We start from the raw sequence: 288358 nt of genomic DNA, 5'->3' as shown, positions 1-288358 counted from the left end.
TTTACAGGGCGGGTTGCATTAGGTCAACCTTGGTTTGTGCAGGTTTCATGTGTTGCACACATATAGCATTGGTATTCAGTCAGTTCCATTTTGGACATGGCTTCAGGTCGCCTTTCCACTTGTATTCGCTATGTAGCTCTTGTTGACTGTGTCGCTAATGTTTTGCAAGCCTGTGTTGGCTATAATTGGCTGAATACTATGTGTTAGAGTGAATGAATCAATCAGGTGTGTTGGAGCAGGGGCACGTCTAAAACAAGCAGGATCACCCAAGCATGTTTTTTGGTATTTTGTCCAAAAAAAGCGTTCATATCAGCACATATCAGAAAACGTATACGCCAGTATGTCACATGGGTCTATGGCAGATACAGAGATTTCACATTGGGTCGAAAATTGTCATTGGTCGGACCTGCTTGTGTTTTCTGACGTCAGTAGAGAGTCTTGACAGGAAGATGCCTATTGAACAAAGGTTTTGTTTTACCTTTACAGTAACAAACATACTCAAGCCATCTCTGCTGAAAACTGTAAAGGTATTGGATGGTAACCAATCAAAAAGCTAGGATAAATGGCTACGCTAAGTACATGAGATAGCAAGGTTGGTTGCGAGCACTTCACATAGCCAAGGGCACATTTCTTTCTTTCTTTTCACTTTTCTAATTACACATACAGCTGATCGTCATAAAACTGTCATGACTTTATAGTATATGACCTTTTATGTGTTCCTGGATAAGCAGAACGATGCTTCTACTGCAACAACAAAGTTAAAAGGATCACAAACAGCAGTAAGTGACACTATTTCAAATGATTATTAGTGTGTTTTCTTGCCAGATTTGCTCCCATCAGGCGGAGACAATATAATGAAGGCTGATGTGAGCGCTGCAGATCGTGAGCCAAACACGGAGCTTCCTGCCGCGGTGTCCTCTGTATGAACAGCACAAACAAATTGTGTAAAAAGGCCACCAAAAGGAAGCAGGCAGTTTTTCTGTTCGCTTGCTGCGCTTCTGCCTCCTGGGCGTGATATGGAGAGGGCAGAAAAGAGTACCGGCAGGTTGCGAGAAGTGCCGGTATGCTGGAAAAAAGTTGCGTACGCCAAAGAGTAAAATATAAAAGTACCAGCCCGCTTAAAGCACAGTATACTGCTTCTGTTGAGATGTTGTGGAGTAAAATAAGTCACCTAGTTTGAGTACAAAAAAGCAGTTTATTTGATACAAACCTCTAAGATTCTATTTTCAGTTTATAGTTTTATAATGTTATATTTAAAAAGTTAGTAACTTAGAAATGTAAAACAAAAAAAAGATTTGAAAAGGAATTCATAAGGAATCCAATTTTTTACATGGATCTGATGAAATGCTACACACACACACACACATACTCACACTCACACAAACAGTAACGACCATCCTGCTGTACACACCTGTGGTTGTGTTCTTCTGATACTTGCGCTCTGTCATTTCAATGTTCCCTAAATCCTTCTTCCCTCCTCCCCATTAACCCTTGACACCTTGCCCCTCCTGGCACATCCCCGTGGTTAAGCCGGCATTATCAGCGGGCTCATTAGGACGGCATTAGTGTCAGAGATGGACACAGTGATATGGCTCCACAGCTGGATCAGGGAAGCCAGAGAAGACCCCAAGCCATTTTTTTATCTTCTTCCCGGCCTCTTGGCCTCTTCATGCTATTGTTTAGGGATGCCTCAGTTCTGACACCGGAGGTCAGAGGTCACTCGTCCACGGGAGCCATCCCGCTCCTTCTCCCCAATGCACTGTCACTATGATTCACCACTCACACGGGTCCCTGTCACTTGGCCCCGACACAGCCGTCACTCACACTCACATACATGTGAATATGCAGAGCTTGGCTCGCGGGCAGACGCATACTTTCATCGCTGTCGGCTCCTCAAAGGCCCTCGACTACTTAGAAATCACAACACTTGAGATGATACACAAAAACCTCTGACAGTATCTGAGGCTATTCTTTAACAAACACAATGACCCAGTATTTACTGGAGACATGGTTTTATTTGACTCTACAAGTAAAAGTAAAAAATTAAGCCAAAAAAAATGTATCAAATTCTCCAAACAGTAAAGACATACTTGGTCAGCAGGTTACAGTCGTTCTATCTGCCTGACACGTGATCATAGTTGAACTAATTGATTTATTAGAGGCGGCTGTTTGTTTGATTTTCTTCAAGGTTACCAAAAGATAAAGGAAATTATGAATCTAATTACCTCCTTGTTTTACTTTATTTAACCTTGGCATAGTTATCTACATGATCCTGTTGTTCTTTTCTTTTTGCACAGAAAAGACAGCACCACAACAAACTGAACCTCCATTTAAAAAAGTCAATAAGAAGCCTACAAATTTTGCAAGAAGTAAACACATTTGGTGCAGTCAGTCCTCTGGGTCAAAATTTACTGTAATAATAATAATAATAATAATAATAATAATAATAATAATAATAATAATAATAAGCTTTTATTTATATAACACCTTTAAAAATAGAGTTTACAAAATGCTTATTACAGAATAAACACAAAGGAAGCTAAGGAAGTTTAAACAAGAAGCCAAAACATAAAAATTAAAGCACAAAATGTCAAAAACAATGTTAAACCTCTGTTGGTTCTGTCCGATACACACGATCAAAGTCATTGGTGGCATCTGAGAAACGGTTCCAAACTGTCCGGTCCATCAGAATCGTCGTCATCGTTTCTGAGCTTACCAATTGCCTTTCTTGATGCCAGCATGCTTTTCTGACTGGTCCACATTGCAAAACAATGACGTCAAACTCTTGCATTATGAAACGGTCCAAACGTTTTAGTTGTAATTCCTGTAAAGAGATTATTTCCAGATTATAAAATATATGGGCTCAAAGCAACATTATGTAACAAAAGTAATTCTGGAGAAAGATAGTTGATTGTTCAGTCTAATTCCCAGATCATCAAATACCAACAATTTGGGTTAATAGTTTGGGTCCTAACCCAAAGACCCGATTTAGTATTTGAATATAAGTGGTATTTGAGGATCTGGGCATTGGACTGGTGTAACCCGCCACTTGACCAATGTTGGCTTGGATCGACTCCAGTCCCCCGTGACCCTGCAAAGGATAAGTAGTGGCTACAGATGAGCGTCTTTCATCTTTTTCTCATTCTTTGTGGATTTTCTTTCAGCCTTGTGACATTTTGAGGGAAAAAAAAATAGTAAAGGGATTACTTTAAAAAGCACTTTGTCTGAAATTTGAATGAGTTGTAATCATTTTGTTAATTTTACCGTAAGTATATAGTTGTCTTTGTGTTTATTGAGGTTTTTTCTAAATTGACAAAACTTCTATTAAAAAGTTTTTAAAAAAAAAAATAGAATTAAATAAGGTTCAGCCTCCCTCCCCACCCCAATCACTTTTGCAGGCTGTTGTTTATTAGAAGACCTTACCAAAAGAAAAAGGTAACGCAGAGGCCAAATTCAGTCAATAGTAGATAATAAAGCAATCACACAATATACCTGTCAGTTTGCCATGTTAGCATCTTTTCCACGTGTCCGACTCACAGATAGACAGAGACCCAGCAGCCTTGGCCCTGTGACCCAGATAGCACCACTTAGGAAACCACTGCCCACATTCCCATCGCCAGCAAATGGCTCCTTCTCCTAATCATTAACACACAAATGGACCATGTTTCTTGTGTGTTTGTGTGTGACAGGGTCTCTGCGTGTGTGTTGATGTGTGTGTGTGTTTGACACAAAGCTGAGACCCACTTAGAGCCCAGGTTTAAATTTAGCAGCACAAGATACTCACAGCCGTGCTAAGAGACTGTTTCTCTCTCCGGCCGTGTTTACACCTGACATTAACATGCCTACTGGGTGAACTGATCACATATTGACCGCTCGAGGTCCATCAGTTCACACCTGGCAGTAGAATGCGTCTCTTCATGTGTCTCGAGTAACCACAAATTGATGTATGGAAGTTAGAATTGATTTACAGTTACAAATCAAAATGTTGGTTTTACAAAGGGGTTTAATCCCTTTGTATCATATTTCTGGACACCTCGGGTCAGGAAAGCCATTGGAGCAAATTTAAGTGCAACACCATCAAGATCAGGGTGGCTTGTAAGGAGCTGTATAAGTCTAGACAGGCTCCATTCATTGGGTGATATGTGTGTGGTTACCTCCACCAAGGAGGTTATGTTTTCACCCATGTCCGTTGGTTGGTTTGTCGGTCGGATTACACAAAAACTGTTGAACGAATTTTAATCAAACTTGGATGGAGGAAGGGTCTTGGCCGAGAATAGACCCATGTCACTTTTGGTGTGGATCCAGATAAAGGAACAGATCCAGGAATCTTTTCTTGCTTTCTTTAACATCGCAAAAATAGGGCGTTTTTTGGCATTATTACAAGATCTTGATGAAGAAAATTTAGCTCTGTATTTTATCAGTGCCTGTACAGTAGGCTACATATTTAATATGTATTTATTTTATTTAGCTTTACTACCCTGTTTAAAACATTTTGTCAGAAAAATCATCAAAAAGTAATCAAATGTATCTGTTACATTACTTTGAAGTAATTAAAATTGTACATTACTTATTACATTTTTAACGGTAACTAGTAATCTGTTACTAATTTCAAAGGAAATCGTAAACACTGTCTTTGAGTCGGTTTGTTTATCCTTTAAACAAAAGGAAACCAGTAGAAGGCTATTTCTTCATCTGCAAAGGTGCTGTAAGTTTTATGATACAAGCAGAAGTGTTTGATCGGTGCGGCGTGTGTGTGTGTGTGTGTGTGTTTGAGTGAGAGAGAGAGAGAGAGAGAGAGAGGGTGGGAGTTTAAAGCTGTGTTTCCAAGAACTTGCTCAAACCCAGCTCCATCTCCTTGTGTTTATATCTCATAAAAGTATTACGACACATAAAGAGATGTCAGAAGTCTCACCCCTTCAGGCCGTTCATTAAAAAAAAGAATAAGAGAAAGAAAGAGAAAGGGAAGGCAAAAAAAAGGAAAACGGCGCAGGTGAAGAGATGAAAAGCGAGCGAAGGCCTGACTCAACAGTATCAGGTGTTCAGGTGTGTTTACGCTGAGATCAGAGGTGAGAGGATGTGTGTGTGTGGGAGCGAGCGCGAGAGGGTCTCTCGCATCGCGGCAGAAGTGATTGCCTTCACCTCTGTCAGGCGACTGGTGTCCTTAGCAACGACCCACCTCAGGGTGGGATCGGATAGGCCGCTCGGGCCCTGGGGTGACAGGTAAGGGTCGAAGTTCAGAGACCGGTGGCCAGGGCATAGAGTAGGGTCCAACAACACTCGCTGCACAGTTGCATCTTTCCAAATACCTTTACCAAAGAGCTGCAGGAAAATGTTCCTTTTAAGAATATTTGATGCTTATGAAGATGTGACAGAAGCAGACACAACCTATACATCAGACTTCTTCTCGAACTGAAAAGAAAAGAAAACATAAAAAATTTGATCAGAAAAAAAGATGTGAATGAATACAAAGAAAATAAAGGACAAAAGGAACAAAAATGTGCAATCAGATTACTTTTTTCACATCATAAAAACACCATTTTGTAAATGAACTCTTGAATGTCATTTCCTTGTGTCCCTTCTCCTGAAGTTCCTGTCTTGCTTTCCTCTACATACCACAGCGAGGGAGAAGCAGGGAGCGGTGGTATTTGTCTGATTATGAGAATGAATGAATAACTTCCTGCCGCTGCTAGAGAGAGTGGGTGTGTGAGTGTGTTTGTTATCTAGCCTGGGTGTTTTATCAGGATCAAACAGCAGCTCGGGCATTAGCTACAGAGGACTCTGCTCTTTTATCTGCACTGGCGGGGATGATAATTCTGTTCATTCAGAAAGTAGGAGCAACAGAGGTAGCCTGTGTTCAAGGAAAAACTGTTAAGGCAGGGGATTTGGTGATGGGATTTCACCCACATAAGTCTCACGCAACACATCCAAATCACTTAAAGACACAGGTCGAGCTGCCTTTTGTCTTTTTTTTCCTTGTTCCAGAGCAACTCGGCAGCCATCACTTGCAGGAAGAGAGAAGCTTTCCCTGATTGGGAGTTGAACCGGGTCGCCTTCCAGTCCCAGACTTTCTTTCCATCAATGTACCACCGCCTCTTGCAATTCCCAAACCTCTGGCGTTTTTCCATTCTACACCATTGTAATGAAAAGACGGAGGTACAGCTGTTCCAAAATGACTGCCAACAAGTCATCCCTGATGAATATGTTTGTTCTCCATTTAAAAGTAGCTTCCCTTCGGGGTGTGTGTCCAACTGTCTGAGTGCCCCCAAAGGAAGGGCAGTTACTTTTTGGATGCACTTGGAAAGGATGCAGTGTCCCAACAGTAGTTTTTGGGAAGCAAGCGCGTGACACATCGGCTTTCCTCGTACAGATATTCTTGATCTTGGCAATGCCTGCTTCTGTAACAGGGAGTGCTCTTCTAGTTTGGTAAATACAGCCTGACAGACCGACCTGTTTCCAAAGCTATTGCCAAATGACCCCTGGCTGGATGTTGTTCTCCACTTAAGGGAATGTGCGTGCTTGTTAAAACTAAATTGGAACAAGGCTGAGCATTGCTGTTTTACACTTTGCTTTTTGTACAACTTAAACAAAGGGGCAATATATAAGAATTTTACTTTGAAATTAACTAAAATTTTCAATAGAATGTGAAGAAATATATAGAAATATAGCATGCTAACCAACTAGCCCAGTCCAGGGCTTCAGTAATAAAGCTGTTAACACCAGCACCAATTCCCCATTGCTCTGAGCTCCCAGTCCAAACATGGCTAGCTACATGGCTAAGGATTTTGTTACGTTTGAACAGAGCCGCCAAGCTGATTTCCCCTGTTTATAATTTATGCTAAGCTAAGCTAACCGGTTGCAGCCTTGTATTTAATGGAAAGTTCTTTTGGTGGTTTTAATCTTTCCATCAAAAATCTGCTAGAAAGTCAAAATGTCAAACTATTCCTTTAACCAGGAAGTCAAACCAGAGAAAATGCATGCTTAATCCTGATATCTCTAAATTTTTAAGTCCCGTCTCGTCTGCTCTCGTGTATCTATTAGTCTCTGGTGGATACACAGTTTCAGGGGACTTCCGCTCTCAGCTGAGGGTGGCCTTGCTTCATAAGTCTGCTCCGAGATCATCCAGAGACAGACACAGAGCAGGTATGGCTTAACATAATCCACCTAAATCAACCCTCTGGGTGACAGCCAGACAGACACTGAACACCATGTGCATGCAGCACACCTACGTATACATACAGTACATACCCCCCACTCCTCTCTCAGTTCATACAAGACTATCTTTGACATGATAATTACATGAAGTGCCTCCTCACTTATAAGGAGCACTATAAATCATCCTAGTTGCTGTTTTAACAGATGAACACACCTGCATGCACCTGAACGTCGCTCACCACCTTGGGCAAGCACAGTATGTAGAAACGCCACCCTGCAATTAGGTAATATCGCCCCAATTGAGGATCAAGTGTATAATGAGCGCATGTGAAGATGTACCCACGGTGTATATTTTCATTGCATATTAAATCATTGCTCTCCCACCCTGACAAGGTCTTTGAACTGTCAGGGAGCAGACATTTTCTTGCCAGATATATGGATTTTTAGCCCAACCCCCTTAATTTTAGTACAACACAATGCAGAGTGAGGGACAAGGAGGGGGGCGATGAGGAGCGGGGGCCTGTCGTTTGATGTGTTCTTACCCTATCCAAAGTAAAATATCCCTCTGGCTTTGATGTGCTACCTTAAAACCCTTCCCCCTCCTTCTTGGTTCCCTTGCGGGAAGCTAAAAGTGATCATGCACACACACACGCCTGGTTTCTTGGCCAGGTACACATGCAGTAGATGAGGCTAATGGTTTGTGTTTTGGTGCATCTGTGTGTGTGTGTGTGTACATTCAGCCACTGAGGTTGCGCTGCGTGCCAGGATCCCTCCATTCAAGCCACGGTACAACAGGGATTCGACAGGCTTTTGGGAGATTTAATCGCTCTGGGAGTTTGAGTGAGCAGGAGGAAATACCCTTAACAAGCAGAGTCAAAGTGTGATTAGTGTTCATTTTTTCCTCAAGTCTGTCCTGGTGACTCACATCCCTGAAGTAATGACACATTATCCCTCAACACACACTGTAAGCCCCCGCTACTTTACAGCCATGATCAAAAGCAGTAGTCATACATGTTGTTTCATCACTCTTATCCACTAACTAAGCCCAATCATTGCTATTATGACAAATCTCAAACTTTAAATCCAAGTTTTTGCTTTTATGATAAATCCTCCAACTATGTTGGCACCGGTGCCTCCATTTATGTTCAACCCTAGAAATCTTGAAGCCCCAATCCGGGCTTTCATGACAAATCTGGAACTTAAATGTCTCTTTATGACGAACTTTCAACCTCCGGCCCAGCAGTTCTGCTCACAATGAACTCCTAACCTTGAGCCAGCCAGGCGGCCTTAACGAGGGTTCTGCCAGTTCGGTCCGGCAGTAATATAGTTCCCCCCTGCCCTCCCCAGTTGGACACTAACGAGACACCGCACACTGACCTCTGCAGCGGCTCAAATTAGATGTAAATTGTGCCTGATTTTTACGGGGGTCCCTAACGCGATCCAGATCCCCCCGCCATTGCGGCCAGCGGGTCAACGGCGTGAGAACGTCTCGCTCCCTAACGACATTTGGAGTGGTCGATGAGAGGGGTCGCGGGTAATGGCGACCTCACTGGCCTACACTTCACTTCCTTCTAATTAGAGCGCTGGGCCAGATCAAAGGAGCCAACCGCATCGCAGCGGGAGAGCTACTGAAGAAGGAGGGAGGGTAGTAAAGACGAAGAGTAGGAGGAGGGTGAGGTAGAAGCCTTTTCTATAAGTAATGGGGTGCAGCAAGGATGGGGGAGAATTTGAGGGTTTTTTTTTCATTAGTTCTGGAGGTCATTGGGGCACTCAACCTGTGTGCAACGGTATGGACCCTCTTCTATAGGTGGCAGGAGTGCCTTAAAGAAGAGAGACTTATAGAGAGGTAGTGGAGGGGAGAAACGTATTTGTGAGGGAGGAGAGAGGGGTGTAGGGTTAAGCACAGGAGAGAATAAACCTTTATTTCATGGCTTTCAGGAGAGCCACGCACCTTAGCGTTGTCTGCCGGCCTGCTCTGTGTCTGGCCACAGCTGTGCAGACGGACCCAGACACACAGGAAGTGGAACATTTGGCCCTTCCTCTCTCGTGTGTGGCTAAAGGCCCCCAGTCTTAAACATATGGACGAATGCAAAGAGGATATGCACACACAAACACACACACACACACACACACACACACACACACACACACAACATTCATCTCTTGTGTTAGCCATGGACAGACTGTCACACAATAACAAGCGCCCGATTACATCTGTTTCCACGGTTACTAATGAGCGCACAAGCAGGCCGGATTAGATAATTGATGGTATCCACTCGGGGACATTTTGTTCCAGGAGAGTAAGAGTGTGAAGGTACAGGACGTGAAACGGTTCAGGGGTTTCCTGGAAATCGCTGCTGTGATGAATTTCTCTTATTTTGCACTTTGTCTTCAAAGATTAAAAGAGGATAGATACAATAAATACGTCCGGAAACGTGTTTAAAATGCAGTTAATGAACTTTATAAATTGAGAAGGATATGACATTAAACCAATATTGGGATATTTTTAGGTTATATCGAAATAAATCTCCTCAAGAGCACTTGTAGAGATGACTATTGGTACTTTAACAAAAATATTAAAACAATAAGATTTTTGATAGCACAACTGCTTACAAAAACAAACATGTTTGTCTCGTGCAAAAAGTAAAGAGACCTTATTTTCATTGATGGTGTCTCCTCCTGTTGATTGTATCTGAGTTAAGTTTAGATGATTGTGATAATACACAGCAGAAGGTGCTGAATGAACTGGTCTGTAATGGTAGAAAGAGATAAGAAGAAAACATTTGTGCTGCCTGCAAACACCAGAGGCAATCTAGGCACTCTTGGATATCGCCCCCACCTTGTTTGTGAGCGACTGAGCCTTTCGAGGACGCCCCCTTTCATACCCAATCATGATACTATCACCTGTTACCAATTGACCTGTTTACCTGTGGAGCTTTCCACGACTTTCCTAGTCTTTTGTTGCCCCTCAATATCTTTAAAATGTTTTTTCTTTACAAAACTTTGTAAATTGATGAGGTGAAACACGACATATATTGTCTTTGTACTGCTTTCTATGGAGTAGATACCACAAATGATTACTGAATAATCATTTTGCTGATAGTTGTCAGTTTTTTTTTTGATTGAGAAAAGTGTGTCTGAGGATAACACTCAGTGCTGTTGAAGGGTTGTAGAGAACACTGCGCTCTTTCACATCTATGGATCTTTTAACTGCGAGGACACTATGTTCTCTGGAGTCAAGTTTCAGGACGGAGCCCCGAAATGCACTGGGCTGTTATGAATGTATGGCATGCTAGGTTCATTACATGTGTTGTTGTTGCTCTGGTGTTGCTCTTGCGTGATAATAATTGACTTGAATTTTTTTTTACAGTGCATCAAACCCATTCCAACAATTTAATGTCTAGGTCTGAGTAAGGGTTCCAGTTCCTGTTACTATAAAAGCTAATCAACATTTTATTATTGTTAACCATATGTGTGGAATGCAGGCCCGTGTAATACAGCGCAACAAGCTTTCAGTGGTAATTTTCCAGTGATCTACTATCTAAACTCAGTCAAATCCAGCGGTTTTTGTCCGTGAGCTGGATGAAACAGTGGATAACACTTCAATGTAGCGCTGACCTCTCCTATGTGTACTCATAAGCACGCTGTGGATGCCGAGATTGGGAATTTCATATGCTGGGAGCTATGTGTAGGGATCAGCAAACAGTGAAACTGCAGCCTGGGAAGTTCACGGTGCTTTGATGGAGCCAGAATTCCAGGAGCTTCCCGTAATCGTGGGATAAGGCTGTGTCATCCCTGTCACTCACCTGGATTTATCAGCAGGAAATCTGGAAATGAGACGGCATTCCTGCCCCCTTCAGGAACTCGGGCGGGTCGAACAGCAGACAAAGAGGGCCACAGTCACAGATGAGATGTGATTTGACACTGTGCAGGCTGTTATCTCACGCTTTGTCAAAAGATTTAATCTTTCAAGATATGTTTTGTGCGTTCTTAACTACAGAGGGAGTTTTGTTATAATAAACCTCTCACAGTGATTAAAACTTGTTTGTAGAAGCCAAAAACCCTCTTCAGGCAGCCCCGTACACCCCTTTGGGCGAACCAGTGAACTATGTACAACCCCCTACTATTGATGTTGACATGTTCACTGACCTAGTCTATCAACACACACACACACATACACACACGCATAATTGGTCTAGCCTTTCCGTGCTAACTGGCGCTGATATCATCTGTGTCGTCTGATACACTCTGATCTGACCCCACTATGTGCCTTAGCTGCCCTCTGGTTCTGTATGTGCCCATCAGAGCACAAGACCCCCAGTGGGCTCACTGACCCTGAGATGAGCTTCTCTCCAGAACCCTGCAGGGCTCGAAAGCACTTCTTTCCTTTATGGGATGTAAGACCAAAACAACCAGGAATCACTGATATTAACTGTGTTTCCAGTTTGTGTGAATGAAATGTTATTTGATAGACAAAGAGCAACATTCATAGTAATGAACATTGATGACTGATGCCCTGAGGCATTTTTGTAACAAGCCACAGGAAATATTTAGATTTGTTAACAGTGTATGTGCAGATTCTAAAGTGACATCCTTAAATGTTCTTAAAAGATATTAAATTTACAATAAAATAAACAAACAACAATAAAAAGCTGCACATTTTTACATTTGAGAAGCTAGAACCAGTGGATATTTGGCATTCGTGCTTTGATAAATGACCTAAATGATTTATTGATTATCAAAAATGTTAACTGATTAATCAGCTAATCGTTTCTTCTCCAGATCACATTACATCTCTGTAATCTGAACTATTAGAAAATAACACATTGTTCCAACTTATGATAATTAAAGTAAGTATTAAGAAAAAAATGCTTCTGCTTCGTGAGGATTTGCAGGTTTAAGACTTAACAAAACAAGCAAATTAAAGATGTCACCTTGGGCCCTGTGAAATTCTGAGGCACATTTTTACTAGAGCTGAATAATTAATCGAAATTTGATCAAAACTGCAATATGCCCAGGTGCACTATTCAAATCACAGAAGCTGCATTTTTTCCAAGAAGGTAAAATGTGTGACAACACAGCATTATAATGAAGAACTGTAGCGCTGCAGAGACGCCCTGACCTGGAAATCTTGTTCTCCAGATGTAAGAAAACATGTTTATTTGCTACAGCCCCAAACAAATGTTACATCATCATGATTTAAATAGTTTTTTCAATGAAAATGAAAATTGTGATGCTAAAATTATCTTTCCCACTAATCGTCAACCATATCTTAAATGCAATATCTGTCAAAAGAATCGCAGTTACAAACTATGTCGCTTATGTCTTGATTGATATTTGATATTTCAGGATTTCTGCAGGTCTTGAAAAGTCTTAGAAAGCATTTCAAACACGTTCTCTTGCCTGTCCTTAGCCCATAATGTTAGATTTTAAATGTTTTTGTCAACTAAAAGTGTGATTGTTGTGACAGTGGAATATGGAAGGTCATTGTCTCCTAAGCAAAAACTTGATGAAACGGATGATTAACCAGTTAAAAAAATCAATAAATCATTTTCAATTGGTTAATCATCAGTTTTATTACATCATTAGGGATTTTTGTTTTATGCTCATGGGAATTACTAAAAGATTCTTCTCCATGGGTTTGTGGAAGACTGAGCATGTACGTGGGGGTCCTCCCCTAAGAGGACATTTACTGCAATTTTGCATCATTTTGGACCCATATTATTACCTTATCTGTGTACTGTGGGAAAAGCAATAAATAATAAATAAATAATAAATGCTGTTAGCTAGGTAGCTCAGTTAGCCGTGAAGCTTGTGGTCTGGACTGGGAGCTCAGAGCATTGGGGAAGTGTATGTGTTTATACCTCTAGTACAGGGATGTTGCAGCATGCTAACTTCAGTAGATACCTCTGCAACACAATACATAGACGTCACAATGTCAGAACTGTTACTTTTTCACATTCTATTGATAATTTTAGTTCATTTTTTGAACATTTTCAACTAAAATTTTTACATATTACACCTTTAATTAGTTTTGATGCTCTTCACATTGATTGATTACGTTCATTTGGGTGCTGCACTGAAACCTTGTGATGGTAGAGAAAACCCTGTAGGAAAAAAAAAAGTGATATAATAATAAATCATTCTAAACCTACTGGTTTTCCATCAGATTGATACTTTGGCTGATTTGACCGTGAAACTGATATTAAATTGCATCTGTGAGTTTTATAGACGTGGGTGTGCAGGAGGATTTACCAACCTGGGAACATGGTGACATTTCTTTCATTTTTTTCACGCACATGAATGACAGATGCCTTCACAGGCATGGACCGGAGCACATATGCACTGTACTGCTGCTGCTGCAACATACACACCTGTGATCGTTCACATGGGCTCATTCAGGCATGAAAACACGGTTGCAAACACACTGACTGAACAGCCGGCTATCCTCACCAGCTCATTATGGTAACAATTATTGGGGTAATCAATCGGCCAAATTACAGACCAATAACTGAGGCCTTATTGTCTGAGGAGGAAGACGGCGGCCTTCTTCTCTGCTGCATCATTTTGGGCTTGACCCCCTGTGCCCCTTGAACCCTACTCCTAATACCTTCCTGTCTCCATTATCAGGCTGTGGAGGTCATGCTGTGTAAAGGTCAGGGTTTAAGGGTCACGCTGTCACTCAGGCAGGCGCCAAAAATAGGTGCCGTGTGATTTTAACCACGGAAGAGCTCAACAGTGCGCTGAGTTATGTGTCATTAACCTCCTATACACAGAGCATAGCTGGCACTCCCAAACACCCACACGTTTACATTAGAGAGCAGTCTACTGTATATATTGACTAAATGGCTGTATAGATGTTGTTTGACCCAAATACCAAGTTCATTGTTCGCAACACAAAAGCAGACTAACTGGAAGAAAACAGTTCTTTAAACTCGCCCACAGGAATCCAGTGATAATAGCTGGGAGGAGAGGTGGCCAGGCTGTTAAAGCGCTGGTAAAAAAACCTTGAGGTTGGCTGCAGCGGGGCTCTGGCTCTGTACGCAGGGCTCTCTGACGGATGTTTGCTGGCACAGGAATCGACCGCGGCGCTAACAATGCCATGTAAATCAAAGATGGCCTGTTAGCGCTGCATCATAAATCACTCACATCCCGGCTAACACAGTCTGCAGGAGCTGAATGGGCCTGCATCGTGGGCTGCATTCCCAAACAGTGTCTCACCTGCACTGAGTTGTCAACATGACTGTTGGGGCTTAGCAGGACTCTCTCTTGCTCTTATTCCTCTGAGATCACTCTCCAAGTAGCTGCAACATGAGAGCACTTCTTAAGGTGAACAGCACAAGGTGATGTACCTCATTAACTGACACGCAAGTGACAAATGGTGCACTGTGTTGTAAGTGTGCGCAGGTATCTACAGTTACCTGGCAGCTAAGAGGAAATAGTTTACCTTTCATGGCTGGTTATGCGTTCTTAAGATTCCCTGCATCTGCTGCTGGGGAGTGTGTTTAGAAGTCCTTATCTGCATTGAAACAGGAAGCACTGCGGAGCAAAGGGCGCTGCTTAGAAAGAGAGGATGTAAAATGTCCAGAGTCGGTGACTTGGCAGGCGTCAGAGTTTTTGTTTTCGGTGTCTTTTTACGACTCCGAATTCAGCGAATGTGCAAATATGTGATTGCGTGTTGCAGCAAAATCTTGGCACTGCTGCTTTATTTGTTCTCAGTTTTCTGTTGTTGTGTGTTTGCAGGGTTGTTGAAAGGTTGTTTCAGATTAGGCCTCAGACCAGGCACTGTTCCTCGTGGGCAAAATGAGGTTTCAGGGATACATTTTCACACCAGCCTTAAAACCAGCTATGAATATTGAATGTCTTTCATCATAAGACAGCGAGGGGAAACATGCTTGACATTTCCCTGAAAAGGAAGAAAAATGATAATAAATCACACCTGTGTGAGGCTATCTTCCTCTTCAAGAGGATGTGAAGTTTTGGAACTGCCCGTATCTGCTGCTATAAAGATTCCTGCCTCCTGACCCGGAAAGGCAGGCCTGTAATAAGAACCATCAAATCATGTGATTGATCGCCGAACGCCGCTGAGAGGAGTGAATGCAACAGGCTGGATGGGCCACTGCTTGCCAACACTGAGGATGGTATGTGGGTGTGTGTGAGAAAAAAAGCGAAGATGAGACGGAGAGAGTGAAAGAGGGAGAGGGGGAGAGAGGACTTGTTTAATAGGGAAGACTGGGGGGGGCACATAGTTTTTTTTTTCTTTCAAGAGAGAAATGACAGACGGAAAGAGAGGCTTAGAAGAGAAAAAAGTATGAAAAAGGAGACTAAAGGAGCTGACATCAAGAGGAAGAGAAGGTCGGACGAGTCGGAATGAGAGGGATCAGCGACAGAGACCCCATTAACCTGCAGCCAGGTGTAAATCACACAGGAGGGCTGCTGCAGGAGGGCCTCGCTTCCTGCGAAACCCCCCCCCCAACTCATTTGTACCACTGAACTACTGATCACTGCTGTTTCTCAACAGTGTCGTCTCGCTGCAGTTAAAATCCGAGCGAGGTAACATTCACATGACGGATGCCCCTGCAAGCACAATGAGCTGCGAGGAGGAGGGAGTGGAGGGAATTGCGTTTTGCATGCCTGATGTCATCTTTAAGTCTTTACAGCTCAGTTTTCTCAAAGCGGTTAGAGACAAGTGGCTGCACATGTACCTGAGTGGGTGTAAGCATGCTGTTGAGTGTAACTTCTATTGGTTGTATGAGCAAGAATCATTTCAGGAGTGAAAATGTGCGAGTTCCCCAAACAGCCAAGAAGCTGTGATGTGCCGGTGTCATAATCCCCTCTAATCCGATTAGTTTCATGTATAAACTCTGTCCTGCGGGCGATGAGGGACTGAGGAGACGCAACACAAACTCTCTCCGAGACCTCCGTCACACCTGGAGCTTCCAACTTCCAGTCGTCACACTCGACTGAACGGAAGTCTGATCCCCCCCCGATAAGGATCGCGGGGCTCCGGGATCGGGGTTCAACAGGCGCTCAGAGGGAGAAAAGACAGAGAGCGAAAAGATGAGAGAGAGTGAAACTGTGGGAAAGCAGCGGCGGCTAAACGTGCGGTTGGTATGTATGTATTCCTAGGTGGGTGGGGGGTGGAGAGTGGAGGGTGGGAGGGTTTGCGCTTGGATGGGGCGGGTGACAGAATGATGATGGGGGCAGATCAGAGCCCAAAGCTGTTTTTTTAAGGTGGGAAGGGTTGATTGATTAACGGTTTCAAAGCCCCAGGGGAAACCTGGGTTGAACTTCCTGTACTTTTCTCACGTGTCGCCTCAAACTGTAGAAAATTTCAAGTCCTGTTCCTGAAGGGGAAAAACATTTAACTCTAAGCAGATCTCAAACATTACAAGGAACTGTTCCTTACATTCAACAAGTCTGCTTGTTTTACGTCTACTTTTCATTGTCTACCTAACTGGTTTAATTGCAGCAGAAGGAGTATGTTAGTGTATTAAAAACTGTATTTTTTTTCATGTTTCATTTGCATTTTCTGCTGAGTCACACTGTACATGACTCTTGGCAATGAACCTTGAAACCACATGGTATGTAGAAATCATCATATTTTCATTCACACCCTGGAACTGTAACTCATGGTGCCCCTTTACCCCGAGGATGCACAGGCAGCAACAAGGTGCATTGTAAAACTTTTTATGCATAAGTAAAAAACCTAAAGGAACAATAGAGTGTTTGTGAGCGACTTGCGGAGCGGAGGAGAGAGAGAGTGGTTTGAGCAGAAGTTGTTGTGCAAGTTAAGAAGGAATGCAAAGTGTTTGAAAAGATATTAGATAGAGCTGGCAGAACATTCTCTGTGTTTGGCTGAGAAGTGTCGCTGCGAACGCCAAGCCTCGTTCCTCCGGCGCGGCCCAGCACTACGACTGAACAGAATGCGCCCTAACACACACCGACTGTGTGCGCACACACGGCACAAGCACACACACTTTGCCCAAGGGGCTGCTAACAGGCTGCGAGATAGGGAGTGGGGAATTGAGTCAGTGTATGAAATTGGTTTAATTTGTTTGTGATTGGCAGATTATATAACAACAGTTGCATCAGGCTTGTGACAATTCAGTTTTTCCTGCTTTATTGTATCTTATCAGCAGTGCGAGCAGCTCTTGTCTGTCAGATGAGATGATCAGAAAATGTGATGTGGAAACTTGTTCTTTTCTGGGATTTTTTCCTAAACAAATAGAAACACAAATTAAATCTAGTTGTAATTTGTTTGCGAGGTATTTTACATTGCAGGTAACCATAGCAACAGTAATGCTTGGCACCATATGAACCCTCATAGAGAGGCGAAGTCATGCTTCTTCCAGTGGACCACCATGGGACCTTATTTCAGAAAACATATGTATGGGAGTGAATGGAGAGAGACAAATCATTTTATGATGATGTTTTTTTTCATGATGTTTGTCAATTTAGAAGTTTATTTTTTTTAACTGGAGAAAGTCACAGTTTGTTGTAAAACTAATGAAATGTCCCGTATATTAGCTGGCTCACCAAACAAACTCTCCTTTCACATAATTGCAGTTGTCAATATGGCCAGACTTGTTGGGATTTTCACCTTTTCTGACACTTCTTCTGTGCCGAGGCGACGGCCATGTCGGTGTTGGTGGTGTATGTTGAGTTCACTGAGCGGTTTTACACAAAAGTAAATAAATATTTTACATTCTTTACGACAAACATGTGTAAGTCATGGCGCAATTCAAACATTTTTTGTCTCTCGCCATTGACTACTGCACAATATGTTTCCAAAATAAGGTTCCATGTGGCATCGGAAGGAGCGTTACTCTGCCTCTCTATAGGTGAAACCGGACCTACTGTATCTGCACATGGGGCAGGACTGGTATCTGTATTTACTTTGTTCTTAACATGAGTTGTAGGAGAACCATTGATTTAAGTGACTAGAAATAAACAGTGTATGAATATTTGAACTCCTTCAGTAAAGCAAATAATGGAATGATGCCATCCCTGTTATCTTTCATCCCGACATGGTGGCGACAGCCATGGCCGCCATAACTCAGGAAAAGAGGCGGGATTGTGTCCAAGTTAAACATTTGGTCTGATACTGAATTGGCGACACTAATCTTGGGTGCCCAACTTGAAACTGTGGTGATCGTAGAGATCTTCTGTGCAGCCAGATTCAATAAAACATCCACTCTTAAGTGTTTGTACCTTCTATTAAATATAAGGTTTCAGCTGATTGGTGTTGCAGCTATCCATCAGTTCTCTGTACTTCTCTGTCAAAAATGTTTTTCACTGGAAATTATTCACTTGAATCATACATGTCAACGGTGATAACTTAACTCAACTGTTTACTTGATTTTTTTGTTGCTGATATAAAGGAGAATTTATTTGAATTATGTTTAATATCCTGAACTTTTTTGAGTGGAAGATTATCATTTTCAAATGTTAGTTTGTGCAATCTTTCTAAGTGATTCTTGCTATCAGTTTTTTTAATGAACATTTTGGAAAGAGTCCACTGATTTTTCTACTCAATCAATCTAGTTCTTGCTTTTTTTCAACTAAAAAATATTTAATGATCCATCTTTTACATGCCTTAAAAGCATCTATCAGTAGATGTAGTATTTTCAATATTTGTACTTTACTTTTAATCACAAAAATACACTGAATACAAGTCTTTACTGCATATATGATTCTGTGCTGACATGGATGTAAACTGCAGCTTAATTGGTTGGTGAAGGCATCCAACCACAAGCTGTCATTTAAAACCACAACACCTCATTGTGTAATAGTACAGCTCTTTCTACGGCTTCTTTGAATGCCACTGCTGTTATTGTGGCCACCACTATGCCATCAATATTCTAAACATTCAGAATCTGTGTTCAAGGACACAGGGATTGGTCCGGCATCACGACAAGGATGAATAAAAGGTTACAGATAAGAGATGAAAGGAGATACAGATGAATAAATATCTGTTTGTGTCGTTTAATGACCTCCGAGCAGAGACACTGTGTTGGAGGAAGGCGCTAGTGATGCATGTTAAACTGGTCACTCACCAAAGACACGGGGAGCCTCTGGACCACAGAATGTCCCGACACAGCGTTTTTCATTTTCCATGCATCGCAGAGAGAAAGCACAGAGGCTGACGGGGGCAAACACAAACACACACACACACACACACACACACACACACACACACACACACACACACACACACACACACATATACACACACTGTGGCACTTAGGCCCTGGAAATCTGCTGACATTTCTGCTTCGACCAGGCGGCGCTCAGTCTGTGGTGCTGCCGAGCGGTTCAGCTGTGACAACGCCGGTAATGACGCTCCTCACCCAAGGGTGTCCAGAGGACAGAACCGGGCGTACAAGCGGCGGTTTATAGACGTAAGGAAGATTGGAAAATATAATTAACTGCAGAGCTGTCTTCTGAAAAGATGGCATTGTCTATACATGAACAAGAAGTACATAAAAAAGCTAGTTTAGAATTTCACATCTTATATTTATACATATTTTTCACTGTCTTTTCTTCATCTCCCCTGGCGTTTTGCATATTTTAAGGTTGTGAAATGCAGAAAAAAATACTCCTTTTAAGCCCTGACATGGGCTTGGCAAGGTTTTATTGCTGACACACCTTTTGAGTTTCTAGACTGGATGTCAGACATCAGCCTTTTTGCTCTCGAGTTGTTTGGGTGGAGAAGGGGAAAGTGGGTCAGTCTGAAACACCCTGGGGAGGCAGAGGATGGATGGAGGGGTACATGTGTGGTGTGCACATGTATATGTGTGTGTATGTGTGTGATGGGGGGTGGGGGGAGGGGAGTAGAAAAGAGGAGTCAGGGCGACTCAGGAGGATGCTGACTGTCTACTCAAGCAAAAAGTCTAAACTCTTGAACCCTTTGACCTAGCTCTGAAATCACCAAGGTCTTGTTTTTAAGTCGGCCAACTTACCACAAAAATATGGTTACACACACGCTGCTTCAATTCTTAGTGCAAACATGTTTACTGTTTATTATGGCTGAAGATGTTTCGATTTGGGCTGCAATTAATAATTATCTTCACTGCTTGACTTTTTATCAAATGTATGAGATTTTGAACATTAATATAGCAGCAAAACACTATTTGCTTTATAAAGATATGGTGGAGTAATGGCATCCTGACCAGAGAATAAAGTTTCACTTCCTGTATGTGTGTTGTAATCCAAGCTTCTCTGTTCTTTGTTTTGGTAGCCGGGCTGGCAGCGTGTGTGTGCATGCAGTGAGTTAGGCGCTACAAGCTGCTGAAGGGCTCCAACGTGACTTGGAGATGTTTTTTTAGTAAACACTTGAAGGGTACATAATGTTGCAGGCATGATAGTTAATTAGCTGTGACAAATATTATGATTTTTTTCTGCAAATGTTACCATCGTTAGATGTCGCTGAATGTCATGTATGTAATTGATCTATAAAATGACAGAAAATAGTCCAAGGTCAAATGTCTTGTTTTGTCTGACTCAGGATCATCAGTTTCATTTACTTTTGCTTTCAACAGTCCGACACCCATTAATCAGTAACTAACTAACTAAATAAACGCGAAATGACGTGAAATAAAGGTCACGCTGTCCTTTTTGTCTGGTCAGGATGCACTCCTCCTTGAGTTGGAGCACACTGGACTTGATCTGCCAGTTCAGCTAAACTGAAGAGCAACATCCCACAACTTACATTTTGCTTTTGTTGCCTTTCTGGAGGAAATGATCCCACACTGAACTTCACTTTTTACCTCAGGCTGTTAACTAGCAAAGCCGTTAGCAGGGTGTTTTTGTGTTTATGCAAATCAACCAATGGATTGACATGCATAACTGTTGACTTCCCTCATCTGACTGTTCAGACGCCAAACATTTTCATCTCTAAATGGTAAACGGACTGCAATTATATCGTGCTTTTCTAGTCTTACTGACAACACAAGTCGACATTCACACACACATACAGTGCCACCATGCAAGGCACCACCTGCTCATCAGAGGCAATAACCATTTATTGGGGTTCAGTGTCTTGCCCAAGGACACTTCGATTTGTACACTGCAGTAGCCAGGAATTGAACCACCAACCCACCGATTGGTGTACAACAGCTTTGCCTCCTGAGCCACACTTGCAAATCCTCTCATTGGCAAAATTATCACCAGGGATGCTTGGCATTTTGCTTAAAAATGGTGGTGAGATGGTGGATTAATGGATAAATCGACTCATTTTTGCTGCTTTAATTGTGTTACTAGTTCCAATCAGATACATAAGTATGCACTGATACTTTTATGATACCTTATTTTGAGAAATATCAACATGATTTTCTACAGAGACAATGTTTTCATTCGACAGAAGAAGCAAAAAGCTCTCAGATGATGATTATTGTTTAAAAACAAGAAATCCGAATCCGACAAGTTATTTCGTGCCAGCTTTCTGTACTCAAGAGTTTTCTGAGTTAGTGACAAAAGGGTATAAAAGATTGATAACCGTCTTTAATCTTTAGTTTAGTTTCTTTTGTGTCTCTGCCCCTGCTTGACTTGCCCCTGAGCAGATGTGACAAGAAGTGGCACAGCAGAGAAAAACAAAAAGGGAAGTGAGAATGAGAGGTGCAGACAGGGGGAGGAATAAAATAGTAATGAGAGGAGATGGGTAGGGACAGGCTACTACTGAGCATCATCCTCTCTACTCCCCTCCTCACCCCCTGCTGTGATAATGTCCCGCCTTGTCTTGTCTCATCCTCCCCGTCTCCCTCCGCATACTCCCATCTCCCAGGTCTTGTGTACCGAGTTTCTCTCTGGTTTAACTTCTCCTGTTTCTGTCCTCGACAGCAGGGGAGAAGCAGCCAAGAGGGGTGAGAGACTTCGAGAGAAATGTGTGAGAGAAGGAACACTTTCTTCCAGTCGGTTGTATAAAGCCATCAGTGTCCCTGTTAAGCCTTGCCATTCCCTCCACCGTCTGTCCTCCTCACCCTCTGTCTAGTTATCAAAGTGTTTATTCAGCCTGGCATTGTTTCCTCTCTCCTCATTTTCAGAGAGAAACTTTGAGAGCAGAGTGTGATTCACTGCTTTCACATGAGGACAGTGGGAGCAACTGAAAATGAAAAGACGTCTCGGAGGGTGGAGGGTGGAGGGTTGGGGAGGCACCCCTTGCTTCATACACACCAGTCAGTGGGAGGGTATGGAGGCTTCCATGCCAGTGAGAGGTGGCGGTGAGGTGGTGAAGGAATGGAAAGAGGGGCCTCTCTGAACCGTGCCCCTGCTGATTGAGATGTACCCCACACAGGCAAACCCCACTTCGGGGTGGATCTGCGACGTGAACGCCCCCTTCAGCGTCCGGGGAGCGCCAGTCCGAGTCAAGAGCCTGCTGGGAAGCAGCGTGTGGGGGGGATGAACTTGACGTGCCGCTGGACGGAGTCTAAAGGATCCTACGGGCGGGGGAGGGAGAGGCGGGCGCGGGGTGGGGATGGGGTACCGCTCTGTGCCAGGGTTGCCCCGGTTACGGGCAGAAGGAAGAGGCATGATATTCTCTCACTGTCTTGGAGGAGGTTTTTTGGTACGTGTTGTTTTGTGTGTCGCTACGCCGCTGTGGGGATGCTCCGATCCCTGCCGCTCTGGTGTCTTCACCGCTGGCCTTTGATGATCAACACACACACACACACACACACACACACACACATATAGTCTCATGGATACACACAAGTGAAAGAAGTCTTTGGTGTCCATGCCGCTCTCCTTTGATGCTACAGGACAGGCACACACTCAGCTTACAGTATAAGTTGCTCAGTAAAGTCTGGCAATCGGTCCCATTCAGTTGCTTTTATGATGGGCTAATCACAATAGTTTGAGAAATTACAGCCAAGCCGACAGATTGATTGTACGCGCAGTGAGGTGCAGTGTGTGAGTGATTATGTGGGTCTGGTTCATATTAGAGCTCTGTCGAGGGATATAAGGCGGTTACGGTACTATGAGCTACTGAGGTGTTCTGGTATCCATTTGGATGAATCAGCAATGATGACTGAACTGTACAGAGAGACGGGGCTCACCCAGATAACTACTGCTCTCTCCTGATCAAACGAACCACCAGCGGAGATCTCTGTCATCCTCCCTCTCACTCTATTATCTTCCCTCTCTTCTCTCTGGTTTTTTTCTATACCTCTTTCTCTCCATCTCCTCCATATTTTCCAGTTTTCGGGGTCTTTTTCCTTTCACTTTCTGCCCTTTCCCCCCCTACATGTACTTTATTCCTTTCCCCCGCTCCTATTTAATTGCCACCTGCCACTCGCAATCAGCGTTATTCAGATACCCGGAATTTCCAGTGTCACAGGCGGCGGGTCGGAGGGAGATAAAGAGAAAGGGAGGAGATGATGAGAGGAGAAATGATCCGTGATTCATCAGGAGCTAAAGAGAAAGAGGAAGCACTTTTTTTCCCCCCTCGTGTCTTTAAAGGCAGCAAAAATTATTCAAGTGGAACTTTAAAAAGAGGCGTTGGGCTCCCAGGTGGAAATGTTATACCTGCGCGCAGATCTAGAGTGACACGAGGAGGGATGAGGGGGATCAAAGGCGGTCTGGGGGTAGAGGAGGCCAGACAATCACCCTAAAACAGATAATTGGCCTGTGTGGGGTTTATAATGGAGCTGTCAAAGGGCTCCCTTTTCACAGCACAATGGTATTTGTGTGTGTGTGTGCGCGCTTGCGTGTATGTGCACATGCTACGCGTATGTGGAGAGACAGGCTTTTAACTTCGGGAGTAAAGGTCGGTGTTAGGGTCTCTACATGCCTCTGGGGAACGTTTAGATGTCTGTAAAGACAGGAAGAGAGAGACGAGCAAGGAAAGACAAATAGAAGGAGACAGTTGGCGACTATCAAAATCAATTGGTTTGTGCGTGGAATATTCTGCATTATTGTAATTGTCTGCTTACAGCCCCGGTCTGGAGATGTTCGTTGGGAGGCTGATGGTAAACAATTGTTAGCAGTTACTTTGTCATCAAGTAAAGCTGTCGGTCGATGGATGCGGCATAGCAGCCGGTTGACAGCAGAAAATACTTTCTCCCCTGAGTGAAAGATGAGTAATCAACATTTTTTTATGTTTTCCAGGAAGTTACAAACTCTTGTTGTTTTTGTCATTCTCTTGTAAGACAACACAAAACTACATTTGTTAATAGTGTATGAGTAACTTGAAAATTAGTCTTTTTAATACAGGATATGTTCCATATTTTGAAGTTGGGTCTCATGCATTAATAAGTGCTTTATAGTGACTAATAAAGCTAAGCTAATAGGCAACTAGTTCATGGTGTATATGTGTTCCCTAATCTTAAGTGTTACCCATGTTTTCTTCAGTAGATAGGATGTGGGATACGGACAAAATATTCTAAAACCCCCAAATGTTCACTTTACAATGATACAAGTCAAAACAAAGGGCAAGAGTGTATATTTTAGAAGCTGGAACCTGGACAAATATTTGACATTTATGCTTGATTAATAACTTTATCAAGGAGCTTAACTAATTAAAATTGAAAAGTCAATCATCAATTAACAGATTCAGCCTCTAACAGAAACATTTCCATATATTTCAAATATATAATTAATCCCAAATCTAATTGAATCAATTTAGTAGTTTAATGAAGATAGAGGGGGTAAGGGGAGGACCAAAGCGATGGAAGGAAGAGAGGAGAGGAGAGGAGATTGACGGTCCTAATCCCTCCTTGGTGGCCTGGCTTCCCTTCAACACAACAGGTCTCATAATTACCCCCTCTCCTCTGGCAGCTCACACTCACAGCTCTAGCAGCAGGGAACTGCCTAATACTCTTCATCCTCACACACACACTCACACACACACAAATATTCTGGTGTTGGATCTGTCTCGCGCCGGTGACACGCAGCAAGAGGACAGACAGAGGGGACAGTGTGGCCGCCGTGACGCTCGTTCCAAAATCTTTTTAAGAAAATCATTTGGCTGGCAGAAGGTGTAGTCAAGTGGCTGTCGGGGTCGACTGCGTTTATTTTTCTGTCTCCTCCTGTCTGTCTCACCTAATTAACACAGTCACACAGCCAAGAGTGTGTTTGGCGGGAAGTGAGATAACGGTTACGCTGTGGGTATGACAGAAGGTGTATGAGGGGTTCTGGATCTGTGCATTTAGAAACTTGATACTTGGTTATGTAATCTTTGTGCTTATTTGTTTGTATACTTCATTTATTTACCTTGTCGAACTTTTATTTCTTTACTTTTTTAAGTATTATTTTTGGCAATGTTTTCAGTAATTTGTGGGTATGATATAAAGCTTTAAATCTAGAATTTGAACTTTGAATTCTGATGAGTTTGTGTCTCAAGGCCATGGGTGAATTTTCATGTCAAGAGGCTTTTCAAGTCAGAAGTTGTTGCCTCTTCCTCTACTTTTTTTTGTCATTGTGCAAGCCTTTTGTCCCTATAATATCGATATAACTTCAATAGGACAAAGGTAATTTACAAATAGATTGACAGTTCTCTCTTTTTTTTAGTCGGACATCAACATAATTGGGCACTCTCACGATCACTGAGTATCACTGATTGTCAGATTTTCTGTCCCTTCTGAAAATGTCAGCAATTTCTCCTCAGCTCTCCTGCAAAAATAATTCTCTGGTGAGGGATCTTTTAGAGATGCCATTTGAGAGGAAATGAGTCACATCATCATGTAAGTGCTCCTCTTGCTTTGTTGATTAGGCTGCTATTTATCTGACTTGGCTGAATCAATAGTCTGGTAGCAAAACGTGAGCTGGTGAAATGCAGTCTGGCTGTGTGAGGCTCATGAGTCTAATGCAGAATTTGCTCAACACAGACTAATGTGACTTCCGGAGATGCTTTTAGGCCCAATCCCAATACATCCCTTGCCCCTACCACTTAGCCCTCACCCTCCTTTTGTGCGTTCACGTCTTAGAGAATGGTGTCCCAATTCTTGTTGGGATATAGGTACAGTATAGGGCTATGTGTATTGTTATGGCCCTCTAAACAGGGGTTTTCAGAGGCACGCTTCAAATCCAAGGTTGTGAGAACCTTGTTTTATTGTATTATGATCATTTTCTTTATAACAAGTATAAAACAATTTGGCTTTGGTGATATGCAAAACTTATATCATAATATTTGTCCTGCCCTAATGCTCGTTCTGCACTGGATAAGACTGCAAATTTTGTGGTACTGCCCTGTTAAGTTAACATCTGCTTACAGCAAAATGCCTTGGCTCGTCATTTTCTTCCACTTTAAACTAGAAATATTACCAAATTGGCGAGCTGGCACTCTTCTTAAAAGGTCCTCCGTGTCTGCATGGTAAATTGCTGCATCCATATCGCTACATCACGCCAATTAACCTGAAGTAACCTCCTAAATAACCGCTGCCACAACAGCTCTGTGTGCAGTTTCTTTACAAAATAAAAGTCCAAAGATGCCGTCGTAACAGCTGTTCAATGTCCGTTATTGTGAAAAAATATTGCATATGACAGCAGATGTCATGATATTCAATAATGTCTTATATCGGCCCAAGCCTAAAGACAATTGCTGCTAGTTTGTTGATGTCTCAGTAGCTAACTAGCTATCTAGATAATGTTAAATTGTTATTGCTGATTTGTGCATGACTGATTTAATGTATTTCAATGTTGCAATGTAAAATAAAACTGTTAAATGTGTCCTCCTTCAAATTGTTGCCAAAAGAAAATCTAAAACTCTTTAAAACTTTTTGTGCAGGTGCTAAAACATGTTGTCCTTTTATGATCTGCATATTTTCCCATTGGAAGTGACTTCCAATGACTAACAAGGAGAAAGAGTGGGTCTTATAGAAACCCAATGTTTAAAATGTATATACATGGTATTTAAATTCCATGTTATAATTGAACTATGAGTCTCTAATTACATTTGAATGAGTTATTTATTGAATTAAGTCTCGACGCAGCTAATTATGTCACACATTTATGTATGCATGTGCTTTTGTTCCTTTCACTGACACTTCCAGTCTTGGCAGACACCATTGTATTGCCATGACATAATTATGACCATTTCCATATGAAAGTGTGGATTTTTAATTAAATCTTCAGCATTTGTTCTCCAGCATACCCCTCTCTCTCTGTTAATGAGGGTGTTTTTCTACGTTCGACTCACTGTAGAGAGATAGAGTGCCCTGTGGAATACACAGAGGTGCACCGTCTCTGTGCTGGAGTTTTCATGTTTAATGAACCGACCATAAAGGACTGCTCGGGACATTAATAATAGATTAGCACTGTCTGGGTCTTGATAGGTGCTAAATCGCTTCTGAACATGATGCGATGACATATTCCTGAATCAATAAGGAACAACGTGCACTTCAGCCCCTGCACATATTTCAGCCTCAGGAATGTAGATCCTTCAGTGCTCAGAATTGATTTCCTGCATCTGATTCTGTTCATTATATCTTCCTCTTCGTGGTAAACTTGACCGCTGATCGCTCACTTTTCTCTGTACAGCTGCAACCATACTGTATTCCACACAGACATATTGATGTTGCTGCTGTGTGTGTATCTTACTCTGTTCTGACCCCTCCCACACACTCACTGTCTACGGGGTCCTTCAGCTTTTATACCATGTATCTGTTTTTGCTGTAAAAACGCCTTTTTTTTGTTGCAAGACTCTTCAATAAATAAGCAACAGCCACTAAAACACAAGTTAATCTGCTTCACTGATTCTTATTTAGCTACATTCTGATTGGTGCACAGAAAAATCTGATGTCACCTTTTTTTAATAGAGCCGTGCCGAAACCAGGGAAAACTGAAAGAAGATTAAGGCCACTGAACTTATTTATTTATTTTGGGTTTTTTTTTTTTTTTTTTGGGGGGGGGGGGGGGGGGGGGCGGGGTCTTCATTCAGAAGAACAACATTTGTGTACATTTAGTTGTCACATATACAGCTGTCATCCATGTCCAAAATATGTGACATCATCCTTTTTGAACGGAGCCCCGCCCCTTCAAACCAGCAACACACAACACTTAGATGCACAGATCTCTTATGAATATTATAAATTTTTCTAACTTTGGCATGAAAGTTTTTTTAATGTATGATTAAAAAATAGGTTTTGGGACCCTTTTCAATCTTATATTTATATTATTGATTAAATATGTCAGTGTTAAAGTTGGGAAAGAACTTTGTCAGGATCGTTTTATTAGATAATGGCGGTATTCTTGGCATCATCATCAAAGAACCAAACAGCTGCTAATTATGATTGGTGCACTGATATGTGACATCACGCCTTTCAAACGGATCACAGCCCACTTTAACCAGTGCAGTCAAGATCAGTCAAATACTGAGTTGTGAAAAATAAACAAAATTGTTCCAGCTTTGGCAGAATGCAGTGTGTCCATGTAGGAGAAACCCGTTGCTCATAAAAAGAGGTTGATTCAGAAAATAAATTATTTGGGTTATTTTTATATTATTTTGGAATATAATTGCAGTTTTGAAAAACGTTTTGATTTGATTTTGATTTTGTTTTTCAAAGGCAGTTTAAATGACATGATTGATGAAATGAAATGATTTTTTCAGAATTTGGGCGTTTTCTGCTGTTGATGGGATTGTTATGTAACATCTCATTTGCATATCAAGGCAAATAGCTGAAATTTTTTGCAGGGAGTGAAGTGAACCAAATCAAATCCATCTCTCAAGCGAAAGCTTGGGTTGAGGTTAGGGGTTAAGATGAGTGTGAGTGTGTGGGGGGGTCCAGGAATGCCTACTTAAGATAGATAAAAGTACAGAACAGTAATTTTTCATTCAATTTTCAATTCAATTTCATTCTGATATCTGAATTTACTGATGAAAGCACATGATGATGCTGCCATAACTTCCTATTGTCCTATTTTTCATGTCACATATGATGGGGGTTCAGATCCGTCACAGTCCAGTGGAGCTCTCTCGCCCTCATCACCATCATTCTGTAACTCAGTTACTTCTGGATAAGATAACCATCCTTAGTTACGCAGCCAGTTCTCCCCTCCCTTGTCCCACCCACCTCAACCAACCATGACCCCCCCATGGGGGTCATACAATGACTGTCATGCATATCATTATTGGTGGGGGCCCTCCTTCCCCTCTGGGGGTCCGCTCATTGACCTCCTCACAAAGGATGAAAGTGTCCCGTCCGGGGGAGGGGGTTGGCCGGGCCGACGTTGGGGTGAAGAGCCCTGCGTCCTCCTCCGGGTCGGGATAAGACCCAGCAGGGCTTTCTTCACGCTAATAGGCACGACCCCTGAACCCCACACAAAGAGCATCACTTCAGGAGCCATGGGCACTCAGTGTGGGAGAGCAAGGAGGAACCAATAGGAGCAGGCTGGGGGCTCTGGGTTCCTTTGAGAGAGTCGGACCACTGACTTTACAGAGGAAAGAAACAAGAGAGCAGGAGGGAGAAAAAAAGACCAGGAGAGAGAGAAAGGAGATAAGGGGAAGATTTTGTGTTTTTGTTTAGGGGAAAGGGCTTGTTGCAAAAGTTCAAAGGGCTTCTCCTTTAGTGCAAGGGTCTCCTTTTCCTGCTTTTCTTCTTCTACTCTTTCTGTCTGTTAATGGCTGAAGGTGGAGGGATTATTGTGCCTTTCAGATGCCTGCTTAATTACTTGTTGCTGGTGTATGTTCTATGTGTTCATGGTGGGGTAGCTACAGTGACTACAATTGTGTGCATGTATCTATACATCCATGTATAGGAATGCAAATGCTGAAATACAAGTGAAAAGGATTTTTGACAAAAATACAGTCTGGAACAGACATTGTCTGATCATATGTAACATTACAGAAACATTCATGACATCACAGTCCTGTATTATTCACATGGATCCTGGATTGTTGTTGTTGTTGTTGTTGAACAGCCTTGATGAATGTGATGAACATGACATGAACAGATAACAGCAGCTGAGGATTACTTTCCTTATCAGTAAATCGTTGCTGGTTTTTCAAGTAATTGTTGAGTGAATATCAAAAAATGGTGCAAAATGCCCCCCCAAAGATTCATGTAAAACAGAGAAAATCAGCAAATGCTTACATTTGAGAAGCTGGAAACACACATTTCTGCCAATTTTGCTTAATCAGTTATCAAAACGGTTTATAAATTAATTTTCTGTCAACTGAAAAATGGATTTATTGACTAATTGAGCATTAAAGGAGCACTACGTAGCCTTGGGGTAGAATTTTAAAGACCTTCATTGACTGATTTTTTATGCCTAAACAAACTATGTAAACAAACTTTTCATTTTTATGACTGAATAAACAAACTGACCAGCTTGTTTATTCAGTTATGAAAAAAAAAAAAATTCTGAGTTTGTATTATTATATCATTAATATTTTAAATATTACATTTCTGAGTTTTAATTTCTTCCCCAAAACTACATTGTGCCGCTTTTAATGAGCTAAAGTTCCCTCAGTTTTATTACATGAGGAAGATGTTAGAGCATACTGTATATTCTTTATGTCAATACTGACAAAAGATGGCTCAGATTACATGAAACAGTGCAGATAGCCACCAGCTAAAAGGCGATGGCTATACATATTTTCTCACCTGTCTATTTTGGTGCTGTATTGACACAACACTTCTCCATGCCGCTGCATCAACATCTGTTTAACGTCAAAATGTTTGCCAAGAACATAAACATCCGCACTTACAGTTTAGATATGCCTGGTCAGACATGCTAGTGCATGAATTCATGTTACTGGGAAGTTCTTTAGTTAAGGAGCAGTTATGATAGAGATCATAATCCTGTTGTGGTAGATAACAGGTTTGGGGTACAGTAAAGGTCTTTTGGGGGGTGGGGGGGTGGGAAGAGAATAGCTACAGTGGGGTCTGATGTGGGAACCAGAGGCCCCTCCTGGCCTCCTTGTTTCAGCTCCATTGATCAGAGGGGAGGGGTGAGAGGGAGGGGAGGGGGCGGGGTACTGTACCTGCAGGGAGCTGGTGTATGTGTGTGTGTGTGTGTGTGCGAGAGAGAGAGAGAGGGAGAGAGAGAGGGGTCCACTTTTGGTTCTGGCATAATCCATCCACAATGCCTCTGCCTCTCCTCTCTCTCCCCTCCCACTCCACCTTCAGCCTTCAGTGTGACAGGTCCCAAACAAAGCTCTCAGCGTCTTCACACACACTCACACCAACACACATCATGGAGTAAATATGGGCAGGGAAGAACGAGGGAGGAGTAAGAGAGGACGAGGGAGCGAAATTGAAAGTGAGGATTTCAAATGAAAACAGGCCTTTTAACCTATCCGAAGCCAGCAGATGGGCTTTCTTCAGCTTAAATTGCTTTTGTTGACAGTGGCTCAGGGGCGTCCAGCGACGCCACTGCTCAGTGGGACCGTTTTTTTTTTTGGACAAGCTGCAGCAGAAAATGATGTTTTCTGACAGTTTAAATAATACGTCTACCTCTTTGTTTGTTTGGAGCCAAACACAGATAGAAAGAGGGTGTCACACACCTGATTGCACACCATTAATCAAGACACCTCCACTTTCACACCACACACTGACTCACATTTCTGCACACCAACAAATGTGACTCAGAAACAGATTGTGATGCTGGCAGATATTTTTATCCTCAGTCTATAACAAACTTTTTCCACCGGAGAGCTAATACTGAAAATGGATGGTGGCCCACGCGTTAAGGGAATGCTCGATGCCAATACTGATATTATGAAGTAAAAAATGTTATAATCAGTGTATCGGCCAATATATACACACGTGTTTGCAATGATCATTCCAACTTCATTGTCTAAAATAACATCAGTACACTTCACTAAGAGTTTAATAACTCTAAATTACCCCAGGCATTTTTATCTGCATAATAATTAAGAAAAAATATCATATCGGTACACATCAGGGATGTATACTCTGATACCGATATATCTGTGATCAGCCAATATCAGCTGATAATATCAGCCAACTGATATATAGTCGGGCTCTAATTGTTAGGATGCAAAATGGTTTTAGGATCCCGATTTCCCTCCTTAATTGACTGTGACTGTGCTCAGATTATGAAAAATAATGTATAATTAGAGATTGTGCATATTTAGAGAACCTTTTACATTACAAAAAACAGCATAAATATCGATGTGTTTATTTTTGCTAGAGATCTGGCAGGCCAAATCAAACCTTATGGCAGTCCATCTTTGGCTCATGGGCCCCGCTATGGGCAGCCCTGGCCTATAAGATCTAAATAAGTTAAAAGATTTGAACAAATTTTTACCTGCTGCGGACTCAGTATTTATAGTTCCTCGGGGAATTGTATCCCTGGTGGGCTTTCACCTGTGGAGCTAATCTCTATCATTCCTGTAATTAATGGGGCCTTAATGAAGACTCTGCAACTGCCTCAGGTCATTAGCCGCAGGCAGAGACGCTGCCGCCGCTGCTAAGTGCTACTTTGCTCTCAGCTGTTGCATACCTCTTAGCATGTCTTTGAATTCCAAAGCTGTGGGAGAACAGAGAGAAATTAAGAGGCAATTTCCACACTAACACTACAAGTGAGGTGATTAGCGCTCCTCGTTTGTCATACGGCAGCTTGGTTCCAGTGTAAACAAAACTTGAGCTGTGACAGGAAAATGCAAGAAAATATGAAAAAATCTTATTATGTTTTGTGTATATATTTTGTTTGTTTAATCATGAGTCATCAGACTGGATTTCATTCAGAATCACGTCTCTCTGTGTAACATTCTGAAACAACACCGCCTGTAGCATCCTCTGGTCCTCTGCAGCGATTAATTGTGATTAATCGATCAATTATTAAATTAATGTCCACCTATTTTGAAGCAACACTATGTAACTTTCTGCATAAAGATAATTTATTGTTGAGTGTCCGACCGTCCATCCATCCAACGGATTCAAATACCAATCAAATATCAAATTGGGTCTTTGGCGTCAGACCCAAACCATTAACCTAAAGTGTTGGTATTTGAAGCTTTGGGAATGAGACTCAACAATCAACTATCTTTCTCCAGAATTACTTAAAAAGTTACTTACTGCTTTAATAATCGATTAATATGTTTGAGTAATTGTTTTTAAGAAATAAGATGTTTTTACTCTTCTATGAAAGTAAGCTGAATATCTTTGAGATGTGGACATCACCTTGGGCTTTGGGAAACACCGATCAACATTTTTCATTGTTTTCAGTCATTTTATAGACCAAACAACTAATTAATTGATCAAGAAAATAATTGATAGATGAATAATTGTTTGTTGGAGTCCCAAGTATAACCAACATGACCTAATGATTTCTTTCAGTATGCAGAATATGGGCCTGTTCTCCCAAGAACATTGTAAATTGGCGAGGAATGACAGAAATTTGACAATAGAAATACAAACAGTATACAAATGCCAAATTCTACATGTCCATGCCTCCCCTTGAGATACTGGACACCACACACACACACTCTCTCACTCTCTCTCTCACACACACACACACACAGACACACACACACACCAACATGGCCTGGAAGAGTGTTATGTCAAGTACCTCCCATCATGCTTTGTTCCTGTGTAGTGAAGTGAGTGAAGCGAATGGCAATTCTTCATTCTCACCCTCCCCTCCCACCCCCAACTTTCATCCTCTCCTCCCTCCTTTCCTTTCTCACCCCATCCTCCCTCTCCCCACTGTGGAGCTGCACTAATCCGTACTGAGGAAGCCCCCCCACCCTCAAAGTTTCCTCCCCCGTCCCTTCCTCTCTCCACCTTAACAGCCTCCCCGTTTCTCTCTTTCTTTTCCTTTTTTTAAAATTTCTGTCAGTTTTCACTCTTGTTCACTCCCACCATTCAACCCCTGCGCGCCGTATTTCCTCCATATTTCAAAAATTCAAACTGCCCCCTTTCTCTCACCGCATGAGAATCGGGGAGCGACTCGCGGCTTAGCGCTGACATCCTCCCTCGCCCTCCCCTCCGCCTTTCTCCCTCCTTCCCTGCATCGCTATCCACTGTACCGATCAATCAATCTCCATTTCTTACATTCCATCTCTCCTCTCCAGCATCCTATCGTGGACCAGAAACAAAGCAGGCTCCCATTATCCCCCCCTACAACCCACCCACCCACCTACCCTTCAGCTTCCGACTGGGCCTGGCTGGTTAATCTTCCCGAGGCGTTCAGTGTCTAACCGACCCCCCTGATGCCAGCAGACAAAGAGAGGGCTCCCTAATTCTCCCTTTCTCTCCTTTACCCTCACCCACCCTCACCCCTTCACCACACCCCCCACTTACATTCTCCATCCACAGGGCCCCAGAACCAGCGGAAAGGCTTTGAAGAGGGGGAACACCCCCTCCCAGCTTCTGCCTTCCATCCCTCTGGTACCCCCACACCGGTCAAAAAAAAAAAAAAAACCTGCACCACCAAGGCTGTCAGGGTGGCCCTTCCTTCTCTCCCCCTTTTTGTGGGGTCCTGTGTACCCCGCTTTACATACCCCAGAACCTTAGCATCCACCCCCCCATCCAGCTCATGAAAGACCGACCTGCTCAAGAATGTTGTTTTTAGCTCCTTCCTTTTCTCATTGAGCGGGTGATTGGTGATGTGCCCGGTTTTGTTGCCCGTATCAATGGTGCCACTTGATGACAATTTGGCGGGCGAGACGGCCATTTTTAATCAGACGTTAATTTATTGCGCTGCACCCTTGCTGGCGTGACTTTGGTTAAAGGAATGAGTAGGGTGTTGTGTAGCTTTTTGTTCCTTGTTTTGTTGGGGAGTGTGGCTAACATTAATAGCGTGTAGCTATAGTCCCTCTTTACAGAGGCCTCCAGTGGCACTGAGCTTTGCCTGGAGGAAAAGTCCCTGCATTTTGTAAAAGACCTAAACACATCTGAGGACAACCGCATCAAGGTTACAGTCACTTGATCCTGCAGCTATAATAGATGTACAGCATGTACTCCTATGCTTACATAACAGCTGGCTCATACAGTACACTAAGTACACTAAAGTCGGCTAAATTTAAAATGTACATGAAAAAAAAATGAGTTGACTGTGTGTTTTCAGGTCATCTCCAGCTACATTTAAATCCCTAAACAGTAGAAAACGTCTAAATCTCTTTTCCTGGGCTCTATATCACAGCCAACAATAGGTAAAGAGCTGGACACACATCCCAGTTGAGGCGCCAGTACGCTCCAACTGAAGTGCTCATAGGATGGTCCAACAGTGTCTGAAATGAAACTTGCCCAGGTGTGCTGAGGTTAAAAGTAAGCAGGGTTTGAACATCCCTCTCAAGCTTGATTCTGTCACGTTTAGTGTTTAGAACCGAGTACACTATGAGAGGGGCAGATTGTCAGAAAATCTACGCAATTGTGCCCATATTCAAATGATCAATGAGGGGAGCAACATGCAATAATTGAATGCGGCTGTGCGTGCCAGCTATAAATACTTATCCTGCTGTCTAAACTTGAACTGCAGTCACCGGCTTGGCAGCCCTGTGGCTAACATAACTCCACCACCATCCCCTCCAACTCCTGATATGAAAGTCGGGTCGTAAACATGTCATGTGAACGTGATATAACATGTACTATAGAAATGTCAATATGATACTGTCAGTGCGATCAGTCCTGATTGGTAGTGATGACTGTTTCTGCGTTGATATCAACACTTCTTGTGTTTGGATGTATCCACGATTTCAGCGAAAGAGTGGAAAGAAATATGAGGCAAGAGGAAGAGTATGAAGCAGCTACACTCACTGTCCACATACTCTGTGAATTCTCTGGACAGTGACCTGCTCTATTCACACATGGGTTCAATCGAACATTACATGCACTTTGTTTGTCCGATAAAGACTAGGGTAGCAGTGCATGTGAACACAGCTTAGTTCTTTTCAAGCATAAGACACCTACACCACGTCAGTGTGCTCGAGACAAACTAGTTTGTAGGAAATGTCATCCAACCACGCCTGAAGACAAAAGCATATTTATCGGTTCTGAGACTGCTGTCGGAGAGAGGAGCAGGATTTGTTGAATCATTCAGATCGGTAGAGCTGTGCATACAGAACTGTGCACTGACAGTCTTTTCCTTAAAGTCATTCATTGAATTATACACATGAAAGTTGGGTAAAGAGTGAAAAAAATGAGGGCTTGAGGGAGAAGTTACTGTCTCATCTCAATTCTCAACACGCCTGGCCAGTTAAAAGTGACAGATTTTCAGTTCATGGAAAGTTGCAAAAATTGTCTGATGCAGTCCTCCCAGTTCCAGCGTCAGGGAGTCAGTTTTAGTCTCTGTTCAGTGATTTGACAAGCACTTTTTTGATGGCATTAGTGTGAATAGAAAGAAAAATTTCACACAGTTCCACAGGTGTCATGTAGGATGGCTGACTGGGTGTTGGGCTTAGCTGATCTGCCTGGGTACCTGATATCTGTTCTACTCGTATTGATTCACCACCATGGATTTATAGTAAACTGGCAACTAGAAATCTGAGCTTGAACCATGACCAAAGATCACTGCTGGTCCCCTCCGTCCACGTCTTACTCTCAATACATGCTGCTTTGTCTCACATGCACAATAACCATCCTCTGTCTGTCCAGCCTGTGGGTCTTTTCTCTCTTTCTCTTTGGTATCCTGCTTTTATTTATGCTGGTGGCAATCTTTTCAACTCCAGTCTTCCATCACATTCCAAAACCCGTTACCAGTCAAAGTAGAAGGTGGTTGAAAAGCAGCATTACCGTGTCTGTGGGTGGATACCTGGCTGAATGGCATGTGCACAGCTGGAAAAATGATCCTACTTCAAACAGTAGTATGAATCAGAGAGGTATCACTAACACCACCCACTCAAAAGCAATAAAACAAGTGCAGGGAGGGGTTCTCTGTGTGTATGTGTGTGTGTGTGTGTGTGTGTTCTCAGTAAAAGGAGAGTGGTAAGGCAAGAATTAACCAAGGGACATTTTGTAGATCATTAACAGAACACAATCTTTTTCCTGGTTTTATGAATGAATGTGGGCATTGTCCTGAATTAAAAATTAAACAGCGCTGGATCACCTCTCGATTTCGCGGCACTTCTGATTGCGCTGTATCCGCTCAACCTCGCAGCGCCTGTTATGCAATCGACGTGCTTTTAAGTGCAGCTGAGGTATATATAGGGGATTTACATAGATTGGGGTGCACGTTCCAAGAGGGTTGGGGGCCCCCCAGTCAAATAAGACAAAAAACAAGGGCAGGATATGAAGTCAGGACTTGAAAATACCACCATTGTGAGTAATACGGGCCTCAGGCAATCACTGGATACACACAGGAGGTGTGTGAACCCTTTTCAGAAGATTCATGCGTGATTAAGTCAAGGCTATACAAAAAACATCCACTATTGATGAAGACTCAGCTGCTGCTACATCTACATCCAAATTCCATTTACAGTAAATGCCCGCAATTTACAAAAAGCAATAAAACTGAACACATCAAAGGAAAGCACATCACTGTGCCGACGTTCTTTTGTTCCTGCCGTATCTTATCACAGTAGGCTCCAATAGAGCAGTGCAGGAAGAGCGAGTTTTTAAATGTAACATTTACAGCTTATTATCAGGAGAAAATAAAGAAAGTGAAAGTGTGTGTGTGTGTGTGTGTGAGAGAGAGAGATAAAGTGTATAAAATAGTGACGAAACAAGCGTGGGAAAAGAGCGGCACAGTTCAAGAACACTGTGATCCCTGTGTCATCAAGTCAGTTGAAAGAGTCATGCAGCTTTAACAGCTGATTTATAACAAGTAACTGACAAGTAGTAAAATGTGAAGATGCATTTTGCTCAGAAATGCCTCGTAATCATGCATGAAAACCTTTTTGTTTTCAAAAACAAGACATTGAATTGATTGATATTGAGACTTGAGAACTCGGATCACAAATTCATGAACAAATGCTGTAGATGTGCTGATGCAAACATGAAGTTAATAGTTTATTTTCCAAGAAACTGTTTGTGTGATGTTGCAACTCGCTTTGACGGCACATTAAACCCACAGCCCTCCACAACAAACACCCAGACAACTGCTTCAAGCCCAGCTAGTAAAACAGTCACATGGTCCCGCATACCCAAATAGATGTAATTGCGCATTGTGTGGAGCCATAATAGCAGGAGTGTTTCAAAATATCACCCCGGAGCTCAAAGAGTACTCCTCTATCCTCCGGTCCTGCTGTGCTGTAATAACAAACCCTTAAATTGTTGCTTATTGCCATTCACCTCTTAGAAATTAGCTACAGGCTTTCGGAGACCTTCATTGCTCAAATGATTGTGTGTTCATAAGCACAAGCAGCAGATAGCAAATCAGATAAAACTGGGGGGGGTGTGAAGTTGAATAAAATGGTCGCTTTTATGAAGCCTGAGCTTCAGCATGTCACACTTTTGGTTGTGTTCCTCAACCATCGTGTTATTATTATTGCTGAAACAAAATAAGGTTCTTGCATCGCAGGAACAAAAGGATGGAGGAAATCAGTTGCCAATCCGACTCCTGAAGGATGTCCAAGCTCTGCAGCTGCATCCTGGATATGGATTACACAACACTAATGTTCATGTATTGTTGTGCATGTTTTTTCTTTTTGCCATTTTTCTTCTATTTTGGTTGGAGCAGTGTGATTAGTCAGTGGTGAACGCTCTGTCCACTCATGCTTGTATGGGTTTCCTCAAAGACAGGAAGACCAGGTGATCTGAGAACTCCAAACAGGTTGTTTTTGTCCTTTTCCCAAAAGCATGCTGTGATAAATTCTGATCCCGAACAGGAAAAAGCAAGCGTACGTAATGGATGGATTTAGGAATAGGCGGGCAAATAACTGAATGGCATTGGAGCGCTTTTCCCTCCAGCTAATTGGTTGAATATTGTACACTCAGACAACTGTGGAGTATCTGCTATAAGCTGTTTTCAATTTTCCTATAGAGTCTGACTGTTCCTCAAAGCACCATCCTGTACTCCAGCTTTAATCAGGGTTGTCAAAGCACATTTTCCATATCCTCCAACCATGCAAATTAACATTTTCTTTAGTACTATTAGCCTGGAGGGGGGCAGTCCCCATTAATAAAACACTCATTATAATTTGTCCATACCTTCGCTCTCTGATTTCACCATCGCTCTTTCATATTTCTCTGCCATTCGTTACAGTCTACATCCCTGTGAGGCATATCGGACGCTCATAAAACATGATTTTAGGGCTAATATAAACCTGTTACGTACATAAAATCAGCATTTAATGGCTGCCCACATCTAATCTGTAGCGTTGGCTTTGAAAAGGGGAATAATTTCAGGCTTTGAGGATGATAAAGAGTGATGGTGGGAGCTGTATGGAGAAGCAAGCATGCGTTTCCCATATCAATCAAGGCCTATGGATGGCGAGGCTAGTTAGCAGCTCGTGATTGTTTTGAGGCCCTTGGCTGGGGTTCCAGTGTATCCCCGAGGCCTGTCCCTTTTGGTTGGCCCAGTGGGGGGCGAGGTGGCGCCTCCGCAGCCCCAAATCCAGCCCACGTTCATGCGTCCGTTCGGATCCATCACTGCAGGGCGGAGTGGTGGGGCAAGGGCCGGCCTTTGTCCAGCGCCGCATTCTTTGGCCCATTGTGCGCAGACCACAACCATTTAGGGATTTTAAAGGCTCGTTTGCACAATTCCTTTTGTCAGCGGCCCTCAGCACAGAAAAGCAGGAGAGCAGCGGAGGGGGGAGGGGCCTATGGATTTTCAATGTAAAAAGGAAAAAAGATGGAAAAACAAAATGAGAAAAAAAGGAATAAAAGAGGGGGTGAGAAATTAGGTTTGTTGTTGATGTTCTTTTTTAATTAGATGGAGTGGCATAATAGTAAATCAGGGCCCTCGGCACAATACGTATGCTCCCATTACCTCGTCATTTAAGCTCTGTGTCCTGTCACGTCTTCATGAAAGCCTTGGATTTCTTTCCTTGGGCAACAGGCAGGCATACTTTTCTCATGGCACCAAGGCACATGTCGTAATGGGAATAGAGATACTGGCTCAGACACATCGCATGTTCTCATAGAGTAAAACAAATGCTAAGCATAACAAGATATGATGGACCCCTCCCAGCTGCCCGTAAGAAAACAGCCTCTTATCAGAATATTTCCCCTAAAGTTCTCTGCATTCCTGTGAACAGGGCCGAGCTGTGAGGGTCCTTGGTTAGAGAGCTTGTTTTGACTGTGATAAATGGCATATATATGTGTGTGTGTGTGTGTTTGTCTGTGTGTGGTTGTCTATTGCATAACCCAGATCCTCCTGCATCGTTAATGACATCATGATGTATAGCCAGGATGCTTAATGTCTGATTTAAAAGAGAGTAAGTGCAGTCAATTTGGTGAAGTTAAACACTGTATCGATCAAGCTTCACTCTACTCTTCTTGCTGGTCGACATTTCGGTCAGAACTTTTAGTATCTTTATCCACCAAGATGGAACCGGTTCTGTTCCTTCATTTGAAACCATTCTGAGAATTTCAACAACAAGGGGAACAAAAAGTTTGCTTCCAGGTGCAAGAAATAGCAGGTTTAACTTAACCTGAAGTGTCAAACAAAGTGGGCATGTCATATTCTACAGAGACCCTTGATGACACATCCTTTATCACAGAACTGTTGTAAACGTTGACTAGTTTGGTAGATAGCGCAAAGGTTGATTTGGTGAGAAAAGAGGCAGAAGAGGAACAATCACAGGATTTGAATTTCATTGTAATATCCCTATTATGCCTTATATACAGTATATTATATATAATCTTATCCTTAGAGATAGGCGGATTGACACCAAAGGTATCAATATGACCGATATCAGGTCTAATTTGGAGAATCACAACTGATCATATCTGGACATATTAACACTCATATTAGTTCTCACACTCTTTGCATCTCTGTAGCTTACTTCAGAGAATTCACACAATACAAGTTTGTTGTTTAGCGTAAAAACTGTTGTGTTTTAACATTCGTGTGATCATTCCTAACAAAGAAATGCAGAAAATCTGGCAAATCACACACATTACATGCTTATGATCATAAAAAGTATTGATATTGGTGAATCCAGTATTACTTAGTGTAGGATCAGAATTACTAAAACAACAACTGTCTCACATTAAATATAAATATCTGACCAAACCAATACAATGTGAACGCTGAAATGCTGAAATTTCTGGAACTGCCTCACCCTGCCTTACCAATGGAGAAAAATTTGAAATCGGAATAATAATAAAAACAAACCATAGAAGAAGTCTTGATCAAATTTGAAATGTTTCCCTGTTCAGATAACTAAATATCGACCAAACTGTGAAATGAAAATGCATTTCCTGCTGAAAATACAGAGTGAATGCTGAAATGCCCATTTATGAAAATGCAGAAATTACCTTGTACCAATGGTCAGGATTTGAACCGCTGATCTTGTGTTCAAGTGTACAGTACATGAGCTTTTTGAGAAGAAAGAGAGAACAAACATACTAATAGGCGCGACAGGTTGTGAAAACAAAGACAACAACAGTGCGGTTTTGTGATAGCCCTACGGGTGAAAAGTTGTCAGATGCGGCTGGGCCAGATGTTGAACCGCTACGTCTGAAAACCTCTTTTACACTTGTGAAGCAGTTCAACCATCCATTACTGAAACTCCTATATATTACTCCGATAATATTTAATGAGAAAAAAAAACAAAAAACCTGCCTTTCTTCAGATAAGCCTTGCTTTATGAGGAGAAAGAGAGAGAAAACATACGAATTGGAATAATGGTATAAAGATTTGAATATCTAGAATATCTAGAGTGTGAATGTTTATACCCAACTCTACTTTAAACAAACTTTATTCATGTCTACAAAGGTTAAGATAACACGTGTAACTCGCAATCCTCTCGTTCTTTCCTGTGTCAACACTCTCCCATGCATATGGTGACAAAGCAACGTCGTAATACACCCAGCTGATTTATTCATTGATTTGTAATCAGATAACTGAATAACCAGATGGATACATTTATGTGCAGATGTGAGGTTTTGTGTCTGTGTGTGTGTGCGCCGTTGTTGTTGTTTAGTGTTGGCCTTGCGTTGCACATGAATAGCGAACAACAGGAGGGGGTAGATGGTAACACACTAATCTGATGCTGTGGAGGATAGTTAAAGACTCTCTTAGGCCTTTAAAGCACATTGTTATCATCCTGATTGGGTTTAGCACTCAAGCAGAAACCAATGCATTCCTTCCTATTGTGTTTCATTCACCGGAAAAGCTGGGGAGAAACAAAAGGCACCGAGCATCACAATCTGGCACTATTGTTGCTCATACAGTGGCCAGCAGAGTCTGTTAGAAAGTTTTTATTGACTGACTCAACACTTGACTGTGAGGAACCTCAGGAATCAATTACTATTTATTTTTATTCAAGAGGTTTTTTTTCAGATCGGATTTCTGGATTCTGATCCCCTTCAGGGAAATCAGGAGGACAATGAGTGAGGGTCACGACTTCTGGCTGAAGAGGTCAAAGTTGAAATGACGTGCAAGGTGGCGATGAAGCAAGTGGAAAAACAAAGTGTTGCTATGGAACAAGCCAACGGTATTTGAGTTGAGACCAAGCCTTTGGGAAAACCTTTAAAAGGTTCCTCGGTACAAACTTGACAGAAGATTATTCAAGATGTTTGAAATCACATGTCTCGACAAATGTGAGGAGGCTTTTTTTTCTCTTCTTAATCTATAGGGACATACGTTTCAGTCTTTGATCTGCTTTGTTTCTTCGACTTCTTGGACTGTTAACTCTTCTTGTAAATATGTTCAGAGCTGCTAACTTGCACAGGCGTGTTCTTGTGGGAGTCAAAGGATGGTATGTGGAGAGAAGAGGAGCTCAAAGCTGATTCCAGCGATGCGTTGACTGATTCGGCCTTTGAATGCAACCGAGTTCAGGCGCACACACAAAACAAGGGGTCAAGTGTGTCAGCATGCATGTGTCAGGAGATGTACCCCGCGCTGAAGCATGCACGTTGATATGAAGCGCTGCACGGTAGCAAGGCCTGTAAAGAGCAGACGATCTCAAGTTTATGTTGGCACACCACCTGACCCTGCAACCACTCCAATATGCATCCTACTTCTCAGCTGTTCCTCTCCTTGTTCTCCCTTTCTCTCTGTTTTTTATTATTGTATGGTGCTGCCCCTTCCAGCAGCGACCCACAGGAAGCCATTCACTTCCTAATTATCTGCACATCAAACAGGGGTCGCCACAGAGACGCAGACCATAAATTCAGCCCCCCTCCCCTCCGCTGTGGTGCGATAGCACAGCAACAGCTGCCTCTAATTGGGGCTGTAGGTTCAAACTGCTAACATATGACTTCCCTCCCATTCACTAACACACTGTCTGCCTCTACCGAGGCCGCAACACACACGGACCAGGTCACCAGCACAGAGAGGGATGAGGTTTTGGATAAAGAGAGACAGAGAGTGCAGAGAAAGAGAAATACACCCATTGATTGCTCGGGATGCTTGGTGTGGTTTTGGGATGGGCTCTGAAGTGGTCCAGTGTGGCCCACTCTCACCGCAGAGACCCTCAGGTCAACAGGAGCTCACCCATGTTGACAAAGAGAAAGAGAGGGATGAAGGGAAAAGCAGCGACAGGCTGTGATAACAAAGACGACCACAGCGCGGTTTTGTGATGGCCCTCCGGGTGAAAACCGATGAGTTATCAGATCCGGCTGGGCCAGATGTTGCGCCGCTATCTTCGAAAACCTCTTTACACTTGTGTAGCACTTCAACCATCCGTTACTGAAATGTGAGGAACGATATTTTATAAAACCTCCCTTTCTTCTTGTAAGTCTTGCCTTCCTTTAATGGCAGGTCAGAGGTCAGGGTCAGTTACAGGTTTCGGTTTCTAGTCAAGGACACTTGGATAGTAGATACACGGATAGATACGCAGTCAAATTGAACTTCATGTGTTAAACCACTGAGGGATAATGAGCTATTTCCAACACATGACCAACAGAGAGGTGTCAGAGAAGGACTTCATAGCCCATAGGACTGAAGAGGCTTTAGTACCTGCCACTGCCATGTAAATTGGACCCTTAGAAAGTGAACGAGCCTGCCTATTGTCTCTAATGGCCTCTTGTTAGAAAAGCCGCCTACAGTGTGAATTTGAGTTTGTATGAACGCTCCAGGGTACGTGCATATGCACTTCCTAGCTTCCCTTAGGTTTACTGCATTCAGCAGGAAACACAATTAGCCCAATCAAAGTGAAAGGAGGGGGGTCGGGGAGGAGTGGCGGTGGGGAGACTGTGTTTTATGAACATGGGTGGTGAAACGGCAGCATTGTGACGGCAGAGGATATAAGGTGCTGGGCGGCAGCTTTTTGATGTAAAGGAGTCTTTGGAACGCATCTGACTCTTGTTAAAGTGGACCGACGTACAATTAAAGATATATGGCCCGGGACAGCCGTGTGATTTGGATACATTAGCGGATTAGATTTTAAAGGGAGTTGTTTAAAGGATAGCCAGTAAATACTATTCAGCACTAATGCGTGCTCTCATGTATGCAGTGAATTAGGTATCGTTTAAAAGCACCATTTTTAAAGCATGTTAATGGAAGTCTATTAAAAAGGGATGTAAAGGAGATTAATTATTGGTCCACAAACTGCTGCGTGAGCAGATCCTCATTACAGAAATAAAGTAATATTACCAGATGCTAACGCTCTCATTTATCTTTTTCCTGTCTGTCTCTTTGTCTTTACTCTCAACCCTCCTCCCCTTTCTCTTAAAATGCGTCTACATATGGAGCCTCTACTCTCTTTTATGGCATCTGTGAAGGGTTTGTGTATAAATAAGGAGCTATGTTGAGCATACATACAAATTGCTAAGTGCTCAAGACCCCCAATTTATAGGGAGCTGTCAATAAATCAAGGGGAAAGTAAAGAGCTGAGAAATATCTCTGCATTTCTGCTGATCGTTGTTCACTATAAATTCTTGTTCTGGTGACAGAACAAGACTGCGGTCGATAAAGCATCTATTCATTGTCAATCAAAAAAGGGAGAGACATTCAGAAAATGGATAGAAATAAGTTTAACTTGTAAATGCGTGTTTAAATGTACCTGTCAGTTTAGATGTGGCCAGGCCAGTTTAGTCCGTCTGCTAGGTGTGAGGATGAGAGCGGCTGCCATTGGAGGTATATAAAGGCAAGGGGGCCAGCTATTTAAAAAGTTATTGAATCAGGAAATTCCTCAAACACTCTGGGAGGGGGGCTTCATTGCAAGGCTTAGCTGACCCTATGGTATCCACCCCTGGATGGACTCAAAAGTGGGCTCACTGGATGTCCCTGAGTCAGCACATACAGGGGGTGCGGACAAAAGGTCCATTCTGCCAACAATAGGGGGCATTTAGACCGTCACATACCCTGGTTGACTCCAAGGGTGGGGATGTTGGGGGAGGTAGGTGAACGGAGAGAGCGTGGAGATAGGAGAGCTTGGAACTTCAATGGGAAAAAAAGCAATCTATAGAAAAGAGTCAGCACTGTCCAAAAGCTAAGCTTACCTATGGGCCAGGTCAAAGGTCAGGGACTAGACACACAGAGGAATCCCTGTGGTAAAGCAGAGGTAACGGGGGGTTGGGCTTGATCACAGACAGAATAGACAGCATGAGTCCGAGGCTGCTCTTTATTTGTTTTGATTAGACCACTGCGTTGGCACAGAGGGGGCAAAAACGGCTGTTGACCCTGCCTCAACTTTTGCTCTTGCCTCAAATGCGTCTTAACTGCTGTGCAATGATATAGCCATGCATGTTTTATGAGAACAGACTCCAGGATGGGCTCTATGACTTTTACTGAAAGTTGCTCAACTTGTAAATCAGCCTTAAGGCCCTTTCACACCAAACCGTCATGAAAGAACTAACTGCGTCGAAGGCTGACTGTTGCGTCGCTTCACATCGCCTTTGTCCCTGCCAAAAAGCTGCACTTGAACACACCGCAGAGACTACAGCCGGTGGCAAACAAGCTTGTGCGTTCTGTGCCTGCGTGAAAGGAAATACCTCCCTGTGGATGTACAAAACTTTTATTATGATTCCACATTTTTTGACAACACTCTCACTGAAATTGCTGCTTCTAACAGAGTATATGTCTGTTAAAAAAGTTGCAAAGGGCACTGGCGAAGAGACAGAGGAGAAAAATAAGGAGAAAACGTGAAATCAATACAATACTACAGAGACAGGCTCAAGGGGCTTTCCCTTTTTATATATATATTTTTGGCCTTTTCATGGCTTTATTTGAAAGTGCAGCTTGAGGAGTGACAGGAAATCGGATGAGAGGGTTCCACCTCCGTCTCATCCGATTTTTCTGTCCCTCCTGACATGCAGCAAAGGGCAACTGGTTGGTTTACGAACCCTGGGCTGAGGACACAGCTTCCGCGCATTGGGGCGGACGCTCTACCAACTGAGCTTCCAGGTCATCCAACTTTAACTTTCTTTTCAGGTTTCTCTTTTTGTGCACTGCTTACCTGAACGGGAAATTGATTTCTCACTACTGGTTCTACATGCTCGATCAGCCAAAAACAACAACAAGAAGGGCCGTCCAGGGCTTTAAATGTTTTTCCTTTCTGGTTTCTCTCCTGGTCGTTTATCTTTCTCAGGTATCCTTGTTGCATGCCCCCCCTGGTCACTATCCACACAGTACTTGCCCGCCTTTCCATTGGGAACTCTCCAAAAAGTACAATCCATGGAGGCTGACTCACAATGTTGTATCCAGCTCTTTTAATACATCATTTAATCTGGACTTCCTGATTCTTGTTTCCCCTCTCTCACCTGCACTAGTAGAGCCAGTCAGTGCAGCCCTGTGTATTGCTATCTTCTGAGTGACCAGAGAGATGTTGGAGGGACTTTTTTTGACGAAACCCTTGCACGAGATATGTGCATATGCAAATGTGTCTTTTTGTTAACGTACAGTGACTTCAGAGATAAACTACCCTTCACATAAAGCACCCGCAAGCTCAAGGGGAAAGTAAAAAAGCCACTTTCATCCACATCTAATGGAGGACATTTTTTTTTCTCCATCCTCACACAGCTCCCAGGTGCCCCGTGTGCCCTCCCTTCCCTTTCTCTGGTCCGAATCAAAGGCTGATACTCTAAACGCGATGAATGACATTGATCTTAATCTGTGAGGAGTAAGGGTAATTTCGATGGGTGTGTGTGTGTAAGTGGAACAGAGAGAAGGTCAGGGGGTCTGCGGAGAGGGGGGAAGATGATCTCTGTGCTCCAGCGGGGCACAAAGCGAGGGCGCGAGCTACAGGAGCGCTCTCCCTTACAATGCGCCCTGAGGATCGTTAAGTGATTGTGTTACAGAGAACAGGTGAACTGCGTCTCTCCGCCTCGTCTTTTATATTTTCCTCTCTATTATGATTTACAGGGCTATTCTTCTCTCCTGCCACCCCGCCATAACTTGTGCTGTTCTTTTGAAGGCGGCCTGCTCATTGCTATTGTACCTGGCCGGCTTTGAAGTGCCTAAGTCTTAAATGATGATGAGACAAGGAGAGTGCTTTTCTTTAACAGCCAGGGTAAAGGAGGCTCTTGTTTCTGACAGGTGTCTTTTATAGAAGGGAGTGTGCTGGACTGGTGTTTTGTTGGGGATCGGGTTCCACCCTTCCCCATCACCTGCTAATTGAATAACATCAGCTTGCCATCTGTGGAGATTTACTGGAACTGACCTCAGTGGACTGTTTAGATTACAGATTAGGCAAGAATCTGAAAATGAGTCATGTAAATAAGAGCTATTGTTGTTTTCAGCGTGACAAAAACAGACTTCTCTCCAGCTTGGTGATGACACATTATGATGCTATAATTTCATCACCATCAGGCAGCAGGAGCTTTACAGAAAATGGGCAGAGACGATGATTGGTTCTCCCAAATTAGTGAAAATGTGCAGTGTTTTCACTTACCTTCTTTTGGTATCTAGTCGAGGAAACTTTGGTGTTATTTCAAGCAGGGATCCCACTTTTATCTCTTCTGATCTGATTCCAATGTTTTATATCAGGTTATCTACTAATTCCTGCAAGGTCCCATGAATTTAATAGTTTCAACATAATTTTGTTTTTTTGAGAAAATCTATGATGTGAACTGGGAAAAGTTCTGGATTTGGGGTGAGTTGGCTTGGATTAACCCAATAATATCTTAGAAACAGTGTGTACACCTCACACCTCATTGTGAACTGCTTCCATTAGGACTACTTTTTAGCTACTTTACCAGGGAAATGGTCCCTATAATGCAGTTGACAGTGTGTAATTACGATGAACAGACCCTGTAAAGCTCACAATAGCTCCGTCAAAATAACTCGTCTTTTTTTTTTCTTTGAGCAAGGCACAAAATACCAAACTACATTAGAGGTTCTACGCCAGCTATTAGAGCGCACTGCATCGCCTCCTTTCCCACCACCACTATACGACAGTCTGCTCATAGTGATCCGACCTAGTTAAATAAGGTAGTTCAAGGACAGTGCGTCAATGAGAGCCCGCTCCCACTAATGTACACTGAACGCAGTGAAATCAGAATGAAGCCCTGACGGACTCCATTCATGTGGAAAGTAATCACATCAGCTGTTATCTCTTCATTAGCTCCAGTCTAAACAGTGCATCCCTGTTCAGTGTGTGTGTGAGTGTATTCATGTATGTGTGTGAAAGAGACACTGCCGAAGTGGGAGCATGCATAGAAATGTAGGCATAAAAGAGCATGAAGGCATTCGTCTTTGTGTCTGTGAGTGTCAATACGTGTGTGAGTGTGAATGTGTGTGTGTGAACCTCAGCCTTGCATCAGTGATTCCTATTCCAGCCCTGGAGTAGATCTAGAGCCAGATAGCGGCAACTCGCAGGCCGCTGTGGGCCACGGCCATCTGGGCCTGGCCCGAGGCGGGTATTCTCTCGGGTGGGGGGGGTTGCTGGGTCTGTTTTGAGGGGGGTAGCGGTTTCAGGACAGTATTACAGAATTGGTAGGTGTGTGATTAGCAGGCAGGGCAGAATAAATACACCCCTCCTCCCCTCCATCCATCCGCCTCAAGCTTGTGGTATGATGGAGAGAGGGGGGACTGAACACACAGCTGTCCTCAGCCATTATCAGTGATGGATGAAGCCAGAGCAGAGCATCAATGGCATGCCCGGCGCTCACTCACTCGAATGTGTCAGTGTATTGGTGTGTGCATCTTATTTAACTGTGTGTGCGAGACAGACAGAGGAAGGACGGAGAGAGAGAGTGTGATGGCGTGCCGGGAATATCCCAGTGACGCAAATTAATCACTTTCAATGTTTGGATGAGAGGAACAAAAGAGGAAATATGTGCTCAATACGTTTCCTGTGGTAAATCTTCCCGTTGTCTGATTGGATTTTGAGTGGGCGAGGTCTTATCGGTGCAGCTGTTCCAACTGCCAGGCCATTTTAGCTTCCTCTGAGAGATCTACCTGTAACACTGTGTGACAGTGCAGCATATGTCCTCCGGTAGAGGGTAGGTTTAGCTATAAGGCCCGGGCACTCAAGCATTAAAACCAGGAAACTTTCCTGGTAATTTTAAATCAATTTAAATTGAATTTCAACGACCGGTGGATTCACTCATGGGGAGAAATAAATCCACCCACATTTTTTGAATGAAGTTAAACTTTGGTGAACTGAGACACACAAATATGCCTCACTGACCAATAACAACCATGCTGCACATGCCCAGCTAAGGGAAGCCAGAAAGTCCAAAATGGAGGACACTATCATGGCTTATTAGCTATGGTTCACTATCCATTTATAATTAACTATCCTCTGTTGGTGTATTAATCAGTAGACAAAAGAGAAATTGCCTGCAGCCTGTTATACGATGGGAATCAATGTGACAAATATCTCTTTTGAATAAAATATATGAACTTTCTTTTCACGCTAGACAAAATAATAGGGGTCAACCGATATGATTTTCTCAGGGCCAACACTTATTATTAGTAATAAGGAGACCGATAAACTATATATATATATATATATATATATATATATATATGTATATATTAGCTGTCTGGTAAGTTCAGAAAATGACATTATTTTACTGTAATTTAGCCTTTAAAACCAGGAAAAGGCAACATTCACATCACGATTTAACAATATCCAAAATCTAAGATGATATATGGTCTCATATGATAATGGTTTATATCGTGTATAGCCCTACTCTCTATTGAATGGAATGATGTACAATCCTGGGGGTAAGTGGACCAGCACAGAAAGAAGCTCAAAATTGTGACTCTCGTCCTAGCATGTCCCCGGCTTGCTGGCGTGGCAGCCACTAGCTCACCAGCTACAGTAGTTCACTGAGTAATTCTACCTGAAGTAACTACGTCTGACAGGGTTTTTGCACTCTTGTCAATAAGCGGGCAATTTTCCTTGCCGAGCAACTTGAAAAATCCTGACTTAAGTCCTTTCCTGTTTTTAAATCAATGTCCTTTAAGGTCGTATCGGAGGACGTTGGAAAGTGCTGGCGAGGCCTGGGAGGTGGAGGGTGCACAATATGGCATTTGTTTGATGTTAAATCCCAGATGGAAGTTGAACGCTCCAGATAGTTCAGACATCTAACAATGACCAATGCACTGGTGGATTGTATCTGAAGTGTGTGTGTGTGTGTGTGTGTGTGTGTGTGTGTGTGTGTGTGTGTGTGTGTGTGTGTGTGTGTGTGTGTGTTAAATCAAATTCAATGATGTTCTCCGCTCCCAGTCCACCAATTAAAGTAATCAATGCCACGCCTGAGTTACCACAGCATCATGGACTGTTCTTCAGGCCCTCATTCACATCAGCCGGTGGCTTGTGAATACTATTACCTTACCCTTACAAGCGATAAAGCCATTGTCCCTCCCGAATCTAATTCTCCCATAATTAACCTTGTGTGTAATCCTGAGAGCTTGCTGACGGATGTCCAAAATGCTAACTCAATCCCCAGCCAAGGTTTCGCTGATTAGATTAGTGTGCACTGACTCATATTCGCACAATGCCGTCGTCTGACTCAACAGCTGTCAAACACAAGAGATGGGCATAAGCCACCAATTAAATATGCTAATATATTTCATCCTCTTAGACAGGCGAATTATGTGTGTGAAGAGACTGGGTCCTAATTCGCCAAATTTTCATCGGTAATTAAAAGCTTCAAGTTCGTCGGGGTCAACCTGTCAGCGCACACCGTCCAGGAACAGTAACAACTGCAGGGAGAAGGGGAGTAGATGTGGAGAGAGCTGGTTTTAGTCAATCTAATAAAAGGCAGTGATTTGCATCTGTGTTGGGTCCCAGTGCAGAAACAGGCTGATGTTATTAAAATTGAGACTGGTGGTTCTGTCTGGAGCTCACTGATCCATCAGAGAGAAGTGACAGCCAGGCAGACAAGCCTGTAATGGACTGGTCATGGACCAAAGACCCACCAGAGAATACACTCTAACAAAGGCTAGTAGAGAACACTGCATACAGAGAGAGACTAAAGAAAAAAAAAATCTAAGAAGCTATCAAATATAACGGTTATATTCAGAGTAAATCATATACATGAACACTCACAAAAAGAGACAGAAGCATCTTTTATTCCCATCAGAAATTGACCATGACACTTGAGTAGCAGGTGCTTTGTCCAGCACACATCTATGATCTATTGTCTGAAATCCTTTTCACAGGTTCAGATATGCCACCTACTGACCTCCCCATCGCTCCCTCTCCCAGTGGTGTGCAGATGAGTGCTGGTCCAACTGATAATGACGGGGGAATATTGAAAGACGAGTAACCCCGCCGTTTCCCTCTCTCCACGATTCATTAACCCGATTTCCACTGAGCTCTGTCCCACATGTGTCAGCAGCGAGGCGCCTGCTGAGGATTCTGCCGCCCCGCCCGGCCCCGTCCTCTGCCCCGTCGCACTTCCAGCTCGCCATCAAACCGACAGATAACTGTCGAGGAGCAAGGTCGCCCCCGAAGTGTCGATAACCTTGTACTCTATCTCTGCTTTTTTGCCTCAGGATTGTCTGCTACTTGATCGATCCTGTGCACTCTGAGCTTGAGGTTTTCAAATCAATAGTGTTATGTATTCATTTAGGCAGTTATTTTAAAATTACTTAGCAAGAAGCCTTGAGATAGTGAGATTTAGATCTTATCTTATATCAGCTAAGAGGCATTAGTAGGGAGGATATCACTTTAAAGAGCAGACTTCTTGAGTGGCTTGTTGCTGTTATAACACACAAGTAATTTAAATTCAAATGAGTATAAAAGCTAATTAAAGCTATAATGTATCAGCCGCTTATCAAAGTGATTTTTGGTGATTCATTTCATCTTTGTTGTAGTTTGATGTACATATCTTTATAATTAAAAACATAAGAAAAGGATTAGAAAGCATCAGCTTATCAATGCAGTATCAATGGTCATATATAGTATAACATATGAGCCGGTTAGCTTTGGTTTGGATGAAAAAAACAAGGCTCAGGGATGCAGAGAGACGAAAAGAAGACAGTGCTGGCAGGAATTTATGATTTTACCTCCAGTCATAAACATTTACATGCCATCACAGGTGTGTACTTTACGGGATCTTCGAATGTGACTCACCCAATCCATCCAGACAACTGTTTCTTTAATTTTAATCAGAGCCTTAGAAAGGAAATAGCTGTAAATTTATAGTCAGTGTCGTTTCTTAGTTAGGGTGTGGAGGCAGACTCTTGCTGAACAGGCAAAATGTGCCTCAACCGCCTCCACTACCTCAGTACATCCTGCTCTCGCCCCCGATCCAGGCCTTGTGCAATCCCCCCGGGGGCATGCAAAGAGGGATTTGCAGTGTACACAGTCATCACTGAGGCTTCAGCAGTGGCTGAAAGGGTCAGTGGATGAATGAATGGACTGGCCGGGCTGCTGGAGTCGACCAAGATACTAGTCACTTATTAAACCCTATCTATTTTCTTTTGAAAACATGCTTCCCTTGTTTTAACACTGTGACGGAGTAGTTAATGGAAAAGCAACACAGTTTTAAACTCATGCATACCAATGAAACAACTGCCAGAAAGCACTGAAAAACTGTTCTTCGAAAACGGCCCCATCAGGTATTTGTGCTAGACTAGCACTGTTACATATATAATGGCAAGGGCCTGACATGGCACCGGAACCAGGGCTTTAAGGGCTATCAGACCTGGTATACATTTCAGCTTTAAGATATATTTTAGTTTGACCTGTTGTTTCCTCAGGTTGAACGTGTTGCAAGGACCAGCTTTGCATTTTGCATTACAAATACTGTAGCGAGTGCTTTCTGCGGCAAGTTTGGAAAAGTGTAACTACGTTTTTTACCGCTTTTGGCTCGCCGTTCCCCTAACCTACTGTGACTTGAGCAAACTGAAGGATGGACAGTCTCGCTCTCTCACCCAGATGTGGTCCCAGGTATTGAATATTGATTTTACGTGAATCGGTACTTGGTAGCTCCAACTTAATTCTGTCGGTTTCCCTTTAAAAGTAGCAAATTCAGTTCCCCAACCCTAATGATCACTTTGCAAAGAGTCATATTATACACAATTTTAGTGTAAAATATCAGTTTTAATAGGCTTACATCCTTAACTTTCCCCCACTGGTCACTGTCTCCCTTCCTAACAGGCATAAAGGTCAAGTGTCAGACCCGCCCAAGCCCCCAGTGGACCCCAAATGACCATTAAATCAGTCGTTTCATCACAAGGTAGCATGGAAAAGATCCCTCAGATAGACACACATAAACACACATGTTCTCCTTTTTTCTTCCCGTCTAATCTTTAACCCAATCTTTTGGTTGATAGATAAAGTAAAAGGGACTATTGTAATGTGGAGTTTTGAAAAATGCAGTAGCCGAGCGTGGCCCCATTCAAACACAAACTCATTGATTGGTAGCATAAAACCACGAGGGAGTCTGGAAGGTCTGCTTAGGCCTGAGGTGACACCGGCACTCCACAATTAGCCCTCAATCAATATGTCTCTCATTGAGTTTTACCACAGAACACGACAGCCTCCCAGCCCCGGCCATCCATTCAGCCCGGTGCTGAAGGTGCACGCGGAGGATGGTTTAGTTTAGACTAATTTGGTTTACAGGCAGACGGTGTTTATTGGACCAGAAAACCATTTGTTATCTGTTTCCTCTGGAGGAGCAGTCATGAATCAATCTCGATACAAATGTACAAACACAGAAGCGCCCCGGTGATTACTCCAAATAAACACAAGTACACACACGCACATGCGTAAACACACACACAAAAAGGGAGGAGTGGGTGTGCACTCGCATACACACAGACCGGCACAAAACCCACTCTGACACACAGACACACACTTTCTTTAAAAGAGTTATGATCACTGTGACATAGTGGATATGTGTCTCCGTTACATATGGGCACTACATTAATGAGCCCTGCTGCAAGTGTGAATCCCAATATTTACAATAGGCCTGCTTGTTTAAACTCGCCACAATAAAAGCTTTATCTTCTAGCCCACCCATATGCAGGACTGTTGTATAGCAGTGATGAAATGCTGATGGTGGTACCCATATACACGCCGCAGCAACACAGTCACAAAACTAACATGTGGCTGGGAGGTTACAGGTTCAGTCCACATGACGAGAAAGTTTTCCCTCCCTGATGAAGTAAAAGTGACAAAGTGGATCTGTGGACTGTGAGCAAGACACTCAGCCCCTTGCCTGATCCAGAGGTGGCGCATTTGGCTGCTGAGACCACGGAGCCGTAAAGGACAAAAGAAAAGAAAAAGAGAATTTCGTTGCCCGTCTCTGACGATGAAGTCGCTCTGTATGAAGGAATCACTTCTCGGACAGTATGGAGAGGAGTAACCCTTTCAACATACATGGGATTTGCTGTATTGAGAGAGATTTGAAAAAAAAAGAAGCTATAAGGACGTCATTTTTTCTCCTTTACCACCTGTGGTGTCTGTGGATTTTGCTATATTTCTCAGGTGTTTGATTTCTTTGTGGGGTAATGTTCTCTTTCCAAGCCAGTTTTAATGAGATGTTTTCTTTATGAGTAGAAAGTAGATCCAATGAAGATGTTTCACAGATGCCCTGAGGCTAATGTCGTAGGGACATCAGGTGCTGACCATGAACCTCAACGTCCCCAGATTGATTGCACATCTCTCTCCCTGCTCATTGTTTTCTTTTTAGAATCATCTTTATTTAATTTCATGCTTTCCACCGTGGCGTCTTGCTTACAATCTCTGACAAACATACATATATTATCGCATGATGTTTAGTCAATCAGAGCATGCGCGGCGTGAGCGTTCTGAGATCTTACGTCACCAGTATCAACAAAGTGAAAGGTAACAACCTAACCTACAAGACGGAGACTGTAATCTTCTGCGATGCCTAATGTTGAAAGATGTCAGAGTGACGTGCCAGCTGGAGTAAACGCAAAATTTGACGATTTGGAGAACAAGCTGGACAAACTTGTAAATCTTCAAACCGACACATTTTTTTTTCCGGAGAGTGGATGCCCTGGATAAAAAGGCTGAAACTCTAATCGGTGATATGAGTAGGTGGTGAAACAGGATACTCGTCAACGCTGCATAACAGAGCTTGAAAACAAACTGCAGCTCCCAATGGATTATTTTGATCAACTTGAAAAAAATTTTCTGCCGTCAACAAAATACTGAAAGACTGAAAGGTTCACAACGAGGTCGGCAGATTCTTCCGCTTTCCTGTGGCAAGTTCCATGTTGCTATTGACATTTTTGTAACGTCTTCTTTCAGTGATGTGAGAACCTTTAAAATTCACTTGTGTCCTTTGGCGTCTTATTTTGATTTTGATACGTCTAACCTATATTTAGTGGTTTGTGCAGTTTGTAGACGTCTTTTTAACGTCTTGTCTGTCTCCTGTTTCCTGTAAAGCACTTTCTAACTGCTGTTTTGAAAAGTGCTTTGCAAATGACTCACTGACAGCAGAGTGTCTCTAAACTGAAGGTGTGTAACACGCTGATTGAGGCGGCTGTTGATATTCAAACATTAAACCCTAGAAACTAATAGCCTGATGCGCTGTTTGCGGCTGACGGCGAGTTCGGGCTGCGTTTGGACATGCTTGTGTCTTTAACTGTTCGATGTCATGTTGTGTTGGAGCTCAGGCGCTGACAGATACATCGCGAGGACACTTGGCACAGCAGGCCGATTGCCAGAAGCTTGCCTCATAACAATGGCCTCAGAGGAACATGTAACTTACTCAGAGGACAGCACTTATGTGATCACCGCGCGCACAACAATGGCGTTCAAAATCAATAAGGACTGAGAATGTGACAGGATGAATGAAGGGAGAAAACAGGCGTCAGATATATTACATCAATGGATGCATTTCATGACCACTGAAAGGTAAACTGTACTGGGGCGAATTTGTTTTAATAATTAGTGCCTGACGGAGGCTTTTCCTCTTCTTTCTTCCCATTGTTACCACTCTCTCTTGTTCCCTCCCTGTCTTAATCATTGCCTTTTTCTTTAACTTTTTTATCTCCTTGTTTTTCTTCCCCGCTCTCCCTCGCTTTTTCTTTCTCCATCGAGGTGCTGTGTTGTGCAGCCAAGGCCGTTTCTTCCTCAGAACACGCTCTTGAAAGGCTATTCATGGATTCTTCAATGAAACCCTATTACATTTGTGTGCGAGTGTGCGAGTGTGTGTGTGTGTGTGTGTGTGTGAGAGAGAGAGAGGGAAAGAGAGACGAAGAAAAATAAAGAGAGGGAAAGGTATTCCGGGGGCCGGGCTACAGTACCATCTGTATGCAAATCTCCTCAGACTTTGGTAAACTTTGATCAAACACTCAGGCCTCCTTTTCTCTCCCTTCCCTCTCACCCTCCCTCCCCCCCTCCCTCCCCTCTCTTGCCTCCCTGTCCACTTTGTGCTCTGCAATTACTGTAGCTCCACAGCTCTTTTGTCAAGGCCGCATATTACTCAGCTTGGGCAGCGTGTTCCCTTGAGGAACTGCCCCACAAACACACACATCCATGTTTTCTGCCCCAATACCCCCTGATACCCTAACCCCCGAATTGGGCTCGGCCCCTCCACCTACCACAACCCCAACACGCACCATTTCTGAGCACCTGCGACCACACTGGACCCCACAACAGATGGTGACACACACACATACACAGACACACACACACAGATATCAGGCCTCTTGGCAAACAGAGCCCAGTGTGGCGCATGGGTGACGGGCATGCCTTTGTGCAGAGGTTGGGCACATTGCAGACACACACACACACTTGTGTATCGACACACACACACACACAGCAGCCATTGTTTCCTCCATATGGGAAGGTTAACATGCTGAATACAGATCCGGTGTCCAGCAGGACAATAGAAACGTTGCGACAAGTGTTGTCAATGAATGCCGGCGGTAATGAAGACCTCCAAACAGATGACGGAGACGCACATGAAAAAACACAAACATGACACATTATGTCTGCGTGTCGCTCTAATGTTACATCCGTCAGTGGGGTGTAAGCCCATTAGAGTTGTGGCGTGTGTCTGGGCAGCTCCAGCCAGGCAGTCAGTGGGCAGAAGGATAATGAGTATTAATCAGGGAAAAGCCACGGCCATATGTCTGTTTAACGTAGGAGATGGCTACTCCCTGAACGTCAGCTCCCCTCTAAAACAATTAGCCTCGTTTCACAGAGTAGATAGCCTAACTGTAGCTGAAGCGTGTGAGCACGTTAGTAGTGTGTGTTCGAGGGGACGGAAGAGGAAGGAGTGTGTGTGTGTGTGTGCACAGCTGAGAGGTGTGCGATTTTTTGTGTTTGTTTAAGGAAGGGAGTGTGGGCGGGAAATGTGGCACTGGACACTGTTATGATGTGTGCGTGTGTGTGTTTTAGCATGTGTGTGTGCTTTTTTTTATTAAGTGTCACCGTTAATCTTCCCGTCTGAAGCAACTAACTGCTGCTGTTAGCTGCAATATGCTGTTATGCTTTGAAGGAGCACCATGTAGTTTCAGGGAAGAAATTTTAAATCCGGAGGAGAAAATCTTCTTCGACTTTATTTCCATGACTGAATAAACAAACTGACCTTAAAGGACAACACAGTTTCACACTGTTTTACTTTGTTTATATGTGGCGGACCCTGCCACCTTTCTAGCTTCAAACAGTGCTCTGGGGATGTTATTTTCCTCTGAGAACAGCTTGTTTATTCAGTTATGGAAAAAATAAATATTTCTGTTTTTGTATCATTACCTCATTAATATTGTGAATATTAAAATTCTGAGTTTGGATTTCCTCTCCAAAACCACATAGTGCCCCTTTAATTTTTTTCAGAGGGATGTTATTGTCCGTGAACTTGTTTTCATCCTATAACCAGGCAGGATAAGCCATTAGGCAGATGGTAAGGGGAAGTCCCCACGAGAGGACACACACACACACACACACACACACACTCAAAGACACTAGACTCCTGTACCGTACACACACACACGTGCACAGTAAGTGCGCACAAAGACACCAGACCCACCAGACTCCTGTTATGTAATCCACCAGTTCCACTCCCCCACCGAGAGGCTCAGTCTTGGGCTGTCTCAACTCCAAAACAAAGTCATCAGTCTTCATATAGCCCTGTCTATTACATAGTGCACATACCTCTGGATCATTTAAGTCCGGCTCCTACGGATGAATGGCAAGATTGGAGTGAAAACGTGTCGTCTAAGCAATATATCGTTTTTACTGAGGAAGAAAGGGTCACCGCATCATATGGTGCGATGCAGTCATTGCTTTCTTAGGTAAAAAGGATTAATCAAAGTCATCAACAATGTGTGTTTTTATGTCCTGTTAATTCCCTTCTCGGCAAGTCTTCTTTCTCCTTCCCTCTGTGAACACACTGTCGTGCTGAATGGCTACTCAGACCGTGGCAACAGATTTCCCTTTCAGCCATCTCCAGAGAACGCCTGGCCAGACTCCTGAGTGGCACATATTTGGGCTAAGGCCCGGCACTGGAGGCACAGAGGGAAGGAGGAAAGAGGAGGAGGAGCAGGAGGAGGAGGAGGAGGAGGAGGCCAGAGCCATGTGGCTGATGTTGGTAAACAGTATCCAGCCTTGTCCTGGCATCGTGGCAGGCAGCGCACAACGCCACAGATATCAGGCGCCCGGGCCACACACAGACCGGGACAAAAGGTAGACTCACATACAGACATTTGCATTCATACACACACACACACACACACACACACGCACACATGCAGGCAGGAATACACAGACTACTAACAGACAAATAAAAGACTCACTCTCGGTGTCTGCCACCCAGCAGCTGCTCCAGTTTCCATGGCAACAGCCTGAACAATGTAGTAGGAAGGGCTATGTCGGTGAGTGCGTGTGCCTATGTGTGTGTGTGTGTGCTCCGGTGCACTTGAAGAGTGCGTGTGTGTGTGTAGGTGTGCGTGTGTGGGTGGGTGTGAGAGGCTACAGAGGGGGAGGCAGCCGCAGGGTGCTGAGACAGAGAGGATTCAGAAGACACTCTCTTTATTTCTTTGTCAGGATGAGTCTTTGAGAGGCAGCGAAAACAAATACGGAAACGTCGGGGCAGATAGGAAAATACACAGATATGAAAAGGGGCTAAGGGGTTAAAAGGGGACATTAAAGAGACCCACAAAGGCGAGGATGAGGATTTTCTGATGTCTATTTATTTTTCAAAATGAGGTATTTCAAAGTGCTATGAGTTGCAGCACTAAATGTACATTTTAAAAGTGAAAAAAACAAACATCTTATATCCGTTTACCCAGTTCTATGCACCCGATAGTTACAAATATAAACAAAAGAGGAAGAAAAAAAGGCCAGGTACATGAGGATAGAACACATTTGCTGTACAAAAGAATTATTTGATATAGAAGGAGAAAAAATGACGAGATAAAGTGATATCTACCAAGAACTCATTTTCATACGAAAATATAAGTATCAAATTTAGTATGTATCAGGTTCACACTAAAAGCATAAAGGTGTGTAGAATTAGTAATATGATACAATAAAAAGTAAAAGAGAAGAAAAAAAACAATATATTGTTATATTACAAAGTTTCATGACTCTCAAAAATCGAGGCCTTACAGTACTTTAAAGGTATATAAACTTCCAGTCTAGTTATTGGCAGCTTCCTGACATGTATAAAAAAACAAGGACAAAATGTATTACAAAACAAGGCAGATCTGAGTGTATTTTTTGTCTGTACACTATTGTTATTTACAAAAGTGTCGGCTAGCAAGGTGCACAGTTATACATCCACTGACTTGGTTTGAGCACCAGTGTGAGAGAGGAGTGAGAGGAAGAGAACCTGTAGTGGCATCGTTTATGTGACCCTCAGTCGTCAGAGTCTCTTCAGTTTTTTGTTACTTTTTTTTTGCAGTGGTGAAGGCAAAGTAAGTGTGCACTGCTTTCTTGTACGTGAAACTCTCCAAGCAAAGTGCCCTCTGACACCCCATCCCTGTGGGGAATCACCTGATTCCAGGCTGGTGTCACAGTGAGTACAAAAAAAAAACAAAAAACAAGATACAAATAGAAATGATATAAAAACTTGAGGAGGGGAAGACCGAAACAAGGTGTGTCCTCTTTCCTTCCTCCTTCTTTTCTCTTTTTTATCTTTCCTCAATGTGACTGTATTGAAAAAGTAAACCCTAAACATTCTTAACGTCAACAAATGTGCAAAAAAAGTGGCGGCAGTGAAAGTCCGATCATCCCTCCAGCAACCCCCCGATCCTCCTCCAGGTTTGTGTGTCGGCATTTGAAGAAAAACGTCCTCTGAGATGTTTGCGTGTGTACAACAGATATGCACGCCTATGTGTCTGTGCTTTAAGTGTATAGACCTGTGTGTGTGCATCTATTCATGTGTCAGACTGAGTGGAGGCAGGAGGGGGGTCATCCAGGGTATTTGTGAGTGTTTCTGTGTTGTAGTGGTTGTCTGTTAGCGAGTCCTAGCCTGCTCCAGCCTGCGCATCAGCTGCTGCCTGCGGGCCTGGAGCCTGTCCTTCTCCTGCTGGAGCCTCATCTCCTCTGTCTCCAGCGAGCTCACATACTCGGTGGCCTTCTTCAGGATCAGCACCTTCGCCGCCTTCTCGTTGTGCGCCAGCTCCGGCACGTGGTCGCGCAGTGTCAGGAAGCTGGAGCGCAGGTCGTTGCGGCGCTGGCGCTCCAGGATGTTGTGGTTGCGCCGGCGCTCACTGTCCTCCGAGTCGGAGCTTCCTCGCGGGCTGCTGTCCCCACTGGCGCTGCGCTTGCTGCGCGCCCCTGACATGCTGGTGAACGAGCTGCAGGATGTGGAGGAAGATGAGGAGGATGAGGAAATGGTTCTGGTGGGAGGCCTTGGAGCGTCTGATGTCTTTTGCTTTTTTGGAGGTGGGGTAGGGTCATCGTCGGAGGCGTACGGTGAGGGGGCTGCGTAGTTGTGCTGCTGCTGGTGGACCGAGCTCCTCTTCAGGATCAGCTCCTGAGGAGGTCGGCTGACGAAGCGGCTCACCACACCGGACCCTGACACGCTTCCTCTCGTGTCCTGGTTCCTTGGGTGCACAGAGATGGTGACGGTGCCCGTCGCCATGGGCGACGCCTTAATGGTTGTGGAACGCCTCTTCTCTACTGTAACCACATCAATCTCCTCCTCCTCCTCCTCCTCGTCCTCTTCCTCATCCTCGTCCTCATCCTCATCCTCTCCTTCATCGTCTTCATCATCGTCATCGTCATCTTCCTCTTCTGGGAAAAGAAAGCAGAATGTGAGTGACTCAGTCGCAAGTATTCCCACAATGTCATGCATGTGCACCAGCAGGTGACAGGTATGTATGTGAGTGAGATCTAGAGAGAGTGTATGTGTGGGAGTGAGCGTGTTGCTCAACGCTGTTTGCGTAAGCAGAAATCTCTTAATGCTTAGTGTCAGTCACTCCTCAACTAATCTACTCTGCAGGCGTTGACATGTTCAGTCTCAGCTCAACAGACAGGCTGGATTTCTTTCACTCTGCATCCCTCCTTCAAAACTTCTGCTAATCTTCTCCGGTGAGATGAGACAGCTTTAGTCTGATCAGAACTTCGCTTTAGCATGAGAGGCTTTAAGAACTTACTCTGACCTCTGATGGAGTAAAAAAAAAAAAGGGAGAAGAAAAAGCCACAATCTCTTCCTAGCTGAGCTCTTCATCTTAATACCTGTGCCTAGCAGCTGAGACTTATCAGGACTGGCGCCTTTTGAAGATGAGAGGAAGTAGCCAATCATGAGGCAGAGAGTGTGAGGCCCAGTTAAAATGCCTTTTGTGATAATGGCTCTCATTATCAGCTCAGGAGCATCTGAAGAGTGTGGCATTTTACAGCTTACAGTAACCCACTTCAGACACCGCTGCACCAGAGATGCTGTCTCAACAGACACGCACACACTGACGACACACACACACACACACATACACACACACACACACACAGACTGGCGCTGCCATCAAAACAAAGCTGGGCACAGCTGGGTGGATGAGGGGGCGTGGCTGGCTTTGCCACATGTGAAGCTGGGATTTAGCTGTTTGGTGTTTCGCTCTCAGAAGGGAACAACTCATTTATTGGCGTATAAATAGAAGAAAGGGGACTATATTTCTGTGTGGGGAGATAAAATATTAGCCTTAAGCAAGAGATAAAGTGTTCTTTCCGCTCGCACATCTGCACAGCTGATTTCCCTACTTCTTGGCCTAACAATAGGGATAAACCTGCAATCTTGCCTTCAAAGTCTGTGTCTCTTTGATGAGACATTACACACATAACGCGCGCAGCACAAAAGAAAGACGCGCCTGAAACGCTGCGAGCGGCGGAAGCGCACTGGAGCGGTGCTGCGCGCAGGATGGCGCGGCGGCAGGCGATCGGATCACCACCCTTTTAAGCCTCGGAGCTGGAGCGGCGCCAGGGAGACAGCTGTCGAGATGGAGCGCTTGTTCAAAGCTGTCACCCCCCCTCCACCCCTGAAAGAGGCAGCCATGGGCCCTCCTCCGTCCTCTTTTCTTCGCGGCGGAGGAGGTGTTTGGCAAGGCTGGCTGAGTCTGCCCTCTGTGCCAAGCTGGAGGCCTTTGTACTACTGTTTCACAGCGAAAACACGCTGATAAGGACTCGTGAGTGTTTGTTTAGGGAACTCATAAGCAGGAATAGATGCGAGATGAAGCCTCGGGGCGATTAAATACAAACAACGCTCACTTCCTAATCTGAACACATATTACTTCCTACATAAAATCTCAAAAGAAGCGGAAGAATAAGAGCGTGTCAATGCTCCCGAGTTTGACTTTTTGTTGTTGTGGTGAGCTGCTCCTGTTGTTGCTCTTGGGGCTACTTTCAGTTATCAGCTGACAGTTTGTACAGGCGGTCCTAAACAAGTGCCAATTCCTCACCCACTGTGCGCAAATCGTCCCCCTAATCCACGCGTAATGAAAGCACTCACGGCACCTTGAACCTGACACCCTATCAGCTCATCACATCATCGAACACCTTTTCATCTCTCCCTCCTCCTCCTCCTCCCACAGACCTGCTCCGGCTGCCCTCAGCGAGTGTGGTGTCTTTTTGTTTGGCTCAGATGCCAACTGAGTTCAGGAAGGCGCGCAATTCCCCATTTTACTGCCATCTGCCGGATGAAGAACCCGCTGATTACATAAACCTCGTTCACTGTGTCACTACTCCCGTGCGTGCGTGCGTGTGCGTGGAATGTAACGAGGTAATCCAATTCTGGGCCAGTCACATGAACAAGCTCGAGTCACCTTAATAATAATAATAATAATAATAATAATAATAATAATAATAATAATAACAATAACAACAATAATAACAACAATAATAATAATGATAATGTGATTTTTTTCCTGGCACCAGTCTTTCTGTATAAAAACGCAAACAAAGGCTTTTAGTGCATCTTCAGATTCTTACCGGAGTCACTGGGAGCGCTGGCGTGGGTTGTGGATGTGTTAACGGTCCCGGACGAGTCCCTGCTGCCGTTCTTCTTGTGGACCGGGAAAGGGAAGACTACCGTGGGGTCCACACACTCTGACACCGAGCTGCGGCTCACCACCTCCGGCGCCTTGACGCACACGCTCCTGCCGCCTCCTGTGGCCGTGGAAATAGCCTTGCCGAGTTTCTCCGTGACCACCCGCTCCAGCTTTTCCCTGGCGGAGAAGCCACTCCACATACAGTCCTGGATAATGATGCTGTTGGGGTTAGTATCCAAAGCGGAGCCGAACAGGTCCCCATCGTCGGACGCCCCCCAGATATCGTCCTCGGGCAGGAGCAGTAGCTCCGAAGCCCAGTCCAGTGGGTCCCCCAAGCCGAAGCCAAGAGGGTCTGCTTCCGGGGAGGCAGTCGCCGGCTCCCCCGGTAGCGCGGCTCGGCTCGGGGAGAGGGGCGGAGTGGGCAACAGCTCGAATTTCTTCCAGATGTCCTCCCCCGGTGGCGCAGAGTCGGGACCACAGAAGTAGAAGTCGTCCTCATCCGGGTAGAAACACGGTTGTAAGGAGTCAAACTCCAAATCGGAGTTTTTACTTATGACCGCCGGCATTCTATCCCACAATCAAAAAACCTGCGAAGGAACAAAAGACACTTTAGTCTCCAAAAGGAACGAGCGTCTCTCCCCATTCCCTCACCCCTCTATCACACCTGAAAACTCCGCTCTAGGAAGATCATGAGTCAAAGCCCACACACAGACACACAGTCTGCTCCACTAAATTCCACACTCACTCCTGTGTGGGGTTTAAAAACCACACAAATCTCACAGGAGAATGTGCGTAAATGTGACCGTGACGCACAAACTGTGCAAAACGACGCGTTTGGCTCAGCGCTCGCTGAACACGCCAGAATAAAAGCTATGACCGGGACGCAAAAACAGCATGTTTACAGAAAAACACATGAAATGACAACAATCAAATCTAGCAGAGAGTGTGTTCTGTGTGAAAAATATGAGAAGACAACGACACGTTTCTGTTTTTTTACGCGCTGAAATGAGAAGATGCTCACCTTGTCCTGACTCGGGATGATAATGTGCGAACCAATTTTTCTCGTATCTTGCAGTCACTAATACAGACACCAGATTTGGAGCAGTCATCTACTTTGGGAGCACAGACAGTCCTCTGACACACATTGTGGCTGGCTGCAGAGTGTTATACACTCAGTTCTGCGGGAGGAAAGTATAGACTCCTCCCCTCCCTGGCTGGGGGGTGGTACAATCGGGCTTTGGGTTTGTTGCGGCGCGGGAGACAGGCTGGCTGGGAGCTTTCTTTCAAGGTGAAGCGAGAAAATAGCCTAAACACTGCAGCGAAGAATGAAAGCAAGAAAAAAACAAAGGCAAAGTGGAAAAAGAAGAAAGAAAAGGAGGCAAATAAGACAGAATAAAAGAGGCGGAAGAAAGAAAACATGTGATTGACACCCCGAGGCAAAGCTGTCTTCCCCATCTCTCCTCACCTCTCCGCTGGGACTTCAGACCTAAGAACAGCTATGAAACAGTCGAAGAAACCCAGAGGCTGTTAGTGATGTGATGTCTTGCTCAGGTTGCTCAAGGGCATAGCAGCAGCCTGGATGCTACTGCTGACCCGAGGGCTTGAACCTGCAAGTGAAGGGCAGAGTTGCCCCCACACAAACAAACACATGATCCTCACATCACAGCTATTTCTTTAAAATAATTCATGTTGCAGAAATGAAGTATTTTAAATAACATTTTTATTTTCTGGGGTTTAATTGGTCAGAAAAGTGAAGATTCTAGTGGTAAAGTAATGATTTCTACATATGAAATTAATAATTACGCACAGGCATGACGTCTCATGAACACACTTGATGTGTAGAGATGTTTTCCTCCACATAAAACCCTCCTGCCCTTCTCCTGCTCTCCTGTAGAGCTCTAAATATCATTTTCTCTTTTGTCTGAGGGCCACCGGCAGCATCCCTGGATGAAAGGAGAAGTCGGGCTCACTGCGCCCTCACACGGACACTCAGGGAACAGCAGCAGATCCACCGACCAGACAGAGCGAAGCAGCCAGACAAAGACTCAAAAACACACACAGTCGAGTTTCTTATAAAATGGAAGAGACTTGGGGGGGAAAAAAATAACAAACTCGGTTCCTTGGCGCACCATGTCCTCAGACAATGGGCTGTGAGGGAGCGGGGAGTTTTTCAGCTGTCTCCGGGATAAGACAGGATCCGAGAGGAGCATGTTACGTAACCGCAAGCGGTGGTTGTAGCCTGGAGTCATTCCCATTCCCTTTTCTAATGACAGCTTAGGAGGAATGGCGCATCTGTAATTATGCGCGCAGGCACAGGCGCACACACAGTCCCTGATATTGACATATTCAGGGAAAAACGTTTGCAAAACGGACTCCAGTTGAGCTCCAGCTGTGAGCAGGAAGACGGATCATATCCAGTGTTTTCGAGCCAGACAATAGATGATAAAACAAGCATTTAATATATAAATAAATAGACTTATGTAATTTCTTTTGTTTCGTTGTTTTGTCTTTTTAAAGGTGTAAAAATACAGAACTCATGTCACAGAATATTTATGACTTTAGAGAAATTACCAGCAACACTTTATATTAATGGGGCACTATGTGGTTTTGGAGAAGAAATTCAAACTCGTAATTTTAATTTTATAAATATTTTTATTTTTTTCCATAACTGAATAAACAAGCTGTTCTCAGAGGAAGACAAGGTCCCAAGAACACTGTTTGAAGCTAGAAAGGTGGCAGGGTCCGCCAAATATAAACAGTATGATGGTGCGTTGTCCTTTAAGTTCAGTTTGTTTATTCAGTCATGAAAGCAAAGAGAGCTTGTTTATTGGGTTTGTTTGGACATAAAAAAGATCAGTCATTAACGTTCTTTCTTGTCCGACTGAAATGTTTTTCCCGCAGAACTACATAGTGCACCTTTAATGTTCTTATAAATTCTTATAAATGTCTTATAATCTAACAATAATTTGTTTATTGTGATATTATTAACACTTTAAAATGTTAATAGTCATCCTATAAGGATATTAACTAACACTTATTACAATTATCTTAACATAAATAATTACCTTTTATAAATATTACGAACAACAGCCCTTGCAGTTAGAATAATCAGAATTTTTTCTCCCTCGGTTGAGTTCAAAAGCAAAAAAGTGAGAACGTGCAGCTGTTTTGTCCACAGGGTAGGAATAGCAGGGAGTTTCCTGGGACAGGCTTGTCAGCTCCCAGGAACTGTGTGGGGATGGTTTGGGAGTCAAAAAACTCCCCACAGGCTCGTCTTGTCCATCCGATCTCTTTTCCTTTTTTTCTCCAACTGCTGCTCAGCTCTGCCCCTTCAGAACCACCACCACCACCACCACCACCAGCAGCAGCAGCAGCAGCAGCAGCTTCCTCTGCTGCAAAACAGAGCAGAGAGTGGGAGTGAGAACAGAAGGGAAAGTTGTTTTTTTTGTCCAGGGTTAGGACAGGAAGCTGTGTACTGCTGCTTTTTTTTATTTTATCCAATGCAGAATAAACACTTCAGAAAATAAGCAGATGGATCGGGGAATATTGGCTTTATGCTGTCTGGCACACAAACTGCACATGTTCACCCACTGATTTGCACTGAAATTGCCCAGATGTTGATATGATTATTATGTCTGGTTACTGCTGATTTGTATTCATATCAGTAAACCCCCTCCCACCCATCCACACAAATAAAAGAAAATTATGTTATTCTCCCCAGTTGTTGACAACTTATTATATTCATAGAATTATTGCTCAGTATGGAGTCTCCCCCAATATAAAAACATTTTCATAATTGGACCACCTTGGATAAATAAAAGTAATATAAAAATAGACAGAGGCACGTAGCGAAAAGGGCAGACTTGGACTAAATGCTGGCGTCTTTGCTTGTTGTTTTTATGACAGTTATGGCATGCCCAGTCTCCCTCCCGCCATTCACCGCTGGACCGGGCCATGGATGGTTAAGCAATTAGGCCAGTTTTGATAAAAGATTCATAAGTCACCCCAGTGGATAGCGCAAAGACAAGCATGTTGTGAGTAAAACCTGCTGCAGTGACATCAGCACAAGCTGTGTTGGGTCAGAGAGCACGCACATCATATCAATATTTGAACTGTGTGTATGAGTGTGTGTTTGTGTGGGTGTGCTGGTTCTTATTGATGTCATCATTTTGTTGTCAGTGTAAACAATTTAGAGATGCAGCTGACCTGAATGAATACAGCAGGTGTACAGTCATGGTTGATACTGACGTTGACTGTTGGTGGTAAAAAAGCGTTTTTATCTCATATAGGCTCGCTAGTGGTGCTTTGTTAACTACTTGCACTAGGGCTCCACAGTTAATTGAAATCAAAATCGCAGGAGTGAATCTGATAAAGGTAAAATGTGTTATGACACGCCATTTAAAATGAAGCATTGTGGTGCAAATCCTACAAATCCTTTTCTCCAGACGTTGTCACAGTTTGCAAAATGATGCTGACCCGAATGCAGACAAACAGGCAGGCAGGTTGAAACAGTAAATTTCAAAATCGTAAAAAAAACTAAAGTCCAATAAGCATGCAACAAACTAACAAAAACAGGCCGGGGCGAATCCACGATAAAAGAAAAAGAAAAACACCGAAACCAAAAGAAGAACAAACCAGAAGCTCAGGGAACGCAGGAAGGAACACGAGGAACACTGGAGACATGGGGCTGATGTGGGGAAAGGGAACAAACAAAGAGTGAGGTAATAACACAGGCGAGAACACAAACTAAACTAACAAGGGGATGAGGTGCAGGTGAAGAGACTTTGGAAACAGGGCAGCACTAATGAGGTTGATGTGACACAGGTGTTGGGGGGGGTGGAAATCAGACAGTGACGAGCACAGGAACACAGGAGGGAAACAAAAAAAACACCCAAAAAATAATATTGAAGTTGTGAAATGTTTGTCGGACATGAACATTACTTCTTACATTACAAAAAACAAGCTTCTGTCTCCTGTCCCATCCTCTACAACAAACGTTCTTCTAATTTACAATGCCCTGGAGATATAATATACATGAATCATGTGTTTTCGTGGCTTTCTGAGCAACACTTGTTTTCTTTTTTTAATTATTGGGTAAGCGCTTATTCGTCACTGTGGTATTTCCACACCTGAATAACCCAGGTCTATTTTAGCACAAGCAAAGTCAAACATTCAGAGTGGTAGCAAAGCCCCATGTATGACTTCAGGCGCTTCATGTATGGTCTATTTAAGAGCTTGCACAAGACAAATTGAGCTTGTTAACCAGCTAAAGGTTTCCTACAGCAGCTCAGAGCTATGCACAGCGTTCTCACTCAGTACCTCTGTAGAAGGCATTAAGTCTCCTCTTCTTTAATCATGTCCAGTCAGATTCCACAGTGGCATCTTCCCCTCAAACAAACCAACAAGAGGCCATGTTTGTCCATGATCCACATCATTACATCTCAGCTCCAGCTCCAGCGAGACCCTCCACCTCAACACAGAGGCTGGAGCCTATACATTCCCCTTCACCAACCCCCCTTCACCTTCACCTCACCCCGAACTAAGCCAGGCGTTAACTTTATCCCTAAAACGACTTAACAGCAATCCAATCAAACACTTTTACATATCGGATCAACTTTTTTTTTTTTTGAGTTCTTGGCATTGTTTCCATTCCTTTACGAATTTTTGAATGTGCCAAAGCCAGACTTTATTTACAGTGCCACATGTTTTGTTCATCACTAGGAAACACAGTTTTGACGAAACAAATGTAAAGACAAGTCCATGAACGGTTTTCTTTGATAGAGAATCTCTTGAGGAATACCACCAAGTTCAAGTTTACTGTTCTTGTTATCAGGTCAGATACAGTACCTGGGTATTGTGTCTTGTTAAAATTGCTCGAGGGCACTCTTCTAGACGTGGAAGACAATTTCTGCTTTGTATCCCACTTATACTGCACAGAATCTGACTGTACACGATCCTCAGATGATGATTCAGGTAAAAAGAAGCTTTTTTTTTTGCAATCTCGCTGCCAGAAATGACTTCATCAAGATTTTGCAAGAGATTGAGCCTTGTAGAGAAAAGCTGGAGCGAGTTGCAACAAAGCACTGAGGAATCTGTGTGAGAACTTAATAAAAATTCCTCAGCGAACAACCCTACCAAAGCATTTTCTTAACAATCAAAGTTATTTTGAATATAAACCAATACGACAAGTATGCTGTGGAAAAAAAAAACGCTTTCCCATGTCTATTTTGGGGCCATATTTTCCCATCAAGTCTATTTTGGGAAGCATAAACTTGTGGAGGAAATGTTTTGGCCTTTTTCGATATTGGATTTTGAGAGTGCCAGAAGTGTGCCTGTGTGAGGGGAAGTGGCTGCTGTCTTGTTAGATCTTGCCCTCCAAACTGTGTCTAAGTATGCCCACAGGTCTACCTGTACAATTAAACCGGCACATCAGATGATTCACGGAGCACATAAACATCACTTTTTCCACTTGAGTAATGTTTCTGCACATTACTGCCAGAATCTCAGGTGCAATCCATTCCACCCAGGTTAATCCTTCCTTTGTCACATTAGCAAATGTGTTTGGAGACAGTTGGAAAAATGGATTTAAAGGCACACTCCTCTTGGGAAATATCCTCATATATAGAAAGGAACACAATATGTTACAGTCATTGGTGGTGTAAAGTAGCAAAGCACATTTATTCAAGTACTGTACCTACAGTAAGTACAATTTTGAGGTACCTCTGCTTTAGCAAGACTCTTGAGTGCTTGGAAGTTCAAACTAAATGTTATGGTGGGAAACAGTTTAAAAAACAAAGATCCAAGGCACTGTTCTGGCTAAATGTTACAAAGCTTTTATTCAGATGACTTTTTGATGGTACAATTCTTAAAAACATAGACATGCATGTTAAAAACAAGCTGACTTGTTACTTGTTACATGCATTGTCTTTGTTTTTAAGAATTTCTTCAACAAAGGTATTTTAACTTCTTAGCCAAAGAGTGCTTCCTCTATTGTACTTTACTTGAGTAATTATCTCCACTGAGGAAGAGGTTTTCCCCCATGTCTGTTGGTTGGTTGCTTGGTTTGTTGGTTCGTATGTTGATTGTTTGGTTTGTTGGTTCGTATATTGATTGCTTGGTTTGTTGGTTGCTTTGTTGCTTGGTTTGTAGGTTTGTATGTATGTTGGTTGGTTGGTTTGTATGTTGGTTTGTTTGTTGGTTGGTTGGTTGGTTGGTTTGTATGTTGCTTTGTTGCTTGGTTTGTAGGTTTGTATGTTGGTTGGTTGTTGGTTGGTTGGTTGGTTTGTTTGTATGTTGGATGGTTGGTTGGTTTGTATGTTGCTTTGTTGCTTGGTTTGTAGGTTTGTATGTTGGTTGGTTGTTGGTTGGTTGGTTGGTTTGTTTGTATGTTGGATGGTTGGTTGGTTTGTTGGTTTAATCATATTAATAAATGTCGGAAAATATATAAATCAACCAACAATGTGTGAAATTACTGAAGAAACAATTAATCCTCAATTTTCCTCATGAATTAATTTTGGATATCAAAGAAAAAGAAAAGACAATGAAATCTTATCAACAAATAAGATATGATATATTATCAGTATATATTAAGCTACACACTGGCATGTAAAGCAAATAAAATTAGCACCACCTTTACCAGCTCCAACAATAAAACCATACACACATTGATCAGTCAAATTATAATCCAATAATCTAATATACGTTACTCTGAAATGGGTCCTTTTACTTTTGGTACTTTAGCTATACTTAGAAGCTAAGAGAGTTTTGAATGGACATTAACTTGTAACAGAGTATTTCTACACTGTGGTACTACCACTATTACCACTCACCGTAAATGATCGGAGTACTTCTTCCACCACTGACAGTGATACACAACTTCATGAAGCTATGCCATATCTCTGTGTCAGTTAGGATACTGGCTTACATTACTTATGTCATTGGAGGTTTCCTGTTAAGGAAGTATCAGACACATTAACTGGAAGAAATGTCGTTACCCTCCACCAGTGGACCAGGTGAGGAATGTGTTTAGAGATTTCACGCAGACGGTAACCAGGCATCCTCTCTGTGTGGGAGCTCTCTCACAGATGAGAAGCGATATGCACGTCTATGTTTTCTCATCCTTTAGCTGAAATGAAAGTATAGATTAGAGACAGATAACTGTATGAGAGGACTTAACATAAACTTAACATGTATTTTAACTATTAGATTTTTAATCAAGCTTTATAATGTCCCATGTCAGTGATTTCTGTTTATTTATTCATTGGATTGATCAGTTGCAGCTTCACCAGTTCCCATTAGAGCATAAAATGGGAGATAATTGTGCATCACTGTTGTTGCATGGATCGCGTTACCAGTTATGGATCAAGTGACCGGGAATCAATGAGCTTGGCCCTGAAGGTGAACATCATTAGGAGGCCTGACGATCAATTGGAAATCAATATCAGTGATGGATTAACAGCACGGGCAACACGATCCAGTTGGTTTGGTCGGTTTCACAATGAAAAAGAAAGCTCCCCTGCCAGCTCAACCAGAGTCACTGTACCACAATGAAGCCAACAGCCTCCACCCATTTACAAAACCTCTCCTGTCTCAGCCTGGGAGAAACGTTTAGTCCGACTGTTTAAAGTGTCACGCGTAAATTCAGTTTTGCTGTGACAGTTTTACAGGCCTATTGTTGCTCTTTGGAAAAAAATGGAGGCTTTGGTGAGTTTGTTGAGTCGTGAATCAGGAGAAGGAAGCCTTATTTAACTGATGTCAGTATGGGGGTCAATCACACAGACAGGAGAGCCACAGACTCTTAAATGAACTCCACTCTTATAAGCAAATGATCAACACTATTTATCAAATGAATATTCATATTCATCTAATCCGTCTTTATCTATTCTATAGCTGTTGTGCTTCATTGCTGCAGCATTATCCCACTTAAGATCACATTATTTGCCTCTTTTAAATCATTTTGTCTACTGATGGTGCAGCTGTCAGTCCCCTGGCCAACAGTCAACGTATTCTCACAGCAATTTATGTGACATCCTCTGACATAGGGCTGCAACTAACGATTATTCATTATCAATTACTAAGCTGATTATTTTCACAATATAAACGTTTCGTCTAAGAATCAAAATATTGTGAAAAGTGAGCTTCACGATCCCAGAGTAACGTCTACAGATCACTTCTTTTGTCCAACCAACAGTCCAAAAGCCAAAGATACTTCATTTACTATCACGAATGACAAAGAAAAGCAACAAAGTCACAGATTTAACAAGCTGGAACCAGTAAACATGTGATGTTTTGGCTTGAAAAATTATTGAAATAATTATCAAGATAGTTGGCAACACATTTTCTTGCTTTTGATTGACAGATCTATTAATTGACGTATCACTGCAGCTCTAAACAAAACAGAATGTTGTCATATCATATTCTAAAAGAAGCTTTGGTCCTAATATTTAAGACAACAAGATGAAATTTTCAGCTTTCCGTGACACATCTGGTTGAACATATGCCACTTGTGTGTTATCACACTTTCTAGATTCAAACAGTGTTCTGGGACCTTATTTTCCTCTGAGAACAGCTTGTTTATTCACTTATGGTTTGTTTTATTACCTCATTAATATTGTCAATATTAAAATTCCAAGTTTGAGTTTCTTCAAAATGACAGAGTGCCCCTTTAAGGTAGATAATTTTGTTGAAGGGTATCGTAAAGACCCCATTGTTCTCATTTTGTGCGTATCAAACAATTCATACACTTTTCCTGTTCAAACAAAGAAATGCAAAGTTTTTCCAACAACCACAACAGGCTTAGTCTGTGTGTCAGACTATTTCAACAGAGACAATGTGTTGAGAGGTAACAAAAGGTTGACCTCCCCTGACTGGTTGGTGCAGCTGTTGGTTAGATTTGATATAAGGACAAGATAACAGATAAGACATGATGCGTTTTGTATTATCATAACACTACTGCCGCGATCACTGACTGGAGATAGAGAGTCGATGTGGGTTTGAGGGGAAGAAAACTATTGAGATAACGTCACGCTAAGTGACTTGTTTATTGTGATAAACACTGATGGAGACTGCGATAGTAAAAGCTTTTGTTTGGATATGTTCACCACACACATACAAGCACTGTATGTTCCTAAACACCAGCCTGATGTGTAAGAACAGGTATTTAATTTGTCCACTGACTCTGACTTTAATTTGTTCATTTACACACATACCCCTGACAGAGCCGTGGCCTGAGCGAACCCTGCAGAGTCCTCCTGGAGGTCAGTGAGCTCTTTTTAGCATTCCCCTCCTCCTTCCTCTACCCATCTTTATCTCCCTGCATTTGTTTTGATCCTCAGGGGTCATTAGCCAGATTAAATGTTTGTCTGCTCACAAAGGGAGATGGTTAATATGTTTCAACGCATCCATTTGTCAGCTCTCTTGTCTCTCGCTGCACGGTGTGTGTGAAAGGCGAGCTCTGCGTCTCAACTGGCATTTCAAGACTTACAAGCATTTCAACACCTCCGGCAGGAGAGGCCTTCAGTGTGTGTCTGTGTGCGTGCATTTGTATGTGCATGCATGTGTGTGTATGTGTGTGAGTCCAAATACATTCCTCCTCAAGGGTTGGGTTCCCAGCCGCCTGGTCGATATATCACCCCTGACATCATCAATGTGCAGTTTGGAGGAGAAAGAAAATGGAACGTTTCACTTCCTGCAAACATGCTCCGTCCTGTCAGTCGGCTGCAGTCAGATTAGCATGAGTTACGAGAATTAGGAAGGGGTCAAAAAGAAAAGAGAGGAGAAGTTCATTCACTTAAACAACAACAATTATTTGCCTGCGAGGTGAGAAGAAGGAAACCAAGGCCATAAATTTGAGGCGAATGTTTGTGTTGACAGGAAGTGGTGTTGTTGGCACCGTTTAAATGATACCGCTGGTGATTTGCTGAAGCCTGGTCTAAACAGGAAGTCAGCGGTCCAGAAAAATGGCCGTCCTAACAGCATTTAGCTATCAGTGGGCAAAGGATCCATTTGTCTCTGTGATGAGTGATTCTTTCCTGCTGTGCTGGACCCTCCTCTGCTATTCAGAGCTCCAGGTTCTGCTCATAATTTTAGCCCTCATGGTGTGTCATGTCTGTTGACACCACATACTGAGTGGTATGTGTTAGTGTTTAACCATGTATATCTGTGGTTAGTAGATGTATGTGAAAAGGTTCAGCTATAAGGATGCAGTAGTACTATATTAGAAATGATTAGTAGTGATAACAGCTGTAGTATTTGCAGTCGTACTTGAAATAGTTAGCGGTGCTAATATCAAAACATAGCTGTACAGTTAGTGGTTTAGAGAGTAGTAGTAGTTTACGATTAGGTTTAGATTTATTGAGACTCAACTTAATTGTCATTGCACACAGCAGACTAACAGGAGAACAACAAAATGTAGTAGAAAGACACATAAAGACACGAATTAAAGCTACTGTAAGAAGTTTTAATTTGCTTATGAAACTGTCACAATTTATTACCTCTATATGACCTACATACACAAATAAGACCATCAGTGCGAAGATTAACTTTTTCTATTTAGTTTTTCCTAACGCCTGCTGCCGGGTCCCCGTGAAGACTGGAAGAGCCTGTGTTTACATTTTCCCAGTTAAAGTTGCAATGAGTAGGACGTAAGCCAGTTAAAAAGAAGCAGACACAAGATATTAAAGTTACTTGTAGTAACTTTAATGTACAGAATGAACAATAAAGTGAAGTAGTAGTGACAGTAAAAATGGCTTTAAAAGTCAATCTCCAAAACGTACAGTATAAGGGAATACAGCCATTATGTGATAGGTACAACAGGATAGAAAGTGAGAGTCTGGCTATGTTATGTACAAACAGCAAGCGGGTATGTATGCTGTCATCACAGTGAAAGTGACGCTGTTTTGCATAGTTGAATATGGTGAGAGTTAAAGGTGCAACATGCAACTTTTAACAGTTTTTTTAAAGACCTATAAACAGACAGCGCTCTCGTTACAAGGAGTAGCAGTTTGCAGGAGCTAACATGAGTTTTAGATGTACTTTAAAGCCATGTGTTTACATATTTGTTTATAAACATTAGAGCAAACCAAGCTTGTATTTTGAGTTATGGTGGGATGAGAACAAAAAGATCATTAAGTCCTACATTTCAAGAATATAGGAAGATGTAACCAAAACGGTTTGGAAAACTAAAAGACTAAAGAGTTCAGGAGAAATTCATTGTCACTTTCTCTAATAACAAAACTGCATTTGCAACTACAGTCAGGTTCTCAGAGATGATAAAAATGGCAACTAAAATGCCAAGGTCAAACAGTCCCCTCATAGATAATAGCTACTTAAATGTGTCAGAATTTTTCATCAAGATCCATTGATAATTTCTTGTGAAATTAATGAAAATGTAAAAAAAAAAAAAAAAAAAAAGCCCTATCTCACAATGTTAAAGAAAGTAAGAAAAAATTCTGGGATCCGTCCCTTTATCTGGAGTTGCAAGGGTCTGTTCTGGGCAGAGTCCCATCCTCCATCCAAGATTCATGGAAATCGGATCATTAGTTTTTGTGTAATCCTGTCCACAAACCAACCAACAAACAAACAGATACAGATGAAAATATAACCTCCATGGTGGGGGAAAAAAATCCTAAATTATCAAATAAAAAAGCATACAGTTATAAGGTTTTAAAACATAGATGCCCCGTGCATAAAAGTACGGAAGCCAAAAAACCGAAAAGTACCACGCTTGTAATTGTTATCTAGAGATTACAAGTTAATTATGTAATCTCGAGATTACAAAGCTTGTTTTTCTCGTGATAAGGGACTGATCTATCTCGTTATCTCACAAAAACGAAAGCGTGATTTCTCAAGATAATGAGATAATTGATGAGAAAACAACATATGTAGTTTCTAGAGTCGTTTCACTATCACATTTCCACAGTGATCAAAGCAGACAAAGTGTCTTCACGTGCAGAACAAAGTGAGACATCTCACAAACACACGATCCCTCCAAATGTGTGTGCGCGCGCTATTTGATTTGCATTGACTAACCTTGGATAAATCTGTGTTGACCTAATATGGAAGGAACAATAAGTGTGTTAACGACGTCGCACCTGTTGGTTACTAATGAATCCACACGTCAGGTCATTAGATGTGTGTGTATGTAGTGAAATGTGTTAGTTGCTGCTTGAGGAAAGTAAACGGGACGCAGACGGCCGGGAGACAATGAAAATATTAAACGTACACTGGACTAAAAAAAAGAATCAAGTGGCTTATCACTAACTGCATGATTACCTGAGTTAATGAGTCATGTCAGGTTTATGTAATAAAACTGGACGTGGATGTCTAGTTTGGTTTCTTCCCTTCATGCATGTGCACATTATGGAGGGTGTGTGTGTGTGTGTGTGTGTGTGTGTAAACGCCTCGCTGTTAAAAGGCAGTAATGTCCTAATGAGATGTAAATGACTGCAGGAGGTGGTCTCCCACTCTCTCAATAGGACGCCTCCCCACCTTTGAAGTCCTGATTTTGGGGGTCCGGGGGTTGTCATAGTGATGCTCCCTCGTCCCCCTGACCGTCTCTGGAGAATTGGCTTTGATTGGAGTATTGACAGGCATGTGGCAGCCTCCTTCTCTTTCTCCCCTGCTCCCTCCCTCCCTCCCGCTCCGTTCTCCCTCGAGCTTTTTGTCGAGACAGCTCTAAGAAATCGGACAGCCTGCCTGCCACATGAAGTGCCACAGCGGAAAAGTATTGTTCCAAGCAAGAAATGTCAAGTCCCAGCGGCGTCAAACACCCAGCTTAAAACAGATCTCCTGTGTGACAACTTATGCAAAGCACTTTATATTTAGACGCTTTTGTTTTGAGGATGCGTTTTGATGTTTTTGGAGGTCAAGCTGAAAGCCGGGTATATAAATAACTGATGCAAGGTACATGAGGAGAGGATGCTTAGTATGTAGAGCACAGTTGCAGCTCCGTCTGAGTGTGCTGGTATGCGTGTGTCGCCACAAAGGAACTGTTAGTGGTGCTGACGGGAGAGCAGCAGTGGGCATCGGGTTCAGTCCGACCACCAACAAGGTAATCTGCCAGACATGCCATGCTGCTCCATCTGCTCAGACTGTGTGCGTGTGACGATCACAGACACATCACCTGCTGCTGTCTGAGACTCAAACACCTTACTGCACAGAAAAGCACAAATAACAAAGAAAGAAGGGCGGAAACAGACTGAGAGGTGCAGTAGAGGTAATGGGAAAAAGAGGGAACAGGGAGGACAATAATCTGACCACAGGGACACAGTGTTCCTGCAGCCACCCTTGGCCCAGCAGATCACCCTGTCTTGTCATCATTGATCATGCTTAGCTGTCAATTGATGTGAATCTATTAGAATGAAAGGTCTTTGTGGATGAATTCCTGACAGGCACCAGTAGCCTACAGGCCTGTGACCTTTGTGCCCTCCACAAGGTCAACACCCGCCTCCCTATTCCAAAAAAAAAAAACTTGCTTGGCGTACACCCACTCTCCACTCTCGAGACCTCCATCATGTGGTCTTCTAATCAATTAAGCCGCATCTTGCATTCCTCTGGTGTGAGGTCACGCCATCGTTTCCTCCGGGGGTTTCTTCTCTTGAATGACTGCTGCCCTCCAAACAAAAAAATGTCCTCAGTACAAGCATATGGTACTTGATTAACAAGCTTTGATTTATTCTTTTGCTCACCAGGGAAAACATTCATAATTTGTCTCCAGTTCTGCAGGAAATTAGTTGTGGCGTCCATTTGTGGCAGGCTGTACCTGCTTGACCCCAAGAGAATCAGCTGAGCAGGGGTCAAAGACCTTGTCTTCCAGCAAAGTTAAAGCTGGACAGTTGTGACAAAGTAGCAGTTGGCAACAAGGCCGACTTAATGGTTCAGACAGAGTTCTTGTCAGACTTTCTGATGACGGAAATTGGGGGGGGCGATTCATTGGGTCTCACCCCTTTCAACGCTGCTGCCCTTCATCAGAAAACGATGCTGATAAGAGAAGAGAGACGTAAAAAGTGAAAAGGAAAAGTTACTGGCCCAGAAACCAAAACAATGAGCTGAAAGAAGTTAAAACGCTCTGTAGAGCTAAGGAGAACTGTATATTCAGGTGAAATTTCTCTCGGGATTCATCACTTGAGAAACTGCTTTTTCATAACAGATAGTAATTTTTATAAATCGGTAGCACAGATATTAGTCTTTCATCATTCACAGATATTGTAACAAATGTTAGCTTTGGAAGTCCATTATCAATGATCTGGTCTAACGGTAGGGTTGGAATGATATATACAAAATCATCTCCCTCCTTTTCCGTTGCTCCGGCTGTAGAGGTGTCACAAGTCAAGACGCTGTTGAAGATCAATGGATCTGCTCAGGTAAGAGGGTGTGATTATGCATCACGGACCTTAGGTGGGAACATTTGTAACTGACTGAATGTGAAGCAGGGCGTTGCAGACAAAGAACATGCATGTTCAGCAAACTCTCCCTCGGTAAATACAGTTTAACCCCTTAAATGCATACATCTGGTCTTTCGTGACCTGGGACTATATTATACCCTGTCTAATTAATTAGTTTAATTCAATTTAGTAGTCTACCCAGTAGTTCTTGATCTGTTTGCAGACATTTTCAGTTGTTGTTCTTCTTCTAGTTAGCTGCTAACTAACTAGCTAATTTTATTTTGCATGACTACTAGAAGTGTTCTCATACTGTCCAGTGCTGTAGCACTGTATTCCTCCTATGTCTGAAACTCTGTTTTAACTTTAAATATGTGACATGATGACATAGTGTGATGTCAAGAAGCCACAGAATTAAAGGTGCAATATGTAGTTTTGGGGAAGAAATTTTAATCAGAGGAGAAAGATCTTCATTGACTGATTGTTTATGCATAAACAACCCAAATAAACAAACTCTTTGACTGAGTAAACTGAATAAACAAACTGACCTGGTGCTATTTGTAAGAAAAGTTGATGAAATGAGTCTCATTCCCAACTCTTAAAAAAAACAACACTTTGGCATTGCAGGACAGGACGGCCGCCATCCTAAAGCGCCAGTTTTCAACAAAATTAATTTGAAATTCTTCTCCAAAACTACATAATGCCCCTTTAATCTTTTTCTTGATCAGCACTTGGAGTTGGATGTATTACTTGTGCTATATAAATATTGTAAGTAATAAGATTTTTGTTGTTGTGTCAGTAAAAACCTGAGATATGTAGGGAATGTTTTGAAAAAGAAACCCATGCACTTAAGAGTAAACAAGATCCATTCTCCTGCCTTTTGTTTGCAGTTTTGTCTGTCAGAAGGCACCATAAAATGTACCTCATTAGGGTGTTAGGAGTGAGTTCTTATCTGAGTGCCATTAACAAAGAGGCCTGATAGGGCTGTGCCTCAGGAACACTGTGATATTCTGAGGCTCGGTTGAAAATGTATGAGGTCAAATCGACTATAATATGCCACACAGGGGAGTTAAGCTTTAGAAAGTGTTGCCAGGGAGGAAAATCACTGACACTTGGAACAGAACACTGATAAGAAGTCAAAGAAACCTTTCCAGCGCCTCTGAATGCAAGGTGAAGTAAGGTAACGTTTGATAAATTCTCATGTCCTTGAACATTACTTTCCCGTTTGCCCATTGACCATGCAAGCTCACGTCCTGTGAGCAGGACCTCGGTGTGTGTGGGTCCCATATGATTTACATAAGGCCGCAGAGGCCCATAATCACGCTCAGTAATCACTGTGCTAAATTTAACATGGGGGATAAGGGGAAATCAGGCCCAAATCAAAGGCTTTGTTATCTGCCTGGTGCTTATAATGTAGATTATGAAACAGCGCAGGGATCTGATAAACATATGGGCAAGGAGCAGGGTAGAAACATCTGCATGCCTGCTGGCCACACAGTAGCAGGGAAAACTTTATCCCACTGCCAGCCTTTAATGAAAAAGAGGAAGCTGGCTAAAAGGGAAATGTAGACACAAAATTAGTGTGTGAGTGTGTGTGTGTGTGTGTGTGTGTGTGTGTGTGTGTGTGTGTGTGTGTTTCTAGTAAACTTCTTGGTCATGACTTGCTTGGCAACGTGATGAGGAAACAGTCCCGGAGTTACTTCAGGGACCAATTGTGTTTGAGTGGAGGAAGGGAGGGAGGGAGGGGAGGAGGGGGCATTTTGGGTGGTGGGGACTTGGATGGAGGAGAACAGGAAGACAGATCGCTTATGGCAACCGGGACTTTCTGTCAGATCCAGGTCAGTAAGTTGCAGCGTGACACCAGAGGGGGAAACGGTCTGTAATCGCAATAATCAACGTGATTAGCGAGAGCAAGCTGCAGCGACCAGACCTCAGTCCGCCACCCAGGCTGCTGCTGGCCTGCGAGCACCCTCACCGTCAATGCATGGGAACGATGGAGTTAAGCAGTTCTGTAACGCACTGCCTGAAAGTTGAAGACAATGAGAGAGAGGACTGTGCCTAAGGAGGTGGAGAAGATCAGGAGCGTGACCTTATTTAGAATATTTGCTCAGATTTGTGGGAAAAACAGAGCAACATCCTCCTCTGCTGCGTCAGAAAGTGAACCAGCTCTGTGTCACAAACAAATAGCTCCCCCTGGGAGACAAACTCCAGACAGTGTAAAAACATTTCTCCTTTTACTGTATGTCACAACTCCCCTTTGAGCACCAGTAATGGCTTTAGCCAGATGAAATATTGATTCGCACAGAGGCTTTTTGACCTTGGAGGCAAATATAAAATGCAATTTGGTTGCCATTTCAAGAAAGGGGCGTGGCGCTCGTGCTGAGTTGCATCCTGTGTCTGAAAAATATCACACAAATGTTTCCCGGTTTGTCGATAAAGAGCCACGTTAGAGCCATCTCCTCCTTCACTGGTTAAAAAAAGACAAATGTCAAATAGTCAGAAGATAAATGCAACAAAATAATTCATAAAAGTGAATATTGGAGATGAATTATTATAGGTGAGTAGGAGAACAAGAAATCACCCCCACGCCCTGCAGCATGTATATTCTAAATCCGGTCAGTGTGTGGTGATTTGTCAGTGAGTCAGCGTTCTCCGGGTATCCATCTCTTTGTGTCTAAACAGCCTGTCGATCACCGTGCTGGCACTTCCTGTTTACCTGTCCCATTGACCTCCTCTTTGGAGAGCCACCGGTGCTGAGTGCTCTGGGCAGCCCCGAGGACAAGCACTGACACGGCCAGCTTCAAAGTTAAGGCAAAGTTTACCCAGAGTTGAGCTTCCACAGGCTGCCCTGCTGCCCACTGGGGTTGTGTGTTCAGATAAGACGGCTGCTTCCTGGTCCAAACATACACACACAAAGAGAAAAGAAAGGCAGAAAGACTGACAGAAAAGAAAAAAGGGGGGGCTGGGAGGCAAACAGTGAAGTGTTATCACAGGTATCATTTGTTTGAGAAGTGACTCAGTGATTAGGAAAGAGTGTGGTTGTGTGAGAGTTTGTAGTGGGATTTGCTTAATGGACACTGTGGGTTGTGCTGTCACTGCTACTGAATGGAACTGGCTTCACTGGGATTAAATTATTAATTCTTTATTTTATCCACATGAAGCCTCCCAAATCAGTACGGGGGCGGACAGAAATGTTAAAAATGTAAGGGCAGTGCAAGTCTCAAGAGATAATATTTTTGATTTTGTCCTAGGGCTGCACAATTAATCAAATTGCAACATGGCCAATTGCAATATACAAATTATAGTAGGTAAAATGGTGACAAAACAGCATTATAATGAAGTAATGAAGGTCTCCAGCTGTGAGAAAACATGTTTGTTTGGTACAGACCCATCAAATGTCACGTCATCATGATTTTAATAGTTGTTGTTTTTTTTCAGTGAAAACGAAAATGATCATTCCCACTCACATTGTGAGTCATATCACAATCTTAATATCTGTCAAAATAATCACATTGTGATTTTTTCATCATGCAGCACCATTTTCAGCGCAAAATAAAGGCAGACGTATCCTCTTACAACATGCTGGGCGACCACCGGTGTTCATAATTGTTTTGAAAAGCTACACATGCCTGATAAATGCGATATCGGGCACGTTTTAAGACAGTCACTTCACATGAAAAGTGACAGAAGTAGTCCTGTCAAGACTAAGGAGAAACGTTCACACTCAGGCTCCTTTCTCGAATCGAATTGGCGAATGGTCGTTTTTTTGGAAAGTAACAGATATGGTAGGATACAGATACTTCTTATACATACAAATACAAAGATAAATATAAAAAAACTATGCAAAAAGGAGGAATAACTCACAGGCAGAGGCAACAGTGTTTTTAACATGACATTAAAGTAGCCTCGTGTGTATACACTATGTAGAGTCATTCTTGGGGTAATAGTGGATACTTTAGCATGTAGCGGAGACTGGAAACTATTGAAGTTAAAACAGCAAACCTGTAGATGTCTGGCCCCAGTACGTGACCATCGTCAGCCCAGTGTTGACCGCACTATGAACTGGGAACATAATGGCTGTTCTGTTCCTGCCATCTCTCAATGTAATGGTACTGTAAACCAACAGACCAACAGCCCCTTGAGCCACATTGCCTCGCTGCCCTGGTATTTCTACAACAAATTAGCCAGGCAAACTTAAATATTGGGTCGTCCGTCAACATGATGGGTGAAAGGAAAAAAGAGGCAATTTAGGCCTAATGTATTTCAATTAGTGGCTAAGTTTTAAAGGAAAAGCGGACTTCCGCACAGAGAAACATGTCTAAACGTGGGTCATCAGTGAGGGGTTGTGGCGGGTGTTTGGGTGTTTGGGGTTGGGAGGGGGGCTGTAAGCATAAATAAGGCCTTGTGGCTATTAGCAAATGAGCAGTAATGTCCCCTGAATGATGGTGATAATGATGCAGTGGACAGGACATTGGATTTTGATTGGGCTCTCGCTGTGAACGGGCCCCAGTACACACAGGAAGTGCTTGTTTGTTCCGAGCAGCAGAGCTTCCTGTCCGAGCGGCTGTGTGGGTGTGTGTATGTTTTCCACTGTGATAATCAGGACAGGCGTGTGTGTGTGTGTGCCTCACTCCTCCGTTTGCCTCCTATGGCTGCCGGTTCAAAGCATCGCCGCTCGCCAGGACGGAAGTTCCTCACAACTGAGGATGAGATCACTGTGCGCCCAACAAGGGACTTCCTCCCCACACAGGAAGTGGAGGCGCAGCTGAGAGGGAAAGGGCTCTTCCTCTGCCACCCCCGCTCCTCCTGCCCCCTGCTCTTCCCGTGTCCTCCTCCATGATCCGTGTTTTGTCTCAAATATGAGCAAAGCGCCGCTCGCTCGCTCTCCCTCTCTTCTCTCTCTGACCAAGCAGGAAGTGCAGCCGGCTTTGTTTACGTAACAGAGGTCCCATCTCCCGCCAAAGCCACCCGAAGGCCTCTGGGAAACGGGAATCCCCAGACTTCATATCCTCACATTTGTGAAGTGAACATCCATCACGGATTGACGGGGCAGCGTGTCTGCAAGTGTACATGGGAGAGAGACCTAGAGGGGAGCGAAGAGAGAGAACAGAAGAGCATCTGTGCCGATGTTGATGACCCTTTCCTGAGATGGTTTTCCCTCTGCTTAAGTTGACCCCTGCAGGAACTGAAGAGGGACTGGACATACTCTTGTTCAAGAGTCTCCATCATTTCCCATTGTGCCTTTTGACTCGGGCACTTATCTGTCTGCACATGATTCCAATAGTGAACATTCGCACTCATTGCGGACTAGAAGCTGGGAAATATGAATGCCACCGGTGATGGATATCACACTGTGTCTGTGTGTGCCTTGTTCTGGGGGGAGATGTGCACACTCATGAGGCTCATGTGACTGGATGAGGGTCGACAGAGAGAGGGTCTATCTATCTGAGGCCCCCCGGAAAACTGCCCGATAGCCATTATGGAACGAATGAAGATTTGTGAGTTTGTGGAAGGGAAGTGGGTATTTAGTCCACTGGAGACAGGGCTGGATGGGTGTGTGTCTGTGAATGTGCTGCAAACAAGCAAATATTTGTCACGGTGCTACATACTCTAAATACTCAAAAGCAAATATTATCTGATTTAACTAATTTTCTAACTAAATACATAATTTTATTTCAAATAAATATGGAAAATCACATGAATGCTTTGAGGAACCTTTTTGAATGGAATAACTCAGAGGATGGTTTAAAAAGAAACTGAGTTTTTTTTTATCTTAATGACATGTAGGACAGAAGAAAAAAGTCATATGCCAAGGACGTTATGTTTTCACTTGTGTCCAGTGGTTGTTTGTTTGTTTGTTTGTTTGTTTGTTTTGTTGGTTGGTTGATTGGTTGCTTGTTCATCTGTCTGGTTGTTTGTTTGTTTGGTTGGTTGGTTGGTTGGTGTCAAAGTATCTAAGACTGTACATGACTGTATGACTGTTTTTGACTTGTTCAACACTTTCTTCATCAATTAATATATTGGTTAATGATTTATTCTGATAAAACATGCCCATCACATGCTCCCAGAGTCGAAGGTCTCATCTTTAGGTTTCTTGTGCTGTCTGATTAACTGTCCAAAACTCAAAGATATTTACTTTAAAACAAAATAAAATCATATAAAAAGCAGCAAATACTGATACTTATATACTACTATATATTTTATTAAACGAAAATACTTAAACTATTAATTACATTACAATTTTTAACGGTCAACATTCTGTCGCATCCTCTCCACTTTTGTGTCTACACATAAGTCTCCGTCTGTGTTTTTCCTCGCATCTCTGGTGCGGACCGTGAAAACGTTAGCATGCAGCACGAGTGTCCTCCCTGCTAACTGGAGGGCCTGTCCCTGCCCCTGGCTCTGCAGCTCGGCTCATACAGTGGAGGGTTTGAGTGGCTGCCATAAGGACTGATGGCCTCAGGACCTGTTGGTGGAGGTCAGTGAGTACAAGAGGCGACAGCTGTAGAAACGCTGGGAGCCCGGTGCAGCATGAATACTGGCGATTATAGCCAGCATCGCACGCACACACACACACACACACACACACACACACACACACTCAGCACACACACACACACACACACACACACACATACAGTGATCAGATCCTTATCTAAAGGATACATTGTTTAGAGGTCGCTGGAGCACCGCCTCACAGGATATAGACCGCTGTTAGAAAGTGTGTCTGTGTCCGTGTGCGTGCTATGTTTGATTGTATAACACATGATCAAAAAGGTGAGGCTTGTGTCTGACTTGTGATTTTTTATGGGTCTACATGTGTGCATGTGTGTGCTGTAGTAATATAAATCCATGTGTGCCCTCTCATGCCTCTGTGAGGTGTTGATGTGGTCGTATAGTTTACAGGAGGTCCAACCGGCTTCTATAGGTCAGTGTCAGTATGTGTGAGCAAAGCCGCTGCTACCACAACTGTGAGATCTCTCATATAAACAGTAGATAACTGCTCTGACTGAGCCGGTGTCAGCTGTGCTGTAACATGTATTTGTTGTTATGCAAGTCTCCAGTTAACTGTCATCCCCCATTCAATGATGCTTATGAAATAGATACAGGAGTGCCCCATAGTGAGTCAGCAAAAGACCGTCAAGCTCAGGTTGAACTAGGAACAAGTGCCTTAAACCATTTGTTTTGTTTCAGATGTACAGTATGTAAAAGCACTATACATGTAATGCTCAGTCTTAATGATTTACACGAGCAGCTAGTGACTTTTCAATTGCGGTGAATCACGCTTGTGAAGTGATTCATGAAATATGGCACAATCCCCCTCTGAGGTACTGTCATCTTCATTGCTTGCAGCTGTGGATTAGTCTGTGTTAAATTAATCACAGCGAAGCAGCAATGAAACTAATATTAAATCATAACAAGAGACGGCAAAGACATCAACAGAAGCTTGAAAGCTGGAAAATTACTCATCATTTAATTTCCCAATGCACTTCTAAACAACTACTCAAAGTGTCCAACACACGGCATAATGTCAGTTTTTCTGTGCAGTCATTATATAGCTCATGATTATCAAAGCATATAACTACACCTAGAAGTAAAGCAGTATGAAATTGTGTTGCCCTTTAAGGTCAGTTGTTTTTATATAAGACAGAGTGTTTGTTAGAAGAGTTAAGGCTCATTTATGCCTAGCGTTAGATAAGCATACAGAAAGGGACGGAGCCTTCTTTCCGTACTCTGCGTTCATTTTGTCCGTATGTCTGCACGTTTTCTGGGAGCTTATAGTTAGTGTAGCAGTGTGGCCGATAGTTCAAGCGAGACATGACATCAGAACTAGAGGAAGAAGTTTAAAAAAGTTGGTGACTTTTGGTGTCCCGTGCAGAAATTGTTCTTTTCAATCAGAGATTTGGGTGCTATAGCAGCATTTTCTCCAAATATGGTGACTTCCAATATCTACATACATTGACAAATACCTTGTAAAGCTTTTTTCTTTGGTATCCATAACATATGCAATAATTTTGAGACTGCCATAATGACAAAGTCTCCACATTACAAGATCCTCTAGCACCAAATGGGTTTGGCAACACCTCATTACCTGTTTCCATTTACCGCAAGGGTATTTCGGTCCCTTAAATGCAAGACCCTTTACCCTTGGGGAGGGACTGGGGCCACTGACCTGGATGCCCAGGGAGAGGTGTTGCAGCTGGGATAGTGCTCTGGAGAGAGGGTGCTGGTGCTGCTGGGAGCAGCTGTTGTGTGTTAGACTGTCAACACAGTCATGAAGGAGGGGTTAAATCTGGCACAAGGAGTTTTGGTTGAATTTTGTTCTCAGTTTACATAAGTATCTGCTTGGTTTTTACTTGGGAAAGCTTGGAGATGGATATCTTTGATGCACCAGAGGCATAATATGAAGCTGGGGTGATTCAAAGTGGCTTTATCATCACTTTATCAAACCAGAACCTAATTGTAGTTCCTATGGGGGCACCACCCAACCACGTTTATAGAGGTATTCAACGATGATGATGTCTACATTCTGATCATCTACACACCAAACAAGCCGACCAGCATGTCAGAACACTGAAGTCCGCTTCAAACCCTTCGTCGCCCTCATCATCAGGGTCTTGGATCTCTGAGCTTCCCCCTGTTCTCGTTCTCATGGGAACCTCAGCGCCTTTCAATGAGCCGCCTGGTTCACCTCTCAGCACTGGCCGCTCTGGGGTTAACTCCAGAGGTGAAAGGTCGCAGGATCACAGGCTCCACAATGCCTCAGATTGTTGATTGTTGATGCTAAGGCGGGCGCTGAGAGGAGGGGTATGACTGTGTGTGTATACGTGTATGTTTGCATTTCTTTGATTGTGTGCGTATTTATGTTTGTGCATGCGAGCTTATGTGAGTGCGTGAGTGTCAATTTTTCAAGCGTGCATCCCACCGTGTTTACGTGTGTGCTCATGCATGCCAACGCATTGTGTGTAAAAGGAGGAACCTGATTGGCCGGACCACCGTGGCAGATGAAACTTGATGGACTGCAGGCTCTCTAAGCTCCTGTTGATGGGGATTTGGAGGCCTGTCTTTGAGGGGGGGAAATTCAATTTCCTCCCCCTGCTCGTCGGCGCTGTTTGGATAGCTTGGCCTGGGATTGGAGAGGGTGTGTGACACTCCAGATTACCCAGTCACTGAGAGTCTGCTGAGAAAGTGGTGTCGGATCTGCAGCATGCCATGACTCAACACGGGAGGAATGTGGCACGGCAGAGTGCTGTCAGTCTGTCTGTCAGTCCTTTCATTTCCACTTCTTTGGCAATTTTCGAGTGAGCTACAACACGTTTGTTCAAAAGATTTCCATTTGGACATGCTTTATGCAGGTATTGATCTTATTAGGGCAGTATGCAAATCAGACCTTTATCGACATCTCTTTTATTGATTTAGCATAATCAATACTCATAAACAGTTCATGTGGTGAGGATCCTTATTTAGAATGCACAGTGACAAGTCGGTCGCATTGTTTATTGTTGTCATTAAACTGTGTATTTGAGTATTTTACTTAATACTTGTTAGTTCCTGTGACATGGTGAGCCATTGTCAAAGAGAAGCAATATTTAAGATGTTTTGTTCAACCACGTCAGAAGGCAAAAGTACTCGAAGGTGAGGTAAGAAGTACGCCGTCATAGAGATTGGGGAGATATCCTTTAAATACGGGCATAACAGTACATATTTTCAGACATTCTCCTGAAAACATTTGAAGCGTTGCAATCAGCTGTCATATGAAAAGTGTATAGTTGTGCACATATTTGTGTAAAATATAAAGGCAGAACTTTAGAGAGAAGTTCAAACCCAGCTACTTTCTCATCAAAGCATGCCTGGCCAATTACGGTGTGAAGTGCGTGTGAATGTCGGATTATTCGTTTCAAAAAATGACAGGAATTGTTGGACATAAAACCCCCCTCCCCATTTTTAGAAAGGTGTTCAAGGAGAGGTTTCCAGCTACTATGATTTCACAGTTTACCATGATATTCAATATTCAGTTAGTTTTAATTGTGACTTGTCCATGTGCAGTTGTCCATGATGGATGAAAAAGGACAAAAAACATGCACCTTAACCTTTCTCGATCATTAGGTTCCTAGGGTTCTTTCCTTTTGCAGGAGGATAATCGTTAGTCCCTTATTTTGTTGTTTTAGCCAAATTACATAATTCCCAAATGGACTTTGTTTTGCTTGTTGTTCCGTCAGTCATAACAAAACCTCTTACCCAAATCTTGCCACTTGGCAGCCATCTTGGCAAGGCCCCAGTGTAGTTATTTTGGTCTAACAAGACCAGGCTCCTATCTAAATGAAATGGGAGAGAGCAAAAAAAAAGTTTGATGACTTTGCCCCAAAATAAAGTTTAAAACACATTTATTCCTCAGGTTATACTTCTACTATGCATGTGCATGGTCCCACAACACTAACTTATTTGAGGGCTCAATCCAGAGTACTGTGACAAAGTCTAATGTTTGGATAAGCTCACCTTTCTTGGTAATCATGTGCATTAGCGTGATTTCCTCTTCTTCCGTGCCTACCAATTGGTTGAAACTGTCGTGAATCTCAACTGTGCACTGGTGTCGGTGCAACAACATGTTCTGCTGATACTGTTTCCAGGTTTGGCTGTGATTAAGCAGAGGAATTTGGGAGGCATGGGTTGGATATGTGTCATCTCTGGTGTTAGCTCCAGACTTTGCTATTCAAAAGGCTTTAAGTGGTTTGTCTCCTCTCTTATAAGGTCTCGTTTTTCTGGTACCTGGTGAACACTGGGGATCTCCTCATTCTCGTCTGTATGATAAGTAAAACCCAGTGAGGTTGCTCCATGTTAAAATTCACCTGCATTCAGGGGCTGAGCAGGGTGACAAAGAGGTCATCGCACATTAACTCAACTCATCCCCACTTTCAAGACAACATCCTCCAACTGAATCTGAATACTGAGCAGCTAGTGAGCCTCGCAGTGACTGATATCTATACTGCATGGAGGTTGCTGGATGGAGCGTGCACAAACAAACATATATACAATCCTGCAGGGGTTTGTGTTCCACCTCATCAGGAATGTCAATTACCTCTGCATTGTTTGTGCTGTTGTTGTTTGTTTGTTTGGCCTGGTGGAGAGCTGTGATAGGGATCAAGGAGGCAGTGCGGTGTCGATGACACTCGAGCCACTCACCTCCTCGTTACCTTCAGCTATCTCTCTCTCTCTCACCTAGCTGTAAAATGGAGGAATGTCTTTAAAGCCTCATCCAATTTTACTGGAGTGCTGACCACTTCATCATACGCAGATGTTGCAGTGTGTGTTGTTTGTGTGTGTGTGTGTGTGTGTGTGTGTGTGTGTGTGTGTGTGTGTGTGTGTGTGTGTGTGTGTGTGTGTGTGTGCGCGCGTGTGCTAGAGGGGCTGGAAAGCTTGTGTGTGCTTCCTGGGCCACAGCAAGTTATTGTTCTTGGAAAACCCTCTTGATGGAGAAGTGCGTTGCCTGAAGTCTCATATTTATTGCCACAACAAGAGGGAAAGGTAGAAGGAAAAGTAAGGAACAGGAAGCATATAAATTAAATGACGGGTTATGTTACAAAACATGTTTGGTCAAAACTGGTTCAGAACCAATGTCCAGAACATTCACGAATCTATTGACCCCAGTAATGACACAAGGAATAAATAAAACAGATGTGATTAAAAAGGCATTAAATGTTTTAATTTGAAACATTTGCGTTGAACTGTGACTAAACACACTAATTAGTAGCAGCGGCACATAAACAGCTGCATGACGCAACATTGACAACATTAATGTTCAAATAAACTGCGGTCATGGTTGTTTATTTAGCGGATATTTTATGTTTTCAACATGACTCAGCCCGCCTGAGTCAAAGGCTATAATCAGATGACTGATTATTTCAGTGATTATTGTAATGAAGCTAAAGAGATAAAGAGGAACAAGGATAATGTTCCTGTTGCATAAGAATTCCAGCATGCATGACTTGACATTTGGATGTGCTGATGATAGTCGGTCACAAACAACTGTGAAGAAATTGAAGGTTTGTAACTTCTCATTGTGTCACACGATCTTGGAGGATCAAAAGCTCCAGAACAGCCACCAAACATACTAAATGTACCTTGTGTTGAAGTTGTTTTTTTATCGATTCTTTTCAAGGTCAAGAACTTTTAAGCCAACGTGGACAAGAAGTCCCTTTAAGTCCTCAGAAAAATCGAAAATTGAACATGTGATAGGCTCAAAAGCTACTCAAAGCAACAAAACATAACATCCTGGAGGAAGACAAGGAACCTGAAAAACAAGGTAGGGTGATTACGTCACCGAATCTTGCTTTGGGACAGGACTGTATTGAAGTCTATGGGAGATGCAAAAAAAGCCAACATATCTACATCCTGTAACCTCTGATGAAGAAATGCCTCCAGGAAATGAAAGGACGCACTACAGAGAGAAGGTTAACACTGATTTTTTTTATTGACACGATGTTCGTCCCTTGATTTCGTTTAGGAAAGACTGCTGGTTCACAATGTAATTGCAGTCTCGTCAGCAATATTTGGTCGGACTGGTCACAATTATTATCAGCCCTGTCAATCATCTGGAAAACAAATCAGTTGTTAACCTACACTCTGAAGTGTGTTCTTCCATTTTCTACGCAGAAAATACAACGTAGATATGTTGGGTTTTATTGCAGTTTCTCCATACATCCCCCAATGCAATAGAGATGACACCATCCATCCATCCATCCATCCATCTTCTAAATCCGTGTGACCCTGATTCTTGTCTGGACATGCCCCTCAGCTTTACTCTGTTGGGGGTTTTCTACAGAACAGGAAGGGGAACAGATAAAAGCTGATTTGTTCAGTTTTTAGCTCCATGGGAGAAAAAACAGTGATGAAAAATGTTGAATAACACTAAAAAGTGTCACATCATATAATCTTGTAACACTTTCACATGAGTGTTAGAAAGCTGCAGACAGATAATCAAGTCAACAAAAATCAAGTGAAAAAACACTCAGACAATCAGATTCCTGTATGCAGATCATAGATCAGTGTCCTCCTTTGACTTTTCTCAGCTTTACATTCACAGACGAGGGTGGAGGCGTGGTCTTTTGAGTGGTTGCAGTAATCCCAGAGTATTTAGATGATTGGAGATTAGCTCCAGATAGATAAGATGTGACTAAGGATAAGAGGCATTAGCTTTGTTTTAAGACTGGCAGGTCATCTCCTCTCCCCTTCCCTCCTTTCTCATCCCATTTGTCTTCCGTCTCATTTCATCTGTACTCGTCTGTTCACCTCCTGTAACTAATCAGGTGTAAAGCACAAGTCCAGGCAGAAACCGGATGCCACTGGTGTTTCAAATATCCCTCACACCTCATGACTTCTGTTTCTGCTGAAAACAGACGCAGATATGAAGGCTCTCAGCGCTTCTCTCGAGGCTTATCTACGCCTTTGATCTATATTGGTTTATTTGGGTATATATCAATCAGCCTCCACCAACCCTTCTCCTTCTCTTCCGGCCACCACTTCCTGTCCCAGATTAGTCCTCCATCCTGCCCACCTCGTCGGCTCACGATGCAACGGCACTTCAGGATCACAGGTCAGAGGGCAGGGGTCGAGCAAAGAGCGTCGTAACGATGTCCAGACTTAGAGCTGCAACTGACCGCTGCTGCTGCGGACGAGTGTGTGTGTGTGGAGGTGGTTAAACGGTTGAAAGGAAACTGTCCATCAATGTGAAATCTGAAAACAATTTGACTGCATTAAGGCATTTAAAGCGTCTCCACTGATTTCCCCATTGGCCCCTCGTCAGCGCCACACACACCCGCTGCTGTGTGGAGCGCACAGAAGGCCTTTCACAATTATGCATTCACTTGTCTGCCCGCTTCTTCATTTACACATTTGTTTATTCATTTATTCATTTGCTATTGACTTCGTTTTGATCCAGCTGTCATCTGCTTTATAACAGATGAACTGAGACTTTTGTTTGCATGTGTAAACTATGTTTGCAGGCGCGTGCTCGTTATGCGTTCAAGGAGCCGGGATGCAATGAGGACGTGTGAGTGTTAACAGGTCTCCTCACGCCCGCGATCTGTTTCCACTCTCTAATTTACTCACTTTGTCGATTGTCAAATGACACTTAATAGCATGATTGATAACCGGCTTGTTTCCCTGAAATGCAAACATGCGGCAGAGTTGTAAAACTACATTTATAAAAGGTTAAAACAGCGTACTTCTTGTGTGACTCAGTACACTGTCTGCCTATTTGCTGTGTATAAATTGTGTATGAATACTTTCTCTAATTTTCCCCCCTCGTTGTATATGAATATATTCCTCTGTGTACAGTCCATGTTTATGCATCTCCACCCATGTTTAGCATAAGCTCATGACTCAACCGTTCCACCGCTGCCACCAGGACAGTTTGTCGGCTTCTGCACTCCACAAACAAGGCCTTTTCTCCGAAACTCCCCAAACCCTCGGCCTTGGCTCGCTGCAGCAGTTCCCATAAAGGAGCCCGCCGATGCCTCCTTTAATTGTAGCATGTAATCTGACTTAAACACAAGGCTGATAATAGTGCTGTCTATGTGGAGGTTAGGATTAGAAAGGCCCCTGATTCCTACCAGCTCTCTTATTATCCCCTCAGCCCCGGCCGCAAGGAACCGAATGGCCGACATGCTCGTTTCAAGCAGTGCCAGTTACTCTGTGACTCATCTAGGTTGAGAAACATTTGAGGAGAATGGAGCCCCTGTTTTGGTGTGTCAGCGTGCTGCTTGTGGCTCTCTGACAGATTGCCGTGAGACGTGCAGGCGAATCTCCCTCCATGCTGCGCGAGTATGGAAAATACACACGCCTTCACCTCAAGTTATGCAGCTCGACCATACTCCCAGGGAGCTGCTGCGACTGTCCAATTTAGGCGGCATATTTGCGGTAAATGGACGCAAAAAGAAAGTTTCAGTGTGAGCCATTCTTAAAGGTGGAGATGACATTTTTACTGTCACTGCAGTGCTCAGCATCCCAAACACATCAATATTGAGCTCTCTTTTTCGGACTTAGAAAAACACAAGACGTGAGTAATCACATCTCAGATCCTCCTATCATTTGATATATTACAGGAAAAAAGCCAGACGGTTTTTATTACATATTACTTTGGCTTTGCTGTCTGCATTGGGAGGGCGCTCTGCTGCTAAATATAGTTGTGAATAGGCCTTATATGTAGTGCTTCCTTTTATCTGATTTTGCTTATGAAAATGAGAAAGTTCAATCGTACAAAACTCCAGCAGAAAATGTAATCAGTGTCACATTTACACACATGCCCCCCCAACGGAACTGACCTGAAAGAAAGAAGCCAGAGTCTGTACTGCGTTTTGCCATCATATACAGTTGGATATACCAGTATAGAGTGCATAAATGCTCATAGGAGGGAGCTAAAATTGACTTGATTTCAGTAACAGGCCATTAACACAGCTTACAATGTATTATTTTTTTCACATTTTGTGCCTCTAAGCAAGGCATGTAACCTCACCACTCACTATCTTTAAGTAACTTTCCAAAGAAGCAGCAGCTTAAATGGCCACAATGTAAATATCCATACACTTATTTGTTAAACAGTGTTTACTATGAGCCTATAGATTAGTGTGCCATGTGCTTAAACACCCAGCAGTGTGCATCAGGGAATATTCAACACAAACGCTCCTGATCAATAGACATGTTTAATGCTAATCATCTGTTACACTCCCCCCTACACTCACACACTTTATTGATTCTCAGTCGCAAGAATCAGAATTACGCTGGCTCTGGTAGGATTAGATGCGTGCGCGAACACTCACATGCATTCAAACACACTCACGGATTCAGCTTGTTTGATGACAGCGAGGAGGTGCCCTTGTGCGTATTGATCCTCCGGCCTCTGAAGGACAAGGTCGTCGGGTCAGCTGTCACAGAGCCAGAGGAGACAGCGACACGCACACACTTCAAACAGAACCGACGGACCGTGCAGCGACCAGACGTGGTCGGTTAATGAGGGTCAGGAGGGAGTGCAGGTTGTGGTTTGGGCAGAGTTAACGTTGTTAGGCTGCATTCGATCATGTCGGATGAGATATCGCAGAGGTTACGGGAGATAACGCAGGACTACAAAGGCGGCCTGTGCTGTCAACAGGTTACAGGGGATGTCCTCACCTTTTAGGCATTAATCAGACTTGATCATCTAGTGTAAACTCTACAGCTGATTACTCTGTGTGCATCAGCAGTATCTGGCTTTGTAAAGCTCCATAATCAATGCTGCTAAGTGCGCGATCAGTTATGCAACTGTGTGCATGTTTGTGTATAGAAATAGAAACAGGGAGGGCATATTTTTATCTGCAGTATATCTGCATATTCCCATCAGCATATCAGCTGGAGGTCTGGAAGCTGAAATAAGAGAGTCCCTCACTTGAGTGTGCCGCTGAATGTAAAGTATGCCGCTGACACAGCCTGAGAAGTATTCCTGCTATGCTTTATTCTGTTTCCGCGCCGCTACATCCTCACTTTGACATTTGGCTGTGATAAGAGGAAAGCCTTGAATCCCACACATATCCACAGTGGATTCCTACCGCTGCACAACACTGGATTCTGACTCCACTCCCACACTCTGCTGTACAGTAAGACTACCGCGCAGTCCTCGGACAATGCTGGGATTCAGGCTGTATGCATGAGGCCCATTCACACTTCCTATCGCTAGCATCTGCAATGCTAATGACAGAGTGACCGAGTGTGTTTCTCTCTGGCAGGGAGGTTGTGTTTTCTCTATGCATCTCTGTCCCGGTCCATTTTTTTTTTCCCTTTCTCCCTCCCTCCTTCCTTGACTGCGCAGTTGCGTAGGCGGCACATCTGAAGCCGCATCAAAGCTCCAGACGTCAAAAGAAGCCGTGTGGCTCAGCTGTGCGCAGACTGTGGCACAATCGTGGTAGTAAATGTCATCTGAAAGATTGTTTACAACATTTCTTTGTGGTTGCTTCATCAGATGTCCATTGTGCTGGCGAAAGCAGTGCAGCTCTAGCTGATGGGGCTGCAGCTGTGGGACAGTTTCTTTCACTTTCTCAGTTGATTTCCCTTCAGGTTCAGATTTCCGTTCGGTATTAAACACCTCCTTGGAAAGCCATAAGTCTACTCCCACTTCAACTTCCACAGGATTTATTCCACTTGAGAAATGGTCTTAATCTTAAACACATTCACCCCTTCAAACACTCCACTCTCTCATTCTCTGTCGCTTTTATTTCTGTATGTCTCCGACTGCTCTCCATCCACCGTCTCCCTCAGATTTACACGCAGTATGAACACACTGGAAGCTTTCTTTAGACTTTGTTGTATCAGTGTCAGTTTTGACTTTCCTCCCTCAACCGACTGCCGGCCAGGCAGAGAGGAGGACTGCTGGCAGCGCAGGGCCGTGCCGGAGGTGACTTCCTGTTCAACAGCTGGGCCCTTGTTCGGCCCCGGCCCAGGCTACACTGCGATAATCTCCCATGAGTCTTTCCACATGGGCAGAGAAGCCGCCGTGTCGCACCACTGTTTTTCCTGCCTTCCAACAAAGAAGAAAAGGTGATTGTGTTAAGACCTCTCAGCCCCTGCTAGGGGTCCAAATGTGTTTGTGTAGCGTGTGTGTCTGTGTGTGTGTGTGAGAGAGCTGTGAATCATTTTGCTACCAGGATGAATGCATGAATCAGCCTTTTCAGTAAGTATGTGAAGCAGAGGCTGGCTGAGGTGTACAGATTGGGAGCGTTCAGCTGTCACCAGCTGACCTCACCACAGACACACTTTGTGCTCCGAGGCGAGGCAACAGGGCTTCTCTCTGTCCCACCCCCCTCTGGAGAACACTTACACCTCAGTTGGTTATCCTTAGATAATCTGGACTGAGTTGTGTGTGCATGTTGGAGGGGGCAACTTCCATCTTCTTTAAAATCTCTTTTCCCATCGTACCCTCTGTTTTCCCCCCCTTGTTGTGACCTTTGGCTCATCGCGAGCCCCGCGGCGCCCCTGGGCACAGGAACTGACCTGCACAGAGGTCACCCCAGGTCACCAGAGTCTGCCTGGGTTTTTGTGTGCACCGATAGGACTTTGATGGCTTATTAGGGAATGTAATGGTGGGTAAAATAGTGGAAGTCTCAGATTCCACCGCCTGCTGGGAAGGTGACTAGACCAACCTGTTATTAGAGGGATCATACAGGAAGAGAGAAAAAATAGATCCAAACTTGTCATGATAATTAAAAATAAGCAGCTGGCTTTGTTTTTAGCTAAAACATACTCAGACTTAGCCTTCAATTGTGGTTTTTGAAACTTTGTTCTCCAGTTTTATCATAAAATTTATTGGCCACATTTCCAACAAAATCTAAATTCTCTAAGATTTAAAAAATGCAATCCTTCCCCTCCCCTGATGAGAAGACACATGCAGCCACACAGAGGGATGCCGTTGGGTTCACACAGTTCTATTCTGAACTTCATTTCCAACTGAAAGGCAGATGACACACGTGCAGCTATGATTGGACGAGACAGCTGTGCACAGGATGTACAGAGGGCTTTGATTGGCCTTGGCAGCTGCCCATGCCGAGCTTAGTTTTAGTGCTTGCTAAGTGTGTGTGTGCATTATCAGTGAGGTCACTGCTTTACCATACTACACTAATGCTTTTGAGCTGATGTTTATCCCACTAATCAAGTTTAGGGTTTTGACCGCTGTGGCCATCATTGAAAGGAGGCTTGCTCAAAAAAGCTGCACTGTGTGTTCGTGTTCCGGCGCCTGCTTCCAACATTATTGAGTTGTTTTGTGCTCAGTGAGTTTTAACCTGCATTAGTGAATTGAGATTACTGTATGTTGATGCAATTTTAGTTTTTAGTCTAGCAGGGATAATCTGATATCTCTAAATGCACACTGTTATAACAACCACTCTCACTCTGTTTTCTGTCAAAATTCATGACTTTAGTAAAAAAGGAAGGAAAAAAAGGCTTCCACCAGCCACTGGAGTCACTCTTAAGCTTTTGTCATACACCGGCCAACTCCCGCCAAAAAGACAAAAACATTTCCTTTTGGTTTCGTCGGAAATTTCAACTAGGAAATTCCAACCTCAAACGATGAGCCTTAAAGGGAAAGTTTGAATCTTTTGATGTGGGGTTGTATGAAGTACTTATCAATATTCAGTGTATTACCTGCAGCAGAATACTGTCAGCTCTCCCTCTGTGTGAAGAGGAAGGAGGGCATTGTACTGCTGTGAACCGTACCAGCAGCAAGACATATTTTAGTCACCTAAAATGTGTACAACGTCATTCCTGCGCACAAGTGAAATGTAGTACCAAAAAAAAAGGCTGTCAGACGGAAACATAATGCGCCAAAACTGACTGTTGTCTGATGTTACATGACATTGGCAGCACCCATGGGAAGGACATAGGGTGTATTTGTAGATAACACAATCTTTATTAGGCTGGTGAAGGGAATATTTAGATTAGTTTCCAAGTTAAAAAGTCCCGTAAAAAAAAAATGTATAACAACGTTGGTTATCTCATGTGTTGGTTTGCTTCAACTCCGTTCATATGTAACCCCAGTCCCATGTAGCTAGTAAATATTGACTGACAAATAATTAGGGTGTTATAGGACAATGGGACGGGGCCTGAGTTCGTCTAAAAATGGCGCTATGTACCTGTGATAACGGTGATAGTGTTGTAAAATAACTTGGCGGTGCCTCCAATAACTTTTAAGAAGTAAACACAAAATTTGGTACTTCCCCTTTAAAATAAAAGTTCACTTTAACCTGCTAATCACTTATTATCACTTACTTATTATGCACTGATAACAGTATTCAAAACTCATACCATGCTCTGGGAGGTTTGACCCACAAATGACTCCTCATGAACCCAAAGAGAAAAGGTAAAATCAAAATGACCAGGAAAACTCAAGTGTCCACAGCCCACACTCACACACACGTACGTAAAGCAAAAGGTGGCAGGCCCGGTCGAGGCTTGTGAACATGGAGGCCAGAAACAAATGGCCGCTCCACTGGGTTTAACCAGCATAAACAAAAAGGCACGTGCAAAGTGTTAGAGGTGTACTCACAAGTCCAACAACAGTCAGAGATGAAGATGGGGGAGGGGGGGAAGCAAAAGGCAAGGTGCAGTTCCAGCGGCAAGGGAATGGGGCGTGCAGCAACACGGGGCGGTGAACCAGCGTTCAAGTACAGCAGCTACAGTCTCTCTCCAATGGTCCAGGGCTCTCCCGGTCCTCACTCTCTCCCTCTTATGGCAAATGTCCGGTCCTGAATCACATAATTCCTCTTAGTAACTAAGCTACAGGCTAATTCATGGCGAAAAACCCACAGCATGTCTTAAACAAATGAGCAATTGCTAGCTGCAATGCGTAATTGACAGTGTGAAAGTCTGTTAGCAGGTTAAGCTAAAGGCTAGCAGCGATTAGCAATTCAGCTCGTCTTTTACACATTACAGTCAAACGACAGCACCGAGTACATCAAAACACATGTATTTACCTCTGGCAGCTTCTCAGAGTTCACACACATCAACCACAGGACGACTCTCCGTCAGTCTTGGAAGTTAGGAGTGTTGTTAGTTACTTTTACAGTTTACAGCTATCCTGCTCGGATCAAGCCGCTTCTGCTGTCGCTAACCTTGCTGCGCACATAGGTGACGCTAAGCACCGCCTCCCTGAACAAGGTGAGGACAGGATTGGCTAAGGACTACAGACATACCAACAGAGATGAGAGAATAAAAGATGCTTCACGGCCCCACAAACAAACATGGTCTTCTGGTATCTGTGCAGACAACCAACTATGAATGTTTTTTAGAGCTAACACCACTCTTTTTCTTCTCTGACTTTTAACTGTATATAGAATGAATGTTTTAACATGTTATAATCCGACATATTTTAACCACATTTACACTTCATGAACTGTTATTTCTTAACAACATAAACATTTTAATTTCTACATATAAATGAATGGAAATAAGGACCACAGGGCTACATATATATGCAAGGAAGCTGCACTGCTGAGGGTTCACCCCTGTGTATACTTGCCAAACAGACATAAATTCATTACAGTCAGCCAAGTTTTTAATTAACTTTTGGCATTGTTGGAAATGTCAACAAGGAAATTCCAATCTCTGATGTTGAGTCTTAAACTTCTGTCATGCCAGGACGAAATGGAAATCGAACATTTCCGCCCTCCTAATAGAAAGAACAATGGAACGGCATTCAAGGGCAAAGTCCTACTGCTAAGCAAGTTTTTAGTTTAACTTTTGGTGACGTCGGATAATATCAGCTAGGAACTTCCAACCTCTAATGTTGACTGAAACGCAGCATTAATCGCTTAAGAGTTAATCTTTCAGTGAAGTTATCTCGACAGTGCTGACCTTTTAAGGGGACGGAGAGCCTCAGAGTCCGAAACGGAGGAAGCTATCGTAGCTTATTAGCTATGTTGCATCATGCACTTTGATTTAACCTCCTCTGTGTAAAAACTGTAACACGATAGCGATGGTTTGCAGACAGTTATGAGAAAGGAGTTGATGTCTTTTGAATAAGAGCAAAGCTAATAAGCTAACGAGTATGCTAACTAACCATTGGCGATGTCTTTAGTTTGGAGAGCTTTATTTTCCACTAGAAAATGATGTGAAATAGCGAGCGACATGCCCCAGGGAAGTAAACAAAACAGTAAATAGAAATAAGAGAGAGGCTCTGGGAACTGTTGTGACTGACTCGTGCGAGTCAGGTCGGCTGTAGAAGTTTGCCAACTAGCTCTGTGACTACTCATCATCTCACCAAGCTTCCGGCCCCGCCCATTAAGCATGGACGGGCAAATTCACTTTGCGGCGTCAGAAAGACGAGGTGTTTTGCGAAATAGCCACTAACCAGTTGTCAAGAACAGCACACTCATGACAGATCCATAAAACACACAGGGAATGTGAGAACTCTGAACAGAAGGGACCCCAAGAATGCCACACATGCGCGCACACACAGAGTTATTCATGGAGTCTTATTGGCAGACAAATTCTGAACAGCACCACCAAAGAGTCACCCATCTTCCCTCCCTCTGTGGTTTTTCGTTTGAGCTCTACCAACAGCTGAAGCGATTACATAATCGTGCTCTTACCGAGGGCCGTGCCACCACTGTGGTGGGAGGGGTGCCACCGAAGGGCCCTGCTGCAGATGTCGGTCCTGCCTGCCCGCACCTGTGAATCATTTGGACCCAAATTGTTTATTTGGCTTTTCCTAAGTGCTACCAGTGTTTCCTCTGTGCATTTGTGTCCCCTCTGGAAAATGAAAAAGAAAAAAAAATCACCCCCAACTCAGAAGAGCATGTCCCTCTGGGCGATGTGCAGCTTCGGCATGACCACCAACAAAATAGGACCAAATTAACCCAAAGAACACCCTCCGCTATCCACTCCCACCCCCTCTTTCCTCAGGCTGTCCACTTCTAGAAATGCACAGGCACTTAACAGAAGTAAAGGAGTAATTCAAACAAGCTCTTTAAAAGGAAACGCAGAGCTGTTATTTGTTGGTGTTTGTTGTTTCTCATCCTTTTGAAGGGGAAACCTCTCTTCCTGCAATTCAACATTTATTTTTGTGTTTGTTGTTGCCAGCACAGAAGAGGAGGCTGCTATCTATTAACTTAAACATTCCTCTCAACCGGCAAAACACCAGCGTGCAGCGGGTGACTCAAGCTTGTGGTCAACCTTTATGGCTGCAAGCTCTGGCTTTAAGTTGGTTGGATGATGCACACACACACACACACGCACGCCCACACAGCAGTGATGGTGTCGTCCATGGTGATAAAATGATTTTCCAGCCCAGTCCCTTCCAGTTTTCCTTGAGAGCAGATCCACCTAAAACGGTTCAAAACAGAAAGTGGGACGCTTGGAACGTATCTGATGAATCCATCTCATTAACAAACAGCGCACTGTTAACCAGCACCATCCTGGCGGAGCTTGCAGGTGCTAACGAGGTCCACTCAATTTGCTAATGAGATAACGAGAAGGCTAATGAGGCCCTGAAAGAAGGTCATGATGTAATGGAATACCCAGCTCACACCCATGCAGTAATACGAGAGATGTACTCTTCTGGGGAATTAAAGATCTTAAAATGAATATGCAATAAAGTGGTCTATTATAACTCATCCCTGGTGGGGATGTTTCCTAATAGGAGCTTTGATGGTAATAGTCAGTAAGAGAGCATAATAATAAAATCGGGATTAGATGAAATAAAATGAGAGGGATGAAGGGGATGTTTGTGTTTACAATTTGTTCAAGATAATGAGCTCATCCAGAGGGGAGAGCTGGTAATAAGGATGGGGAAAACAAATTTTAGATGAGTGTGCGTTTGCTTAATGGGCAAAGTGAAATTGTGTCTTTTATGACGGTTTTTAAAATCTGTTCTGCAGTGTAAGCTCGCATGCATGAAAGTTCTGTTGTTTAAGCCTTATTTGGATGATTATCGTATGTCGTTACTGTGTATTTCGTGGCGTGCGTGAGGACCTCTTGCATGCCTTCCTTGCACATAAAAGTGCACGAATGTGCTATGTACATTTTTCTGTGATTACATCTGCAAGCCATGTTCCCCACCATCTCCTTTTCTATGATTCAGTGGAAAATTCCCAGATTGCCGTTGTGCTGGCTTAGAAAACATAGAGGCTGTAACCAAAGCTCCGGCTGTTTCGGTCATAATCCCTTGTGCCTCTCCCTTGCACTGCTTCCCCATCAAAGGAGCGCTGATTACTGGGGACTCCGCTGGGAACAAGGCTGGGAGATGGGAAGTGGGCATGGAAAAGGAGGAGCAGACACGCCTCTAACAAACACGACTGTAACCAGTGATGAAGTGCTGAATAAAGAGTGACTCTGCCACCGGATGAATTATAAGGCAAACACTGCACCAACGTCTTTTTTCATCGTTTGTCAGCTGATGACTCTCTTGAAGTGAGCCCGTGTTACTTTTCCAAACAGACGCCTCTGTGGTCACAAGCATTAATTACAGGATCATTTTAGAGTCGGTTTCCTCACAATTCCCAAGATTCACTCAAGTCATTGAGATGTCAATACTTTGAAAATGTCTAACTGTGAGAATATATGATGCATGTATATATTAGGAGAGCAGCATGGGGCATGACGAGTCAGGGTGGCGGCCAATTTGTCCTAGAGGCTGATTTCAGTACTGCAACAATAAAGTCTCCAACTGCACAAAGGACACTTTCCTCATAGATGTAGAAGTGATAAAACTCTTGACAAGACCCCACAAACTGCAAACACAGTTATTTGCTGACAACACAGTCTGTCTTCTTCTCTTCTGAAATAGGCAGGAGAGCCAGTGAGCTGCAAGCTGTTAGCAGGCAGTGGGCAGCAGGATCCTGCAGTGTGTTCGGTGAAGGAGCTAACAGCTAACACAGCTAAACACACAGCAGGACTGAGAGTTTCTATTCAGAGGAACATGAAGCATTAACATTGTATTGTAACAGTTTAATGTGACATAACATAACAAGTTTACAGATATGACAGGTTTTTGTGTGGATTTTTTCTTTTCTGGAGCCCTGTGTAACATGCTAGAAACCTGGAATAACTGAAGAAATAGTCCTAGAGAGACAGCGAAGTGACTCAGTATTGTCAGTTACACAACGTTAAGTAGTGAAAGTTTGCTAACACTGACCAACCTGACTCAGGCAATCTGCAGAATTGTATCTCTGCTGTAGTGAAAAAAAACCTCCTGGATGTATTGAAATAAGGATGGTTCAAATTTCTTATTTGTATGAAAAAGAAGTGCACAGTGGAAGTGTGCGTCACTTGAATTGTTAAATAAGCTTTAAGAGGCGTGGACCTCTATATAAACACTGCATTTTGTTAAAGTAGCAGCCCGACACTCGACTGTAAACACTGGTGGCTTTTTCACATGTCATGTAACCACAAAAGTGAGTTCTGAAAGGAAGGGAAAGGTATTCAAAACAAAACACAGCAAGAGTAAAAATGTCTGACTCACTGGTGGCAAAGGGCAGGAAGCAAAGCATCCTTAGTGTGTCTGTGCTCATGTCCGTGTGTGTTTGTGTGTGTATTTTCAAAGCCTTAAATAGATTAGGGAGTGTATCCGCACATTCTCCTCTCGCGTTTTTAATCTTCCTGTCCATTTGTCCATCATGTAGTGGTGCAGCACTTCCTGTCTGTGTCGCCGCCGTGATGACTGCGTAGCCAATAAAAAGTCAAACAGGAAACTGTGCGGAGACCCTCTGATTGTTACTGAGGTGTCTGGAGCAGGAGTCCTCATTGTACATCCGCCGTGCTTTTCCCCTTTTAATCACACACACACACACACACACACACACACACACACACACACACACACACACACACACACACACACACACACGAGGACAGAAGCACCCACACACAGGCAAACAAAAGCTCAAAGCAGATAAACAGAGAAAAAAGAGCCTGAACCTGTGATTATGCAGAAATCAAAGAGATAAAACACCGCGCAAATATTAACACAGTCGTCTCCTTGTTGTGTGCATAAAACATAAACACGCATGTAGACTCAGGGGGATTGTAAAGAGAGTGGAAGTGAGTGGAGGTGATAACACAGAGGCAGGAAGACAGAGCTGCTGGATATGTAATGGAAACATCCCGAGTCCGAGCCAAGAATGATTGAAAATCATTCATGTTTTGTTATTTCCTACACAGTGCTGAAAGGGTGCGGTGCAAGAGGACACTTGAGCATCAGGTAGGATGTTAGTCACACTCACTGGACTGTAAAAGTATGCTAAATTTACTGGCAGGTATTCTCTTTCTCATCCTTTTCCTACTTGAAAGAGCAAAAGCTACAGAACGATCATTTCATGGATAACCAGATTCAGTAATCTGTGTCTCGTGGGGGGGTGACTGCAGACATTTTAAGAATGGTGGTCTTGTGTTTCAGACAGGGTTGGATGTGCGGGGCTAGTGGCCCGACAGGAGCCACCTGGTGAAAGGCCAAGGCCTGGGCTGTAACCCTGGAAGGAAGTGGAGGTCCTGAGGAGCATATTTGAGGCTAAAGGGGGCAGGATGTATAGGAGGGGGCTGGGCAGCATCTCCCACTATCCATTACTGTTTACACTTATATATGATATAAATGAGACCAACCCTTTTTTCTATTGTCTTCTATTGTATTCTATTTTGTTCTGTTCTGTTCTAATCTGGGTTTTTTTGTTCTATTCTATTCTACCTTATTATATTCTACTTTATTATATTCTGTTCTGTTTTATTGCTTTCAATTCTATTCAGTTTTATTCTATTTTGTTAACTAATGCATTTCAATCATGTTCTGTTCTATTCTGTTTTATTGCATTCAGTTCTTCTCTATTTTAATCTATACTGTTCTACTTTATTGCGTTCTGTTCTGTTCTGTTCTGGATTTCTCTATGTCTTCATGATTTGCTCAATAATGTGTTGTAATTTGAAATAGTTATTAATCATCTTCACTTTGCATCGTTACTGACAGATGAAGTATTGCACAACTATAATTTTAGCATTATAGAATGTAAATCATTACTTTGCAGGGTTGTCAGCCAAAGGTTTCAAACTGTCAACGCTGCTTTTTCATTCTGTCGTTGGAAGAATTCTAGCCTCTATGCATAAAACCAATACAAACAATTCAACTGTGAGTGTTACAACACTGAAAAATGACATTTTAAAAACTTGAGAGCAGCATGATTTTCCAGAAAATAACGTCCTGATTACTCAGACATCATTGTACATTTGTTCTCATTCAAAAGAAGAAGAAGAAGAAAAAAGAAAAAGGCCCGGTGAAGTTAATAGCCCACAGCAGAGATATAAAGCTTTTGCATATACAGCTGTAGAACAGGCAGAAAGAGGCTTGAGAATTAATCTTACTATGTCTTGAGCAATCAAATGACTGTTTGCCATCAAATCTGTCATCAAATGTTCTCTTGCTTCAGCCTCTGATGTTCAATCAACAGCAAACTAAAGGCAACAGTGTGTGAAAGGCCCTTTTGTGTCGTCCTCACGTGCTCTCTCTCTCTTTTACAGTGTGTTGTGACTCTTTCAGTGTGTTTCTCTGTGTTTTTACGCAACATGCAGCGTCACAACATGACCATGTGCCAGTTTCATCCACAGTTTGCCAGCCTCCCAGGCAGCCATGCCAAAGTCAACGCACACACATCCCATTCCTGACCGCACAAGCATGCATTCACTTGCGCAGAATACACCCATGTGCACACATACTGTACATGCTCGCACTTGGACAAAGACGAGATAAACTAGAGCAATTATTTATTTCCACACTTTCACACGATCTTAATCTGATTGTTCTCCCAAACACACCTCAACACACACATGCACCCACACCCCGATGAGCCAACAACATGCCTCTGTTTTATTGCCTCTGCAATATGATTATAAAATAAGTGAGTTTATAGATTTGAGAGCATCATAAAAGCGAGAGAGTATGGGCGCTGCATGCCAGACCTCAGGCCCAGTATAACCAGCTCAGTGTGTCTTAATTGAAAGTCTCACAGGCCCACGACTTGTTTTCCCTGGGAATCAGCTGGGGGAGAGGCTCTGGGGTGTTGCTAGCTCTGGCGCTGCATGCAGAAGCTTGCGCAAAAAGCCACCAATTACGGACAAAGGGGTGGGATTTCATTTGGTTTCGATTCAAATGTTTCACTTCACTCTCCCACGATATCAAGCTGTAAAGCCTTTCAAAGTGTATTCCCAATGAAATAGGTCACCACATGTGAACTTGGGGGCTTGCGGCACAATTGCCCGGCCTGATTTGCTGACTCACTCCCTTATTAAATCATCACACTGACGCAGTAACTTTTCCTCTCTGTGATCAGCAGCTAGCAGAATAAGCCACATGTAAATTAATAAGGAATTAACAGCCCAGTCCCCAGGATAGTAAAAAAAAAAAGTTCAGCAAACCACAGACACATCAGTTTGTACCTGTCATAGTCTATGCACCATATTGACATTTGTAAAAAAAAAAACGTGCCATATTACGTACAAATTATGTTTATTACCTGACTTTGGAGGGGAGGGGACGCTGGTAGGTTTCAGGGAACGAGGCTGCCAAATGGGCAACAACAGTCTGTGCTTGGGCATTTGTAAGTGTGAAACTATAGGATATTTTTGACAAGGGACCATGGCGTTTCAACATTTGTAAGGTTGCCACCACTGGATATTTTTAAGAAGAAGCGTCGATAATTTCCAGACGTGTTGGTGGCGACAAATTTGGGTGTTTTTAAGGGGACCATGGGACATTTCCAGCCATGTTTGTGAAAACCAAATGGATTTTTTTCACACGAAGTTGGGTCATCTCCAGCTGTGTTTATGGTGGCAAAATTGGGTGTGTTTAAGGAAACCTTGGGACATTTCCAGCTGTGTTTGTGGAGACCAAAACCAGATATTTTTCATGGGAAGTTGAGACATCTCCAGCCGTGTTTTTGAGGACAAAACTGAGTGTCTTTAGTGAGACCTCGGGACATTTCCAGCCATTATTGCGGAGACCAAAACCAGATGTTTTTAATGGGAAGTTGGACCATCTCCAACCACGTTTGTGGACACCAAAACAGGTATTTTAAGCCAAATGATGATGTAGTCCTAACTCTAACCAAGTGGTTCCTGTGTTTAAACTTAACCAGAGCATACGCACAGTGCTGTGACAAGAGAGAAATTGAAAATTGATACTGAACAAACAGAGTTGCAACATAAAGAAACGTAAAGCTTGAACATATTTGTGGTTTTGCAGAAACGTACTTAGCTAACATTTATTCTGGCGATTGGGTTGATTATAATCACTGATTGGTAAACAGGCAGGTCTCGACCCAGCCGTCGATTATGGAGCGCATTCTTGTGTTATCCGTGGAGCTTTGCGACCTGCAATAATAAATGAGTGGAGTTTTCTAATTTGGCAAGGATTCTGTCAGAGGTCAGAGACCGTCACCTCTGCGCCTTTGAGCCCTTTCTTGGGGGTCAGCGGAGGTGAGGGCATAGCCACAGGCAAGGACACACAAATGCAAACACTCCCACACATACATGAACACACACAATCCCACTCTATCTACTGATTTCCAGCAAGGTCAACACAAGGTTCTTTGGTGCTTTCAGTGGTTTGAATTCCTGCGTTCTGGTGTCCAAAGATCACATCCAAGGTCAGTTAGAGTCCACACTGTATGGCACTGTACTGTGCCCGGTCAGGTCAGACGTTACATCTCCAGACAAGGACGATCCGAGCAGATCAAAGCTGTTCATTAGAGACGCGACGCTCATGGTTTTTCATACCCGCTCGCACACAGAGTCTGCCCCACCCCGGCGGCGTCGCCTCGGCCCTCTGACCCTGTGAACTGTGCGTGTACAGAGCTGAGGCGGAACTAAACGGGTGGCTCCGGCGGCGTCATGAGAAGAGCTCGGCGTCATCCATGCAGAATGCGTGTCAGGGGATTGGGTAACTCTGCCAAGGGAAGAAAAGGCAAGCAGCACACACTGCACACATTGTTGAAACAGAAGACATCTCACTTACACAAGACAAGTGCGTAGTGTGTGTGGAGGGGCCTGTGTGTGCATGTGTACATGAAATAGCATCTGCAGATTTGCATGCATGTGTGTGTGTGTCTCCCTCTGTTAGAGTTTTTGTATTAATAGGCGAGTGTAAATTCATTTCTATATATATTATATTTTTGTCCATGTAAAGAAGCATCTGTGTATGTATATGCCTCTTTGTGTGTCTGAGTGTGTCTGCATGTGGTTATGCCTCTGGTCATAACCCCCCTCGAGCCTAAACATATTTAACTGAAGCAAATGACCCCTCATTACTCAGTGTGCTACAATCAGGGGTGATAGGTCACCGCTTGCTCTTGTGTGTGTGTGTGTGTGTGCGCGTGTGTGTGTGCAAGAGCATCCTTGCATTAGAGCAGGTTTTTGTCTCCGCATTTAGACTGCCAGACTGCGAGTGTGTGTGTGTCCCGAGCATGTGAGTGTCATTCATCATCGGCGCTTTGTTTTCCCTCCTCTCAGAGTGTTTGTGTTTACCTGCAGCTCTTATCTGATCTGGCCACACGGGAGGTCAAAGTCACAACACGCTCGCGGAGGGATTATGTTTAGTCCAACTGAAGGACAAATCGCTGAGGATCAGCTCAGGTCTGGTGTAACCTGCTCGCCGTGACACTGACAAAGCTGGAAAACAAAAATTTGTCAAATGCATCACAATTAGGCATACAGACATGAGTCCTGTTTTGAGTGATTATTCAGGAAAAGGTTCTGGTTTGGTAACTACGGCCGGTCCTGATGGATGTGGTTTCATCCATCTCTGAACTGTCTCTCTCTCGCTTGTTTGGCCACAAATTCCAGTTTCACCCTGGAATTGCTATTGACTGTCCCTGCAGAGCCGAGGCGGCTCGCCCTCCATCAATGCCACTGGAAAATACAGCTTTGCTTCAGCTCACAAGCTGCTGTATTTTCACGCCTCAGAGGCTGCACGGATTGTAAAGATGAACTCTTTCCCTTGACTCTTCCTGTGTTTCAGCTGCAGTTTCATCTTTTAGAAATAGTTTTTTATTTGTTTTGTCAATTATGGGGCTCATGTTCCCTGGCAAATTTTTCTCAAATGTAGGAAGTGCTATATTAATGTACCACACTGAACAAGCAGGTGGTGATTGGGGTGAATGGCGGGCACACAAATCAAAGAGTTTGCATCTGGAGTCCTGCTTTAATTTGGGTAACAAAAGCTCTTCAGTTAAAATCAGGTCCTTTGACTATTTAAGTATTAAACCAATGGCATGAATTTCTCAAGCCCTAAAGGGGATCTTCACCGATTTTACCACAACTGTTCACATGTCTTTGGCAGGGACAGACGGTAGGAGGGGTGAGAGCGAGAGAAATAGAGAATAAGTGTGTGTGGGTGAGAGAGAGGGGGAGAGACAGAGACCATTTCTGCTCGCCTAACCGTAAGTATCGCCTTACTTCAGCCAAAATAAAAGTGAGATCAGAGCTAAAGATGCACCTCAAAAAACCCCTCAGCTGTTTCCCCCTTCTCTGCTACCAAAATGATTTTTTATCCTCCCCTCTACTCTTAAGTACTACTGTATATTGTGTATAGAGCCCATTGTGGCTTCAGAGGGAAAAGCACGAAATCTGTCAAATTGCCGGCGATGTCACTTGAGTCATTGTCAGTTGGGTCTGAAGACAACAAGTTTGAAGATGAAAAATATTTGTGTGCGTGGGGCTGGAAAAAAATGTGACATTACCAGACCACTGTAACTCGCTCCTCATCTTTGCTTGAGGCTAGCAGCTCGAGGCGACATAAGAAGCTACTAGCATAACACACCTGAATCTCCTACTTAACTGTCAGTGGTAGAGTTGTGTTGTGGGTGATTTTGTGGAATAAAATCTTTTTTCCATCCTGAGCCCAACAATGCTAAATGCTGTGAGCACCCAAACATAAACATAAAAAATGATTTACCTGCTTTAGTTTTTTTCACTTTTACAATATTACAAGAAGCAAGCCTTTGTGGGGAAACTAATTAAATACAGATGGTGTTGAACCAACATGTGCCACCAAAACAGTTTCAATTGCTCCTTGACATTGATGCTACAAGTCTCCGAGGGCACACTCACGTGCCCAAGCATGTTTGACCCCCAAAGTCCAGTTTGTTTGACTAGTGTGAGCGCTCCGGACCAGCAATCAAGCACAGTACACTTTCTTGGCCCTGGCACAGTTGGAAGAGGTGTGCATGAGCACAAGCACGTGTATGCAACATATGTGGACATGTATGTACAAGAGGTAACCATGCTTGGGGGCACGGGATTGGGGCCGGAGCAATGTGAGTGCGGGCAAACGGGGGGCCTGGGGAGGTGGGAAAATCGTGCTTCGGCACGGTACGGAACAACTGGGCCAAGTGTGATTGCACCCTAAATCTCCAACACCATTCTTCCAAATGATATTCCCTTATCTGGTGTTTCGATGACTGACAAGTAAATCCAAAATCTACTACAGGTGTTCACTGTGAAGGCCATAGCAAATGATATACATCAAGCCAAACTTAATGGTGGTCAATGGGCCAAGAGCAAAAGCAAACAAAAGTATTGTATTGTTAAAATGCAGAAGTAGTACCAGGATCTCAAGTTACCTTAATTAAATGATGAATTAATTAATACATATTCAAAGAGCATTTTTACCTCATGAAAATTAAACAGCGTAAACAGAGATTTATAGTATAATTAAAAGAAAATCACTAGAAACATCTGGTGGGCCAGATTTGTCCTACGGACCTCGACCCCCTGCGGTCGGGGTGTTTGTGATATCTGCCCTCATTTATTCAGGTTTTTCCTTCCTGGTTTTCACCCGTCTGTACGTTATTAGCAAATGTTCTTCAGATGCGCTCAGTGTCAACATTTTGTGTGTCTTGGTAGATAAGTATATTAATAACACTTTCTCATTACGCTGTTTAACAGTTCCCTCAAAATAAGAGATAAGGTTTTTCTACTTCCTCCTCATTAGTTAAAAGGTGATTGTCTTTTTTCCATCCTCATCATCATAATCATCATCATCATCATCATCATCATCATCATCACTACCACCACCCCTGGTCATATCCGTTTCCTCTGTACCTCACAGTGCTAAAAGACAACAGTCATCAGACAGCACATACAGTAAGCCCCATTATGGGTTTCCTGAGTCACATTCCAACCAAACGACCCAGCCGACTGATGCCCGGCGCAGGGCATGCATTCCCATCCCCACACTGATCCCTATACATGCTCCTGACCATACTCACACTTTGAAAACATCCGGGGCCCTATCGGATGCCCTGTGGAACGCCGCCCGGCGACTCCGCGTGTCTCTCATCCAGCTGGCTCACATAATCAGGAGCTTTGAGGAGACACCCGGGAACGCTGGCATTCCCTTGGATATCATTCCCGTTCTCGCCAGTGTTGCTGTCAGCATGAGTAAAAGGGGCTCAGGTTCGGCAGCAGCTATGGTAATGGGATGGACAGATGTTTAGATGTGAGGGACCAGGGCCCCCCGGGGCCCCTACAGTACTACAGTCTGACAGAAAGCAATCAGCTTGATGTGGAGGAACAGAATACTGTACTGTACATTCATAGAAAAGAGCTGCAATATGAGCCAGGAGAGAGGGATTTACTGTAGATATGGGGATGGATAAGACGGGAAATTAGCAGCGGAGAGAGTGAAAACAGTTGAGATACACAGTGTAGAAAGAGCTGAACACAGAACAGATGGAGAAACAGAAACAATGCATTTTGAAAAGCAGGAGGGATCCATTGTTGAATTCTGTGCAAAAATTCTTGAATCGGCACGAGACTGAGGGTATTACAAAAAGGGGGAGAGGAAGTGAAGGGAGGGAGGGGAGGTGAGGATAAAAATGAGTCATGTTGGCAGCAGAGAAGGGGGAAACAGCTGAGAGGTTTTTGAGGCGCGTCTTTGGCTCTGATCGCACTTTTATTTTGGCTGAAGTAATGTGATACTTAAGGTTAGGTGAACAAAAATGGTTTCTCCCCCCCCCCCCCCCCCCCCCCCTCTCTTTCTCTCTCACACACACACACACACTTATTCTCTATTCCTCTCACCCTCACCCCTCCTCCCGTCTGTCCCTGCCAAGTTTTTTTGTCCTGGGAGGTGATGTGAGTGTTTCCACATGTGGTAGGCCAGTGCTACTAGTTTGGCTTGTAACACTGACTCGACACAAAGCCCCCTTATAGAACCAGAAGAGCAAACAGGAAAAAGGCCACGATTACCTCATAGTGTTTTACTTTTAACTTGAAGGCTCGGATAAAAAAAAAAGGAAGAGAGGCAGGGGGAAGGAGAGCAGAGATAGATGTACTGTGTGTGTGTCCCTGCATATTCCACAGTGTTTTTAATTAATATTTTTTGAATTATCATACACCTTTTGCTTCTTTTTCCCCTTCAGTCATTCATTTACTTTTTCTCAGTGCCATCTTTCCTCGTGAAACGACCGGGCAGGTCAGTTTGACAGTAATTGGGATGGGTCAATACAAGATACCACCCGTGGTGCTGAGGATCATTAGTGTGAGTGAAATAAACATTAATCCACTCGCTGTGCCGATGCCGCCTCTGGCAGCTGCAGTCGGCCGCACACTCCATCAGAGAGACGCAGAGAGAGAGGAAAGATGGATGAGTAGTTCACTTTTTCTTTTCTCTTTGCTTCAGTACAGCTTGAACCGGGGCGAGCGGCAAAGGCAGCTCACAGTCATTAATGTGATATTGAGACAGTTTTGTTCATCAGGTGAGATCATTTAACTGATTTCCTTAACTGTTTTAGATGCAAATAACCTTGTTTTTAGAATGTCACGTCATTTTATGGCTGTTTTATTCTAATTACAGAAATCTTTGTTATATAAATGAAATTAATCATTTTAGTAGATTTAAGAGAATAGATTGTACAATCTAATATTAGATCAGGTGTTATCATTTACTGTTTTCTTGTGATGTGTGCAGCCATTGGTGTTGTGTTTTTGCATTACATTACCCAGAGGTCTCTGGTACATTTTACTACTTAATGCAATATTTCAATGGGAAATATTATTGTTTTTACCAAACTATACATATCTGACATTTTTGTTGCTAAATATTTACATACATGCAAAACACACACAATGTTTCTATAGGTCAAATCACGGTGACATCGCGACAGCTGGAGGAGGTATGTGAAATTGGCAGACTTGGTTCAACATTTACAGGGGTGATTTCTTGCATTCTGAGTGCTTTCACTTCTGATACTTTATATACTGTGTTTATAATACTTATGCACTTTTACTCAAGTAAGATTTTGAATGTAGAACTGTAATTGAGTATTTTTGACAATGTTGTATTACCACTTTTAGTTAAGTGCAGGATCTCAATCCTTCTTTCGTCAATGGTTCTTTCAGACAGTTTTTTTTTTACATGTATTTGTACTATTAAATAGATAGTAATTATTGTTATGGCTTACTAATTTGATAATTGGTGAGGTAGAGCTTATGCGTACATCTGCTGGGACGCGCACAGCTCCTCTCTGTGCCAGGACACCGGGGGGGTGAGGATTGAAGGTTGCTGCTGACTGTGATGGAAGCTGAGCACGATGGAACTGGTGCAGCAGGCGGGGAGGAGGAGGTGGAGGAGGAGGGCGGTGATGAAAGAGAGTGAGAGGGTAACACACACACACACACACACACACACACACGCACACACACACACTTTTCTCTGTCGTCCGTTAGTGCCTGCCACCGTCACAGTGGGGGGGCCGTGGCCTCTGCATAGCCTGAGAATGCTAAAGGCTAATCCTACAGGAATGTTCCTGGAATGTGAAAGTTGAGTCAGGGATCGAACAAGAGAGGGGTGGAGAAGAAGTGGAGGGAGCGAGGGGGGTGGACAGAAAGAGAAAAAAGAGGGGGACTTAGAGAAAAGGGTGGCATTCAGGAATAAATGAAATGAAAGAGAGAGAAAGAGAAAAGGGGGAGCAGTGGAGGGGGAGTTCAGAGAGAGTGAAAGAGAGGAGGAGAGGTTGAAAGAGAAGAAAAGAGGAGTTTGGCAAAAAAAGGAACAAAGACAGAAAAAGAGGGGAAGAGAGGCACAGATTGGCAGGAGGGATGATTGCAGAGTGTCTAGTTGTAAGATAAACGGTGGGATGCTTTCTTTTTTTTTTCCCGCCGGCATTTACAGCAGTTGTTATGGAAACAGGCCAAAACCTGCTGGATTGTTTTTAAAGACATCTCCTGTCCTGCAGGTACATAGAGATCGTCCAGATAGTTTCGCTGGAAGAGTGTGAGAGCTTGTCTTGTCATGAAACAAATGAACTTTGTGCAGGCTTTCGTAACAATGGCGGTTAGGCGTCCACCGTTGTAGCTTAGCTGTCAGGATGAGTCTCTGCTTGTCCTCGTTTCCTGGTTCCTGTTACAAAGATGGTTTTTCCACCTCTCAGCAGTGTACTGTGACGTACTCAAACCGGCACAGAATGGTATGTTCTCCCATCGTATGTGCACACATGGGACTGGTTCAGTTGTGCCTGAAAACGTGCTGCTCAGAGTTCCCTGTAGCACATTTGGCACCGTTCCACCTTAAAAGACGTACCTAGTAAGACGTGTTTGCTCTTTGCTAACATGACAACACTGTTGCTTGATATTCAAACATGAAACCAAAGTGGAAAAAGAGACGTGCAGGATATGATTGCATTATATATCTTCAGTTACCTGAAAGGCAGGTGTGCCTCTGTGTGTTTGCCTGAATGAGTGCCAGCAAGGGTAAGTGCATGTGTAGGAAGAGAAGTTGTCTACACTGCAGATGTGTGTGTGCGTGTGTGTGTTCTTTGTCTGCTCGCTCTTGTGCAACAGTAATTACAGTTAGAGTTACGGTTACAGTTAAACTTGCTGACAAAACACAGCAGGCAGCGGTGGAGAAATGCAGCTGCCCCATTATCTTTATGTGTGTGCGTGGGTAGCATGTGTTTGTGTATATTTATGCAAATGTGCGTGTGAGTGTTGTGAAAAGAAAGAAAGGCAGTCTTAATTTGATAAATGACTAAACTGAAACATTCCTTTTGTGCTTTTCCGTCTGTGACGAGCTGTGAAAATGTTTATTTCCGTTATTGTTAGCAAATAAAATGTTAATTAGGGCAAATTTTCATCAACTATCCTGATGTAAATATGACATAAATGACATAAATTTGTGCATTTTAATTTGCACAGTCACCCCTAAGATGGCATATATGTGTTAAAGAATGTGTATAAGAATTAATTAATGTCCTCTGATCTACATGTACCCTGAGGTGTTGATATGAGCCACTGTAGCAGAGGTCAAAGAGCAAAGTTCAGACTCCACAGGTTGTTGTACGAGTTGTCCGATCATCGGAAATCAAAAGTGTTTATAGTTGTTCTGAATGGCTACATTTGATATCGTCTCTCAATAATAACAATGGAAACAAAAGATGTAGTTTGATGATGTAAAGTAGCCTGGGATCGTTAAAAAAACACCAATGCCAATTAAAATCTATCTCACGAGCATCGGGCAGAAATCAGGTTCACAGACGAGGTGATGTGTTAAAGTTACTCTCTTGGTCGGTGTATCTGTTGGTCATTCAATTTTCTTTTCAGAAACGGGTATAACTAAACAAAAAGTGTTTCATTATCTCTTTTTGTTTTAAAATAAACAACTTCTAACTGAAATACAAGGCGTTTTTCTTTGTCCTGTTTAAAAGGGGTGAACAAAACAACTCCAAAGTTCACATGTTTATTCAGGGTCATCTTGAAAAGGAATACATCAAAAATTTCAGCTAACCTCTGAGGGATTTTCTTATGACAGGTGAAATACGGGAAATATAATGAATTCTGTGGATGACAGGTCGTGTTTGTCATGTGTAAAATTATACAAGAGAAGGTTTCCAGCGGCATTTTAACATGGGCTGAAGCTCACGTGCAGTCCTACACATGGTGCTCTTTTAAATGACAGCATCCGGTCTCGGAACATGAAAAGACGGGCCTTGTAGTGTTTTAATTTTTTGTCATGTGAAATAGAAAAGGAAAATCAAACCGTTTCTTAAAATTTGCTCATCCATTTAGGCAAAGAAAACTGCATGACCAAAAGATTACCTCTGATGTGTCTCCTGATGTTTACCCAAAAGTTTTAGCATTAGTGGCAAATTCATTATCATGAATAAATTACTTATTTTGGCGGGTTTGAACATTGTTGGAAGCATTTGGGATAATGAAGGCTCAAACTGTTTCTCACCTCGACACAGCTGGTGAATCAAAGTGTTGATTTCAATTGTCGATTTCGGACAGTTACAGAAATTGTCAGGAAGGTATGGGGGGAGTATCCAAAGCTATTCTGGCAGCTTTAAGGTACGAGATGCTGTCCGACCGTGACGGAGGCAATAGTGTTTCTAGCTGTTCGGAACGTCCCCAATCAAAGGTAGGTTGAAAAGCCGGCTTAAGTTGGGATGTTGTGGTTGTGGTAGTTCACCCTGAACACCTTAACTCTTTCTATTCTTTATTTTTTGGGCCCTCTGGGGGAGGGGAGGCGTGTAATGATGAGTGGCAGCATGACATTAAGTAGAAGAAGCAGAAGCAGGTAGAGCAAAGTCAATAAACCTGTCTGTCAGCCTCTATTCTTCTCTTTGTTTCTCTAAGCGTAAAAACATTTAATTTGGTCATATTTCAGCTCTATTTATTCCTTAATTTTCTAAATTTATTCTTAGATTTCTTCATAGTGAACATGAGAATGGACGGAAACGCTTTTTGGGGACAAATTGATATCAGCAGGTTGTTTCAGTCCAATGAACAACCTGCCAAGTCCAATATACAACGCAATGAGAATACCAAATTAATGACTTAACTGGTTACGATTATGAGGATTGTAATTGATCATTTGTAGGAGAAAAAAATCCCTTGTGTCTCGTAGTATGTGTGTGTGTGTGTGTGTGTGTGTGTGTGTGTGTGTGTGTGTGTGTGTGTGTGTGTGTGTGTGTGTGTGTGTCTGCTGGCTGTCAGGAAATTCTCTCATCATTAGGCTGGCTGGCTCGGTGAGCCTCTGTGGTCACCGGATTCCCCCAGAGACGAACTCCCTCACTCACTCAAGGACAGACATCAGACATAAAAAACAATACCACCGAGAGAGCGCGAGCATCGAGGGAGGGAGGACGAGTGATAAATAGTAAATGTTTGAAGCCAGCTAAGAGTGAGTGGGAGAGGAAGAGAGCAGATGGAAACTGAGCGGCGATGAGAGATTTTAAGAGGGAGGGATATGGGGAGAGACAATAGGACAGACAGGGACACAGAGAGTCCTGCAGTTGGAGGAAGTCCCCTAATAAAAGGTTTCCTGTCTCGCTGAGCATCTCTAGTCTCTGATGGCTTTTCACCGAGGCCTGCTTGACACCAATTAAACCTGCTCTGGGACTAATGCCCCCCCGCGCCCCAGGACACGGCCGACAGACAGCCATGCACATGATGGCTGAGGGCTGGGTGAGAGGACTTCCTATGTAGAGGATACAATATAAACAAGCACACACTGACAAATGCAGACAGCCTCCTGCAAGCTCACACACACACACAGACACAGAGACATACTGTCAAGGCAGCTTTTAATGAACAGTCTGCTTCCCTTTCCAGCTCACATATATTTTTATGGTGTAAATTCATAGAATTCTCCTCATTGTATGTGTGAGCAAATATAAACTATATGGATGCTGCAGTGCATATTATCATTTTTCAAAGGTTTAGATATCCCCCCCCCCCCTTTTTAATAAGCCCACATAGTTAAGCCCACATGCTGTTAATGATTTGAGACGTCTGTTACTTTAGGAAGTCTCATCAGGCTGTTAAGTTTGTACTCCACTCAGAAAGTGGAAGGTGCCACGCTAGGCTAACTAGCTTCCAGTTTTCGAGTGGAGCATCACACGTTGTTTTTATGTCATATCTTTTAAACTGCAATTATCAGCAGTGAAAAACTGTCCATGTTAGCCTCCAACTTTTACTTTTTCTTTTTCAGGAACGACCTGGTCATATTACACAGTTACACATTCACACCTGGAGGCTCCACTGGAGCAGTCGAGGTTAAGGGCACTTCAGTGATGGTAATGAGCTTCACTTTCCTTCGCCCCACACTGCAGAAAGAAGGGGGTCCGGCTGTCTCTCTTTCATGGGTCCAGTTTTGGTGATAGCAAATGGCCAGAATGTCAAAATTAACAGCAGTGATTCGTCCTCTGACCTCAGCACTTGTATCAACACTGAGCAGTTAATGTATGGAGTAAAATAGGGAGCGTTCAACTCACAGATGGGATTGTACACTGTGGGATATCGACCTATGACTGATTAACTTAATTTTAGTGCCCGCTCACACTAATATTGGCCCAATCAAATTAACATTGTCCACTAGAACCAAAACTTCACTGAAAATGAAAATTCTTCTTTTTGATAATCAGAATTTTGATCAAATAATGGTTAAGTCAAAACAAACACCATATTTGATTTAAATTTAAGTATAAGGGCTTCTAATTATTATATCACAAGACAACACCTCACTAAATCACTCTTGTTTTCCAATTCAGTTGTGTGTGTGGGAGTGAAAAACCTGTAAAAACATACATGAGAGATTGACTTCCGACAAAAGTTCTCCGTTTGTGTGGCCCTTAAGATCCTGGAGGATCCGGGATGACGCGGCTCAGGATAAAGGATTGGGACGGCAGATTACAGAAAGGGGGCAGGCTGGGCGGAGGCGGGGGTGTGGGCGAATTGGAAATTGGGCCCAAAGCCCGGCACAGCATGCCACGCTCCAGGCTTCATCCAGCCCCGCTTCAAAGAGCCCTGAAATCTCTCCAGAGCCACTCAGACAAATTATAGTAATAAACAACAAGTCACCCCCCCTGATCTCACCCGCCTCACCTCCCAGGGGGAAAACAAGCGGCCCGGGATCCCGTTGCCCCGGCGACTGAACCCTGACCAGCCCGCCCAGCCACTCACCGTCTGTTTCCAACTTTGTTTGTTTGTTTGTTTACTCAAAGACACCAGAGACTGCTGCAGCGGGGAGGGTTATCTTCACAGAGCTCGCAGGCTGAAAGGAGTTGGAAAAAATAAAGCCTCCAATTACATGTGATTTAGTCCATCCTGGGGTATTATGGGGATGGCGTATTTGATTGGGAGAGATAAGCTGGACTGTGAATGGGCTCTAATGACTGACCGGCCTACGGGAAAGCTGGGTGTGCTTTTTTTTAATTGTCTCCTTACTGTAAAAACTAAAAAGCCTGCATGAGGACTCAGGAAACATTTTCTTCTCCCTCGTTTCCATGGATAAAGTGGCGGTCCACCTTCGTCTCGAGTGAGGTGTGGCACGCAGTGAGGACACGTCAGGTACACAAGGTCTCACACCAAACTATTGGCAGGTATTTGCCAAGAGCTCTGTCTGGGAATCATCAAAGATTCTTATCCGCCTTGGCAGTTTGTCACCGAGAGCCTATTAACGTGTTAAGATAGGTTTGGGGAATAAAATCCATGCACGTTCTTTTCGTGCCCTCCCATCCTTTCCATCATTTCCCATCACTTGGCACATCGTGTCCAAAGGGGCAGTAAAACCTAAGAATGTATTAAAGGGAAAAGAAATATACCACTCATATACTGGCGTAGGAGTCGAAGTCTTTACCTCCCGTCCAAGGCCAACGGCTCTCAGAAGGTGTGGAATTTGACAAAGCAATAACTCACAGCCCTCTACTGTAGCTCACATGGCACTGCTAACAGAAAACCTATGACGGCTCGGGCGAAGAGTGGGCGATCAATCACGACTCTCTTCTTTTATCTGGTTTAGCTAAGAGGAAAGCCAGATAAACACTCTCTGGTACCGTTTTTCCAAGGTCAATCCCCGTGTGACACTGAAGCCTCGCTGGAGATCCACCAGACGAGAGGGAGAAAGAGATGCAACCACGGAGAAGAAGACGGATGGATTGAAAGAGGCACGACCAAAACATAAATGTTTAAGTTCAGGAGCCAAGTGAGGAGTGTACTTCCCAGGGCCTCGCTCGGTCAGATCAATCACGCTAATATCAGACAGTCATGGGAGGAATGTCAACAGTGCTCACCTCTAACCCCATGTGTGAAGGCATTACAGTGGAGCTGTGACCCCCTGATTCTCCTCACGGCGACCTCCAGGCAGCCCCGCTCTAATGGAGATTTTATGGATGGTGTTCCACTTTATAGAGATGGTGGGCCTGACTGGGCGGCTCTGGGAGCCAGATGTGTTATATGGACAAAGTAAGCCAATTACTTGAGACAGAAAGGGCTTTAGATGCCTTTCTCAGGTACAGGCACTGATATGTCAATTAAACTTCACTCAAGGCAATGGAGAGCACTAATGTGGAAAATTGAAAACGTGTCTCCTACAAAATACATTTATACGCTACTGTTTTTTGCCAATTAAGTTGCTGCCTGGATTGCGTTCATCTATAATGTTTTTATTTCCAAACCACAAAGTCATTGAGTCTACGCTTAGATGCACAAAGCGCAGGAATTTGACACTCAAGGCGTCCTGCATCTCGAGTCTTGTTAGCTTTAAATTGCTTTCAGACAGCAAACGATTGCTCTTGCTCAGCAACGATGTTTTGTTGTGTTTTGAATCAGACTATCTCTGATCTTACCAGCCTTTACATCACACCTTTCTGTGATCTCATCATGCAGACTGGACAATCTAACTTTGCAACTGATGTTGCTCCCATAACATTCTCTTCATTGATCCATCTGTTCTCTGCTGATAACAAGGCGTGTAATTTAGGGAGCTCTGATGCTCTTGTATCACTGCCCTCACTGAAGTTTTTTTTGGTTGCTTTGGTCACACGACGTGGCAAGTAGAAGAAGTTGAACCATCATAAACTCTCCTCCCTTTCCTCACTGTCGCCGCTAACCTCATTTTACATCGATAACTATGGAGGTGGTGATGGCGACCGCTCGCTATCTGGAAACACTTCAGGTTACCAAGACAAAGGTTTAGGAAGGATTGTGGTTATGGTCAAATATTGAAAAAGTCAACAAACTTTTAAAAAGTTAATTGTGCTTTAGTTGCCAGGATTGGGTATATATTATTGGATATATAAAAACTAGGGATGCTCCGATCAGGGTTTTTTGCCCCCGATACGAGTCCGAGTCCTTTGATTTTTGAGTATCTGCCGATACCGAGTCCCGATCCGATACTCTTATAATACATTTAAAAAATTAAAAAGATCGAAGAAAACTATCCAAGGTGTCCCTTATTTTTTATTATATTTTACCACCCCTCGATATCCCAAATTTACATATCTGACAGTTTGCAACTGCATCGTTCTCGTCACTCACTTTAAAATACTTCCACACAGCAGACATGGTGCGCCACAACTCGCCACTCCGCTTCAAAACAAACTGGCGTGCTGGTCTTCTGCGCATGCGCATGTCGTAAACGGTGGTAGTAAATACTCATTTTATTTTTTTTATTTTGAATCACCAATAGCCCATATATCAACAATCTAATACAAATAATGACTAAATAAATATATATAAAACCGATCTCTGATCGGGTCGTAACGTCCGAGTCCCGATCGAGTCTTCAGTGGCGTGATCGGCCCCGATTTCCGAGTCACGTGATCGGATCGGTACAACCCTAATAAAAACAACAGTGAGCATTTTGTTGTGTTCAGTGTCAACAAAAAGTTCAGTATGAACATTTTCCATTTTGTGTTGGCAGTTGAACAGTTTGAAGATTTGTTTTGTTTTGTCTAAACACAAAAACATAGACTGGGCAGCTTTACTGTCTCAGCTGATGCAGATGTCATTTTTAGGAGACAGGGTGGAAAATGCCACAGTAGCTTTTCTGCAAGTTCCAACCTGCCACATCATTTTTAAAACCTGAAACTTATAAAAATCCAGTAAGAAGCAAGTGTCAAATTTACTTGTTGTTAAGAAACATGTAGAAGCTTTATTTTGTTATTATTGAGTGGAAAAAGTTTTATTGATTCCCTTAATTTGTAATTTGTTTGAATGTTTTAAATGTTTTCTTTCCCAATAGGCTATGCAATTTTTACATGTCGCACCTTGAGCCGCATTTAATGCAAAAAAAAAAAAGAGCTTCAAGAATGAAGTATCTACAATTATTTATTGTTTTTCAACTAAGACGATTAGTTGGGGTGATGTGGAGATGTGATATTTGACGTCTGTGATGACGATAAAGGTATTAGTTATCAGGATGTTTATGATGACAGCTGCAATCGTGATGAGGATAAGGGCAACAGCTGTGAAGACAGTGCTGATAAGAAGAAACTGGACAGACCAACACCATCACTTATCCTTCTATCAGATAAAGACAGCTATGAAAGAGACCTGCTCAGTGACCCTTAGTAGTTTGATCGTGTTTCATAAAATGTGCACTGAGACGTCAATCAAACAAGTTTTATTAAGATTTTATTAATGCAACGTCACCTAACAAAATAGACATGAAGACAAGGTTGATGACAACAAATGCATTATCAGCTGAATTGACAATAAAATTAAGAGGTGACAGAATGTAAATGTGAATCTGTGCAGGCGTACGACATCGGTCTAAGTTGTCCCGTTCACACGAAAAAGACACAAAAGGCCAAAATGGAGAGAAAAACAAAATGCATTTTCAAATTTAGCAAGAACCAAAAAAGGAAAACCAAGATGGAAAAGAGAGAGAGGCAGACAGAAAGTGTGAGACAGTGAAAGGAATGATGGAGCGAGACAGACAGAGAGTTAGTGCAGAGAGAGCGAGCGAGAGAGAGAGAGAGAGAGATAAAAGAGAGGCAGAGAAAGAGAAGAGAGATCAAGTGTCAGGTCCACTGTGGTCCATTTTGCCCAGAGACAGCTGCAGCCACAACTGACAAATCCAGAGGGGCCCCTTCCTCTATAGGCACCGGGAAAGCACCGGGAATTATCCAACGTCTCAGCTCTCTGCTCCTTGGGGAACCTCTCTCTCCCTCTCTCTTCAGTTAGCAGGGAGGAGGAGGAGGAGGAGGAGGAGGAGAGGGTCACGGCCAGCTCCACTTCCACTGATACCCCTGCTCCACATGATCCCCCCCTTTGCAGTCCTTAAACGGGGCAAATCCTGGAGATTCAGGGGGCACAAACCTCTCCCACCCTCCCCTGCTTCCACTTCTTCTTCTTCTTCTTCTTCTTCTTCTTTCCCCATACGTCCTCTCGTAATGATTTGTATATGTGTGTGTGTGTTGAAGGGGATGTGGAATGAGAGGTGGGGGCAAGTGTGAACAGCTGTGATGTATTGTCGTCTGGGGCATGATAATATACCCACGCCATTAGGGGCTGGACATTGCTAACATGTGTACGTGTATGTGTGTGTTAAGGTAGGTTTTAAAACAAGCGAGTCACAGTTCAAAGGAGGCCACAGCTTGCTGGCAAAGCCCGATACCTGCTGCGCCCGTAAAGGAAGGAGAATAAAGTGAGTAAAGTGAAATGAATGCAGCCGACCGCCACATAGCAAGAAAAAACACAGGGCAGGCCACGGATATTAGTGTGGGGGGGTATCAGGTAAAGGAGGAGGAAGAGGGGGGCAGTAGCTAGAAGGGTGAGAAAGGTAGAGGGAGGTTTTGATGTTTGGAAAGGGAGTTCAGCAGGGGAGCGCATCGTAATGTATCTATTGAAGTTCAGGCCTCTGTGTTTGATACAGTACATCTGTACCCCATTTCCCTCTTTTCCCCCAGCTGTGCACTCTCACGTGTACAGGAACAATAAGACCCGGGACCATAAATTCCCTCACTCCCTCCGCATCCATCTCCCTTAGCCTCCATGTTTCTCTCTTTTTATCTCTTCTTCTCCATCCTTTTCCATCACCCAAACAACATCCTTCCTCTTTTCTTCTCCCCTCCTTTTTTTTTTTTTTGATATAATCTAATGATACGGGCCTCCCCTATCACCTCTGACGTCCGCCTCAGATTGCTGACTTGGCTGCAGACGCCGCGCCATAAAAAGCTTGAATTAATTGATTTCCTCCCGGTAAGAGGGGTCATGTCTTCTTGCTCTGGTTTCCGACATCCCTTTACCCCCCCCTACCTCTTCCCTCCCCTCACACTCTCTTCACGCCAAATCCCTCCACCGCCCACTCTCCGCCATGCAAGAGAGTGGAGGTATCAGTTGGCCCCCGTCGGGTCCACTGGGGTCTGGGTGCGCGGTAAATGAAATATGGTAGCTGTCGCATTAGGAAATCCATTGAAGTTAATTAGGGCCGGTGTTCTCTGCAGAGCCACATCTGCTGCTGTTTAGGCGCCAACACCCCCTCCCATCCAGACGCTGCTATGGGGACTGTGGTGGGGGAACAGGGAACAGGGAGGGTGGGGGTTGATGCCGACGGGGAAACTGGACCTGGGGTATTGAGTGGTACTGGCCAGCGGTTGGCTGGGGAGAGTGGCAAGGAAGCTGAGTGGCTCAGAGGTCGTGACCTCCAGGTAATTCGTAATGGTGGCTGGACGGAGCATCGAGTAATGGATACTGCGTTGTTATCAGGGCTATCAGCTGGCTAAGCTGTAGTAAAACCAAGGAAACCAGTCACTCCACACCCACATGCTATAACAATGTATGATATCGACCAGCCAACTGAGATTCCTTCATGTATGATATTTCAGTTTAGACGCTGCTCGGTTTCTTTGAGGGTCAAACAATATCAGCAATAAAAGAATGAAACCGTCTCATATTATTGGCTGGTAATGAGCTGTGAAACAAATCTTAGCAATTTGCGCTATTGCCGGGTAATGGGGTGTAATTTTGTGATGGCAGCTCAGATAGACCAGTCAGAGGCTTTACCGTACGCTGGAGGATTTATCGCACACAACAGCTGACTCACATCATCAGGTGTGTGGGCCAGAGAGTGATGATGATAAGCAAACAATGAAGACAAGACAAGTAAACCTAGTGTGACAGGGCTGACCACTACATCGACGGTAGTCACAGGACTCAAAGGGCGGCGTTTTGTCAAAGAGCGACAGACGCAGCGGGGTCAAAAGTTTAATGATAGCGAGTGTGTGAAGCACTGCGACCGGGCAGCGTATTGGCATGTAGACAAACGGTTCCGAGCTGCCTCGATCGGCCCGTCACAGCTCTTTAAGATCAGACTCTGATCAGGTCAGATAAGGTTCTGAATCATCCGGCGGATGCCGAGAGTGTCAAGCAGGCCTGTGTGGAGTCTGCTGGCTGCCGGAGGGTTTGTTTTTATACCCGGCTCGGGTCAAATATTTGGAAATTAGTTTTACTCTTTCGTTTTAACCTGCTCGACGTTCCAGATGGGGAAGGGTTTACTGTGTCAGAGCGGTTTCTAAGAGTGTTTGGTAAGCTGTCAGTCACAGAGTGCTACGTTGACATTATACTTTTCATTGTGATACCCCACAAGGAAAAAAACCCCACCCATCTGGTTCCTCACAGAGTTTAAAATGGCTATGGACAAGTTTTTTGCTTTAACATATCATAATAATGTAAATGTTGATTGCACAATATAATGGTGTTAGAATAATGACAACATCAACATTTAGATTGGCTTCCGATAAACCTCACTTTCACTTTTTTATTACCCGGGAAAATGAAGTCACAAGCTTTCACTGTCCCTCACTTTAGACTAAATGAATGAGTAAACTCATGTTTTGTTGTGTTTTGTTGGTAGTGGCGTCAACGATAATACCACTTGGAAACGCTGCACTGTAATTGAAAAATAAATTACAAGTAGAATTTCAAAATTCTTTGTTTTGGATTGAGCAGGGATGATGTGTCAGTTATAATACTTAAAATACCATAATGAAGTAAATATTGATTGGACAATGTAATAGCTATCGAATAATGATGCCATTTTTACATTTAGGGGGTTCCTGATAAACCTCACTCTCACTTTTTCTATTTTGTCTGCCACCAAGCACAAACTCTCCCAGGAAAATGAAGTCAGCCTGGCACCATTTCTATCTGCTTTCACATCTCAATTATTGACTAAATAAATGAATAAACTCATGTTTTGTCCTGTGTTGTTGTTAGTGGCACCAGCGATAATACCACATGGAAATGCTAGCGAAACTTGTCTGTTTCCATTGTAATTAAAAAAAATAACTTGCATGTTGTATCTCAAAATTCTTTGTTTTGGTTTAAGCAGGAATGATAAGGAAGTGTTGGAAGTTGTAATGTTTATTGCAGATGTTTTTATAGTTTGATATGAATAAATGATGATTATATTCAAAGGAAACAGATACATACATAAGGCATCACCTGGTTTTTCTTTAAAAATGCAGTTACAAATAGAGGTTATTTGCCTGATTCAGTCTTATTTAACTTTTGAGCACTTTTGACTCACTTCATTCACTTTTATATATTTTATATCGATTTTTATCTATATTTTGTTTATTGTCATTATTATTACATTTTATTTTATTAACATTTTTTAAAATGGACTTTTATGTGTAATATTTTAATTGATCTTTATCATAATTTGTTGCTTGTATTTATCTTTTGTTCTTTATCTTTTATCATTTTAACTACTCATTTTACTGCAACTGGTGTGCATTAGTCTCTAAATCCTTTTTTGTTTTCTTAATACCCCATGTTTTTTTGTAACTCACTTTAAGTTGCATTTTGATTTGTCCTAAAGGTGCTATATAAATAAAGTGATTGATTTTGTACCTTTATTTACTCAAATCAAGGATCAAAAGATAGATGGTGTGAAATGTACAAATTGTTAAGACAAATTTGTGATTTCAGACTATATAAATAAAACTGACCTGACATGACTTTGTTATTTTCACCCGAAGAAAACGTTGGCATACAAAGAGGGAGTGCATAGTTTATCTTTGGCTCTACCAATCAGCAGGAGAAAGAAGGTGAAAAAATGGTCACTTAACCTTTGTCAAAAAACAAAATAAGCCACCCTCGGTCAGCCACAGCAGGGGGTCAGTGCACCCACTGAGGTGGCTGATCATTTCTCACCTACAGTTCAGCTCAGGGAGCATCTTCCCTGCGTCATCCATCTTCACTTTGCATTGTAAGTGTGTGTCCGTGGTGTGTGTGTGTTTCACGCCATTTGTCAATAGTTCAGAGTGCATCTTCACTCATTCGTCTTCAGCGAGCATCTTAAGTGTGCATTCTTTGTGTCCATCTCAGGTCATTAGTGGTCAGCGTGTATAATGGATGAATGGGGTAGGTGGCTATCAGGATAATGTGAAGGGCTCTCTCTTCTTGTCTGAAACCGATAACTTAACACGACTGTGTTAAAACTGCTTTTTCATCAGTAGAGAAATACTCAGATCTTTCACTTGCAGTATACTACCAGGCAGCTCAACCTATTATAATACATCATGATTTATTAGTTGATGTATATTTTGTGTTACTGATCTTAATCCACCGAGTAACAAGTTACTGATGTTGTCAAATAAATGTAGTTAAGTAAAAAGTACAGTATTTCCCTCTGAAATGTAGTGGAGTAGAGGTATGATGTCACACAAAAGGGAAATACTAAAGTAAAGTACAAGTACCTAAAAAATGTGGCTACTTAAGTACTGTTCTTGAGTGAATATACTCCGTCACTCCTGTGAGAAGTATGCTCTGTCCTTACAGTCCAGTTAGCTCCTATATAAAGACTTAACAAATATTTAAAGCCTCCCTCCAACCCAAAACATTTTTTCTCATTATTGAATCATTTGGATGTTTGACCTTCACTGTGCCGGATAATTTACGCGCAGTTTGAACCCCGACGGCTGTTTTCATTTTCATCTGCTGAAGGTGGAAAGTTTATCAGGGATCACCTTAAATCTCAGTTTAAGGAGTGTACTATATGTCTTATACGAGGATGATTTGTGACATCGCAGCTAGTTTGGAGCCATTCGTCGTCCAATATGCAACTGACACAAGTATAATACAAACTCTAAGAATGGACTTTTCAGTGAAATAAGAGGCGTCTTGTATAGAGTGGTTAAAACATTTTCCAGTGAGGGAGATGGAATGGATGTTTTCATATGTGTACAAACATATCTGGAGGGGTTAGTTTTTTGGAGCAAGAAGTGACCATATTTGGGCGAGAGGGTGGAGGTGGGGCCGGTGATGATTGGATTTGACTGAGAACTGAAGGTCACACCGGGGTAGTGAGGTATTATACTCTAAAAGGGAAACCATGATTTACAAACATCATTCTGTGTTGAAGAAGACTTGAAACTACTGATTGAGACCATAATCCAATTGGGAAACTGTTTGCTGACCTAATTAATCAAGAGAGAAATAGGGTCATTTTCTCATAAGCTTACATACAATCAGACTTCTTTTCGCAACCAGTGGAGTTGCTCCGTGCTCCGAATGTAGGTTTAAGGCACTTCTGAATTTGCTTCGCTTTTCAGACCAGAAAGCTCCATCCATATTTCATACAGTCAGTGGTTTATAATTATAGTTTTAAATGGACTTATGGGTACAATTGTGGTGTTGTTAAATGTTACGAGTGTGTGTAGCACAAAAACGGAAAGCGATGTCCCCAAATTTAGTGTTTGCACGCCAGACTTTGAGCATGAAGCCAACACATGAACGAGTCAAATAATGACAATGGGACCAATTTGATAAGGAAATGATATACGATGGTATGTGTGTATGTATAGAAAATGTTAGTTTGAGATTCACTCAGTTATTTGTTGACCTTCTTGACTCCCCCAGGCCTTGAAGTGTAAAGTTCACCTGAGTTTCCTCTAACTGCTCTGGTTCTCTCCCACAGTGAAAAGCGCAGCACTAAGGCGGTCTGAGTTTCCCATAAATGAGAATGCCTTTCAATCTACATTCGCCACACATGACAAAATATACACTTCAGATTGTCAGACAATCTAAAGCTATGTGGTTTGGCCCGGAATCAAACGGGCGTGAGCCTAAACTCCGCTCAATCCACTCCCACTTTGTATATCAATGGCAATTTGGGTAAAATTGCCTCTCAGCTGCAGTTTGATACCGGAGAAAAAAAAAAGTGAGGGGAGGCAGTGTGATGAAGCTGGCGGTGCCCAGTCCTGTGAATGTGTGTTCTGCCTGCATACTTGGCATCAGATCAAGGTGAATCTGGTATGAGCAAGGGAATGAGCTAAGGAAAGTGTGAGCTTGTGTGTGTGTGTGTGAGAGAGAGAGAGAGCAGTGTGTGTGTGTGCATTTGCAGCCCTCATTAGTCAACTCCAGCCCTGCATTCACAGTATGAACACACCACTCCTCCCCTTCCCCTCACTCTCAGCCTCTCAGCTAAATGAGGTTAATAAACTCAAGCGTTTACTACCATCACCAACACCATCCCTCCTCCCCACTGCTTTCTCCTTCATCTCTACCTCTGTTGGACCGGCACTCCTCCACCTACCTCCCTTCTCCTGCCTAAGCCTCCCTCATTCTTTCATCTCAGCTGAAACGCTTTCTTCCTCTCTTCCTCACCTCTGTTTTATTGTCATTGTTGCACGGCGAAAGCTCTGGGATTTCCTCCCTCTATTTCCCAGGACAGAGCTGCAATTACAGCTCAGGAGAGAAGAAGACCAGCTGTGCATGGGAGAAGGGAGCAGGGGGAGACAAAAGATGAGGGCGCCCCCCAGAGGCGAGGGAATGAAACTGCTTGTATCCCAACCACAATATTTCTTCCTCACATCAAAGACGGGGCATACTTTCAGACCACATGGCTGTTCCCTCTGTTTTTGTGTGTGTGTGTGTTTTTTTAAAGTACCAGACAGGGTCATCATGACCAAACAGGAATAACAACCCATCATAACGAATAATGTGCTGTGTTATGACCCGGCTCGCATGTCCTGACTGAGCTGGTAAAACACACACACGCTTGGCCGTGGCAGGAACAAGCAGTGATACCAAGGAAATGTGAAGAATGCATCAAACAGCCTTGGGTGCTCTTATCTTTGGACAGCATGTGGACGGGGACATCCTAAGAGAAGAAAAAAACACAATATGATATGATTGAAGAGGACACATAAACATAAAGGACAAATTCAGACAGCTGTGACCTGAATACGTGCAGGAATGCCATTGGGGCTGGGCACCATGTCAATTCTTAATACATTTGTGGGTGAATGTATCAAAACCCACATTGTTGCTGTTGGTGTGGCTTGTTTTTAGTCTCATCTCAGTGAGTCTAGCCTTCAGGCAAGGAATCAATCAAACATCTTTAAACGCGGCGTCACATAGATTACTTATTATAATTTCCTACCTGCAGTACAGTACGGGACACGTGACACTATCTAGAATTTAAAAGGCCCTCTGTGATTTTCTGACATCTGACTGGATTACCTTCAAACAAAAGGTTTAAGATTTATTTGCACCAGGTCTGGTCACAGTGTTCCTCTGATCATATGACCGAGGGCCTGTTATTTATCAAGGCCCCAAGCTGTTAAACATTCTTCAGTTTTTACTTCTCTGGAACACATTGGGTATTACGCGGCAATCGTGACTTTGCTGCCAAAGGGACACTTGGATAGGAGGATGATTGTGATATTTTACATTTTTGCAGTGGTGGAAGAAATATTCAGATCCTTTACTTAAGTAAAAGTGCTAATACCACATGAGCTCAGAAAAACATTCCTTTCTTCAGTCTTGCCATGTTGATCCCTCTCCTCATATGCTTGCCAAGTTATGGCCATACACAGTGTCAATCTTTTCTAACCATCACCAGCTTTTTCTATTAGCACCACTCCTGCTGTTGTGGTCCTTAATCCTCCTGTGATCACACCTGAGCTTTTTGCATTTCGGCCTCAACAGAAGGGTAACAGAAAATCAGGACAGCATGGAGCGATTCTTTCAGCACCATCCACGACTTTTGAAAATGGAAACGCAAAAAATGTGTAACGAACTGAAATAAACTGAACCGGACTGCTTAGTGGAAACATGTTCTTCTTTGATGATACATTTTCCAGCTGATCCAAGGGGTTTTTTAAATAGTTTATGAGCTGAAGATTTATCACAAACATTCAAAATCAACACATCTGGATATACATGGCTCTCACTGGACACGAAGGGGATGAAAAAATTGTAATCTGAAGAGTAACTAGTAACCTAAGCTGTCAGACAAATGTAATGGAGTAGAAGTTGCATTAAAAGTAGAGTACTTGGGTAAATGTACTTGGTAACCTTCCACCACTGTATTTTATTACCATCAACAAATCCCATGAAAACACCTGTCTCTCAATACTTTCTCACTCCCCCACCCTTCATTGGGGACTATTTACAGCTGCCAATCAATACACATTTGTTGCTTAAGTGAGTATTTGAGATGATGTTGGAGATGGTGTATGTGGAACAGACTCAAAATAGTAAAACTACAGTCCTCATGTTCACCACAGCCTATGAAACATTTGTATTACGGGTCTTCTGTGTTTCGGGGAGGAGCTTTGTCAAGTCTTTGAAAATTACTCAAGTGACATCACTCACAAGCTTCAGCTTGGTCTGAATAGAAAAAAGCTTTTGGGGTGTGAGGATCTAGAACCCTGCATTGACATGCACATCACTCATCTGGAAGTTGGTTCTTCCAACTTCAGCATGTTCCTGACATTTTAGTTGTAATGTGGAAAGAACATGGACGCTACGAAGAAGATGTGTTGTATTGTATTTTAAACATGTCGACAGCTGTTTGAAGCTTTTTATTACCACTTGATTTTGTCCTACTTGTCCTACACGAGTACGTTCCTCAAATAAAATAAAAATATTGCCTTAACCTGACTTGATATCATGGCTTACACTAATGGATAACATTGATCTTGATCACTATATGGACAGTGACTGTTCCAACATTATACCATATTACAAATTACATGTGAGCAAAAGAAGGTATAATACTTGAATTACTAGGTTTCGAACCATCATCCAAACACTTACTCTTGTCCAACATGTTCATGTGTACATGACGTCAAAGTTGGTAATCATGTACCAAAATTTTGACGTTTTGACTTGACGGTGCGTTCAAGTGAATTTTCTTAGTCAGAAATGAATTTTTCCAATTATTCCGACACCACATGGATGCACTAAAATGTGGTGCTTCACCCATATTAGTTACTCAAAGTCGGGATATATGGGCCCTTTTTTTCTTCTAATCTCTGAAGTGGAAGTGCAATACTGAATTGCTGGAGTCCTCTTTTAAAGCAACAAAATGTAACTACCTGGAGAAAGACAGTTGATTGTTAAGTCTCATCTCCAGATAGTCAAATACTGGCATTTGGTTTGGCAGCTCGGGATGACGCTCCACAATCAGCTATATTTCTGCAGGAAGTTACATTTGCTTTATAAGTCCTGTCTTGTTCAGTCACCCCTGCACTATGGATATCTGTGAACACCTGCTTTGATGGTCACTTTTTTCCATACATTTTTAGGATGCTTGGCCCCAACTGGAAAAGAACCCATGACCCTGGCGGCACTGCCAGACCCACTCCACACACACACCGGATCACATTATTAAAATGACTGCGATATGTGCCTGTTCGACTTGAGGCATCAGCTGCTTGCGATGTAATGTTTCCCAACAGCTGTCGCACTGTCAGGTTGTCTGTGTGAGAGAGAGTGATGGCAGCAGGAGCCTCCCCGTCAGGCCCATGGGACAGTCGGAGAGGAGCAGACGGTCGTGTCGTTTCACTGGAAACATATGGTGAAACTCAAGTGTGTAATTTACCTAGGACTACGGGTGGCCCCGAGTAGCGCGTACACACATGCTTACACACACATGTACACACACACACAGTGACAGGGTGTAATTTACCTGGGGCCTATGGGTGGCCCAGTATCCCGTTGCACTTGTCATACACAAAGACAGCTCAAACACAGTTCACACTCCCTGGTGGAGACGGAAAGAGTGAAACTAATTTCCCCAGGCCTGCAGACAGTAGAGTAAGAAATCACGCGGTGACAGAGATGTTAGAGATCAACGCACCGAAAGGCTCAGAGAGTGAGACTGCATTTGCGCCGGTGGAGGACATTACCCCAAAATCTCACTCATGTGGGAGTTGCTGCACACCCTGTATCACATCCTCTCCAATTCATCAGCCTGGCTCCTTTTCAAAGCCAGCGCTATCCTCCCTTTGGAGTGAGAGTGAGATGAAGGTCATGGGAGCACTGGCGATGGGGAGGAAGAAGGATTAAAGGAGTGTGTCCCTCCCTACATTCCTGCACTGACCTTCGTAGTGGTGTGGCACTGTAGCTATCATCGGCCCACCATGCTTTACAGTCGACTGCTATTGAGGGGTGGGATTACGGGCTGCTCAGAACCTGCATGCCCCACCCCGATTCCACGGCAACGGTGACTGGAGCGTATCTTGTTTCACATGAGGATTGACAGAAAGGCTGTCCCAGACGTTTACAGTTGGCACTGTTTGAGGTGTCTGTCTGTGAAGGCTGATATGATAGCCTCTCTACAAGTCTATGTGTGTGTGTGTGTGAGAGAGAGAGAGAGAGAGAGAGCTGGTGTTTGATCTTCTTTCCCAGCCAAGGGGCTTTAACTTCACTCCAGGTGCAGAGAAGTCAACCTGAGGGCATGGGAGGCACATACAGTTGAGATCCTGAAGCACACACACATACAAAAACACACACTGAGGCAGGAAGTTTCCTTGAGGCAGTAACTCAGACTGAGTAACTCTGCGGTTTAAACTGGTTTACAGGTCCAGTGGTGTCGCAGAGGAATGCTTCTAAAGATTCGGGCAATGTGCTGTAGCATAAACATTTCTGTTACCGCCTCCGCATGTGAACATCAATCAGTCCCAAACAGAAGTACTGAGAGTAAAAAAAAAAAAAAAAATGAAAAGGTGAAAGGGCCAGCTGGTTCAGTGGGTAGAGTGTAATGACAATGTGCAGGACTGGCTCTCAAACTACTGTACACAGATACAGATGAGGTTGGTTTTCTTTGCTGCAGGTCAGGTCTGATTGGGCAGTGTCAACAGCAGGACTAAACACACTGAAGAGAGTCTGGGACTTAGCTTTTCAACAGGTGCAAATTTAGATAAATTAATCCAAACCATTAACTCAACCCAATAGCGTGAATTTCTTGAAAGGTTAACTGCATTTCTTCTATTCCATTAGCTAAAACCTAACAGGAATAATCACTCTGCATTCGTCTCTATCTCCACACAGGAACTCTGTGTGGTCCATAATGAGCTCAGTAAACATCTGCTACTCCTGTATTAGAGACCATTTTCTCCGCGTCTCATCCTGTAATATGGAGAAATTAGAGTGCAGGGACTCATTCAGCATGTTTATACACACACACACACACACACACACACACACACAGTGAGAGAGAGAGAGAGCAGACATAACATCAGGAGTCCAAGTGTTTTTATACTACCCAACTGACGCTCTAACATACCATCTCAACACCACAATTTTCCATCCACAACAGTAAAACACTACCGGGTGTCCTTGGTGTACGGTCCCTGAAAACCAGGGTTGTTTTTTTTCAAAGTGCAGGATACAGCGGCATGTTCCAAGAAGCAGGTTTACTGATTTATCAAGAAATCTTGATGAAATTAAACCCAGAAGCCTCTCAAATCTGTGACATGTAAAATACTTTTTATAAAAGGTCCAAAACCAGATAACTGAGAGAAACTGCTTTTTAGAAACAGAACTAAAATAATACACTGTTTGTTTTAGCATGGCAGGAGTTTCCCTAAAAACACTGTAGGACACAACAAAGGTTTGCTTATGCAACTGCTGACAGACGTGACATTTATGGAGGGATAGTGCCACCTAGTGCCAACACTCCATTACTCCATAGCAAGTACAGCTATAAAACCAAACAGAAACACAAAATTTTAGGGGGGAGAACAAAATGAAAATCATAAGCTTGTAAGGTTTAATAGCATTTATTATAGAAACCACTTAATGGATGGAGTAAATGTCATAACTAAGTCCAGTTACATTAACAACTCATGTGATGGACAGCAGACTGACGAGACAAAGAGAGGGCGGCATGATTCCTCCAAGTACAACACCGGTTTCCATTTTGGTTCCTCCTTATATACATTGGTGTGACTGAAGTAAACCATCAGGATTAACTTCAACTGATCACCAGCAGAGTGTTAGACATCCCTGCAAACCTCCATGTTTCAGTCATTTCCTAGTCGCGAAAAAGTCTGTTGATCGTAAAACTCCCTCACTTGCTCATCTCCCGCTGGACCTCACTGAGGATCTGCTCTTCCAGTTTGGATGTGTCATACTCCTTCAGCATGTCGTACTCCCGCCAAGGCTCTGCCCACTTCTGGGCGTGCTCCATCTTCTCTGGAGTCAGGGACCGATCGAAGCGTATGCCCTGGATGTTGAACTTGGGTCGTTCCCAGCGTTTGGACCATGGCTTTGGGCGCATCCTTACCTTCAGCTGGTGAAAAGACAGAAATGTTTAATCATTTAGATTCCTCTGTTCTTCACACTTTGTTTGCTTATTGTTGGTTATGGATTTAACTTGGGCTGCAACCAGTGATTATTTTCATTATCGATAAATCTGACGTTCATTTTCTCGATTGATCCATTAGTTGTTTGGTCTATAAAATGGTGAAAAATCTTGATTAGTATTTCCAAAAGCCCAGGATGACGTCCTCAAGTGTATTGTTTTGTCCAGAACTTAAATATATTCAGTTTACTGTCATAGAGGAGTAAAGAAACCAGAATATATCAACAGTTATCAGTTATCAACACTCATATCAAAGGTTAAGAAGTTCAAAGGTTTAGATCAAACCACCTACAAAAGGCAGAATTTCTATCACTATTACTAGAAAAAATACCTGCATTAATATGAATAATAATACAAGCAGCTTTATAGAAATGAGCTTTAATAATATTAAGTACAACAGATGAGTCTCCATCTCAATGCTCTCTCACCGTGCTGACAGGCACCTCTCCTGTGGGGGAGCAGGGCTCCGGCTTCATGTTCGGGTCCACAGTGCTGTACTCCGGCAGAGCGTCTCTCAGGTACATCAGATTGTCATCCAGCCTCTTCTCCAGCTTCAGCACTTCAATCTGCTGGATACGAGGGCTGTACAGCTCATAGCAGATCTCCACACCTGAGCCAAGAAAAACATGATTGAAATGGGTGTTTTACCTGAAGGCCACCTGGTTCACTTTGTTGAACATGTTAAGAATCTCTTGTTGAGTGAAGTGAAAACGGAAGCCTTTCATCTTCATCAACCAAGTTATCGATGGGCACAGTAACAAACTGTGTGACAATTAGTCTTTGTTGGATCAGTAGTGACACCTCACCTTGGTTGTCAATGATGTTCCTCACGACAAATGTGGCTCCTAGCCCATGTCCACCCCTCTGGATACAGATGCCAACAAAGCGGTTTGCTTTCCCACTGGCATTAGGGTCGGCCATGGTCACTGCCAGGATACTCCCTTAAAACAAGCAGAATAATTTACACCATTTTAAAGTGCATTTCGGAAGATAGTTAGTTGTTGAATCTCATTCCCAGGTCATCAGTATTTGATGTCCTTGAAACTTTAAATTATGATACAAACAACAGACCTTAAGCATGGCTTTTTTTCAAAGACACCATTTATATTTGCAAAGTTTTTGGTAAATAAAGAGGTAAAATAATGGTAACACTGTACCATAGGAAAGAATAACGATAAATATTGGAGAATGCCTGGGATAAAGTTTTGATGAGGGATTGGAAATACAAGACTGGTTAAGTTCCACAATTGGAAGTTCCCCTTCCCCTGACAAGGTGATGGGCATGATGGTGTCGTCATGATATTGGAAATTGTAACTGTACAATACCTTGAAAAATATTGATATTCCAAACCATTTGTAATACCATTTGAAAACTGACACCACATTGAGGGCATAGATCTTTAATTTTCATTAAAAGATACATATAACAATGCTTGTGTACTTTGTGTTAAGCATAAACAGCATCTAAGTTAATTCACTTCAGACCATAGTCAAAGTCTTTTCCTATGAACTGAAACTCTGCTGAGGTGCGCTGCCGATATTCCTCAGGGCTGACAGCTCTGAGGGGGATTATCGTAGCTTTGAGAATTACAAATAGCTGTTGAGCCAACAACAGGATATCACACTAATCAAAAACAGTTTACTTGGCCGTCATTTTGAATGCTTAAGTGATTTTGAAATGGGGGCTTTATCAAACCTCAGAGGTTGATGTGTCGATCCTTCAGGTAATTTTTTTCTAAAGTTGTGTTAGCACATTTCATTTGTACCCCCTCCTTGTTCAGTCGCCTCAAATGCATTTCCAGACAGCACTCCTTCTGTTTCTTTGTAAACCAAAACAGGTTGCAGAGGCTCTGAACTTGCCATATTTAATGAGCTCACACCATAACAATACAAATGAGCTGACCGAGCGAGAGAGCGCAGCTGGTATCTGCACATCTATACTACAGAAAGCGAGTATTGAAACCATTTCATATATTCAGAATTGATATGTATTGTTAAATCCATATTTTTGACGACGATAATGGGCACTGCTAAAAAAGGCCTGGTCAGAGAGCCTCGGTTTTCAGTCTGGATCATAACAGCTGAGACGACAGAAACACTTCTGTCCAGAATGGAGCTAGGTAGAGCTGTTCGACTTAAGTGTCAAATTCTCCAGGTTTGAGGATGAGAGAAGGAAACTGTTTGGTCATCTTAAACCTCTTCCCTCACAGTAAGGAATGTACCTGCTGAGTATATCAATGGGTTTCTTACCTACGTAGAATTCAGGGATATTGAGCACTTTCCTCCTGCGGATCATGTCTTTCCTCTCAATGAAAAACTTGAACGGGTTCGTTCTCTCTCTGGGAGGGATGAACTCTGGGCTCAGATGCCTGAGAGGGAGAGACACGACTTTAAGACACATACTTCACTTCCTTTGCAGCTTTGGTGTGTGTATCAACGAGTGTCAATAGTGTGCTTATTATGCTTAACATACTTTCGCGTAGATGCCACAGTCTGTGTTTTATCTATGATGACAGGTTTAGATGGAGGGGTGAACCCTCCTGCAGCAAAACGACACACAGAGGTGGACAGGAACCCTGGAAATAACAAGAAAATGGCACACTTTATCCATAAAGTTAAAGCAAAGTCGGGGTGAAGAGAGCTAACGCTAACAGTCTACCGTTAGCTAGCCACATTAGCTCGCAGCTAGCGGATGTAAATTGCCGCTACAACATATCTTCGAAGCCTGACAGCAAACTACAACGTTAAGTTGTGAAAGTAGAGCTTGTTCGGTTTACTTACGTTCATTTTGGAGCTGGAGGTTTCGTAATAACCTCAGCGAGAACATGAATTTGTCGAGCCCTTTCACACAGGCTGCCATGTCTGACCTTCTGTAGACACACGCGCAAGTAGAACGGAAGCCGTGATGGTCAAAATGTCTTTGAAACGCGATTTGTCCGGATCGCAATGTAGCCCGCAGTCCACAAGATGGCGCAACTGTTATGTCGGTTTTACACGAGCTCATTTTGACCTATTTCAAGTGCAAAAGTGGGCTTTAAACCACAAATAAATAGGGAATAGCAGCTTAGTATAACAACAAAAATTGAATCTAATTGAAAATAAAAATATATAAAGGCTGGACCGTCCACAAGATTACATATTTCAAGTGCACATGTGGTCCCAAAATTAGAAATAAATAGGAAATGGCAACTAAATACTGCGACGAATCAAATTAAACCATATCAGATTAAATTAAAAGGCTTGACATATTTAGATGACAACCATAGCCAACCTGCCTGTGTGATTTACACACGACCTTGCCTATAATTGCCTTTACCATTAATAAGCAAATTGTAAAGCAGAGATAGTGATTTTAGAAGGCCTATTAAGTTTATGTAGATGTTGATGATGTCTGATGATTGTGGTGATAGTGGAAGTGCCTCTATTCCAAAAACCTGTCTGTGTCATTGTTTTATTTTGTCAGCACTTGTGAGCGTCATCTTCCATATTTTTTCTGCAACAAAATACCTACTTTGTTGTCTTTAGATATATTATGTAAGCTATTTGTACTGTTGGCATTTATATTGTTGTCTAGCTACTGTGTGTTATCACTCAAGGAGAGTAATTTAAGATTTCTGATTTCTTTTTCTGCATTTATAGATTGCTCCAGCCAGCTTTTTTAAACGATATGTACCTCTATTCCTCCAAGAACTCAGTAAGAAAGAAGTATGGAGATCCTCTATTTCGGTAAAACTACCAATAACACACATTAAAGGGGCACAATGTAGTGTTGGAGAAGAAATCCAAACTCAGAATTTTAATATTTTGAAAATTAACAAGGTAGTTATACCAACTAAGAAATATTATTTTTTTCCCCATAACTTAATAAACAAGCTGCTCTCAGAGGAAAATAAGGTCCCTAAGTTACCTAGGTGGCAGGGTCCGCCAAATATAAACAAAGTCCTTTAAGGTCAGTTTGTTTATTCAGTCATGAAAACAAAGATGACGTGTTAATTTAGTTTGTTAAGGCATACAAAAATCTGCAAATGAAGATCTTGTCCTTCTGATTAAAATCTCTTCCCTAAAACTACATAGTGCACCTTTAAATACTGGATACACAATTTCATATAAAAAAACAAATCTGCATCCATTATTTTACTTACAAGCACAAAAGTATGAAAAAAAATGCGCATATGGTATGAAATAGTGCTCATCGGGGGACAGAGTGACTGTGTTGTTGGATTATTGCATGTGTCTGGTAGGGAACTCCGGGTCTTTGAGACCATGCAGGGGAGCGGCGGTCCTCCAGGTGGGCTGCCTCCCTCCACACAACACAACACGCAGTTAGAAATGCTCTCAGAGAGCAGCGGCAGCGGAGAGAGCACTGCTCCAGCCCCCGGAGGAACCCCGATCCCGGTCTCACTCTGGAGGAGGATGAGGCGGAGACAATAGAGACATGATGGGACCGCACACCAGAATCTGAACCCCCCTAATGCTGCTGCTGGACTTTCTAATGCTACGGAGAAAGTCCAAAACTTTGAGGCTTCAAGGATGTTCTGCTCAGATGGGACTCTCTCAGCCGTCACTTATGCGCTCCTGTTGGGAATAACGTGTCTGACCGTCCTCTGCGACCTCACCAAGGGATCCTCAGACTTTTCAGGTGGGGTGAAAGTAGTGTGGAGCTGTTTTAAAAGGGTTGAAACGGTGATCAGCGCTTGTTTTAGTCTGCTCGTGTCGCTTCGTTTACGCTCCATCCTGTCTTTACGCGTGGGAAATACACATTCTGCAGCCTAGGGGATGAAATACGCGTGTTTTTTTTTAACGTCTCCAACAACAACCGAGGGGTGATTTCAGTGTCGCATCAGCCTCTTCCTCTCAGGACGACCCGTGCCTGTGGCGTGCTGCAGCATGCACACTCAGATGTTTACTCCACAAACCGGGTAAAACGCAGCTTGAAAGACCCCGATCGCGCGTATTCTGACACATTCTGTGGAGAATGACCCACATGAGGCACTTGGAGCAACAGGTTCCCCTTTAACTTCAGCCATCTGGCTGTAAGGGCTGGTTGTTATCAGCAGAGCACACTATCTGCAGCTCATATCTATTGATGCCGTTGAGATAAATGGGTTAATGTGTCACTAGATGGGAACTATTGTCTGGAGCAAGTGCTGTCCTTTACAGCCAAGAGAAGAAAGCAAGTGCCGACTACATATCAGTTTTTATCATTATGCACACAATCATATTTAAAGTCAAAGCAAGTGCTCACATCATAACGTGGGAACCTGCCTTTAACTGCTAAGCACCATCCTATGTGACCTGAATCTGCAGGCCTTTATATCTGCTTAGAAAAGGCAGCATATTACTAAACTAATGAGTTATTCTGTGCTGTATTATAGGCTATTGAGCTCTGCTGAGCCCAAAGGCGAGCCTGCAGGTTTTGTTTACAGTGCCATAAAACAGGAAGGGAGCTTTGTGTCGGTGTTAATTGGCCTCTAATGGGTCTAATGGCTGGAAAGGAGCAGACTAACACCGTGGGGAAAAAGGTGCTAAAGAGCAGATGTATGTACGATGCCCTCTGCGTATGATCCTGTGTGCGAACATGTGTCCGTGTTGCTGCCTAATGAGCTGCTAAAGATCATAGAGTGGTGAGGGGCTGTTAACGGGGTTGTGTGGCTGTAATTGGGAGGGATGTGTCAGTGGTGGCTGGTTTGGTCTTAATTCCTGGGATTGAGAAGTTAATTAAAGCAGCTGAGTCCAGATTAGATTTGCTACTTGGATACTGTGTCATAGGCAGGAGTTAATTTGTTGAAATCTCAGCTTTGGTGCAAGTTTTACCTCTGGACTTTTCAGTGGCTCGTTGCAAACTTTGCTCTCCAGAAGGATCATGTTGAGATTTTCCTTTCCTTCTCGTGGCGCTGAGATCAGATTTTTTTTTCCCGTAGGCCCTCAGGGGACGCCGGTGTTGAAATGGAGTCCCCAGATGCAATTTTTGTTGTTGCATTTACAGAAATGCTGACCTGTGAATGAAATGAGACAAAAGGGGACAGGCTCAGAATACCTCAGGGACAAAGAAATCCTTCAGTCCTCACATTCTCGACCAGCTGGAGTCTCCCTGGAGACTGAGAGGAGTGCTGTGATTGACAGGTGCTGCCAGGGTGCAGGGTGACAGGAGTGGTGGGTTTTAATTTAACATCTGTCACATGGTTGGATCAGTGATAGTGGACTATCTGGTCACATCAGTGAACATCTGCCAGTGTGTTGAATGAAACCAACTGTAGATTCAAGTGTCATAAGATTAATTAATTTTATCACACACTATTTTTGGTTCATGCTTCTCTATGTGTCTTGTTTCTGGATCATTTGTAAACTGGTGTAATGGCAGTTTCGTATTTCAGCAGCGTCTTTGAGCGCACTGCAGCAATGGAAACAAACTACAGTATGTTGGTGGGTAATTTAATTTGTTCTCTTCCCCTGTTATCATCTTCTATTATACAGCCGCCTGAATGGCTAATTAGAGGTATGGAGCGAGCTGTGCACACTTGTTAGCCCCGGGGCTAACAGACGTAGCAAGAAGAGCTGCAACGACAAGTTGATGGATCAATTACTCAATTGAAATGAAATTAATTGCCAACAATTTTGATGCTTGGTCGATAGTTTAAGTTTTCTTGGGGTTTTGGACTTTTGTTTGGACGAAAGAAGCCATTTGAGGATATCTCGTCGGTCTCTGGGAAATTGTGACGAGCATTCTTTCAAAATTCTTTGACATTTCAAAGACTTGGAGAGACTGTAGCTGCTGTTAGCTTGTTAGCTAAGTTAGCCGTGCAGCTAGCTGGAGTGCTGGAGGGCACCTTGGTGTTGACACTGCCAGCACAGGAGCTTTGAATCATCGGGAGAAAGAGGTATTCAGGCCCAGGGCTAGCGTGCTTACCTCAGTCGATATCTCTGCTACACAATATACATAGACATATTTGGTATAACGCCAAACATGGACCATTTTAATACATTTTGAAATGCTTTACACTGAAATTCGTACGTATTACGCCTTTAATGCTCTTCATTTGACAAGCTATCAAGACTCGATTGTTGATTTTTGTACCCTTACTGTCTCCTCTCCTGTATGTATTTGTTTAGGTTATGAGCGCTCAGCTCGTTATGTAACTGTTCTTTATCAGACAGCTAGCAGCAAAGCATCCATTAGCAGACATGTATGTCTTGCTTAATTGCTTTTATTGTGCAAATCCAGACCACACCTGCACCTGGTACCTGATATGTTTTAACAGTAAAATAGAGCTGACGTGGCTGGTTAATTCATTCATAAGTGGATCTGAAGACACTGATAAATCATTGCCATCATTTCATGAGCTCAAGTGCCAGCTTCTCTGTTTTGAGGATATGTTTTTCTTTGTTTTAATCGATGGTAAAGAGAAAATTTGGGGTATTTTCACAACTTCCTGGCATTTTTCAGACCAGCAGATTAATTGATAATGAAAATAATCGCAGGCACAGCCCTATACTTATAATATACCCCAGAGCACTGTTTGAAGCTGGAAAGGTGGCAGGGTCCGTCACATATAAACATAGTAGTAAAATAGCATGAAACTGTGTTGTCCTTTAAGGTCAGTTTGTTTATTCAGTCATGACAGCAAAGAAAGTTGTTTGTTTAGTTTGTTTAGGTAGAAAAGAAAATCAGTCAATAAAGATCTTTTCTCTTCTTCCCCCAAACTACATAAATGAGGTCTTCGTACTTTTTGGCAGGTGTGTCTAAGTACTGGCTGTGATTTCTGCCTTTCTGTCTCCTGCTGGATGCAGTCAACTGCTGACAGAGACAGAAAACAGATAATCATTTTTGTCAACACATGGTTGTGAAGGGAAAATTAAGTGATGAATGCAGGACTGTTTGGAGAAAGGTCAAAACAATAACAGGAGGCGAGCTTTTTTCTTTTTTTCTACACCTGGACCTTTCGCCTGGCTTCATCTGCAAGCAAACAAAACACAGATGTGGTATTGTGTGTTTCTTTTAACCGTAGAACATTTCAGAATCGCTGCATTGTTTACGGCCAAAAATGTTACAGTGAAGCCACTCTTCTTCTCTTCTGTGTCATAAAACCCTGCAGGCAAAACCCCTATTTAACCCCAGTCAATGGGATATGAGGCTGTTGAAGGGCCAAGGGGTCAACTGAGGTCAACCCATAGTAACTGTGAGTGTGTGGTGAGGGGGAGTCATCATCCATCTTGCTCTTTGTTCCCCCCCTGTCGAACCTCATCACACGTGTTGACCAATGTCAGGAAAGGAAGAAGGAAAAGTCAACAGAAGGCCATTTTTTAGGTCATGAATTTTGAAGATGTAGTTGATTTTTATCAGTTTTGATGTTTTTCATTTAGATCTCCTGTTTTTCTTCAGTTATCCTTGATGAAAAGATGTGAACAGTAAAGCACACTCGTGCAGGGTTTGAGAATGCAGTTAAAACAGTTTTCAGTCAGTTTAAGGCGTTAACATGCAGTCAACCTAATTTGTTCTCAGAGACAGCTGGATAATTGTAATGAATTAAATTGTGAGCTGAATAATTGTGATGATCACTTTAACCATAATTAGATCCTTTTCTTTATTGTAAAAAGCTCTACAATCCAAAGAAACAGCATAATTTAATGTGCAAAAGTGGGTTCTTACAATAACTGTCCCGTGTTCATTGTTTTAACACATTACATACATACTTGGTCTTTGAGCCATGTCTCTACAGCCATATTTTTGTTCCAGGAAGAAAAAAAACTCAGCTCTAAAACTGAAGATGCTTGAGTATTGATCAAACAATTACAACTGAAACAAACAGGCAAGCTGTCAGTTAATGAAATCTTCCACAGAAAATCAATAAGCAAATATTTTGATAAACGATTAATCATCAAGTAATTCGTTAAGCGAAAGTGGCAAACATTTCATGCCTTCGGCTTTTCAAATGTGAGGATTTGCTACTTCAAATAATACATAATTAAATCCTCACCAGAAGTTAATGGGGTCTATTTTGGGCTGAGACCAATCTTCCATCCAATTGTTGTGGAAATCGTTTTGTAGGTTTTTTGTAATCATGCTGACAAACCAACCAGCCAATGAACAAACAGACATTGGCAAAAACATAACTTCCTTCATGGAAAAATAGTGGTTAGATTTCTTGCAACAGCTGAAGGTAGAGCTAGGTAATCTGACCTTAAAATAATGTCCCAAAGTTTTGAAATCTACTCAAAAGCACTTCATTTGTGGGGCAACAAACTCAAATGTCATAAAACATCTCAACATCGATGTTGCAACAATATCACAGGGATGCCTTTTCAAGTAGAACAGTCTGGTACAACACTTATGCAAAATCACGATATCCAAACTCTAAGATGATATATAGTCATATGTCACCATAACGATATAATACAGATTTATTGCCCAGCCCTGGTTGAAGCCCTTCTAAATATATATTGATGAAATCCTTTAACCATTTAATCTTGTGATATAAAACACTGGAGAGTTTGATCCTTCCATGGTGACAGATCAGCTGATTGCTTCCCTCTGAGCCAGTGCTCTAAGCTGCCTGACACAAATCCACCTATGCTATCACCCTATGGGCAAGTCCTGGATTAAGCTACCCCTAACTGCCTGCTACCCCCACGCAAACACACAAACACACCCCTCCACCTACTACTGAGCGCTACTCGAGGCCCCTCGAGTCTTAATCCTCTCTGATTTTTGCGTGGCCCTGGATAAGAGTAGCACACTGAACCCCATGCTCTCCCCTCTCAGACCCTTCCCTTCCCCCATTCGCACGCTCACAGGCTTTCCCCACCACCTCCTCGCTGCCTCTGCTCCTCCCCAGGGCTCGTCTGATCACTGTTTCTGTGTCTGTGTGCGCCAGGTGAGCTCTGTCTAAACAAATCCTGCCTCCCGCTTGTTTTGTCTACTGCGGTGGAGGCAGGCGGCGAGGCGGACAGCGAGGGCCTGGCATAAGGCTGCTTTTCTCTACAACTAAATAGAGAGGGGGTGGGGAAGGTGACGCTATTCAAAGAATAGTCTGTGAGTTAGGTTCTGAAAGGAGTGAACTGTCAAGACGTTTCGATTCATTTCATGGTGGCATCAAAACACACAGGCACTGGGAGTTGATAAAAGTGTGCATTCTTTACGTCTTGTATTGTTTTGCGACAGCACCCAAATGATTTCAGGTTTAACTATCATGCTGCATTGGTTTCTGATTGGTAAATGTACCAAACTTAAAGGTGCAATGTGTAGTTTTGGAAAAGAAATTCAGAATCTCAGAAATATGAATAATATAACTGAATAAATAAGTGTTCCTCAGAGGAAAATAAGGTCCCCAGAACACTGTTTGAAGCAGAGTACAGCAAATATAAACAAAGTAAAACAGAATCAACTTGTGTTGTCCTTTAAAGTTGCAATATGTACGAATTGGCCATCAGTGAAAGTCCAACTCCAAACAAATAGGGGGCAGCATATCACCAGAGCAACTGCTAATGGTAGCTTCTGTTAGCTAGGTAGCTCAATTAGCCATGCAGCTAGGGATCCCGATTGGAAGCTTGGAGTGTTATTATAAGAAATGATGGGCCCGGGCTAGCTGTTTAGTATGCTAACTTCAGAAGATATCTCTGCGACAGAATACATGAACTGCTACACTAAAACATTAAAAATGGATATTTCTTTGCGCTCTGTTGATAATATTAGTGCATTTTTTTCTCTTATGACTAAAACTTTTTCTGAAAAACGACATAGTGCAGCTTTAAAAAGTACCATGTACATTGAAATGTAATGAAATGCATGTGCCCTAGCTCTCGCAGCCCTTCAAACTATATATAAATAAAGATAAATAACCAAAACCTTAAAATTTTTAATTCACCAGAGACACGTTGCAGAAGGATTTGATTCGGGTTTGATAGCATTTTAGCAACTCTGAATCTACTTTTCGAATCCGCTTATCAAATCTAAATCCTTTCAAATCCCTCACTAAATCCATTTAGGTGTTGCTTTGATAAAATGCAAGTAACAAAAGTTATAGATAACCAAACAGCTAAGAGATTGACACTCAAAGACAATTTCTTTGCCAGAGAAAAAGAGACACGATTCTGGTATTTTGCCAGCTAAAATAGAAACAGCCATCAGAAACCAACCTACAGAAGGTTATTTAAACCCTGAGGTAACTGAGACGGAGGCTTTTCCAGCTTCACATTACAGAAAAGTTTACATCTAGCACGCTAAGAAAGCATCGCCGACATTTGAAACATCATATCTAGCTATCTTATGAGTGACATGTATCATTAATAGCTGAGCAATGCTGGTTATGTATAGCAGCGTAAATCCCGTCTATAAAGTTTGGTACTAACAAGACTCCTCTTGCAGTCTAATAAGAAATGTGAAACTAAAGAGCCTATGGGTGCAGACAGCTTTGAGATGTAACGTAGATAACTTGTAGATATGTGTTTGCGTCTGTATGTGTGTGGGGTGTGTGAGGTCTGGCCTGACACAACATGATAGCGATGAAAGACGGGACCTACTGTGCGAGTCCCCCTGGATACAATAAGTACATAAACAAACACATAAAGCAGAGGTTGACATCATGTCGGGGAACAACAGTGTGCTGCTGGTGATGAGAGATGGCTGTTTACAACAGGAAACAACTCTTCAGCACTGCTCATTTCAAGTTCAGCGTGAGGACAATAAATTATCCCACATCGCGCTGCAGTAAAAAGAAACAGCTTCACTGTGGAGTGATTAAAAAGGGAATTGCTGGGAAGTATGTTATACAGCTTGAGCTTTCTTTAAATTATACATATCAGTGGTTTTGTGAGAACAACAATGCGCTGACGGAAATTAAATGGAAGAACAAAGCGCTTAATACAGAAGCGCTGACAAGATGAATGTGAAAATGTGTTCAAAGCGGATGTAGCCTTAAAGGCGAGCTTTGTCTCAACTGAGTCAAGTCCCAGCATATAAACCATATGAATGTGCACCAATCAAAATACGTTTTTGTCTCGTTGCCAAAATATGTGTGGGAGGAGACCTCATCCTGACTGAGGTAATGCTTAATAAATGATTTGGCTGCTGTTGGGGCAATATTACACTAAATTAAGTCCCGGTATGTCAGTAAGTGTCCTGGTACCACACAGAGAACAGAAACACACTTGTCACGCAAAACTGTTTTGCATGCAGTAAAGATTTTCTCTTTCTCTGATTCTGTGCTGTCTCACTGAGCGTTTTGTTCTATCTGTGCAAAGGTAATGGTACTCTTAAAGTGTGTCATCTCTAGCTCCAATCAGCAGTGATGGAAAGATGACGACTGGGTGGATACGCTAATTGTCACCCCTTTTCCGGCACAATGCTTTAATATAAGTTGAAGTTCTCAGGTTGGTTACTTTTTTAATATAGTAACCACTGAAAAATTGTCACTTTCCTCCATGCTGCTTTCTACTGTTGCCTGTTTGATGGCACATTTGCGACGTTGAATGTAACAGAGAGGCAAAAAGAAGGAAAAAAATTGGCGACAAAGCAACAAAAAGTCGACTACTTGCAGTGTAAATGGAGTATATCTGTATTTAACAACCCGCATAAATGCCCTTATTTTGGTGAAAATATTGTATAACATCTGATCACACAGAGACTCATTGCTACAGGCACAGTTGCTTCAAAAATGCCTTAGAACAGCGTGACTCTGACAAAACAGCGCGGTGAGCCTGAAAATATTTCGCTTCTAAAAATCAGTGGAAAAACACATCGCTCGAAAGGGAGAGGAGCGCACGCCAGGCGTGTTGTACCACAAGAGATCACTGGTTTTGCCGGTGTTGGTTTGATCGGCCTCTGAGGGTACTTTCACACCAAACCTGCTTGGTTCACTCCAAGCACACTCTGTTGTGTTTGTATGTCTAGTTTGGTTCATTTGGGCCGGTGACCACCTGAAAAAGTTGGTCATGGAGAAAGTGAACAGGAGTTAAAACAGAGGTTGTTTTCTTTTCCATGTAATGAGTGAGACTAAGTGCCCAAACACTAACTAAATTTGTTTGTTTTTTTTCAATTTGCTCTGACTCAGCTCTTTGACTTCCCAGTATGGGTTCATGTGGTCCTGATAAAGCAGGATGATAATTGCCAACTGTGGAACTTTATGTTTGCAACATAATCTGGACCAGAACACTTTTGTCTTTCCAAAGTCCAAATCCTGCCACTGTTATTGTCTCCTACCATTCTGTCAATCCCCTCCAAACGAATCCTTTGCTTTAAAATTCAGAAATACTTCTTTCAGTGTGCCACACACAGACTGTGGTTGAATAGTCTTTTTTCTGAGTGAAAAGACTTGGCGGTATCTGGGTGGCAGCTGTGATAAGAGCTGGTTGAATTCTCTAAATAAAGCTTCTTCAGTGCTTCCTTTCTTATCTCTTTTAGCAAAGCTAACACTGAATCATCCTTTATGAAAGGAAAGGAGATAATTCCTTCCCGCAAATTCTCACGACTCTGGTCAAATGAACCAAACTACAGCTGTGAACACTCCCTCAGTGTCTCAGCCATATACCATACTGTAATGTGTGTTATCTGTATGCTGACTGAGGGCTTACCTTGGCTGTTGTCCAAAACAAATCACTATAATTTGAGTGAGAGTAGGTAGATGTCACTTTTTCAGACAGTCTCTGTCTCATTCCTGATTTTGGGGTGAAACTCCCGGATTAAACCCAGACTGCATTCAAACTGCAGTTGAGGAGACCTAACTACCAGCTAATCAAGACTTATAATCAGCAGAAAACTGCTCAACCAGTCAGCTCTTAATATGATAATCATTATTTTGCATAGATTTCTGTCTATCCCTAAAAAACACCCAAATCGCCCAATCAGCTGTTGGGCTGGATTGTTTCTATAGTAATAACTGTTATTGGGGAGGGAAGATGAGGTCTAATTCCTTCATTGTATAGATATATATGTAGACATTGCAGGCGTGTGTTTGCACTTGCCCTCTCTTGCACGAGGGAGGTGTCGAGAAGCCCCAAAGAAAACACAGCCAAACACATGAAGAAGATTCTTGAGTGACACCCCGACGTAGTTGCATGCAGGTGCAGTTATAGGGAGCTATCTCTGTTTTGTGTAATTAATTAATAATGCAGTCCCATTTGTCATTTTTTGACTCTTCTTGTGTTCACCTTGTGAGCCGAGAGCTTATTTAAGAATCGGATACCTGTTGCTGCAAGCACAGGGTGTCGCACCAGCCAGCGCGAGGATGAAACTGAGCTGCAGACAAACAGAAAACAAGTGTTGAGAAAGAGTCTGGTGGGTGTGTGCACCGGCGATTATCTTCCCCCGGCCGTGTCCATCCCGCTTATGCGCTCACGACGCCCACACACGCAAACTCCGAACGCACGCACCTTTCCTGCTCCTGCATCTCGGAGAATGTCGACCATGCTTTGATGCCCCTCCTCCTCCCCTCTGTCGCTTTTATCCTGTTTCCTGGGAGCTGATTTATGTTTCGCTTATGAGTCAACACGTCCGCCTTGATCTCTCTTCCCTCTTCACCTCATTCTTTCTTCATTATAGGAGAGGGGGTGAGCACATTTTGAACACTATTTGTTTTTTTATGGTTTGATTAAAACCCCCAGAGGCAAAGAGAGAAAGAGACAGAGAGAGATGGAGAGGTAGTGAGGTGGGGCACAGAAGGGCCAGTCTGAACAAGGAGGCATTGTGTAGCCCCCCAACTGTGTCGGACTGACAGTCTGCATTACAGCACGCTACAGCAGCCTGCTCCCCAAAGCACTGCTAATCTGTTGCTTACTGGCCCCTCCGGCTAGCTCAGGTAAGGGGGGTGGGAAGTGGAGAGAGAGGGGAGAGAGGTTTACCCGTTTTTGTTTTTTTTCCCCCATGTTTCAGTTAAAATCATTTTTACCAGGCAGACTTCAGACAAACTGTTCATCTGCAGCATGGTGTCATTGTTGAATCATGTTATAGCTGGACGATTAGATGGAACAATTCTTAAATGTATAAAATAACTGTAATGATAACTAGTGACTAGTTCAAGAACAGGGGACGTTGGCTGACTGGTTGGTAGATGTTCTGGTTGGATGTCATTGGTTGTGTCAGTTTATTGAGCGTTGCGCTGCATTGCGATGTGATGCGATGCAAGTTTGATGAGAGATTCATTCCTCATTCATTCCCCTGAGCTAAACACTCGTCCAGTAAAAGATAAAAAACTGAAGTTAGCCTTTTAATTTTCTACTGAAAGCACTGAAAGTACTGAAACCAGGAAAAAAAAGTATTAGACAACAAATTCAACGACAGCGATTATGAGATAGAAACAAGGCAAACAATCCATCCGGCCGATCCACTCCGCAGGCGTCAACCTTTACCTGAGGAGACCCCGCTAACTTGGTAGCTACAAAAACAAACTCTCCGTGAAACTCTGAATGAATAGGGCATGAATAAGGTAAGCTTTCACATTTAGTCTGCTCATTCCTGCAGATCTGTCTGCGTTTGTTGTAAATGGAAGGAGATCTCCCTGCTAAGTCCCATTGGACATGCTGCAGACGGCTTTTCACTCCCTCAGCTCCTCAGGACTTGTCCTATTGCTTGTTTTCACAGAGCAGCCCCCCTGATAAGCTTGTTAATTCCCCCAAAAAGCTCAGCCTTTCGGTGCCCACCCACTCCTACCCTCCCTTTTTTTTTCAAAGGAAATACCTCTTGTTTTCTTCACAGCGCATGTTTGAACCTCGATAGAGGTATGCTGTCTTGCTGTTACTGCATTAAAAACTAATTATTGTTTTCTTTAGGGGATTTTGTGGGCTTTTGGCAAAAATAGAGAAGGGCAGGAAGTGATGGAGCGATTGAAGGCAACTGGATCACAATGATGCCGGGGTTTGGAGAAAGGAATAGGGTTGCAAAGTGCGATCATTCTGAGTAAAAGCCGTGCTCATTTTCTGCATGAATAATGTCAGGTGTCCTGCTGCTGTGGGGCACAAAGGCTTGCAAAAGAGAAGCGACTGTGTTGGAAAATATCTGGTTCTTTGATAATGAGTCAAAAGGAAAAACTGAAGGGAAAAGCCAGCATTGACTCTGATGAAGCATTGCAGTGAGCAGAAGACAAACATCATGCAGTATAGAAACCTTTAGATTAAGTGTGGGGAATAATCGATTCTTAGTTTTTGATATTTTATAGTATAAAAGATGAATCTGGAAAGTAACCAGCAGATTAATGGATAAAGAAAATAATCATTAGTTGCAGCCCGAGTCAATTTCCTGACATGTCTCTCAGTAAACTGCTCAACAGCAGAGAAAATGAGTGAAAGGAGATCGCTCCTTTGTGACCTCTTCTCTCAGCCTGAGGCTTCCACTGCCCCACCCAACAATCACTTAAATCCAATCCTGCAGTGACTTTGACTCAAGAAAGATACATCTGTCGTTCACTTGGTGACAATAAAGCTCACACACTGATGCATCTGTCTGGTGTCTGCCGGACTGCGGTCAGTAATGGAGCAGTCTGGCTGCCACCCAACTCTCCCAGGCCATAAAAGTGACCATTAAAATGACAGACTTCTCTTCCTGTGGCTCTCTCTCTCTCCATCTCTTTCTTTGTGTCACACACTTTCTCTGTGGGCGTCTGGACATGCATCCAAACACCAGAGAGGGTGTTCCCGGGAACCTCTGTGCCCCTCAACTCTGTCACCCGTCACCCCCACATCCCATCAGAAGACACACACAACACACGCGCTCAGGGACTCGGAGTGAAAGCGTCCTCTCACCTAGTGCCCTTTGACCCCCAGGGGTCGTAAGGAGAGGCACGTGCTAACAGAGGTCATGGGAGGACTTGGGTGGGACCAGTGTTTGGTTTTTGGGGGACTGCCTTGGGTAGACGCAGCGGCCACTCTCCAGCCGTGAGGCCACCTCCGACCCGGCAGATGTTTTATAGCGAGTACCCCCTCGGGATGAGCTTAAACGACAGACCCACAGGTGGACGTCCTCTCATTGTCTGCGGGAGTTAACTGACGCCTAGAACCTGAAACATCGACCGCGGCCTTGTTGCTAACATGACAAGCTTCTCTTGTGGTTTCATTTAAACTGCACCGTTTAGTGTGGATGTTTCCTCGGCTGTGTGTGGTTGTGAACAAGCAGGAGGAGCGCGTTGTGTTCATGTTCTCCTCCAGAGAATGAATTCCTCATCCCCTCCTGATATGTGTCTGACTTAGCATGTGACATCCCTCCAGTTCTCTCTATTTAATCCCCTTCTCTCTTCGCAGATAAAACTCCACCTTGTTGCCTGAAACAAGAAACACATTCATCACATTATCATTTCCTCTAATACAACTTCAACATGCAAATCCCGTGTTTGACAATCACATCTATTATACTGAAGCGAGAATTTGCCACCGTCACACGTCAACCATGAGCTGATATTAATCATTAAATCAATCGATAGTTACCCAAGATTTATTATTGAAATGAGTCAACTCTTCGTTTAAAAGTTCTCAGTCCTGACATAGAAAGTAATGCACCCAGTAATGTAGCGAGTGGGAAAGTAAGGGCGTCAATGTCGAGTTGTTGGATTGGCTTAAAGTTTTGCTTCCCTTAACCAAATGTTTTAGCAGCCCAACCCTAATCATACCTCAACCACACTGTGGTTGCCATAACCACCGTTTTTCCCAAACCATAACCATGCTGTAGTTTCCATGAGTGGATATCTCAGAAGGTGGTATTTAATGTAATCCAGGAGTTTTTCAGAATCATGCAACTTCGATGTTTTCTGGCAATAGTGTGGATTCTGTGTCCAGTTTAAGTTGGGATGAGGGTTGTAGAGCCAAGTCAGTTAAAAACTCATCCTGTGTCACTACACTCCTAACTTTTTTTGGCCATAACACAGGCCCAGGAGACTGCTGCTAATGGGTTCATACGTTATGGAGTGAACAAATAAATAGGTTGTTTTTAGGAAAGTGCGGGCAAGGGTGGGTGTAGAAGTTGTTTATGTCCAGCAGGTTATAGTTTGTGTCTGCATGCCTCTGTGGGTTTATGTGTGAGCATAGGTGTGTGTGTGCCTCCAAGTGTGTGTAGGTGAAAGATAACCCATCTCAGGGAGGAGGACATGGGCCGGGCGAGCAGAGTGTTTGTGTTTGTGTCTCCGGTTTTAATGATTTCAGCTGCTCAGGCTCCGGTCTCTGTCTGTTGGGGGAGGACGGGGGATATGTTAGCAACCCTGACATTCAAATTAAGGAGCCCATCACCTGAGGATATTGATTCACACAGCATGAGCTAAGCCCATGTGGTGATTTAAAAACAAGTTCCACCCATCTTCTGCCTCTGGATTCCAGACCGCAGAATTTTAGTGCATCAGTGAACCAAATCTAAATACATGGGTTTGTTTTTCCATTTCTGGCGGCCATTGCTGACGACAGATTGAAAAAAGGTGAGAATAAATGCAGGATGTTAATGCTGCACGCACCCACATAGCCCATGTTTACGCACATGGTTCTGTCACAGCTTGTTACATGAAAGTGACAAGTCAGTTTCACCTCGATTAGCTGCAGGAAGCACAGATGAAGCCGCCCTCATCTTATCTCCTTGTCTCAATTTGCGAATGTTGTTTACTGGTCTTCCCAATCCCATTAGCTGTTGTTTGATCAGTCTGATAGCAAAGTGTGAAACACATGCTGGGTTTATATCCTGGGGGGGGGGGGGATACTGTGGATTTGAAGTTGTGTTGTTTAGGTGCTCAGTGGGGTTAAATCCAGGGGACCAACCTCATGAGAATAAGCCCCTTCAGCTGACATCCCACCCATTCAGAAGCTGTGTGTAGCGTACAGTGCGTCTGTGTATACGTTAACATGTTCAGTGAATATTCCAAGAAGTCTGCACCAGCCATCACGTGCTGCCTGTTAATGCTGTCAATACATCCCAGACCTCACTTCTCACACACCCTTCGTCACTTGTACTGCAGAAAATGTTACTTTTCGGAATATCTTGAATAGTTTGTTCGTGAATCTTTATTCAAACTCTGTTTAGGTTTTTACAGGAGAAGGTTTAAAGCTCCTCACTTGTTTTCAAAACATAAAGTGGCTTTAATCAATACTTATATTAACAATGGATCAAATGGCTATTTAATGTCAAAGAAGTGTCTCGTGATGATGAATCTGCAGCCAAATGTGCAATATCTCGTTTTATCATCTTTCAGCAAATTGTTGTCTAAATCCTGATTGGTACATATTAGAGAAATATCCTTTTTCAAATAAAAAAAGAAGCAAAAACACACACAAATGGAGGTGAAATAACAACAACTGTTCCAACAGAAAGTTTCCTGTTCATGTAAGGTTTTCAGGGATATTTTACTACACTGTAGCTTTGCCGATGTGAGCTAACAGACTCATAGATCCTCTTCAGTACTAAGAATCAATCAAATATTTGTCAATTCTGTACAAAAAATGGCAAGCCAGTGCATGTTTGCTCAAATTAATGTGCTAAATCTTCACTCCCCACATACTACAGCACTTGAAAGAACTTTGAATGGGCCACACAATTACAGTACTGGAGTATTTGAAAAGGTAATCCTGCTCTGACTCATGTCAAATTAACTGCCAATGTTTCAGCCAAATATCTCCGTGCTCTTTCTCTGCCCCATAGCAAGATTAGCAAGAAAGTAGGTTAATCCAAAACGTGACTATAGTAGCAAGACTAATGTATTGTAAGCAGAGGAATGCAGTGTATTTTAGGAATGCATTTTTTTTTCTTTTTCCCCCGAATCTGAACGGCTTAGCAGCGAGGACAGTACTTGGCACGTTTACAGCAACGGCTGCTCGTAGATCTCCTTTGACATCATGTCCATTGTGTAGTGGCGTGTCCTTTGTGGCGTCCACGTGAACTTTTGCTGCTTTCTTCTTCTGTTGTTTTGCGGTCTCATTTGATGTCAGCACACCTCATCAACCTGTCTCATTCAGCTCGCGTATCATATATTTCAGCTAAAGGTCTGAAGAGGTGAATGCAGAGTTCTGACCGCACATGATTTAGAGACGGCGGTTGTTTTATCTCAAAGTCATGCCGTGCTCCAGGCTCTTGTGCCGCCTTCTGTGGTCTGTGGAGGAAAGTAATTACTACAGGGCCTAAAGCCACCAGCTCCGGCCTTTGGACTCTCTGCTGCCCACATCCTGTAAGCAGCGGCTTCACTTTTTAAAGATCTGTTCTCCGTACGGCTCTTTTTCTCATGGTCAGTTTGCTGCCTCGTCCGATTAAAACCACCGCCCTCTCTGCATCTTTTCAGAATCTGATTCAACACTCGATTATTGAGCAGGTGTCTATTTCAGATTTTCTTTACTTCCCCGTCACTCATCTTCATCTCTACTTTTCCACGTCCCCTTCCTCCCCTCTTCATCTCCAACCGCGTTCTGTCGACTGTTGCCAGAGCGCCGCCTGCGTCTTTGAGGGAAACCTCCGCTCGTCCCAGTAATCACCACTTAAAGGGAATTCCTTCTCCAGCAGCAGGCCTGCAGCTCTACATCTTTGAACATTTGATGGTTTGATGGCTATAATTTGCTTAAAATAACACCAATAAAGTCATGAAGCTGTAAATGCCTAAATACCTAATGTACCAAGATGAAACACGATACAGCCTTTGATTTTTAGCTTTCAAAAACATCTTGGCTACTTAGCTTCTACGCCATGCGTTTTGAGGTGTTGTTCCAGATGTATCTTTATTATACGTACATGATCCTTTTAAAGAGGCTGCAGATATGACTCTTATTCATGCAGCCTGTTGATTATCTCTAAAATACAATGTAAACAGGCACTTCTGTGGTGTCAAGATAAGCTGTAATCTTCTAATATTCTGCAATATGACACATTCTTGCCCAATGCAAGAGGCTTTACAAAAAAGACTTCACAAGCAGCATAAAATGAGTAAGCAGCTGAATAGTAAGCAGCATTAAGCCTGCACTATTATACCACGTCAGTAATGCTTCATGCTGCAGTGCATTGTTCGTTCATTCTCCAGGCTCGGCCAATGGGAGGAGGCGGCATCTTTCAAAAGCAGGGGAAAGCCCTGAGCATGAGTAACAGAATGGAGTCTCCACCTGAACTACCTCTCTCACCGCTCCTTCCTCGTTCCCCCCACCTGCCCTCAGTTCATGTCAGAAATACCTGTCGTAGTCGCTCGCTTAGCAGGCAGACACCTCAGCTTAGTGGACCATTAGGGGAATTAGTCAGAGCTTACTCGCAGTCTGACCTGAAAAGTGAGGCAGGGAAGATTGCAGTAGAGGATCCAGCTGTGGATAGAAGAAATAGCTGAATATTTTTAAAGGCTAAGTTCACCCAAAAATGAAAATTCAGTCATCATATGCTCACCCTCATGCTGATGGAGAGTCAGGTGAAGTTTCGCAGCCCACATAACATTTCTGGAGCTTCACAGCAAAACAGGGTTGCAGTATTCAACTTAACAACTGAAGTAGATGGGGACTTGTCATCAATCATTTGAAAAAACGTAATTTGCATCCTCTGCCAGATGAGCTGTGTGGAGCCATTTTGTGCTCTTTTTTCAGTTATTTTGAAACAAGTCCCCATCTACTTCATTTGTTTAGGAGAATGCTGCAATGCTGTTTCTCTGCGAAGCTCCAGAAAGGTTTTGTGGACTACGAAGCTTCATCTGACTTACCATCAGTACGGGGATGAATAGGTAATGACTGAATTTTCATTTTTGGGTGAACTTATCCTTTAAGCATATTTACCCACACCCTGCTTATGGTAGGGGTGTGTGATCTCACAATTTCAGATCAGGATCTATCTTGAAGGCATTTTAGATTTACTTTTGCATGCAAATCTTAGAGATTTAAGTATTTTATTTTATGTATCGGACAAGATACTTTACTGTCTTGGGTGACGTATTATAATTAATGCAGTGTTATGTTTTAATGGAGCAAATTCTACAGGGCATTTCAAAACTGAAAGAAGAGATTGCATATTGATATTTGTTTTTATTTTCTGGACAGATCACACACCTCTAACTCTGCTGTAAGTTTGCGTTGGTATGTAGCCTGCACCAGTTGTGACTTATCAGTGAATCCTGAGGAGGAAAGCTTTCTCCACCCTCTTTCTGTGTCATGTTGACACAACATAGTGGCCCATCACTAATCTGCATCATACCTGACCCCTCCATCTCTGGGTCAGACTTGAGGGTCATCACATGACCGCAAATGAGGGGCTAAAAATCACAAGGTTCTCGAGCTTTACAATCGGTTGAAAGATTGCGTTTGTAGCTAAAACTCGGACATTCTCGCCTTCTGACAGGTTAAGTCGCGTCACATGACAAGATCCCATCTGTGTTGGACGATAGATACAAAAGGCAGGTGCAGTTGTTTATAACAAATCCCCACGCTTAAATGGACCTGGCACGCCTTTCAATCCAGGTCACGACAAGACAACCTGTTTGTGCACGAACGGCATCGCGACCGCAACCTCCTGTCTTTTAATGACCGAATAAACAAACCAGCAGACATAATAGTGCGGCGCTTTTGTTAAGGGGAAAGGGCAGGGAGCTAGTTAAGGAAGGAGTCTGGGCCCACATGAAAAGAAACAGGGAGGAGAAGGGAGAAGGAGAGACGCCTGGGTGTTCCTCCAGCATTGTTCGGCCTTCTGCCTCTGAGGGACACCTGTCATTGGCTGGGCGGTTTACACAGGTGCCTTCACCCCGCCTGATTCGTTGGCCTTGAAAGGAGGCCTCAGTCAACAGGTAGCGTGAAGGGAACAATAGTGACGATCCTGAGGAAGAGAGAGCGAGACAGAGAAAGGGAGTGGGAGGAGGAAGAAAGAGAAATGGATTCTTTGGAAAGCACCTGAGGGTTTGTGTGAGATAATCTGTTTGCCTTCACACACAGTCCCACTTTTGTAGAGAGGAGGGAGGCGTAGCGGTGTTAGTGGCGCTCAAACTGTTGCTCAACGATCTCCTCTCTCAAGAAGCTCCTCCTCCAAGTGGCCCAATCATCCATCTTCAGTCCTCTCCGTTTCACCCTCTTCATAACCTCGGTTTCCATGGATACACCGCTGTACCCGAGGCTCGCTTAACCGGAGGGCCGCGCAAACTCGTGGTCTCTCATGGCGCTGGCACTTTGCCAGGAACCAGCCCGAATAAAGTGATACTGTTACACCGACACCACACACACACACCCTGGCTTCAAGAGCCAAGCAGCGAGGCTTGTTCCTACCACGTTGTTTGTGTTGACGTTTTGTATGCCTGTGTGTGTGTGTGTGTGTGTGTGTGTGTGTGTGTGTGTGTGGTCTCGCTGCCAGGGGGAAATGCCAAGTTCGCTCTCACCCTTTGTGGAATGTGGCATGCAAAGCAGACCTGTGTGTGTGAGCGAGGGAGATTACTGTAGCGGGGGAGAAACTAGTTTAGCCAACACAAGTGAAAGAAAGAATCATAATTTCAGCAGACGCCGTCAGTGTAATTTTTAATCGCAAAAGGGATACTGTGTCGGGAGGCCTTAAAGGATAAGTTCACTCAAAATGTAAAATTCAGTCATTATCTACTCAGCAGTAGGCCGATGGAAAGTCCGGTGATGTTTCCTAACATTTGTGAAGTTCAACAGCAAAACAGTGTTGCGGCATTCTCCTAAACAACTGAAGTAGATGGAGACTTGTTTAAAGCATTAAAAAAACAAAGCGTAATCCAAATCTCCAGAAGCCCTGAGATCCCAAATTAATTTGAAAAGTCATTACTGTCACCATTGACGGTTGTGCACCAACTTCAGAAGGGGCCAGCGCCAAAGCATTCAGCTTAGCGGCTGTAACAAAGATTTTTCTGCTTTAAAAAGGGCCGTAAATCACTCTTTTAAAATCAATTTTGGATCTTGGGGCTTCCAGAGACTTGGATTACGACGTATGGACGTATTTTTTAGTCCCCATCTACTTCAGTTGTTTAGGAGAATGCTGCAACACAGTTTTGCCGTGAAGCTCCACTTGTAGAACTTCACCTGACTTTCCATCGGCATTCGTGGTTGGTAGATAATGACTAAATTTTTATTTTTGGGTGAACGTATCCTTTAATAAAATGTTCTTGTTTCACGTTAATGATCATGGGGTTGTTCACACTATGTACATATATCGCAACTTAATGATTTGGACAAATGCAGTTTGGCAACTAGCAAGTGATTTTGCATGAAATTGATAAATACAGGTAATAAAACTGTAACATGTCTACAAGTCTGAGCTTTAGTGCAAAGACAGCTGCTGTGGTCGGGTTCTACTTCACATCCTGATAATTTGGTCCGTGGCATCCAAATAATCTCTAAATAAACCTAAAATAGGATTGCACATGTGCACCTGTTCTCTATTTTCACAGCCCAGCCACAGGTGGAAAACTGTTATTGTGAGCTACGGTGGTTTAATAACTGTCTCTATTTAAAGTGAGTGTATTGACCTTTCACAGCCTGAGAATGTCTCTTGTTTCGCTTCCTCCTTTTAACTGTGGCCATGGTGATAAGGGGACAATGTGTGTGTTCAGTGTGTGTCCACGTGTGTGCCTCCCTGCTAATGTGTGTGTTAGCAAACTGTTTATTTCCTCTTCCCGACCAAACACTAACCAAATACAGGTAATCGAATGACAGTGTGTCCACTTTGTGAGTGTGTGTGAGCGTGTGTGTGTGTGTACTTATCTGAAGACGTGTTTGCAGAGCACTTACAGGGAAGCTTGAGCTCGCTTCGGACGCTGTTTACAAGTAAAAATAGTAGCATTTTTAACTGGATACATTTGGAGACAGAAATGTGATTATTTTCTTTTATGTTTTTGAATGCCGGTGTCTTACTTTGACACTGAACCTCACAGTGAGCCACACCTGATCTTACATATGCCAGGCTTTATAAGTTGCCTTCAACAAGCAAGGTTTTGAATCCAGCTGACTTTAAAGACTAAGAGAGTGTTTATTTCTCCTCTTCAGCAACGAGTATGTAGGCGAAATGGTCCAGATAAGACATTATATGACAGTGGCCAGGGGATCAACTCTCCTTTATCTGCTCTTTCCTTCTCACAGGCTGGAATGTTAATGGTGGCTTTTGTGATGGCTTCAGTTATCCCGTGTGACTGACAGGCTGACTGGCAGCTCTCAAAGACTCCTAATGGGGAAAGTGGAGTTAGCCGTGAGACTCGAGCGTTTTAAAAGAATGAGGGCTTTTATTTGATTTGAAGCAGCCTCCGAGGTTAAACGAAAGTTCACGCGGTGCTTGTTCCATTAAACGGTTTATGTAATGTTCCTATTCACAGTCTTGATAGTAGCTGGTTGTTTTGGTGCAAGTTAACGTGGTTACTAGCGAGGAAGTAGCACACTAATAGAAATGAAGAGTGGCACATAAAAGCTTCAGTTTACAGATAAATAAGATGACCATCACACAGCCTGGTAGCATTTTTAGCTAGCAATGCCTCAAAATGCTCTCTAAACTCTGTTGCTGGAAAAATCCAGTATGTACAGTCGGTATGTATGAACTGTATCCTTGTATAAAAAGTGCAATAATGTCAGGCTTTAAAAATTCCTCCTTGGCAGGTATTTTTAATATCAAACACAAGAATATGTTCTCCAGCCATGACCAGAGGGCTGACGCTAACAGCTAAATAAGCTAAAGCTTTACCCTCCCTGTGTTGTTGTGGTATTCACGGCCTGGAGGCGTCCTTTAGATGTAAGCAGTGATCTGTCAGGGCTTGCTGATATGCAGCGCTACCAAATGTCCATGGAAACACTCCATTATTGAAGAAAAAAGATCTCTAGCATTCTAGCAACCCTCTTTGTTTATGATGCTAGCATGAAAAACATTTGCTTGGACAATGCGAAACAGAGGTAGCAGGATTTAATCTGGTTAACAAGGATTTTCCTCTTCAATACTTCCAGTGCAGTGAAATTAAAGGGGCAATATACAGTATAAGACGTTTAGTTGAGAACATTCAAAAATTACTTAATTAAAATCATCACCAGAATTTTAATTAATAGCAGTTTTGACATGATGATGTCGTTGTATTGTGTTGCAGGGATAGCTCCTGAAGTAACTAGCTAATCAGCTAGCCCTGGCCCGTCCTGGTCCTGTGTTAGCTGTGTAAGCACTAACCCTGCCCTGGTCCCTGGTCCCCCTGTCCAAACCGCTAGCTGCACGGCTACCTGAGCTAACTAGCAAAGGCAGCTACAGTTAGCAGCAGTTTGTTGTCCCGTATTTGTTTGGTGTAGGAGTTTGACAGGTGGCCAATCCTTAAATACTGTCTTTAAGAACGCTTGTGCTGCACATATAATGCAAATGATGCTACAGAGCTGCAACATCAAGAAATCTTTGACGTTTTGCACCTTCAGTATCCGAGGTAAAGGCTGCATTGCTGTCCCATAGGTTACCTGTCCAAAGTGTTGAGGAACTACACCGAGCAGGCCTGTGACGGAGACTTCTTGGCTGTTCGCTGTCCGCCCCGCACCACCATCACCGTCCAGTCAGCTTTCTATGGAAGGAGAGGCGCCTCGGACCCCCAGCAGTGCCCTCAGACCTACCAGGCCCTCCTGAGTTCTTATAACCCTCGGGAGGATGATCGATATTGTTCCGTGTCCACTGCACTACAGGTAAATAACCAACGACACATATTCTTGATATCAGAAAATAATTGTTTAGTGATTATTTTTTAGATAACTATTTGCCAGAACTAACTCCGAGGTCATCCCCAGTGTCTCCCAGAGCCGCTGAATCTCTTTTTTGGCATCCTTCCCTCTGTTAGTCCACGCTTCTTGGGCAGCAGATCCTCCTGAGAGAAAGTGTCCTGTAAAATGGTCAAATTGGCCAAGGGTTACATTTTGGAGGACCACCACTGATTATGTAATGCTTTGTGAGGATGTTTTCCGGCAAATTACACTCTCTAAAGAGGAAGCCGGCTTGTATGTTCCCGTGACACAAAGCGATTTCATGGGGTCTTTGCCTTAGCATCCTTTTCTAAATTGGGATGCGGCTGGACCAGAACCCCCACTTTGCAGCACCAATACAAACACACACAAACACATCCTGTTCAGCATTCATGCGGTTGTTTGGTTTATTCTTAGTGCCCCTGCCTTCTAGCGTCGAACACCCTCCGTTTCCATAATAGACAGGACAGCCATGAATGCACAGACACAGAGAGTGCATTGTGCTGAAGTGAGAGAATGACTGACTGCTGCGCCACCCACATTAGTACAACCCTGAAGAATCCCATTGTACCACCTGTCCATGACCCCTGGTTTGTTTTCATTACGGTATGAATGTCTCCATATCAAAAGGTTTGCATCAAGAGTTTGCCAGCAAGGGCAATTTCTGTTTTATCTGTTAATGTAATGATTATTTTGTTCCACCAACAGTTTCATCAGCTGTAACTTGCAAATGTTCTGCATTTTTACCTGATACATGACTTTGAATCGATTATAAAAACTGCTGCAGATTACTTTTCTGTCAATTAACCAATTAGTTTACTGACTAATTGTTTCACTAATCCGAGTAATCCTCACACTGAAAATCTGGACGAAGCACTCAGCCGTACTTTTAATAGATTCTCAGTGTGAAGTCTGGTGGAATGTGAAGTTTGGATCTTTTCCATCGTGCAGCGAGCGGTTTGTTTCTTTGCTGACGAGTGATATAGAGATCTATGTATCCCTGGTTATTTTGAATAGGGTTGGGCGGTGTCTACTGATGTGGCATACAACGATATCCACAGGAAAATGTAGCAATAGATGATATAATTGTTTTAAACTCAGATAAAGCCGTAAAAAAGGATGTTAGTCTCCACCCCACATGTCCATTACTGAGTACGATTCAGCCTCTGAAGCTTGAAATGAAGTTAGTGCTCTGTTGAACATGAACAGTGGCCCAGACAAAAGAAATGCACCAATGTAAGGATTTGTTTTGGGTTTACCTAATGAGAAAATAATAAACAGACAGCCCTAATTAACTTAACATGTTAGGCTTAGTTTATTCTATATAGTCATGTCAAAAAGTCAAAAATGGAAAGACCAAAACCATCAATGTGTTTGTCCATTTCACAATATTTTACATTTATTTTGTCGGTCCTTTCATGGGATATCACCAGTCTTATCCTTGGAATTTACATTCATTAATCCTTAAATCTTTGAGACGGAGGACTTACATATGTATTTGGTGTGTATTGGGGGGAAATACACTGATATCCCGTATTCCCCCCTTCACGTTCCAGGATCTGCTGTATAAATGCCTCTCCTTTCATGTTAAATTCAGGGGAAGGCTCTGAACAGAATCCATTCAGTCATTCCTCCAGCAAGTGGGATTGTGTTGGAATGTGCTCACCTGGGCTACAGCCGGCAAAAGATGATGAAACTAGAGAAGCTAAAGGATGCCAGGAAATGAGTGGAGTGGAGCTTTTTCCACAGATTTCTTTCTCCCGTTCTCTTTATTCTGTTACCTGGTCCTCTCCTCCATATTCCCATGGCCATAAGCAGCCTGTTTGAAGTGGTTTTAGGTTTTGCCGGCCGCTCTTCTCACCATCGTTAGCTTATTGTGCTCCCTCTAAACCTCTCTTTGGTCTTCTCCCGCTCTCTGTCACTCTTTCCCTCTTTAGAAAATGCTGGACGAGTGCCAAGACAGAAGGAGCTGTCAAGTCCTTGTCAACAGCCGCGTGTTTGGGACAGACCAGTGTCCTGGCAGCAGTAAATACCTCATTGTCTGGTACAAATGCAGACCTAGTAAGTCCCTCATCGCCTCAGATCCTGACAGTGACACACATTTCTGTTCTCCTCTGAACTGGGACTGTTTTTTTTTTCCTCCTTTCTCACACACCTCCATGTCCAGTCGGAAATATAACAGGTGGGGTCACTTCATTTGCACTTGAAACAAACTGAATTACGACATTAACTGTCAAAGGAAATCCATGTCAGTATTGGTCTATAGTCAAAGTTTTATAGAGCATCTTTTAGAGAGAATAATCCATGGAAAAAGCATCAGGCAGTGATGTTTCCCCTCTACAAAGCTGCAATGCACTGAAACTGGACAGAGCTTATACTTTCTAATTCTGACTTTAAAGAAACATTATGTAGAAATGTGTATTTTGTGTGACTCGGCGCCCACACAACACCACTGTTGTCAATACAAATCCCAGGTTTCTGTAACAATATAATCAGATGTTTAGGGCCTAACTGGCTAACTGCAGCTACAGTTAGCATAGTGAGCGGTTACCTTAGCAGTAAGTAAAGCTATCCGTCCAAAAGGAAATTAATATAGTTGGGGCAGAGCAGCTGGAGAAAACCAGAAAATATTTTCTTCATTAAATATGATGAAGTTACACCAACATGGTTGGTATTGAGTGACATTGTTATGTAAAGACTATCCTACCTGCCCACACAAGTTACAAAGTGCAAACACAAGTGGTCGGGTCACAGAGCAGGCCTGACAGAGACACTATTCACCCTATTACAAGCTGATGCACCTAGTCATCTAAGTTTACTATAAATTTTACACTGGATTAAGCGTCACAGCATCTACGAGAGACTTTCCTGCCTCTGCCAACTTCCCTGCTTCATTTAAAAGCAAAAAAACTTGTTGCGTGCTTCCCTTCCTTTATCCCATTCCTTCCCTCTCACTGTGAGCCAGGAAGCTAAGAGTATCACTCCAGAGGGGAGCCACAACAGTGCAGTAATCCCACCCAGATTCTAGTCTCCATTCATGTCTCAGTGCTGTGCTGAGCCGAGCCGCACTGAGCTGTGCAGCGGTTCACACTAGAGTGACCAGAAGTGGGCATTAATCCACTGATCCGCCTGCCCTCCCCACTTTTTCTTTCTCCACCGGACCCCGGGGCCAATCAACAGCTCTTTGTTCACTGTCACTTAACCAATGACTTCTCGGGGGAAGAGAGAAAGGCCGCATGGGGTGTTAGTGAGGTGCAACGGGCAGGTGTCACTGCCTCTGAAAGGAGAGGTGGATGGAGGATGGAGGAAGTGAAGGAGAAAGGGAGGGAGTGAGAGCGAACAAGAGTGAATCCATCACCAAGGGATATAACAAACCAGTCCTGCCCCCTTTTTTTCTCGGCTCTTTTCCGATCTCTTCTTTCTGCATTCCTGTTCCACTCCCCACATGGACGGAGAAACGGCTGCTGTTGTGTTTTTATTTGCTGGCCAGTGGAGCTGCTCTGGCTGTCACAGGTCACTGTGGCTGGATGTGTGTGAGGAATGCCTCTGCATGGCTCTACATGTCCACTGAGAAGCTCTGCCTCTGTTTCTGCTTGTTTACACTGAATGAAGCCTTGTTTTTCTGTGCATTTTAAAGCTGTTCTATAGAGGTTTAATGAAATAAAGAATATTTATATTTATGTTAATTATTGTGTTTTAGGGATTAGGGGTCTTTGTATATATATTTTATATATATATATATTTGTCTTTGTAACATCTTGTACCCTTTCTCTCCTTCTATCTCCAGACGAGTACAAGAGTAAGGTGGTCTGTGAGGAGGAGAGGATGAGGCTGAGCTGCAAACGGGGTATGCAGATCGCCGTTTACTCCGCCATGTTTGGCCGAACTCAACAGGGCACCCTGGAGTGTCCCCTGCACCACAGGAGGGCCCCGTCAGTAGGTGAGCCACCTTCTCACTCTCACACCGGTGGGAGCAGGGCAGCTGATTGGCTCAGTCCGTAAGCCGGATGCAGTAACTCTAAGACCTGACATCAGATCATAATAGGACTTTAAATTATCTTACAATTTTCCTTTGTGACAGATTGTGACATCCTTAACAAGCTAAAACATTTTGCATTTTATTGGTACTGCTTGATTTAGTAAATTGCAAGTTTGCTAGTAGCGATAGGTAGAAGATAGTTAGCAGTTACTGGGCTAACTTACTAGCTACTAGCCAGTAGACCAAGCAAATTTAGTAAATACTACCTAGTCTACTTTCCTAAGGACTTAGTAGAGACTTTACACACTAACTTAGTAATGGACTGAAAGCAACATTATGTAGAAATTGGCATTAAGTGCGATTTGGCGCCCCCCACAGTTTCAGAGTGCAACACCAATGTCGTAGATACAAATCCCAGGTCTGTAACAACTTGTCAGATGTAACGTAATATAAAAAGTCACTGTATTCCTACCAGGGGTGCTGTTTTGTAAACCCCTTAACTGATCATCCTCTTGAGAGAGTGGACAAGTGGTGATTATCATATGAACATACTGTAGAGAACTGTTTTACATTATTATCATTCGCTCATAGCATCAGTTTTGGGGTCAGTCTGAGTTCAGGAAAGGAATGACATTTCTTACATGAAGACACCAGCTGGGAATGCAAATCAAGTCTGCGTGCGTTTGCATGATGTTAAACCGAGTCTCCTTGTTCTGCTAATAACGCTCATTTACATATTAATGATTTGGGAGAGTGGAACTTCAGGTCACCCTGGGCTTTTTTATTTTGATCTTTCTGGCAAGATTTGTCTTCTCAAAACATACCAGGCGTCATGATGCATTATAACAGCAGACGGGCGAAATGAAACATTTTTGTTATTGAGTTTGACACGTCGGCACTTGAACGTCTCTGGAAGAGAACTACAAACTCAACAAAATCTCTCCTTCATGAATTTTCCTTGACTTAGGTGAAATTGCCGTCCACACCCTTCATTATTTAACTTTCAGAAACACATCTTTCATACCTCTTTTTTTCTTTATTTTGTTGGGAAAGCATGCTGAGATATATAAAGCCACTCAAGCTCAGGTAGACACATACAAACACACATTGCCAGGGGAATTGGGGTGGAATGTAGATCAGGTGTCTCTGTCATCCAAAGAGTTTGGCCCGTAGAAAAGGGACAGGATTGAGTTCCCTCTAAGTATGTATGTGTGCATGTGCGAGTGCATGGGATATCCAGATGTACTCAATCCTTGTTTAGGGGGAATGTTAATGACCCTAAGCTTGGATCCATAACAAGAATTAGCTACAGTGGTGGCCTGGGCGGCTCATTTATTCCGCTATAGTCTGCGCTGCTTTTGTTTCGTTAATGTATAGAAGAAAATGAATGCTGAGGTTTGCACTTGTAAATGAGTAGCCCGGGCAGGTGTAAGTTAACTGGTGTGTGCGCCTGTTTAAAGTTGTGAAGGAACAATGCACTGCAGACATGCCCTATGTACCTTCTTTATGACAGAGGTGACAGGACGGGGTCGAGAGGCTGACACAGGCGTCAGTCAGCGGGTAATCAGAGACAGATATAAAGAAGGCATTGTGTGAGTGTGTATGCGTCTGTGTGTCTTATTGTATTCTATATGAGCATCAAGGGCTTTGAAGCAACCTTAGCCAGTCCTACGCATGCAGGTGGACCAGGAATGTGCAACAGGTAGGTGTAGCGGGTGAGACAGGGCCGGCCTGATATCTGGTTTCAGACTCAGGATTAAATACAGTAGCTGAGCTCTCACAGTATTGAGGGAATATGGATTCTACTGTTACAGTTATACAAAGAGCAGATTAGAGTGGAGGAGCAGTGGTGTTTACTGTCAAATCACATGTTAACCTCGTGTGCGTTTACATCAACTGGACACTCAGACGCCTCGTTGTTCCCGTTCACATATCATACAGCATGCGTTTCTGTATCTCTGTCACACACACACACACACACACACACACACACACACACACACACACGTATGTGTAAAGACACTTCAACCACCCACAAACACCTCCTCAGGCTGTTCCAGACAGTCTAGCGGTGCCCTAGTGGGATTTCCCCTGTCAGCTCCGTCTTTCATGTGGCTCCCATGTCACCAGGAGCAGGAAGTGAGGGTGTGTTGAGTGACAGCTCAGACACACACCGTTAATTATTTTTAAATGCTTTTTTCCATCTTTTTGCCCTCACGTCTGAGGTGGTGCAGCGCCTTGCGCACGCGTGTGTGTGTGTGTGTGCGCGGCCCTGCATGTCTGAATAATCTCGGGCTTGGCGGTAGCATTACGCACAAGTTTGTTTTGAGCCTATTTTGATTTTATGTCTCTTTTAAATGTGTGTTTGAATGTGCCAACAAGGCAGGTTATAGTAATCTCCTTAACCGCACCAACCTGGCAACCTTGCCACTGCCTGAGGTGCGAGATCAACGGCTGAACTCACACAGCCGGCTGCACCTGCCTAGATGAAATACACCTAGTATCAGACATTACAAGACACTACAGTTTACAGTAGCAGGAAATTGCGTGTATACTATTTATTATTTTAAGTTTTCTCTGCAAACGATCTCCATACATCTGTTACTTCTGATTTATCCTGAGAGTACAGTTGGAATCCAGCACCAGCCACCTGCCAAATACAGCGTTTTCCCTTGCTTGTGGAAGACTTAGGTATACGTATTTGGGGGTGCGGGGATCCTCCTCATAATAGAAATACAACTTCACATAATTTGGACCATAAACATATCTGTGTACATAACGTTTGAAAAGCCAGAGCAGATCACAAACAACACACAGAAAGCCTGATGATAAAACTTGTTTAGTTTTTGTTTTGATGCTCTCCACATTGATCTGACATTTATTTGGCCTATAGTGCCCCATAACAGCTTGCGTGCTGCGCCTAAGCCTTGTAATTGTAGGAAAAACCCTGATATAGACGTAGGCTTTTTCTCTGTAGCTTGTTGAAAACCAGCCATCTTCTGGAGGCACTTTTATAATCGACAAACTGTGGATTAAAAACATGGATCAAAACTTTGGATCAAAACATGGTCAAAGTTGATGGAGAGTGTATCTCAGATGTCAAACAGAGGTCAGGTTAATCAGAAGAAATACTTCCAAAAGTACATTTATTTGCATAGTTACAGTACCAGACCTTCATCAGGCAGTTCAATTCAGACTTTCTTTTCTCAAAATCCTGACTTTAAACCCAGAATCCTGTCTTTACACTCAAAATTCTGACTTTAATCTCAGAATGAAAGATAGAGACAAAAAAAAAATCAGAACAGTGTCCCTCATCCTCTTCCATGAAGTACCGAAACATCACAAATAAATGTATTTTGCAAGTTAGACAGTCTGCGGGAGATGGCTTGCAACGCCAGGATAAAACCATAACCATCACTTGTTGCTGCTATTTATATTTGACACAAATTCAAAAAGAAATGCACTACAGAATTATTTCCTGGATGTATACATGAACTTCTGCGTAGCAATAACTGCATATATCGTTTGCTTTTCTTTTACCTTATTCTCCTCTAAATCTGTCTTTACATTTGTTGTTTGTGTGTGTACTATGAAAGAACTTTCATGTTGTTTTGCAACCCTACGTTGCATAATGACAGATACATTATCTTGATCCCTTGTGTTTAGCTTGTGAATTTTTCCAGTCTGCTTGCCACCACAGAGAGCAGCTCTCTGGTTGCTTGTTGAATCCAAAAGCCCTTGAAAAGCACATCAGACCAAAACAAGTGCATACACAGGCATGTGCGCACAAAAGTAAGCCCCCTTTGATCTCGCCTGTTCCTTGGTTTTGGGGTGGGGTGGGAGTGGTGGAGTTGGACAGGTTTCGGCGGCGATGGAGAATCCTCAAAGCGAAGGGGCCTGCCTCAGCCCTCCTCTCTCATCTGCCCCATTACCATCACACACACCTCTTGACATCTAAATAGCCCCCCACGCTTGGCATGCATGGTCTCGGACTGCTTTTTCTTTCCCTCTCTTTTTTTTTTTTTTTTTTTTGAAGGCCACTGCGCTTTCACTTTTGAGTATGTGCTTCGAAAATGTTTTGAACCGTAAGCGGTAATCGAGCGGTTGGTCTCTCATATGATCTTGGTAGCTTTTGAAAGGCGAGCACGCACAGCTGCAGTTCAAATTTAACACTTGGCTTTTGGAAGCGTGCTCCAGTTGTTGGGGGACAAGCTGCTTCACTGTAACTTTATCTGCGTTTCTGTCTGACTTCGATGCATATGGAGCAGATAAATTGCAGGATGTCGGTGTTGTTTTGGTGGATTTGCAGATTAGATAAAATTCTGTGTAGTTCTGTGTGTTTAAACCTGTCTAAAAGAGTAAGTACAGTCCAGCTGTCAAAGTAGGTGGCAGATTTTAGTGATTTATTTCTTGGTGGTGGTGAAAAACAAACTTCCCTGACATTTGTCTTCCAGCTTCACCCTGTATATGCTATAGACAGTTCCATGCAGGGGTGAGAGCTAAGGACCACCACCAACTGGACTTCAGATGGAGTAACATGTTGTCAGTTATAACACACGTGCGTGGGGTTGACTGTTTTAGTCTCCGACTCTAGAAATAACCTGCTATCAGCTTACAAACAAATCTGAACATATGTGCATGTGCATGTCTGTGCTAGGGTGTTTGTGTGTGACACTTTAAAGGTGCACTATGTAGTTTTGGGGAATACATTTTAATCAGAAGAGAAAGATCTTCAGTGACATTTTTTTATGCCTAAACAAACTAAATTAGCAAACTCTCTGTTTTACTACTACTTTGTTTATATGTGGCGGACCCTGCCACCTTTCTAGCTTCAAACAGTGTTCTGGGGACCTTATTTTCATCTGACAACAGCTTATTTATTCTCTTTTGGAAAAAATATTTCTGAATTTGTATTATTACCTTATTAATATTGTAAATATTAAAATTCAGAGTTTGAATTTCTTCTCCAAAACTACATAGTGCCTCTTTTAAGACTGGAACTCAGTGAGTGTAATACTTGAATTCACCTTGTTACAGTAAACTTCAATCCTTCCGAAGTGAATGGACCGTTTTAACTACGTGTGGAGTGGGAGAGTGGTTTCAAATTCATTAATGGCATTCACAGAAAGCACTTGGCGTGTGCAGGTTTCTACACCCCATCACGACATCTAAAAGTCGCTTTTCTATCACACAAAGACTTTTAATCCCACAACAATGAGTTGAGCCTCCCCGTGAAATGATACGTGTCGACGGTGAGTCAGAGGAGAAGAGGAGAGGAGGACCTCTGACAAGTTTGCCAGCCCATTGTCTTGGAAATTCCAGGAAAGGTGTGCGTGGGTGGAATACCTGGAGGATTGTTATGGACAGTTGCTGCGAGAACCTTCTGGGAAAGGTTGCTGCAGATGTATTGTGTTGTGCCTGTTTGTTTGTGTGTGTGTGTGTGTGTGTGTATGTGTGTGAGTAGGGGTGTGAACCAGAAGTTTCCTCAAGATAACCAGCATGTACTCACCCTACATTAATCTTAATATAAGGGCTCTGTGACAAGTGAAACTCAACAGCACCCATCACAACACACAAAATATTTGACGCTGTTATTGTAATGCTATTGCCTTAGTTTTAATTCTGTGGGAGATGTAATCCAAGGCTGATGCTGGTTTCAAGCAGGCAGAAAGTTAGATGTACGACAGATGACTGATGTGACAAAAAGGAGCTGAGCAGCAAAGAGATGCTGCTGGTACAGGGCAGCATAACAACACACACAGCAGGTGTCAGTAACTTTCAGAAGCTGTGGGTGATCAACCGTGGGTCATCCTCGGGGAAAGTCATCCCTTTGCAATTTCTTTCTGTGGTTCTCTGTACATGACCTCAGTCTGTAATCAGTCGCGAGTGAGAATACGTGTCCAGGAAACTCCTCCCTTTCCCTCACCGCTCCTCTTGACTGTGGACCTACTGTGAGCAGGCTCGGAGGTGGTTGAGGGTAAAGGTTAGAGGTATCAGGGGTTATTCATGCCTGTTCCCATCTATGTGTGTGTGATAGAGAGGACTGTTGTATGCCTGTCTGTCTGCGTTTAAGCCGCTAATGAGAGCCAGGGGAGGTCAGACTCTGAGGAATGTTCTTTTAAACTGCACAGAAATGCTGTGTGTGTGTGTGTGTGTGTGTGTGTGTGTGTGTGTGTGTGTGTGTGTGTGTGTGCGTGCGTGCACATATGAGCATGGAGAGCCAGTGGACAAAGAATAAATGTGTGTCTCCATCCTCTTGTCTCTAGAAGTCTCTATCTGTCTCTGAAATCCCCCCCTCCTACACTCCGGTCCCACCCGTTCCTCAGTGGGCCCCCCTGCTCTACTAATCACCCAGTCAGGGAATCAAAGCTGCAGCTAATGGGGGCCTGTCTGTCAGTGGGTTCCCTTGTAAGAGAGGAAGGTTTTCAGCGTGGCACACCGGCTTAAAAGAGCCCTCTGGGGAGGAAGAGAGAGAGAGGGGGCAAATGAATGCACATCAGGCAGACCAGGAGGTCACTACAGTGACATTTTTACTAGACGTCATGAAGTTAGAAGTTAGGCACAAACCCACTTGGTTAGTGTTAGGAAAATATCTTGTTTGGGCTTAAAATACCCACATTTGTCAGCACAAACATGGCTGGAAAATGTCCAGAATACCCCGTTCTGTCAGTAGAAGTTGTCTTGAACAGTGGGGTCTCATGTAATCTGAGCGTAATGCAAAATGTATTGTAGAAATGTTGATTTAATAAATATGTCACGTACGTATTTAACAGAAGTGAGAGAAAATGTTCAATGGCAACATTTTATTCTGCCGACAGGGAGTGTTTTTTCTGGATTTTCAGATGAAACCGATTGTGAATCAATCATAATCAATGAATCCACATGTGTGGGAAATGTCTAACCTTTTAGGGTGTCTGACTGGTTATCCAGTTACACTCACTGGTTCCCACAGGCTTCCACCTCACTGCATCCTGGTTGGGAATTCCAGTGTGTCGGCTCCAGCTGGGGAGGGTCCGGTTGCCCCTTCGAACAGACACTATTCAGGTTCACATTCTTAAGAAGCTTTTAGTCTTTGATCTGGTTTCATTACGAACACAATCATTTCCAGGAAATAAAGTGTCGTCCTTGATTACGAATGCCGTAATCCAATAAAACTGGACCGGTCTATTGAATGAATTCTCAGTGTTGACACTATGCGTGACTTCCTGACTGGGACATTTGCCCTTTGACCTGAGCTGTAATTTGTTGTGGCCTGTTGACGTGTGAGCCAAGTCTTAACTGGCCTCTTCCCTCTACCTTTCTGATCTGCCTTTTTTGGGGCCCACCAGGGCAAACAGTGTGAAAGCACAGTGTCCACTTTCAAAGGCTCATCTCCTTGTGTTGTTCTTTAGGGGTTAGATGGAGCGTGGGGTCGTGGAAGAAGGCATCCATGTGGAACCACGACTCATCCACATTCCCACAAGACTCAGCTAGAGGTTCTGCCGACTTCATTAATGCTTCTCGCACCCCAGTTTGGGGTGTCACTGAAGTTCATGATGTGGAACATTTAACTGAGATACAGTGTTCAAGTTTGGTTTACAGAATTTGGGATTTTTTAAACACAGCAGTGTTGTGGTTAATCCCACAATCCTCGGGTTTTCGTACGGATCATGTTGTAGCCGTACTTTAAAATGATGTTTCTTGAAGTAGGGCCATGTACGTCTGGCTTTATGAGCTCTAAAGAGTTCATTCTAAAGTCTTCAAGCGCAGCAGGTCAGTACATCATCCTCTGTTATTGATGTGAGAGAGGAAGGAAGTGAGAGCGGCAGAAGGAAAAAGACGAGCCTCATCTGTCCGTCCACAGGATGAGAGCTGCAGAACAGAAGGTCTGGAGGAGCTGGCAGGTGCTTAGCGATGATGTATGAGAGCCACATCCATTACTCTGTCTGGACTACATACACACACACATATGCATACACACACACGTTGGATCAGGTATCCTTTAGACAATGTGAGGCCCCACTAAGGTTTCTGTATGTGGGTCTGATGTGGACTGAGGCTCCACCAAGGAAACCTTTACGGGAAGGAGTGTGTGATGTCCCCTTGGTCTGCGTGTGTCTGTCTGTTTTGACTGAGACTCATGTAGTCCTTTTGCGCCTGAAGTGCTACATGTCCATCAAACTCTCTACAGCAAGGTAGTAGAAGACTCATCTGCAATATAAACAATTGGTATCCAATTCTTATATACTATAAACGGGCCTTTTGTCTCTTGAGATATGTTTGACTCACTGTTTTATTGGGAATATAAAATTATTATTATTATTATTATTTAATTTTTTTTAAATAAACATTCGTCATATCTTAAATAAGAATATAAAAATGTGTAGACTCTGAATCTGGCAATGCATTGTAATCGGATGAGAACTTTTCCAAGGATGAGAACAGAGGCAATGCAGATTTGTAGTTAGTTGATTATCTCTATGCCTTATTGGTAAGTGGACTGTAAATAGTGTGAAACAGAGAAGGTTCTTGTATCTTTGCGTCTGTGTATTTTGGTACCATTTAAAGGGAGCATAGAAACAATGTTTGGAGACAAAGCAAGGAAATGGTACAGTCGCCAGTAGATAGCTGATGTTGATTTGAAGTGACATTCATCTTCAAAGAGCTACGTAATTCTTAATGTATGGCAAAAGTCAAAGAGATTCAGTTAAACCAAACAAACGTTTCTTGCCTGTAATTTACAACTCACAAAGACAATATTGACATTTTTGCAAGTTCTAACCTGCATGAAAGACGGTTAACGTTGCAACATAACTGGAATTAACTTTTTTCATTTGAGCTAAAACGTATAGTTATTGTCTTTTTAATGTTTAATATGCACATTGTTTTATTGACCATTCCATTAATAGTCTGGTATATGTATGTCTATGCATAAGTCGACATATTCATATTCCTCCGACTAATGGATTTCTCCACCAATTGTGTCAGTTTTGCTCCATTTTTCATTTTCTTGAGAAATACGTTATATCATTTCCTTTCTGGGTAGTGGTATTCTTTATAGACCATAAAATAAAGTGTCACATGAAAAGATATAAAAGCTGGAACCCACTCTTTCATATACTTAGTTAAATCATTGCTTTTCATCCGTCTGATCAGTCTAATAATTCAATACTTTTTACTTCTCTCTGTCTTCCCTTCAGACTGCCAGTCGTCTGTGGCTCTGCAGGTTCTGACCGCCCGCTGTCAGGGAAAGAAGAGCTGTCTGGTTCGAGCCTCCACCAGAGACTTTGGAGATCCGTGTTACTCTGGCACCAGGAAGTACCTCAGTGTCATCTACACCTGTGGTGAGTCCCAACACACCTTCACTCAGGCCTTGATTTTCTCACCACCAGGGGGCGATGTTCACTCACTGATCAGCTTCATTTAGGTCTCGTCTTTGATCTCTCAGCTCTGTGTCCAAGAGTCAGCAGCTTAAAATGGGCTCTGCTATAGTCACAGAAGAATTACATGTCCTTTTAGGGTTAGAGTTTAATGATGATGCTACTGGGTGTGTATAAGGATATGAACAGGACACACAATCAAACCAAAACATCAATTATTAGAACAGTTGGCAATAAATTTCAATAACTGACAACTCGAGTATTCGATTAATCGTTGCAGCTCTAGTGCATTTTTTGTGTGTTAGTGTACGTATGTGGTTGTGCACACTTGGTAGAAAGAGCTGTACAACTTGGATATGGCTACCAGTGGACAATAAAGGTGTCACTTACTGTATTATGGTACAGTCAATGGAAATACTGTGTACGGGATACTATCATTAATAGTTTGAAATACTTTTGTATGCACTTTTAAATGAAATTCAAGGTTTCTTTGAGAATCAGAAGTGTCATAAACATTTTCTAGACTAGAAATGGATTCTGAAGGCATGCAGTTTGTTTTTTGACTCTTTAATTAGAGGAAGCAGGCAGATTCAAAGTTCAAAGCTTCTGCTTCTTCTAATTTTCCATGTTCAAGTTACATCATTCAAACAAACTTGACAGCCACAAAATTTAATAAAGAAAAACAATTGTTCCCTCTGACTTTTCATCTGTGCGGATGAGGGAGAGAATGATGGTCTTCCTTTTTATCTGTTCCACACCCCTGGGCTAATCCTGACCTGTCAAGGCTGTAATTCATTAACCACACACTTTGAGACACACTCAAACGCACACACACACGCTATCCAGGCGCCTCCAGCGCCAAGAATTGATCAATCAGCACTGTGGCCTGTTGCTCCCATACACACCAAAATAACTGGCACATAGATTCAGATCTAGACTGGGACGAATGTTATACTTGGCGTTTAAATGTGAATTTTGAGCATTGCTTTTGAGGAATTTATGAGATTTGTGTCAGTCCCTGCTGGGCCTTAAAATCCCTGTAATGTGCCTCGTAGGATTGCAAATTAAAGTCTGTTTGTGGAGTCTTTTCTGAAGTTCTGATCACAATTTATGACTTGTTTATTGGCTGGTTTTGAATTTTCACAACCCAGTCCTTTGTCTCCAAACGCTGTGTGTGCGTTTGTCAGATTGTTGTCCAAGAATCCATCCATCCTCCATTCTTTATCTCAGCGACAACTGGTCAGCACAGACAAGAACACACAGACTGTTCAGCTGTGTTTATGGAGTCGTTTGGCTTGAATCTCTGTCTGACCTCCCTTATCTGCCACTGATAACACACAACGTGCTCTCCTAACAGCTAGGTCCTGACTCGGGTTGGTAAACGTGTGAGGCATGCAGGGGATGTGGGATGGTGTAAATGTTCAACAGATAGAGGGGGAAACGTGCTGTGAGGGGGTAAGAGATGTGTTTCCTGCGCTGCGGTGGGATTTGAGAGGGTTGAACATGAGTAAATCAGTGTAGCGGCTGCAGACATGAAGTCACTGGTTGCTCCAGGCTCCAGCAAAGTGGTAATTTTGGGGGATCCTCTTTCATTGGTGGGCTGAGTGCGTGTGGGATTGACCCCATTTGTGTCTGAGTACGGGACGGAGGATGTCTGTCTCCACATGATCAGTTGCATATCTGTGTGTAAGTGCGTGCGTGTGTGTGTGTGTGTGTGTGTGTGTGTGGTTATCTGTAGGATGTTTTGTTCCAACTGAGAAAAAGTGTCATCTACATACACAACATGATTGATGGCGCATAATGTTAACAATGACTGTACTTTTTTTAAAGGGCTGCAACTAATGAGTATTTTCACTGTCGATTAATCTGTCTTGACCTTGTGGCATGTGACTTCTTCTCATCCTTCTTCAGTATCAATCATGAAGTAGAGAAAACTACAGTGGCCCTGAAGGTCCAAACACAACAACATTTCACAAAACAAAACATTACATTGTATTTTGACCTTCAGGGCCACCGTAGAAAACAGCCAAAATTACCTTAGTAAACAAAAGACCTGGCAAGCCTTGACTGTGTATAAGGATATAAACAGGACACACAAGCACATCTAACATCCACAATAACAATCACGAAATATGTCGTAATGCTTGTTGTTGGATGCGGTTCTACACTGCCGAGCAACTATAAATTTGTGGTAAGAGGATTATGATTGAGAAAAAGATAAAAGATCATCAGTTTTCTCCAAAGCCCAAGATGACGTCCTCAAATGTCTTGTTTTATCCCCAACGCAGAGATATTCAGTTTACTGTCATAGCAGGAAAAAGAAACCAGAAAATATTTACATTATGCAGCTAGGATCAGAGAATTTTGACTTTTTTTCTTAAAAACTTAATCAAACCAATAAACTGATTATTAGAACAGTTGGCAATTAATTTAATAGCTGACAACTAATCGAGAATTCGATTAAGTGCTGCAGCTCTGGTTGCATTTATAGGCCTTTTTCTTGTTAGTGTACGTGTGTGGTTGTGGATAGATGGATAGATTAATAAATACTCATGATTTGGCAGAATTTTATGGGCTTTTTCACACAGGTCTGATTTTTTTGTTGTAAAATATGTGAACTCTTTCTCTCAGTGTGTGTATGTGCTTGTGTGTGTGAGTTTCTGTACCACTAAATGTTCAGCATGTGCTGCCTGAACGAGGTGTTAACCCACTTAAAGTCTTTACTGTCCCATGATGACCTAAGTGCTATTTTAGGGGCTTTTGCAGCCTGCCAAGAATAAAATAATTTGGGAAATGGCTTTTTATGAGTGCATGTATGTGCATGAGTATATGCACACACATGCAGCCATGATGTTTGATTCACAGTATGTGGAGTCTCTGTCGGCCCTAAGCTTGCCTGTGATTTATAAAGCCATCAACCCTCCGAGCTCCAGCTTCTTCCTCACACAGCCCCAGGGGCAGACTCGCTCCTCGGCAATAACACAGCAGCAAATGGCCCGGAACCTGCCATCGCTCTCCCAGCAGATCACACACAGTCCGCACAGCCGCCACTGTCAGGCTTCATTTACGTCCAGTCCCCCTGGAGGAAGTCCCTCCAGTTTGTTTGTTTGTCAAAAAATACTTAAGCCAGTGGTCCGATCACATAGCTCTGAATGTCTGCTGTATCTGTATTTCAACAAGTCGACGCATAAAATGAGTTCTGTCTTGCAAATTATTCGTAGCCTAAACTTACCTTCAGTGCGACTGCTGGAGATTGATGAATTAGCCTGCTCGGGGCACTTTCTTCAAAAAGCAAAGTTGCACTATGGCTGCTTTGAAGTTTCTTTCTTGTAGTGTTTTGTTGGTTATTCTGTCAGGGCTTGACCTGCGCCTTTTGAAGCTGTAGGAATGAAGAACTCAGCCTCTTTGCAACATGTATTCAACCGTTTATTTGATTAAAAAAAGTCAAGTAGGAAGTAGGAAGGGTCCTATTTATACAGCTTCCTAAACCAGACCTCTTGAGGCCTGTCCTGCAGTCCTAAAATATCCTTCTTCCTTTTTGCCAACATTTTTCCTCTGCCTTGTGAGTGAAGACATACAGCCTGAAGGCATCCTGCTTCTGTATCTTGGCGTCTTTGTATCAGAAAGCGCAGCTATAACCTTAAACATGATTTAACCAAATATGATTTATGGACATCCATGCTGATCGAATCATATCCAAAAGAATCTCCTTCCAGTCCAGTCTTTTCCTCCCCTGAGAGGTATTAAAGCATGAGACTTTATATCAAGATGAGGAGGCCTCTCTCGTAAACTTCCCCTCCAGAGTGTTCACTGCGGTGTAATGGATCACCCTGAACAAGCCACACAGCCTCGATTGAACCAGAGCAGACTTTCAGGGGGGATGAAAGGTTACGGAAAGCTTAATGAACAGGTCTAATTTCTGAGGAGGAAATGGATTAATTGCGGTGCTTAGCTGGTTAACATGGGACACCGGGTTTGGAGAAGGGGGGGCTCGGCGGAGCAGGCGACTCAGGCATTTCCAACCCTGGGGTTGAAACCTCAAATTGGAAATAGTATCCCTCAAAAAAATCCTAATGAAAGTATAATGAGTCCATAAATTTCCTATATTTGTTTTTAGATATACTGTAGGATTACTGCCGCTTTGGGACCGGATGCCAGATTTTCCAAAAACTGTTGCTGGTCCATGTGTTCGAGACGAATGGGAGAGATATTATCTGTGTTTACTGAGCTTCAAAACTAATCACAGGCACCAAAAGCATCGGTATGGACGACCTGGGAATGAGACTCAATAATCAAGAAACTTTGTCCAGAATTGCTTACTGCACCTTCCCCAACCCAAATTGTGCTTCAAAGGAATTATTATAGAGAATCAAATCTGTCAGACTTCAACAGGTTTTACCGGTAAAGCAAAGTTAACTACCAGATAAAGGAAACCCTGCCGAATGCAAAAACAAAACCATGCAGCTCAGCTGTTGAACAGATTTTCCACTTCCTGTCTGGACCAAAATTATAAATATTCTCCTGATAAAACAATCCATCAAGTAGCCGTTCCATAGCTTTCAATCGTATCACACAATCTTTGTCAGCTTCTGAACACATTAAGGACTTTTATGTCCCTGCTGGTTTAAACACTGAGTTTAAACCTTACTTGAATTGAGGGTCTAAGGACAGAGGGTGTCTACCGGGGCAATGGAATTTGTAATTTCAGGCTATATAAATAAAATTGGCTTGACTTGACTTGACTTGAATAACTCTTCGTCCCTCAGCTAACAATAAATGCTCAATAAGGCCAGGAATTCGCAGTTGATCCATTTATGGCATGCTTTGTGTTAACGTGTCAAAGCACAATGAACAACAGTTTACACTACTCCGAGATAAAATGCTGCGAGTACTCAACCAGTCAGAAATGTACAGTACTACCCTTCAAACAGGGACTTTTTGGTGGATAAAATAATTTCCCAAGAACGTCATTTTGACCCTGGTCCCTGTGGTGAAAATGCAGAGTTCTTCCAAAAGGTCCGAGTCCCGAGGGAAAGTTCCTGTGGTGGAAACGGGGCTTTCATTGAATATCTCAAAGTAACTTGGTATCTGAGAATGATTTCCTTTATTGTGTAAGCTGCTCTTAAAATTTAATTTCCCTGTTATGTTTTCACCAATTATGTTTTAAACATTTCCTCCATATTTTCCAGATAGAACAGTGTAGCAGGAGCTTGTTTTATCCATTTTGGTGAAGTTTACACTGTAGAGACTGAACTGCTGGGACTGTCAGAGGTGTGGTCACTGGACTGTGCTACTGGTGTTTTTAATGGACACGGTCCGAGCAGTGGAGGCTCTGGCTGCCTACATGTGGCTCAGGGGGGCTGATTTAGATGTAACAGGGGGAAACAGAGGAAGATAAAGATGTAATTCAGAAGCCTCAGGGTTTCGGATTGTCCCAATCGGTTAAGCAGACATACACACAGGCACATACACATAAATATACATGCACAAAGATACTTGAGGTACACATGTGGCCGCTGCAGTAAGCCACACAGTCCTGCAGCTCCCCCGCACACATTCATGTCATGTCAGCAGAGGAGACTGTGGGGAAGATGTTTATTTTGGCCCAGTTGTGTGGAACTGTAGTCCTGCCGGGGCAGGCAGTAGCTGCTGCTGGGCCCCATCAGTCTCCCTTATAGATATCAACTTATAGCTGCAGGAGTCGAGGACACACGCATTTATACTGCGGTGAGTGAGGCAAATTAACACTTTAATATGATGCGTACACGTGTAAAAACACTGTAAACTGTAGTAGGCCAGGTGCATGGTGCATCCATCAAGTAATTCTCTGCTTTTTGGCTTTTGTCTCCTGAAAGCTTCTACCTTCATCTACGACCACCATTGAAATTTAGACCAAAGTTTGGACAATTTAGACCGCTTGTTCCTGTCGGAGGACCCTAAATCTTCAGGATCACTATCTGTAAAATGTATGTTGATTCAGATATTAAAGGTGCAGTCTGAACTGACTACCTATCGATTGAATAAATAGGGGCAGCAGATCACCAGAGTAACCGCTAACTGCTGCTAACTGTAGCAGACATTAGCTAATAAGCTCAGTTAACCATGCAGCTGGCAGTCATATTAGCTGACTCTGGGGGTTGTTGGGTTTTTTTACCTTATATGCTTATAATAAGTTATTCACTTTTCCTAAATCAGAAAAACCCCAGTAATACATTGATGTAATATTAACAGCTATTTATTACACTCTGGTCTCCCATTTGCAATTGTAGTGGCCCTTGAACCTCAAGAGCCGCTTTGTTCATTTATTGAGCATGCTTTAGAAAAAAACTTTTACTTTGGCTTCATAAAACACAGACACACTCTACACACCTTCTACCATCTGCTGGGTTATTCTCTACAGACTAACTTCTGGAATCACTTGGAAAACTTTTATGACTTTCATTTCAGGGTTGTCACTGCTGCTTGATTTGATAACGTATTATTGACTATCAACTTATGATTTCATTATCAACTCGGTCGAAGACACTCTCAAGATACAAAACTCTAGTAGAAAACATCTTTGAGGCTCGTGTGGCTTATTTTAGCTTATCATTGAGACAACCTATTGTGTTCTGTCTTAAAGCCTGCCACGTACGTCTCTTTGTACACTTGACTAAGCTGTCATACTCTAAACTGTAATATATTGAAGCTGCACCTTGTTGGAAACAAAGAATTCTTTGAGTATGGCCGGGTCGGGCGTGGTTCACTACAATTGGCCGAATCCAATTGTACCAAGCGAGTAAGAGTGTCAGTCAAAAGAAAAACGGCCTCACTTAACCCTCAAATACTTCAGTGGTAACGTCACAGGATTCTGGCACTCATCGCATCATTAAACAGTATACGACCGACTCTGCCCATTGGGTAAAAGAACCCAAGATTCTGAAAAAGGTGTTTTAAAAAACAGTCTTTGACCCAAACGTGATCCGTGGTGTGTCTGTTGTTAGTGAGCAGAGAAGCAAGCAGAAAGGAATGAAGTGGCCCCTCTGAACGCTCCCCAGCCTCGTAACACAAACCTGACTGTGCAGAAACAGCCAGCAGCTGGCACTCTCAGGAACACACTGCTGCGGGAAAACACACGGCACGTGACCTCACCTGACCTGTGTGTGTGTTGCATTAATAGTCGGTTCAGCCAATGCCCATAAAAGGCTTTGAGTTTGGTTGTAGTCTCCTGTGTACTTTCCTGAATTTGGGTGAAGTGGCTGAAAGTCACTCAGGGTGCGGTCTCTAGAGCAGGACGAGTAGGGAGTTTTTTGGCGGGAACACACTGTTGCCACGGCAATTTGCTGATGCAAGGGGGTTGTGGTTTTGCCAGCATGTTCAGTCAGCTGATGTCTGTCTCATCGACCTGCATCGTCTGGTGTCTGCTGGCTGTTTGGTGCACACAAGCAAATAAAAATCAATCAGACACTAATTCTGGTAGTTTTCCCTCCTCCAGACACATGAACACTCAGCTATGAGTCATTCATTACAAATCTAGTGTAATTCCCCGCTGGTGACAGCACTGGCCCGGGGGCGAAAGTCTGTAAGAAGTTTAATCAGATTATAATGAATCCTGAACAAAAGGTGTTAATTTTCCTTTTAAGTTCTCACAGCTTCTCAGACCCTTTAACCTTTTGGCTTTCTTCCCTCTCCCCTCCACCACACACATGATTGACTCAAAGGTTTTTCACCAACATCTTTTTCTTACCCCGTCCCCTCCGATGTTCTCCATTTCCTCGTCCATGTCACCCTCTGAAGCAGCAAACCTCTGCCTTTCATCTCACCCCTCTTCCTTGTTTGTCTTCTGTCTCCATACTGTCCACCATTTCCGACCACGCAGACAGCGCTAGCCTCGAGGTTAGAGCTGGAAGTTGACTGGTTCATGTCCCTGACTATCTGAGGGGAACAGAAGAGATACCAATTACACAATGCCTTTGAGCAATTGAGCGCCACAGTGTTTGGTGTTCCTTCATGTGAGTGTATGTAACACAGCCTAATCTGAAGCTAATCCTAAAGGCTGCTGCTCTAATTAACAGTGCTATTAACAGAATACACCATTCTCTTATTGAAGTTGGATTGGTTCGAATCAAATCCTTTAAAGTCTTGTTCTTAAATAGAGGCTGCGACTTCTCCAATGCAAGATAAAAAGAAAAAAAGGGTTTAAACTGGATTATTTCCTTTAAAAACTAGATAAGTTAACCTGTTCTTATCCCTGGAAATGTATGTAAAATTATACTAAAACACCTATCCCAGTCTAGCCCAATGTTCTGTAAGTGTTTCTGGCATTAATATACTACTATAGGAGTTTGAACACACTGGCTTATTTGACCTATTATTTTTAATGCAAAAATAAGCCTGCAGATGACCTGTAACTGCCCCTATTAGCTGGAAAACACAATGAGTCCACATGATATAGTCTTACATGGTTCAGGTTCAAATTAGATAACAATATCACTGAAAATGAACACCTGACACGCTTAAGTGAAAAAACAGCCTACTCAAAAAGCAAAATACATAAAACTACATAGACTTTAAAACGTAAAATTTTCAAGTTTAGGGCTTTAAAAATGGATTTAAATTGTATATTGAAATCTCATTGGCTCCATGGGGCATCAGTCATCCAGAGGCTGGAGTGTAAGTGGCTCAGGAGAGAGGAGAAAGAAGAGATTAGGTCGACCTAATCATGCATTGGCTGTAGTAGGCTCTAGGTTGGGCATAGACACTCAAATGTCACTGAAACGACTGGTGTGACTGGTGTTCCAGTGTGAAAGGCGGGCCAATGGTTCAGAAGATGTTAAACAAGACATAAATAATAATAGATAAACAGGACTCAACACTGTTTCTGATGTGGTGCTATTGAAGTGTCTATAATCTGTGCTTGTAAACTACAGTTTAAAACATAGTTTCAAAAGAAACTAATTTGCTGATTGAATCTTCTCAATTAAAAAAATAAATTGCAGTAATAGTATTTTTCATAACTTGGGGTCATGGTTCTTAATGTCATATCAGTCCATGACTGATATGAGTTAAACGTGTTCTCAGAACTCAGTGATGTTTCTTTTCTCCTGAGCCAGTGGCGCTCTAAAAAGTCCCTTTAATGAAAACAGAAAAAGAGAAAAACTGGAAACGGAAACTAGACTGTGTGTCGGCCAGACTCTTTGGTTCCTCTATCTACAGACTGTTGGATAAAGATGAGGAAGCAGCAACAGAGGGCTGCACTGATACAGACAGATAACACAGGTGACTGCAGCATGATAGGATCAGTGCCAACTCAGTGATGACCTCAGTGCTACACTTTGAGGAATTCAACATCAGCTGAGTTAAGATGAGCCAAGATAAACCTGAGCAGTGGTAAAATGTATGATGTGTCTGTGAAGTAGATTTCATTGGTTCAATCAAGTACCTTTATATTTCCATTTCATACCACTCATACACTTCTATTGACTCACTTTACAAAAAGCAGACTTACACATAAAACTTAATGATTAACTGAAACATATGTTGCTCGTGTATATAAAATAGTTAAAAGTAAAAAATAATAAAATAAAACACCACATACAGTGTCACGGTATGTCCGAGAATAATAACATAATTTAAGATTTTTTTTTTTTTTCTAATTTGCAGAAAGGCCCACTGTTTTGCCGTCCCCCTTTATCCTCACGGTCTCCTGACAGTAGATAATTAGTGTCTATCATCCCTCCTGTCTGGTCCACTGGCTCAGTACTGACCACCCACTCCTAAAAGGCCTCTTTGGGACTGTTGTTGAGGCCGTAGGTCTCATCATCCCTGGTCTATATGGTAATGGGAGAGAGAGGGCCTCTCTGACGATCATTGGTAGGGTCTGTCGCTCCAGTCAAAGCCACTTATGTCCCTGTAACCGTTCCAGCCCCCAACATAGGAAGCGCTTTCCAGAGCGGAGGAATGTTCTGCGTTTGGCTTTAGGCTGTTTGTCTGCTTTAGAAATGCGGGATAATGGGAGCATGCAGTCAAGTTCGTACAGTCGCACAAACACATGTGTACACATGTACAAACATACCTACACACGTAAACAACAAGCACAAGTAGATTATACACTACATGCACAAACTGAATGCAAACACACAAACATCTCCCCCCTCCGTCCTGTGGTTTTTGCTTGGCCCGTTTTCCCAAATGAGCAACTGCTTCTTTGTTGGGCTGGAAACTGCAAAATAAGCAAAGCTCTGGACGAGAAGTGGCTGCCAACTTTGTCAGCTTCACGGAGTCGTAAACTGTGTACACTACTGTTTGTCGTGTCACTACGCCGCGCTCACGGCGAAAACTACTCTCTGCTCTTTTTGCGATCCATCGTTCTTGTTTTCGTTTGTATGTAGAGTGTGTTGGATCGGAGGAGGTGTGGTGGGGGGGCAGACTAATGCTTTCCAGTCTGTGGCTGGTTTCAGTTTTCCTCCTGCGGTGGACGAGGACAGAGGGAGAGGAAGGGAGAAAGGGAGAGGGAAGAATTAGAGAGGCAGTGTAGGGGGTGGGAACCAAGGGGAGAAATTCCCAGGCCATCTTAAGCTAGAATTATAGTTCTGCAGGATACATTTAAATGTCTCCGTGGATCTGTGCAGAGAGGGGTGTTCTGGGTAACTATAGGTCTCAGAGGCTTGCAGAGGAGTCAGTGCACACACCTCCGAAATCGTTTTGTTTCAGCTTTATTCACGATGACATTGTGCTGCTTTATATAAAAACAAAATAAAGAGCTAATTTTTATCTCATTTAAACAGCTTTCTTGAAATGGCAGAAACCCTCTTTAGGAAAAATGTATTTATCCTTCTGTTAACATGGAGGTGGATTTATGACCTATACTGCAGTCAGGGAGTCGAGTATGTTTCGGCTGTACTTTCTGGGAGCTGTCATGTCGTCCGTCTTAAAGGGGCACTATGTAGTTTTGAAAGAAATTCAAATTCAGAATTTCAATATTTACAATATTAATGAGGTAATAATACAAAGAAATATTTATTTTTTCCATGACTGAATAAACAAGCTGTTCTCAGAGGATTATAAGGTCCCCAGAGCACTGTTTGAAGCTAGAAAGGTGGCAGGGTCCTCTTCTCATCACAGTTTCTTCCCCAAAACTATAGTGCATCTTTAATATATGTAAATAATTGGTTTTACTCAAATCTGTACAGAGGAAACAACAAAGCTGTGAAAGTGGGCACTATGGATTAAATCCATTATCATGAAATATGCACATTTGAATTGCCGTATTGGTATACTTAATGTCACAATGTCATTCATTTTCTGGTAAATCAATTAAGAAAACAATGACAAGAATGTCTGTTTTTAAATCAAATCGATGTACAACTCCATAAAAAGCCATTATTGCCATAAAGCAGTCCTGCTTGTTGACACCCACACAGATATTAAAGAGACAGTTATCGTGTTATAATGGTGGAAAAACCTGTTGCCTGCTGTCTCCCGGTGTATACGGTGATATCGTACAACCCGCTGTGTGCGTTCATCTACATGCAGCCTGGAGCAGCATGTTCCAGCTCTGACACACAACATTCCCAGATTCCCAAACTGAGCTGAATGAAATTCTCAGGTCATTTCCTGGAGCTGGACTCTTTCTCTCTTTTTTTTTTTTTCGCTCTCTCTCTCACTCACTCAGTCATTCTCCCTCACTCGTAGCCCCCTCCTCCTCTTTCGCTCGCTCCTTCCCTCCCCCTTTCTACCTCTCTCTGACTGCTCACTCACGCAGCAGTGGGCTGTAGAGGTGGACACTTCATGTCCCTTCTTCTCTCTCTCTCTCTCTCTTTCCCCCTCTCCCTCCCTCACCACCTCGTTCTCTCTCCCTTGCTCTCTCCTGCTGTCACATTCCAGTTGTCTAAAGCCGGGTTTAACTTTCTCTCTCCCTGAGAGCAGGAAGGAAGGGCAAACTAAAAGAGGAGAAGCATTAGAAAAACTCTGTGGATGAGAAGAAACTCCATTTGGCTCAAAAGAGAAGTGGGAGTCACCATCAAGGAGCGTACCTTCTTAAAGGGGCTATTCTTTTCTTTTTTCCTCACTCCCTTCCTTCTTTCTTTTCCCTTTTTTGGGCCGTGCGCTCTCATTCTGGTCGGACCCACGGTGGACTATTCACGTGAGCGCTTGTTTTCACGGTAAAGCTAGTGGCGGGACGAGGAGCAGGAGGAGGAGGAGGAGGAGGAGGAGGGAGCAGTGTTTGACAAGCCAGACAGCCGCACACAAACACACGCTCAGAGAGAAAGTTACTGCCTGGATCCCCGGAGGATTTTCCATTCAGCAATGTGTGTGTAAGTGTCACCTCGTCTTCTGCCTGAACACGCTGTTAAATCTCTCTGTGTTGTGAGACTTTCTTGTTATTTGAGAAGTGGGACCATTACTCTTGTTTGGATGTTTAAGAATCATTTCTCTGCATATTCAATCCATCATCAGGCTGTTTAGCCTTCTCCTTGTTGTTGGGAAGTTTAAATGCCTCACCTTGTGTTGCTCTCAGGAATGTCATTGCCGTTTCAGCTCTTGACTGCAGAGGTTGTGAGAACGTATGAGGAGATATGTTAGTGTGACTTTGTGTTTCATTATATGGAAGTTGGATTGCAGTGAAATGTGAGGAAACAAGCGTTCACCGCATGAGATCACCTAGATAAAGACATGCACATGACTACAGTGATACCTGACAACATCCTACTCAGTATTGGTACCTTTAACAGCATGTATGTGTGTGTGTTTCCATAGATGGTCAGTGTTTTTCCTGATGATCTGCAATCAGGCAGGAGTTTGACTCCACTGTAATTTAACCACAGGGGGCATAATACAGTCAAACCAACAGGGGCAGCGAGTCGTTCAAACACTGCAAGCACTGGTGCTGACTCAGAGCAGGCAGCAGTGATGAGCTCACAGAAAAGATGTCGCTTATCTCCAAAACCCTATGACACCCTTTCTTTGAACACTTGTTTTCATTATCTGCCTGATTGATATCTCGATTAATCAGTTCATTGTTTGGTCTATGAACTTTCAAAAAAGCTGTTTCTCAGAGCCCAAGGTGACGTCTTGAAAATCTCTTGTTATGTCTGACCAAAAACCCCAAGATATACCAAGATATTCAGTAAATTATGAAACAGATACAACAGAGACAAACAGCTCCTCGCTCAAAATATTTAATATAAATGTTTTTTTCACTTGTACAGTCACATTAACTGTCAGGTGACCCTCCTGTACAGGTACTTGTTGGGCATGTCCTCTGCACTGGTTTCATGTCTGAAGAATGGCCTGTGCCTGAAATGTCACATGGAGGACCTGAATGTTCATGGGAGCATTACTCAAGCGTTTGGACTCTGGACTCCGGACACTAGGTGCTGGATTCTGTCCAGCACCTAGTGCTCAAAATGTTCGGATGTGTGCCCTTTTGTGACCTTTTCAAATATTTGCTAGGAGAAAAAAAGAGATGACTGGATGCTCAATGTAATACACTGAAGATAAAAATTGTGACGGATGTTCCTGGAAAATGAAAAAAAAAAAAAAAAAGAGTACTAAAAATCAGAAGCAATCTAGGTAGATAAGAAAATGTATCAAACGAGTAAGGAAATATTAAAAAGCCTCTTCTTCTTCTTCTTCTTCTTCTTCTTCTTCTTCTTCTTCTTCTTCTTCTTCTTCGTCTTCTTCTTCTTCTTCTCCTCTCTTCTATCATTGCTGTATGACCATTTAAAACCTGGACTTCATCTAATTGGTTGGTTGAACATCTGGTTAGATGTCTTTGTTGCTTTAGTTAATCTGAGTTTAGTTGTATTTTTCTGTGAAATTGCACATTAATGAGAACATTTAGCTCATAAAAGATTCACAAGAGGTTTGGTATTTCAGTAAATCAGTCATCAAAGAACCTGTAAACTGAGATGAACCAGCGTAATCAGCCACGATCGCTTCCTTTCATCCGATGCTGAACTCAAAATATGTTTTGTGTTTAGTCCACATGCGCAATCGCAGCGACGGCTCCTGCATTTCAGCACGTGTTTCTCCACAGAAGCCCTCCTTCAGCTCGACACAACAGCGTGCACAACACCTGAACACACACGTCACCCCTCGTAAACAGGACTGAGTAACCGGCTTGCACCAGACAATGGCGCAGTCAGTTCCTGGGCACCGAAATGACAAAATTGCTTCGATGGCTTCCAAATGTTGTGTGTGCGTTTTCTTCCTGTCTGTTGTGAACATGTGTATAGAGCAGTGCTCCTGAGACTCTGACTGTGTGAGTTAGTTTTAATGTGTGCACGCATCCACACCTACCTCTCCCTGTCAACCAGGTTTCCCTCTAATTGACGCGTTGCCGTTCCCCTGTAGCGCCAGTGTGCAGTGCCGGCCCGGTCCCTCCCAAACCACAAGGGACTCTTTGTTTGTAATTTATGAATTAGTGTGTGGTTTGGGTTACGAGAAGAGAGGGAAGGCCAGAGAGCTGAATGACGGCACAGGAACAGGAAGAGGAGTAAGCCCAGCCTGCCCGCTCACTTCACCACTCATTTTGATTAGCTGGATGTTAACGCGCTTTTGTTTATTATTCCAGATTAGCAGTCTGGGCGTCTTCTGGAGATGCAGGGGTAGATTGAGATGACATTAGAAATAATTGAACTATTCTGTGTTTATCTTTTTCTCTCTTTTTGCACCTCCTCATACAGCGATGTGACATCATGTTTGACAGCCCTGTGATAATCTGTGTGAATCTGTGTCCGGCCATCAGATAAGGCGGCTGCTCAGTTGTAAAAACAGAAAATCAGTTGTTCCCTTCCCTCTCTGCATCTTTATAACTTCGTATAGCCTCCTGCCCCCCCCCCCCCCGTTTGGAACGCTCTTTCCGCCATCCATTGGCTTCCTTTTGCTCTTTTTCATCAAGTGGTTTTATTTACTTTGTCTAGTCTGAATGGAACCTGGCGCTGTACTAAGCTTTGGCCTGGTTCTCTCGCAGAAAAGCAAAAGCCCTCTTTCCTTTCCAACCCCGGTCTTTTTTCTCTGCCCTTGATTTGATTTTTATCCTTTTCTTCTCTGTTCTCTGTTTTCGAAGCCCAGCATGCATTCCTAATGGCTTCAGTTCTCCGAGAGGGGTGTTTTCTTTTTTTCCTTCCGTCCTACTGCCCTTCCTTCCTTCCCTCTTTCCTTCCTTTACTCTTTTTCTAAAAAGTAAAAGTCATTTTGAAGTGCATGGGGAGAGTGAGGGGGGTCTTTTGATAGCCAAAGCAGATGTGCCCCCCACACCAAAAAAAAAACTTCCTGGCATCCAACATGCAGCTGCTTGCAGGAGGTGCTGGGGTTCTCCTGTCCCCCTTATACCACTCTTTACTTCCCCCCACCACCGCCTCAGTAATACCTATACATCCTCATGCTATACTTCCTCTACTCCCCATCATAGCTGCAAGGGACCCCCGATCTCAATTATTATACACCGTAGATCGGCTCCCAAAAAACAGAGCCCTTTACTCTATAGTCCATCAACCAAATTCTGCCTTTCTTTCCTTCTCCCGGAGGAGCAGTGTATTTCACTCCTCTGATGTCTGTGTTATTGCCCGGACCGGTCCTGGATTGAGGGATTTGAGGAGCCTCATAGCTGTGGGGAGTCGTTTATCTCCCAGCGAGGTTTGTGGGGGTAAGTCCCCTGGATCTTGCTAGATTTAAAAGGTCAGCGAGGTGGGAGAGCCGAGAAAACAGCAACAGGCCGTGCACATGTACAGACACATGAAGATCCCAAACACACACTCTATAAAGCAACAGGCACGATAGAGTATCTGAGAAGCCTGAAGCATTAACACAGTTCTTACATTGTTTTTCGATTTTCTTGGCCCCCTCTGCTGAAAAATGTGTTTTGCTTGATGTTGATTTACTGTTAGAGTTGAGTACTTGCAGAGTTTTTACATTGCTGCGTTTGTGTCATTTGTTTGATGTTGCAGTGACAACAAGCTGATAAAGTATATTGGTAGCTGCCTTGTCCAGTTATCCAGACAGCATGTGTGTGTCCAGTTCATGCTCAGGCCAAAGAGCCTCTTGAATGGCTTTATTGAGCAGCCTTCTGCCTCTTTAGTTGCCCTTTAGTGAGCCATGCTCACCCAGGAAAAATTAATTTTCTCTTCAAGGCACCCTGGTCAGGGTGAAGGACGCTGCACTTCTGACTGTGTGTGTGTCTGTGTATGTGTGTGTGTGTGTGTTTCCTGGATGTGCTGGCCTTAGGAGAACCTTCACAGTAGTCCAGTTAATTAAACCGGAGCATTGCAGCGTGAGGAGAGCAGAAAAAGGCCAGTGTTCAGGTGCATACCAAGTATGTGTGTTCACGTCAGTGTTTTGCCAAAGGTGTGTATGTTTGCTCACTTGCCTGTCCAGCCGGGTTTGTGTGTGTGAGACGTGGGTGAACTAGTATCTGCCATCAACTGAGACTGTTTTAAGCTGCTCGGGGAGGAAGATGGATGGTGTTTGTCAGTGCAATTTACACTCAAGGTTGCGACATTATAAAGTCAGTGAGTGAGTTTACGTTTCTCTGACAGCTGCCTAGATGCTGTAACTATCTAAACAGTGTCCGTACACATTGATACAAACACGATTGTTCATTTTCATTGTACTTACGTTTACGTTGTACAATACTGATGCCAGATAGATAGATTGCACTACAGGTAAGGGGGAAAATATGTACTTTTGATTTTCGGGTGAACTGTCTCTTTAAGATGTATTTTTGCCAGTCAGTGCCAGTGCGAGTGTGTTGGTTCTTGCCATCCTAGCGTATGTTACTGTTGGATTCGGTGTAAGGAATAATGTCAGAGGCAGTAATGCTGCAGTTCTCCTCATAGGGACTGGCATGGAGTAGCATGTGGTCTGTTTTTACAGCCCTCTCTTCGCCTTCCCCTCTCCTCCCTCTCAGCTCACCCTGCCTCACCCCTATTAAACTCAATTTGTTCTGAGAGGCGAGGATTGCTATGAGTCCTGAGACATGCGCTGCACGGGCACAAGAAGGCAGAGAAAGTTGATTTAAAGGAGGATTTAGTGGCATCGTGGGAAACAGAAGAGAGAACAGAAGAGAGAGGGAGATATTTATAACATATATTTTTAAGTAGTTAATCATCGAAATATAGTTTGAATGAGCCGTTGTTGGTATGCTTTGGATAGCATAACAACTTCCAGTACTTTTTACGGCTAATTGGATCGAGAGAGGAACAAAAAGAGACACAAGGAGACAGAGCACTTAGTCTGGAGACTTTCAAAAAGCCCAAACACTCCCCAACAGTCCACCAAGACTTCCATTAAAGGTTGAAATGTTATACAGCAGGATTACAGGGTGAAAATTTAATTAAGACTCCAAGTCTCAATGAGGAGACTTTGGGAGGAGGTTTCAATCTAAACATGTGTTTTAAGTCGGCCCACGTTTGGTAGGTTTCAATATACAGTAAACATGTGTTTCGGGTTGCGTTGGCCTTAGTAGTTTTATCGCTGCTGTATTTCAGGTTTTAGAAATTAGCAGACATGCTTAATGATGTCTGTAGATTTTACAGCCCAGGGTTTTTGAATGAAGCATTAAATGACTAGCTGCAGATGTTAAGCAGGTTTTCAGATGAAGGAAGAACATCTGCTGTGATTTGTGTAAGTGATATCTAATAAAGCAGGAAGCTTTTAGGGATGACTTTTATCTTATTACTGTCTACAGTTCAAGATTTGCAATATGCTTATGAAGCAAATAACTGCTGATGTATGCTTTGAGGCATACTTGTAGTTGGTCAAAAGAATTGCTATGTACAGTATAAGACAGACAAAGACAGTCTGTAAAGCATGTTTCTTTAACAATTGATCAGCCAAATTTAATCGATTAAACTTCAGATCTTTCAGAGTTCCTGACTGATAACTTTTAGAGTCTGTGTGGACATCACAGGATCTGACATGGTCTCGGCATGAGAAGTTTCACGGGGATAAAGATCTGAGATTGGAGATTTCAGAAAACACAGGACACAGGGCTCAAGTAAACATGTGATGGATCACGACCTCCAACAGCCAGGGTCAGCTCACTTATCAATGCGTTCTGTGTGGAGGGCGGCCTTACTCAAGACAATATTGATCTCTGATTGCTGCTTTCAGGGTCAAAGGTTATCTGTCATTAGCAGCCAATGGGTCAGTCCAGTGCACTAGGCAAAGGTCAGGAGGTTGTTTGGAGGAAGTAAACTTTATCTGTTGAATGTGATGGATAGTGTTCAGGTATCAGTGATCTGGGCAACTTTTTGCTGTTCCTCCATATTTTTCTATTCTTCATATCAGAACTCAAGAATTTCCAAACGCTCTATTTTAAGGCTAATTATCACTGGGACAGTATTCCAGGGTCTAAAAATATGCTATTTCATTTTTTTGTCCTCAACCATCTGGTGACCACTGGAAATAACACACAACCCTCTTCGGGACGCCAAGTTGACAATCAGTGACATAAAGATAGCAATTTCTATCTATAATATTGTACTCAACAATGTAATTAGTCAGATGGCACAAGACACACAAGATTTCAGTCAATCAGATAGGTTTTAAACCAAAGCCCTAGGTTAGCCAAACTTAGTTGAAAGAGAAAAAACGGCCAAACTGTAACATAACATTTCTTGCAATACCACTGCACTTACATCAAGTTTTACTTCCAAATAAAGTTGTTAAGATAATTTGTCAAAACTGTCTGTTTATTTAAAGGTGCAATATGTTAGAATTTTAATTTAAAACATACAAAAATGAATTAACTAAAATTATCAATAGAATATGAAGAAATAAGAGTTTTGACGTTATATCAAAGATGTCAGTGTACTATGTTTCAGAGATATCTACTGAAGTTAGCATGCTAACCCTGTAGCTACATGGCTATCTGAGCTAACGAGCTAACGGCAGCTACAGTAAGCAGCAGTGAACAGTTACTCTGGTGATGTGCTGACCCCTCTTCTCACATACTGCACCTTTCTTTTTAGCAATATCCACCTTGTTCTGAGATCTCAGGGGAGACAGCTAGCCTGTTATGTCCAATGTTCAAAAATATGCATACCAACACTAACAATGTTGTGGTTTTATGAGAAGTTACGTACCATAACCAGAAGGTTGCTATGTTCAACAACAGGTTGCCAAGAAATACAGGAATTAGCTCCCTGTAAAGCCACAACACCGGGCAGAAGCTAGCTGGCTCGTTTCCACATTTCTGTTTGTGTAGGGATGAAACAAATATGATGCAACTTAAGTGAGCTTTAGCGATGCTGGTAAGTGTAATTTTCAACTTCGGACAGCCAGGAAGGCTTATTCCTCCTGTTGCCAGTCTTTATGCTAAGCTAAGCTTATCGCCCCCTGGCTCTACCTTAACTCATCTTACAGAAATGAGAGTGGTATCGATCCTCTGAGTCTCTGCAAGAAAGCAGTAAGAGTGTCAGTATAAACCTCACTAACTTGAAACTTTGAGCTATTCTCTTTCACACAAACTTTAAATGTAGCCCTTACTGTATATTTGTAGTGCTAATATGAAACACAGCACTTGATAGCGATATTATTCCCTGAATGCTTAAAATATATTCTCACCCGTTGGGATGTGTCCTGTCTTAAATAGCCTGCAGGCTGTGTGTCCCAGCTTAGCCCAGTACAGTAGAACCATGCTGGGCTGTTATTTAAAAATCTCCCGAGAGCTCCATCACTCTGATCTCAAGCCAGAGCCCACTGATCTAGCCTCCAAACACCACCACGGCCTCAGTCTTCCTCTGCCTTCCAACCGAGGATGAAGGGATGATGGAGGGAGAGAAAGAGGGAGGGAAGCATTCTCTCTGGCCTTCTTTGGCATGCTTTTTTCAGCTTTTTCTCCCGCAGCAGGCCATCTGTTTCCTGTCTGCAACATGACACCAGTGCCCGACTGGGTTCTGGTTCTCTTGAGGTGTGTGTGTGTGTGTGTACTATTGTAGGATTTATGATTAGCTGCTATGCTAATGCAGCTAGTCATTTATGTTGGTACAAAGTGGCCCATGTGCTCTCATGTGATTCAAGTGTGATATAGTGGACACGCTTACCCCCGAAGTGTGGGAACCGCTGACTTCTGTATCATTGATTCATATTGAGAGTTCCCATTGGCTGATGGGATGTGGTAATGCATTATGTTCTGTCTCAGCCAGTCTTTTTCACACTTGTTTGTATGCAACAGTGTGGAGTAATGTTCTTTGTGTCTGTTTTTTAAATTATAAATACTAAAGAAGAGGGCAGAAGTACAAAATATGTAAAGTCTTGAAGCTTGCCTAATCAGGTTTGGCAAAAGTGGCTGTTTTGTCTGACCAGTGATCGGTCTTGTGTACTCTTGAGGGGGGGCCGTCTCTGTTTGGATCTTGGCTTTTCTCCACTAATAACAGTAATAGAGCTGGCTGCATGAACCTGGATAATCCCCACTCTCTTCTTTCACTTGCTCTGTAGAACAGCAGAAGAGGTAAAATGAAAGTCATTTAGCTTCATTGTCAGTTCTGTTGCTGTTTAAGTGGAAAGCTGGCATTACAGGTCAGCCAGCAAATAAGACAAATCTTATCCAAGGGTAGCTTCAGTTCTCAGTAGTCTCCGTCTTCTTCTCTCTGTCAGATGGGGATTTTCCACCCGTAGGCCCACACTGAAAAGCTGGACGTCTCTCTCTGCCAGTGTGTTTGTTTTTAATCGATGTGCATAATGACGTTCGTCAGCGAAAGCGAAGCCAGACCTCCAAGTTGTGTTTGTTTTGCGAGGCCACTGTGGATCCAGGCCTCCGTAGGTTTGGCTGCAGCCTGAGCCAAACCAGCCAGATTTTGGGATGCTACTATTATGCTATCCAAAATTTTGGTTGCCTGCTGATGGAAGCAAACACTGTACTCTGCAGCGCCAGATCCGCTGGAAGTGCGAGGAGGAGGAGAGGTTGTTTTCCAATGGACTGACTAGCCCTTTTTGACATATAAGGAAGTCGCATTTTGTTCTTTAAATATCATACAGTCAGCTAAGATGTGTGCCCTCTGATATTGTGTTTATTATAGATGAATTTAACAACAGTTTGACAACGAAAATAAAAATTCAGCGATAGAGAGCGAAACTATAGACATGTCAGAACAAAGGTTGCAATAACTACATGTGATTTCTTGCCTGATAAAAGTACAAAGAGTTTATAAGGGCCCACAGACCCCTCTGTAGAAATGTTACAGACAACCACATGCTCTATGTTTTGATCACAAGATTTTTTCTCTTTCACTCGCCTAATAAAACGCCTGTCAACGTTAATATGGCAGTTGCCCTATAAAGGTCACTGCTGATGAATTCATGGGTGGTCCTTTTAATCTAAAATCTGACTCCTCACAATGTTGGCACATTCTCCGCCCTGCTAGAACCGCTTCAAAATGTGCTACTTAAAATCCCTTTGATGACATGAAAAGTTATTCATTAGCATAAATTAACTAGCAGATATTTCAAGGAAGATTTGGACATGATTGATTGGATTCACTCTCATGTTTAAAGAGTAAATATGACGCTATACCGGGCTCCAGGGTGTGACTATTTTGGTCGCACATGCAGCCAGAAATCTCCAACTAAACATTTTCATTGGTTGCACTGGTGCACCTGATATTTAGCATGTCGGTCAGCAAGTATAAATGTGTCAATTTGAAATTTGACGGAGGGTTACGTACCAGACTTCTTCTTGGCAGGGAGCAGTAACTTCCTGGAGTCTCTAATCTAAACCTTCAGCGAGACACAAACTGAGCTTATTTTCCAAAATGTCCAACTATACCTTTATTTCTGACTGCATGTTCCTCATCTTTCTCCCTTCCACTTATCATTTGTATTCCTCGTGCTACAATTAACGTATCGTATTTTGACATAATAGACACAAATATTTCAAACTGTTTGGTTTAAAGCTGATCTGTTTGCGTCACCCCGAGGGAAAGCCATCATTTTTCCCCCTGCTCCTTCAGTTTCCATCCCTCCCACTCTTACTTCCTGTCTTCCCCTGTCTCAGGATTGAATATATGTGCTCGAAAGGTGTTCTGCGTAATGTGTGTTTGAGTTAAAGTGCCAAGTGGTGACCCGTGTGTCAGTGTATGCTTGTGCGAGTCTGCCTTATGTCAAACCTGCACCGAACCCCCTGCGGCAATGTAATGTGAAAAAAGACACAACCGCTGCAGATCGAATTGCATTTTCTAACTCTTTAAGTCGCAGTTGGCTCACTGTCGGAGGGTTTCTACAGCCGTTTGATACCGGAAAGATTTACAGCACAGCTGGAATGAAAATACTGTAGGCCGAGTCAGGGATTGAGAAGACAGATCCTCTCAGCTGCGACAAGGGTTTGATTCCTGTTGGGTAGAAAGTTATTTGTTAATGTGTTCAGGGATGGAGCGATAAAGAAGCATGGGTAATCTCTACCTTTTGTCAACTACCAGTCTTAAATTTATCAGCTTCAAATATAGATGGTCTTTTTTCTCAATAACCAGACTTAATTTAAAATGACTAAACAATCAATGTCTCACAAACACAGATAATATAGACAACCATTTAGTGAACAACTTCCTTTCTCTTTAAGGAGAATCGGACACAAGAGAACTTCGGTGCTTCAATCGCTTCAATCAGTTTATTTTCTGGCTTCACTTAATGGCTCAAAGCTAGCTGCTTACTTTGTGGTCTTTTTCGGTCATATTATGATTTGAAGCAGCACAATTCAGTTACACGTTTGTTTGCAAATGTTTGCGCTAGCTTTGCTTGTTCTGGGGCGTTTTTAGTTTGTCCTATTGAGTCAGACTCTAGTTTGTATTCCCCTGTGGTGCGATTCGTTCGGGTTGATATATTTTTGTTTATGTTGCTCTGTGTTGTTTCAATTTTGCTATGTGAAACACTTTGAGCTGCATGTTTGTATGAAAGGTGTTATATAAATAACATTGAGCTGAGTTGAGTTGAACACAACACTGAACCGAGACCCTTTTGAGGAAGTAATCTTGGTCCCATCACAAATTCTGGTTTGGTTTGTTTGTGGTGGGAATGTGATCTAACCTTTTTCTCACCTAACTACAAGAAACACTCCTTTAACCATATGCATTTTGCATACTAATGTTTGGTTGAATTAAATGATTATGAATGGACTGCATTCAAAAGTTTTCTAGTCTACCGACCTCTCAAAGCCTTTTACAACACATGCCACATTCACCCATTCATATCTCACACACATTCAGTCGGAGGCTGCCATGCCATGCAAGGTGCTTTCTATCCAGAGTGCCCCACAATATTTCTATCTTTAAATAGCACCATCATTTCAGTATCTTGCCCAAGGATACTTAGACTTTACTTGTGCGGACCACCCGGGCATGTTAACGGTTACCCAAGTATATTTGGTCTGAGAAGTATGCGAGAATCCCATCCGAGAGCGAGAATTACATCCCTCCTGTAAACACACTGATTGTGATGCGATCTCTCCTATTTCACGTAATCCTTTTCATGCCATTGTTTGGTACGAGCTTGTAAGTGCACCCGCTTGTTGCTTGTAATTTGGCACCGCTTTGGTTTTGATAGGCTACGTAATTAACGACAAGCTTCCTCACAACAAAAACGAGTGAAAAAATCCAACTCGCCCTCCACATCTAACCAATGAGAGGAGTGAATGCTCTCACCAGAGGAGAGAACACGTTAAGTTAACCAACCTTTTCACTGATTCTAACCAGAGGAAACAAACCGTAGATCTGAAAACACCCTCAATTTCCAAGTTGATTAATGTTTGCAAGATATGATGTTTCAGTGATCCAGTGTAAAGCAAACTGGGCACTGCTAGATGGAGCCCAGGTTAAAGGCAATAACAATTAAAAACTTTGTAAAACTAAATGGGTGCTGAATTTAAACAGTGGGCAGCCAGTGTTTCATGTGCGTTTACCCTCCACTGCAGCCCTGCCTGCACGTTTGAGTTGCACGTTTCCTTGTGCTTGTGCAGGATACTAAACCCCAATTGAGACTTGAGGACTTAAGAGATCATTTGTAATGTTGTAACTCTGTTAGCTCAGTTTCATTATCTAATCACAGCTGTGCGGTTACAGACTGCAGGATCTCTGATGTTCCCCAGGCGCTTCGGCCACGGCAGCAGGTGTTTGTTTTAAAGGCTGCTGTAAAAGTGTCTCTGGCAGCCGCTGTGTCTGTCACGCCTCTCTCTCTCTCTCTCTCTGTCTCTGTTCCTCTCTCCTCTCTTAACCCTGAGGAAATGCATCTGCATCTGTTGTGGCTCAAGCTGTTTTAAGAACATTTCTAAGTTGACAGGGGCAGAAGAAGAGGACAGGACACAGCAGGACAAACAGATAACCAGCTGTATGCCCAGAAAGTCTGGGGATGGAAATACCAAAGCTTTGCGCCCACATGGGACTCAGAAACTAGAGTTATCTCAACATCTGTTGAACCGCATGAGTGTTCTGCTATTTATGTGGAGTGTGTGCACAATCACAACGAGTGTACGTACTAATGTAAGAACCAAGTGAGAACATTATATGTCCAGAAACCCAAACCGTAACGGGAGAAAGGAAAGGAAATGTTATGCATCTCTTATGCACCGTTTCTATTCTGTCTTGATCACAACCAGCTGCTCAGTGAAGCTTGTGATAAAACCCGCCTGTTAATGTCTATTTTCGGAGTTGGTTCTAATAATAGCTCCTCGGAGAATAATGTCATAAGTCTGCTCAGATGGGACAGGCTCAGTCCAGTGTAGGGCTGGCTATCAAACCTCAATGCTTTTTTTATATCAACTGAAATGTGTCCATAAATGCCTGCTCAGACTCGTGCGTATTCTCAATTAAAGGTACTACATATCGTATAATTTTGGTATTGGCATCACAACATTTCAAACAATACCTCGCTTGAGCGCAGCAGACTAAACAAAAGGTGTTGTAATGTGCATGTGCGTGTACGCTGTGTGTATTTGTGGTGATAAGACCGATGACAGACTCGGGCTGACCCAGACCTCACCGTCATTATCTCCGTCCAGGCCTGACCGCTAATACGGCCCAGCGCCCTGTCAACACATGGAGAAAAAACATGCCTCCCTTTCTTGAACTCATCCGAACACGCCAACTCCCACTCACTACTTAGGTTTCCATCTTTTCTTCCTCTGTGGAGACGTATAGGTATAACTTAGCGAAAACGCCGCTGCTTATGATTCACTCTCACTTACTGCTCTTCTAATTACCCGACAATGACAGGGCGCAGACGCACCTATGAAAGACGAGTTATATGAGGCAGGTGGTAGTGTTTTACCAAAATGATGAAGAGAGAGTGATGGAGTGCGATGGCCTGCATCAAATCATAGAGCATATAATGACACACAGATGCTAAAACACACTCTGCTGTGTTTTTTTGTTATGGGTACGTCCTCGGTCATTTAGTACAATGGCTTGTAATCTAATCTAGTCAGTCTGGTGTTTACTGAAATGCCAGTTTGTTATGAAGAAGGTCTAGAAAACAACATGTGACTCTGAGGTCACACTTACTGCCTTAACTTGTGACAGTTTTTATTGTTCGTTTAATACAGTCAATGTCCTTTTTAAGGCGTTGCACTTTAAGTATGTTGAACTCCGTGACCTTACTTTACCAGCCCCGGAGTCACTGTCTGAAGCTGAATATTCACACTGATTGTGAAGGGGAGTAAGATACATTTACATTAATAGTATAAAGCAATCAGAACATTCACACTGACAAAACAGTATACTTCACCAATTACGCCAGGGATGTACAGTACGTCACAATGTCAAAACAATACCTTTGTCCCTGTGCCTCTCAATCAACTTCTGTAATGGAGTTTGCTTTATCAAAGACGCCTATTCAGCAAGTTACGTGCTGAACTCAGTGAACCTTTTCAGGATTCCTTGTTGTTGGATGCCGTGAAGCAGAGCTTGTCTTAAGTTATTCATAACAGACTCTTTCTGGTTCTCTCGTTTTGTGTTGCTCTGTGAGTCTGTTTTTACACTCTTAACCTTGGGAACAGGTACACTGTGAACTTGCTCATGTGATAAAAATACACAACTTCAACCATGTGATAACATTAGGAATTGTAAAGCGGTGGTGGAAATAAGTGATTCTTGAGTTTAAAACACTGACTGTATAAAATATAGACAAAGCTACCACGTCTGAAAAGTGAAGCCAATGTGGAAGTGCCTTAAACCCGTATTCTTTCCAATGGCCAAATGGTTTCAAAAAGAGGTCCTATTTTATGTAAGCTTATGAGAAAATGAAAAATTGTGGTTCCACTGAGAGTAAAACAGACGATAAAGCAGGGTACGCTTCAGGTCGTGGCTACAGCATGTCCTTGGTTTTTCATTCATATCCAATCAGGATATCATCGTCAGCTCCACCCTCTCATCTGAAAATGGTAACTTGTGGCTCCAAAAAAAACAAGATGGTGACCCCCATGATGCCAACCGTATGGCTTCAAAACAGTAACCCACATCACGAGGGGTTTGTACTTGGTTTACAAATGATATCGCAGTATACTGTAAGTTCATGCTTCAGTTCAGTTTCTAAGGCACGCATCAATTTAGAGGCTTTTGATGGTTAGCTCAAACCTTGTCAATGGGTCAGAACAAGGTCAAATCCTATTTCAACCACGAACAAACCGCTCAGGAATAAGACCACTTCATCTAAATTGCCTCTGTTCAAGTGTTTTGGTCCGCATGTGTAGAGTTTTACACTTGTGTGACCTGGTTGCTTTGAATAGCAGGCGTGGATGATACGACAAAATGTGGTTTTGAGCCAATATCAAGTTATACCAGGGCCACAATCACAGATGCTCTCTAACCTACTAACTATTCTACAATCAAAATGCTATACATTGTCTCAATTATCTGAACTAAGGAGGTGACTGTCGTCTCCATTCACACATCTGCAGCAGAGGAGCTTACATTGTTTTGGTATCAGGCTTATTAACACTTATAACACTGCTCAAGATAAGACTTGGTGGTATGGTTGCTTCAAATAAAGCCGTTCTCCTTATTGGACCATATAACACCATCATGACATCTTCTAGTTGTCCTGATGAAATGTTTTCTCATTCTACTTTGAGAATTAATGAGGTCAGCACGACACATAATCCGAGACTGGAATGAAACCTGCTCCACCGTATTGTCACTTTTCAGCTCTATTAGTCACTAATGATCTCATTACAAGCCTTTGTATTGATGTATTCAACCATGAGAGAGATTAAGAGAGAAACAAAGAATGTCGACAGTCAACATTCATCTCAACAGTTGTAACTGTCACATTAACAAAGGTGAATGCACAATGAAGTTAAATAGAGACCTGTTTGTATCTTTAGAGGGTTGGTTAAGACAGAACTGGCCTACTTTTTGTTTATCTTTCACTGAAACATCATCCATGCCTCAGGTCCCAGCAGACGTTTATGTTGCCAAGTGCTGATTTTATGAACTGCCCTGTACTACCAGTTGTTGCCTCCTGCTAAAGATAGCGCCATTGTTTAGATCAGCCGTGACATGTGCTGGAACATGCTCGTTGAATGTTGCAGCCTTCACTTCTGTCATGATTGCGTCTAGACAAGCCCTGCCACTATCTGTCCTCTGTCCGTTCCATGTCAGTGACAACAAATGACGACCTCTGTCTTCACTGTTTTCACAAGTCATTTGACGACCTCAGCAGCTCTCCAACCCAATCAAAACTCAGCATCCCATTACCTCATAACTCTGATATGAAGGAGTGAGTTTAGGCGGGCGGCGTGGTTTGATGAATCAGCGCCGGTCACATCCTTGTTGACCCAGTGGAACATCAGATAATGATGAGGCTGTGCTGACTTCGACAGCGGACCGGCCTCTCCCACGTCCAGCCGATAAAGACGTGGAAATACAAACATTAGAAACATCTGAGGGCAGCGTTCAGTGCGGCGGGGTCACAGGTCATGTTTATCTATGGACAGTAGACTTTAAAAATTTACATTACAGTAAGCACTTCTTGAGATATATTGCACTGAGATGTACTAAATCTAACGTCAAGAGTTATGATTTCACCGATTTTGTCACAATAATTCCCAAATTTCAATCATGATAAGAATAATAAGAATAACACACTTTACACGGCTCTTTTCAAAACAAAGTTCCAAAGGTCTTTGCGCAGTTGAACCAGGAAAAACATATTGCAGGACTGAGGCAAATCAAATCAGACAATTTAAACAAAATAAAAACATCATGCTATAAAACAAAAAACCCTAAAATAAACATGACATGCTGGAATAGAAATGAGAGATTTTTCCTGTACAAAACACAAATGAGTTGCTGGTTATGCACCAGAATTCTTCTAATTAACTTGAAAACTTACTTGACGTAAATGCTTTTTCCTGCTGGTTATGTCAGGGCAGTTCGGGATGCAAATGTGTCCACGCCGGAGGTGAACTCCGCGCGAGGAATTATTCATTAAAGGTGTGAAGAATAAACGGACCTAAAGTCATTATTTTTGGACTCCCAAGCTGCATGTTATGCTTTGTTTGTTTAGTCCACTCAGTAATACATGTTTGGCTTCAATCTCCTCTACCACTGCCACCGCCGTGATCCCATGGCTATTCCTGACTCAAACCTATTTGTGCTGGCATCATATAAGGGGAAATCGCAAGGCACGTCCCATAAATTGTAAGCACACCATTGGAAATTATCTTAAGACTAAGTTCAAATACAAAATGTAAGAACATTTTTATAATGAGGCTCCAGATCACAGTTTTCATCTGAGCCATTCCAAGTAAATCCTACTAGACCAATTTTTGTAAGACAGCCTTACAAAGACAAAACAAACTGACTTGATCAGTGACCACATCCCAAAAATACCATGTGTACTTGTGTAATGTGATTACTATGCTCAGCACCTCCTGGGGTGGAGGTTGTGGATATTGAAGACATCAGTAGGATTCTGTGTGTCTGTGTGGGGTCTAGGGGGGCTTCACAACTGAAGATTGTTGATTGTTATGACCCCACACTGTCAACACAGCATCTATTTCTGTCCCTGCATGCATGTTAATAGCACCAACTGTGTGCGTGCACATGTGCGGCGTACAAGGAGTGTTTAAATAACCAAAACAGCTGGGATTGTGGATTATAACTGATGGCTGTGGTGAAGTGAGAGTGATTACATTCAGAGCCCATGCTGTGGCGTCTCCGTGTGTATGTGTGTGTGTGTATACATATGCATTTGTGGGTGTCTCACAGCAGAGGGATGTGTGTTATCCATTAAAGTAAATGGGGAAGAATTCTATGCTGTGTAGCTGAATGTAGGCCAGAGGGCTCGGTGAGTTAGGATGGAGGGCAAAGCTGTTCCACTCTCTCCATCCTGGAATGCACTCCCAACTCGCGCTAAGACGATGTCACCATCCAGATATGTGTTGCTTCAGACAGAAGACTATACCTGCATCGTATGAGAGAATACTGAATACGAGCAGATCTTGTCACAAGAAGCTCCTGCCAACTCAGGGCTTTTCCTACGCTGACTAGATATCTTGAGACCACTGATTTGATTAAGCATTCGTGCATCTGAGCCAAAGGAGAAAGCTGAACTTTTTCCAGATCTCCAGCAGTTGAGGGTCGGTTCTCATAACTTCATTTTCTGAGCTGTGCCTGCTTCTCATTCATACAGTTACAAACAACCAAAACAGTGAACATAGCCAGTTTTCCACCAGTGGCCTGAGATTAGCTCCAGAAGTGGTTTTGGGTGGATTAAGTGCCTTGCTAAAGGACACATTGATGGCAGTTCGCCTGCTGGTGCATATCCAATTCATAGACATTGTTTGTCTATAGATTTAAAAAGTCAATTTACTGATTTTTATCCACACATGTATTAAGGCATACATAAATAATGATAATCTGTATTGTCTGCAAATGTGGAAATTTGCCGCAGGCTTCACAGACTGGTTGAAAACACATCACACAGTGATAAAAAACCCAATATGCACAGTACAGACTACAGTAATGGACATTGTTCCAGTGTAAATGATGGTTGCAAATGTATCAGTTTTTGCTTGTTAACATTTGGTATCAAAGACTAAACTAAACTAACTTACTAGAGGCGGGACTACTGATGAGGCGTTTCAGGAGCAGTGTTTTCTGTGGGAGAGGTGAGCTCCCGTGAGCGGGTTCACTTTAAAAACCTTTTTAAGAACCTAACCTAACCTAACCTAACCTAATTTTAAAGCATAATCTGTGTCCTTTAAAATATCATTCATATGTTCTGTTTCTGACAAATCCAAGCCTTCATATTTATGTGGCTGCAGTATTTAAATGAAAAATAAAATCCTCAATATATCTTGCGCATCGTTTAGTAAAATTAATGTAAATCAATGGTTGTCTTGAAGGTGGGAATTAAATTGAAAACTTATGGCTTGCTTTGAGAAGCTGTCTACAGTCACGTAAATTAGATGTAGTCTGTAGTTAATGGGCTAAATCTTTCAAAACCACCGGTAGGCCCCTCTAAGGCTCCTTTAAGGTTACCACAGTCGTCCCAGTTTGTGTTGTAACTCTCTAGTAGACGCACACACACTCGCAACAAAACCTAATAAAGTCTCAGAGTAGGTCAGGTTGCCCACACTAACATAAAAATGGAGCAGAACCAGAAAAAGCACTCAGCTCACACCACCGGTCCCTTGATAGAGTTCACTTCACCAGACCTTAAACCTGGTCTACACTGTATACACAAGACAGGAATGAGTGTGTTAATCATGCCCTATGACATCCGTGCACTCGGTCATGCGGGCGCACGTTCATTTCGATATGTTGACACTCATGCGGTCATTAATTTTCACAGTAAGAGGTCTAGGTTGTGCGTTCATTTGGAAAGAAAGATAAACATGAAGGTAATGTCACACACTCACATCCTTATGCTGTGCCGTCCTCATCCAAACAATTCACAATTTATAATGAATAGACATTCCATCTCTTGTGTGTCAAAAGTGCACACACACACACACACACACACACACACACACACACACACACACACACTCGATCCCAATCAGCTGCTGTCAGCTGGATGCTGTTAGGGAGCGTTACGGGGGTTAGAGAGAAAAAGGAGAAGGGAGGCAGAGGAGGAATGCAATCTCAACACCTTCAGCTCCTGCCCTATTCACCTTGTATGTTGTTCTGCAGGAATGTCATTAGCTAAGTGAAAAATGGTGATGTGTGTGTGTGGGTGGATGGGCGCGTGAATGTGAGCAGGCAGATATCTGCATGCCTCTCTCTGCGGCATCTGAAGCAGGAGAAAGAGCTGAAACAGAATAAAAAGCAGTGTGTCTATAAACATTGATTTGAGTTTTTGAGGTTCTGCCTGTGTGTGTGTGTGTGTGTGTGTGTGTGTGTGTGTGTGTGTGTGTGTGTGTGTGTGTGTGTGTGTGTGTGTGTGTATCAAATGAATGTTGGGTCTTAGACAGCACTTTAATGTTGCAGATTAAGTAGGCACTGGCTGTGTGCTGATTGAAACCAGACGCTTTTGCTCAACTTCTTACACACATGCACACGAAAACCAGCACATTGTTTCAATGCACCCTGTTTTTTTTTGCCAAAATGCTTTATGCCCCTTTAAGGGAAAATTACTGTCCAAAGTGTAATGCATTTTGTCATCTAAGCTCTTAAGTTATCCACTGCATAGCTAATTTGTAACGGTTGATATCTGATTTGGAACCGAACTCTCCAAGTCTTCATGTGGCTGCAAATGAATCCCATCTCCCGTAAAATGTTTCTCACACACTCTCCCTGTCTTTCACTGCAGTTTTATGAATATACATCTCAATCGGACCTGGGTCACATAAAACTGCGGGAACTAGGGGTGCTGAGGGGGCTGCAGCACCCCCTAAAACGAGGCTAGAACATATGCCGAATTTACAAGAAGGCCCAAATAATTAAGAATTTGTCAGAAACAGCGCTTCACACAGTTTATAAAGTTTCTCCAAACTCAACAACTCACAAAATTGAGCGATTTTATAAGGGAGTCTGGGGAATTTCTCTCCCTCTTCATCTCCCTGTCGTTGTAAACTGTGGTTGATGTGGCTGCTTTGACCTATAGTGTGTCTGTGTAGATTTTCGCCATCTACTGTAGTGCAAAACATTTTCAAATTGTTGTAAATTATTGTTATTAATGACTAGATACATTATTCTGGCTATACACTGACTCCTCAGCACCCGCAACTGTGACTGACTTCCCGGTTCGCCCAGGATTGATTATGATTTCAGAGAGAGAAGTCATAGTAAAGATTAAGCTGTCATTTGAGAGCCAAAATCTCAGAGAACTAAATCAGACCAAGCATTAAAAACATGCCCTCAAATGATCTTCAAAATATTCAGTCCCCAGCAGCACCCCCCATGTACGCTCCTAAAGGCTAAAGTCTGTTCAAATTATTGGCCCAGGTCTGATCTCATCTCAGATTTAGCGTGGTTTAATATTTCATTATATCCCTTCTGGCTTACAGGGCTTTGTCCCAACTGTGTTCTGCATCGGTCAGCACATGGCCGGCGAACAGACACGTACAGACACGCACGCACACGCACACTCCGGCCTGCAGAGCCCAGTGAAAACAAAGCCGGGCTCTGCCAGTGTAAACACGGGCCATTGTTATGGGCACTCTTTTTCCCGCCTCGTATCTTCGCTCCCCGTGGCGATCCGGCGCTCTGAGAGGTACAGTGCTGGCACGGGTCCCGTTTTGTGCAGTTATATTAAGAGTTGCGAGTACTCATTTAGCATGCCTTTATGTGACCATGCCATTATGATGCAGGCCGTAGAGTGTGATTTATATCCTCGGTTTCTCTCCCTTGCACTCCTCTTTCTCTCTTTTACTGCTTCACTTTTTACTGCTTGGCTCCTTGCTCGTGGTTTGCGGCCGCTTGCTTCGAGAGGTTTTTGCCTTTTGACAATTATTTTTAGACAAGCAGCAGTCACTTTGCTGTACTGTACTGGCTACTGCCAACAAAGTAAGTCCGTAGACAAACATAACACGAGAAATGGCTGTTTGGAAAGATAGATATCTGTGTTCTATGTGCGCAGGCATCTGGTGTGGCTGAGAGCGTGCATGTGCTTTTATATAGTGTATCTCACGTACACGTCCCTTAATTGTGCAAAAAAGTGTGTGTGTCACATCATTGCGTCTCTCAGCTGTGACCCTGGGCCACATGTGCAGCCAATTAGGGCCAATCAGAAGGCTGTAATCAGGGCGTGGCGTGGGGATGGTGGCAGCGTGGCAGCGGGGGAGTTTTAAGACCCATGATTAGTGTGTCAGACTGATGAGGACGGACAGGCGGAGCTGTCCTGGCCCGAATCCTATTTCTTCATTTCTCTGCCTCTTTCACCTCCACATGTGGAGAGCTCTGTTTATTCAGTCTGTGCCAACCAGACCTGCATGAAACAGGGTTTCAAATTCTTGGTTTTTTTAACCTATTTAGGCGACAGATTGGTGCGGTTTGCCACATGAGATGATGCAATTACAGAGAGGTATTTAAATGTAAAAGTATATGTTTCTACAACTGGCACCCTACCTGACACCATATGAACTCTCCCGGTGCAGTAAGGTGAAGCCGGCTGAGCAGATTTAATGACCAGAAATCATTTACTGCTTCTATTAGTCTGGCATCGACCTCTTGCCCTTTTTGCTCGTGGCAAGGAGAAAAGCAAAAGGCTGGAACCAGATTCAGCGGAGCTCTTTGAAGTCTGTCAGTAAACCAGCTTTGTTGATTGGCTGCAGTAAGATATCATCAGAAACTTTTCCTCTCACATGTGCATTGCTCCATACAGAAGATAATATGGTATGCATGGCAACAGGGGCGGAGGACTAGGGGGGAAAAGGTTGACTGAGTATACAGGGCTCATATGTAAGGAAGGCCCAGAACAACACTAGAATGAAAAGCTGTGGGTGCCCACAGAGAATGATTATGTACAGGGTCCAGAATTAGTGCTGAGTCTGTTTTAAACTGCATCCTGTTTCTCTACTGGAAATTACCTAAAGTATAGCCAACAGCAGGGAGAGATGGTGTTTTTTTTTTTGCTAGACACTTTCAACTTCATGAATCAACCAAATCCAGCCAGTTAGGACACGCTAATCTGAGACAATTAATATCATAATAATAAAAAATATCACGCTGATTATATGGCTGATGCTCAGTCATGTCGTGTGCAGTTAGGACGCGGCCACCAACATGGAACAGGTTACATTTTTGTTTTTGTAACTTGATTTTGAACTGTTCTGAGCATTTTGAACAAAATGAATCCGAAACCAAAATTTGCTGTTTTTTCCTTGATCGTGGGTGTGAACCGAGGTGGGCCCGTCATATTACACATCATTGATTACAATGGTCCTGCTCAAAACTGGTGTGCTAGATATGAGGTGCCAGGAGCAGTTAGGGGTTTGATGTCTTGCTCAAGGGCACCTCTGCAGTGCTCAGGAGGTGAACTGAGCTCCAGTTATGAGTACACACACCATATAGACTGGTCGTAAGCAGCTCTTGAACCAGCAACCCTTTGGTCCCCAAGCCAGGTCCCTGCAGACTGAGCCACTGCCGCTCCTTCCAAGAATTTAGAACAGAACCAATTCAAGAACCAGAACTGGTGGAAAGGGGGTATTAGAGAAGCTAATCAATAACTGTTCTCACTGGCTGTGCCACAATGAATGAAACGTTACTAAGCGAAAAACTCAGTGCTCTCAGGGACACATTACTCAACTTTGAACCCAAATAACTTTTTAAAATTCCTTTACTGCTGCTGAATTCTGCATCTCTGTGTGCCTTTCTTTGTGCAGATCACTGTATAAACCACAACTGCAAAAGTTCAGCATCACAATGTGACAGTAAAAATGTTTCTGCAGGACGTAACAGTTCTCTGCGTGATAAATCTGACTGAATACAAGTCTTACAACAACTTGTACAGCTCCATTGATCCCATCCTCGCTTGTCTCCATTTCTCTTTCGTTAATTAATGAATGCAGCCAGCTAGGTGTGGAGGAAGATCACGTCTAAGGAGCCTCGTTGCAGATGTACCACAAAACAACCTCCATCTTTACTGCTCATCGATGGCTGTTCGTTATGTGTGTCAGTCTCTCCTGTGAAATACTGCATGTTTTAAAATCATCTGTACCGTAAGTGTAAGCAGTTAAATGTTCCTGCTCAGTCTTTTCCTCATTGCTTACAATTGGAAAAATCTTGTAATGTGTCCAGGGTATAAACAGTGGAGGGGAACTTTGTGGGGTCTGCTCTGCTCCTTCCTGCACTTTGATTGACTCTTGGACCGCGGCCAAAATCCGTCTCTGGAAATTTGATCAGCGTGTTTATTCATCGGCCTTTAAACAAATGGTCCATTTTTACCCTAAATCACATGTCACAGTTCCACTATTAGTGCTACTTATGTCAGCAAAACCCGGCAGCTGATTATTCGTCATTGCCCGTTTGTTTGTGCCGAGCAATAAAAATGCAAGAACGGCAAACGGTCAGACTGACAGAAAGCTGGACGGCCGGTCATCTGTCGAGCTGTAAATCACCACTGATCTGACAGGGCCAGACAAACACAGTGACCGGAGCGTGGCCCGGCCTCCGAAACCACATGTGAGCGGGCAGGAATGTATAGCCCACTGCACTGTGGGTTTGTGTCTGGGGGAAAGAGTGCAGACTCCCTGACTCACAGGACACTGTGAGGTGGGGGGATGTGATGGGGGTGAGGAGGAGGAGGGGGCAGCATAACTTTCGGGAATCAGAGTGCAAGTTCAGGAGGAGTGTGTGAATCACTGCCATCGTGCCATTTACAACTGCTGCTTACTCTCCCAGCACAATATACTCTCAGTTTAACTACTTTCACTCTCATTACCTCCACCAAGGAGGTTATATTTTCACCCATTACCATTTGTTTGGTTGGTTGGTTTGTCAGCAGGATTACACAAAATGTACCGAACAGATTTCCACAAAACTTGGATGGAGGATGGGTCACGACCCAGAATAGACACCATTAACTTTTGGTGTGGATCCTGATAAAGGGACAGCTCCAGAAATTCTTTCTTACTATCTTTAATATTGTGAGATAGGGTGTTTTTGCTATATAAGGCACCTGTTTCCCAGCACCGAACAGCAGACAAACACAGTGACAGACACAAACACAGCGACTAGCTGGTGAACACTGTCAAGCCTTTAGCTGGTGGTGGTGACCGAAGACAGAAAGTGAATAATGACAAGAAACATGACTGCAAATGAATACTGATGTTCAACACGTGTGTGTGTGTGTGTGTGTGTGTGTGTGTGTGTGTGTGATCAGCATTTGCCGTATCAACTTAAAAGGTGTTAATATGTCAGTAATAAAACCTTATCACCCTACAGTCAAGTGGCCAAAAAAAAAACCCACAACATTTCTCAAAACAACTCTGTTATAATGTTGTGTTTTCTGTTTTCTTTGACCCTCAAGGTCACCGTATATATTAAACAAGGTCAAAAACACATAAAAATGAATATAATATAATTTATTTTTATTTACAGACATACTGATTATATAGATATATCATGATAAATGAACATCAGCAGATAATATTGAGAAATTCGAATAGAAATAACTGCATATGCACATATTGTTTTCAATATCTAATCTAATTATCCTCTGTTTCATTCTTTGATTCCCTCCCCTCTCCTCCTTTGCTCCACCTATCCTTTTCTTTGAAGTCCCAAAGAGGTTGCTCCAGGAGCAGGGACCCAGACCGCCGGTGTACTCCCCTCCACCCAGCACCCATGACCCCAACATAGTGGGAGACAGCCCTCCGGAGGGGAGCTCAGTCAAAAGGCCTGACACTGTTCCAGGTGAGGATATAAGCTTATTTCACTCTCACACACACACTGACACACACTCACAGCCTCCCACGGAGAGCAGTTAACACTAAACAGTCCCGAGGCCTCCCAGGCATCAAGAGAAACAGTAACTCAGGTCTCAAGTTGGGGCATATATGTATGTATATAAAGTCACACGGGTTCAACTGTTTCCACATGTATCCGAGCAGAGCCATCGGTTTGGACCATTTATGATCACTGGTCCTAAAAACACACTGCTTCCCAAGAGCCAATGATTGCACTTAGACGTGACCACAGTCTAAATCAGCCTGTTCTCCCATAGAGAGAAAGAGAGAGAAGAGGAACAAGAACAATCAAATGAAAAAGAGAAAATAAAGGAGATGCCAGCAAGGAAGGAAGCTTAAACAAAAAGCTTTATTCATGAGGGATGGTGGCGTGCGTCCAGCACACCAAGTACTCTGCTCAGCTACCGGCACTGTACTAATTAGGAGGATAGACGAATAAATGAGGAGTTAAGAGAGGACAGGAGATGTGTGCTGTGGTACTGACAGTTCCCAACGCATGACTGACTTCACTTCCTCGCGCTGGCTTCAAACGCTTGGCTAGTCGAGAAAAACCTGTTTCCATCTCTGATGCACTGATAGGGGATGAAGAGGGGACATGAGGGAAGAATATGAAGGTGGAACAAGAAACATTTTACTGTAAATATTGTGATCTTGTCCGATCATTTGTCTCCTTTCTCTTTGTTTATTTTCAACAAAGGGATGGATGTAAAGAAACAGATTTGATCCTTCTGCTTGACCAACATGTTGTCAGTTTACTAAACAGCTGGATCACCATTTTCCCAGGAATAGTTTGACTGTGAATCTCCATATCTGCGCAATAAATGCTACAACCAACTATTTCTTGGGCGGATGCAGTGACTCACTGTAGACTTGTTATCACCATTAGGTTGCTTGGCAACCAGCGAAGACTCCACAAAGTCACCACGCCCTGCATTAAACCATAGCTTATCAATTTAAACTTAAAAAAAACATTTTCTTGCCTAGCATATTAATTAGTGTTCTTCAGAGGTGCTGCCTTTCTACAGAGCCAGGCTAACTGTTTCATCCTACTTTCAGTCTTTATGCTAAGCTAAGCTAACCGAACTGATCGGTGGTTCCAGCTTCATCTTTATCTTAGTTAGTTAGTTAAACATATTTCCATAATGTTGTGATCCAAAGGTTGAAAATGTCAAATGAAGTCCAAGATCTCATGGCTGTTTGGAAGTGGCACTGTATCAAATGTGAATTTTCTAGTTGCCTGACTTATGTGCATCTTTAAAAACTTTTTGGATCTCCTCTAGACTTTAAAATAAAACTTAATGAATTCCAACACTACTTGGCAGGGCAAGATCATTTTGTAGGAACTGACCCACCCGTTAGAAAGGTTAAAGAGGTTAAAGTCAGAAACCACAAAATTCTTTTTATTTTTTATTGTCTCCATCTTTGGTCCAAATTGCTTGTTGCTGTGGCATTTCTCCCAGTGACTCTTTGGCCACTACGATGTAGTCTTTTTCCTGGAATTTTATTTCGGTGAACTCCTGTTTTATTGGCTCTTCAGCCATGATGTACTGTACTGTATATTCACAGTCATTGCTACCCAGTTTCTCTCATGTGTCTTCTAAACACACCTCTGTTGCTGGTGCTGAAAACATACAGTACTGAACATGCTGTACGAGACGGATCATTTGTGTCGACACATTTTTTATATTTTTAAAAATGTCTTTTGAAGTAAATGATGAAGAAATTGGATTATTAATAATGATTTCACCTGAATTCATCATTTTAAATCATTTAATCAAGAGAGCAATTACTGTATTTTCTGTTGTTACGTATGTTGTGTTTTCTCTCTCTGTTTTCTGTTGATGATTTGTCTGCCTATTTTTACACGTGTTCGACAGAGAGATTGTGGTCTATTGGTTGAATGTTAGCTGATGTGTGCACCACAACAGTGGGTCCAGGTGGAAACACTTACCTCCTCAGTGAGCAATTCCAGTCTAAACTGCATTTATCAGATAAAGAGAAGCCTGACACACCTTAGAGCCTCTGCAATTAGAGGTCACCGGTGTGTGTGACAGATCACCGAAAAAAATCAAGCATGTAAATATGACTATGCACACGTGCGCACGGGATTGAATGCTCCTGTTTGTTTTGACAGTCTTAACTTAAGGGTTGTTTTTTCAATGATGCATCGCTTATTCGTGGAGCTAAAGTTACAGTAGTTACTCTAACCCACCTAAACCCACTTCAGGTTAACTAGATGCGACTGTGCTCAGAAAATGAGTATTTGACTAATCAAATCACTCTGTTCTCTGATCTCAACTCCCCCATTCTGGCATACACAACACAAGCCAGCATGTAAACACTGAAAAAACTGTGGTGAAAATCCAGAGGAGGAAACAGTCATTCCCGTCCATAAATAGATCGTTTTTCTGAGATTTCTGGGGGAGCTTTTGAAATGTTGCCAGGGTGCAAACTTTTGCCATGTGGCTCTCTGTTTCTTAACGACCTGAGTCAGAATGAATTTGACAGAAGCGGATGTTGTGTTGTCTTCTGAATCACACAACTCTCTGTGAACATGTGTGTGTCTTTATGAGTGATGCATCTTTTTACGGAAGCGTATCTCCTAAAATACGAAAAACCACCGAGAGAATGCAGATGACTCAGTGGTCTGAATGTTGTAGTCACAATACCTCAGAGACAATACGCTCTTATTTTACTGTAAATGACCGAAATAGTGCCGTCATAGTCTGACTCTCCATGTGGTAATGAACCCACTCCTGTGTGTCATTGAACGTGGGCCCACAGATTTTGATCTCCAGATGTATTAATGTTCTACATTGATCATTTTAAACCTTCTGGTTTTGGGGTTGTTTTCAGAGGCCTGCAGCCAAACAGTTTAACTTATCCCCCTGTTTTTTCTGGTAAACCTGCTTCAAATCAAACCTGTTGCACATCAAATTAAATCTTAAATAATTTTCTTGGCAACATGTTTTGACCTTCCATTCCAGCACAACATGACCCCCTACATCGATCTGATTTTAGTGGAGAGTATGGAGGCCCATTAGGGGCTTTATTAAAATGATAATGCAGACTTGAAAACAAAAATGTAATTCCACAATAGCATTATAAATTTGGTTTATAATTGGTATAAAGTTAGATTATTGCATTTTCATATTTATTTTTACTCAAACAACACATAGATATTGTGTGTGGAAAAACCTAATGCCATTGTGGAATGACATTTTCATTTTTAAGTTTACGTTGTCATTTTAAATTCGGGCTTCCATAGAGGTCATACTCATATTCTGTTTATTCTATTCTAACTTTATATATTATATTAAAACTCATATTCTGACCTGTTCATAAACATCTTGGTCTGAATAGCATTTGAATTTGACCCACTTCGCGCTGTTAAACAGAACTTTCCTGCTGTATCCTCTTTTGCAGATAGGAAGAAGATTAGGGAGACAAACCCCAACGAGGAGAAGTTTTCCGAAGCCGGAGGAGGAGAAAGTCCACTTCAGCCTCCAGGCATGAATCCCATCATCAACTCCACCTCTAGCCCCAACATGGCCCTCATCAGCAACGCACTGGCGGCCTACACTTACGTATCAGGTAGGGCAACGGTCATACAATCTTGTGTTCCGTGTTACATTATGGGCCCGGATCTTAATCTTCAAGCGCTGTATCAGATTACTTCTCGGAGAGTGATATAAGTAACATTGAGATCCGAGAGCGAGGTTTCATGTGTGCTACTTGTGTGTGGCATGTTATCTTTTAGGGTAATATCCCCCATTTCCTTTTTCCTGAGACTGAAAGGTGGATAAATGTGGGCCAGAGGAATGCAGATGTTATGCAAAGATAAACTGTTACATACAAACCTTACACACACACTGTCAGTCACCTGCTTCAACCAGCTGCTAGAACAGACGCTGCTATAGTTTGTGTTTGGATACTTCCTGTTTTATTACGAGCCATTCTGCGACTCAAATAGACTAATGAAATGCAGTCATACAGTCAAATAGACATACAGTTCATACATTAAAATTATGTAAGATTAGCTAAGAGAGAGAGAGACGTGTTAAAAGGTTTTCTCACTTTAGTAAGCTGCAATAAAACTTTACAACCTGCTTTAATAGAAGGCATTTTATTGAGGAATATTACACCAATCACAATAATGTACGACCTTTAAGTGTGAACTTTTTTATTAAAAAAGAAAACCTTAACTGAACATATTTAAAACATGTGTTATTAATATTTACAGTTTATTCCCCTTTGCATTTGGAACAATTGTCTGAGGGCCTGATGTAAAAAAATCTAAAATCTCAGTACAGATGAAAAGAAAGGTACTAATTTTAGTTACAATTTATGTGCTGGGTAATAGTGTGAAGACATTAAAGGGACAGTTCGTCCCAATATCAAAAGTTTTAAATCTGGGGTGAACTGTCCTTCTAACCAACATTAACAACATGTAAAAATACATTCCTGAAGACAAAGGGTAGGAAGTACAGCACTTAGCAGGGTTAGCAGAATTTGTGAGACATTTTGGCCAAACCAAGAGACCAAGCTGAGGAAGTGAGTAATATGAGCCGTGAGCCAGCAGCCAGTGTTCGTTACAGTGAGTGAGCCATCATGCGAAATAATTCATAACAACGCAGCTGAACAGGTCAGAGGGAAATAAAAGAGATCCAACATCAGTCACAAAGGTCCAATTAAAAGTTTGACGTGTTTTCTATCTTCCTCACCCATAACAGACCACCCAGAGAGGGCAGCGCTCTTCTTCGTCTGCGGTGTGTGTTTGGGCCTCTTCCTCACACTCTTCGCCCTGGTGGTCCAGATCTCCTGTCGCACCGACTGCCAACCCCGCCAGCGACCTCCCGCCAAGAAACGAGCGCGCCCCGCCGACTCGTCCTCCGACTCCAGCGACTCAGACTCGGACTGGGACACCACCTCGGACCTGTCGGCTCGGCGGCACCGGCGATTCGAACGCACGCTCAACATGAACGTGTTCACGTCGGCGGAAGAGCTGGAGAGAGCGCAGAGGCTCGAGGAGAGGGAGCGGATCATCCGAGAGATATGGATGAATGGGCAGCCTGACATCCCCGGGACACGGAGCCTCAACCGGTATTACTGAGAGGCTTTTTCTCTCGGAAGCTTACGTGACTTGAACAAAATTTAGGACGCACTTGGGTTGGAAAAGGGCAAGAGACATGGCCCTCATGAAGCTTTATAAGCAAGCATGCATGCAAAAGTGACTCAGACTGATGAGAGCAGTGGAAGGTATTGCAGACTTTATTGCAGACTTGGGAAGAAAGTCCTCCCTCTCTGTTGGTTTGTATATTCCTCTGGGTATCATAAGCTGTACCCCCTTCAGTAAGAGAATAAGCTCCCACTCTGCATGGTAAGCTCACCTCTTTCTGCCGGAAACGAGGGGTGAAAGGCTACACTGCCTTGCCCGTGACCTCAGCAGGCCTTTTTGAAGTGGGGATTTATGGGTTAGCTGCCTTAGACACACACAGGCCTGTCGAGACTATATGGTGACTGAAGGACCGAGGCCTCAGAACGTGAGGCAGCTGCAACAGACTGCGACACTTAAAGCTTTACGCTCAGCACCCTCCAGTATTCAAGTGTGGACTTCACAGAGGGGCAGCGTAAAGCAGAAAGAAGTGTACTTTGGACAATGTAAGACAATCTTTCCACAATCTAACCACGCTGCCTTTTGAACTTCATAAAACCAAAAGATATTTTTTTGTGGGAATTCATCTCAACCCTTTATGAAATCTATTTTATAATATTTAATAGTTTATTGATGTTGTGTATTTTTGTTCTCAAGTATGGTTTATTATGAGATATTTTTATACTTGGCGAAGGTTGTCTGGCACCTCAGGGATGCAATCCTATTGTTTCTGTGTTTGGTTGATGTGTTTGCTTCCTAAGAAGGGGATCGGCCCATTTTAAACAGCTATGTCAGCATTTAAAGAAAAGAATTAGAAATATCATATAAAGAAAGAGCCTCAAAGAGGTTTTTAGTGATTTAATCTTATTTTTGATACAGTATGTTTAATTCACAGTGCAGTGCCTTTTCTAGCTATTAAGTCACTGTTGTCAAGAGTGCAGCTGGTGTTTAATTCAATAACTGGTCAGATGATTTATAAATCGGATATCCCAAATTTATCTCTCATGTGTGTATTCCCTTTTATCATTACTGTAGCTTTGCTGAGGTGGGGCTTGTGTCAAATCTGAATGTCTCTGTCTCACGTTGCACTTGCACGGAACCAGAATATGCCAATTTTGTACAAGTGAATTTGCTCGAAATGATCTTTCTCTGATAGAAAACTGCAAATTTCAGGTCTTGTGTCAGCTGTGCCCCTTTGTCAAAGATACCAGTGCTAAACCAGATGCTTGTGCTACTCGCTGCTCATCTGGAGAAGGAACCAGCACTGATAAAAGGTTCACAGTGGACGTGCAAACTGCCAGTTTAATAAAATAAGCTATTGTCAATCCAGTTCTGTTTGCGCTGCCCTGGATTCAACCGTAGAATTTATAATAGTTTTGAGAAACAGCTTGGTATTTTCCTGACTGAGAGTTTAATTGAGAGTACACAGGACATATTAGGGTCATCCACATAAAGACTGCCACACTATATAGTTTTTATAAAGACAGTTTTAAATGTGTTTAAATTTGAATGGGATTCAAATGTGCCAATAGCTGGTAAAGTGAGACCAAAATATGACTCCTGTGCTTGGAATAAACTGTGTTAAAAAAAAAATAACTCGTCCGCTGTTTTGCTTATTCTTGCACATTGTTTGTCTTCTGAAATCATGTTTTGCATTTAAAATGTCACTTCGAATGTTCACAGTGCTTCTTTTACAGTCCAGATATGCACAATAATTGCCCTGTATTGTGGAAATAAGGAACTGCTCTGATCTCATAATGATATAATACTACACTACAGACATATAGAGTAAACACTGTACCATAAGGTCATCATGAACTCATCAGTGGGATTGGTTGGTGTTGCTCGCCCCCTGCTGGTGAAGCCAGAGCTCTCCAATTAGTTGAACTGAGAGTGTATAGAATAAAAAGACTAAGTTATAATAAAGTTATTTTTAGTTATCGGCAAATCATTTTCAGATTTAAGTTGATTGATTATTGCAGCACTCAACACAGAACTTTATAAATAATTATCGATTGATTGCATTAATTATTAAAAACATCTTGATATCAAGGATGATATGCTACTTTACCTTTTAATGTTTTTTATTTGTATTTTTTTGATCAACCTAGACATTATTTCCATGTTTTTTCACTCTGAATTTATTTTAGTTTTCAGTTTTTAATTTTTCTAAACTGTTGCCGTCCTGCCGTCTCCATGGAGACAGTAAACTTACCACGGGGGAGCCGCCTGCAGCTTTAACGTCCAGACGCTAACAAAACCTCACTTAATCCACACATTTACGAAAATAGTACTGTTTAACATCGTGTAGAGGTGAGGAAGTCGACAAACATACTTCAAAAAGCGCAATGTCTTGGAACTGGAATAGCCACGGACTACCATTTTTACCAGGATACTCTTTTCGGGATGTAACGGTAAGACTGTAGGTACCTAAAGTTACTGTAGACATAAAACTAGCTAGCTCAATTCAGTATGTTTGTGGGTAACGTAGCGTTAGGTTTTAATGTTGAACTAACATTAAGTGGTCAAACACACAGGTGTTTGTGTTTTGCAAGATAATTAGCTGTTTTCTTTCTGTAATGGAATTCCTGCATTGCTTCAGTTCTTATGTTGAATAACCGTCGCAGTTTTAATAATATAGGGTGCTGTTAGCTAATGTTGCTAACTGTTGTGTTGCCACAGTATCCATTATTAGCTTGAATTAAAGTCTGAAATACAGATATATACTCTGTCGGCTTTATTGTATTGCACAGTGATGGAATGTAACTAACTACGTAAGTAAGTACAACTTTGAGGTACTTGTACTTTACTTACTAGTATTTCATTTTCCTCCACTCGATACTTTCACTCCACTACAATTTGGAGGCAAAAGTAAAGACACTGTGTTGAAATGTTACTTACTGGTAAAAGTCACCCATATGAACAGCACTTCAAGAAAAAGTCTTAAAGGATCTGATATTAAATGTACTTAAAAATCAAAAGTAATTTTCTGACTTAAATACTAAATAGTATTCCCACTGTCCTCTACTTTATACTTCCACTCCACTACATTTTGGAGGCAAATGTTGTACTTTTAACTGCTACAATTATTTGACAACTTTAGTTACTAGTTACTTTGATTTGCACATTGCATGCTGCATCAGGGCCAAAGCTCCATAACATTTACTTTACAACTTAAGTTACTTGGTACTTTGGAGATTACATGCTGCATCCAGTGTTGTAAAGAGTACCCAAATTCATACGTGGGTAAAAGTAAAGATATCGTGTTAATATATTACTTTTTTAAAAGTCGAAGTCACACAACTTCAGTGAAAGTCTTAAAGTACCTGATATAAAATTAACCCAAGTACAATTAAAAGTAAATTATACATACATTTTGTATGTATAGTATATATTGTCGCATCCGATAAATACATTCATTTAAAAATGTTAGACTTTGGCCCTAATGCATCATGCAATCCGCAACGTAACTAGTAACTAAAGCTATCAAACAGATGTAGCAGAGTAAAAGTACAATATTTGCCTCCAAAATGTAATGGAGTGGAAGTATCAAGTAGAGGAAAATGGAAATACATCCATCCAATACTATCCACCTTTATATTTCATACAACACTTTGTGTAGGGCAGTATTTTGTCAGACAGAAGACACGTAGTAATCAGCCTTTGAGTGTACACACCGGCATCAGTGTTGCAAATAAATAATAATAATAATACATTTCTATTTCTGTTTCGATTTACCAGAGCTAATTTACTCCCTCCTCAATAATCTTTCTCTGCAGAAGTTAGCCTTCCATCGTCCACAGACACTGGGCTATAATAATGGCTACGCTCTGCCCCGTCGCCCCATTGCAGGCATTGGACAGGATCCTCTTTTATCAGAGCATCTGCTCCAGCAGGAGATCAGTGAATTGTCCTTGCAGACATCAGACATTACTTATGGCTCCTATGAGCAGGGCCTTCCTAAAGACTTCATCCCAGCTCATGTGGCCCTTGACAAGAAGGTAAAATAGCACCTACAAAAGTCCAGAACTGGAGGATTTTCTTTGTTGTCCATCAAATTCCTCCTTTGTCTGTCCTTCACCACTCTCATGTCTCGTAGGTGTTGCGCTTCTATGCATACTTTGTGGAAAAAATCCCATGCTCCCCTGAAGAGGACTCCTGTGTGCGCTCCGTGGTCATTTACTACTACCTTGAGGATGACAGCATGTGCATCATTGAGCCCACAGTGCAGAATTCTGGGATGCTGCAGGGGACACGGATCAAACGCCAGTGTCTCCCCAAGAACGAACGTGGAGACCTTTACCTGTGGAAAGACCTGAACCTTGGCATGGACCTGGAGGTGTACGGGGTCAAGTACCACATCACGCACTGTGACGCTTTTACAAAGGTACAACACTCACCTGCATGAATGCTCTCACTGAGACAAAAATATGCACATCATGTTGTAAATTGAGTATACCCTATATTGTCTGCCTGTGTCTCTCATTGATCATATATAGGAATTCATGGAGAGTGAGGGAATTGTTCTGAATGATCCTGAGCCGACGCCTGTGGATCCTTACAGCAAACGACGCACAACCCTTCAGCCTTCCTTCACAACACCCTCTGAATTCGACCACATCCACCAGTTTCTCACCATGGATCGTAAGGTATAGGAAATTCCCTCCATTCCAAACTCACAATTTATAAATGTAACAATTACAAACCCTAATCTGGATAGCTATTAACAAAGAAGCAGAGTACAATAATATCTCCTACTCAAGCTATTTAGAAACCAACTGCAACTAGAGTTAAGAGTTAAATCACTTATAGTGTGATGTTAATATTGTTGCTATAGCTGTCGATTCTGTTTTCCTGAGACTCGCAACCACCAAACACAGGACAAAGCATAACTTTATTGTATTATTATTATTATTATTATTATTATTATTATTATTATTATCATTATTATTATTATTATTATTATTGTTATGATATCTATTCATTTCGTCGATAATGGAGACATGGAAGCAAACAGAAACAGTGCCAGGCCGATTGGCAGATCTTCCTGGGAGATTTCGTGACCAGTGACAGACAACATAGCTTAATGACAGTGAGGGTTTATAGGGAACCAATCTAAATGCAGATGATGTCATTATTCTGCAATCAACATTTACTTCATTATGATTTGTTAAAGCAAAAAGCAAAAAAAGTGTTCACCCTTTCAAGCCTCTCTCTCGTTTTAATCGTTGTGAGCTTCTGTAAAGCCTGCTAGTTCTTGTTACATTAACTTTGATCCATGTCTCAAACTATACCGTGTTGAATTCAAGGAAATTGGGTCTGTAAAGTCTTTAAAAAGACCTTTCAATTTGTAATTTAAGAAGGTGTGGGAACCCTGGTGTACCCTGAGATTTTACATATTTGCATTCCAATTCTAGTTTCAAGCTCATAACCTCTTCTTGGTCAGGTGCTGCGTTTCTTTGCCCTGTGGGACGATGCTGACTCTCTGTATGGGGAGACCAGGCCTGTTACCATCCATTATTTCCTGGTGGACGACACGGTAGAGATCAGAGAGGTGCACGAACCGAACAGTGGGCGGAATCCCTTCCCTGTCCTGATGCGTAGACAGAAGCTGCCCAAGAAAATCAAACCAGAGTTTGGTGAGAAGCAACGCTGTGCCGCTTTTAGCTTCATATATCATTTCATTAGATCGGATACAATGCTTTGGTCAGGTGTCTCTTTGTATCCAGTCCCGTACAGTGAAAGGGATGTAATGAACATTGCTTATATTTTTGTCAGCTATTTTATGTACCACACCAGGATTGTATATTATAATTTATAATTAAATGTTATTTATATAGTGTGTTTCATACAAAAAGATACAATACAATGTGCTTTTATGTATTGCACCATTTACTTGACAAAAAAATGAACATTAAAACTCAGATGCAAAAAAAATAAGCTAAATTATGAAAAAGCAAAAGAAATGAGACAACATAAACGGGATTTAAAAACAAAAGATAAATATTTTGACACAATAAACACCATGGTATTCATATTTTTTTCCAGAGACTTTTCCCAGCTGTGTGCTGGAGGTTTCAACACAGGAAGTGGATGAGTACTACTCCCCCAAAGACTTCCAGCTGGGTCAAATGATTACGCTGCTCAGTCGTCGCTTCCTGCTACGCGACTGTGATGGCTTCACTAAAGAGTATTACCAAAAGAACCATCCTGACATGGAGATGAAACAAATAGACTTCCCAAAGAAAACAGACATGCCTCAGGTGACAAAGAAGGTGAGAAACTATCATCTTTTCATCTTTTGTTTTCTTTTACAAAACATCCGTATTGCCAGAGAGCATGTGACTGAATGTTGTTATAAATAATGTTTTTTTTGTTCCATGTTTTACAGAAGGTTCCTCCCTACAATGGTTTTGGTTCACTTGAAGACTCTCTCCAGAATTGTTTGTCTTTAATTCCAGAGCCTCCCAAAAAGAACATACTGAAGATGCTAGAAAACAGCAACAAAGCGCTGCGCTACAGTGCCAGGCTGGTGAGTAAACCCTCTTAATGACTGTTGATTGGTCATACCGTTACGTATATGCAAGTCATTAGATGGTCCATAAACAAGACTGAGTAATCCAATACTAAAACAAGCCATGCTGGTCATTCTACATTGTAGCCCTGGGTTCAAAACATTGTGAGTAAATAACTGACCTCACAAAGAGATAGTTTCTCATCTTGTTTAAGCTGTCCTGTGTTTCTGACATTTCAGGACTCACCGAATCCCAATGATGAGGGCCGACGTTTCGTACTGTCCTACTTCCTGTCCGATGACACTATCAGTATTTTTGAAAAGCCGACTCGCAACTCTGGCATCATCAGCGGCAGGTTCCTGGAAAAGACACACGTCCCCAAGCCGGGCGCTACAGTGGACAATCCTGAGTTCTACTCACCTGCAGACTTTGCTATTGGAGCCACTGTGGAGGGTAACTTTCTCTTTTTAACAGCCCGTATTGTTATGTCTTTGTTTCCAAAAGGAATATTTACTCAGAAGTTATGACATCTTTTCTCCAAGGAAAAAGAGTGATGTATAACTCTTGTTGCTACAATGCCATACGTCATTCTAGATGCTTGAAGCTGTATGATGTTTAAGTTAATTAAATTAAATTTTCCGGATTAATAAATAATGAAAGCTAAAAACTCCGTTCACGGCTTCTTTCTCCTCCCTCTCTAACCTGTTTTTTTTTTTTTTAGTTTTCAGCCACCGCTTTGTGTTGACCGATGCTGACCAATATGTGCTGACGTACCTGGAGTCCAACTCAAGCCAGATCCCTTGTCAGACACTGGAGTCTTTGCAACAGAAGCTGGGTGTGGGGACGGCGAATAACCAGCCAGTTGACCAAAATGGTAAAAAGGAAAACATGCTTCTCTAGAATTGTCTGGCAACACTAGATTTCTTCCAGACGATATCACTTTTTGGAATTTTGGACAACAATTTATGCAACAATTTAAATATTTTATTTTTCATTCTTTATCAGGTGATGATGTAGCAGAGCCATCTTCATGATGTCGGGGAAGGCCGGAATGCCCCAGACGTTGTCCACTACCTAATTAAATAAAGCGTTTGCAGAATGTTTCTTAATTTAATTAATAAATAAACACTGGACCTGCTGCAGAAAGGATGGTCTCAGACAGCTTCTGGAAATGTATCAAATACAACCCTGACTCTAAAAAAAAGTTGACGCTATATGAAACAAGCAGAATGTGATAATTTGCTAATCCTTGCTAAACATTACAAAGATAATATATTTAAAGTATCACCTCATTTTACTTTATTTAATGTTAATAACTTGATTTTTGTAATAAAAATAAAAATAAATAAATGCTGATTCTGAATGTCATGCCAGCAACACATTTCAAACAAGTCAGGCAACAAAAGACTGGTATAGTTGTGGAATGCTCTGAAGACAGATCAACCGGTTCATTCGTAACAGGTGATAGTATCATGATTGTGTATTAAAGTGGCGTCCTCGGAAAGGCTCACTCGTTCACCACTTAGTGAAACACATGACTGTATAAAAGGATATAACTACATAGGCTCAGGAACAGTTTGTAAAACCAATGTCGCTTATCACAGTTTATTTGCAAATGATTGCATTCTGTATTCAATTTATGTTTTACATAGTGTCCTCACGTTTTTGGAATCAGGGTTGAACATAACTGTTGTGAACATTTGGTGTGGAAAAACACTGGAAATGTAGAAAAATGTGTCCCTCTTGACCAATTGCAAACGTTCCAATTTGTTGTTTTGATGAGCTATGTGTAGAAAATGAAAACAGAAAATGTAGAATACTTCACAATTAAGCCCCACAATCTACTTCAGAAAATTGCATTATTTAATAAAGTAATCAACAAAACAATTAAAAGAAAAAAAAAACATGGAATGGCATGCGGTAATATCCAACATACATACTTGATGCTTATCTGTTAAGTGACCAGTGACAAATGTAGGATTTTAAACAGACATAAACCGTTGGGAGGAGCTCAGGTGACCACTCTACTGGTCCCTTCCCCGACGCAGTGAAAGGATCATGTTGAGGCCAGCATACAGTAAGCTCATATCAAACCATATCATCAGTAACATTTTCTGCTCAAACGGACCAGACGAGAAACAAGCAAAGCCGGCTCAATGGGAAAAGCTGAAAACAGCTGTGACATGAGACAACACTACAACCAATACAGTACTTACGTATGAGGATATGCATCAACACTGACAGACACAGTAACGTGTGCTGCATACTGCGTTCACTTTACATTTTAAATCATTCTGCATACAATGGTGCTCCTTAGGGTGGGATAGCAGGCTGCGTGGCTGTATAAAAAAATACTGATATGATGAGAGGAGTAAATGTCTGTTGGGCTCGAGGGGTTTCGTTTTCCAGCATTCAAGCCTAAGTCTGTAGGTGACTGAGTCCCTGGAACGTCTCAGGACATACTCAACAAGAGGCTTGTTGGCCAGCGGCCGCCAGCTTCCCTGTTGTGGGGATGAGAAACCTTAGCCAGGGCTAAGGCCACTTGTTCAGGGCCGTCAGCGTGCTGTCTTAGGGGGATTTGAGTTTTTTGGTCCGAGGAGAGGCTCCGTTCTCAGCTTTAAGAACTCCGTTTTCATGGTGGCCAACTACAAAGAGAAGAGGTGAGAAGTCAGTAGATGCGCCTTTGACTGTATATAAAGATGGATGACACTACGGCTTAGTATGCAAAATATCACAAAGAAGCTTCTTAATGTGATATTTAAACTGGTAATGGCTATTTTTTTGCTTTAATTTACAATTCTAGAGTAAATACTAAAGTAAATGCTGATCGCACATGCAATGGCTGTAGAATAATGACACTATCCACATAAGATTGGTTCCCTATAAACCTTGCCTTCACTATGTCATTCTGTCTGCAACCAGGCTGGATTTTACCTTTATTATTATTGCACAACCGAAACATGAAGAGGCATTGTTTTCCCTGGTTGCTATCCTCAGGCTACGATAGAACAACTAGAATAACTGTGGAAACTCTACACTGCAAAGGAAAAACAGCTTCACTGATAGGAGGAGGTGAAGAGGGAGACCGACACAGACCGAGGTACAGGCAATGGAGAACACTCCGATGTTTTGTCAAAGTCTGTTCCCTGTCTGATGTGTTCTACCTTATCACCAGGACATGAGACGGTTCAAAACCGGTTTCCCTTTAACTAGATTGGTAAGTAACAAAACCTGCCTTTTCAACTGGGACTTTTACGCCTTTTCATAGCACTGAGATCAAACTTCTAGGTCAAACTTGGGGACTTGTGCTTGTTGTTTTGCTCTGGATAGTAGCCAGGCTGCTAGCAAAAGCAGGGAATGATGGGGGAGCGATGGGACAAATCTTGCATTTTATAAAGGAATGAAGTCACATTCCTGACAACCATTGTTTCCTGATGACGTAAGTGTGAGACGTGTCTGAGCTGGCGTTTACACTCACGTGAGTCTCTCTTCAGCGGCCGTAGGGCTTGTTTGGTGGCAGCCTTCTTGCGTACAGCCTGTTCGTGTCTGAACTCCCTCCAGCGCCTCAGCTGGAAGCGGATAAACTTCCAGAGTAGCCAAGATTGGGTCAAACATACCAGCAGTAGAACAGTCATCCTGGAGGGGCACAAAGGTAAGATGATTAGTGTTATTGTGTGTTTGGGGAAAATGGACCTGACATTTACAACAAGGGGATCACGGTTTAGTTTGGTCTGGTTGGCCCATTTCCTGTCAATTGGTGTCAAAATCCCTGCTTACATCTACTGCAAATCTATGTTGTAAAACAATAAAACGTTTAAAAGTCAACACTTTTATGGGCGCTAAGTGTGTTTTGACCACACAGTTGTTACCGTGGCTGTAAAAAATAATACACTATATGAATCATTATCCACGGATGTCGGACATAGGTCATCACCTTATCAGTACAGTGTTGAAGTTTCCCATCTCCAAGTCCAGCCCCTGGTTCTCTGCACGAGCCAAACCAAACCCAACAGCCAGGAACATCAGGGTCAGCGTGGCCATCCGTGTAAACACAAAGCTGACCGCCCACATGTCAAACCTGAAGGACGACACGCAGTGAAAAGATGGGGTCAATAAAAAAGGTGCTGAGATGAACAATTAAAAACCCAGTGAGGTTACTTACATTTTCTGATGGTTCTCGTCAGTGAAGTAAAAGAGTCTGGCGATGTGGAAGCCCAGCTCGGACACATACTGCAGAAAGAGGAGTACCAGACCCACACGACTCATACTACACAAGAAACAAGAGAGAGGAGTTTCAAACTTAAACCTCAGAGTGTTTCCTTACTGTTTTCTGTCATTTCTTTTCTCACTATGAATGCATTTTTTTTTTTTTGACAAGCCTTTGAATTTGCAGCTCCCCTCTGCTGGATGCTTACTTTAACAAATATGCTGCAGAGATGTGCAGCAGATACAGACAGATGTACTGGAGCTGACGAGAAATCTCCTCCTGAAAAAACAAAAACAGCCTTTATTTGCAAAGGTACTTGTCTTCTCAATCCTGGAGTTCTTTTGCTCTTTCTCACTCTTTGTCTAATGGGAAATACTGTAAAAGCAGAATATACGTGAGCTGACACAAATACGCTCAGCTTATCTAGTACTCCTCCCGTTCCCAGGGCCTTCTTACTGACCTTGCGTACTTTCTGGAAGTAGAGCTCTGGCAAGGCGTGGAGCCAGTAGGCCAGCTGAGTGAGGTAGAAAAACTTCACCTGAAACCTGGACCAGAGAGAGAGAGAGCAATTTACACTGCTACCACAGTGATACATTCACAGCTTTGTTTGTGTCTCATGACGATGCAACTGTTCAAAAAATAAACCTTTGGAAAACCTGGTTAAACGTAGACAGAGCCAAGTAACAAAGCAAAAATGTCTCTGTGTCGAACTGTGTTAAATGGGTTATTTTTAATCCTCTCAACAGAAAGAGGAAACCATGTTTCACATTTACATAAATGTTTCTGAAATCAGCCAGCTGAAGAACCTCACTAAACTCTATAATTCATGTTAACACAGCTGGTTGGAGTGCTTGTTCAGGTTCTGGCTGTGTGTGCCACGTTTACACAGAAGGCTGTTTAGAACTGCACATGTAAGGAAATGATGATAAGCTACAGGCGGTGGACCAAAGATGGATGACCGACCTGCCAAAGCAAACAAGTGGGAGTCCCAAAGTCCCAAGATTTACTGTGTGGCAATTATTTTGTAGCGCTCAGACTAATTTCCTCTCGATGGTGCTTCAACTTCTATTCTTGCACAAAATATATCCACCTTATTCCGAACCCCCATAATACCTTGTGCGAATTATGTGGGCGACTTCTGGTGCATCCTGTCACTTAAATGGAGCTGGCGTTTTCCACTACTACTACTACTATACTACTAACACTGTTATTATTTCTTAGCCCACTTAGCTAACGCTTCTAATGCCTTGAAAGTGCTGAGGCTGCGTCAGTTGTTATTATTATGATACTTACTGACACCAGTTCCGCCAAGCACCGGAAGTATCATCCATAATCGTTTCCCCAGTGACCTCCCCAGGAAATTTGGGGATAAATTCATGCACAGTCAATGAAACATAACTATTCATGCCTATTTTCAAACACTGTCAAGGCCTTGATTTATCACCTCAGATTCACAAACTTTCAAGGACCCATGGAAGCCCTGATTTAATCAAATTGAAATCATGCTAACTTGAGGGCTGGGGGTCTGAATTGGGGCACACACTTAATTTTTAATCCCATGGGTTCCTTGCAGTCAAATCCAGCCCTGGGGTAGACTAATTATGTAATGTCCTCAAAAACACTGAGCTCAACAGTGCCTAAGATATCTGTCAACACAGAGCAAATTGTAGATGTGTTTTAAGGTACAGTAAATGGTAGAGCTAAAACGAACTGCAGCTTGGGGAAATGTTGGGGGTCTTAAAATTAAACTTTAGCAGCAGCCCTATCATTTAGAGTGTCCGTGGATACTACTTATGTTTGCCGTATTCTTCTAGCCAAACCACACAGCTCTAAAACTTTGTCACATTTTATGTATGTAAACATATGTCACTAACAGAGTTAGTTTCACAGCAGTCATACCTGAGGTGTACATGTGGATAGTTCTCCCAAAGGCTGCTGGGATGCAGGATATATCCCTCCTGTGAGAAGGAAACAAGAAAAAGGCACTTTATACCACCGTTCATTAGTGTGTGATACGATTTAAAAATATATGTGACATTTCCTACTGAGTTCAGTGTGATTAAAATACGATAAAAATCTCACTCACTGTTATGAGGATGTAAAAACTCCACACACTCGACACCAAGTGAAACACACACAGTTGACCCGACTCATTAAACTTGGTGTTCTTGCTCTTGGAGAGGTGGAGTCGCCGGTTCACTTTCTGCAACGAGAACAATACAGAAGATCATGTGAATGCGGCAGGACACAGTCAAATTGGGTGACATGTCATCTCTGTCTTTGTCATGCACAAGGAAGTGTAACAGTAATACAAATAACTAGGACGAGAAAAGACAGCAGGTCCTATTTATAGCTGCTGCTGAAAACCTTCCTCTGAAGAAGTATTCCTTTCAAGAAGACACTTTGGAAACCGTGGTGACGGTGCTAAAATAAAACATCAGTCCTGCCTGCTGGCCTATTTCTAAACAATGACACAAGTGCTCATGCTTTTAGATGGATTAAATACTACTCTCTCTTCCTGTCTCCACAACTCTATCCTACTGAGGAACACTCACCATGCTGCTCTCGTGTTTTTATAGTGCTGTGTTTCAAACTCTTGTAGTATGTATGTTTGTATGTTTGTTCATATGTTCATACACTTGAATATGTCATAAATAGTAAAGTCTTCTTGTTACTGAGGAATCAGTTGACAAGATAAGACATGATAGATATTGTATGTGTGTCTCAGGTTCCTGACCTGGCTGGAAAAAAATGTTTTTTTTATTATTGACGTAATATTGCCTGTATATGCACGTGACAATATTAAAAAGGGTCAATATACGAGATTTGGGGTTGGTGGGTCTTCTGGTGAAAGATGGCTGATTGTTGAGTCTCAACATTGAACTACCTTTCTCCAGAATCAGTTATTGCGCCTTTAATTTAGCTGAAAACGTATTTTGGTAAGAATTTATGGGTCAGTAATTTCTGAATAATTTCCAAAAAGTTACATAAGAAGAAATAAGTAGTTTGGTAGAAAATATCGGAAAAAATAAAGACAGTGTTGAATTTCTTCACTCACAATTTCAATTCTAATTCAATTTCAATTAATTGGTGCAGAGAGTCTCACCTCTGGTGTGAAAAATGTATACAGTGGTCAAAGGCGAGAGACAAACTCTTTGATATTGTGCCATGAATTACACGTGATGTTTGTCAATTTAAAGAAACTGCAAGTCAAGAAAGTAGTAATTTGTCATAAAGACAGTAAAATACCATTTAACAAATATGGAGAATAAAGTTTACAATTGTAAATTAATAATGAATGGATATTTAACTTTACAATTACTACATGATATTTTCCTGGGAAATTATGGTCTGATAAAACAAAGCGTTACCCTCATTTGACTGTTTACTCATTGCAGCCATAGACCACATTCAGGAGTATAGAAGGACCTTTGTGGTTGACTGATGCCACAGTGACTGGGCACTTACATCCAGAAGATACTCCTGCACCACTGCATGGAGGATGATGGCGATGAAGAAATAGAAGAGGATGGTGGCGGAGTCCTTCCATCCGTAATGGTAAAATGTCACCTCTCCCTCTAAGCACACATAGGAGGAGTCAAACACACACACAGCGTACAATCAGTAGGTGTGATAAACATCCTGGAACATTGCACTCTGAATTCGGTAATATAATGATGCAATGTGCAGGAAGAGCAGCAGCAGAAGTGAAACTGAAGTGTACAAACTGTAGATAGGTCATGAACTGAATTCAGATGAGTATTAATGAGCTGTGCTGCATACCTGCTGATAGTGTGGTGACATTGTACTGAGGCTGAATGAACAGTATGGCCGTCTTGGCTGTTGCCTGGAAAATTAAACGAGATGGTAATTAGCGACATATTTCAGTGTGTGAGTGCAGCTTGAGGAGGTCTGTGACAGGTGTGTGTGTGTGTGTGTGTGTGTGTGTGTGTAGGGGGACAGAGAGCGAGCGAGGATGCCAGCTTTTCAGAATACATAATGTTGTTTATCATGTTGTCAGTCAATCCTCCCCCGCGGCATCATAATTGCCTGCTGGGAGATGAATTCCTTAAGCAGTGCTGCAAAAGAATCTGTGCAGCATGACAAGGCTTGTATCGACCCGACGCAGCTTCCCAAATTATTTTATGTCAAGCATCCCCACAGAGACACACACTAGAACAGTTTCTTTTCGACCTTTTTTGGCGCGTGGCCGCCCTTATCGAAGCAATATCTACCCGAGCTGCAACTCCTCATTACAGTGTGACAATCAAATGGTGATTATTATTGATTATTAGAGAACGAGAAAAGACGCTTTATACTACCCTGATTGTTGGTCAAAGTTTCAAACATAACAAAGAAAAGCAGCAAATCCTCACATTTAAGAAGCTAAAAACCACAAATGTTTTATATTTTTGCTTGAAGCATAACTCAAAATGGACTAATGGATTAATTGACTTGTCGCTGCAGCTCTACAATCCAGTATCTCACAAGACAGACGACTTAAGGCTGCATCTAAGGATGATTACTGATTCCAATATTTTTAAAATTATTTTAAATAATTAAAGATGCAATGTGTAAGAATCAGCCACCTGAATTCACACTCAAAAAACAATCAGGGGGAAGCATATCACCAGAGTAACCGCTAACTGCTGCCAAATGCAGTTCCTGTTAGCTAGTTAGCTCAATTGGCAGTGCAGCAATCCAGACAGTGAGCACTGGGAAAGTTTTGGGGTTTACGCTGCGTTAGGCCTGGATGGGCCAGGGCTAGCTCCTTAGCATGCTAAACATGCTTTGCAACATGATACATGGATGTCATAATGTTAAAACAGTTTTTTCTTCACGCTCTGTTGATAATTTTAGCGATTTTTTCAATGTTTTCAGCCAAAATTCTTACATGTTGCACCTTTAATCATGTATTCTCAGCAAAATTTCAAGGAAATGTGATGAAAATGCTCATTTTGGCTGCCCAACAGTAAAAAAAATAAAGATATTCAATATACAACAAAATAAACAGGAGCTTATTCTTACAATTGAGAAGCTTGAACCAAAAAATGCTTTTGTTCGATTAATTATTCAACCTATTAAAATTGCCAAAATTGTTGATTAATATATGAACCAACTAAAGGTTTCAACACCACAAAGATCATAGAAATGGCCTAAATTTAACATTGTGTGCCTCAGATATCTTCTAATCTGGTTCATCGATGTGTGCCTCCTCGTCTACACTACACAAAATGAGTTAGAGATATTGGTGCATATATGCGTGTCCATGGATATACAATAAAAGTCCAATTAAATGTGTCGCATTATTTTGGGGCAGTGTATGTTCAACCCCTTGGAGGACAGGATAAGACCTTGCAAACACTTTGCCTCAAGCAATCCCATCCTAGTAGATCTGGTGTATAATAGCTGAAGAGTCACCCTTACTGAGACCTCTCCAGGGACCCTGTTGGTCCCCTGGCCCCAGTTTGGGCACCACAGTGCATCCAGTCACCAGCCATTCCTTGCGCACCGAGCCCATTGGTGGCCTGTCAACGCCACATGTCAAATTCATGACCAGTTAACAGCACTGATGAAGCCTACTCTTTTTTTTTTTTCTCCCGAAACTAGAAATATGAAGGAAATCCCCTACTTAGTTTTTACTCGGCCAGCTGTGTGACCACAACCAGGGTTCCGGATTGAAACTTTGCTAAATGCTGAAGCGGCGGCCAGAGAGTCTGTGCACACGCAACAGCAGCCATCAACTAATGAGACAGCTAATTAATTCAGTGGCTGGGTGTCAGTGGTGAAATCCCTCCAGGTCACAGCAGTCCACAGTTCAGCTGAGCCGACGGCAGCCAGCAGCAAAGGCACAAAGATTGAGACGTGGCAGTTAACTTCGACTGGCAAGCTAGCGACGGAAAGTCACGCGGCTTCCGTCTGCGCTTTTCAAAATAAAACCCCCTCCACGTCCGACGTGTGCTAGAGCTCGTTCGAAGCCATGGCGACGCTTTTAATTTGAATTCTTAAAACGCTTCACTTCCTGCATTAACCGTGCTCTCTGTGGTCACTGACAAATCTTGGACTCAAATGTTGAAGCGGACTGGAAACTGGAACAAGACATTGTCAAGAGGGTAAAATGTGAATTTTAGGACACAAATATGTTTCATTGTGTTGTTGTGGAGTAGCTTAATGTGTGTATGAGTCTTAAATTGCATTCTGTGTCAAGAAAACCCCCCTTTGAATTAAAGTATGCAGAGCAAGACATCGAAAACTTTCTATTTAAATAGCTAAACTAGCAACAAACGTTGTAAAGGCAGAGTTTGTACCCTGCTTCAACCCTCCGGGACAGTTTTAAATCATAAGTTGCTACTTTGACTGCGAACAGAGCGACATTCATTGTTCACAAAACTTATAAAAACTGCAGCAGGCAGCCACCATATATATCCACCAAAAAAAAAAAAACTGCTGGCAGAAAAGCTACAAATGCAGCCAAACGTTTCCACAAAGCAAGAAGATAACCGAACACGATTCAACTGTAGCACCGAGTTACATCTTTTGAGTGTGCAAGCAGGCTTTTGCCATCTTAAAACAGCTGAGAGAGACGAGGAGGGGAAGAAAAAGAGAATCTGAGTTCATCTCACCTCAAACATCAATCCAATCAGAATGAAAATCACCAGACTGAACACGATGTCTGCGTGGTTTTGAATTAAGAACTCCTGGCTGAAGAAAGGGTAACTCTTGTTTCTTCGGCGAAATGCCATGTCAGCTCAATGCTGTTTTCCCTGCTATTTTATAAATCTGAATTTTTCTGACTACGAAGTTCAGGAGTTAACTTTCTCACTGACGTGCGCATGCGCGACTTCTTAAAGGGCGAGTGCCATAAATACCTTTCTTCGAGGCCATTTACACAGTTGAGTTCGGTCTGGCGTGTGCAAACCACGTTTTTCAAATTCTCCACGAACACTCACTTTGATACCATAAAATACAAATATTGATCAAATAATAACAAACACTTGCGTTCCAGTCACCCCAATATGTAGGCTATTTATTGCTTATTTAAAGCCACCAGTGGCCTTTGCACTTCACAGTTCAAAGTATCATATAGGCAGTCACCTGGGTGCAAGAGAAAAAACCCAGCATCATTTCACTGCTTTGTTAGTGGATCTCATCCCTTTTACAGAACAGTGATGAGCAAAAAATGCATTTGTCCCCCTAGAAATAGCAATCAAGAGCACATAAAAAAGTCACAACAAGTACCCCATAAGCATCTTTTTTTTTCTTTTTGTTACACGATAAAACATTTGAAAGCTTTTTAAAGTTGGTGCCTGAGACATGATTTTTTTTTCCCTCCAACATAATGTAAATTTTAGCAATTACATGGTCAACATGTAACTAAAGTTAAAACATCAAACACAGTTTGCCTGCTCAAAGCAATGCCAGTTGACATGATTATACAAAAAATACAGTATATTCTTCTCTCAGGGGATAAGGGATTTCTTCTTTTTTTTATGGGAATAACAAAAGAATCACAGCAATAGATGTATGATACAGAAGATACTTGTGCTTTTAAAAAGCCAACAAAGCTCAGGCTTATGCTGAGTTGGTAAAGCCTCAGAGGTCACACACTCCTGCCCCATTTAGGTTTCGGCATCATTTCTCTATTCTCATAACTGCTGGCAGTTTTTAACATGAATAGCAGCGGTTTCGGTATTTAATATAGAGATCATCAGTTGTGCGTGATCATTAAAAAGCTGCATATTATGATGTTTTGATACAACTCATGGCTACTTCTTTAATATGTAATTATAACCTGGCAGAACCAGTCTTCACTTTTTTGCACAGTATGATTCTTGAGGCTGCCAAAAGAATAAAAAAAAAATGATTGGATGTCAGGTAGAAAGTGTGTCTGAGCTCTGTGGCTAACTAGCTCTTTAATTATATTCTTTCGTGATAAAACTGAAGGTTTCACCTGTGTGTTTCAAGCATTTGGGCAAAGCAATGCTTTTAGAAAACAGCTTATGATTTGAGAAGGCTAGCTTAGCAGTATCTCAGAATTGTTGCATATACTATGCCCCACAGTGTACTAAATATATTGACATTTAGAGGTGAAATTTCTGCAGCACTGAGCAGATGAAAAAGCAACCTTCCAAAAAGCTGGTGTACTCCTCCTTTAATGTTGGAGACATAGCCGTTGCTCCCTCCCTGATTTTGTCTTGAGAAAGCTAGAAGTTGTCGTCCTCATCTCTTCGGGACATTATGAGCTGCCTCCTGGGACCTGTGAGATGAGGGACACTTGACGGGGAGTCCAGCACTCCAGAGTCCAATTTAGGAGTGGAGGTACAGCGTGGCCCAACCCGGCCCATGAGCCCACGTACATCTCTGTGAAGTGCAGGATCGCTGGGGATTGAGTTGAGGCGTACTCCCATTTCCAGACCCCCAATGTCCCGGTCCAAGCGGGGGTTACTGGCACTGCTGGGAGATTGAGGATCAGCGCTGAAATATAAGGTTGAACTTGACTCTGTGGGGCAGAAGTACGGCTCTGGACTGTCTCCAAACACAGACTTGCCCTCTGGCGAGCTACGTTTGAAATCTGATGCAGGTGACTCCATTGGGCTCTCCATCTCCAGACTGTCATCCTCGTCTTCAGGTTGGTCGGTTGACGTGGGTTCGCTCACGCTCTGGAACTCGTCTTTGCAGTCCGAGAGAGGTGCAAGGCCTTTCCCCTGGGACTCAGAGGTGGAGACGCCCTCGCAGCTGCCTCCCGCTGTGATGGTCATGCCCTCGTTACTCTTAAACTCTTGGTTGTACTCCTCCATGTCCAGTATTGCTGCTGCTCCGCCGGCCCCATATGCTCTGTTTATCTTCCCCAGGTCTCCTGTTTTCAGAGCCAGCCGGATCAGGAGCCAGTGGTGGTGGTAGCAAGGGCAGGAGCTGTTAGGCCGGACCCCGCAGGTTCCTGGATGCTCCAGCAGAGAGCCCGCCACACCTGAGAGTGAGAAGCTGCCATGGTTTTGAATGGCGGGAGCTGGCAGGCTTTTGTCCCCGAGAGAGAAGGAGGACTCCCCTCGTTCTATGCATGTGCTGCCCATGTGGTTGTGGTTCGTACCCTGGGAGATCTCGGTTGATTTGGGGTGGAGGAACCGGTAGTATAGGACAAGAGAGGTACCGCCTGTGGAACAGGAACAGAAATACATTTATTTTTGTATATTCAGTATGTTTTATTACACTTGTTACTAGCAATATTTCTTCAACAATTCACCGGAAATGATCGAGTGAAGAATACTGAAGAATTTCAGGTACTTGATAAAGTCACCAGAAGATAATATTTATTTAGTTGTAGTGTGTTTTTCATGTCTTGTTGTGGGTCTAATCTTAATTTAAATAAATTCCTACTAGTTTATTGTACATCCAATATGTAACTATAATATATATTTTACGTAAAAGTCAAACATTCCTCTACATGCTCTACTATATACAGTTCAAATCACAATGCAGAGCTGACTGAAGTAGCTGAATATCATGCATATAAATATATTGCTTCTAAGATCTTGTTAGGATGTAAAGTATCAGTAATTTCACTTGTACTATTTAAGGCGCAATATGTAAGAACTGGCCACATGTCTAATTCATACTCCAAACAAATAGGTGGCAGCATATCACCAGAGTAACCGTTAACTGTAGCTGATGTTAGCTAGTTTAAGTTAGCCGTGCAGCTAGCAGTCCAATTAGCTGATTCTTCCTGGAATTGGAGGTCAGTGCTAGGTGTTTAGCATGCCAACCTCAGTAGCTATCTCTGCACCAAAACCCACAGACATCTTTGACATAATGTCAAAACTGTTATTTTTTTGCATTGTGTTTATAATTTTCATTAATTTTTGAATGATTTAAACTAGAATAAGATACATATTACATATTGCACCTTTAAGCAGAGAAGCACTAAACACATCTTTTTTGAGCTAATTAGAATTAGGGATGTTCCTAATTACTAATTTTAAAAGGAAATTTAAGCTTAGATTAGTCGACTAATCTAAAAGTTAGTAAAGACTCCGAAAACAGTCAAAATGTATCACAATTTAATCTACAAGGTTAAACATTGTCCAATAAAATATTATGCAACAGTTGACTGTTGTGAACATGAGTGAGGGATCTAGCATCTTTATATGGCTTTATTAAGACACATTTGACTATGAAGATTGGACATGTCAGTGCCAGTTTTGTTAATTTGTAATTAAAATGAGTATATTAATATAATAGTAACCATTTAATCGACGTATCTTTCTAGTGCCGATTAGCAAAGAGCAGCAGCGTTTATTTGTGTGTTCAACTTCCTGCTTGGAATTACTTTTAACCCATTTGAATCACCATTAGGCTGATATTACTCAGATATGACATAAGCTATCAGATATTTTGATACTAGTCTAATTATAATCATTACACATAAAACCACTGAAGACATATTTGCTGCAAAACAGGGGAGGGGAGCGCAGATAGAGAGAGTGACTCACCGAGGAGAAAGCTACACAGCACAGTGGTGGGAAGGGTCATGCTGTCCCATGACGCTTCGCTAAGGAAGTCGGAGGCGGCCAGCAGCAGAGTGGCGTTCTCTACAAGCATGAACTGAAGGAGGGGAGAAGGTCACACCATCAGTCATCTACAGACAGCTTTACATCACTGTGAGCTGAGGACGCAGAGGTGAGGATGACGATGCAAACTATCTGCCTGTGTGTGTACATCTGTGTGTGTAAGTCGATGGGCCAGTGCTGCACATGGAATACAAAACAGCATATGGAAAACAGGCATCAGAATCAAGCACAAAAGTCTTACTGCATAAAAACTGGCCATGCGGAAGCGCGAGGGTCCGTCTTTGACGTTGAGGAAGAGGAAGACATGGACGAGCCCCATTATGCCATTAAAGGCACGCCAACACCAGGGTCCAGTGCAGATGTCTGGTTGCTGTGATACCAGCCAGAAGGAGGCTGTGAGCCAGTGGAAACCTGGAGGTCAACGTAAAAATAGACTAAAAGCGCAGTATGGGGATGTATATGCAGTGTATCATGCTGATGCAGAGAAGCAACCGAAAAAGACTGGATTAGGAGGACATGCTGCATCACTCTCAGTGTAATTACATCACTCATTAACTTAAGTAAATGAATACAAATCTGATGTTTTTATTACTTTTAAATCACAAGTCACGAGAAACATCGAAATGCCTGGGTTAATCATTTAGATGTTACTGTACCACAATAATTATTCATCAGACTTAAGTATAAGCTACTCAAAAGCACATAAGGAGCTGCTGCTCACCTGCCACTCCACAGACCCACCAGTTAAACACCCTGGCAAAGAACATGAGGCAAGTCACCCTTGCACCCAGCATGCCCGCCCTCCACACCAGCTGGCACAGCAGGGCTGCCGGAGGCATGGCCAGGTGGCCCGGTCGTATCAGACAGCAGGCTCTACTGTACAGCACCAGGGCCCAGGAAATTGACAGGACACACAGGCCACAGCAATAGGCCACTGAGGGTAAAAACAAAAGGATTACCTCTTATTCAGAAGCTGTCTTTACACTTGACATGCCAAAAACAAGATATGTGCTAAGATCAGTGTACCTGGGGACATGATGCCCACATCCGTGGACACCACGACATATGCCTGCAGCAGGCTCTGAGGCAGCGTGAGGACGAGGGCCTCCAGCAGCCAGAGAGCAGCAGCATCCGCCTGCTGCATGACAGCAGCTCCGAGCTCTGCCACCGAGTCCTGCCTGCGCAGCACAGACCTCATGCAGTCCCATAACCTACCAGAAGAGGGAGCCAGAGACAAAAACCAGAGAGGTGATGCACAGTAACCTCCTGGTGAAGGTTTCAATGACAGATTCATATTAATAGAATTCTTTCTGCATTCCTTCATATATTCAAACGATGCAATATTTTGTAATATAATATCAGGAGTTGCAAAGATCTCACCTTTTGAAGATGCCCAAGTGCAGTATGTGTATGACAGAGAGGTAGCATCGTCTGTCATCACCGTCATCATAGTACCATTTCATACTGAGCAGTTGAACTGCCGTCCCCGGTAGAAAGAGGCCGAGAGTGAGGCCCGCCCACTGCGTCTCCTCATTCCAAAGGTAAAACCCTATACAGTAGAACACTAACACACACACACACAAACAGATGGTGTAAGTATTGTGTGTTTGTTTTCAGTAGAGAATTCGTATCATTAGACTACAGTCTGATTTATCATGTAGTCATGCAGGTCATAAAGGAAAAAGAGGACATAAAACCCAGCATGTGTGTGAGCATAGAGCTGCAGAGGCCGGCAGAGTCCTTGAGAAAATTAAAGAGCACCTTGCTCAAGTGGATTGTCCTTTAATTTAAGAGGAAGCTGCTCTAATGAGATGACACAAGCTCCACCAAGAGGAGTCTGACTCCTGGCTTTAGCACGGCCTGCAATTATTTGTCTTTAGTTACACAAGTCCTCTTGCACTGTGAAAGTAACGACTTATTAAGGACCAGAAATATTGATCATTTTGACCAACGCCTCATTTTTCTGTGACAGTCTGACTCCAGCGAGGAGCCCATGCAGCAGCAGCAGCAGCACAGTATTTTGATCTTCTGGGAATGATATACCTGCTGAAGGCAAAGTCACACTTTGTGCACATCCAGTCACCTCGTCTCTGTCCTGCCCTTGCCACATTGATCTGCTTAGTCAGGGAATCATCTCACCTGGGAGCGCTGCACACTGTGTTCAATTCAGCCTCCAGATGTGCATTCATTGAAATACTATAATATGTAATAACTATAATAATATCTGTTTTTTGAGGATAGGTGCAAAAAACAAAAAATAAATAAATAAATAAAAGGTGATTCCTATTGCTGTTGGTAAATGTAATCATGTTGAGCTCTGTGACCCTGCTCAATGACCTCTGGGGGTCCTGGGGGCCCCAGTTTGGCCAACCCAGCTGTGCTAACCAAAGCCTATGTTAAAAGAAAAGAATAACATAGCTAGGATTGCCAGTTCAGCAGTAACACTGTGCTACAGCATCACACCATTTGAATAGTGTGTGTGACCTGCTGCTGGGAGAGCTCCAGCGAGAAGCATCATGGCTGAGCAACAGCGTGTTTCATTCATCACAGCCGACGAAAACACCTCACTCAAGATACAACACCCTCCCGCCCCGTTTACACAGTCACTCTCAGCCCCACACCAGTAAACTAGCACCCCGCCAGCGCGGAGGATTCTATGCCCACTTACGAGCGGTCCGTTCGGCCACGATCACCAGCGCCGACACGCCGAGCAGCACCGCCTGGCAGCACGCTATCCAGCATCCGCTCCGCCGGGCCGCGGACGGCATCCTGCGGGCGAGCGCCCCGACAGCGTTTATCATGATACGGATCGGTGGGAGAGCGAATGAAGCGGTGACATTATCCTGGGCATCCTTCACCCTGGGTACATCCGCTGCCTTCTTCTCCCGCTGCCTGCCCCCCGTCAAAAACGATGACGTCACCGCGCGGTGTTAAAGGGGCATCGGTTTACAAGCCGTCCGGTCCGCTGTGGTACTGTACACAGCTCACCTCCTCCCTCCACCCTCCTGGTTACCTTACCTCCTCTCCAGCTCTGACCACATCACAAGTACCAGAATGTTTCACTGGAGGGGAACCTGACTAATTTCCTAATGACAGATTAGATGCTTATTGATCACCAAGGTCTGCAGGACTCTGTGTTAAAGGAGCACTGTGTAGTTTTGGAGATTAAATTCAAACTCAGAATTTGAATATTTACAATATTAATGAGGTAATAATACAAACTCAGAAATATTTTTTTCCCATCACTGAATGAACAAGCTGTTCTCAGAGGAAAATAAGGTCCCCAGAACACTGTTTGAAGCTATAAAGGTGGCAGGGTCCGCCACATATACACAAGCAAAGTAAAACAGTATGAAACTGTGTTGCCCTTTAAACTCAGTTTGTTTATTCAGTTTATTCAGTCATGAAAACAGAGTTTGTTTATTTAGGTTTTTTAGGCATAAAATTCAGTCATGAAGCTCTTTCTCTTCTGATTAAAAACTACATAGTGCACCTTTAACAGATTTTTTTTGGTTTTTTATTAATTCCCGTTGTGACTCTCTTCTTCCGTTCTGTCTTAGCGCCACAGCAGGTGGTAGGCACGCTGCGACCTGATCAGGAGTGTGTCATCACCATTGAAGATGCACGCTCTGAAAGTTGTCTCATCATTTGATGGCCACTTTGAACAATACGCCACCCGACACCCTTTTTAAGTTGTAATCTGAGGATCGCAGAACACCACTGCACAGAAAGATACAGCGTGTCTGGCCTTCTGCCACAATTTTATGGTTGGTAAAAGTCATTCTGATTCTTTTACAGTCAGCCTGTGCATTGTTTTATTAGTAGGCTTAGTTTTATAGCTGTACAGTCATTTGTTGTGGGTTTATTGTCTGTCACCTCATTAATACTGAAACTTTAATATGCAGGCGCATGTCTAAAAATTGCTTGCAGGATCTTGTTAAAAGTGAAGATCATTTTTGTTTTTTTCCAGACTGATGAGTTCACACTTCTCAGTGGTGAACATCCCAAGACTCATAACAGGATGTTTATCCACGTCACCAACTCCCCAAGCAAGTGTATATGTCACACACAAACAAAGACACTCAGCTCACCGACACTACAGTCATGCCAAACAGAAACACTCATGGTGAAACCACAACTAAAGGCAAACTTTTTTTATGCATGATGACATGTTTAGTTGTTGTTCCATGAAAATTTTGCAGCGATACAAAACAAATTGCAGAAAAATCTCAGTTTTTATACATTTTAGATCATTATTAGCAACAGAATAAATTAACTATACATTAAATCAATCAAGTCCTCGGTCCCAGGCCATGCTGGTAACATCTTGATTCTTCACATACAACTGTAGAGTGTAGGCTAGGCAATCCATGATTGAGATAAGGCTTTACTTCAAATAGGGCAGTAACAGACAGCTGCTGAGTTGACCTGTAAGGATTATATGGCTGGATTAGCAAGGCTGTCTTAGGGCTCTGATATGCAGCCTGACTCCAGCTTGATGCTGGTTGGATTCAGAGGTAGAGGGCTGCCATGATGCAGCTGAACAACAGAACTCTCCTTTGCTTTGTAGATGCTCAGCTCAGAGTCCTCTCTTGTGTCAGAGTTATGAGTCTCCATCTTTTTTATCAGCTCAATAACATTCCCTGTGTCCATCTCTGCCTCTGCAGCCATGGCCTCGAGCTGCTCTGCCGCCTCGCTCACATCAAACCTCTCAATCTCGGAGTTGACTCGATGTAGCTCCTCCGGCGAGTGTCCGTGGGAGGCGGAGGGGGAGAGAGGGCAGAAGCCTTGAAGGTGCACCTGGAGGCTGCAGAAGTGGAGATAGGCGCAGGGGCAGCGAGGACACCGGTGAGGTCGTTCTCCGGTGTGGAGCCGTTTGTGGAGCTTGAGGTGGACGAACTGGGTGAAGCGGGCTGGGCAGAGCTTGCACTGGTAAGGCCTCTCACCTGAGTGTAGCCGCTGGTGGGTCTTCAGGTTGCTAGTGCTACTGAACCGCTTATGGCAAACCTGCGTCGAAACAGAGCAAAAGAGAATGTTTTTGAATCTTTTGGATTTTTGTCTCTTTCAAAATTACTAAACCAACCAGATATAACATGTTAATAAATAATTTTTAATTGTCTTGAGTGGGAAGACAATCAGCATTCATTCCCTGATCAAATTATATTTTTCCAGTCCAACAAAGGGACTGAACTGTATAACAAGTAACTACATTACATTGTCATTAGCTTCCAATGCTGCTTTCTACTCTTTCCTGTTTCCCAGCACATTGTGACGTCTAACATGACACCAGCAAAAAGAAAAACAGAACGGCAAAGTCGTCTACTGGCAGTTGGAAAGGAATCAATCACATATATTTTGCAGATTTACCCACATTTTAAAAAAAACACCTGCTTATACATGTTAATGCTCATTTTGGTGTAAACATTGTATAAGAGGTGCTGGTACGCAGATTTTGGTTCCTTTGGACGGAGCCAGGCTAGCTGTTTCCCTATGTTTCCGGTCTTTATGCTAAGCTAAGCTAACTAACTGCTGGCTCCAGCTACATATTCACTGTACAGAACTTCAGTGGTACACTATATCTTTAACTGCTGTAGCCTTACCTTGCATTCATGGGGCTTCTCTCCTGTGTGAACCAGGTAGTGTTTCTGCAGGTGGGCCAGCTGCGTGAAGTTCTTATTGCAGGTCTGACACCTGAAGGGACGCTCTCCGCTGTGCACTCGCAGATGGACCTGGGGACAGCATGTCAGAGACTTTATTTTTTCTGTCAAACTCAGGAAACAATGGTGGCTGGTAAATCCTGATATTCTCTAGCCACTTCTCTAGCTCATGGTTGCCATTGTTCCCACCCCTGCTCTACTAATATTATGAAGAGGAACTGACCTTGAGGTTGGACAGCTGCCCGAAGATCTTTCCACATACATTGCAGTCATACCGGATCTTTCCATTCTGCCTGGTGAGGGGATAAGACAGAGTCTTGTAGCCAATAATCTGCCCCCCTCGTTTGGCCTTCCTGAGGTCCATGGCATCCTCTGTGTTGCTCTGAGTGGCAGAGGTGGGTTTGGAAGGGAGGCGGTCTGAAAAGGCGGCCATGCCCACTGGTGGTGAGCTTCCTCCAGGTGCAAGAGAGGGCAGTGCTCGGCGGAGTGACGTGACCATTGGTGAGGCACTGGATGCAGCAGGCGTAGTGAGGTCTGCATTGCTGAGAGGAGAGTGTTTGAAATCTCTGAGGTCAGATGAGGGGATCCTGAGGTAGTTTGTTCTTTTGGACATGAGGTTCTTGTTGTCTTTGTGCTCACGGGTTGGTGATAGAATGAGGTCTTGTTTGGTGTCAGATAGTGCAAGTGTCAAGTCTTTGTGTCCATTGGCCAGAGGATGGAGGAAGTGTGCATAACCGTCATAAGGCAGGAAATGAGATGAGAGTGTTAAGTGAGGCTTCAGTCGATCACTGTAGAGTGGGTATGAATGAGGTAGAATGCTGTTAAGGCCAGGTGAGTAGTGAGGCAGTAGATAGGGAGCATGCCTCAGAGCAGGATGGACTCGATCAGACACAGAGGGCTCCTGGTAAGGTTTGGCTATAACAGGGCCTTGACTGTGCTGATGTGTGAAGTGCAAACTGGCTGGGACAGGGCTACTTAGAGCTGGCCTTTTGGCAGCTAGAGGGCTACTGGATGGCAGAGATGGTAGAGTTGCATATCTATGGCCATGGATGGATTCTGAGCGGGGCTGGATTGGGTAGACAACACGGGGACACAAGGGAAAAACCCCTGGGAGGTTGGTCGGAGGCAAAGGACTGTTCAGACGTCTGGGGCAGGTGGATTTGGAAGGCTCGTCTCTGAGGATTTCAAAAACACTGTGTCCTCTCTTTCCCGTTTTCTTCTCCTGAGATTGACTCTGTTCTGTGGGACAAATAAACAACAGAGAAATGACATCAGAAACAGGAAAATCATAACAGTGTCATCATTCAGTTAAATGACACATTCATGTGATCGTGTGCACGTTCCTTGATGTGCATCTTTACTTTCCATCCAAACCTGTTGAGTTATGATTTAAAGGAGACATATTATGCAAATTTTTCAGGTTCATAATTTTATTTAATTACGACTAGAATAGGTTAACATGCTTTAATCCTCCAAAAAACAGATCCGTTTTTTCATACTGTCCAGTGCTGCAGCCCTATATTCCCCCTCTGACTCTTTAAGGCCTTCTTCCTGAATACCCAGTCTCCTCTGATTGGTCAGCTCACACAAGCCTGAACCAGCACTGCTAACAACAGAGCAGCTGTAATAAATCAATTCTTAAGTGCCAAACCAGCCGCTAGGCATAAGTAGTGTGACATGGTGACGTAGTGTGATGTCACAAAGTCAGGATATTAAAGGCAGGGCTACTGACGAGCAGTGTTTTCAGTGGGAGAGAGGAGCTCCTGTAGGTGTGGACTTTTCAACTTTCAAGATTTTTACATGCACAAGAACCTATAAAACACACTGAAGGAAAGGAAAAAAAATGAAAAGGCATATTAGGTCTCCTTTACAGATTAGAAGATCTGTCTCCCAGGCTTAACCTGGCTCTCTATGAAAGTGGACACCACATGAGAAACAATAGGTGTCTGATCAGGACACAGATAGCACACACTTAGTGGGCACAGTATGTTATTTGCATTAGAGAGCCGGCCAGTTGTAAGTGTTTTCCACCACACGCAGGACGGGATAAGAAACTACTTTTTATCTGAAAGCGGCTGATGACCCATAGATTTCAGGCAGACATAAATAATCCTAAAAGATGCTTGATGAAGTGGAAAATATATATATAGTGACCTATAAATAATATTAGTTTCAGCTGAATTCTGCACACAGGTCCCGATTATGAAATCTGTATTTAATCTGAGCAAATCTTTCAACTTTATGTGCAGGAAGTCACGAGGAGCTGACCTCCTCAAGAGTGGACAAAGGCCACCAGCTGACAAACAGAGGAAGATGAAATACAGAAGTCTGCATGTGCTTTTCACCTACTCTCAACCCACACAAACACAGAGCGACCCTTATCTACCGTGTACTCCCCTGTGTCACCCTTCCCCCTCTCCTGAGAGGCTGGCTCTCAGCAAACAAACAGCCGACACTCAGTGAGATATCAATCTGTCAGCGGGTCGCCTTGTCAGGAAGTTCAAGTAGTCACTGGAGCGCTTCCTACCCCTCTTCCTCCTTAAGAGCCAAATAAATACGAGAAGTCGTGCCAGAATGCTGTCAGCACCTCAGGCAGCCTCTTGTGTGTGAGCGTGCGCGTAAATGAGTGTTTTGGTGTGTGCATGCGGCCTCTCTGCCGGCATGTGCGCTCTTTGTGTTCGTGAATGAAAGACAAATGCTTTGTGTGTCGAAGAGCTGCCAGCTGTGGAGTTCTAAAAAAAGGGAAACTGAAACATTGCCCTTAAGTCCTGAAATTGGTCTCATCTTACTCAGGTACTATGGCTATACCTGGAGACAGATCATCTCTGCTTTCAGGACTCTACTTTCCTCCTTTGTGTCTTGCTTTAACAAAAGAGCTGTGGGTGTGACTGAGTAACTTCTTAAACACCCACACAAAGAGTGCATCAGTCGGCCAGCGCTTTGATTACTCCACAATGACAGTACATAACTGATATGTCTCAAAGCGTGGGCACAAGAGTAGTTTCTGTTACCTAAAGGTGTCCAGAAACACTCAGTCCTTGCGTTATTACTACTCACTCACTTACCAATACTGTCAATAGCCAGTTGGCCCAGTGGAGGGTAGTTGCAGCGCTGGGCGAATTCAGGGCAGTACCAGACCAGAAGCTCCTGCCCCGGCTGAAGCGGTTTGATGGTGTAGAAGTAGATGTCCAGACCGTTCTGGCACGCGACCAGGTTCTGCTCCTCCACAGCGCAGGCTGGGTTGACGTAACGCATCCAGTTGCTGCGTTCCTCATTCAAACCATCCAGAATGTGGTGTAAATGTCCCTCCGAGAAGACCTACAGTGTTAGAGAACCAAGATGAGAGATATTTCAGTTGATGATGACGTGGTCTGATTCTGAAACCATGATGCCACAGGTTTCCTGGTGCTTTTATGGTAAACACTGTATGTTCTTTCAGCTGATACCGCCTGTGTTTGTGGCACACAAGTCATCTAGAGTTACGAAAGAAAAGAACTTCACCGTATGACTGGATATACTCATTCGCCCACTCTCACCTATCGCCTCTGGGGCGGAATTGTTGCTGCATCTACTGACCTTTTAAAAAGCTTTAGAGGTGCGCGATGTAGTTTTGGGGAAGAAATTTAATCAGAAGAGAAAGATACAGAATAAAGAATAAACAAACTCTTCATTTTCATGACTGAATAAACAAACTGACCTTAAAGGACAGCACAATTTCATACTGTTTTACTTTGTTTATATGTGGTGGACCCTGCCAAACTGTTCTGTGGACCTTATTTTCCTCTGGGAACAGCTTGTTCATTCAGTTATGGAAAAAATACATATTTCTGTGTTTGCATTATTACCTCATTAATATTGTAAATTTTCTAATTCAGAGTTTGAATTTCTTCTCCAAAACTGCATAGTGCCCCTTTAAATTCAGCTGATTTAAACACATGTGCCTTCCTCTCTCTTATGTCTCTTTATGCTGTCTGCTCTTTGAAGCTGTGCTGTCACTTGAGTCATGGCTGTAATGTTAACAGATGGTCTGTGTTATGGCTGTTGCAAGTTTTGGTCGGTGTTGCATGATTTTAATTTTGCTGACTCTCAACTGCAGAATTACACAGACGGCCTTTGCGTGTAATGGAAGATGTCCTGATGCGGCTCATTTGTAAAAGTTCTCAGACTCGAAGCCACTTCCTTGCTTAGTCAGTGTGAGAGTTTGTGAGCCTGGAGAAGCGCGGACATGGTGTATTTACTGGCAGTGATACCACTGCCGAGAGAAGCGGAGAGAGGAGAGAACCGCTGCGTCACTGAAACCAAACAGCTGTGTGTGTGACCTCAGGCAGCCATGCAAAGAGCCAGCATATACACTACATGCACATTTAAACCTGCTGTTTAAAGCTACCCCAGGGTTGGCAAGCGGAGTCACACTTTCACAGGATGTCAGAACGTAGCCACAACTGCTAACTCGTGCCATGTCACAGCCACAGCGGCGTCTCCAGATGGAGATACAGGATGTGAACAGGTTTGACACACACACACACACACACACACATACAAATTTCACACACAGATCCAGAGTGTCACATGCAGCGCACTTACCCTCCAGAAGTACTTCCTGTCAGCATCTTTTGGCAGCGTTTCATTGGTGTAGCTCTCCCCCACCAGAGGGCCAAAACGTGTCCCCTTAGGAATCAGCTCCTTGCTGGTCACCCCGAGCACCTGTTTGACAAGGAGGACATCAAATCATCAAACAACAGAGTAGCTCACAAATTGGAGGTCTGAGCAAGCAGCCGGATGCACTCAGAGTTGAAAAACATAATTAGAGGGATGAGATTCTTGGGAATACAGTCATTCTTATCTGACTTTCCACTGCCTGCTTGTTTCTTGGTTAATTAAAAAAAAAAGATCAGGTCAATTCACTGGAAAATTGTCCCCTGGATAATTACTATCTCAAGAAAAAGGAAATGAGATGAATTTGCTGTAATGACAAATCTCCCAGGGAGAAAATTACTCTTTTGTCAGGCTGTGACAGAATGCGTTTGTTCCTTCACACGCTGCATATTTTATGAACCAATAGCCCGAGTTATCTTCAGTTTCTCTACCATATTAAAATTTCACCACCGCTCTTGTTCTGATACCTGCAGGTGTGAAACTCACCCCCGCTGTCTAAAGCCTCCAGGGTGTGGAAGAGAGTATACGGTGTCACGGGCACACCCCGACCAGTCAACTGCACCTTGTGCTCCTTGTTCAAAATCCCCTAAAGCAATGGTAATGTGCTTACTCTTTCATCTTGGAGCAATGCTGACATGGTGTATGTAGCCAGATCAACTGCTGCATGCTTTTATCTCCGGGTTATGCAGCGAGTTTGACCCTTGCTTTCGTTGGCCTTGTCTGACGGCTCCATTTGAGGTGTCACAGATTACTGTAACGTATCCTGTTCTTCAGTGTCAACCAGACTCCAGACAGACCTCAATAGGAGGTCAAAGTGGTAGTACAGGTATTTTGCTGCAGACGCCTGGGCTACTTCCTCTGATCTCATCTGACTACCATCTTTCATCTACGGAGGCTCAACCCAAACTTTGCATAAGGAAAGCTAACGTTTCCTTTTTTACGTATAGTCGTCTGGATGGAGCTTTTATCATGTATCTTCCACATTACCTGCAATTTTCTAGCCCTTGTCCATGCAGTCAAACATAAACTAGCCTCTACTTTAAATCACTATTGCCATTTTGAATACAGAAGATTGTTTATAGATTCTACATATGGAAATATCCATCCACATGTGTAAAACAAGCCAGTCAGGTAAAAACGTATGTAAGTTACATCCAAAAACGTAAACTTCCTATGTGGAAAAAAGCCAATCAGTGTTGAAAATGTCCAGTTTACATCTGATATTACTTTATTTTAAATGTTATGTTAAAGTTTTACCTCAGATGTGAAAAATAGCCAATCACATATGAACTTATGTATTCACATGTGAAAATGTAAATTTTTCTCTTTTCATGTGGTAAAATTTTAGTTCACGTGAAAAAAATGGAAATTTGTGAAAATGTGGACTTCACATGCGCCATGTTTTGTTTCCACATGTGAAAATTCTATCTAGCCAATTCTAAAAAAGCCAATCACATATGAATGTATGTATTTCACATGTAAAAATGTTTTTTAAAATGTTTTTTTATTGTCATTTAAATGTGAAAAAAGCGCATCAAAAAGCCATACATGCTCAAATGTAAGAAATATTCAGTTCACGTGAAATTGAGTTTTTCGCATGTGACATTTTCAAAACGAGTGTCATCCATAAGTTGGCTCCCAATGCTCGTGCTCTGCTTTATGGTGTAATGGTGTCCTGGGACAAAGGTTTGGGAATCTGAGGTAGCTACTAATCATAGCGACCCCCAGGCTGAGTGCCTTTCCCCTCGCCTCAGAGCAGAGAGGAAAGGCTGAAATTAGACAACAACATGTCAAGTACTTCCCGCCTGAGGATGGATGAGTGGATGGAAGGATGTTGGAGTGACGCAGAGAGCCGGCAGTTACACAAAACATAAACAACTACGGTACATGCTTACATACCACTTAGATATATTCAGGATTTATTTTTGAGCATCAGTTTCCTGCTTTGGTGATGCTAACAACTTCCTTAGACAATTTGAATAACAGGTAAACAAGGAAAGTCTGCTTAACGAGTACCTCTGCTGTTGTGTTGTTGCCCCGTTTTAGAGCCAGGTTTCTGGGTACGGATCTCTCGGCACGTGTCCTCCTGTCGTTTACAGACTCTTCCTCCAGAGGTTGGTCTTTCACGATGTAAGTGCACTTCTCCTCAAAGTCTGCCTCGCTCCATGACGTCAAGTCTACGTCCTGTGTCTCTGGCATCGCCGCCGTGATGATCCCTGAGCTTTGCGGTGACCTTTCCGAGGTTAACATGGCTGTGGTGCACTGAGAGGAGGAGGCCTACAGAAAAGACATCAAGTAGTGAAGCATGTTGTTGAGCAAAGATTTCTTTTCCTTTTACCTTTTTTGTCACAATTTAAGGGAAAACAACACAGACAATGCAAGCAACAGCTGGAGGGAAGTTTTGAATGGAGCTAAAATTAGACTCAAGCGTGCGAGATGTGATACAAAGGAGTTTAAGTTGGGGATGTTGGAGAAGGAGAAGTGGCTGAGGATCTAACTTTCTTATCAACTACCGGACAAACAAACTTCAAAGTGAAACCTTCATGCTTGCTGCCCCATTGCCCCCACTGTCCCATACATCCTGTGACTCTCCAAATCACAACCCCTGGGCTATAAGGGAGGTTCCTGTGCACGTCAGGACCACTTTCACAAGGAAATCAGCGCTCCCCGTGAATCGAGCAGACTTCCTCTGAACTGCCTGGGACTTGGCTCTCAGCCAGGTCCAAGCGCTTTTTCTTTCTGTCTGTCTACTACCGTCTATCCCTCGCTTCTCAGGTGTCTCTGCCCTGAAAAAAGGCTGGGTGCCCCCAACTGATGGGATGAAACGGTGAAGTAGTGAAGAGTGAAAGAGAAGACTTGTGATTAGAAGACAATGCTCACAACTTCCTTTTTCAGGCTCGTCTTTTTTTTTTGTTTTCTGAGATAGCGATAGATAAGGTCTGTGGTTGACAATATTTGGTTGGTTCTCATGTAACTTATGTCGGCAACTTAAGTGATACCAAACTCAACCTTAAAGCCTCAGTGAAAATTGTTGGCAATCGAAACAAAACTTTAATAAGCCATCCACAAAAGGTTGTGTGAAATTATCAGAAATACCTCAAAACTGACACACTAATCTGACACAGAAACAGAACTATGTCAATCTATTCCCAGGGAACAAAAAAAGAGAAATGCAAATAAAAGTGCAGGGAGATGAGATTTATGGATGACATTTCACCCTATTTTTCTCTGAAGTGTGTTACCACAGCTGACTCGGAATGACTGTCACAAGCGTGACAGCTCACTCCGAAACCATCGAACCCAGTGACACAGCATAAAATATACTCTGAAAATCAAGACATGAGTCAAATGCACACAGCTGTGGCTCGTGGGATAACATGCAACAGTTTGACTCTAGAAAGCACACTTTTCCTTAATTTGACACTCGTGGGAAAATGTCGTCATGCAGAAAAATACATTCACATATATGTCAAAACTTTCAGAATAATTACGACAAGCTGCGATTTTGAGAAGGATGTTGCACACTTACTGTGAAGCCTTGAGAGGAGCCACACATAGGGCAGGCTGTCAGTGCCCTCCTTGAAAGCTTGAGTGTAACTGAGCAACCAGTGGCTGTTCTCTGTCTCTTGTCCTCTTGTATCCTGTGTACCTGTGTGTGGCTGACTGCGCGACTGAAAACTTGAGTGTGTGTGACTCCTTCTCTTGCATGGAGGGAAGGTGTGTTTGCAAGAGAAAATACACTCCCTCTTCCTCTTGTGCTGCCTCCCCCTCCTCCCCTTTGCCCCGTGACTCCTCCTTGGAGAGTGTGTGTGTGTGTGTGTGTGTGTGTGTGTGTGTGTGTGTGTGTGTGTGTGTGTGTGTGTGTGTGTGTGTGTGTGTGTGTGTGTGTGTGTCACTCTCTTGCCCCGGGGCGTGAGGCTTTCTCCAGGGGGGTGCACTGGCTGTCACACAGCTATGTCCGGATCAGACAAATACATCTTCATTTTCTGACAGTCACCCACTCCATCTCGAGGGGCATACCTGTGTTGTGTTCGGAAGTCAAGCACACACCGCAGAGGAGATGAGGTCATTTTGGTGCTTGTGTGGTGTAAAGAAAGATTTGGAAAGCTTTTTGCGTACTGGATTAAAAGCAGCAGACTGTGAACCTCAGTTCCTGAGATAACAATTCTTGAGCTTGCCACTTTCATAACAGTGCTTTAAAAAGTCAAATTTGTGAATCTGAGACTGAATCTTTCCCCTGCCGTGTTCTGCAACTCAATCAGACAGTCAGTTAAAAATGACTTAAATGCAGATGGTAAAATGACACTTGTTGAATATGAAGAAATTCAATATCCAACTGTTCATCACAGCAGCAGCTGCACACTGAAATATTTCCACTCTATGTATGACTGTTGACCGTGTTTGACTTACGGATACAGATACTTGGTAATGTTGAGCTTCACAGAGCAGAGAAGTAAGACAGAATTGTGGCAAACTGACCCAATTTCTTGAGAACATTTTTGAGTGCAATCCTGGAGTTTGTAATGTACAACAAAAAGAAGGTAATGAAGAACTATTCAAGTCTGTAAATCAACAAGTAAAGTACAAATGACATCAACTTTTAGTTGCAGATAACAATTATTTTGTTATCAATTAATCTGATGATTGTTTTCTCATTTAAATGAACAGTATGTAATTTCTGCCACCATGGGTCTTTCAATCAAAACAAAAGACATAGTGAAAGAACTAGCGTGGGATCATGGTAGTTGTTGTCTTCAACCCCCATTGCAGATAAAAATCTATCTAACGTGACTCATGTTACCTTTAGTCACGTTTCCCGACTTCCAGCCCAGACTCTCGAAATGAAACACACAGCTACCTTTAGTAAATTACGGATTTCTCTGTGATTGAACCTTTCCAACAATGCAGGTGCACATCTCAACAGAATACACAACAATGGTCTGGTAATTTTTAGTCATTTCAATGCAGAAACTTGCATATTATATCTTTAACTGTCTGGTCAATAAATCGTAGTATCCAAGAGCACAAGGGGATGTCATCAACAGTCCAAAATATTCGTTTTAATATGAAAGACCAAGAAAACCAATAAATTATTACCTGAGGCCTTCAAATTTATGGCCGTTATTACTTAAAAAACATTAACAGATCATCAAAACGTTCTTTTAATAAGATTTTTTTTTTTTATTCACCGATTGTTCTGGTTAATATTGACAATCACTACTGCAGTGCTTGTTCAAAACATGCTGTTCAGCGCAGATTATCTGGTAATGTTAGGGGCACACAGATCCAGTCTTAAGCCTCCTGAACTGCTCACAGACTCATCGGCTTCTCTGGTAATATCATATTTGACATTTCCGATTTAAAATATGGATGATTGCATCAGTATTTCCCAAGCTGGACCACAATGTTAGCTAGCATACAACTGTTGACAGAAACTTAAAATCTCATCTACAGTTCTGACCGAAGAGGAGAAATCCTGTGTTGCACAAGTCAGCCCACTCATCCAGACTCATTTAAACTTTTGCTTTTGGTTTTTGTTACTACAGCAAGTTGTTGCACCATGCCAATTTTCATTTTGTGTATGTCTGCTTCCCCACAAGATCCCGTTAGGGATCACGTGTGAGCCCAGCTTCAGTCTGCAGAGCCATGGAAGCCGGAGTGCTAAGGCCTGCAGACACTGCACAGAAGCCGTGTTCACTGTTTATTCAAAATTGATCAATATTGAATGTGTCACGTGTCCAGATTCCACCAAATTCAACACTGCACTTCCTCGGGTCCTCAGCAATAAACCTGCCAAGTGTGAAGTAGATCAGATCACCAGTTCTCGAGATATTTAAATAACTGACAGAAAGACAGATTCCTGGCTTTATAGTTAGATAAGAACTTTTGCTTAAACACACAATTAAAATAATCAGACACTGGAAGAATAGGGTAACATTTTGTATCACTGAAGAACTTTTGTCTTGTTTTTTTTCTGATTTTCTGCTTTCCTCTCATTGTCTTCCTTCCAGAGGTGCTTATCCAAAATAATTCATAGGCGTCATTCTCATAGTTAAATAAATGCTTTTAATGCTCAGCTACTGAGAATTGCTGGATACTGCAACATGAAACTGTGCCCTCACTTATGTGAGATACAAATAAACAAATGGAGCACTGTGAAGGGTGTGTTTTCTGGTGCATGCATGTGTTTTTTGTCTTTCGTGTCCAGCTGTCCCTCTGTGCGACTCGGTCGGGGTGAGATCCAGAGTGTGTTGATACTTGTGTCATCCTGTAAGTTTATCTGTAGCCCGGCTTTCACCCCGCTCTACTCTCCCCTTGTTCTTTTCTCCAAAGGCAACATTTGACTTGGCAGGCCGCCAGCCAGCACAAGAATTGCCTGAATTTTCAGACTCTTCATCCACGCGCTTGACACGCGACATACTGTGAACAACAGCCTTGTATGTGTGAGCCTATTTCCATTCACACATGCGTTTGCCGCGGACATTGCTCTCATTCACTTTCTCCTCTTCAGGGACGTTCATATTGCATAGCTGTGTGTCAAGTGGATTCTGATCCACATAGGCTCTCCTTCGTTTCTGTGGTGTTTTGTCCTTCTTTTCATACTTCCTGTCCCACTCATCACACCTGACCAAGCTACTAATTACAGCTGCTGACATGAGCCACCATGTAATTTAAAATCCACTTCTCTCTTGCTGTTTCGCTCTTTCTCTTTGCCTTCAGTCATCTCATTCATCACCTTCTATTCAGCTCTCCTCTACTCCACCCCTCCTCTTCCTCCGTAATACCTCTCTATCTGAACCTTCCCTTTACTACATCTATTACTCATACGTAACGTGTGAGTAATTTACAAAATGACAAAAGCACTTCTCAAATGAGTCGTGCGGAGGCACAAGGTTGCACTCAGAACTTCGTTTTTTTGTGAGTGGATGTTTTAAGAGCGTGGGCATGTGTGTGTCTAGTTGGAGGTTGACTGCCTGATATTTGACATGACATTCTTAGAATGACAGGATGATGAACAGGCTTATGGAGACATGAACATGACTGCTCATAAAGGAGTGTCAAGAAATGTAGTTTACTTGTATGTAGGCCAAAGAGAACAAGCTCATAAACTGAAAATGGCAAAGACATTGAACGTGATGTTTTTTAGCCAACACCCATAGCCACAATTGGAAATAACAGCATCATTCTAATTGTTGAGACGTAAAGGTGTAAATGTGTGTTCAGAACATAGACTGTATGAATAGTGGACAGTGCCAATGTGAAGCTAATGCGGAAGTGTCTGAAACCTGCATTATTTCTAATGGCCAGCAGGGAAACTCACTGGTTGCAAAAAGATGTCCTATTGTAAAAGCTTATGAGAAAATTACCCTACTTCCCATTTGATTTATTACAACAGTAAACAGTTTCCTAATGAGTTTGTGGTCTCAATCAGTAGTTTAAACTTTTCTCCAATACTGCATGATGTTCATTTCAAAATAGACAACAAAACAGGGTATGCTACCTTGTGATTGACAAGTCGCTACCAAGGCATGTCTTCCCCAGCTCCACCCTATCATCCAAATATGGTAACTCCTAGCTCCAAACAAGGGGTTTACACTTGGTTCAGACAGAAAGTGAATTTTTGTCTTGCCTCATTCACACAAATTAAGCAGCGGTGAATGAACCAGCAGGACAGACGTTAGCTTTATGTTTGCTAGCACGGGTCACGCACCAGCCACGTCTGTAGTACTGTGTGTGTGTGTGTGTGTGCTAAGCCTCTGACTGGAGTCAGAACTCACCAGAAGCTGTATTTCTTTCAATTACATTAGCCAGGTCTATGTTGTTTTTTCCTCTTGTTATTTCATAAAGTACCAAAATACAGATTAATTTTTCGCTAAATATGAAACATTTTTGACTCGTTGCGTCATTCACACCATTATGACACTTTAGCCACGATTAGCTACTGGTCATACCAGACCAACGCTGTGGAATCAGAAGGCCTGAGCACATTGAATTGAGCAAGAGTACATTTAATTGCTCATAAATCTAACTTTTCATTTGTAGGAATAAATAGAAAAATAAAAAACAAATCTGATTTATTTCTTGTGGAATTCAGCCGAACAGATTAACTTGCTACAGGTTTTGAGTTGTCTTCCTCTGAGCCTTCTTCCCAATACTATGAAGTTCAATGGACTCTCTTTTGTGGTGCTCACAACATTTAAAAAACAATGTATTCATTTAGTTTCTTTAGTTGAGATTTTGTCCCACTAACTGTAAATGAGCCACAGACCCCGCCAGAACTACTTTCTACCCAAGAAATAATCCCTCAATAAACTGTAATCCAGTGGGTTCTGTGGATTATCCACAGTAGTGGGAACAATGTTTATTATAGAAAAAGATATGGTTAGCTGAATTTTTTTAATGTAGTATACAACATAAACTTAATTCTACATGCCTCCGTTCTACTGGGTGAAGGCTGAAATCTCAGAGAGGGATTTCTCAAAAATTGGGCCAATTAATCCAAAACGATACACAAACATTGCTTTTAAAGACACCTTGTAAGGAAGGAATTTGCATTTTGCAGTGAGCAGAAAATACAGTTACAGTTAGAGCGACTAAGAGTGCCTTTGGGGCCTCTGTGAATGCAGTAGATGTATCTCGCCCCTGTAATTTCCATGCCTCAGTCTGCACCTGCCTTGGGTCATTTCTCGCAGTGGGACTAAAGGCGACCACTCCTTCCCTGTCACCTCCCCCGAGGATGAGGACAATGATGTGTGGCAGAGATGTCTGCAACCGGGCCCATTTTACAACCCATTACAGCCGTAGATGTTTCACGCAGCCTGCAGCCCTGCTTTTACCAACGCTTTATGGCTGACTCAAGGAGAAATGTTTCACATTCTATCACAACTATTTTGTTGTCGCAGCGCCTCTACTCTCACCCATGTCACCCTCACTTTTTCCCTCTCAAGCTGTGCTGTTATCAACCTGTCAGCCTCCCCGTCCATTTCATGTTACTATAAGTGATTTCCTGTACCACGCTCTTTACCCCGCACTCTATTCAGCTTGTGGTTGAGTAATCCCTCATATAGTACGCACATTCATTTCTTCTGGTCTTTGACAGTTTGACTCAGGCCAGATATGCTTTTTTGACATGACAGGGGCAATACGAACTTAATGAATGCATTTAGAACTGAAAAAACAGACTTAATCTGTCTTTCTCCATCTCCTTTTCCCTCCTGTTTTCCATTTCAGGTGTGAATGTGAATAAATGTCAGCAGAGCCACCACCCACCTAGTCCTCCAACCATCTCCACTCGACTGGTGGATGATCTCCTGTTGACAGGCCAAGGGTTATTATCATGGTATTCAGGGCTAAGAGGAATGCTACTGCGCTTCACAACAGATGTCTTTTCAGATCCTGACAAAACCACCCACAGAGATGAGGAGAAAACGCTATCACTGTACTCAGCTGACCCGCAGCGCAGATGTCTGTAACCTGTGAATGATGGATAATGTCCAACACTGGCGACAAAGCAAGGACGCATGCGTGCCTGCGTACACGCATAGACTTTTTTTTACACTCAAGGATGGTGTTCACCTGCACAGTCAGTATTTCCAGGCAGCCAAGAAAGGATTTGATTTTAAAAGGACAGTTCAATCAAAAATTCATATTTTTCCTCTTACCTGTGGTACTATTTATCCAACTAGCCCCTTTGATAATTATTATTGGTAGGTCATACTGTTTGTTGTTGGCTTCACAAAAGTGTAAGGTGATTTGTGATTTGATTTGTTGACTTTGCTGTGGTAATCAGCCAAAAACATCATTGCTTTGGAATAATGATTTCTATGTCAATATAAGCACATGCATGGTTAGCTGATTTTTGTAACTGTTCATTCTGGTTAGGATTCGGTTTATTTACTTAGTTAAATCCTGTTTGATTTCTCTCTAAATTTGAGAAATAAGTATCTTCAGACAGTTATACAAACTGTATATGCTTATGTAATATGCAATTGATAAGGGCTTTTTTAATGAATAAGATATGAGCAAGATAAGATAAGACATATTCAACACATGCAAAAGCAAACAGATTGGATTGGTCGCTAATTGGAAGCACCAGCTTGCCCTGAGAACTGAGCCCACTGGTTGACCCTGGATTTCATCACACTGCAAAAGAAAAACATCCTTTCTGGTTATTTGGTCTGGAGTCAAATGTTTCCTTTTTCCCACACTTGCTTTCAGTTTTTTCAGCCCTGTTTATCAGCGATTCTCAACAGATTACTTATACTGATGTAAATTGTCTGACCATAAATAACAAATTATGCAACAGCTCTGCAGTTTAAAACAGTCCAGCATATCATTGTTGCTCTTTAAACACATGCAGTATTTGCTTCTCTGCTTTATTCCAGCTCAGCGTTTCTCAAATACATGTGAATCACCTGAAGACTTTATGTCCTCAGTTTAAAAAAAATAAGGTTTTCCTACTGAACCCCAGACTGACTCGTTAAGGTGGGTAGCAGTTCAGCTGAGGAAGTGTCAGCCCCCTAGGAGCCACACCTGCCTGTATTAAAAGGCTCCTCGCATTGTTTTGTCTTCCTCTTGATTACTAAGGCAGACTGTAATAATGACCACCAGTGAGACGCATCATCCGGGAAGGATGCACACTCATACACACTCACACAAACACAAACACACACTCTCTCCTACATATCCTGCAGAGCTTAAGATGCTTTATCCAACCAAAGAAATAAATCCAACTGGTACCAGTGAGTGAGAAGTGGCATACACTGCAGAATTTAATACGTTTTCTTCTTTGAGAATGTGTGTGTGTGTGTGTGAGTGTGTGTATATCTGGTTGTCTGTGTCCATTTGTCTCTCAGGAGCAGCGCGCCGACTCAGCTCAGTCAGCCTTGGGTAGCTGGCCGTTCTCAGATTCCTGCCATATTTCTGGATGGCCACTGAACAAACAGAGGTGAACCTGATCCATGTTGTCACACTCTGGCACAGGGTAGAGTTTCCCCCTAACTCTCTCTCTCTCCCCCTGCGCACACACACACCCACACACAACTTCCTTCCAGTCATCCCTAAATAAAGACATACAGAATCGCAGACTGTGACCCATCTATGAGCTGATGCAGTATGATTGTACATACGCATGCGTGCGTGCGCATTCCTCACTGTGTACGTCTTTGACACCAATCCCTTCCCGTACTTTAAATAAGCATTATCAAAGAAAGAATCATGTGAAACCTGTTTGGCAAAGCGCATGATGGTAAAATAAGATACAAGAGTTTTCATTGACAAAAATACTATCAGCATCATGTAGACAGGTTGTAGAGTTCACTTTCTGCATACTTTAACTGGTTAAAGGAATTGTTCCACATTTGGCGAATAGCCTGCATTTATTTGTTTTCTTGCCAAGCTAGGTGAGAATATCGAGAACAAGCAGACTGTTAGCTTAGCTTAGCATAAATACTGTAAACAGTGGAAACAGCAGATAAGGGCAAATAAATCCACCTAGCTACCAGCACCTCTAAAACTCACAAATTAACATATTATCTTAGCTTGTGTAGCTTCATTTAAAGTTGTAGTTTTAGTAAATATTCTTGGCCTGTTCGCTAAAATTAGATGAGAAGAGTGAAACTGCTCTCATATCTGTCTGTTAAATTTGCTACAGCCACAAGACAGTTAGCTTAACTTAGCTAAGCTTAGCATAAAGCCTTTATGTTGGCGGCAGAGGAAAGACAGCTAGCCTGGCTGTATTCTGTATATGACCGTGGCTACTGTTAGCCTGTTAGCTCAGTTAGTCGTGCAGCTAGCCGGAGAGTCGGTGTTCATGCCGCTAGCACAGGTCCTTTGGATCACTAGGAGAAAGATGTTTTCAGGACAAGGGCTAGCTGGTTAGTATGCTAACTTCTTTAAAACTGTTATTTCTTCATATTCTGCCGATAATTTTAGTTAATTTCTGAATGTTTTAAACTAAAATTCTTACCTATTGCGCCTTTAGCTCCAAAAAACCAATGAGCTAAACATGAATTGAATCGTTAGCTAAATAACGTTAAGATTTCATTTCTGGATTTACGAACGGGCCAGTTTGTGCCACATTGCACCCCAGCCCTCAGAGTGACTCATTAAACTACCAATTGGTGAGCTTAGATATGTTGATAGGCAGATTTTTCTTTGGCTCTTTCTCTGTGCTTCCAGTCCGAACTACTCCTTTAAGATATATACTGTACGTGTTGCATTCATGGACCGTGTGTCAATGAGAACCCCTGCAATATTGTGTTTTCCTTGTTGAGCAACATCACAATAGGAGTACAATGCGGTGTGTTTAAGTAGTTTGAGTCGACTGCTCAGGAATGGTGTCCATTATAAAAGGGGAACTTTACTACCATTCACTGACAACATCAATGACATCACCAGGTGCCACCATGTCTGTCTGCACATCTCAGTCTGTGTCTGACACTCTGACGCACTCACGCACAGACACACACTCTCTGTTTTAGAACCAGTCAGACAGCACTGTCCTCCACCTGTCTCCAGTGTTACCTGGCCCAGTCATTACCAGGGTCCCAGATCCCCACTGTAAGTGCACATGTCAACAGCAAAATTACAGGGCATGCACACACACATATTTGTTTTGCTTTTAAAAGGGTAATATCCGTCTGCACGCAAAACCGATACGTTCATTTTCTCTCCTCTTCTTCTTTTTCTCGGACAAACCCAGAAAACAAAGCAGGTGAGGTTCAAAGGCAAGACAGAGAAAAGGACATGAAGAGAGGAGATGTGTGGAGATGATGGACACACAGTGGTGTAATGACAAGGGGAAGCCCGTGTTATTCAGCCCTGTTTCTCCGGTCAGTGTGGACTTCGCCTCAGTGATCACAAACCACTTCTCCAACAGTGCGTCATTAGATCTCAACTTTGTTCTCGCTCCTGCCCGACTAATTAAGACGAGAGTCTCTCCACATGTCAGTGGTGAGAGTTGAGAAATGTGACCGTCAGACTTTGGCATGACTTGAGATCAGAGTTTTAGACAGAAAGAGTGCACGGACAAGTTTGACGAGGAGAAAACAGTGCCGGCACAGAGACACAAATGACTTTGACTGAGAGATAAAGATCTATGTTCAGACAATGACATCAACTTTCTTTTCATTGGGGTTACTCATAGTTTACTGTTGATATAAATATGCCACGGTGCACGCACAAGCAGTCAATGACGCTTCACTCCTGAAAGTTGTGTTGTTGTAAAACTGTCCTTTTATCCTCGGCTCTTTCACCAAGTTGGCTTTGGGTAACCTGAGTGCTCTCTTTCCCTTTTCAACATGATCAGTACAAACAATGACAAAACTTCCCCCCTCTTCAGGGAGACTGACTTGGACTTATTGTCGCTCTTATCGTAGTTTCTTCTGCTGAAAGAACTCGTGACTGTATGTCTGAATAGACACTGACAGAACCTCATTAGATGTGGCAGCACTCATCCTAAAATGAAGTCATCTGTGGACAACATTGGACTTGTTTGCACAGTTCAAATAAAAGTTAATGGTTGCTCTTTTGTCAGTGATCAACACATAATATTACTCACTTTATTTTGCCTTAACCTGGGCGTCTGATGAAACATGCAAAGCCTCACACACAACATACTGTACGCCTGATGACAAACGCATTAAGCATTTCCTATAATTTGTGCGCCGATCACATCCGCCTTCCGTGCGTGCTGTAATTTCCCTGACTGGATCCTCAATAACATCCTGTTGTCTGAGGACATCTGAGGGGCCAGGTTGGACTGACCCTCCACCACATCACACACAGGACAGAGCAGAGACTGTTATCCAGGCCCCTGCTAATGACAGCCGAATGAGAGAAACAGGCAGGAAGCCGCGTCCTGTGATCTCTGTATTTAAAAGCGTCCTTATTATTGCTTGTGTATTGTTTTGTCGCGCAGAGATCCCTTTGGACTATTATTACGTTAGAGGACTGTGACTTGACTATGGCAGTAGATTTTACCTGAGGTTTGGTGAGATATAAAAGGAGCACAGTCATTCCTTGTTGCTGATGAAAGCATTTGTGATTTTTTTTAAAAAGCGATTTAGCCTATTGTATATTGTTGTTACAAACTGACACATTAACCTGCACTAACTAGGCTAGTGTCCACATTATACACAAGACTACTTCTGTGCACAGATAAAATATTCCATCAACAAAAGGCATCAGAAGGTGGAGCAAGTTATCTTTGCTAGCCTTGACAGAAGGCGAACACATTAGACTGAAATCAAGAAAAGATTATTTTTATGGCTCAATATAATCTTTACAACTGCTCAACAACTGTGTTAATATATTTATGTTTCGCATAATGTTCACCAGCTTAGTTTAGTATGTTAGTATACTAACATGAGCTAATTAGCACTAAACACAACGTCAAATATTTGATCCTCAAAGAAAGTATTGGGCCACACCTGTTAATACTCAATGATTATTAAGTATAAATATATAATATAAAGTTAATATACAACCTGGGAATGACACTCAACAATCAACTGTCTTTATCCAGAATCACTTGCTACACTTGCAGCAGGATCTAGGCACGTGCCTCAGGCCTTTACAATAACATATTTTTAAATATAGAAACATCTAAAAGAATATCCGGTCTAAAACTTTTTTTTAAAATGTTGGTGTATATATTTATTATTCATTTTTTAACTTACACAGTGTTAGCTATACTTTTCTTATATGACTTACCAATATATGACTTATATGACTTGTAAGTGTAATAAGTTAAGTTACCTTTAACATTTGGAATAGACTCTTAAAGACTTAAAGGGGCACTATGTAGTTTTGGAGAAGAAATTCAAACTCTGAATTTCAAGTTTTACAATATAATTGAGGTAATAATAAAACTCAGAAATATTTATTTTGTCCTTAACTGAATGAACAAGCTGTTCTCAGTGGAAAATACGGTCCCAGAACACTGTTTGAAGCTAGAAAGGTGGCAGGGTCCGCCACATACAGTATAAACAAAGTAAAACAGTATGAAATTGTGTTGTCAATTTGTTTATTCAGTTTATTCAGTCATGAAAACAAAGAGAGTTTGTTTATTGAGTTTGTTTAGGCATGAAAAAAATCAGTCAATGAAGATCTTTCTCTTCTGATTGAAATGTCTTTCCCCAAACTACACAGTTCCCCCTTCAATCAAAAGTAAGTCAATGTGCGACTTGCCCCCATGACTTATTGTTAAGCTCATAATGGACCCAGACTCTGAACATCAAAACCAGAAGTGAAAGTATGAAGTGTGTTACAAAAGTATGATTGATATCAGAATGCAGGCGTCTTATCAGGGTTCTTCCTCTAAATGTGAACGTGCATCGGCTTACAAGAAAGGATTCCTCTGTAAATGTCAAAGAGTTTCTTAGTTGACCAACAGGGCATTTCGGTTCACGTTGGTATGTTGAACGGGTTTATCCGATCTCATGATGATAGAATTTAAAGTCATCCGCATTGATCGGCGTGATCAGCAGATTCCCTCCTGCTGCTTTCTCCCTTCAGTCAACTCATCAGATGCAAAACAATAATAATTGAAAAACTCTTACAAAGCGCTTCACAGGAGCCACTCAGAGTGAAGCCATAGAGATTTATGAATGAGTTCACCTCGTGGTAACCCTGCACGGTGAAACACAACAGGTGGTCACCCTCCTTTGTCCGCCGACAACAGAGACAGGTGCTTCCGACTATAGCGGACAGATCACTGTTGACTCTGGACAATGGAGTAAAACAGGGGAACAAGAAGGTCTAATTCATGCGTGGTCACTTCCAACCCAGCCTAACTCCATGTCAAACACACAAATGCATCCACGAGCATTAAAAAAGTCCATATTTCAATGCAAACACAAACACGCTCATTCAAACTGTCAGTGTTTTTCTCGCCCCTGGTTGTTGAGGAAACAGAGGCGTCAGAGGACAATAGTTCTGTGACCCATATCTGAGCCTCACATAGGCAAACAGGAAGAGATCCCCTTTGCATAGAGGGGTATTCCTGACTCCAGCTTAAGGAAGGGAAGAAGAATGGAGCTCGATGGGGGAGAAGGGGAGGGCGAGATCATCCGCCTACGAACATTTCCAATACCAAAAGTTCATAGGAAGAGAGAAATCTGTAAGTGATGGAGCAGAGGAAGAATGTAACAACCATACCACCTGTGACACATCGCACCCAAAACTAGATTTTCATCACAAAGGAAAACAGAAAACAGTGAAGCGTTTCTTCTCTTTCTCCCCACTTTCACCGTCCATTCATGCATGAGAGGATCGCTAGTCAAAACCTTCTCATCTTCCTCTAATATCTCTGGCTCAGCGGCGAGACAGCTCTGACACGCTTCGAGCCCAATCTGAAAGTAACAACACTCTGGAATCTCCTGGAGGACATCTGACTGTATGATCAGCGGTGGTATCCAAACAATGCGTTTCCTTTCTGACTCAAACACCGCTGTGTAATTAACCCCGTCGCAAGGCTCTTATCTGCATAGTTGTAGAGTTACAGTCACAGTGTGGCGTCACAGAGAAAGAACACAACACATTCAACAAGATGGCCTAACTATTCAGTAATCTAGACTGAAACACAGATTTTTGATTTACTTCAGGGGAACCAGTCATTTCCTTCAGCTACGTGCCTTATCTCATGCTATCAGTCATTGTGTAAGAGTAGGTGCCAGTGATAATGATGGTCAAATCAAGATTGATTGATTAAGTAAGGAGAGGAAGGAAGGGAGGGAAGGGGATGATGAGCAGAAAGAAAGAAGAGTGAAGGGTTGACCTCTATCCTCCTCTGTCACACAGATAAGAGTGCTGATGGAGAGTCCCAGTGGACTCAGATAACCTTTAACTGAAGGTGCAGCGTCACTATTCACAACTTCAGCTTCCGCAAGATGACATGAAAACAACAAAAATGTCTTCCTGCGCTTTAGTAGCTAATATCACCTTTGTTTAAAAACAAATTATTGATATTTAAATCAGTAGTATCCCCAAAATGTTTTCAGAACAAGACCATTACCGTGTTCAAGGGTTGAGGTTGATGTTGGATCAGGCTTAAAAAAAAACACGGCCCTTTTGCAAATCTCAGCCTCCAGTTTGGTTTAATTTACTACTTACTAGCCTTTATTTTACTTCCAAAACACCACTGAGGAGATCTCCTCATTTACAATGGTGACAGGATGCAGAACAAAACTTTTAAGAACAAAGCCCGTAGTGTATTATGCCTAAAACTTAAAATGCAGGATAAACATGCCATGGAGTAAATTTGGAGTATTTTTAAAGGAAATTTATGCACACCTGAGGGTAAAAAGGCTCAGATGTAGTGAGCAAAGACATAGCTCTTACAATATAGAATTTAGACCTCCTCTCTGATCCCTCTGAACCGATAAATAACCAATATTGGGCTTTAAAGGGATGAGAGAGGGTGGAGGCATGTGGATTAAAGCTTTACAGATATAATGAACTGAAGTATCGTAAAGGTTAGGGTACCTAAACTGTAGCAACACCATGTAAAACCACTAGTTAATTGGTCAAAGGCTCTTTAATTCATTTATCATTTGATGCATTGTCAGGAAAAATAACTTTAGCAAAAACCCAATGACTTAATACAAGCCTGTATATATAGTAGGACAAAAATAGTGTTGCAAGTTACATTTTAAAGCTGAATGTAGGCTAATATTTCACATGATTTTGATATTATTGTTTTCATTGTGAGGTTTTTTGGTTCTGGTTAAAGGTGCACTGCGTAGTTTTGGGGCCGAACGTTGAATCAGAAGAGAAAGATCTTCATTTACTGTTTTTTTCATGCCTAAACAACCTAATAAACAAACTCTCTTTGTTTTCATGACTGAATAAACTGAACAAAAACTAACCTTAAAGGACAACACAGTTTCACACTGTTTTACTTTGTTTATATTTGGCGGACCCTGCCACCTTCTGGCTTCAAACAGTGTTCTGGGGACCTTACTTTCCTCTGAGAACAGCTTGTTTAGTCAGTTATGGACAAAATAAATATTTCTGAGTTTGTATTATTACCTAAAATTCTGAGTTTTAGTTTCTCCTCCAAAACTACATAGTGCCCCTTTAAATTAAACGAGCGCCTAGAGTTTTAGCTTCATAACCACATTGTTGTCCATCATATTGTCACCTATGGGCTTCCATACTTTTGCCTTTCGTTATTAATCAGTTATCCTCATGGTGTCTTCTCGCTTCTCGCCAGCAGGGGGCGCAGTAGGATCCGTGCCGCTCACACAGGGAGCCGCGGGGCCCTCTTCACGGTGCTTGTTGTCTGTGTGTATGCGGGGCATCCTTCTGCCAACATCCTCAGCGCCTTAAGTTGATGTTTTACAGGATCCACAGGCTCGTTGCAAAACCACTATTTCAGTCTCTGCGGCAGCTTGTTTTGTTTCGCCTTTCCCGAAAACTGACCTCCAAAATGGCTTTCCTGTACCCGCAGGCTTACCGTGACGATGCAGTTGTGAGTAAATGTGGCTAGCTAACTAGCCTAGCGTGCTAATGAGCCGGGATGCTTAATCATCATGCTTTTTTCATTCATTGAAATGGGCGTCTGCTTTGTTAGCATGCTAGTTAGCTTAGCCTGGTCAGTCAGCCCAGACTGACTCTGTTGACAAACGAAGGGGCAGCCGTTTCCAGTTAGCCGTTTATTACTACATATTAGCTTCATGTTTCCTTTGCTGTTTGGTTAACAGTGCTAACCAGCATGCAATGGCTAGCGTGTCATGTTTATACCACACCTAGCTTGCTAGCTTACATTTTAACAACTGTCATCACTGTTTCACCTGTCTCAGGTGGATAACTATCATGGCTCCAAAGTACCGGATCCATACAGCTGGCTGGAGGACCCGGACAGTGAAAAAACACAGGTAATTCTCAATCCTCATTCCTGTTCATTGCAATATTTTTGCAAGATTGACAAACAATACTGTCACAGGCTGAGGGCACGCATGTTTTGGGGTCTAAATGTTACAGTTCCTGCAGAGATATTTTCTCAGTCTATTGTTTTAAATAGCACACATCACTCTTGCCTTACTAGTTACAAAATATTGATGTTGGTGGTGTTAGTTGATAATCACCAGAGTCCTGTCCCAAGAAGGTTTTTTACTGAGTGATCTCAATATCTTGCTGAACAAAACCTTGAACCCTTCATAGTCAGGAGTATGATGTACAAACACCTGTTCTGGTTTTACTCAGCAAGCGTAAACAGATAAATCAGTACAGCAGATTCTTGGAATGGACCGCAGAGATGATAAAATGTTGATGTGTTGGTGTTTTGTCTTCCCTCACCAGGCCTTTGTCAGCGCTCAAAACCAGCTGACTTTGCCGTTTCTAGAGCGCTGTGAGGTGCGAGACCTCTTCAAGGAGCGCATGACTGAGTTGTATGACTACCCCAAGTACAGCTGTCCCTTCAAGAGGGGGAGCAGGTGAGGCACCAGAATCATGTTTTAGCACTATAATTGGAGTCCTGGTTTGCTTTGATGGATGTTTTCTCAATTTAAACACACATCTGTGAAGATCCTTTGAACATTAACAATATCTCCCCTCACTTTCAGGTACTTTCACTTCTACAACACAGGTCTCCAAAACCAGAGTGTGATGTACGTGCAGGAAAGTCTGGATGCGGAGCCCACCGTCTTCTTGGATCCAAACACATTTTCGGATGATGGGACTGTCGCCCTGCGAGGTATTAAAGAAGGCTGTTATAAAAACAAGCAAGCACCTTTTTTATTACTGGTTATTTTACTCTTTTAATTCTTCTTTTAAACCTTCTGTTCTTCTATTACACTCTTTACTCTGTGATACATTTCATTGTGATGCCTTTGCTAAATTCATTCCAACACATTGCCAGAATAGCTTCTTGATATGATAATAATGTCTAAATATTGAACGTGAGATGCCTTCATGTCCAGAATTGGCCTGCTATTTATATCATTCATATTAACAGCTGAATAACGAATGTTAATGCTCCCTGATGTCTTTATTAAGGTTTCTGTTTCTGTCCCTATGGTTACCTTAAGGCTATGCGTTCTCTGAGGATGGGGAGTACCTGGCGTACGGCACCAGCGCCAGTGGTTCAGACTGGGTGGAGATCCACTTCCTGCGGGTTGAAGATGCCACGGCCATGGAGGACCGCCTGGAGCGAGTCAAGTTTAGCTGCATGTCCTGGACTCATGATGGGAAGGGACTTTTCTACAACTCCTACCCCAACCAGGAAGGAAAGAGCGATGGTGAGGTCAAGAGGCCAGTGTTAGCCAGCACTCAGGCATTCTCAAATCCAAAACTTTGCTTTAGCTGCTGTTACTATCTTAGATTGCTCACTTGTTTCTCTGTGTGCTACTTTTTTTTTAAGTCTGCTAGATTTGTAGCTTTGCTTTCCTCTGCTCTTACAACTTTGATGTATCACTGTTGTTTCTGCACACCCACCCACCTCAAATCTCCTCACCTCTCTCATCAGACGTGTTCTGTTATGCCACCACTAGGGGGCACTGATGAAATTAAAAATGTTCTGTCTCCTAGGCACTGAGACCTCCACCAACCTGCACCAGAAGCTTTACTTCCATGTTTTGGGGACTCCCCAGTCTGAGGACGTGCTGTGTGCCGAGTTCCCTGAACACCCCAAATGGATGAGTGGAGCTGAGGTATACCAAAAATAATTTTTCAACTGACTAAAGAGTGCATGCATTATTGATATTAAGTTGGGATTTAGTGGTTGCATGTATGTGTTTTTGTTTGGTTTACACATATACAAAATATACAAATTGATATATACCTGAGCAAATATGATGGAAAGGTGCAAAAAACCCTTAGAGGGGCTTTCACAGGACACTTTTGTGTTATAAGGATGAGAGAGAGAGAGTGAGTTACAGAAAAGAGACAACAGCTAAGATTTCACAAACCAGCAGGCTTACATGTATGCATCAATATATATTGCAGGTGTCAGATGATGGACGCTATGTGCTGCTGTCTATCAGAGAAGGTTGTGATCCGGTCAACAGACTGTGGTATTGCGACCTTCAGACCAATCCTCAGGGTATTACAGGTATGGTAAACTTGTTTATTTCTTTTCTTTTCTTCTGTGGGCCTGCTTTTATTATTTACTATAACCTGACAAGTTTTTTCCTGAATTTGCCAAGGAAAGTCTCAATTTATGTCCACAACAAAGGGGACCAAGAAGCATATTATTTATTCTTTATATTCTCATTTTGCCTGAATTTATGCATCTCCAGTACTTTCATACACTAAAACACTCCTCCTCTTGTGTTTAGGACTTTTGCCATGGGTGAAGCTAATCGACAACTTCGACGCCGAGTATGAGTACGTGACAAATGAGGGCACTGTGTTCACTTTTAAGACCAACCTGGATGCCCCACGTTACCGTCTCATCAACATCGACTTTGCCTCTCCAGCTCAAAGCAACTGGAAAGAGCTCATCCCTCAACATGACAAGGACGTTATCGGTGAGCTGCTGCAACACTCACGTGACCTGTACTGGTAAAATATTAGGATTGGGTGGTACATTTTCTTTTTCTGTCTCTCCTCCCTGCAGTGTTTGCCACCTGCACATACTCCAGCTACCTGTTTGTGTGTTTCCTCCACGACGTGAAGAATGTGTTGAAAATGTACCGTCTGAGCTCGGGGGAGGAGCTGAAGACCTTCCCTCTCGACGTCGGCTCCGTGGTGGGTTTCACAGGACGGAAAAGGGACTCTGAGATCTTCTACTATTTCACCTCCTTCCTCTCCCCGGGTACGAGAACATAACTGCTCAGTTTGTTTCCTAGTTGTGGATGCTACGTCACTTAGGACAATGTTGCTGTAGGAAATTATGAGTTTTTAAGACTTTACAGGGTTTACACAAAGGCTTTAAAATTTTGGAAATGGTTGTTCGCAATTGCATTTATAGTAATATGGATATAATGTAGAATTTTTTGTTCTATGTATCTTGAAAGTTCTTGAAATGTACCCTTAAAAAGCTGTACAAACCCTGAAACAGTTTGAAATATCTGTCTAAAATCATTATAACATCTTAAAAATCTAATGACAGTAGCAACAATTGGAAAAACTTTGCTTGAAATTGGTATTATTGTATCTGTACATTTGGTTTAATTTCTGAGTGTGTTCTACAGAGACATATTGAAGTGATTTGTAGAACAAATGAGATGACAGTTTGTCTTCTTTATCCAGCCATCATCTACCACTGTGACCTGACGAAGGAGCCGCTGCAACCCCACATCTTCAGAGAGGTCACCGTTAAAGGCTTTAACCCATCTGACTACCAGACCACCCAGGTAACTACATTCAGTGTTTCCCACCCATACCGTTTACTTGGGCAGCCCACCCAGATACACTAACAGCTATGCAGGTATATTTGGCGACCCATTTAAGCATGTTGTAGGTTACTTTTATTTTTATACTCACACAATGCTCTTCAGTGAGAGAGAGAGAGAGAGAGAGACACTCTCTGGTTTAACATCCCTCCTGTAAACACACCGATTGTGATGTGATCTCTCTTATTTAAAGTAAGTGGTCTTATGCCGTTGTTATGTAATATCTACGATGTCATTTGGTGCATGTTAGTTTTGATCAGCTACATAATTAACAAGCTTCCACCGCACACGGATGACCTGCTGTTATGACAACCGATCACGGGTGAAAAAAAAAGGTATATGGTTAACTTTATCAAAAACTAACTTCTGAAGAAGAAAGGAGAGGAAACAGGAAGGTAAGGCAAGTCAGTGTCGCGCATGAAGGTGGACAATTAAAGCAACACTATGTAGGACGAATGTAGGCAAACTGTTAAAGCTATTTTGAAGAAAAGTTAATTTTTGAGCCTTTTCCCAGTTCACCTCATGGATTTTCTTTTTAAAAAAAAAAAACATTTAAAAACTTGTTATAAACTCATGGGAGCTTTAAAAAAGTTAAATAAAAATTGTATTTAATTAATTTTTAGTTATGATATTTTTGAGTTCATATAGTTCTCTGTTATCCAGTAATTCACAAAAAAACAATAGAGTACCACAGATTTGACCTGATATAGCTTTGAACTTGAAAAACCCACTAAAGATGTTTTGACCTCGAGGTCCCCGGGTGTTTCGTATAGGATGTCCTTGGTTTCTCCTTTTCATTTTCTGTCCTGATAACTAAAGAACCCTGTGTTGCTGTTTGAAAGTCCTCTGTATAGGAGGAATGTTCACACCTACCCGTGCCTGACTGCCCAACCTTGACCCAGTTCTGAAAGTACTGACCCGATGTATAACGGGTATTAATCAGGTTGTCGAGAGAGAAATTGGCTGGACTAGAACAAATTCTTCTCAGTGCAATAAAGTTCACCAAAAGCCACATTTCTCAACTTATCATTTCAAACAGATCACCTTTATATTATTTTATTATTTTTATTTTTACAGTAAAGGCAGTTAAACGTCTGGATTTATGGTGTCTCAGAGAGATGTATTGTTCCGTTCTCTGCTGAGGAGAGTGACCCCAGAAATAACACAAAGCAAAGCAAGACATTTTCTTTTAGTTCTTTTGTCCTCTCCGTCGTCTGACTTAGACACAAGGACAGATCAAGAACTAAACCCTCATCAGCACCAGGATAAACACTGATAAAGACCACTTGTGTGTTAATACCATATTCACTGATCCCATCTGTGTAAAAGATGTCATTTCCTGGCGCTGTTTCTCGTCCTACTTGTGTTCCTGATGGTTTCTTTTTCTCCGTCTTGTTGCCAGATCTTCTATCCCTCCAAAGATGGCACTCAAATCCCCATGTTCATCGTTCACAAGAAGGGCATCAAACTGGACGGCTCCCATCCAGGTTTTCTGTACGGCTACGGCGGATTTAACATCTCCATCACGCCAAGCTACAGCGTCTCCCGACTCATCTTTGTCAGACATCTCGGCGGAGTCCTGGCTGTTGCCAACATTCGAGGAGGAGGAGAGTACGGGGAGACCTGGCACAAAGGTGAGGGGAGATGGTTTTGTCATTTAAAAGTGGAACAAGGGTGTATTCAATGATGCTGATCTTAATAATCTTTCTTTATATTGATGAACAGTTTACATACTTTGTATTTTCCCCTTTAGCTGGCATGTTGGCCAACAAGCAGAACTGCTTCACAGACTTCCAGTGTGCAGCTGAATACCTCGTCAAGGAGGGATACACTTCTCCCTCCAAACTGACTATCAACGGAGGCTCCAACGGTGGCCTGCTTGTAGGTGTGTATGCTGCCGGCTAAAGAACGATATCTAGAGCAAGAATCGCTTTCAAATTCACATATACGAGTCTCTGGTGTGTCTGACTGTATTTCCTCTCAGCTGCCTGTGTGAACCAGCGGCCTGAGCTGTTCGGCTGTGCTGTCGCTCAGGTCGGCGTCATGGACATGCTGAAGTTCCACAAGTTCACCATCGGCCACGCCTGGACCACAGACTTTGGCTGCTCTGAAGACAAAGCGCAGTTTGATTGGCTCATCAAGTAAGTGCTCAACCAGAACAGTAGAATATTTCTCATTTGTAACGTGCAAAAAATTTGCAGCCTAAACAAAAATAAAGGTTGTTTATATTTCCCTACACTGATATCTAAATCTTTACTGCTCCCCTTTGCTAGATACTCCCCGCTCCACAACATCCGCATCCCAGAAGGCAACGGGGTCCAGTACCCCGCGGTGCTCCTGCTGACAGGGGACCACGACGACCGGGTGGTGCCTCTCCACTCCCTCAAGTACATCGCCACCCTGCAGCACATCGTAGGCCGCAGCCCCAAGCAGACAAACCCTCTGTTCATCCTGGTGGACACAAAGTCGGGCCACGGCGCCGGCAAGCCAACCAGCAAGGTCATCCAGGAGGTGGCTGACACCTACGCCTTCATCGCTCGCTGTCTCAACATCTCCTGGGTCAAATAACCTGGTCCTCGGGTTAAAGTGTGTGTGTTTGTTTTGTTTTTTTCTTTTACTCCTTTTTTGGAATACGGTTCATACCAGCTGTTCACACGCTCTTTGTAACTTGACACAAACACTAACAGGATCTTCTAACTCATGATTACCCACCTACCATTACTCGATGTATTTTTTTTTTCTTTTAAATCTTTTGTGTTTGTTTCTTTTTGTCCCACCCTGTCTCCTTCTCCCAACATTCGGCACTCACAACTAACATACCCTCTCCTGTAGACCATGTTTGTAGTCCTAATGAGATAAAAGAGACTACATTATCAGCGATGAGCGTGTTCACAGTTACAGTAATCAGCCAATCAGCAACAGATAAAGTCATGAGGTCAAAGTGGCAAAGTGTTATTTGGAGATCGTCTCTGCGTCCTCTGGGTGCTTCAACCTGAAGCGTATTATTTATTTTTCCTTTGTGCTCAGAGCGGAGGATGCGGGACGCTGAATGATTTCAGCATGTACAATTCTGACGAGACAGTACAGTGGAAACGATACTGCAGGTCGACAGCATTGCTGGGGATGTGAGTGTGGAAACATGCACAAAAAATAATGCTCTGTGTGCATGTGAGCGAGTGTGTGTGTGTGTGTGTGTGTTTGAATGTCAGTCCCCGCATTTCTTTCAGACTGATGATGATTTCTACCTCTTGACATGTGCTGATTGTTTACCTTTTTAAAGGGAACATAACACAATGCCACAATTACAATAAACTACTTTTTAAACAGTGTTTTATGATGTCACTTTATTCTGTCAGAAAGTTCACATTTAAAGAGTTCAGCCAAATGAGAAACACTCATAAACTGCCATGTGTGGTAAAGCTGGCTGTAGTTTTTTGGTGTCACAACATGATGAATTTAACTATATAAATGACAAAATTATACATTTTAAAACAACCAATAATATTGAAACTACAACATATCAGTAACGTGGGTGATCCACACTCATCTCATGATTATCTTTGACTACAGAACAAACCAGAGCTGCTTGAGTTTTAAAACACACTCAAGAAGCAGAGATATCATAGCTTTGTATTCTTTTTCTTTTTTTAAGTTCATCTTATTTTATTTTTTGTTTTTAACTTGGTTTAATTTCCGTAAGTCTCCAGGGTGGATTTGCCCATTTCAGTTCAGTTTTGATTGTTTCTTCCACAAGGTTGTGTTTTCACCTGTGTCCGTTTGTTGGTTGGTTTGTCAGCGGGATTTGACAAAAACTACTAAACGGATTTCTACGAAACTTGGATGGAGGATGTGTCTCACCCCACAATAGACCTCATTAACTTTTAGTGCAGATCTGGCTTAAGGGACAGATACAGGTCATCTTTCTCTAACACTGCAAGACATTTTTCAACATTTTCTAATAGTAAATTAGACATGATTATTTATGAATATTAGGGGTTAACCAATTATTGGATCCCATTTTGAGCCTTTTTCTGATTATCAATATTTTAATCCCTTTGCCAATAACATACATTCATTTATAAATGTGCTGCTTTGGCTCTGATTCAAAGTAACTAGTGACTAAAGTTATTAAATAAACGTAGTGCAGTAAACACCCATCAATACCTCTTCATGCTTGTTGTGTTGGACCAAAAACATTTCTTTACGGAAGCCCTAAAGGGCCATGCATTCATACATTTTATTTCCTCCGTTTTCCCGTGATAACGAGTTAATTTCATTTGTTTTCTCGAGATCTGGAGTTATTATCTCGAAATAACAACTGCCGTTTTCCCGCGATAACGAGATAATTATCTCGAGATAACGAAACTTTGTTTTCCTGAGATAACGAGATAATTATCTCGAGATAACGAAACTTTGTTTTCCCGAGATAACGAGATCATTTTCTCGAGATAACGAAACTTTGTTTTCCCGAGATAACGAGATCATTTTCTCGAGATCTCGAGATAACGAAACTTTGTTTTCCCGAGATAACGATATAATTAATTCGAGATCTCGTCATTAACTACATCGCTGGTCAGCGATGTAGTTAATGACGACATCAGGCTCACTTAGATTGCGCCGCTGATATAGCTGAAGCCTTGCTAACTGTCTTTTTAGATTATGCACAGTAATGTGTATATTATCTGTAATAGCAAGGCATAATGCTATTTCAGCCTGTGTCAGGCCTTGATTGAAGAGATATGTGACGCAGTGATTGATATGCTCCTGCTCCTCTGACATTGCTACACTGAATGATGTTTCCTGCAATGATTTGATATACTACACTATCATTTTGTTTTCTCGAGATCTCGAGAAAATTATCCCGTTATCTCGGGAAAACAGCAGTTGTTATTTCGAGATAATAACTCGAGATCTCGAGAAAACAAATTAAATTAACTCGTCACGGGAAAACGGAGGAAATAAAATGTATGAATGCATGGCCCTTTAGGGCTTCCGTATCTCTTGTATATTTGTATTTCATTTTTGTTTTATAAGCGCACAATATCTTTTCAGTTGGTTTTTGTGTGAAATGTTTTGAACACCTAGTTTAAATTTTATATGATTTATAATATAGTTTGTTTATTATAAACTTCTCGAGACTGGATCACATTATTTTATTTATTTTATTTTATTTTATTTACCCAATCCTGCTTACCAGTGGTGTAAAGAATACCCAAGAGTCACACGTTAAAGGGGCACTATGTAGTTTTGGAGATGAAATTCAAACTCTTAATTTAAATATTTACAATGTTAATGAGTTTATAGTAGTATGAAACTGTGTTGTCCTTTTAGGTCAGTTTGTTTATTCAGTTTATTCAGTCATGAAAACAAGGAGAGTTTGTTTATTTAGTTTGATTAGGCATAGTCCATGAAGATCTTTCTCCTCCGATGAAAAGTTCTTCCCCAAAACGACATAGTGCAGTTTTAAAGTAAAGATACCATGTAAAAAAAAAACCCATTACTTGGTAAAATAGAAAGTCACCCAGCTGAATAGTACTTGAGTAAAACCCTTATAGTATCTTATATTCAATGTACTTAAGTATCAAAAGTAATTTTCTGGCAATTAATGCGCTTCAGTATTTTTATAGAGTAAAAACTGATTAAACAGATCTGATATTGTTTAGTTTTATGGGGCACATTTAAAAAATTAATAATAAATAATTGATAGAATTAACTGAAAAATGTGCTGCTTTGGCTCTAATAAAATAAATGTATTGGAGTATAAAGTACAATCCAAAGTACAGTGGAGTGGAAGTATAACATAGCAGGAAATGGAAATATTCAAGTAAAGTACAAGAACCTTAAAACTGTACTTAAGTGCAATACTTGAGTAAATGTATTTAGTTACATTCCATCACTGCTGCTTGTAGACATTGCGAAGTGAAGTGAAGTGAAGTGAAGTGAGCTACAGGAGCTCCTGAAGCTGCTCCAGTTGTTGCTGCTGTTGCTCTGTGAGTGTCCACCAGGGGGCGGTCTCTGTGGAAATGCCCAACACGTGCAGCAGGAGCAGAAAATGAGGGTGGTCTGACAGAGGGCCCCATGTGGATTACTCAACATACATGTTTCGTGTTCAAGAACTCCTGTGATATCCCTCTTTCATGTGCACGGAGGACATTTTAAAATTCAAATGACCTTTGAAAGAGTCCACAAATGACATGTTTCCAATCTCAGCTGTTCTCTGACAAACTCATTTCACAATGAAAATTAAATTCACATAAAAAAATAAATAGAAGCAAAACACAAACTTTTTTCATGAATGTTCCATTTATTTATTTTTCATTTTTTAAAAAGCAAAAGTAGTCATTTGTCATTATCGCATGAATTGAACATTAAAATGAAGTAAAAGGCTGCGACTGTCCACAACTTCTACAACTACAGAACAGAAAAAGACATGAGAAAACAAACAGTTTTTACTTCCATTTTAATGTATCCAAAAGTCTCCTTTTCGCTTTAATTTATGTCCTTTTATTAAGACACAATTTTCTCAAAATATAAAGTTTAAATCACTTAAGACCAGAGAGAAAAGGATGTTAGGCCTCGACAGCTGTGGACAACAAACATGAACCCTGAGAAGAGAATTTAATAGGAAAAAAACAGTGGTCCCAGTTTTATAACAGGATTTCTTTGTATTGGTGGAGTTTCTTATGTATCAAGGCATCAAAAACTCTTTGCAAAAGATCCTTAGAGCCTTACAATCAACACACAAATGTTTGACTTTTTTGATTTAAGTATAATCTTTGACATCACATGAAACAGTGCACAATTTTCACACATCCCAGAAAGTTTCAGAAAAGAAATGGAGACTTCACTACAATTTTCTGTTTGGTCAGAAATAAACCAAACAGATTTAAATCACGACAGAATGAGAACTTTCACATATGCACAAGGAAATTAAGTCATTCTTCGTTTAATTCGAAAAAATAAATACACAAAAATCTTTTTGCCATTTTTTAGAGACATTGAAATCAGGACACTGAAGAATAGGACAGTTTAAATGCACGTTACATTTGATTTTTTTCTTTTAGGATGAACCTCAAAGACAAAAGTTTTGAGATTTGGATTTTTAAATTTGGATGAAAGTATTCAAGTTCCACTAAATTAAACATGTTCTGTTAAAGCAAACTCTGCAGCCAAATACAGAGCAAGAGATTAACATCTATTATGCGCAGAAAAATCTTAAAAGTGATTCAATTTTAAACTGTTTGGAATTTAAAAAGAGGAAGAAAGAAAATCCTTAAAAATGAGGCAAGAAAACAATCTGAATCTTCTAGATTAGACAAATTATAGCAATTTTCTAAAACACTTATTTATTCCTATTTTTGCAAAGTCAAAGTCTCCCTCACATACAACTCTGTACATTAATTGCTTGATTAATTGAATACTTAAAATTAAATTATCTTCACTTTTCTGCTTAAAGAAGATAAGAATCCATTTATTTCCAAACTTTAGTCTTAGGAACTCACTGAAAAACTTTCAGAGTAAATAAATTGAATAAAAACTAGGTACACTAAATAATATGTACAATTAAAAATGTAAAAACAAACAAAAAACTCCCCACAAAATTTAATGAAAAATAAACAAAATACAATTTGCAACTTCTCATATTATAACCTATTGGTGGAAGGTCTTTGCAGGTTAGAATAAAACAGTGCTCATGATTAACATTCACTTAAAGTCATTTTTAAGCCAACAGGCAGCATAAAGAGTGGACACGCTTCACTCAACACACTTGATAAGATTTGATCACAAAATGTGACAAAACTAAAACATGACTTGTGCAGTTTGATCTCTTTCTTGACAAATAAAAATAAAAATGACCATCGAAAACAGGCGAATTTCAATTTGATAATTTTGCAATTAAAAACAAAAGAGCAATTTGTGTATGTAATGTATGTATGTAACGTTTAAGAGGATACTGGTCCACCAGAGGGCGCCTGGCAGTCCTGTAAAACTCCGCAGGCCTGCATGGAGACTTATTTTACATTGTGTGAAGCAAAGAACACAACACAGAAGAGCGAGTCATGTGCTGCCTCCTTCACACAACATCACACAACATCACACACCATCTCACACTCCAACAACACCAACAAACTGCTCACACGCTTCATAACACCGTTATATTCTCATCAACTTGTGCCCCTCGACTGTCTCGTGAAAGCTGCTGGAACGGGTCCTAATTTCTGATTGGCTGACACATTTGAAGACGTTCTAAAATACCCAATGAGCACACACCTGTGAGCAAACCCAAGTGTCCATGCGCCAACCGGAAATAGCCGAACAGCCGCTGCTGGGGGAACTATATAACTCGGCGGAAGATTATACATGAATACATCTTCCCCTTCACTTCAGTGTTAGAGCTTTAATAGTTACATCTGACGGAGGTTTTAGTTTTCTGTGGTGGAAATGTGCAACTGGGGAAAGAGAAGGAATCATAAACAGCACCGAACATCTCTTTCTTTCTTTCTTTCTTTCTTTCTTTCTTTCTTTCTTTCTTTCTTTGTAGACCTACCTCTTTTCTCTTCTTGATTGAGAACAGATAGGGCAAGAGTTGGGCAGAAGTTTTGATCTATCTATCTATCTATCTATCTATCTATCTATCTATCTATCTATCTATCTATCTATCTATCTATCTATCTATCTATCTATCTATCTAGTGAGTAGCTATCTCCAGCGAACAGATGGGTGGCTTTCTTTCTTTCTTTCTTTCTTTTTCTTTCTTTCTTTCCATTATTTCTTTCTTTCTTTCTGCCTCACTTTTCTTTTGTTTTACTTTCTCTTTCTTTCTTTCTCTTTCTTTCTTTCTTTCTTTCTTTCTTTCTTTCTTTCTTTCTTTCTTTCTTTTTCTCTTTCCATTCTTTCTTTCTTTCTTTCTGCCTCACTTTTCTTTCTTTCTCTTTCTCTTTCGCTCTCTTTTCTTTCTTTCTTTCTTTCTTTCTTTCCATTCATTCATTCATTCTTTCTTTCTTTCTTTCCATTCATTCATTCATTCATTCATTCATTCATTCATTCTTTCTTTCTTTGTAGACCTACATCTTTTCTCTTCTTGAATGAGAACAGATAGGGCAAGAGTTGGGCAGGAGTTTTGCTATCTATCTATCTATCTATCTATCTGTCTGTCTGTCTGTCTGTCTGTCTGTCTGTCTGTCTGTCTGTCTGTCTGTCCATCGAGTGTCTCCAGCGAACCGATGGGTGGCGCTATTCATATCCCTTCCTTCTTTGGTATGATCAGCTCCCAATCACTGGTCTGAGAACAGTTCAGTGCTCAATGAGGTCACGAGGAGATGTCAGATCAATTATTGACGATATATTTATATTTCTATTCATATGACTCCACAGATTGAGACCTGTGTGACGGATGAAATGTGGGGGATGTGGGAGGTATGGATCTTTATCAACAAGAGAGAAAGAGGTTGGGGGGCTGGGGAGGTGGCTGGGAGCATGATGGGGGAGGACATGGGTGCCACATGGTTTTGAGGAGCCATGAGACAGGCATTATGATATCAGTTTGAGGACAGGAGCTCAAACTTCCCTCTCATTCTGGCTTTATCTTAAATCCAAAATACTAAAGCAGCCCTTTAGTGAGAAAAACTGGACGCTGACAGTGACAAATGTCCCCGGGATCATTTTTAGAGATGAGTTTCCAGATGTGTGGCTCAGCCCAGCAATCTGTTGTCTCACTGTGACACGTTTAAAAACAAATCTGCCCGGCCTCTGCGCGCTGCTGCAGCTTCTGTTACAGTGTCACTATAAAATATTCATCCATGGAAAGATCTCTTTGATTCCAGCCAGCCGGTCACTGCCATGATGGCTTTCATGCGTCAGGTTAAAGTCAGCCCAAACATGTAACACAAACTAGAGTGCAGGCTTCAGGTCCAGCAGCCTCGACTCTGCTTGTTCCTCCATCAGAGGAACACCGAGAGAAGCGTCTGCGCCATCTCACTCATTCTCGGAGGGGAAGTAAAGAGGATGTCCGCTCCTTCTTCTACAGGTGAGTGGCTTTTTTCTAACCATTAATTCTCCTTTAACTCCAGTTTAAATATCCCCACAAAGAAGCTCTGGATGTGGTGTTTGGCTGCAGCTGAACTCACCACAGTGGAGCTTGAGGAACCTGCTTCCCATTGACCTGAAATGACCGGCTTTTAACAGCATGGCAAAGTGATGGATCGGCTCTTTTATCACACATTCAGTGAAGTAAGGAAGTTTAAAACTGAAGCCAGTGATCGAGGATAACACGGCGCAATGGAATCAAAAGTAAACTTTAAGACCTTTTCAGGAGATCTTTTATTTTTATTAATTTATTTTAACAAATAAACTAAAATCACGCGATAAAACAAAAGTCACCGATCACTACGAGGTCCCTTAAACGCACCGTGAGGATATTAAAGGATTATTCGCAGATCATCCTCAGAGGAAATCAATCGATTAGGTTGAAAATCACAGGCTGCATTTATGATCAAGAAATGGTGGAATCATTTTAAAGGTTAAGAGGAAGCAATGAAGACATACTGACCCGCAGGATCCCAGCAGGAAAATAAAAAAGAATAAAGAAAAGTGAGTCAGAGAGGTTTAAAAAAGAGATTTTTGTCCCATCGTGCGCAGTTTTTTGGCTGCACCAGGCGCTTCTTCTCCAACCTCCCCCCTCTCCCCCCCTCTCTCTCACTGACGTCACCGATATTTCATTCACATATTTCCAGCCTGTTTACTCCTGTTGGTGGAGACTTTTGCACATTGAGAAAAAAATACCTCAGACCACGTGTTTTACCGAGAAATGTTTATTTGAATGATTTTTCTCGCTATTGATCCGGTGAAACAAAAAGGAAGATGATCCTCCTGGGCTCCAGAAGTGGTTAACAAACAGCCCACAGGTTCTTGAAAATGTGTCGGGTTGAGCTTAAACATTCATCACGCCTACAAAGATTTTAAATCTGGTTTTAAACCAGCAGTTTGATGCTGTTTTTTTTGTTAAATGAAGCGAGAAGATGAAGAAAATGTTTCTGCAAGTTTTGGTTTCACTTTGGTGCTCATGCATGGAGCACATGGCACACGTGTGCTTTTGTGAGACTTGTTTAATTTTTTTCGTTGAGTCAAAATAACCCTTAACGAAATCTGTGCATATTTCAAATTAAGAATTTAGTTAAAATGCAAAAAATGAGTGATTTGTTCTTCTTTTGCTGCAGAAATCTAGAGGAATGTGGACTGAAGCAAATGGCAGTCAAATTGGCCTGTGCTTAGAATTTAAAATGATTAAAATAATTAAGAAATGAATGCATGTAAAACCTTTCACATGTTCACATCCTCCACTTGTAGAAAAATAACCCTGAGAGGAGATGACCTGCCTGGCCCTCACTGTTTACACTCCCTTGCAGAGGATATAAAAAAGTGAAGGATTGGTGTCTGGAATGCATGAAGTAAACGACAAAAAAATAACCCCCTTCACTAAAAATGAAAGGAGAAAAGAGGAGAGACGGACTCAATGAACCCTTTGAACTGCATTGACAGCAGCAGGGTAAAGGCAAATTTCCTCTGGGAGCCTACAGGGTGAGGAGTGGGGGTTGGGTGGGGTTAGCTGGGGTGAGGGAGTCCAAAGTCTGCTCAGAAAGTTGGTATTCAAACAGCTCAGGAATCTGCTTCTGCTCATGCTTCAAAGCTCATAATTATGTGTTTTGGTCGAGATAACCAAATGCCTAAAAATCAGAGTGATTTTAGTTTTGCAGCACTGGAGAGATTTTCCTTAAAATCTCTGAGAGTCAACTCTCTACAGAGCTGGTTGTGGCCAGTTTGAACAGTTGGTTTGTAAGCAAGAATGTCATTTAGAGGATTAAACATGTCTTTTTTGAAAATAATCTATGAATATAATATAATCTGTGAGCTCCAGTTGGTGTTCACTGCCACAACATATCACCTGCGATATTAAAAAGGGGAAATATGTTATTTTTCCTTTTTCTTTAATTTTTTTTTTATTATTTTACATTAACATCCTTGTCCAGCAAACACAAGTTTGATTGTGACTGACTGAATGAGAGACAGCAGCTAAAATAAGTCCAACATTTTAGCATTACATATGCTGGAAATCTCTGATATGATGTATTTTATAAATATAGTCAAATGTTGGCAAAAGTCTGTCCTCATGGCAAATTTGTCGCTAGAGTTACAAAAACCGAATAGCCTTTATTTGTTCATATTGTATTAATCATAAGTGGATCATATATTCTCATAAAGGCAGTTTTGTTTTGACATTAAACTTAACATGAGAGAAAAACCTTCAGCAAAATAGCTTATCCTTAATACCAGCTTTACATCTGCCTACCATTATTATCAAAGTTAGTAGGCTGACAAACAGGCTATCACAGTAACACTAGACCATCACAACTAGATCTGTAAAATAGGCCAAATTATAGAAGAATGTGTCTCCTAACTTTTGTGCAGAACTTCATAAGAAAAGTTGTTTTTTTTGTTCATGTGCTCTTTCCACAAGCAGAATAGTGGTGATCTGTCCAAACACATTTGAAAGCAATCTAAACTTGTAGCAGAAGGGTAAATAAAAAGGTAGGCTAGCTAATGTATGACTTGTAGTTGGCGATGATTATGAGATAAAACAAGTAATGTCAACTAAAGAAGTTCTATCTTCAGTTAAGGGGTCCGTTTCGTAGTTATGTTACAAAAATGAATCCTCTAACCTTTTGCAGGATTTAATATTTGAAAATACTCTACCTCTCAGAAAATAGAAAAGTGTGGAAAAAGATTGATGAAAAGTTAGAACAAGTTTGAAAACAATCTTATCCTGCAGCACGAGGGCAAATACAGAGATGGCTGAAGGGCGACTTCTTGTTGCTGTTGATTACAAGAGAAATGACCAGCGGGAACTAAATAAAAAGATGGCTAAAGTTTGACCTGCCTTTTTGTTTATGTACTCTTCTTCACACACACAAAAGTGGAGAAAGAAAAGTTTGAAAACAATTAAAAGAAGAATAAAAAGGTGGCTAAAGGAAGACTTCTAGTCGGAGTTGATTATGAGAAAAACAATAACGTAAACTTCAGAAGTACTTTTTGCAAAACTTCATAAGAAAAATGGTTCTTTCTAGTCGTTGTGCTCTTAAAAAAAGATAAAGCTGAAACTGAAGCACATTTGAAAACAATCACAGTGTAAATAAAACGCTGGCTCAAGGAAAACCTTCAGTTTGGTTGATTGTAAGAAGACAAGAAAATATAAACTCCAGAAGTTTGCCTTTTTTATTTTTTACTTTGTGCAAAACTTCATAAGAAAAATGTCTCTTTTGAATCTAGATGCTCTTCTCTACAACAAAAAGGTGATAAAAAAATGTATCTAAGAATTAAAGCACATTTAAGAACAATCAAACGGTAAATAAAATTGTGGCTAAAGGACGACTTAGTTGGGTTGCTTATATGAAAAACAAGAATGTAAACTCCTGATGTAGATTTTTTTTCAACTTTTTGCAGAACTCCATAAGAAAATTCTCTCTCTCTCTCTCTCTCTCTCTCTCTCTCTCTCTCTCTCTCTCTTTATTTTTTTTTAGCCTAAATGCTCATCTCCACAAGTAATAAAGTTGAAAAAGATTGATCTGAAGGTAAGGCACATTTGAAAACAATCAAAGGGTAAATAAAATGGTTAAAGAAGGACTTCCTGTTGGGTTGATTACAAGGAAAATAACAATATAAAATACTTGTTGATCAGTAACTTTATGTGCAAAACTTCCTCAGACTTCCTTCCTTCCTCCTTTTTAAGCTATTTGATTTATAAAATAAAAAAGTGAAAAAAGATTGACCTGAAGTTAAAACAAATCTGAAAACAATCAAGGGCAAAGAAAACTTGTCTGTAAGAAAAACAATGTAAACAAAAGAGTTTGACCAGCAACTTGTTGTGCAAAAGCTCATAAGAAAAGTTGCTATTTTTAGTCTATTTGATCTTCTCCACAAAAGTGAAAAAAGATTCATCTGAAGTTACAGCAAGTTTGAAAACAATCAGATTGTAAATAAAACTGTGACTGAAGCAGAACTTAACAATAAAAAAAAACAATGTAAAAAGTAGAAGCTGATCAGCAGCCTGTTCTTCATAAGTTCATAAGAAAAGTGGCTCTTTTTAGCCTTTATGGTCTCCACAAATAATAAAGTGAAAAAAGATTTAATGGAGTTAAAGCATGTTTGAAAACAATCAAACAATGAATAAAAAGGGGGTTCAAGGAAGACTTACAGCTCGGTTGATTACGGGAAAAACAAGAATGTAAACTACAGAAGTTATCAACTGTTTAGTCTAAATGCTCTTCTCCAGGAATAATGAAGTGAAAAAAAGATTAATCGGAAGTTAAAACAAGTTCGAAACAATCAAACGGTGAATAATTGTGTGGCTTAAGAAAGACTTAACTACAAGAGAAACAACAATGTAAAATACAGAAGTTGATCAGTAACTTTTTCGTGCAGAAATGCAATAAGAAAAGTTGCTTATTTTAGTTCACGTCTACACAAACAAAACAGGGAAAAGATTGATTTGAAGTTAAAGCAAGTTTGAAAACGATAAAATGGCAAATGAAATGGTGGCTATTGTAAGACTTGACTAAAAGAAAAACAACACTGTAAAATAAAGACACTGCTCAGTAACTTTATGTGCAAACCACATAAGAAAAGTTACTATTTTGATCCACGTGCTCTTCTACACAAAACAGTGGAAAATGTGTCTGAAGTGAAGTTTGAAAACAATCTCATCCTGTAGCATGAAGACAAATAAAAAGCTTGCCAAGGTGTATTTGTAGTTAGTGTTGATTATAAAACAAACAACTAATGTAAAGAAAGAAGTGATATTTTCAGTAAAGCTTGAATCAAACATGTTTTTCCTTCAAACATCCTGTCCTCATACATTTAACATCAGCTCCCCCTTCACTTCACACGACAAATATTTTCCTCAGCCATATTAAGGCTTCCACATTGATTTTAGGTGTCTTAAAAATCTCCACTAATCTCTGTTTTGCTATTTCAGTGGCTTCCTTTGACTAACAGGCACACCCAAAGCCACCCATATCTAAATTATTCCCCGTCATTAGCTTGCACACATGCCAGAGAGCTGCACCGCCGTGATTTCCACCGACTTGTCCTAATCAGAAAGGTCCTGTCAGGATATGAGTGAGTGGATAACATCTGACACTGGTATCCAACCCTGTGACCCAAACAGTAATTCTATGGCCACTGCGGAGGCCTCCTCTACAAGCATCTTCAAAAACAGGCCCTTTTTTTTTTTTTTTTTTTTGGCGCGGGGGCTGGGATGGATGGATTGGGGGTAGGGGTAAAGCTCGTGAATTCCGGAGGGTGGGCTCTTTAGCTCTGGTGGGTGGAGATTTGGGCTTGTTGTTGTTTCATTCCTCCAACGTGTTTTTCCTCTTTCCTCGTACCCGGGAATAACCCCTTGAGAAAGAAACGTCCCACCAGGGTAGATGTGAGATAAGATGGGAAGTTTCTCAATGAGCGTACTATTTTTCAGGCTCGTTGTTGGTTATCTGCTGTGTGGTCTGCAGCTCATGGTCAGACCTGTTCTTCTCTCTGGAGTGTTTATGCCATGTTGGTGGACAGAAAGTAAAACTTGATTATGCAGCTTAAACTTTATTTTACTCTTGTAGAATAGATTTTACATGTTGTTTTTCTCATTTTTTTTTGGAATTACATAATTGTTTTTACTTATGTACATGCAGAGCATTTATTAAAGTAATAGGCATCAGTAAAGTAGTTAGTAAGAAACTGACAAAAGTTATGTAGACATACCAATTCAGTTCAATCCAAATTAGCACAACAGCACAGTAAAAACACAATAACATAGAAGGGCAATTTTCCTATGATTTGTAAGCCAGGGAGTAAATAAAGAAGGATAAAATGTCCCTTTAAAAAAAGTGAATTACTTCAAGAAACTTACTAATCGCCAGTTTTCCGCTTTATTAGGAACACTTTCTAAAATCAAGCTTTTTCTGAATGTAACCTGGTTCACATTCAGAGCAAAAATCTTCTCTTTACAAGTTCTCATATTTCATCTGATGCTGTCCTCCAAACTTAGCCACCATTTTAATTATCACTGCTCACATCACTTTAAATATTCGTCAAGATCTTCTTCAAAGTGTCTCTGTCGTCTTGCCGATCGATTTTTAAAAACATTTTTTTTTTTTTTACAGCACATCACAGGAGACTGAACAGTTTTCAGGTTTGTTTTTCTGGCTTTTCCAGTCACATTCCAAAGCTGTGAGTTCAGCTCTCCTCTGGTGCCCACTATGATGCTGGGAGGTAACTGGTCGTAC

General features: G+C 42.5%; 8 protein-coding genes across 10 annotated transcripts; 3 read left to right on the top strand and 5 right to left on the bottom strand.

Moving 5' to 3' along the window:
* Nucleotides 1–59668: 59668 nt before the first annotated feature.
* Nucleotides 59669–65010, bottom strand: mycn (MYCN proto-oncogene, bHLH transcription factor). 2 transcript variants are annotated; one of them, XM_073492990.1, is made up of 3 exons: nucleotides 64934–65010; nucleotides 63854–64499; nucleotides 59669–61669 (listed from the first exon to the last, which is right to left on the bottom strand). In XM_073492990.1, the coding sequence occupies exons 2-3, from the start codon at nucleotides 64476–64478 to the stop codon at nucleotides 60888–60890; spliced, it is 1407 nt and encodes a 468-aa protein (XP_073349091.1). In that variant the 5' UTR covers nucleotides 64479–64499; nucleotides 64934–65010; the 3' UTR covers nucleotides 59669–60887. The 2 variants fall into 2 exon arrangements, with proteins under 2 accessions (XP_073349091.1, XP_073349092.1); XM_073492991.1 differs by having other exon boundaries at nucleotides 59669–61666.
* Nucleotides 65011–135573: 70563 nt separating this feature from the next.
* mrpl19 (mitochondrial ribosomal protein L19) lies at nucleotides 135574–139065 on the bottom strand. Its single transcript, XM_073492762.1, has 6 exons — nucleotides 138958–139065; nucleotides 138650–138752; nucleotides 138427–138545; nucleotides 136983–137117; nucleotides 136605–136786; nucleotides 135574–136104 (listed from the first exon to the last, which is right to left on the bottom strand). The coding sequence occupies exons 1-6, from the start codon at nucleotides 139034–139036 to the stop codon at nucleotides 135883–135885; spliced, it is 840 nt and encodes a 279-aa protein (XP_073348863.1). The 5' UTR covers nucleotides 139037–139065; the 3' UTR covers nucleotides 135574–135882.
* Nucleotides 139066–140706: 1641 nt separating this feature from the next.
* Nucleotides 140707–219419, top strand: eva1aa (eva-1 homolog A, regulator of programmed cell death a). 2 transcript variants are annotated; one of them, XM_073492264.1, is made up of 8 exons: nucleotides 140707–140815; nucleotides 162494–162717; nucleotides 164709–164832; nucleotides 166559–166711; nucleotides 175930–176073; nucleotides 212748–212882; nucleotides 216362–216529; nucleotides 217669–219419. In XM_073492264.1, exons 1-8 carry the CDS (start codon nucleotides 140707–140709, stop codon nucleotides 218046–218048), a joined length of 1437 nt encoding a protein of 478 aa, XP_073348365.1. In that variant the 3' UTR covers nucleotides 218049–219419. The 2 variants fall into 2 exon arrangements, with proteins under 2 accessions (XP_073348365.1, XP_073348367.1); XM_073492266.1 differs by lacking the exons at nucleotides 140707–140815; nucleotides 162494–162717; nucleotides 164709–164832; nucleotides 166559–166711; nucleotides 175930–176073 and adding an exon at nucleotides 188132–188405.
* Nucleotides 219420–220438: 1019 nt separating this feature from the next.
* On the top strand, nucleotides 220439–225865 carry efhc1 (EF-hand domain (C-terminal) containing 1). The gene is made up of 10 exons (XM_073493048.1): nucleotides 220439–220504; nucleotides 221870–222091; nucleotides 222190–222477; nucleotides 222590–222739; nucleotides 223537–223729; nucleotides 224139–224365; nucleotides 224482–224622; nucleotides 224845–225058; nucleotides 225327–225479; nucleotides 225611–225865. Exons 1-10 carry the CDS (start codon nucleotides 220439–220441, stop codon nucleotides 225637–225639), a joined length of 1683 nt encoding a protein of 560 aa, XP_073349149.1. The 3' UTR covers nucleotides 225640–225865.
* Nucleotides 225866–226196: 331 nt separating this feature from the next.
* On the bottom strand, nucleotides 226197–235651 carry tram2 (translocation associated membrane protein 2). Its single transcript, XM_073493049.1, has 11 exons — nucleotides 235436–235651; nucleotides 232596–232659; nucleotides 232281–232390; nucleotides 230899–231015; nucleotides 230712–230770; nucleotides 229273–229357; nucleotides 229021–229091; nucleotides 228768–228872; nucleotides 228540–228683; nucleotides 228084–228241; nucleotides 226197–227250 (listed from the first exon to the last, which is right to left on the bottom strand). The coding sequence occupies exons 1-11, from the start codon at nucleotides 235553–235555 to the stop codon at nucleotides 227174–227176; spliced, it is 1110 nt and encodes a 369-aa protein (XP_073349150.1). The 5' UTR covers nucleotides 235556–235651; the 3' UTR covers nucleotides 226197–227173.
* A 1365-nt stretch (nucleotides 235652–237016) lies between these two features.
* xkr5a (XK related 5a) lies at nucleotides 237017–242178 on the bottom strand. Its single transcript, XM_073492456.1, has 7 exons — nucleotides 242046–242178; nucleotides 240758–240941; nucleotides 240404–240588; nucleotides 240099–240311; nucleotides 239619–239788; nucleotides 239300–239411; nucleotides 237017–237963 (listed from the first exon to the last, which is right to left on the bottom strand). The coding sequence occupies exons 1-7, from the start codon at nucleotides 242176–242178 to the stop codon at nucleotides 237017–237019; spliced, it is 1944 nt and encodes a 647-aa protein (XP_073348557.1).
* Nucleotides 242179–243522: 1344 nt separating this feature from the next.
* On the bottom strand, nucleotides 243523–253354 carry prdm1c (PR domain containing 1c, with ZNF domain). The gene is made up of 7 exons (XM_073492888.1): nucleotides 253220–253354; nucleotides 251707–251967; nucleotides 249619–249738; nucleotides 248100–248352; nucleotides 245258–246273; nucleotides 244978–245106; nucleotides 243523–244384 (listed from the first exon to the last, which is right to left on the bottom strand). Exons 1-7 carry the CDS (start codon nucleotides 253244–253246, stop codon nucleotides 243842–243844), a joined length of 2349 nt encoding a protein of 782 aa, XP_073348989.1. The 5' UTR covers nucleotides 253247–253354; the 3' UTR covers nucleotides 243523–243841.
* Nucleotides 253355–267915: 14561 nt separating this feature from the next.
* On the top strand, nucleotides 267916–275359 carry prep (prolyl endopeptidase). The gene is made up of 14 exons (XM_073492244.1): nucleotides 267916–268165; nucleotides 268497–268571; nucleotides 268996–269129; nucleotides 269259–269389; nucleotides 269724–269933; nucleotides 270223–270344; nucleotides 270640–270745; nucleotides 270972–271163; nucleotides 271253–271450; nucleotides 271888–271991; nucleotides 273433–273664; nucleotides 273784–273915; nucleotides 274015–274171; nucleotides 274304–275359. The coding sequence occupies exons 1-14, from the start codon at nucleotides 268028–268030 to the stop codon at nucleotides 274596–274598; spliced, it is 2226 nt and encodes a 741-aa protein (XP_073348345.1). The 5' UTR covers nucleotides 267916–268027; the 3' UTR covers nucleotides 274599–275359.
* Nucleotides 275360–288358: the final 12999 nt, after the last annotated feature.

The sequence above is a fragment of the Pagrus major genome, chromosome 22 (assembly GCF_040436345.1).
Source record: "Pagrus major chromosome 22, Pma_NU_1.0".
In the NCBI taxonomy this organism is placed as follows: domain Eukaryota; kingdom Metazoa; phylum Chordata; class Actinopteri; order Spariformes; family Sparidae; genus Pagrus; species Pagrus major.
Note: the sequence above shows the minus strand (reverse complement) of the source record. Positions and strands in the feature narration are given on the sequence as shown.

Bases quoted from the DNA above. Each gene is read 5' to 3' on its own strand.
- mycn (XM_073492990.1), bottom strand. From the start codon at position 64,478: ATGCCGGCGGTCATAAGTAAAAACTCCGATTTGGAGTTTGACTCCTTA. The intron at 61,670-63,853 runs GTAAGAATCTGA...TTCTTTTCCCAG, and splicing joins CAGCGCTCCCAGTGACTCCG to AAGAGGAAGATGACGATGAC.
- mrpl19 (XM_073492762.1), bottom strand. From the start codon at position 139,036: ATGGCAGCCTGTGTGAAAGGGCTCGACAAATTCATGTTCTCGCTGAGG. The intron at 138,753-138,957 runs GTAAGTAAACCG...TGTTATTTCCAG, and splicing joins CCTCCAGCTCCAAAATGAAC to GGTTCCTGTCCACCTCTGTG. The intron at 136,105-136,604 runs GTGAGAGAGCAT...TCTTTTCACCAG, and splicing joins GAGAGGTGCCTGTCAGCACG to CTGAAGGTAAGGATGCGCCC.
- eva1aa (XM_073492264.1), top strand. From the start codon at position 140,707: ATGTTCTGCTCAGATGGGACTCTCTCAGCCGTCACTTATGCGCTCCTG. The intron at 212,883-216,361 runs GTGAGGATATAA...CCTCTTTTGCAG, and splicing joins AAGGCCTGACACTGTTCCAG to ATAGGAAGAAGATTAGGGAG. The intron at 216,530-217,668 runs GTAGGGCAACGG...CACCCATAACAG, and splicing joins GGCCTACACTTACGTATCAG to ACCACCCAGAGAGGGCAGCG.
- efhc1 (XM_073493048.1), top strand. From the start codon at position 220,439: ATGTCTTGGAACTGGAATAGCCACGGACTACCATTTTTACCAGGATAC. The intron at 222,092-222,189 runs GTAAAATAGCAC...CATGTCTCGTAG, and splicing joins ATGTGGCCCTTGACAAGAAG to GTGTTGCGCTTCTATGCATA. The intron at 224,623-224,844 runs GTGAGTAAACCC...CTGACATTTCAG, and splicing joins TGCGCTACAGTGCCAGGCTG to GACTCACCGAATCCCAATGA.
- tram2 (XM_073493049.1), bottom strand. From the start codon at position 235,555: ATGGCATTTCGCCGAAGAAACAAGAGTTACCCTTTCTTCAGCCAGGAG. The intron at 228,242-228,539 runs GTGATGACCTAT...GTGCCCCTCCAG, and splicing joins TTCAACACTGTACTGATAAG to GATGACTGTTCTACTGCTGG. The intron at 227,251-228,083 runs GTGAGTGTAAAC...TTCTCTTTGTAG, and splicing joins GCCGCTGAAGAGAGACTCAC to TTGGCCACCATGAAAACGGA.
- xkr5a (XM_073492456.1), bottom strand. From the start codon at position 242,178: ATGATAAACGCTGTCGGGGCGCTCGCCCGCAGGATGCCGTCCGCGGCC. The intron at 239,789-240,098 runs GTGAGCAGCAGC...GTTGACCTCCAG, and splicing joins GTGGGTCTGTGGAGTGGCAG to GTTTCCACTGGCTCACAGCC. The intron at 239,412-239,618 runs GTAAGACTTTTG...CCCCTCCTTCAG, and splicing joins GCATGGCCAGTTTTTATGCA to TTCATGCTTGTAGAGAACGC.
- prdm1c (XM_073492888.1), bottom strand. From the start codon at position 253,246: ATGTGTGGCTCCTCTCAAGGCTTCACA. The intron at 246,274-248,099 runs GTAAGTGAGTGA...TTTGTCCCACAG, and splicing joins ACTGGCTATTGACAGTATTG to AACAGAGTCAATCTCAGGAG. The intron at 245,107-245,257 runs GTCAGTTCCTCT...TGCTGTCCCCAG, and splicing joins GGCAGCTGTCCAACCTCAAG to GTCCATCTGCGAGTGCACAG.
- prep (XM_073492244.1), top strand. From the start codon at position 268,028: ATGTTTTACAGGATCCACAGGCTCGTTGCAAAACCACTATTTCAGTCT. The intron at 268,166-268,496 runs GTGAGTAAATGT...CACCTGTCTCAG, and splicing joins CTTACCGTGACGATGCAGTT to GTGGATAACTATCATGGCTC. The intron at 268,572-268,995 runs GTAATTCTCAAT...TTCCCTCACCAG, and splicing joins CGGACAGTGAAAAAACACAG to GCCTTTGTCAGCGCTCAAAA.